This window comes from Microcebus murinus, chromosome 3 (genome assembly GCF_040939455.1).
Source record: "Microcebus murinus isolate Inina chromosome 3, M.murinus_Inina_mat1.0, whole genome shotgun sequence".
Taxonomy (NCBI): Eukaryota; Metazoa; Chordata; class Mammalia; order Primates; family Cheirogaleidae; genus Microcebus; species Microcebus murinus.
Window position 1 is genome coordinate 25,612,943 of NC_134106.1, and position 238,879 is coordinate 25,851,821.

At 36.7% G+C, this 238,879-nt stretch overlaps 2 protein-coding genes and 3 pseudogenes across 8 annotated transcripts; 2 read left to right on the forward strand and 3 right to left on the reverse strand.

Annotated features, from left to right (window-relative positions):
- Positions 1 to 31,392: 31,392 nt before the first annotated feature.
- LOC142870022 (pseudouridine-5'-phosphatase pseudogene) lies at positions 31,393 to 38,475 on the reverse strand (annotated as a pseudogene).
- A 45,144-nt stretch (positions 38,476 to 83,619) lies between these two features.
- MEMO1 (mediator of cell motility 1) lies at positions 83,620 to 205,170 on the reverse strand. Of its 5 annotated transcripts, XM_076000652.1 has the most exons (10): positions 205,102 to 205,170; positions 204,342 to 204,419; positions 158,012 to 158,093; positions 144,439 to 144,507; positions 134,634 to 134,746; positions 132,614 to 132,725; positions 113,288 to 113,430; positions 104,507 to 104,583; positions 90,916 to 91,020; positions 83,623 to 89,227 (listed from the first exon to the last, which is right to left on the reverse strand). In XM_076000652.1, the coding sequence occupies exons 2-10, from the start codon at positions 204,400 to 204,402 to the stop codon at positions 89,096 to 89,098; spliced, it is 894 nt and encodes a 297-aa protein (XP_075856767.1). In that variant the 5' UTR covers positions 204,403 to 204,419; positions 205,102 to 205,170; the 3' UTR covers positions 83,623 to 89,095. The 5 variants fall into 5 exon arrangements, with proteins under 5 accessions (XP_075856769.1, XP_012643826.1, XP_075856767.1 ...); XM_020288626.2 differs by lacking the exon at positions 205,102 to 205,170 and having other exon boundaries at positions 204,342 to 204,475; XM_076000653.1 differs by lacking the exons at positions 204,342 to 204,419; positions 205,102 to 205,170 and adding an exon at positions 189,991 to 190,140.
- On the forward strand, positions 122,125 to 122,212 carry LOC142870318 (uncharacterized; annotated as a pseudogene).
- An 8,267-nt stretch (positions 205,171 to 213,437) lies between the features above and the next one.
- Positions 213,438 to 224,437, reverse strand: DPY30 (dpy-30 histone methyltransferase complex regulatory subunit). Of its 2 annotated transcripts, none has more exons than XM_012788374.2 (5): positions 224,335 to 224,437; positions 224,024 to 224,095; positions 223,874 to 223,921; positions 216,717 to 216,859; positions 213,438 to 213,779 (listed from the first exon to the last, which is right to left on the reverse strand). In XM_012788374.2, the coding sequence occupies exons 2-5, from the start codon at positions 224,057 to 224,059 to the stop codon at positions 213,707 to 213,709; spliced, it is 300 nt and encodes a 99-aa protein (XP_012643828.1). In that variant the 5' UTR covers positions 224,060 to 224,095; positions 224,335 to 224,437; the 3' UTR covers positions 213,438 to 213,706. The 2 variants fall into 2 exon arrangements, with proteins under 2 accessions (XP_012643828.1, XP_012643829.1); XM_012788375.3 differs by having other exon boundaries at positions 224,196 to 224,432.
- Positions 224,438 to 228,854: 4,417 nt separating this feature from the next.
- LOC105884313 (proteasome assembly chaperone 4 pseudogene) lies at positions 228,855 to 229,369 on the forward strand (annotated as a pseudogene). Its single transcript, XR_001160165.3, has one exon. The product of XR_001160165.3 is annotated as a proteasome assembly chaperone 4 pseudogene (transcript).
- Positions 229,370 to 238,879: the final 9,510 nt, after the last annotated feature.

The following is a 238,879-nucleotide window of genomic DNA, read 5'->3' on the forward strand; positions in this document are numbered from 1 at the left end:
AATTTTTTCATTTTGTTAGCCATTAGTCTATCTTCTTTTGAAAAGTTTCTGTTCAAGTCTTCTGCCCACTTTGTGTGTGGGTGTGTGTGTGGGTGTGTGTGTGGGTGTGTGTGTGTGACAGAGTCTCACTCTATTGTCCAAACTAGAATGCCATGGCATCAGCCTAGCTCACAGCAATCTCAAATTCCTGGGCTCAAGCAATCCTACTTCCTCAGCCTCCTGAGTAGCTGGGATCACAGACATGTGCCATCATGCCTGGCTAATTTTTTCTATATTTTTATAGTTCTCCAGCTAATTTCTATTTTTTTTAGTAGAGACAGCCTCTTGCTCTCGCTCAGAGCTGGTCTTGAGCTCCTGAGCTCAAATGATCCACCCACCTCGGCCACCCAGAGTGCTAGGATTACAGGCATGAGCCACCGCACCAGGCCTTTTGACCACTTTTTAATAGGATTGTTTGATTTTATCTTGCTGATTTTCCTGAGTTCTATATAGATTCAGTTATCAGCCCTTTATCAGATATGTACAAAGCAAATATTTTCTCCCATTCTGTAGGTTGTCTGTTTGCTCTAATGATCGTTTCCTTGGCTGTGCAGAAAGTTTTTAATTTGATCAGGTCCCATTTAATTATTTTTGTTGTTGCTGTGATTGCCTTTGGGGTCTTCTTCATAAATTCTTTCCCTAGGCAATGTCTGTAAGAGTTTTTCCAACATTTTTGTCTAGAATTCTTAAGATTTCATGCCTTAGGTTTAAGTCTGTTATCCACCATGAGTTGATTTTTGTGAAAGGTGAGAGGTGGGGATCCAGTTTCAATCTTCTGCATGTGGTTATCCAGTTTTTCCAGCACCATTTATTCAATAGAGATTCTTTTCCCCAGTGTATATTTTTGTCTCCTTTGTCAAAGATTAGATGACAAAAGAGGATGGTTTTATATTTGGGTTCTCAGTCCTGTTCCAAAGGTCTGTATCTCTGTTCTTGTGCAAGTACATGCTGTTTTGGTTGCTATAGCCTTGTATTAAAGCTTGAAGTCTGGTAGACTGATGCCTCACAATTTGTTCTTTTTGCTTAAGATTGCTTTGGCTATAAAAGGTCTTCTTTGGTTCCATATGAAGCACAGAATTCATTTTTCTAGATCTGTAAAGAATGATGATGGTATTGTGATAGAGATTGCATTCATTCTTTAGATAACTTTAGGTAGTATGGACATTTTAATAATATTGATTCTGCCAATCCATGAGCATGGTAGATTTTTCCATCCGTTTACATCTTCTATAATTTCTTTTCTCAGTGTTTTGTAGTTCTCCACATATTTGTCTCTCACCTCCTCTATTAAATATATTCCTAAATATTTAATTTTCTTTGATACTATTGTGAAAGGTGTTCAGTCTTTGACTTGATTTTTGACTTGACTATTATTGGCATATATGAATGCCACAGATTTGTGTGCATTGATTTTGTACCCTGAGACTTTACTGAATTCATTTATCAATTCTAGGAGTCTCTTGGTTAAAGCCTTGGGATTTTCTAGATATATCATCAGCACACAGTGAGAGTTTCACCTCTTCTACCCACATTTGGACACCCTTAATTCCCTTCTGTTGTCTGATTGCTCTGGCAAGGACTTCCAGCACTATATTGAATAGCAGTGGAGATAGTGAGCAACCTTGTCTGGTTCCAGTTCTAAGTGGGAATCCTTTCAATTTTTCCATGTTCAATATGATATTGGCTGTGGGTTTATCATATATGGCTTTAATGATTTTAAGGTATGACCCATCTATGTCTATTTTGTTAAGATTTTTTATCATAAAAGTGTGCTGGATTTTGTCAAATGCTTTTTCTGCATATATTGAGAGAATCATATAGTTTTTGCTCTTCCTTGTATTTATGTGGTGTGTTGCATTTATAGATTTGCATATGTTGAAACAGCCTTGCATCTCTGGAATAAAGCTCACCTGGTTATGATGAATTTTTTTTTGATGTGCCATTGGATTTGATTTGCTAAGATTTTGTTGATGATCTATATTCATGAGGGATATTGGTCTGTAACTTTCTTTTTTTATTATGTCCTTTCCTGGCTTTAGTATCAAGGTGATATTGGCTTCATAGAATGAGTTGGGGAGAATGCCATCTTTCTCAATGTTGTGGAATAGTTTCTGCAGTATAGGTATGAGTTCTTCTTTGTAGGTTTGGTAAAATTCATGTATGAACCCATCTGGTCCGGGAGATTTTCTTGCTGGAAAGTTTTTAATTGCTGCTCCAATTTCTGTGCTTGATATTGGTTTGTTCAGGAATTCTATTTCCTCCTGATTGAACTTAGGGATGTTGTATGTTCCAAGAATTTGTCCATTTCCTCCACATTTTGTAGTTTGGGGGCATATGGATTTTTATAGTACTCAAAGATAATGTTTTGTTTTTCTGTGATGTCTATGGTGACCTCTCCTTCTTCATTTCTAATTGAGTTTATTAGAGATCTTTCATTTCTAGTTCTTGTCAATCTAGCAAGAAACCTGTCAATTTTATCTTTTCAAAAAAACAACTTTTGATTTTATTGATCTTTGGTATAGTTCTTTTATTCTCAATTTCATTTAGCTGTGCTTTGATCTCAGTTATTTCTTTTCTAGATTTAGAATTAATTTGCTCTTCCTTTTCCAATTCCTTGAGACAGTTTACTAGTTTCTAGTTTATTTTTGAGCTTTCTCTCTTATGGATGTGAGCATTTAATGCTATTAGTTTTCCTCTCAGGAATGCTTTAGCTGTATCTCAGAGATTTTGATAACTTGTGTCCCCAATTTCATTTTTTTTAAGAATCTTTTGATTTCAATCTGGATCTCCCCCTTGACTCAATGGTCATTCAGCAATAGATTGTTTAATTTCCATGACTTTGTGAAAGGGTGAGTGTTTCTGTTGGAATTGAACTCTAATTTTATACCACTGTGGTTTGAGAAATACATGGTATAATTTCTAATTTTTTTAATTTGTTGAGGTCTGATTTGTGGTGATCAATTTTGGAGAAAGTTCCTTGAGCTGCTGAGAAGAATGTATATTTGGCTTTATTTGAGTGGAATGTTCTGTAGATGTCTGTTAGACCCTTCTGTTCTAGAGCTCTGTTAAATTCCATTATTTCTTTGCTTATATTCTGCTTGGAAGATCTGTCCAGTTCAGCCACTGGGGTGTTGAAATCCCTGGCTACTAAGGCATTACTGTTTATCATGCTATTTAGATGAAATTTGGTTTGCTTTATGTAACTGGATGCTCCTGTGTTGGGTGCATAAATATTAAGAATTGTTAAGTCTTCTTTTTGGATTTTTCCTTTCACCATTACATAGTGACCATCTTTGTCCTTCCTTACTTTTGCTATTTTAAAGCTTACATTACCTGAAATAAGTATAGATATTCCTGCTTTCTTTCAGCTTCCATTTGCCTGGAAGTTTGTTTTCCAACCCTTCACCTTGAGTTTGAAAGCATCTTTGTGGGTAAGATGTGTTTCCTGGAGACAGCAGATACTTGGCTTGTGTTTTTTATACACTCACCTAATCTATGCCTCTTCAGTGGACAATCTAAGCCATTCACATTTATTGAGAGAATTGATATTTGGGGTAGAATTCTGTCCATACTGTTAAATAAATTCTTATTGTTTTGTTTTACCACTTGAGCCATTGTGGAGTCAGCATTCTGGACTTTAACTCTTGAGTGATTTTACATTAGTGGGTGTCTATTGCATTGTTCAGTATATAATACAAATCTGAGTACTTCCTACAGGGCAGGTCTGGTCTTTGCAAATTCCATTAATGATTGTTTATCTGGGAAAGCCTTTATTTCTGCCTTATATGTGAAGCTTAGCTTTGCCAGATTAATAATTCTAGGTTGGCCATTATTCTCTTTTAGAAGATTGAGAATGGGTCCCTAGTTCCTTCTGGCTTGTAAGGTTTCAATTAAGAAGTCTGAAGTTAGTCTGATTTCTTTGTAGGTTTTCCTTTGTAGGTTATCTGCTGTTTTCATCTTACTGCTGGAAGGATTGCCTCTTTCATGTTTACTTTGGCCATCCTGATAACTATGTAACATGGTGATTGCCTTTTCACATTGAGTCTCCTGGGAGTTCTGTTAGCTTCTTGTCCCTGCATATCTAGATATCTGGCCAGGTCATGTAACTTTTCCTCCATTATTCCAAGAAATAGATTTTTCAGCCCTTGCGTATTTTCTTGTTCTGTCACTGGGATGCTTATATTTCTTATGTTTGGTTTCTTTACATAATCCAACATTTTTTGATATGTTTTGTTCATGTTTCTTGCTTCTGTGTTCTTTTTCTTCATCTGATTTGTTTAGCACATAGGCATTATCTTCAAGCTCTGAGATTCTTTCCTCTCCATGATCCAACCTAGTCTTAAGGCTTTCCACTGTGTTTTGTAGTTCCTCGAATGCCTCTTTCATTTCCAGTATTTCTGTTTGGTTCTTTCGTAACACTTGAATTTCTTTAGAGAATTTTTCATTCATTTCCTGTATTGTTCTTGTGGCTTCTTTGTGTTGGTGTTTCTATTTTCTCTTCAAATCCATTGCACTTTCTTTTTTTTTTTTTTGAGACAGAGTCTTGCTTTGTTGTCCAGGCTAGAGTGAGTGCCGTGGCGTCAGTCTAGCTCACAGCAACCTCAAACTCCTGGGCTCAAGCGATCCTACTGCCTCAGCCTCCCGAGTAGCTGGGACAACAGGCATGTGCCACCATGCCCGGCTAATTTTATATATATATATCAGTTGGCCAATTAATTTCTTTCTATTTATAGTAGAGACAGGGTCTCGCTCTTGCTCAGGCTGGTTTTGAACTCCTGACCTTGAGCAATCCGCCCGCCTCGGCCTCCCAGAGAGCTAGGATTACAGGCGTGAGCCACTGCACCCGGCCCATTGCACTTTCTTATAATCCATAGTCAGAATTCTTCTTCTGTCATTTTAATAATTTCATTTAAATTGGTATCTGTTGTTGAGGACCTCATGATTTCTTTTGGGGGTGACTTTTCTCTCTGATCTTTCATGTTTCCTGTGTTCTTTCACTGATTCTTTCATATCAGGCTTCTTGTTCAAGAAGTGGGGGTGCTAAGGACTGGTTTATGGCTGAATCTCCAAGCCCTCAAGGGTCATTGATTGACAGTGCTGGGGAGAGGCATGCTGGTCCTGTATTGCCTTAGGGGTATTTTAGAAAGTTGGGTTACCTCTGACCTACTGTCTTCAGCTCTTGCCAATGGAGATTAGTGAGATTTGTCTCCTAGCTTACGCTCCAAGCTGGTGGATTGCACTTCCAGGTATGACTCCACTGTTCTCTAATAGCTTGAGATGGAAGCTACTGTGTTAAGCTATGGAGTTATACTCTCTGTCATTGATTGTAGTTTGCAAGGAGGAGCCAGTTATTGAGCCAGTTATCTGATGTCTCTGTAGTAAGCTCTGGTCCCAAGATGGGGTATATGAATGCCCTGATCTAGGCAAGAATTTATACCTAAACCCCAAAGGCAAATACAATAGCAACAAAAATAAATAAATGTGACTTGATTAAATTAAAACCTATTGGACAGCAAAGGCAATAATCAACAGAGTAAACAGGCATCTACAGAATGGGAGAATATATTTGCAAACTATACATCTGAAAAAGATTAATTTCTAGAATCTACAAAGAATTCAAACAAAATAGGAAGAAAAAAATACAAACAACCCCATCAAAAACTGCACAAAAGACATGAACAGAATTTTTTCAAAAGAAGATAGTCAAATGGCCAACAGACATATGAAAAAATGTTCAATATCACTACTCATCAGGAAAATGCAAATTAAAACCACAATGAAAGACCACCTTAGCCCTGTCAGAATGGTCATTATTAAAAAGTCAAAAAAATAATGTATACAGAGAAAAAGGGCGACTTATACGTTGTTGGTGCGACTGGAAATTAGTACAACTTCTATGGAAAACAGTATGGAGGGTCTTCAAATAACTAAAAGTAGACCTACCACTCAATCCTGCAATCCTACTACTGGGTACCTACCCAAAGAAAAGAAATCATTTTATCAAAAAGACACCTGCACTTGAATGTTTATTGCAGTACAATTTACAATTGCAAAGGTATGGAATCAACCTAAGCACCCATCAATACATGAGTGGATTAAGAAAATATGATATATATATATATACACACACACACACATACACATATACATATACACCAGGGAATACTACTCAGCCATAAAAAGGAATGAAATAATGTCTTTTGCAGCAACTTGGATGTAACTGGAGACCATTATCCTAAATGAAGTATCTCAGGTATGGAAAAACAAACATCACAAATTCTCACTTATTAGTGGGAGCTAAATGATGAATCCACATGCCCAAATGATGGGCACAAAAAGATGTAAAGGACATAGGAAACTAAGAAGCAGGGAGGGTGAGAGGGGGGTTAGGGGTATGAGGATGAGGGGAAACTTCCCCTTTTGAAAAAGTTCACTGATAGATCACCTTACAATTAAGGCAGATTAACAGAGGAAGAGGTTTATTTATGATGCTCATGGCAAGAATCACAGAGTGATTACCCAATATCCTAATGGGATCCAGATATTTTTATGCCTTCTTTTAGAGGTGGGGAAAATTAGGAATATATGTAATTCTATTTAAGAGTGATAAACGGTTGCTAGGGAGGATGAATCGGTAGGGGAAATAGATTGACTTGTAAATTAACCCGAGAGATGGGTATTATGTTAAAAATTATTTGGGCCTGATCTGGTTGCATTCTTGATTTTCTTTCCTGCAATATAGTGATATAAAAGGGAAGGGAGGGGAAGTTGATTGTTCTTTTGATGGGTCTGTCTGGTTGTGCAGATAGAGGGAAAGCCCTTTCCAAGGTCCTATTGATCTCAAAGGGGCCTTTAATCAAAATACTCTTAATACCAAGGAGTCATATTTTGGGGTGAAATTTCCTGAGCTTCTGCGGGATGAAGGATAAAAACTTACCTATCAGGTACAGTGAACGCTGTCCTGGTGGAGGGCACACTGAAAGCCCTGACTTTAGCATTATAGAGTGTATCCACATAAAAAAAAAAACCTTTTGTGTCACTTAATATTTTGAAATTTTAAAAAAGAAAATGTGTGGCCTTGGCTAAAAGATTAACAGGAAGTCAGAAAACTGATATTGAATGCTGGAAAGATGCCAACCGAAGTTACCAAGTGGCAAATCATTTGGTAAGCTGTAGCTACCAGTAACTTCAGAGGCAATCATGTGATCAGTGAACTTACATACAGAAGTGAGAAAACAGAATAAGAATGATATGTGTTTGTTGCTGCATTTGGCAAAGAATTGGAAAAAAAAGAGATGAGCCCAGAAAAAAATTGGCTTCTATCACAAGCTGGAACAGAAAAGAATATAGGGTCTAGCAGAATCAGAAGAAGCAACTTCTTCACAACTCTAACAGTAAACATAAATTTGAGAAAAGCCTTGAGAAACAAAACAAAATAAAAATCAGGCCTGGAAATAGAATTAAATCAAGAGTCATTATATTGATAGTGAACACCTTTGAATGAATTAAAGCATCTTGAATAAAAAATTTTACTACAAGAGTCCCCCAAGGGAATCCTTTTAGTTAGACAAAAATAACTCAGGGAAAACATGCTAAAAATGTGATTCTCCCACTGATGTCCAATAAGCTTGAGGTATATGCAATTCCAGTTAAGCCAAGAGAGAGATTGAGATGAGAAATCAAATACAGAAAATCTGCAACTATGTCTTAAGAACTGTGGATATGGTTATTTAGCACATGAAATTCATTTTAATCAAACTGATAAAGAGACTACTAAGTTTTTGAGATATCTGAACTACCAATAGGAAGCATAGGTTTGGATTAAGAGTCTCTGACTGTTAAAACTTAAAGCAACTTTGGATGTCCACACATCTGTAGACAACAAATGGACCAAGAACACTGCCCAGTACCTCTCCCAAGACTCATGTCATTTGTGGTCAGTGAGACTAACGTTCAGGGAAGACCCTTCCCTGAGGGTGGGGCCAAGAGCTGTAGTGAATGGACTACAGTGCCCTCTCAGAGAACCTATCTGAGGCCTAATCTAGGAATGTTCCACTTCAAGTATTCCCATAGGACAGATCTCTAAAGCTTCCCAGTTCTCAAGGAATGAACCATCCCTCCTCAATGTCGTAAAAACACTATTTGCAAATCTCTCTGGTGGTATCCTTGCATGATAGTCATTTGTATGCATGGATGTCTCCTCATCTAAACTGGATTTCTAAAGTAGAGATATATGTCCCACTCATTTTTGTGTCTTTAGGGGCCATCACAGCATTGAACACTTTACATTATAGGCATTCAAGGAAAGGAAGGACAAAAGGAGAATTCATAACTGTGGCAGAATACATAATGACACCCAAGGACATCCCTAGAGCCTATGAATGTTATCTAAGATGATAACAGGGACTTTGCAGATGTGATTAAATTAAAAATCTTCAGATGGGAAATTATTCTGTATTATACAGGTGAGTCCTAAAGGTAATCACATGTATCCTTACAAGAGAGAGTAAAGGGAGAGTCTACTACAGAAGAAAGAAGGTGATGTAGCAACCTTACAGAAAAGGCAAGAAAGAGAGAGTTCCTATACTGTGGGCTTTGAAGATACAGAAAGAGACCATGAGCCAAGGAATGCAAGCAGTGCCTGTCCAGAAGCTGGGGAAGTCAAGGAAACAGATTTCATGACCCTCTGGAGGGAGTGAAGCCCTGTCAACACCTTGATTTGGAACAGTGAAACTGATTTCAGATTTCTGGCCTCCAGAAATATAAGGGAATAAATGTGTGTTACCTTAGGCCACAAGTTTTTAGTAATTTGTTACAATGGCAATAGCAAACTAATTCAATGACCAAAAGAATTCCATGTGCCTGATCCACTGACCCAATCTGAACAATACACCAAGCATCTGGAATGAGTCAGCACCATGCTTGACACACACCAAACCGTCTATACTACTTGCAACTGGTAAGAGGCATCACAGCTTCCAGTGGTAGGAAGGGCATTCCTTTTTGATTTATTTCAGAAACACAAGGAGCAATTTCCATTCTCATAGGAATAATCCACAAATTAAAATTTGGTTGTCTTAAATTTACATCATTTCTCTGGTTTTTTCATGGTCCTGGCAGGATTTAAAGTATTGACCAGTTGTCAAGAAAATTCCTATTATTCAAACAATATAGAGTTTATTAAATTAAAAATTATCAAACTCTCATTTCAGAAAATTATATTTGAAATGGAAATTTGCGCCTGAGCCTCCTGGTCTTCCCATGAAAGGCTGCCGGTTTCACAATTAACGAAATAACAAGATCTAACATGATTGCTTACTTAATGTCATCTTTAGTTTTTATTTTTTCATTAATTTTAATGTACTAGGACAGGAAGGAACAAAAACTATAAAGGACAATTCTGATGTCAGGATGAGACATCAGTAGAATTTAGACTGCTCAGCAATAGAACTTAGAAGCTACAGAGAAGACACGTTTGAGGGCCTGTTCTCCCAAAGTAAATGATAACCATTGATTTTTTTAACTGAATTTCAGATATAAAGTCATTTAGATTTAGAGCTTTGCCATTCTTGATGGCTATGTATTTGGAACACTTTGTCCATATTTGTAATATTAATACTATAAAGTGAATGTTCACTTAAAAATGAGTATCATTATGTACTTCTATGGAGCTACCAAGATCCCATTTTCAACGATATTTCATCTTCTCTTAAAACTCAGCTGTAGCCTAAATTCTTCAGCTCTTAGAAAATCTTTGTGTTCTTTTCTTACCACAGAGCATTTGATGATAATTTTGAGATCCCTTTCTTTGTGTTTGCTTAAATTTATTTGTGGAGGGCACTTCAATAAACAGAAAGTTAGGTTGCTTAATAAGGAGGCTGGTTCTGAACAATTGCATCAACTATAAGAAAATGAAAATATATCCTTTAAATGTATACATGCATAGGTGATTTAAGCAGAAAACTCTCAGCTGCTAAAATGGCTTAACCACCTCAGACTTAGGATTTTTTTTTTTGCAGTTTACCTGCAGAAATAGGTGAATAAATAAAGAGCTCAGTGTCTGAATAATTGTTAAAGTCTAATGCAGGAAACTGTGCAATAATGCAAATATGTCTGGGTGTACACTAACAAGGATCCTATGTGAATTTGAAGAAATTGTAAATTAAGTTTAATCTTCATTGGGTTCTTTATTGTGATGAAAAATTACTATGTTTAAACTACTAATAAAACATCATTTATATTGACTGTTTAAGGAAAGAATTATTAAGTTACTTACTGAGCTAAAGGGAAAGCTCCCACTTTACTACAGGGGTAGGAGAATGGATTCTCCAGTATTTTTCCCAGTAGCCTAGGCTTCACCCACAGCAACTTTTCCCAGAACATAAAAGAGCCTAATGGAAACTGACCCGATCCTCAGCACCCTCAGCCACACAACCACTCCCTTTAGGAGTCCCAAGTTCACATTGAAAGAAAAAAAAACCAACTTTTCTCTTCTCATTTACTCTATTTTTTTCCAATGAAAACCACTAGTGCTGCCTGCCTAGTTGGTGTAATTTCAAATCTCTGTTAGCAGAAGTACCAGATATAAGTATTTCCTGACTTTTCAGTTTCTCTTTCACATTTATAAGCAGAGAAACATTGTGAATTTATAAACATTACCTCTTTGGGAAAATCCTTTATCCTCAGAGAATGATTCATAGGTGGACTTTTGAGCAAGACAAAACAACCTACTGTTTTTCTTACTTTCCCTTGTAAACACTCACTAGTGTAATTGGGGCCACGAACTACATCTAGAAATCACAATTGATCTACTTTCTCAAGGAAAGGATTATGGTCTTATGAATAATCAAAAACTATTTATAAGAAAATAAGCCTAATTTCCTTTCAGTTCCTATTACAATTGTGTTGCAACAATTCTAGATATTAAGTTTTGCCCTTTGTGATTTATTCTCCAAATTATTTTCATTCATCTCCTGATTATTCCACCCATATTTTCAGCAAGCAAAATAAACTCCAACCACAAGAAGGGAGAAAGTGGGTCAGAAAGGCAGACTGCCTTCACTCTCACAAACTAATTTGTCCCCAAGAGCTCTCACACTCACACAGCCTTCTCCTCTTGGTCCCCTTCATATCTCCCTAACTGAGGCTGGAGTAGCCCTCCAAGTAGCCACCCTTCAAGGACTCTTGCTCACCTAAGAGTCTCACTTTGTCTTGCTGCCCCCACATCCTTCTTTGTTCAAGACCTCATCTTCTCTTCTCTGTAATTTCATCATTTCTTTGTCTGCACCCAGGTACTGACACTCTTTCTGACTCAAATTTGAGCCCCTACAATCCATTCTTCACACTGTAGTCAGATTAAGTTGTTGAAATCCTGAAACTTATCATGAATCCCCACTCCTTAAAACCCTCCAACTGACGGATCACTGTTGCCTCTACGATCAAGCCAAATTTCCCAGCATGACTCATGTGGCCCTTTGAGATATATCCCCTGCACACTTTCTCCCACTCAGCACCTACCTGCTTCCCTTTGCATTCTTTGTCCTACTGAAGGATTTGCCTTCCAAACTCCCATCTCTATTTCTCCCCCTTCTTTTCCATCGCTACATTGCCACATGTTGAAGAAGACAAAAAGCTAAAGATGTGTCTGACGTTTCTAGCTTGACTCATAGAGTGGACGATGCTATTCATGGAAACATGGAGAAGAAAGGTGCATCATTCTGTAAATGAAAGTTGAAACTGTAGAGGCCACGAAAAAAATTGAAGCAGCAAAATAAGATCCTGATGGCAGAACACTTTGGAGGTGGACACAAAAACAATACCCAGAGAATTGATTTAAAAAAATCATCCAATACATAGAAACAAAATAGGAACATATAAAAAATAAAAGAGGAGACCTTTCTTCAGTTCTTTTTTTGTTTGTTTTTTACAAGTCAAAATTATCACCAGCCATCATGCAGAAGATTGAAACTGGATCCCCATCTCTCACCTCTTACAAAAATCAACTCATGATGGATAACAGACTTAAACATAAGGCATTAAACCTTAAGAATTCTAAAAGAAAATGTTGGGAAAACTCTTATAGACATTGGCCTAGGCAAAGAATTTATGAAGACCCCCAAAGCAATCACAGCAGCAACAAAAATAAATAAATGGGACCTGATCAAATTAAAAAGCCTCTGCACGGCCAAAGAAACTCTCAGTAGAGCAAATAGACAACCTGCAGAATGGGAGAAAATATTTGCATTCTACATATCCAATAAAGGTCTGATAACAAGAATCTATATAGAATCTTAACAACAAAAAAATCAAACAACCCCATCAATAAATGGGTGAAAGACATGAACAGAAACTTTTCAAAAGAAGACAGAATAATGGCCAGCAAAAATATTAAAAAGTGTTTAACATCTCTAATCATTACAGAAATGCAAATCAAAACCACAATGATATATCACCTAACTCCAGTGAGAATGGCCTTTATCAAAAAGCCCCATAATAAGTGCAAGGCACACTGTCTGGGGGATGGTCACGCTTGAAGCTCTGACTAGAGGGGAGTGGGGGGGGGAGCAAGGGCAATATATGTAACCTTAACATTTGTACCCCCATAATATGCTGAAATTAAAAAAAAAATTCCCCAAACAATAAATGCTGGTGTGGGTGTGGGTGTGGAGAGACAGGAACACTCTTACACTGCTGGTGGGACTGAAAATTAGTACAACCCCTGTGGAAAGTAATTTGGAGATATCTCAAAGAGCTAAAAATAGAAAAGCATTTGATCCAGCAATCCCACTATTAGGCATCTACCCAAAGGAAAAAAAGACATTCTATAATAAAGACACCTGCACTTGAATGTTTACAGCAGCACAGTTCACAATTGCAAAGATGTGGAAACAACCCAATTGTCCATCAATACATGAGTGGAATGAATATATATATATATATATATATAATCATGGAGTTCTACTCAGCCACAAAAAACAATGGTGAACTAGCACCTCTTACTATTATCCTGGATAGAACTGGAGCCCATCCTTCGAAGTGAGGTATCACAAGAATGGAAAAACAAGCACCACATGTACTTGCCATCAAACTGGTACTAATTGATGAACACTAAGGTGCTCACATGGTAGTAATATTCATTTGGTGCTGATCAGGTGGGAGGGAGGAGATGGGGATGGTAAACTCACAACTAATGGAGGTGGAACACACTGTATGGGGGAAGGGCACACTTGTAGCCCTGGCTTGGGTGAGGCAAAGGCATTATATGTAACCAAAATGTTTGTACCCCCATAATATTCTGAAATGAAAGAATGAAAAGGTCTGGGATTTCCTTAAAACTAATAAAGGAAGGTAGGAAGTAGATGACAGTGTGGCTACAGGAGAAAAAGACAATAAGAGAATGGGTTGGTGGGGGGAAAGAATGCAAATAAGACCATTTGGGAGCCTATCGTAGTATTCAGATGATACATGATGTTGACCCAGACTAAGGTAATAAACCAAAGTAGAAGAATTTGAGATATATTTTGGAGATGATTTTGATGGTGAATTCAATGTCTGGAAAGGGAGAATGAAAGATGACTTCTAGATTTCCAGTTTGAATAACTGAGCAGATGTGGTGTCACTTACTGAGATGGGGAAAATTTGATGATCGGTGTCAGAAAGGACAGGTTGGTGGGGAATAGACTTTTGTTGACATTTTTGACATTTGACTTTGACATTTCTGTGAGAGATTCATGAATATGTCAAGTAGATAATTGCCAAGGAGAGATCATATAATTTGGGATGGAAGCTTATCAATGAAAGGATGATTTTTAAATCTAGGGGAATTAAGAGCCTAGGGGAATTAATGAGTCAGGTTGAGTATACTAATACACACATTTATTGAACCCTAATATATCAGGCAATCAATAGATTTACAATCTAGATGGTGGACACAAATCAATGGCAAATCCTGTGATCAAATACAGGCAAAGTGGAGTGTCAGGCACTGTGGAAACAGCATCCCTCTCTACCCTGCTCCCCGTCCAGCCGCAGGGGATGGACTGTGAATAAGAGTCAGCAAGCTTAAAATAAATGATGTCTGAAATATTGTCACAAACTGAACTCTTCAACTTCCTCCAAAGGAAATCATCATTTTTGTTGATAACATCATTCTTCCAGCCTCATTTTCTCAAAGCCTGAATTTAAAGGGCTTCAGACACTGGGTAAAATGTCATGCCCCGCAACTTGGATGCCTTCAGTACCAGGAACAGATGGGGCCTGAAGCTGCAGGTCAGAGAAGCCATAGGCAAACTAGAATCCAGTTTTCCTTGGAAGGAGGGCAATGGAACAGCCAAGCAGTCGGCAGGGAAAAGGTGGTCCCAGAGTGCACTCTCGCTGCTTCCCAAGGCCTGTTTATGCAACCCCAAGAGCCCTTCAGGTTTTCTCCCACCCTGAATGCTCAGGCTGTGAGTGCTAGTTTATAAGCACAGCTGATTCCAATCTTTTACTTGTCATGTCCTAATGTTTTATGATGTGTTGAGATGACCCCTGGCAAAAAGACTTTGTATAAAGGCTTTTTATTATTTTCTTGTTTGTGATGTATCAGGCTAGAGGATGTGTGTAACCTGATCAACCTAGTAAAAATTCTAATCTCTTCCATTTTTATGGCTTTCCAGGAAAATTCCACTTAGGGGAAAAGCAATGGCTTTTAGAACTAATTCTCAAACATCTACCAACACATTACCAAAAATGGGGCCCAGCCCTGTCAGGGGTGCCCACTCCTCTAAAAGTTTTCCTAATGGTTTTTGTCTGGGAGTGGTGTGTTCCAGGGCTTGGGAGCAGAGGCTTGGGCAGTGGAGGAGGCGAGGGGGTCACTGAGAGTGTCTGCATGTCTGTGGGGGGGAAGAATGGGGAAAAGACTCAGGAGTTAAGGGCATGAATTCACTGTTAGGATGCTGTCTTCCAGGGCCCTTACTCCACCAAAACTAAAGGCCTTGCTTGCTACCAAATCTCTCAAAATAGTAATCACAACTAAACGTGCAATCTCGTTTGGTTCTCACAACAAGCCTGTCAAGTAGCTTTACCACATGTTACAACCCCCATTTTTCAGATAGGGGGACTAAAGCTGAGAAAAGCTAAGTGACTTGCCCAGGGTCATACAGTTTAGTAGGAAAGAGCTGTGACCCTGTTACTTCTGATCTCTGTGTCTACTTTGGGAGAGGTTTGCTTCCAGATATAAACATTCCCCCATCCCTATTCAAAGACCTGGGAATCAAAAGAGTGGAGATTTGGGAGCAACATCCTCTGCATACAACATCCCCAGTCCAGTGCTTCTTACCTTGTCCCCACCTCGTTCCCATCACAGTTGATCAACACCTGGTATCACCTCACCAGTGTGGGAAGTACAGGTGGGAGTCACCCATCTGTAACTTCACTTCTTTCCCTCTCACTTAAAGAGAAGCATTCAGGTAAGAGTGATGTCGCACTTTCTCCAATTTATTTTATGTAAGTCATTTCCAAACAACCTCTCAGCATCCCGTGGGGATTTGGAGCATGGGATTTGGAGTCAGACATACTTGGGTTTGCATCCTGCTCTGACACTTACTGACTGTGTGCCCTTGACAAATTACTAAGCTTATCTATGTCTCAGTTTTCTCATATATAAAATGGAAATAATCATAGTATCTGCTTCATATGCTATTGTGAAAATTAAGTGGAGATAGATAGTATATATGCAAGTTATCACAATGTCTGGCACCCATTAGCCACAGGATAAATGTTAACTATTTTTTATTACTTTATCCTCCACTACTTTTCTGTCAAGTTTTCATGGTCCTGTGTTTACTGTAGAGAGTAACTTTTGTTCTCAACTCACTGGTAAAGAAAACAACCAAGATATTATAAACAGACTTGGAGTAGGAGCCTTAAATTAATGAACATTTATATAATTTCTCCTGTACCCCAGCCATCTTAATTAGTTCATTTACCTTCTCAATAGATGTGAAGGAGGCAGAGCAAGATGGCCAAACAGAAACCTCCAGTGATCATCTCTCCACATGAACACCAAATTCAACAACTATCCGTGCTAGCAAGCACCTTCAGAAGTACCAAAACTCAGGTGAGCAATCTTACTACCTGGTTTTCACATTATATCAAGGGAAGAGGCACTAAAGAGGACAGAAAAGACAACTTTGCATTGCCTACACCAACCCTCCCCCATTCCCTGGCAGTGGCCAGCATGTGGAATGGAAAGAGAGTCTGTGTTCCCAGGGGAGGGAGAATGAAGTGCTTGTGGGACTTTGCACTGAAACTCAGGGCCACCCTGGCACAGGGGAACACAATACAGGGCAGAATTCTGCCAGTGCCCACAGAGGGAGCATTTAGACAGCCTGAACAGAGGGACATCCTCTGTCCCCAAACCCAAGTTTTGGCTAGCCCCACCACTGGCTGACCAAAAGCAACCTGGGTCCTAGACTGAATTCATAAGGCAGTCAGGCCACAAAGGCTGCACTCCTTGGGCAATTCCTGTGGCTGTGCTGTCTTGGAGCCAGTGGACTTGGGGTCCACTTGACTGAGTGAGACACCAACAACAGCGGCCAAGTGAATACCTGTGTCACCCCTCTTCCAATTATGGACAGTGCAGCTCAAGGAGACTTTTCTCCCACTTAGGGGAAAGAAAAGAGAAGAGTGCAGAGGATTTTGTTTTGCACGTTGTATAACAGCTCTGCCACAGTAAAATAAAGTACCAAGCAGACTTCTAAAACTCCTCAATCCAGGCCATACTTCTGGATGGCATTTCTTGACCTACCCTGGCCCAGATAAAAACATGTTGCACTGAGGGGAAGGACCCAGTCCTGATAGGATTCACCACCTGCTGACTAAAGAGTCCTTATGCTTTGAATAAATATCAGAGGTAACCAGGCAACAGTCATCCTGGGCTTTGGGTGAGGCTGGGCTGGCTTCAGGTGTGATTTAGTGCTGGTGGCCACAGGGAGTGACCACATCACTGCTTCCCCCATCACAGAGAGTGAGGGAAGAGTGTGAGAGACTTTGCCTGGTAATCCAGGGAATTCTCCAAGTCCACCAAGGCAGTACCACCAGGAGTCTGCAAGAGTCACAGTATTGACTGAGGCACTACCCCCCCACACACCGTGATGATATGGCTGTAGCAACCAAAGACTTAGATCACAACACTCAATTCCCTTTGAATATCTGGAAAGCCTTCTCAAGAAAGATAGGTTCAAATAAGTCCAAAGTATAACGATTAAAATAAATAACCTAACTTGTCACTGCCCAGATATCAACAAATATCCACTAGCCTCAAGAACGTTCAGGAAAACATGATCTCACCAAACAAAATAAGGTACCAGTGACCACCCTGGAGTGATGAAGATATGTGACCTCTCAAATAGGAAATTCAAAATAGCTGTCCTGAAGAAATTCAATGAATTTTAAGACAATGCAGAGAAGGAATTCAGAAGCCTATCAGAGAAATGTAACAAGGAAATTGAAATAATAAAAATAATCAAGCAGAAATTCTAGAGCTGAAGAATTCAATTGACAAACTGAAGAATGCATCAGTCTCTCTCAACAGCAGCATTGACCAAGCAAAAGAAAAAAAAAAAATCAATGAGTTTGAAGACAGGCTATTTGAAAATACACAGTCAGAAGAGAAAAAAAGGGCCGGGTGCGGTGGCTCACGCCTGTAATCCTAGCTCTCTAGGAGGCCGAGGCGGTCGGATCGTTTGAGTTCAGGAGTTCGAAACCAACCTGAGCAAGGGCGAGACCCCGTCTCTACTATAAAGAGAAAGAAATTAATTGGCCAACTAATATATATACAAAAAATTAGCTGGGCATGGTGGTGCATGCCTATAGTCCCAGCTACTCGGGAGGCTGAGGCAGGAGGATTGCTTGAGCCCCGGAGATTGAGGTTGCTGTGAGCTAGGCTGACGCCACGGCACTCACTCTAGCCTGGGCAACAAAGTGAGACTCTGTCTCAAAAAAAAAAAAAAAAAAAAGAATAAAAAAAGAATGAAGCATACCTATAAGATCTAGAAAATAGCCTCAAAAGGCAAATCTAAGAATTATTGGCCTTAAATAGGAGGTAGAGAGAAAGATTGGGGTAGAAAGTTTATTCAACGAAATAATAACAGAGAACTTTCCAATCCTAGAGAAAGATATCAATATTTAGGTACAAGAAGATCATAGAACACAAGTAGATTTAACTCAAACAAGACAACCTCAAAGCATTTAATAATCAAGCTCCCAAAAGTCATAGATAAGGAAAAGGTCCTAAGAGAGGCAAGAAAAAAAAATAACATATAAAGCAGCTCCAATACATTTGGCAGTAGACTTCTCAGTGAAAACCTTATAGGCTATAGGAGAGTGGCATGACACATTCAATGTGCTGAAGGAAAAGAACCTTAACCCTAACATATTATATCCTGCAAAAATATCCTTTAAACATGAAGAAATAAAGACTTTCTAAAACAAACAAAAGCTGAAGGATTTGATCAACACCAGACTTGTCATACGAAAAAATGCTAAAAGGAGTTCTTCAATCTGAAAGAAAAGGATGTTAATGAACAATAAGGAATCATCTGAAGATACACAACTCACTAGTAAGAGTAAGTATGCAAATACAGAATACTCTATTGCTGTAATTGTCGTGTATAAATCACTTATATTTTGAGTAGGAAGATGAAGACTAAAAGACAAATCTATCAAAAATAACTACAACAACTTTTTGAGAGATAGATAGTATAAAAAGATATGAATAAAAATGACAAAAGGTTAAAAAGCAAAGGAGGATGGAGTCAAAGTGTAGAATTTCTGGTAGATTTGTCTTTGCTTGTTTGATTATTTTTTAAGCAAAGTTGTCAGATATTTAAAATAATTGGTTATAAAATGTTTTTTGCAAGCCTCATGGTAACCTCAAATAAAAAAAAACCTACAACAGATGCACAAAAAAAAAAAAGCAAGAGACTAAAACACACTACCAGAGAAAATCACTTTTAACAAAGGAAGGAAGGATGAAAATAAGGGAGAACCACAAAACAAGCAGAAATCAAAGAACAACATGGCAGTAGTAAGTCCTTACCTATCAATAATAATATTGAATGTGAATAGACAAAACTACAATCAAAAGACAGAGTGACTGAATGAATTAAAAAAATAAGAGCCAATGGTATGTTACTGGCAATAAACCCACTTGACCTATAAAGACAAACATAAACCAAAAATAGAAGTATGGAAAAAGATATTCCATGCAAATGGAAACCACAAAAGAGCAGGAGTAGTTATACTTCTATCAGATAAAATAGATTTCAAGACAAAAATTGTAAAAAGAGATGAAGAAGATCATTATATAATGATAAAGGAGTCAATTCAACAAAAGGATACAACAAATTCTAAATACATATACACCAAACACTGTAGCACCCAGATAAATAAAGTAAATACTAACAGAGCTAAAGAGAGAAATAGACCCCAATACAATAATCACTGGAGACCTCAACCCTCCACTTTCAGGATTAGACAGGTCATCTGGACAGAAAATCCACAAATAAACATTGGACTTAACCTGTACTATAAACCAAATGTACCTAATAGATATTTACAGAACATTTCATCCAATAGCTGCAGAATACACCTCCTAAGCTCATGGATCATTTTCAAGGATAGATCATATATTGGGCCACAAAATAGTCTTAAAATTTTTTTAATTAAATCATATCAAGTATTTTCTCTGACCACAAGGGAGTAAAACTAGAAATTAATAATAATAGGAACATTGGAAACCACACAAACACATAGAAATTAAACAATATGTTCCTAAATGACCAACAATTAGTGGTCAGTGAAGAGATTAAGAAGGAAATGAAAAGATTTCTTGAGATGAATAAAAATGAACACACAATATATCAAAACCTATGGGATACAGAAAAAAGCAGTAATAAGAAAGTTATAGCAATAAATGCCTACATCAAGAAAGTAGAAAAGCTTCAAATAAATTATCTAATGATGCATCTCAAAGAACTAGAAAAACAAGAGCAAATCAAACCCAAAATTAGTAGAAGAAAAGAAATAATAAAGATCAGAGCACAAATAAATGGATTGAAACTAAAAAACAATCCAAAAGATCAATGAAACAAAAAGTTGATTTTTTGAAAAGATAAACAAAATTGACAGACCATTAGCCAGACTAAGAAAAAAAAGAAAGACTCAAAAAAATAAAATCAGAGATGGAAAAGGAGACATTACAACTGATATTGCAGAAATCTGAAGATTATTAGAGACCACTTTGAGCAAGTATATGCCAGTAAGTTGTAAAACCTAGAAGAAATGGATAAATTCCTAACACATACAACCTGCCAATATTGAACCAGGAAGAATCTAAAACCTGAATAAACCAGTAAAAAGTAATGAGATAGAAGCAATAATAAAAAGTCTCCCATCAAAGAAAAGCCTAGGACCCAATGGCTTCACTGCTGAATTCTACCAAGCATTCAAAGAAGAACTAATACCAACACTACCTAAACTATTCCAGAAAATCAAGGAGGAGGGAATAATCCCAAACTCATTCTATGAGGCCTGTATCACCCTGATACCAAAACCATACAAAGACACAACAAAAAAAGAAAACTATAAGCCAATATCTCTGATGACACAGATGCAAAAATCCTCAACCAAATACTAATAAACCAAATTCAACAACACATTAAAAAGATTATTCATCATGATCAAGTGGGATTCATCCCAGGGATGCAAGGATGGTTCAATATATGCTAATCAATCAATGTGATACATCATGTCAACAGAATGAAGGACAAAAACCATATAATAATTTCAATTGATGCTGAAAAAGCATTCAATAAAATTCAACACATTTTCATGATAAAAACTTCAAAAAACTGAGTATAGAAGGAACTTACCTCAACATAATAAAAGCCATATGTGACATAGCACAACTAGTATCATACTGAATGGGGAAAAATGAAAGCCTTTCCTCTAAGATCTGGAATAAGACAAGGATGCCCATTTTCTTGTCACCATTATTCAACATAGTATTGGAAGTTCTAGCTAGAGCAATCAGACAAGAGAAAGAAATAGAAGGCATCCAAATTGGAAAGGAAGAAGCCAGATTATTCTTATTTGTAGGCAATGTGTTCTTATATCTAGAGAAACCTAAAGATTCCACCCCAAAACTATTAGAACTGATAAACAAATTCAGTAAAGTTGCAGGATGCAAAATCAACATACAAAAATGGGTAGCATTTCTCTAGGCCAATAGTAAACAATCTGAAAAAGAATCCAAGAAAGTAATCCCATTTGCAATAGCTACAAATAAAATAAAATACTTAGAAATAAACTTAACCAAAGAAGTGAAACATCTCTATGATGAAAACTGTAACACATTTTTGAAATAAATTGAAGAGGACACACACAAAAAATGGAAAGATAGTCCATGCTCATGGATTGAAAGAATCAATACTGTTAAAATATCCCTACTATCCAAAGCAATATAATGATTCAATGCAATTCCCATGAAAATACCAATAACATTCTTCACAGAAATAAAAGAAATAACCCTGTAATTTGTATAGAACAACAAAAGACCCAGAATAGCCAAAAACATCCCGAGCAAAAAGAAAAAAACTGGAAGAATCACATTACCTGACTTCAAATTATACTATAGAGCTGTAGTAACCAAAATAGCATGGGACTGGCATGAAAAAAGACACATAGACCAGAGGTCCTCAAACTTTTTAAACAGGGGGCCAGTTCACTGTCCCTCAGACCATTGGAGGGCCATTGGAGACATTCCACACATTCCACACATTCCGCACATTCCACACATGTGCACTGTGGGGCCAGGACAAGTGGCTGCTAAGCAGGACATGCAGGGGCAGCAAAAACACCCAGGGGGCTGGATAAATATCCTCAGCGGGCCACATGTGACCCATGGGCCATAGTTTGAGGATCTCTGACATAGACCAATGGAACAGAATAGAGAACTCAGAAATAAATCCACACATCTATAGTGAATTTATCTTCAACAAAAGTGCCAGTGGGGAAAGGCCAGTATCTTCAATAAATGGTGCTGGGAAAACTGGATATCTATACACAGAAGAATAAAACTAGACCCTTATCTTTTGTCAAATACAAAAATCAAATCAAAATGGATTAAAGACTTAAATATGAGACCTGAAACTATGAAACTACTAAAAGAAAACATTGGGTAAATACTTCAGTACATTCGTCTGGGCCAGGAATTCTTGAGTTATACCCTCAAACACAGATTTATTGCTAATAAATAATTTTCTGTACTTTATGTTGACTTTTTTGTATCCTTAATTATCTAAGAAAAAGGGAGAAACAAAGATGTTGAAAACAACTGTCAATGGTCTCTTGGGTTTCTGTTCACCTTGTGCACAGAGGTGCTAATTGCCCTTTTGTTCCTGACTATCTTTTCAAGGATATCCATATACCAAACCACTTTAGAGGAGACAGTGTCTCCCTCAGGAGCAAATGTCAGGTCTTCCTCCAGGGCAAAGGTCAGGCAAGTTTGCTTACAGCTAATTACAATAACAGGTTCCCTAAACCCAGGGTTCCTCAGTTATGGCACAACCAACTATGTGTGCCTCTTTCACCAGGTCTCTTTTCATCACCCCCATCGACTTGGGGGATGGCATAAGATAAACCAACATGAACATGAACCTTCTGCTGTGATAAAGTCCTTTGACTCTTACCCAAGAGTCTCACGTCTTCTGCCAGCACTCATGAAACTGTGGCAGGCAACTTGTTATGTGGCCAGTAGGGTAAAACCTTGGACTTTTCACAGTTCTTTACAAAAGTTTCCTCATTCATGAAACAGGGAGTTAAGATTATTTTTTCATCATGTTATCCTTCATGCTTATATTTAAATGTCTTATTGTCTCTTTAATTAAATAGATAACCAAGTATTCTTTCTCAGACACGCAAGGTCCTATCTCTATGAAGTATTCCAACCTAAACTGCCAACTTAATGATTTTTTACCTTCCCAAAACCAGACCCTAAATATAGTAAATAAATGAATAAATGTTTCATGATATCTTTTGTACCTAACACTATAGTTGAGATCTTCCAGAGAGACCCTGGATAATCACAAAGATTTGTCCCTTCACCTTAAAAAAAAAAAAGGATAGGTAATAGAAATATTAAATAATTAGGTTTATTTGATCTATTACTAATATAAAGTTTCATGCAAAAACTATCAAATCAGAAGAGACATCTTCTCTAAGTTAAATTTTTGTAACAATATCTTATTAGTATAAATATTTCAGAAATCATATGCTTCATAGGAATTTCCTGGAGATTTGTAAATGCCCTCACTTGCCATAATTTGTTTTAATCTCAAGGGAAACACCAATCAAAACATTTGAAATGATTTTGCCTGGTTTTCCTATATTTATCAGAGTTCTGGCATAGCTTTGCCTGGCAATGATATTAGGCACTAATGGTAGAATATGATCAGTGACAACTTCAATTATTATTTAAAATGTTCATTGACCACAGCCTTCTTTAGTTTGAATCTAGCATCTTCTGTGTCAGTAGCTCTCAACTGTGGATTCATGTCAGTCTTACCCATGAAGTTTCATCAGAGAAAAAAGCATACAGGTGTCTATGCTCTATTACAGAATTATAGAATCTCTTTTTCTTATATTCTTAGTATATTCTTGGTATGTCAAATATGTTATGTCTTGTGATTATATGTTATATCCTGATACTTTTTCCTCTATAAAAATTATAGTCATTCATTTTCACAAAGTAAATGTAACAATCACTGAAATATTTGAAAAGAGGCCTAATTGTTATTATTGGAGACTTCTATCTAAAAGTTTTAAATTGGCTTTATTTGCAAACCATTGAAAACAACCAAATTTCCTCCTCAGTTGCATGATTCTTTTTATGAACTCGCATCAGAACTTTTGGAAATTTGATAATTATCAGTAATAAATTAATCATAACTATTTAGTCTCTGTCATCTACAGATAGCTTTTGTTTTACTCTAATGCCTGGCTGAAGCCAATGTGATAAGCTCCAGACCAAAGTTTGAGTCTTCAACAAAGAATAGTCTCATACCTTCAAGAAAAATAATAGTACCAGCTACTTCAAACTATTAACACTGCAAAGATGAGCTGACATCACTTAGACATCTTTCAGACTCGATCAAAGGGCTGAGGCAGGATTCCCAGGACACTTTTCAGTCCAGGAGCAAATGGCTTCACGAGATTGCTAACCCAAGATTCTGCAGAACAAGAATTAACATATATAAATCATATATAAATAAATATAATCATGAATAGACTAGGGAAACTTTGTTGTGGCTATCTGTTGGGAATATTTTTTATGCTGTGTCAATATTGTATTTTCTGTCCATGTAAGAAAGCCCTTTCTTTTAATCCACAGCAATTTGCCAACTCTGCTTTTGTAAACTGAAATAAAACATTCTCCCCTCCCCTAGAATTCATAAACTCTTACTAAGTCTCCTTACTTTTTATGGCAATGTAGTTAAATTGCATAGGTACAATAAGTATTTTCTTCCGCTTTATCAAGATATAATTGGACAAATCAATTATGTAACCAAAGCCTTGCCTAAAGTGCTATATTTGAAAATGATGTTTATTTAACCAGGTAAGAGAAGAATTAAGGTTAACTTTACTTAAATAGGTAGTGCCTGAAAAGCATGCTCAGGAAAACTGGCTGTTCCCTGGCTTAGAGTCTCAGCCTTACAGGTGTTAAAAAGGCCTCTTTCTGATTGTCTGGGAGGCTTAGGCTTTTGGGGGCACCTCAAGAAAAGAGAAAGTCCCACAAATTTATAGATATTGCAGGAGGTATCTGGTGGTGTCGCTTATTGGATTTGGTTTCCTAGCATCAAGATCACAAATGAAAGTGGCTTTTAAAAGTCCAATCTAAGATTCCTTTTTTACAATTCCAAATAGAAACTAATTTTGTAATGATTCAAGATTGTATGGCTTTTGATTTGGCAAACCACATTTAAGGAGACCTCGCTTCATTTATCATAAGTAATCAAACCAAATCTAATGAGTCAGTTATTTTGTGGTCTAAATAATCTCTCTCTCTCTCTCTCTTTAAAAATTATAATCACATGATGAGGGTGGAGGGAGACTTGTCAGAAAAAATTGTGGAAGTTTAGAAGTGGACAAAAAAAGATACTACACATTTTGTCTAGCTCACTCATCCAAGTTATCTCAGCCTTTTCATGTCTTTGAGCCATTTTGCCTATAAATTATAGATAACAGAGAGCAATGCCAATGGTACTTTTCCACAGCTATGCAAAACCTGTTTCACAGAGGGGACAACTGATTCCCAGCACTGCTCACTACCCCATTTGTAGAAAAATGTCCGTTTTTAATTTTAGAGGTTTTTTTTTTTTTTTCTGGTTTTTCCTATGTCTTCTTTTCCATTTAAACCTTAGAATTAATTTGTCTGGTTTTAAAAATTCTTTTGGCACTTGCACTGAAGTTACATTACATTTATAGATTAATTTATAAAATTTATATCTTTGTGAAATTGAGTCTTTATGTCCAAGCACAAAGTACACCTTTCCATTTATCCAAGTTGTCTTTTGTGTCCCTCAATAGCATTTAAAATTTTTCTTTTTATGAGACTTCTACATTTCCTGTGAAATTTATTTCTCTGAGTATTTTATTGTATTTGTGGCTACTGTAAATTGGACCTTTTCTTCCAGCCCTGGAGGAATAACTCGTAACTGTTTAAAGTCAACCAGGATGGTCCCATTTCTTTTCCCAGTCCATACCCTTATGGCCAACTGAGACATGAGAAGAAGATATGAAGAGAAAGGTTGTCCTCATTGAACTGAAAAAAAAAAAATGGGAAGAAGTAGACCCACTTATAAAGAAAAAACTTTCTTTTTTCAATAGAGGTGTTTGGTATTTTTTGGTAACTTGCAGCTGAAAATATTTGATAAAAATAATTATAATTGTGTGTAATATATCTTATCCTTTATCTCTTTATCTAACCTTAACTCTGTATCTCTTTAGTCAGAATCTACAAACTGCCCATAATGAGCAGTGATGGCATTAGTATGTTTCTATTCTGCAGTGGTATTCAGACATACACACTGCTGTGGAAATAAATGAAGATCAAACAAATGAGAACAGGAAAAGCCTATTTATTTAGAGCTTTTTATAGTAAGAGAGTCAGCCACCATCACTTGCATTCTGGTAGAGAATCAAAAACTGCCCTGATTAAAGGCTATTGATGTGGGGAAGCTGTAGGTGGGCTAACTAGAAGCATGGCATGGTCCAGGATGATCTCATCTTAAGATCCTTACCGTAGTTACATTTGCAAAGGACCTTACTCCAAATAAAGTCAAATTCTGAGGTTCTTGGTGAGTCTACCTTTGGGAGGGGGACTATTGACCCCATGACAGTGTACAATGCTGAACAGAATAAAACCATTAAATTGTATTCTTCAAATGTGTGATTTTATGGTATGTCAATTATATCTCAATAAAGATGTTTAAAGAAAGACATAATAAGATAATATTTTTGAATTTTTTTGAAAACTTAATAGAATAATAATCATATAAAACCAAATAAAAGTACTAATATTTTTACTACTAAAACAAACCACTGAGCCAGGAAAGATTTACAGAGCATATGAAAGGAAAAAGTGTCTCATCTCTTTCAAAGAATAATTTTTATTTCAATGCTGAATAAGGATAGTACAGAGAGAAAATAACATATTAATTTTACTCAAAACATATATGCAAAGGAGAAGACTATATGATCATCTCAACAGATGTTTTTTTAAATATTTAACAAAATTCTACATTTATAATTGAGTTTTTAAGTGTTAAATTAATAAAAGGTATCCACCAGAAACTAGGTGATACAGTAGAAACATTTATTTTAAAATCAGGATCAAGACAAGGATTATTACTGCTTTTCAACTGCACTGGAGATCTTAGACAATGTTCTCAGAAAAGGATAGGTCCCTGCATGGACCTATTTTTTCAGATTATTGTACACATAGAGGAGATGGCTGCCTCAATTGCTTATAAATGCCCTCCTATTCAAGCATGTAAATAACTAGATACTGTACCTAGGTACAGATACCTAGGTATCTCTCTGCTGAGAGAGAAAATATTGTTGCCTCAGATAAGGTAAGGGGCCAAACCCTGTTGTAATCAGTTATGACCTTAGCAGAAAACTACATTGTCCACTGACTCCTAGATAAGAATAGTACATTTGGGATTTCTGGAAAATCTTGAGATTATAGAAGGCTTCCCCTATCCCCACACCTTATTACTACATTATTGAAGGCCTATTTACCACAATTCCTTGTACTCAGTGCATTGTGTCTACTTTTCAACAAAAAATTACAAGTTATACTAAAAGACAAAAAATACAGTCTGTAGAAACTGAACAAACATCAGAACCAGAGTCAGATAAGGCAATAATGTTGGAATTATCAAACCAAAATTTTGTAAATTATGATTAATATGATAAGGGCTTTAATGGAAAAAGTAGCGAATATGTAAGAACAGATGGGAAATGAATGCCTTTGATGGGCTCATTAATGGACTTGACATGTCTGAAGAAAGAATCTCTGAATTGAGGATACAACAATAGAAACATGAAAACTGAAAAGCAAAGAGAAAAATGACTGAAAACACAGGATAGAATATCCAAGGACTGTGAGACAATTACAAAGGGTATAATACATGTGTAATGGGAATACCAGAGGAGAATAAAAAGGGAAAAGAACAGGAGAAATATTTGCAGGAATCATGACTCAGAATTTCCCCCAATTAAGGTCAAATACCAAACCATCATCCAGGAAGCTCAAGAGATCACCAAGCATAAATGCCAGAAAACTATACTTAGGCATATCATATCAGAAAATCAAACATAAAAAAATATTGACAGAAGCCAAAGAGGGGGGAAAAAACCTTAGCTATAGGAAGGAAAGATAAGAATTGCATGTGACCTCTCTTCAGAAAGGATGTAAGCAAGAAGAGGGTGGGGTAATTATATTTAAGGCATTAAAAGAAAAAAACCTACCAGCCTAAAATTCTGTACCCTGAAAAATCATCATTCAAAAAGGATAAAGAAATAAAGATTTTCTCAGACAAACAAAAATTGAGGAAATCTGTTGTCAGTAGACATGCCTTTCAAGAAATGTTAAAAAGTTCCTTACAGAGAATAAAAATGATCTAGGTCAGAAAGTTGGATCTACCTAAAGAAAGGAAAAGCAGAGAGAATGAACGAGTAAAGATAAAACAAAAACTTTTATTGTTATTCTTAATTGATCTAACAGGTAAAAGTTTGTTTTAAGTAATAATAGCAAAAATATATTCAATTTTATGTGTGTATGTGTATATTATCCCCGGTCTCTGACTTACAATGGTTCAACTTACATTTTTTCTACTTTACGATGGTGCGAAAGCAATATTCATTGAGTATAAACTGTACTTTGAGTAATCAAACAACCATCCTTGTTGTCAGTTTCAGCACAGTATTCAATAAATTACATGAAATATTCAACACTTTATTACAAAATAGGCTTTGTGTTAGATGATTTTGGCCAACGGTAGGTTAACGTAAGTGTTCTAAGCACATTTAAGGTAGGCTAAGCTAAGCTGTGACATTCAGAATGTTCAGTGTATTAAATGCATTTTTACTTATGAAATTTTCAACTTTCACATATATATGTAAGTGAAATGAATGACAGCAATGATACAAGGGATGGGAGGGAATATTTAAGAATATTTTGTTATTATAAGGTACTTGCACTACACATAAAGCAATACAGTGTTTTTTAAAAAATGGATTTGAATTAATTGTAAATGTATGTTGCAAATTCAGTTGAAAATGTTTTTAAAGAAGTATAATTGATATACTAAAAAAGGAAGAAAAACTGAATAATATGAAATGCTCAATTAAAACTACAAAGGCAAAAATATGTGGAAGACAAAAATAGGAACAAAGAACACATGCAAAGCAAGTAAAAAAACAGTAACAAATGTGGTATATATATTACTACAACTATATTAATAATACCGTAAACATTAGTGGTCTAAATAGACCAATTAAAAGACAGAGATTATTAGGATGGATCAAAGAAAAAAGACTCAAATATATTTTGTCCACAAGAAACCCACCTTAAGTATAAAGAAACATAACTTAAAAGTAAAGGAATAGAGAAAGATATACCATACTAACACTAATCAAAAGAAAGTGATAGTAGCTAAATTAATTTCAGACAGAGAAGACTTCAGAGCAAGGAAAGTAATCAGGGCTAAAGAGGAGCATCACATAATGAAAAAGGGGTCAATACTCCAAGGGGACATAATAGTCCTTAATGTGTACGTATCTAGCAAGAGAAGAGCAAAATACATGAGGCAAAAATTGATAGAAGTGCAAGGATAAATAGATAAATCCACTACTATAGTTGAAGACTTTAACATCCCTCCATCAGAAATGGACAGATGCAGCAGGGAGAAAATCAATAAGTATATAGTTGAATTCAAAAGCACTATTAATCAACTGCGTATAATTAACTTCTATAGATTACTTCAACAACAGCAGATTACACATTCTTCTTAAACTCACATGAAACATTCACCAGGATAGACCACATTCTGGCCTACAAAACATATTTTAACAAATTTTTAAAAATATATAAACAATACAATGTCTTCTGTTAGACCACAATGGAATAAACCAGAAATCAATAACAAAAAGATAGCTGGAAAATACCAGGTTACTTGGAGACTAAACGACACACTTCCAACTAATACATGGGTCACAGAAGAAATTTCAAGAGAAATTTAAGTATATTTTAAACTAAATGAAAATGAAAATGCAACTTCTAATTTGTGAGATGCAGTGAAAGAATTGCTTAGAGGGAAATTTATAGCATTGAATGCATATATTTGAAAAGAAGACCTAAAATCCATAATCTAACCTTCAAAATTAGGAAACTAGAAAAAAGGAAGCAAACTAAATCCAAAATAAGCAGAAGAAAAGAAATAATAAAAATTAGAGAAGAAATCAATGAAATTGAAAACAGGAAATTAATAAAGAAAATCAACAAAACCAAAAGCTGTTTTATTGAAAAGATCAATAAAATCAACAATTCTCTAGCCACACTAACTAAAACAGAGAGAAGACACAAATTACTAATAACAGAAATGAAATAGGGATATCACTACAGATCCCATTGATATAAAGAAATATTATGAACAATTCTATAGCCACAAATTTGATAGCCTAAATGAAATTGCAATTCCTTGAAAGGACACAATCTCCCAAAACTCACTCAAGAAGAAATAGACAATCTGAACAGGACTATGTCTATTAAAGAAATTGAAATGGAAATTCATAACTTTCCAAAACAGAAACACCAGGACCAGATAGGTTCACTGGCAAGTTCTATCAAACATTTAAGGAATAAATTATACCATGCCCTAAAAATCTCTTCCAGAAGACAGAAACAGATGTAATACTTGCTAACTCAACCCATGAGGCTAGTATTACCCTAGTACCAAAACTAGACACAGACAATAAAATAACCTACAATCTTTACAATAAGAGAAAACTACAGACCAATATCTCTTATGAATATAGATGCAAAAATCCTCAATAAAATATTAGTAAATCAAATTCAACATGTATAAAAAGGATTATATACCATAACCAAGTGGGATTTATCCCAGGTATGCAAGGCTGGTTCAACATTCAAAAATCAATTAATAGGCCAGGCGCGGTGGCTCACTCCTATAATCCTAGCACTCTGGGAGGCCAAAGTGGGCGGATCATTCAAGGTCAGGAGTTCAAAACCAGCCTGAGCGAGTCCCCGTCTCTACTAAAAATAGAAAGAAATTAATTGTCTAACTAAAAAATCTATATAAAAAAGTTAGCCAGGCATGGTGGTACATGCCTATAGTCCCAGCTACTTGGGAGGCTGAGGCAGTAGGACCCAGGAGTTTGAGGTTGCTGTGAGCTAGGCTGATGCCACGGCACTCTAGTCTGGGGAACAGAGTGAGACTCTCTCTCAAACAAAAAAAAATCAATTAATACAATCCATTAAATTAACAGGCTAAAGAAGAAAAATCACATGATCTTTTCAGCAGAGGCAAAAAAAAAAAATTTGACAAAATCCGACACCCATTCATAATAAAAATTGTCAGTAAATTAGGAATAGAGGGGACTTTTCTCAACTTAATAAGGAACATCTAGCTAACATACTTGATGAGAAACTCAAAGTTTTCCTGCTAAAATCAAGGACAAGGCAAGATGTTCCCTCTCACCACTGCTTTTCAACATCATACTGGGGTGTAGATCTTTTGTTAAGTATTCTTTTTTTTTTTTGAGGTCACAAAAATAATTTTAATAGTAGCTAATAAGGAGAATTACTTCTTAATATCCATCAAAAACATGGCTTTCCCACTCAGATTACAAACCAGACAGAATTAACATCTCACTTAGTCAGTTGTTCCTGCATGTTAATTATCAATACAGAGGAGAATAAAACAGTGTGCTATATATAAAAAGATAACATATATGTACACACTTACATACACAAAAACATATACATATATGTATACATAGTTTACATTTCCCAGTCAAGTGTTCAGAAAAACTAAAATAAAATGAACACAAATATAACTTATTTTGTCTTGGAGAGGTATACATTTTACACATACATGCATGCATATATATACCTTCACATATATATAACGCCCACATGCATGTTAGCACACTGGTAATACGTGCACAAGAATGTCTATCTGCTTTATCCCATACTACACCAGCTTGATTGTTTAGATGGGAATTCAAGTTTCACCTTTGTTCTGGGCTGTCTCTACTCTGTTTTCTCTCAACTACCAAGCCATGTTTAATCGACACTTTACGGATTGGGCCAAGCCAAGAGGAAGAAAAGGCAAATTTCAGAAGGCCAGGATCGATAGGCAGGTTGCGGTCTGGGCGCTGTCGCCCGCCCAGCCGCGTGGCCCCGGCGTGGGCTGGGAGCGCAGGACACGGCCTCCCTCACTCGTGGGGGCAGCCCGAACAGCTCGGGCCGGAAGTCCTGCAGGAGTCCAGCACCAGCGTGGCCTTTGCCGTCAGGTCCCGGCTCAGGTGTCTGTCTGGAACCATAACCACCTGCATCCCGGCTGCCAGGGCCGCCTCCACGCCGTTGGGAGCACCCTCAAAGACAAGGCACTGCTCCACGGGAGGCGGCGGGGAGAACCTCTTGGCACAGGCCAGGAATATGTCGGGCGCCGGCTTCCGGCTCTTCACTTCCGGGTCGTCGCCCAAAACGATGTGACAGAACAGACCAAAGAATTCCTTGTGTCTGCTTGTCTTCATTTCGAACGACGCAGACCCGCAGCTGGTGGCGACGGCAAAGGGTATGTTGTGCTTTTGCAGGTGGCGGATGAGTTTTTCAGCCCCTGGCAGGAGCGCGGCCGTGGGGAACAGGTCCTTTAACTTGTCTTGGCTTTCTTCCACCAGCTCCTCCCTGGACATGGGGAGCTGCAAGACGTCTATGATGATCTGTGCAGCCTCCAGCGTCTTCTTACCCATTACCAGGGACTTCACGTCCCAGCTGTAGTTCTTCCCGCAGCGGCCACATATATCTTGAAACACCACCGAATACAGCCGTTCGGTATCCAGAAGAAGGCCGTCCACGTCAAAGATGAGGTGGGTGACCCGGCGCGGCGGGGGCGCGGGCGGGGGCGCAGCCATGGTGCCGCCTTCTCGGTCTACTCTAGGGAGTGGGGTTGTTAAGTATTCTTATCACAAAATAACAATAATAAATAGGCGAGGGAGGGAAAGAAACTTTTCTAAGTGGTAAATATGTTTACAGCATAGATTGTGGTGATGGGTTCATAAATATAATCTCCAAACTCAGTCCAGGCACAGTGGTTCATGCCAATAATCCCAACACAATGGGAGGACTGCTTGAGGCCAGGAGTTTGAGACTAGCCTGAGCAAGAGCAAGACCCTATCTCTACAAAAAAGAGAAAAATTAGCCAGGCATGTGGCACATGCCTGTAGTCCCAGCTACCCAGGAGGCTGAGGCAGGAGGCTCACTTGAGCCCAGGAGTGCGAGGTTGCAGTGAGGCATGATGACACCACTGCACAGTAGCCTGGTGACAGAGCAAAGTATACACCTTGCCCATTTTTAATTAGTTGTTTTCTTGCTGTTGAGCTGTTTGAGTTCCTTGTATTTATATGTTTTACAAATCCCTTATTAGATGTATGGTTTGCAAATATTTTCTCCTATTCTATACATTGTCTTTTTTACTCTGTTGATTGTTTCCTTTGTTGTGTAGAAGCTTTTTAGTTTGATGGAATCTCATCAAATAGAATTTAAAAAACCTTTTTCTTTAGAGATAATTTTAGATTCACAGAGGAGTTGCAAACATAATACAGACAATTACTTACATAATGGGCGTGGTGCGTACCACCTGGGGGTTGGACATGCTTGAAGCTCTGGCATGGTGGGAGGGGGGGAGTGGCAGGGGCAATATATGTAACCCTAACAATATTTGTTCTCCCATAATATGATGAAATAAAAGGAGAAAAAAATGGGCAAAGGATCCGAATAGACATTTCTCAGAAGAAGACATACATCAGCTACTCAGGAGGCTGAGGTGGGGGGATCATTTGAGCCCAGGAGTTTGAGGCCAGTCTGGCCAATATAGCAAGACCTCACCACCTCTAACAACAACAAAAAATACATAAAAATGGCTAAAATGTATACGAAAAAAACACTCAACATAACTAGTTATCAGGGAAATGCAAACTAAAACCACAATGAAATATCACCTTACACACTGTTGGAATGTAAATTAGTATAGCCATTATTGAAAACAGTATGGAGATGCCTCAAAAAATTAAAAATAGAACTACCATATGATCCAGCAATCTCACTACTGTGTATATACCCAAACGATATAAAATCAACACGTCAAAGAAATATCTAAATTCCCATATTCATTGCAGTATTATTCACAACAGCCAAGATGTAGAATAAACCTAAGTGTCCATCAGTGGATGCAAAGATAAAGAAAATATGGTACATACACACAATGGAATAAGTATGCAGCCTTAAAAAAGAAGAAAATCCTGTCATTTGTGACAATGTGGATGAACTTGTTATTATGTTAAGTGAAATAAACCAGGCACATAAAGACAAATACTGCATGATCTCATTTATATTTGGAATCTAAAACAGTCAGACTCAGAGAAGCAGAGAGTATATGGAGGTCACTAGGAGCTGAGAGGGGAGGGATTTGGGAAATGTCAGTTAAAGGAAACAAAATTTCAATTAGGAGAAATAAGTTCAAGAGCTCTATTGCACAACATGGTAGCTATAGTTAAGAACAATGTATTGCATATTTGAAAATTGCTAAGAGTGTAGATTTTTAATGTTCTCATTTCCCCTTTGAAAAAATATGTCAGGTAATGTACATGTTCATTAGCTTGATTTAGCCATTCCACAATGTATACATATTTCAAAACATCGTGTTATACAATATAAATACATAAAATTTTATTTGTCAATTTAAAAAAAAACCATTTGGAAAACTGCCTAGTAGTTTTGGAATACTCTGGACAGACACTGTGAACACTGTGGAAGAAGTTCCCTGTTAAGTCCCTGATTCTGGTCCCTGGAAGGAATTTCCTTGCTCATCATTCTCTGTGTTCCCTGGATGTGCCCTGTGGGAGATTCTCCCTTTTCTTTCTCCTTTTTGCTCATATCTGAAGGAATGTGTCCTATTCTTGGGAACTGAACCAATTTTCAGCCTGCTTCTGCTTGTGAACCTTTACAAGCCTAAGAGTTGTTTTAAGTCTCAAAGGTTGGATTCTGCAGCAATATAATTTTCTAAAAAATTGATATATTTGCAATAAACCCATGACTTGCATCAATAAGAACCCAAAGCTCTTTCATAATTATAGTTCTCAAATCTGCCTTTCTTTTTTCTTCTTTAACCCCTATGCCTTTCTCTCTCTCTCTCCAATAAATAAAAACTGGTTATTCAAGGCTATCAACCTTGAGTGGAATGGCCATATTCTTAACCTGATTTTTGCCTGTAATTCAAGGGCTTTCTTTGTCTTATTTCCTACTCTTTAGGGGTATAGAAGCAGTTGGGTTTTTCCACCCTTTCAATGCTCCAAATTTTTAGAATTTATGTATTTCTTTTATTTTGGTTACACCAGCCAATTATCTTCTGATCTCTTCTCTTTCTTGTAATACCCTCCAAAATGCAGCAAATAGAAACTAACATGCAGTAACATTTTGATTCTCTATAATCACTTCCCCCAGAGCTGCTGGCTCAGTAGACCCATGGTCTGCCTCCCAAGTTATTACAGGAAGCAGTTTTACCTAGGATTTTGCCACTCTGTAACACGGATCTGCCGTCTTTCTAGCCCCTAATATCAGTTTCCTCTCTGCCAAGCACTCAACTACTAAGCCCATAACATGTATTTTTGGGTTTTGTTACAGCAGCACCCTCCCTTTAACTTCTATATAGCACATCAGTCTATGCTGTGGTAAAAATTAAAGCCCCCAAATATCAACATCTTGATATTTAAAAGTATATTTCTTGCCATGTCATAGTTTAATAAGGGTCAAGCTGCTCCCCTCTAAGCAACGATTCAGGCTTCTACTATGCTGTGGATTCACATTCTCAGCAATGTGCTACCCAGTTGACAACATGGGGAGAAAATATAAGAAAGCACGCTCATTAATTGTATCATCGTTTCTGCTCATACTACATTGGCAATAACTAGTCATATTGCCCCACATTGATTCAAGAACCCTGGAAAATGTAGTTTACCTGTGGATCCAGGAAGAAGAAACGCAATTGGGAGGACTTATCCAAGCTCTCCCACACATACAACCCCACTGTAACATAATATGCTGGGAACAAAATATTCAATAACATAAAATTTAGGATTACCTTGTTTGAAGGTTAAATAAATTAGCAGAGTGACTCTGTCCAGCCAGCCAACCAGAAATTCCAGGGCTCTAGCAACACAATCCAAATCTATCCAACTGCCCGCTGCAGTTTGGCACCACCAGATGGCAGTTGTCTTCTGTTAAATTTGATGGGGATTTTGAGTACTAGGTGGGGCAGAGGACAGAAACCAATCATGGTATATCCAAATTCAAATTCACATTACAGAATATATTGCCATGGAGTTTTGCTGTCTCTATCCTTGCTGAGAGTCATGACCAAACAGGTTACTCTTTAAAGGTACAGACCTATTTTGATACATATTCCAGTTCCTATTACGACATAACAAACCACCACAGAACTGAATGGCTTAAAAAATGTATAGCATTTATTTTGCTCATAAATCTAAAATTTGAGGAGAGAAATGCCTCATGAGCACAATATTCCACTGGACCCACAGTGTGTAAGAAATCAGCAAGACTCATAGATGTACGAGGTGTGTTACATCTATGACTGAGTAACAGGAGCACTGACAGCCCCAAGAGAACACCCTTTCTGTACAAACCAAAACCTGCTTTAGATGCAGAAAGAAGGCAATGGCATTATATTAATAAGAAACACAACAACCAAGGAACCCTATCATATCCCTTCTTATTTGTGTTACTTCCCTATACTAGCCAACCACTTATGCTGAAAACGAAGGACACAGAAGGGAAGGGAAAGATAGAACAACTCAAACTTTGCCTTTCTATACTTCCTTCCAATCAGTAAGTCACAAGTAGAAAGCAATTGGTAGAATGTGCACATATTAAGAAGTGAAACAAGACAATTGAGTTAGTTTTGTGAATCATTTCTGTGTGCTAGTAAGAATGAAATGCACATGCATGCAGGAGCTACAAAATAGAAGCCATGTAATTTCAGTGATTCCACATGTGAGTTAAATGCTCTTATGTTTGCATTTAAAACAGGCATTGCACAATATAAAAATGAATGGTAAAATTCATGCTAATTATTTCAATTTTCAATTTTTCTTTACTTGCAAGGATACTAAATAGCAAATTAAAACCACCATGATGGGTCAAGAGAGACACTTGGAAAGAAAGGAAAAACTATATATATATATATTTTTGCCTTTAATGATACTTTTTTTCCCTACTTTTTGAACAAGAACTCTGCATTTTTCTTTTGCACTGGGTCTCACAGTTATATAGCTGGCTGTGACTAGTAATTACTTGACCAACAACTGTTTCTGACACCCTTCTTCCTAACAGAACTTCATTTTTATTCACTTTCCTTTTCTAAAAGACCATGTGCTTCAGGGATGGTGATCTCCAGCCTCAGTTCCAGCCCCAGGGGATGGTTCATCACTGGTCAAAACCAATTACCTGGTCCCTTCCCTACTGTTCCCCACCCCCCAGCATGACTGTCTCTCTTTCCCACTATGTTTTTATTCCAATGACATTTATCACCATCTATATCTTTCACTAATTTTTTCATTTTATATCTCTTCCCACTAGAAGAACATAAGCTCCACAATTTTTACTTGCTTTGCCATCTGAGGTTCCCTAGCCCTAGTGACACATGGTAGACATTCAATAAATATGTGAAGAGTGGACAAATGAATTAATTCCTCTTGCCAATGATTGGCTTAGGACAAAGAGACATGAAGAAGACATGTATGCTACATGGTTTCTGGGAAAGACTTTATTTACTGATAAAAAAAGAAATGCAATAGAAGTGACATTCACTCTCTTTCTACCGGATATTGCCACATCTGAATTGAGACCTAGACCTGCAGTAGACTCTTACAACCACAAAAGGAGCCAACAACAAAAAGTAAAGATCAAGTCAACACACCTAGAAGAGCAAAGTGGAAGATGAAAAACAAGTTTGCCCTTGAAACGATCTTTGAGTCACTGAATTAACTAACCCAGGAGCCACTCTAGTTTAGGATGTCTTACTACGTGAAGTAATAGGTTTCTTTACTGTTCCCAGCTACTTTGAGTAATTACAGCTGAAATATTCTAACTGATACAATCATTTTTCTACCTGTTGCAGTTGAAAAAGATTCTCCGAATGTGGACATTGGTCACAGCTCCTGCATAGTTCTCATGAGAGTTAAAGTAGTTAAAAGCACAAGCTCTCAGCCCTACTTTCCAATTCTAAGTTAAAATTCCATGTCCAGGCCGGGCGTGGTGGCTCACGCCTGTAATCCTCGCTCTCTGGGAGGCCGAGGCGGGCGGATTGCTCGGAGGTCAGGAGTTCAAAACCAGCCTGAGCAAGAGCGAGACCCCGTCTCTACTATAAATAGAAAGAAATTAATTGGCCAACTAATATATATAGAAAAAATTAGCCGGGCATGGTAGCGCATGCCTGTAGTCCCAGCTACTTGGGAGGCTGAGGCAGGAGGATTGCTTGAGCCCAGGAGTTTGAGATTGCTGTGAGCTAGGCTGACGCCACGGCACTCACTCTAGCCTGGGCAGCAAGACTGTCTCTGAAAAAAAAAATTCCATGTCCATTACTTAGTAGTTGTAGGACCTCAGGCACATTACTTCCATTTCTAAGCTTTGGTTCATTATCTATATAATAGAGGTGATAATTGTATCTGTTATACACTATTGAAATGAGGATCAGACAAGCTGTCACAGGTAAAGCAATTAGCACAGTTCCTGGCATGGGTGATCAGGGAATATTATTATTTTATACCTGAATTCAAGATACTGGTTCATGAGGATATAGTACCCTTCAACCATGGACATACCCTCCCTCAAAATTCTACCATCAAATAAAAAAGATTAAAGAGGGAAAGAGCTTTAAAAAAGAGGAAGAAGGAGGGAGGCAATGGCAGGAACATGTGGAAGTAAAAAGCCACACTGCTAAAATTCCCTGAAACCATCCACCATATTTTTGAAGATAAATTTTTTTATCAGTTGAGATTTTCCCCCCCATGGCATGTAATAGAAACCTGAATGTGGTGGTAGAAGCAAATAAGGGTTTGAGGTTGTTTGGGTTTGTTTGTTTCCAGTTTTACAAAAGTCTGTGGTACACACCCAGGGTTGGCATGGCAGCTCCTTTAACCCATCAAGCAGCCAAGCTCCTTCTGCTCTCCCAGTTTAGTCCCCTCCCCCCAACTTCTTGTTTTCTGCTTCATGCCCACAAGATAACTGCTCTATTTCCAAACATCACAGTCATAGTCCAAGTACAAGGGAGTGAAAAGAGTGAGGGGCAAACTTCACTGCTACTTGAGTCTATACCTTTTTATTAGGAAAATAATAGACTTCCCAGATTTTGCACTCAGTAAACTGCATATACTTTTTTGATGCTAGAACTGGGACATGTGGCCACCACTAGCTGCAAGGATGTCTACAAACGTGAGCATTTTTAGCTATCATTGCTATTTCAGATAGGTGATGGTTTCTCCCTCAGAGCCTTCATAAGGAACCAGCCTTGCCTACACCTTGACTTCAGACTTCCAGCCTTCTCAACTATGAAAAATAAATTTCTATTGTTTTAAGCCACTCAGTTTGGGATACCTGTTATGGCAGCCCTAGGATACTAACACAATAGACAGAGTGGGAAAGAGTACCAGGGCCATCTAGCTGGGGCTTGCTAGAGATGACAACTAGGCCATCAGACAAGGTAGGATTATCTCAAAGGAAACATAAGAAAAGTGATTTTTCTAAAAGAGAAGGATTATTGATATATCTGACCTTTATATCTTCTGCCTTCGTGTTCTTTTCTGTGTAAGCAAAGACTCAGAAGTACTAAAGAGCTCAGCATGGAGGGAGGGGGTGAGGGGCGTGTGTGTGTTCAGGCTCAGTGTTTAGTAGGGTTGGGATTGCAGAATACAATTTTAGAGGACAGGGAAGAGTAGAAGGAATGAGGCTGGAGAAGCAGGCAGAGGTGAGAGCAGGTGTTGGGCCAGCCTCACAATGAGGAGACAAGAACCGGCAGAGGTGCAGCCAGGGAGTAGAGATGCAGAGGCAGCCCATGAATTTAAAAAAATAAAAATAAAAATAAATTAGCCAGGCATGGTGGTGCATGCCTGTAGTCCCAGCTACTCCGCAGGCTGAGGTGGGAGGATCACTTGACCACAGGAGTTCAAGGCTGCAGTGAGTTATGATAGCCCTACTGTACTCCAGCCAGGGCAACAGAAAGAGACCCTGTCTCCAAAACAATAAATAAATAAATAAATAAGTAGATTGAGGCCCTTTTTAAAACTTTAAGGTTTATCTTCCACTGCTCACAAAAATAAAAATACAAATAAAAAAAAAACTTTAAGGTAATTTTTAAGTACTTTCAAGTGTCTCAAAACATAATAAATAAATAAAAATCTTCTACCCCATTTCCCATCTGTCCACTTGTACCACTCTGCCCTCAACATTGCGAGTAAGCCACTGTTATTAAGTTCCTATGTATCCTTCTGCATAGAAGAGCAAATGCAATATATGTCTTATTCTTCCCCCATTTTATGCTACTAGACCCATACTATTCATGCACTATTTCTTTTCTCGCTTAACAATGTATCTTGGTGACATTTCCATATCAGTGTAGATTGGGTTTTGGCATTCATTTTTGCAGCTGCTGAAAGCATTCCATTGGATGATTTATTTCTAATCCTTTGTTCACATGCCATTTCACATAGGTACAAGTAAATCCGTATAAGTGTATATTAGAATTAGAATTTCCAGGAGCTTTTTGTATATTAGGAACATTAGCCCTTTGTGATATGAGTTGCAGCAATTTTTCCCAGTTTATCATTTGTCCCTGAGCCTTACATTTGGTGGATTTTGCTTGTATTTTTAAAAATAGTTAAATGTATCAACATTTTATATTTCTATAAAATATATTTCTATATTTCTAGTCATAATAAAAAGGCATTCTTCAGTCCCACAGTTATAAATGACTTTCCTCAAGTTTTATTTATTGACTTCATTTTTTACATCTAACTGTTGATTCACTTGGAGTTTGTCCTACTGTAGTATGAAGTATGGATCTAACTTAATTTTTTTCTAGACATCTCTCTAGTCCTAACACTATATTGAATAGTCCATCTTTTGCCCCATTGTAAGATATCACTTTAACATCTACTAAATTCCTGTATTATTTGGGCTTATTTCAACATTCTGTTCTGTTCCATTGGTCTCTTTGCCTATTTCAAACGCCATGATCACATGATTAATGCTATTGATGCTTTATACTTTACTATTCACAGAGCTAGTCCTCCCCTGTAGCTCTTCTGTATCAGAATTTCCTGGCTATACTTATTTCATTTGTCATATGAACTTTAGAAGAAGCTTTACCATTTCATGAAAAAAAGTATTGGTGTTTTTACTGGGATCATGTAAAATGTATAATTTAACCTGGGGAGAACTGTCAACTTTGTGAAATTGTTTTCTAAGACCATGAACAAAACAGAACCATTTGTTTTTCTCAAATCTTCCTTGTGTCTTTCAGAAAAATTTTGAAGGTTTTCCATATATGTCTTGCTGTATTCTTGGGTATTTTGTCTTTTGACTGTTATTTTAAGTGAGAGATTATCTTCTAGCTGATTGATATACATTGATACAGATACAGATACATTGCCACTGATTTACCTGTATTACTTTAGTATGCTACTGCGTTACTGAATTTTCTTATTGTTTGACATAGTTTTCAATTGATTCTCTTACAATTTCAAAGTATACAATCATATCATCTCTAAATATGATAGTTTTATATCCTCCTTTACAATTTGTGTATCTTCAATTTCTTTGCTTTTTCTAATTGCATTGGCTTTAAATGCAATTGTATTTCCAGCAAATGGTGGTAACAGGAACTTGTTCCTGATTTTGGCAGAAATGCTAAAATGCATGATAAAAATATTTGAGCTGCATCAATAAAACTTCATATTAATAAAAAACCTTTTAAGCTTAATATCAATAAAGTATCCACTATTCCTCTTTTATTCCTGCTTATGAAAATGATTGTTGATTTTCTAATGCCAACATTTTCTTGTATTCCTGGTTCAGATCCCACTTGGTTATGATGTTTTTCTTTTAAGGCGTTTCTGGATTCTATTGCCAATATTTTATCAATTTTTGTTAATAGTCAGAAGTAAGATTAGTCTGTTTTTCCATTTTAGTGTCTATCTTTATGGCATAACCATACTGTCTCAATTACAATAGCTTTGTGGTAAGTTTTGAAATTCCAAGTGTGAGTACTCTAATTGTGCTGTTCTTCTCAAGACTGTTTTGGCTATTCCAGGTCCCTTGCATTTCCACATGAATTTTAAGACCAGTCTGTCAATTTCTGGAATTTTGATAGAGGTTGCATTGAATCCACAGATCAATTTAAGGAGTACTTCCATTTTAATATATTGCCTTCCAATCTATGAACATGGGGTGTATTTCCATTTATTCAGATCTTTCGTTTCTTGCAACAATGTTTTATAGTTTCCAGTAAACAATCTTACACTTCTTGTTAAAATTATTCCTAAGTATTTGTTGATATTATTATAAAAGGAATTGTTTTTAATGTCATTTTCAGGTAGTTCTTACTAATGTATTGAAATATAATTCATTTATTATATTGATCTTATAACTTGCAACCTTGGTGAAATTATTAGCTCAAATAATATTTAGTGAATTCCTTGATATTTTTTATATAAAAGATCCTGACATATAGGAACAACATTTATCGGGTGTCAGGTGGGTGGGAGGGGGTAGGAGGGGCATGGGCAATATATGTAACCTTAACATTTGTACCCCCATAATATGCTGAAATAAAAAAAAATCCTGACATTTGCAAAGAGAGATAGTTTTACTTCTTCCTTTCCAATCTAGATGTCTTTTTTTTCTTACGTAAGTGCCCCTGGCAGAACTTCTAGTACAGTGTTGAATAGAAGTCATGAGAGTGAACATTTTGGTCTAGTTTCTGATCTTCAGGGAAAAGCAAGCACTCTTTCACCAATAAGTGTGATATTACCTTTAGGTGCCCTTCGTCAGGTTGAGAATTTCCCTTCTATTTGTAGTTTGTTACATATTTTTACCCTGAGAAGTACTGGATTTTATCAAATGTTCTTTCTACATCTATTGAAATGATCACATGGTTTTTATCCATTTTTTCCCTATTAATGTGGTATATTACATTAATTGACTTTTAAACATTAAGCCAATCTTGTATTCATGGGATAAATCCCAATTGGTTATGATGTAGAATTTTCTTCACATGTTGATATATTTGATTTGCTGGTATGGGATATTAACTGTAGTGTTATTTTTTTTTCTTGTGATACCATTGGTTTGGGTATCATGGTAATACTGGCCTCAGATGATGGGCTGGGAAGTATTCCCTTCTCTTCTACTTTCTGGAACAGTTTGTGAATTAAATTCTAATTTGTCTGATATTAATATCAGAACCCTCAGTTTATGTTTGAATTGACTGGTACATTTTTGCCCTTTCCTTTATTTCTAACCATTTTGCAACAATTTACCTTAAAAATATTTCTTCTAAGAATATAATTAGGTTTTGTTTTGTGATCCCAAATAATAACTTTTGTTCATGGTTAAGTTTTAAAGAAATTTTGAACAAATTGCACATCAACTCAATTTTGAACATTCACATTTGGTATAGGTTTTTATCATATCATTTGATGTTACATAAAACACTGATTTAGGGAAAGAGGACAGAGATGGGCCCTTAATGATTCATACATGCCTTTCTGCCACAAACCTGATTATGTCACCCAAATATGAAAGTGACCCCAGCAAAAACTGGGACTGAGGAAATTCACATAAAGAATTGAACAAGCTGTTTAGCTAAGTAGGAACAAAATAGGGAAAAGGGAAGAAATGGCACATTTATATTTGTGGTAATGCTCACATATGTCAGATGCTTCAACTCTTTGACTCATTTAAGGCTCCCAATAATCTTCTCAGATGGTAATCACCATCCCTATTTTACAGATGAGGAAGTTAAGCTTCAGATAGTTTTCTGATACTCAAAAGTGTGGTTCTGGTCCACCCATCGGCACCTCCTGGGAGCTTGTTAGAAATGCAGAGTCTCAGGCCTCACTTTAGACACCCTGAATCAGAATCTGCCTTGAACAAGAGCCCCAGGTGATTGTTATTCACAGTAAATTTTAAGAACTACTAGTGAATTTCCACAGGACTCAAATATAAACGGCAGAAACTGACTCCAAAGTCTGTGTTCCTCGCTCTGCAGCTGCTACACAGTCAAGTCACTTGATAGTCACAGACTAACCCATAGCTATGGTAAGTAGAGGAGTTTGTGTTGTAACACTGTGCCTCAATTTTCTCATCTGTTGAAGAGTTAATTACTATCGCAAAAATTGATTCTGTCTCTCAGAATAAAAAGATGCTTTAAACATCTAGAACAACAAATTCTAAGATGATAAAAGTTTGTCATGTTGAATATTGTTTGAAATGAAAAAGCCACCCTGTGCCCCAAATTTTCTGCTATATAAGATTTATATTGCTTTCAATGAGATCTAAGCTTATTTCCAAGTGACGTTAACAGCTTGTACACACTGTATGTCGTGTTTCTACATCCAGATTGGAAAGAGAATCTTATTGTACCAGTCACTAAACTTAAATGTGGATAACAAAGGAAAGCCTTTCATAGAATGTCATAGTAACTATTCTAGATTTGGGTCTAGACCTTTAAATGTGAATGACAGTTAAAACAAAATACATTGAGTTCAAATTCTGAATGAATGCTCAATTCTTACAAAATCCAATTGTCCTTCCTTTTATCCCATTTGTCAGACTATTCCCTATTGACTTTTATTTTTCAACTTCAGAGGAATATTGTTTATATTCATTTTTGTTTTGTAAAAAAAAAGAAGTTGATGCACTTTTGATTTAGCCTTGTGCTCTGAGATGGGCCAGCTTGTTCTGCTCTGTAGGCTTAAAAGAGCTTTTTAAAGAGTAAAACCATAAAATAACTCAGTTATCATAACAGCTCCCAATGAGACCTCCTAACTTGGGAAGTCTGGATCATCTGCCTCAGAGAACATTGCATACTGTACTCTTCTTGCTTCCTTTGGAAACTTAGAACTGAAGACCACTTCAGAATAAGGTTCATAGATAATTAATGCAGCTCTATTTGTTTAGTTGCAAAAATTAGCCTCGATTTTCAGTTATTTAATTCTCTCAGTAAAATGTAGCTGTTGTTAAAGCACCAGTTTTATGAGCACACACTGTACTCATTGATGCTATGGGGTTCTTCGCATCTTTTCCCAGCTGGCAGAGTCTCTATAATGACATCTTAGGGATGAGACAATTAGAGAGAAAGAGATCACATCTCAGGATTGACATGGCAAATAAATCCTTTAAATTAGTACTTCCCCTGGGGCTACCCTGTCTTTCCTAGGGGACACAGGGGGTAGAGAAAGGGACAATCAAGAGACAAAATATTTAACAGCTCTTAAGTATATCCGGGCTCTAATTCTATCTCTATGTTGCTTTGCACAAGTCATAATACGTAGGTAAGCCTCAGTTTTCTCATCTGCAAAATGGGATCTTGCAGGGCCTTTGTGAGAATTAAGTGAGTTAATGTATATAAAGCACGTGGGATGCAGCAAGGTTGTAACATGGTTATTATTGTTGTAAGCCAATTTAAATCCTTCCTGAAAAAGACAACCTGATGTTGAAAGATAAAATTATAACTGAAAGAACAGAAGCACTTCCTCTTGGAATCAGACTTCTCCTTTCCAATAGGACTGAAGCCACAGACCACTTCTTCCCCTGATAGGCAGGACACCTGCAAGGTTAAAGTAAACGTCTGACAGTCACGGAGAGGAAGTTTGCCTGGACCAAGGCTGGTGCCCTTCCTGGAGCAGTTCAGAAGAATTTGAAACACCAGCACTGAACTCCCAACATAGCTTGCCAACTCACTTCATATCCTCTCAGCCATGGTGACTCAACACTAGAGCCTGGCTTGGCCAGAGTATGGAGCTGCAGCCTTGTGGTAACAAGACCAAAACATAGGACAGACAGCAGGAAAGAAGCCAGATAGGACACTCTCCTGGATACCTCTACCCAAACCTCTCTAATTGACACTGCAAAAGAGGGGCAAGGAACAGAAGGGGCAAAGACGGGGAGATTGGAAGTGGCTAAAACACTGCAACAAACTATCTGCCTACACCCCAAACTGTCAGCTCTGGTAAAGGGGAGGGCGCTAAATAATCATGGATGGATCCTGGGGCCAGGCACTCTCCCAGAGATCACTTCTCTCATCCCTCGCCACATCCCCATTGGTCACTATTATAGTCCCTCTTTTCCAGAGGAGCAGAGGCTCTGAGAGATTAACAACCTGTCCAAAGTCACACAACCTAATCACTCAGAACAGAAACTGGAGCACAGGTACATCTGACATGTTACAAATTGGTCAGCATAGAATTCTGTATTTGGTATACAGAGTGCTTTTATTTTTGTGAGTGTGGGTTTTGTTTAGTCAGTTAATTGATTTTTGTTTGTTTCTTGTTCTCTCCTGAACATTAAGTCATAGATATAAAATCCAACCCACTTCTTTCTAAAAGCTTTGGGTAAGATACTTTAACTGAACTTAATATTAAATCTTTCCTGGAAAGTTTCCAGATTTCGATAATCGTTTTTTTGTTAGCATAGGAAATTTAAAGAATTTAAGAAAGTAGAAATTCTAACCCTTTGGGGTTCTTTTCCACAAGTGCCTGGTGCTTCTCTGAAATAATTACCTAATTTCTCCTTGGTGCATCTGTATGATATGAATCCAAGAACCGAGCAGTCTTTAGAAATTGTCATTAGGTCTTCTCAGGCCAGACAGCAGGAAAGGCCGAAAAGCATCTCAAAGGGTCTCAGAATTTCGTATGGTCTGAGTTATGAAAACAGAACATGCAAGCCAATAGTGTTTGCTTTATTGAGTGCCCTAAAGGGTTACATGTGGCATGGCTGCCGTCTGCTAAGGTATCAGTTTAATTGAGGTTTAGTTTTGTTCTTTTTATTTTTTAACAACAGATTGCTCCACCAGAAACAACAGAACATTAACTAGCTTAGTCTCTGTGGTTGGTTTGTTCTTACGCCACTGGAGATGTTCTTGAGACTGGAAAAAGACAGTGCCGAGCAAAAACACACTGTAGTTCATCCACCCTCATCTTCTGATAATCAACAAGTGCTTTCAAAATACTGTGAGTTAGATGGATCAATATAGTGATTAACCTGCTGAGAGTTTGAGATTCATCATCTAGACACTTTGCTGTTGTTTATTATATTGCTTCTGATGCTGATAACCAACTCTATTTTAATTGGTAGCTATTCATTCTTCATTTTCTGAAGACTGGCTCTATATTTTTGCTAAATAGAGTTGCCCAGTGTTTTTTCCCAAAATAAACATCTAAATGGTTGAAAGAGAGATCAAGCAGCACAACAATCAGAAGGCCCTAGAACTCCGTTTGTATGCTGATATGCTCCCAACAGAAATGCTCAATCTAATACTTAGGACATAAGCCAGACGCAAGCACTTAGCACCCAACATGAAAGTTTTGCTAAGATTAGCAAATATATTGACTTGAATTCATTGTAGAATTCTGCTAAATACCTCTAAAAGTGTCTATGATTTGCTTTATGTATAAGAAAACATATAAACATCTTAGCTATCTGTTTCAAAAAATCAAAGCTCATTTTAAAAACCCTAAATTACTTTTCTTTGTACTTTGATAACTCTATAAATGAAGCCCATTTGCAGAGGAAGTTATTCCTATGGTTACGTGTTGTAACATCTCAACTAACTAGAATGGTAGGTAGGAATTGAGTGCTCTAGATAATTGTATTTTTTGGCTAACTTTATTAAAGATATTAAATGAAATACTATAACATTTGACACTAATAATCAACTATACTTTTAAAAACTCTTTTCTTCCTTGGATTCCATAATGTCCCCTTCTACTACTTCCTAGTAGTGCCGACCATTCTTCTGATTATTACTGGTTTCTCTTAATCTGCAACATTTCCTAAATGTTTCCACGTTTCTCTTCTCAACAGTCTTTCTCTGAACCCATTCCTTGATGCAATCAGTCTTTCACACACCTTCAACTATCAACTCTATATAAATAATATTACCATCTCATATCTTTATGGTGGAGAGATGAAGGAAGAAAAAGAGAGAATAAAGAAGGAAATGAGGGGGAAAGAAAGGGAGAAGGACAATTTACTCCTAAAATCCTTTTCCTCACCTTCTCCCTCAGCTCCAGACCCACTTTTCCAACCTCAATCTAGACATGCCCACTTGAATAACCCCTCCACGCCTTAAATACTCAAACAGATTTTTAAAAATATAGTTACGTTGAGATATAATTGGCATAAAATAAACTGCCAGTATTTTAAATGTCCAAGTAGATGTTTTGATATATGTGTATGTCCATGAAATCATCACAATTAAAATAATAAACATATGGCTCACTGCCAAAAGTTTCCTCATGTCCCTTTGAAATCCCTTCCTATCCCACTCTTCTCTACTGTTCCTCTCTACTCTGTCCCTCCCTTCCCCAAATTGATTTGCTTTTTGTCGATCAAGATGTGCTTGCAATTTTTAGAGTTTCATATAAATGAAATCATATAGTATGACTTCTCTTTGATTGGCTTCTTTAACTCAGCATAGATTTGTCCTTGTATCCACAGTGCCCTCCCCTTTATGGTTGGGTAGCATTGCACTTTATACCACAATTTATTTGCCCACTCACCTGATGATGGAAATTTGGGTTGCTTACACTTTGGGGCTACTGCAAATAAAACTGTCTGAACATTCATGTACAATTCTTTATATAAACATATATTTCCTTTCCTCTTGGGAAAATAAATATGTTGGAGTGAAATGGCTGGATCATGTAGTAGATATGTATATAACTTTTTAAGTAATTGCCAGAATGTTTTTCAAAGTGATTATACCATTTTACATTTCCACCAGCTGGATGTGAGAATTCCAGTTCCTCTAGATCCTCGCCAACACTTGAAATGGTCAATCTTTTTAATTTATTCATTTTGATAGGTATGTAGTGGTATCTCATTGCAACTTTTAATTTGCATTTCCATAATGAGTAATGATTTTGAGCATCTTTTCATGTAGCTGTTTGTCACCTATATATCTGCTTTGGTGAAATGTCTATTCAGATCTTTAGCCCAGTTTTTAATTGGGTTGTTTACTTATTGTTGAGTTTCAAATGTTCTGGATACAAGTCCTTTATCAAACATATGCTTGCTAATAATTTTATCCCAGTCTGTGGCTTGTCTTTTCATTCTCCTAAGAGTGTCTTTTAATGAACACTTAAACTTAGTTTCAGTGTAAGAAAAAAAAATAAATAGAAATAAAAAATAATAAAAAAAGAAAAAAAAAAGAGTGTCTTTTAAAGAACAGAAGTTTTAAATTTTGATAAAGTCAAATTTATCAATTTGTCCTTTTAGTGATTGTGATTTTGGTGTCTTATCTAAAAAATGTTTGCCTAATCCAAGGTCACAATGATTTTCTCCAATGTTTTCTTCTAAAGAGTTGCTGGTTTTATATTTAGGTATATGATCCATTTTGAGTAAGGTTTTTTAAATGGTGCATGGTATGGATCCAAGTTCATTTATAGATAGATAATAATATCCAATTGTTCCAACACCATTTTTTGAAAAGTCTACCTTTTAACCATTGCATTGCCTTTGTACCATTATAAAAAATCAATTGTCCACGTATGGGTCTATTTCAGAACTCTGTATTCTGTTCCTTTGATGTCAATTATCTATCTTCATGCCAATACCACACTTTTGATTACTATAGCTTAATAATAATGGTTAAAGTCAGGTAATATAGCTCTCCAACATTGTTCTTTTTTTTTTTTCTTAAGTTGTTTTAGTTATGCTAGGTCCTTGGCATTCCCATACCAGCTTGCTAATTTCTATTTTCTTATTACCTTTTAATATATATATTTTTTTAATATAATATATATTTAGTATATATTATTACCTTTTAATATATATTTCTTATTACCTTTTAATATATATTTTATATATATATATATATATATTTTGAGATAGAGTCTCATTCTGTTGCCCCAGGTAGAGTACAGTGTCATCAGCCTAGCTCACAGCAACCTCAAACTCCTGAGCTCAAGCGATCCTCCTGACTCAGCCTCCCAAATAGCTGGGACTACAAGGATGTATCACAATGCCGAGCTAATTTTTCTATTTTTTAGTAAAGATTTCGCATCTTTGGTTAGATTATCCCTAAATATTTCATCATTTTTGATGCTATTATAAGTGGCATTTTTGTTTTTATTTCAATTTCCAATTGTTTGTTGCTGGTATATGAAAATTCAATTTCCTGTTTGAAAATTCATTGTATCTTACTGAATGCATATTAAAATAATTAAAAGTCGTAATCCTAGCTCTTGGGAGGCCGAGGCGGGCGGATTGCTCAAGGTCAGGAGTTCAAAACCAGCCTGAGCAAGAGCGAGACCCCGTCTCTACTATAAATAGAAAGAAATTAATTGGCCAACTGATATATATATAAAAAATTAGCCGGGCATGGTGGCGCATGCCTGTAGTCCCAGCTACCCGGGAGGCTGAGGCAGAAGGATCACTCGAGCCCAGGAGTTTGAGGTTGCTGTGAGCTAGGACGCCACGGCACTCACTCTAGCCTGGGCAACAAAGCAAGACTCTGTCTCAAAAAAAAAAAAAATAAAAAAAAAAAATAATTAAAAGTCTATGGTGACCAGGTGTGGTGGCTCATGCCTGTAATTCTAGCACTTTGGGAGGCCAAGGCGGGCAGATCGCTCAAGGTCAGGAGTTCAAAACCAGCCTAAGGAAGAGTGAGACCCCATCTCTACTTAAAATAGAAAGAAATTAATTGGCCAAAAATATATAGAAAAAATTAGCTAGGCATGGTGGTACATGCCTGTAGTCACAGCTACTCGGGAGGCTGAGGTAGAAGGATCACTTGAGCCCAGGAGTTTGAGGTTGCTGTGAGCTAGGCTGATGCCACAGCACTCTAGCCCAGGCGACAGAGTGAGACTCTGTTTCAAAAAAAAAGTCCATGGCAAGGAATATATGTGTTTTACAAGCATCACCAAGATCTGACAATGAATTAAATGGAGCATATGTGTGTGACTGGTGTGAGAGAGAACAAAGGGTCAAAAAATGAAACATTTCTAGTTGTGATGACTGAGGTGGCTGGTGATCTTATGGTAAAAATAGTAAAGTAAATGCACTACATACGGAAGACAATAGTATGGTTGTGGAAATGTTGATCTGGCAATCCCTTTTCCAAATCAAGATAGAAAAATTAGGCAGGTAGTTGGAAAACACCTGAGTCATTTACAAAGAAAAAAATTACTTCTTACAGTTCAGAGGCTGTGAAATCCAAGATCAAGATGCTGGCATTTGGTCTGGTGAGGGACTTCCTGCTGAATCCTCACATGGCAGAAGGTGAAAGGGCAAGCTGTGTGAAGCCTTTTTATTAATATAAGGGCTTTAATCCACTTAATGAAGGAGAAGTGCCCATCACCTCTTTAAGCCCTCACCTCCTAATATTACTGTATCACATTGACAACACCTGAATTATGGAGGGGACAGATTCAAACCATAGCATCTTATCTTCCAAGATTTAAGTAAATTTGCTCAAACCTGCATCCCTCATATATTGGGTAACTTGGCATCCCTTAATATCTCCGGTGCTTTGGAGGGGGCTTGGGAGGGGAATTACTTTTCTGCTCCCATTATATTCTTGATAATCGTTCTGCATTTCACTTTCTACCTCATTATTAAGCTGATGAACCCTTCTTAATCCCTTTACTTTCAAGGAACTACCAACTCAAGGCCGAGGGTCTGGGGGCAATAGAGAGGAGTTGCATTCCAGTGTGGCAGAGCCAACAAAAAATTGAGGTTTAGACATCCTGGCACTAAAAGAGTTACCAACCATCCTTTTTCCCAGGCAAGTGTCACTGACTGTCTCTTGTATTCAAGCTATACCTTCTTGTGTTTCTCAAGCCACCTTTGTCTCTTCGATTCCTGTCCTTCCCCGGTTCACCTCAACCACCTCTTTGTCTCATTTCTAAACTACAGAGGGCATGTCCTGAAGATCAGTCTTTCTACACCACAATAGCGAATCTAAAGCACTTTCTGGTGCTTCTCTCCCCTTAAGCTGAACTTTCCTACTAGCACTGATTCTACAGGCCATTTTTCCCCCTGTTAGTATTTGAGGAATACTACAGCTACACTGCTTCCTCTCCCATTCTGTTGTCTGCTCTACAAATCCCTAATATTGCCTGTCTTCTCCCATTCAAATTTCCCTCACAGGAAGAATCTGATGAGGCTAGTTGGCCTCTATCCTGTATGGAGAATCCCTATCAGACGTCTTTTTCCTCAGGTACCTAATTCTCATTCAATCATCCTGGCCAAGGTCAAAACTCAAAATGCTACAGTCCATAAAGAACTTCCCATTATGCACAGAAAGAAGAGAGAAGAGAGGGAAAGCCCAGAAGAGTTAACAGAAGCATAGAATTATATTGTTTGTTGGCACATGTAGGATAACTTAGTGCACAATTACCTTTAAGAAGACAATGAAGACATGTCAAGTAACATGTTCCAGGTCACACAGGGATTGGGAGAGTATTGACCAGGACCAGGTTCTCATCACTTCAAATCCACCCACAATATCAGGTCCCACCTGATAAACCAGAAGCTTTCACCCTTTTTTGACCACAACTCAGTAAGAAACATAATTTACATTAGGACATAGTACACACACATATAACTTTTATATAGCCGTTACTATATATGTGCATATATATAGGGGGTTGTATGTATGCCCCGTAAGTGCCTTATAAATTATAAGCTCTTTACATATGGTAGCTCACTTATTTTCACAACATCGTGTAAGGTAGGTACTTTTATTATTTCCATTTTACAAATGAGTAACCTGAAGCACATAGCAAGTTGTCCAAAGAAAAGTAGCCGAGCCAGGATTTCAGTACAGTCATGTGGCTCCAAAGTCCACACCCTTAATCACTTCACTTAGTCTCTCATTTGTTATATTTATGTATACACATAATGTCATATTGCTTCATAAAATACCCTTACTTCATGTGATTCACTCTGATATTTTCAATTCAATTCATAAAATGATTTTAATTCATTTTTTTAGTTGACTGCAAACCACTAAATTGATTTTAACCTGTTTTTTTAAATGTTTGAAAAGTGTTGCTAAACTAACCAATCCAGATTTCCTTTTTAGAAAAGAAGGAAACTAACTTTAAAATTATAAATTGGTCATTAAGTTATAAATTGGTCATTAAGTAAAAGAGAGAATGCTCCAAGTTTCTGCCTCATGGGAAGATGACTATAGTATTTACCACTTGAGAGAGAAAAGATGGAGAAATTATTGTTGCATAGTATTAGTCAGTAAATATGCCTGCAAGTCAGACATAGAGAAACAACTCCCTAAACCTCAAGCTCACCATAACAGTACAGCGACCACATTTATTAGTCCACATTTTAACTATTTTTAAGTCAGCCAATCCTATCGGAAGAAAAACTATTAAATTCAACAAAGATGTGCCATGTTAATAAAACTTGTGTGCCACCTCTTCAGTTCTTACTGTGTCGGGATTGTTCTAAGCACTTTACCTGTAGGTTAACTCATTATGCCTCACAATCCTGTAACATGGGTGCTATCATTAAGCCAAATTTACAGATGAGGACACTTAGGATTTCTCAGGATCACTCAGATATTAAGTGTAGAGCTGGGTTTTTAACCTACACAACCTGAATCCAGAAGCTGTGTTCTCTTAACCACTCTACAGTGGTTGCTGTCTCCCACTCAATGTTTAAGCCATTGTGCTGGGTACTGCACGGCAATCTCCAAAGCAAAATAATCGACAAAACTCTATAATAATTGATCAAGTAAAGTTAGATCTTTTAGAAGGATGCCAAAAGAGAGCCGGTTCAATGTTCAGCCCAAAACAAGTATTAATTCATCAACAGGCAAGATTGCTTCCCAGGAAAGTAGTTCCTGTTTACCTAACTTCATTGTTGTTCTAATACTCTTCTCTTTAATGTTGTATATTGTTGTGGCTTAATATTACTGAAAATTTATATTTATAATTCAGATCAGTCTGACTCAGCCCGTGATTACAGTATAAACTCATTGACTGGATTCTATTGGAATAGATATTTTTTGCAGTTATGATGTCTATATCTACTACTGCCACTAACATTAGCAATAATAGCTTCCCCACTGAGGGGGTGGATGTGCATGTATATCTATGCATGTGTGTATATATATAGTATTTATATACATTTATGTTTATACATATACATGCACATCATATGTATATATAGTCCAATAATTTCATAGCATTTCTTTCAAGTTTTTAATATTTATTGTTACCCTCTTTACTGTGCTACTAGACCTTGTTATCTCAATATTAAGGGTTAAGGATCACTGAATGATATCTTTCAAGAAGGAAATTTTAAACTAGGAGAGAAGTAGTGGGAGGTAGTTTTACTTGGTTATAGAGGTTTGTTGTAGTCCTTGCCCAAGAGATTTTCATAAATGCAACTCAAGAAAATATCATGCAAATTAACATTATCTTTCTGATAGTTTCAGTAGGCATTTATAGAGCTGCCACTACAGGTTGAGTATTCTTTACCCAAAATACTTGGAACCAAGTGTTTTAGATTTTGGATTTTTTCAGATTGTGGAATATTTGCATATACATAATGAAATATCTTGGGGATGGGACCCAAGCCTAAACAGAAAATCCATTCATGTTCCATATATAACTTATACAAATAGCCTGAAAATAATTTATACAATATTCTTAATAATTTTGTGCATGAAACAAAATTTTGACTGGATTTTGACTGCATTTCCCACTTGTGGTGTCATAGCATTCAAAAAGTCTCAGGTTTTGGAATATTTCAAATTTCAAATATTTGGATTAGGGATGCTCAACCTTGTTCAATGTATTGCTATGTCATTGAAGTAAAACAAAAAAAACCAAAAAGTTAAGATTCCCCTTTTAACTTCTTGGGTCAGCCTGCCATTAAACCTTATAATTAAGCCTAAAAGAACCTGTCAGAATTATTCTAGACTAGTCTTCGAAACTAGGTTTTACTCTCCTTTTCCAATGTCTAGTATATAATGGATTGTCAATGAATGTGAAAGAGGTATATCAGCTTCGTTCACATGCAAAATGGTGAGAAGACCCAAAGATTTGTACAAAAAGAATGCTATTTCAAATATTATTCCAGTTAGACAAATATTGTTATTAAATGATTTATAGTCTATGTAGAGAGTTTAGAGGCTTTTTCGTATTTCTTTAAGACAATCAGTGTATGCCATGAAATATACAGGATTGTGTTTACTATGCTACAAATTAATCTCATCTTAAGATAGGGTCATAAATAGTATTTAAATAAACAGTTTATTCTAAGTTTCATCTAAGGGCAAATTCTCTATTTAAAAATTGAGGCTTTAGAATAACTCAACAATTATGTGTTAAATATTAACATTACCCCCTGTCTACCTTTCTCTTAATGTTTGCCAAATGTAGAGAATAATAAAAATATTTTACATTTCAGTAGGTTCTTTTTAAAATATGTATTTTTCAGGCCGGGCGCTGTGGCTCACGCCTGTAATCCTAGCTCTTGGGAGGCCGAGGCGGGCGGATTGCTCAAGGTCAGGAGTTCAATACCAGCCTGAGCAAGAGCGAGACCCCGTCTCTACTATAAATAGAAAGAAATTAATTGGCCAACTGATATATATATAAAAAAAATTAGCCGGGCATGGTGGCGCATGCCTGTAGTCCCAGCTACTCGGGAGGCTGAGGCAGGAGGATCGCTTGAGCCCAGGAGTTTGAGGTTGCTGTGAGCTAGGCTGACGCCACGGCACTCACTCTAGCCTGGGCAACAAAGTGAAACTCTGTCTCAAAAAAAAAAAAAAAAAAAAAAAAAAAAAAAAAGATGCCTTCTTTAAAATATGTATTTTTCAAATGTCATTGTGATGACCCTATGGAGTCGGTAAGACAGTTATTATCATTATCTACACAGCCAATAAGTACTAAAGGCAGGATTCAAACACAGTTCTTCCTAGAAAATGACTCCAAGCCTTAGAGCATAAATATGATAAAAATGCTAGCATCCTAGACAAAGATAGATTGGTCTTAATTTCTATGCTGAGTTTATAGAGATAACAGGAGCCCAGATGTGGTTGACAGCTCTTATTTTCCACAAATTATCAGTTTTAAAATATAATTGATATACAATGACCCATGCTAGCACATAGTTATACGCTTCTTTTGAAGTTTTAGGATTCTGACTTTCCCAGACCTGCTTAAATATTGTTCTAAAGCCAGTTCAAATTGGATACCCTCTAAATAAAATCAGAGTAGGCAGTTTGTGCACTTCACTATTTCAAGCACAACACTGACACCTAGTGTATTGACTGATTTTCCTTCCTTTCTTTTCCTTTTCCTTTAAAGAATGACTGTTAGGGTACAGTTTAATAACAGTAAACATTTACTGAAAACTTAACATGTTAAGTATGTGCTAAATATGTTAAACATATCATCTCACTTATCTTCATCAACTATTAATAATACTTTATCATCCCTATTTCACAAATAAGGGAAAAGAGGCTTAAAGAGTTCACTCACATTCTATTATTGCAAAAGCCAGGTTCCAACCCAGATCTGCCTAACTCTGGAGCTAAAACACTAAATCACTATTTTAAAAGGAATCAAGTAGTACTGTGTTATTAAATAATTTAGTTTACATGTATTCACTTGGAGGACATTTGCACACACTTCCTTCAAGACTGTTTGCAAGCCTTCAGGTGGAAAGTATGAAAAATCTCAGGCCTGCAGCTTTAAGCCAGCCCTCTTAACTAATTTAATGTCTATTTCTATGGCAGAATGTTAGCCCTAGAGTTATGCAAGTCCTTTGCCTTCTCATTCTCACTTTGAGGGCAGACAAGAGTCTCTCTGAGTCTTCTGGGTATGTTCTGGAAACTTCTGGGTATTTAAAAAAGGAGAACTTTCATCCCGTGAACAATATATTATTATAGTGTGGTGAACCTTCATCTGGCGAGTCTACCTTTCCTCAAATTATCAATTTCCTCTTCCAGAATGAATGCTCAAAAAAAAGTTTTCCCATTCTTGAAGGCATATAGTACTCAATGTTAAATACATTAATGAAAGGCTGAGAGTATGTATTTCTTTTCTAAAGTTACTTTCTTTGCACCTTTTATTTAGCTAGGCAGGTGTTTGAGTTCAGTTGCTTAGCACCTAGTGCTAAGACGACTGTGGTTGTTCAATTCAGTCCCACGTGGGCTGCTTAGCTTCTCTCTGTAAGAAAACATAGCTGGTCCCCTGACACCATTTCCATTGTCTCAAACCAAGGGCTCTTTCAGGATGTGAGGGCGATCTGGCTGCTACATCTGTGCCCCTACTGATTGCCAGGATTGATTCGGTTGATCTGGCTGGCTAGACAAGTGTCCCCTTCCTCCCTCACAGCGCCACGTGTGTCCCTCTGGAAGCTGCCCACTTGGTCAAAGAGGACGACCTTCTCCAATAGAGAAGGACCATTCTTCAGTCAAGGGTTTACAAGTAGCTGCGCTCCACTGCTAGAACCTCCAAACAAGCCCAAAGTCTCTTTCAAGAGGCACTTTTATTTCCCTTTCTCTTCTCCTACAATACATTTCCCTCACGGTCTCATTGTTGCATAATCTAATGTTAAGATGTAGCAACCATTTTAACACAGTGGGAATAAAACAGCTAGACACAAAGAGTATATTAAAGAGGTAACAAGTTCAGTGTCATGCTTTTTAGTTAGTCTGACCAAACACAACTCGGCTACTTTGAGGGCTTCCCTTCTAACTTTCTTGGGTTAGCTTATAATTAAACCTTTGTAACTAGACCTGTCAAAATTATCCTAGACTAGTTCTTTTAGGCTAGCTTTTAACTTCCCATTTCTAGTGTGTACTATATAATGAATTCTCAATGAATGTGAATTTAATATTAGGGAAAATAATAAAAACTAACGTTGATCTAAGTTCCTAGCTTAGCACAACACACACATTATTCCATTCCACAATACAAGAAGAAAACTATTATTGTTTCAGTTTTACTGAGTATAAAACAGTTTCAGAGAAATTAAATAACTCCTTCAAGGGCAGGCTCTAGATTAATATCTGACTCTAAAACCAACACTCCTCACAACTATGAATCCCAAGTCAAAACTAAGCTTTCTTTTACCTCTTTTGGTTGAAAGAAGCAAGTCTTTTCTATGAGTGTCAGGCCTGGACTACAGTTTGAAATTGTTCTCTTAACATTCACTTGAAACTGGATTCAGTTAGTGTTGCCCTTTAGACTCCAGCTAAAAACCTCTCTCCTCTATTCTAGATGCACAAGCAACCTGCAATGACTCTCCTGAGAGTATCTGTAATAAATTAATTCAAATTAAAATTTATGTGATTAATGTTGTGTTTGCTTGATTTGTGGATCTTGTACATGAAGTAGGAAAGATAAGTTCATATTCAGAAACATGACCTCCTTTTACCAGATTTATATCATTGACTTACATAGTCTGTTCCAAGGAAGTGAACTCCTTTGTCTGAAAACTGCCCATATTAAAGATATCTAATATCTGAAGTAACATTAATTTCATCACGTCCCCAAATGTATACATTAAACAATCACATCAATAGTCCTGAAACTTCAATGTGTAAATGGGAAGCTTACACAGAGTTGGGATTCTCAGGCCACACTCAGAAAATTCTGATTGAATGGCTGTGGTACTGGGCCTAGCAACCTACAGTTTTCATAAGCGCCCAAGGTAATTCTGAACCAAATTGTGAAAATGTTTATTTCAAATAAAAAAATCCATGTAAATATTTGAAAAATATTCCACACTAATAAGTCAAAGAATATGGTCAAGAAGATGTAAATAATTAGGAAAAATAGGTGTATCACTACCCTCTGGAACAGATCTCTTGGTCACCTTGTTCAGTCTTTTAAAAGACTTGTCTCCTTTTTTATCAAATCATACAGCCAAGCGTTTGTATATTCCAAAAGCTTGACAGAAACACCTGCGTAATTACTTATAAGTGATAAAAAAAAAAATAAAGATAATGCCATGGTGGCTTTAAAAGATTAAAAAGGGAAAAAATGGAAAAAGTTAATTGCCTAAAGATTCCTAAAGCATCCTAAGGGATCTAATTTAAGAGACACAGAAAAAAAAATACTGGTCTCATTTTAAATCATCTCATTTAAACCCTGTGAGTCATGCACGTGCCTAATAATCTCCACAGGCTCAGCAGCAGACACACATTCTGATGGGTCAGTGATGAAACAATCTTTTTTCTTTTCTTTCATCAGATGCCCCATAAGGCAGCAATGTATTGTAGGGACATGGAAAAAATATATAGCCAGATTAATCTAGGTGGCATATAGAATTAATTCAGAAATAAACTCTTGAGGTAGAAATGCCAGGAGAAGGAAGAAACAGTAGTAGGTAGAGGGAGCTGATATCAGAGGCAGAACTGATAAAACACAAATGGGACACTGGGATGCACAGAGATGGATGTATAATAAAAGAATATGATTGCTAAGACATTCCACCATGCCCTCCCTTCAGATCACCTTTCTTTTACCCAACATTTCTCAAACTTACCTGATCGTAACTCTTACCTGAGGTGAGCTGGGTTATTAAATCAGTTCCTTCTCACTGTATTCAATTTCCAATGTTACAAGAAATGGAAAGACATCTTTCTGATATCCATTTATAATACAAGAATAGTTTTTAAAAAACAAATTCTACTTTTCCCCCATAAAATAAGTCACAATCATTGTAGGAAAAGATAAGCAAAAAAAAAGTTTTTAATTACCTATATTCCTACCATTCTTGTTAACATCTTACTGTCCTTTAGCCACTTATATGTAAATAAGTACCCTTTTTTGGTATAAAAATGGTATCATTCTACATACTGCTTTGTGCTATAGTTTCCTACTTACTATTATGGTGTCAGCATTTCTTCACATCATTTAATAGTCTAGACTTTGGTGGAAATCTATTCTATTGTATGCATGTATATTTATCCATTCCTCTAATTTTAGACCTTTGGAGGGTTTTTCAACATCCTATAACAAACCTTTAGTAACAGCCTTACAAAACACTTTAAAGTATCACAATTTCTTGGTATGGGATTAATAAAATATACACAGAAATATAAAAATATTTAGCTCCCAAGGTATCAATTTCCAGTTCCTTCTCTCTGTCCTTAAATAACATGATCTTTCTATTCAGAAAGTCCACTAGTTAATGGTCTCCTCAAATGTCTTGCTCAGAAATAAACAAAGAATCCCAAATTTGGCCAGAGTGCAGGTCTACTAATGCTAGCCCTTATTTGTATTATCTTCTTGACAGTTACATCATACTTTTGATTCTAAGTTAAGCATTTGGGTTAAAAAAAAAAAAGAAAAAAACCACAAATCTCTTCATATGAGCTACAAAGTCAGCTTATGCATTTATTTTGTACATAAAGGCATTTGCACCAACTCTTCCTAAACATGACAATTTTAGTCATTCTTGTTAATCTACCTCTCTCACACCTATTCACCTCCCTGCCAACACCTTAAAAACAAACAAAAAAACAGTACCCTATGAAAGTGCTGATCCAATGGATTTGATCACCTGCCTTCAGGTGACTGAGCATAAGACACAAAGGTTGTTATGACAGTGTAGTATGCATTGGCCATCGCATGACGATGGTGGGATAAACCACCATACTGCAAATTGCAGTTTGCTGAGAAAGCACTAGAACAAAAGTTGCTGGCTTATCCAGGTATTTGTGCTGAAAGAGACTGCCAGGATTTACGGTATTTCCTGACTATATCTCCTAGACTGCTAGGAATATAATTAATGAATAATGGTACTAAATTTAGTCTAGACTACCTGTAGCACTGCCCCTAGACAGTCCCTGAATATCAATAAGGGACACAAAGATAATTTAATTTTCTTAAATCAGCTTTATTGAGATATAGTTTATATAGGATAAAATTCATCAAATGTGAGAAAACATTATATAAGTCTGACGAAGATGTACAGCTGTACAATCATCCAAAAAATGATACAGGGTACATCTATAACCCACAAAACTTGTCGCCTTTGCAGTCAATACTTTTCTCCATCCCTAGCACTTAGTAATAACTAACCCATCACCATAGTTTTTGCCTTTTCAAAATTTTACATAATAATGCAATAGCATTTTGAAACTTTTCCTTAGCAAAAGTTTCAAGATTTACCCATGTTGTATATAGCTTATTCCTCTGTATCAATGATTAGTATTCCATTGTATAGACATACCAAAATGTGTTAACGCTTTTAATAGTTGATGGATGCTCTCAACAGTTTATGGAGGTTTTTTCCCAGTTTGTGACTATTATAAATACAGTTGCTGTGAACATTTGTATATAGATTTTGCTGTGATCATAAGTTTTCATTTCTCTTGGTTAAATACCTATGTGGAAATGTGGAGTTGTGTGTTAAGTGCAATTCTATCTTTTACAAAGTGTTAAAATGCACAACAGCTCAGTTGCTTCACATCCTCACCACCACTTAGTATTACCACTCATACCTTCCTGAGGAAGTGACTGTTCAAGTCTTTTATCCATTTTTTATAGTGCTCTTTTTTAATTTCTCAATAGTTCTCCACGTATTCTAGATATAAGTCCTCTGTCAGACATGTACTTTGTAAATATTTTCTCCTGGTGAGTCTGTGCATTATTTTTGCATTTTAAAATAGTATCTTTTAAAAACAACAAGTTTTTGGATGAAGTCCGATTCATTTTTTATAACAAATGCTTTTGTGTCCCAAGAAATCTTTGCTTAATTAAAAACCACAAATTTTCTCCCAAGCATTTTATAGCATTTACATATATGATTACTTATAGTATATGCTGTGAGGTAAGGCTCAGTCTATTTTTTTTTCACACACAAATGTACAATTGATCTGGCAATTCAGTTGCTGAATGCATTACCCTCGTTGAATTGCCTTGGCACATTTGTGGAAAATCAATTAAAGATATATGTATAGGTCTGCTTCTGGACTCACTATATTCCATTAATCCATGTCTATCCTGATGTTATGACCACACTCTGTTGGTATTAAGACTAATATAGCTTTAAAATCAGGTAATATAAGATCTCAATATTTAAAAATCAAAATTGTTTTGGCTAATCTAGCCTTGTGATTTCCATATAAATTTTGTAACCACTCTGTCAATTTCTATTTTCACAACCCTACTAGGGTATTGTGAATGCATTGAATCTATTCATAAATTTGGCTAGAATTAACATTTTAATAATATTAAGTCTTCTAATCCAGTAATATGGTGTATATCTCAATTTATTTGTCTTAATTCCTCTCTTTGTATTTGAGTTTTCAGTGTACAGGTACTGAAGTGTTTTATTAACTTTACCCATAAGTCTTTTATATTTTATATTACTTTAAATGTTATTTTTAATTACCACTTCCAATTACTCATTGCAAGGATACAGAAATAAGACTGAATATTGTATACTTTCTATCTGCAATCTAGCTAAACTGTTATTCCTAGTAGCACTTTTTCCAAGATTTCCTAGACAGTCATGTTTACATAAAAAGGCAATTTTATTTCTTCCTTAGCCTTGCTGCATTGTCAAAAAACCTTCAGCATAATGATGAATAAAAGCAATGAGAGGCAACACCCTTGCCAGCCGGGCACGGTGGCTCACGCCTGTAATCCTAGCACTCTGGGAGGCCGAGGTGGGCGGATTGCTTGAGGTCAGGAGTTCGAAACCAGCCTGAGCAAGAGCGAGACCCCATCTCTACTATAAATAGAAAGAAATTAATTGGCCAACTAATATATATATATATATATATACAAAAAAAAAAAAATTAGCCGGGCATGGTGGCGCATGCCTGTAGCCCCAGCTACTTGGGAGGCTGAGGCAGCAGGATTGCTTGAGCCCAGGAGATTGAGGTTGCTGTGAGCTAGGCTGACGCCATGGCACTCACTCTAGCCAGGGCAACAAAGCGAGACTCTGTCTCCAAAAAAAAAAAAAAAAAAAGCAATGAGAGGCAACACCCTTGCCTTATTCTCAATGTTGCGGGTAAAGCATTCAGTTTTCCACCACTATGTATGACACTAGCTATAGGTTTGCTTATCAGGCTGAGAAAATTTCTTTCTATTTCTAGTTAATTGAGGGTTGTCATCTTACATAGGTATCAAATAGGATTTTCCACATCTTCTGAGACAATCATATGACTTTTCTTTTTTATTCTGTTAATATGGTTAAGTACATTAACTGATTTTAAGTGTTAACATTCCTGGGATAAAATCCACTTGGTCATCAGGATATTATCTTTTTGATATGTTTAATTCAATTTGCTTTTTACTTAAGAATTTCTACACCAGTGTTCATGAAGAATATTGGTCTGTGATTCTAATTTCTTTTTTTCTTTTTTCTTTTTTTTTTTTTTGAGATAGAGTCTCACTCTGTTGCCCAGGTTAGAGTGCCGTGGCATCAGCCTAGCTCACAGCAACCTCAAACTCCTGGGCTCAAGCAATCCTGCTGCCTCAGCCTCCTGGGTAGCTGGGACTACAGGCATGCACCACCATGCCCAGCTAATGTTTTCTATATATATTAGTTGGCCAATTAATTTCTATTTATAGTAGAGACGGGGTCTCGCTCTTGCTCAGGCTGGTTTCGAACTCCTGACCTCGAGCAATCCGCCCACCTCAGCCTCCCAGAGTGCTAGGATTACAGGCATGAGCCACCCCGCCCGGCCAGTTCTAATTTGTTATAATGAGTTTTTCTGGGTGTTTGCTCTACTATCAGAGTAATGCTCATGAAATAAGTTGGGAAATGTTTCATCTGGTTGAATTATATAAAATACTTTATGTAAAGTCAGTATTCTTTCTTAAATGTTTGGTAGAAATTGCCCTTGAACTCCTGTAGGCCAGGAATTTTTTTGGTGGGAAGGTACTCAACAACAATTTCTTATCTTTAAGAGTTAGAAGGCTATTTCCAGTTACCTATATTCTTGAGTGAGCTTTGGCAGTTTTATCTTTCAAAGAATTATCCATTTTGTCTATGATGTCAAATTTATTGGTATGATCTACCTATATTTCCTTATTATTTTGACATCTACAGGATTTGTAGTAATATCCCCTCTTCCATTCCAGATATTAGTTATGTCTTCACTTTTTTTTCTGGTTTAAGTGGCCACACATTTATCAATTGTATTGATCCTTCACAAACTCAGTTGTTATTCCACTTCGTTTTATCTTTGATTTCTGCTCTTAACTTTATGTCCCATTTGCATACTTTAATTTGCTCTTTTTTAGTTTCTGAAAGTAGAAGCTTAATTTGAAATTTTTATTTCTCAAGTGAATGCTTGCATTTTTCTTTAGACATTGCTTTAAGTGCTATAAATTTTGTTTTCATTTCTCACTCAGTTCATATTATTTCTTCTTTGAAATACCATTTAAGTCAGTTTATTTTCCAAATATTTGAAATCTACATAATTTTGAGACTAACTTTAATTTTGCTGTAATCAGAGAAAATACTTTGAATGATTTCAACCTTCTTGAATTTGAGACTTAACTTACACCCAACATATGGTATATCTTAGTTAACGTTCCATGTGAGCTTGAAACAAATGTGTATTCTACTAGTTACTAAAGTGATCTATAAATGTGTATTCTACTAGTTGCTAAAATGATCTACAAATGTCAATTAGGTTAAGTTGTTAAAGTGTTCGAGTCTTCTACTACACTTACTGATTTTCTCTCAACTCTATCGATTTTAAGAAAGACTTTTGAAATATTCAACTATGACTATGAATTTGTCTAATTCCCTTTTCTATTCTGTCAGTTTTTAATTTATGTATTTTGAAGTCCTGTTATCAGGCACATATCAGATTCAAAATCCTGATTTCCTTGAGATAAATTAACAGCAATGTCAGTAAGAAATGTTTATTATTCTTCATAATATTTGTTGATCTTGAATTATACTTTATGTGACTAATATAGCTACTCTAGCTTTCTTTGGATTGTTAGCAACTGGACATTGCTTTTTTATCCAATCTGACAATATCTACCATTTAATTCTGGTATTTATGCCATTTTGTGTTTCTTAATAGTTTATTATTTTTTAAAGACAATGATCTTGATCTTTCACCCAGACTAGAGTGCAGTGATTTAATCATAGCTCATGTAGTCTCCAATTTCTAGGCTCAAGCAATTCTCCCACCTAAGCCTCCTGAGTAGCAGCGACTACAGGCATGGGCCACCACATCTGGCTAGTTCTGTCTGTTCGCTTGTTTTTTTCAGAGACAGGGTCTCACTATGTTGCCCAGCTGGTTTCAAACTCCTGGCCTTAAGAGATCCTCTTGCCTTGGCCTCCCAAAGTGCTGGGATTACAGGCATGAGCCACCACACCTAGCCTAGACCATTTTCATTTAATATAATTATTGATATGGTTGGATCTAAATTTTAACTTCCTTATATTTCTTGTCTCATGAGCTCTTTGTTCCTTCCCCACTTCTTTTAAATTCACTGAGTTTTGTTTTTAAATGATTCCATTTAATTGCCAGTATTGACTAATTAGCTATCCCTCTTTGTTGTGTTATCCTGTCTTAATACTATTGCTAGAATTTACAATATACAATCTTCAAGTAACACTATATCATTTCATGTACACCATTAAGAACCTTACAAGTGTATAATTCTCATTCCCCATTCTTACATTTTTGTGATATTGCTTTCAGACATTTTACTTCTACATATGCTATAAATCCCAAGCACAATGTTAATACTTTTGCTCTAAACAATAAATTATTTTTATGGAGATTTAACATGAAAAAAAATCCTTTCTATCTATCCATACATGTACCATTTTTAGCATTCCTTTCTTCGTGTGGATTCAAATTTCCATCTGGCATTACTATCTGTGGGAAAAACTTCCTTTACTTTTCTTGTAGGATAAGTTTACTAACAATGGATTATCTAAGCTATTATTTCTTGGAAAAAATATTTCAACTTCAATTTTAAAGTATTTTCTTGGGCCAAAAATTTTGGGTTTCTAGTTTTTTCCCCCTTACTTTTTCTTTCAGTCCTTTAAAAGCATCCTTTCATTGTGTTGTAGTTTCCACAGTTTCTGGTAACTATGGTTAGAAGGCAGTTTTTATTCTTTGTTTCTCTGTACAGTGTCTTTTTTCCTTTTTTTTTTTTTAAGGATTTTCTTTGCATCAATAGTTTTCAGCAATTTGATTATAATACAAGCCTTCCTGTGGTTCATATTTATTCTTTGGGTTCATTGTACATCTTGGAACTGTTTCTAGTTTTTATCAAATTTGGGGAAATTTTGGACATTATTTCTTTACATCTTCCCTTCCTCTTTGCCCTTTTCTTCTGGGAATTCAAATCACACATTAAACTACTTGTTATTGTCCTACAGGTCTCTGATGATCTGTTTCTTCCTCTTTCCCCTGATTCTTTTATTTGTGCTTTATTCTGAATAGTTCTGTCCTTAAATTTAAATTAATCTCTAATCTGCTGTTAATCCCATTTGGTATATTTGTCATTTAACACACTATACATACATAAATCTATACATACATAAATCTATGTATGTATTGTGTGTTAAATATCTGTATCTGTGTGTGTGTATATATATATCTATATATATATAGATAGACATAGATATATCTCCAATCTGACAATAGTTACCATTTAATTCTGGTATTTATACCATTTTCTATTTATTAATAGTTTATTACTTACATACAGATTCATTTCTAGAAGTTCCTTTTGGTCTTTTTATCTCCTATTTCTCTTATTATGCTATCTTCTTCTACCTTCTTGACCACATAGAGCATTCTTATGAACAGTATTACTGTCCTTGTTTAGTAGTTCCAGCATCTCTGGATCTCTGATTATAAACACACACATTGTAGGACTTTTTTGTTCTTTTTGTTGTTGTTGTTATTTTTATATACCTGATTGGGGGGTGTAATGGATGCTGGATATTCTAAATCTTATATTGTTGAGTACTGGAGTTTTAGTCCTTTAAATATGGCTGGATCTTATTCTGGTATGGGATCAGTGGAATTCTTTGAGTCTTGCTCTTAAGATTTTTAAGGACAGATCTAGAGCAGAGCCTAGTCTAGAGGTAATTAAACCCTTCCTGGATTCTTCTCATATATTATAAGGTCTTTCTACTTTGGCTGGTAAGAACAAATTCCAAGTCCTGTCAGTTCTGTAAACTGTATGCCTACTCCTTTGCAGTCCTTCTCTCCCTGGCCTCAGACCATTTCCTCTCAAACATGCACAGATTAGTACTCAACCAAAGACTCAATGGAACCCCTCTTACATCTTCAGAGCACTTTCTCTGTAAAGCAAACCTCCTTTCTGGTACTTTGCTCTATAAATTCAAATCATCTTGGCTTTCCCAATCTCTGATCTGCTTCTTCTATTCTGCTCATCTGTTATGTTGGTTGGATTCCCAACACACAGAGACCTGGAATCTGCCCCTGGGCAGCAATCTGGTATAATCATGTGGCCATCCTGGTTTGTTTCCTCTCACTTATGAATCCCATTCCTGTAATAACTGTTGTCCAATGTCTGAAAACTACTGTTACATTTTATCCCTTTTACTATTATGGGTGCTTAAAGTATAAGGGTAAATCCAATCTCTATTATACCTTTTTGACTAGAAAAAGAAACCAGAACAATAGTTTTGCAAAAGACCCTCAACTATCATATAGAACTAGAACTTCCCATTTATCATTCAAAATGTGGAACAAATACATCTCAAGGGCTTAAAACTTGAAAACAATTTCATTTAAAAAAATTGTCCTAATGAAAAAACTAGAGATCCAGATAGTTAGGTATAGAAATCAGAACACTATTTATGACTTTGGGAAAAAAAGAGAACAACTCATACATCAAAGAATAGCAAAATTGTTAAATAAATTATATATGGTCCATGATGACAGGTGAAATATTATCTGGTGCATTTTCTTTCTCAGTTACTGCGCTGGCAAAACTAAGACAAAAGTATGATCATAAGCTTCTTGGGTATTAGATTCAAAAGCCATAATTTAGGTACAAGATAGGAAATATCTGCAAATGATAACAGGTACAATCTATGTGCCTTGTCCACTGACTACATAAATTTCTTCCAGCTGGGGATGAGAAGAGCAGGAGTTGTAAATAGGAAACAAAGCAAGTGGGTCAGACACAGATATGAGGTTAGACCAATATTATGCAGCACTATCCTCCACTCCTTCAGACCTAACAGTGAGGAAAACTACAAAACCAATCCCCTGAGAAGTTTGGGCTTCCTAGGGCAGAGTGGACTTTAGTTTGTTTCCCAGAAAGCAGTAAACTGTGGACAGAAGCCCCATGCCCACGTGATGCCAAAGAGATAGACATGGGGTCCAGATACAGAAGCCCACTCAGCACAGTGAGGCAGAGTAGAAATTGACTTAGAACCGGCAGTAACTCCACGGTCCAAGAAATGGGAAGGAGGAACATACCACTGGATACAAAAAGCAATCTAAATGCAGCAGAAAGGAAAACATCGCAACAGATGTCTATAGAGAAAAGTGATCATGTCCAAGGCCTGGCTAGGGGCAAACAAGGACCACGCATATTTCTAACACCTGGCTGTCATGACAGTCACTTTTGTCCACGTAGGAAGAATGAATGGGAAAATCTGAGTTAACTGAGGAAAATTTCTTGAGATAAAAAACTTTGAATTGGCTATTTTTTCTGACATAAGCCGCCATGAGGAAACTCTAGATGAAAACTGAGTTGCAAAAGCCAGAATAACAAAACTGTATACACAGAATTCCATTTTAAAAAGACAGAAATACACACACTGTATGCTCAAACAATGTTAGAAGTGATATTCTGAAGCATGAAACTCTTAAATGACTTTCTTTCTAGCCTACTATTTATGTGCTTTTAAAAATAAATATATATCATTTCATTTCTCCCTGCAAAGAGTTTTTAAAAATATTATTTATGGATTAGCACATTATCTACTACCTTTATCCAGGTAGTGGATAAAGGGAACTTTTGGGCATACAGCACCAGACAGCATTTGCCTGGTTGGTAGGGAAGAAAGGAGTTTATTATTAATGTCTCAAGATTCTGGCTGAATAAAGCTAATGTCCAGAATTAAATGGCCAGATGTTTACATTCTCAGGAATGAAAGGAGTATGGGGGACATTTGCAGGGGTCACCATTTTAAAGTATCCAGAGGCAGACCACACTAAACCTGGTAAAAGCATCCAGAGTAAGTCCTGTTTGTTGAGTTTTGTATTCAGTCCATATCCTAGAAAAAGGCACAAAGTTATTATTGATTCTACTGAATGTTAATTACCAAGCCAGGAACTGGAGGGAATATAAAAGCATTAAACTTCCTATGTGCAGGAAATTTATAATCTAGCTCAGAAAATAACAAAAAGTCATCCAGTGCTAAAATCGCAAGGGAAACAGGCTACAAGAATTCAGAGAGGAATGTCAATTAAATAAGGGTAGAAGAAGCAACAGGAGAACTGGTTGGCAAATAAACAGTACGTTCCAGGAAAGGTGAGAACATGCACTGGAAAGTGGCAGAAAAAAGTGGATCTTCCTAAATAGCAAAATGAAGAAATTTTGAGCAGGAAATTTACACCAGATTCACAAAGAATAAATTCCAAAAAGCTCAGGAAAAAACTGGTATGATTCAAATGAGCATTGCCTTTGGAGCAAGACAGGCCTAGACTCAAATCCCAACTCTGCCCACCTAATAGGTAAGTAAACTTGAATAAGCTTACTCTCCCCAGAAACAGTTGTCTAATCTGTGAAAACATCTACCTTAAAAATGGGATTATCGTGAGAATTAATATCAAGTATAAGGTTGAATCACACTAAATTATAGTTTGTATAAGAAAACAATAGTTGATTATCAGCAATTTCATATGGTTCATAAAGAACCTACAGTGCCTATCACGTGGTAGGTGCTCAATAAATTTGCTGACATACATTGCCTTATTTCATGAAGAAAGTAAACCTCATCTAAAAAGAGAAATGTGGCCAGGAGTGGTAGCTCTCCCATCTGTAATCCCAGCACTTTGGGAGGCCAAGACAGGAGTATCACTTGAGGCCAGGAGTTTGAGACCAGCCTAGGCAACATAGTGAGACCCCATCTTTACAAAAAATTTAAAAATTAGCCAGGTATGGTGGTGTGCACCTATAGTCTCAGCCAGCCATACCCAACCTTTTTGGCACCAGGAACCAGTTTCATGGAAGACAATTTTTCCATGGATGGGAAGCAGGGGCGAGGGGGCATGTTTTAGGATGACTCAAGTGCATAACATTTATTGTGCAAACCTCTCTGCTAATGATAATCTGTATTTGTAGCCAGTCCCCAGTGCATCACCACCTCAGCTCCACCTCAGATCATCAGGCATTAATTTCTCATAAGGAGCACACAACCCAGATCCCTCACATGCTCAGTTTACAGTAGGGTTCGCATTCCTATGAGAATCTAACGCCTCTAATGCCACTGCTGATGTGACAGTGATGAGAGCAATAGGGAGTGGCTATAGAGATGAAGCTTCACTTATTGCCTGCCACTCACCTCCTGCTATACAGCCCAGTTCCTAACAGGCCACAGACCACGACCAGTCTCCTGCCTGGGGGTTGAAGACCACATGTCTTAGCTATTCAGAAAGCTGACACAAGAAGATGACTTGATCCCAGGAATTTGAGGCTACAGTGATCTATGATGGTGCTGCTGCACTCCAGCCTGGGCAACATAGTGAGACCCTGTCTCTATGGGGGGGTGAGGGGGGTGAGAAAGAGAAAGAGAGAAGAGAAAGAGAAAAAGAAAAAGAGAGAGATCGATCTTACCAGAGGGCACCATGTTTTCTACACAATATTTAAAAGTCAGAATTAATATCCTGCCTGGCTCAACCACTTAGTGGAGTGGCATCAAATTAGTTACTCAGTTAACCTTTCTAAAGTATGTAAAATGAGGATACTTGCCTATTTTTAATGATTATTTTGAGGATTAAAACACACACAGACTATAACACAGGTTATTAGACTGTAGCTAGTACTGTAGCACTAAAGCAGGCAACAAAAACCAATCAGAAGAAAATCAAGAATATGAAACCCCATTCTCAGCTGAAACTTGAGGAAAATGCTCAGGTTGACAAAATAGGTTATTATAACTTATAAGCACAGGAAGAAAAAAACAAAAAAGGCTTAGATCTTTAATTTGAAAGAAATATTTATATTTAGTATGTATGTCATACATAGTTATAAATTATATATTTAGATGTATTCCTATGTATATGCCCTCTAAATTATATATTTAGATGTATTGCTATGTATATGCCATTTAAATGGCACATACTGCAATTTAGTGAGTCAACTAGTCAACCTTATATACTATATATATCTATATATGCACATACATATATATATAAATCCTAAGTGCCATGCACTCTCTTCCTCAAAAAAATGCTGTTCAAAACTGAAGAGTACACTACACATTATATAAAAGGCACTGAAAAAAATTTCAGAGGTTAAAAGAAAACATCTTGCTGCTTTAGTATGGGATTAATGATGAAAAGACAAATGACATGATACCAGACCCCAGCCCTGCACCACCAGCCATCTTCTGGAATGTCTTTGAGCTGAGACTGACAAGACACAGAACACACAAATAGGTGCTGAAAGGGTTTTCCAGGCATCATGGACAGCAAATGTAAAGTCACAGAAGTAATGAGGCACAATTTGGGATGATCAGAGAAGATGAAGAGGTCAGTGATGTGACTAAACAGGAAAACTCTAGAAGACCACAGCAAAGGAATTTGGGTTTTATCCCATGGATAATGAAAAGGCATTAAAGAATTTTAAGTAGAAGAGAAGCACAATCAGATTCTCCTATTGATACTCTGGTGCTTGTGTGAATGACAAACTAGAGAGAGGAAGAGACTAAAGGAAGGAAGATTAGTAAAAAGGCTATTATAAAAGATTATCTATAAATGTGTGCAATGCTATCTGCCTTACCTATTTCACTTAGGTTATTATAAGATGACCAAATGAGAATATACATGAAAGTGTCTTGAAAACATTAAAGTATTAAACAAGTGATTAGTATCTATAGAAGCTGAAACAACTGCACATCAGTTTTGAGAGTTGTTACTATCTTTAAAAAATCATAGAAAGTAGAAGAGATGACAAAAGACCAGAAATTGGTATACATGCTTCAATTTTTCAAAAGTCAAAAAGGGTGACTTTCTAGAAATTTAAGATAAGTAAACCTGACCTCAAGCCACATTCCTTCCAAAAATAATCCCTATACTTTTAGAGACACTCAGGTCCAAAACATGGAATGGTCTATGTTCCCTCAATCCAACAAAATAATCCATAGTCTGTTTAAGATCTATAAAAGTATGTGCCTCTAAGATGACGCCCAGTGAATTCTGCCCCTCTTGGTGTTTATGACATTGTATAATACCTTCCCCTTGAGTAACTTTCTTCCAACCATCATTGAGAATATGTCACTCCCATCATTAGACTACAGAAGATTCTGACTTCTGTCTTCCTAGCAGACTTGCTCCCTTGCTGGCTTTGATGAAGCAAGTTGCCAAGCTGGAGAAACCACAGACTGGCAGAAAATATTTGCAAAAGACATAGCTGATAAATGATCATTGTCAAAATATACAAGCAACTCTTAAAACTAAAAAATAAGGTTAGGCATGGTGGCTCACACCTGTCATCCTAGTACTCTGGGAAGCCAAGGTACAAGGATTGCTTGAGGCCAAGAATTCAAGACCAGCCTGAACAAGAGTGAGATATCATCTCTACCAAAAAAAAAAAAAAATTAGAAAAATTAGCCATGCATGTGGTGACTACATCTGCAGTCCTACCCACTTGGGAGGCTAAGAGGTAGGAGGATCTCTTGGGCCCATGAGTTTGAGGTTGCAGAGAGCTAAGCTGACGGCACTGTACTCTAGCCAGGGCAACAGAGCAAGGTTCTGTCTAAAAACAAAACAAAACAAAACAAAAACTCAAAAATATTACAAGAAAATGAACTATCCAATTTAAAAATGGCAAAAGATCTTAACAGACACCTCCCCAAAGAAATTATACTAATGGCAAAATATACACATAAAGGGATGCTCAATATCCTATTATTGGGCAATTGTAAATTAAAACTACAATGAGATACCACTACACATTAGAATAGAGAAAATCAAAACCACTGACACTGTCAAATGCTGGAAAGTATGTGAAGCAACAAGAACTTTCATTCATTCCTGGTAAGAACATGAAATGGTATCACCACTTTGGAAAACAATTTGGCAGTTTCCCACAAAACTAAACATACTCTTACCATACCATCCAGCAATTGTCTTCCTTAGTATTTACCCAAAAGAGTAGAAAAGTTATGTCTACACAAAAACCTGCACACTGATGTTTATAGCAGATTTACTCATAAACATCAACATTTGGAAGCAATTAAAATGTGCTTCAGTAGTAGGTTAGTTGATAATTAAGTAAATAAACTGTGGCATATCAAGTGGAATATTATTCAGTACTAAAAAGAAACGAACTATCAAGCCATGAAAGGACAGGAAGGAACCTTAAACACATATTAGTAAAAGAAGTCAATCTGAAAAGGTTGCGTACTGTATGATTCCAACTATATGATGTTCTGAAAAAGGCAAAGCTGTAGAAACAGTAAAAAGAACAGTGGTGGCTGGGGGTAGAAAAGGATGAATAGGCAGAGTAGAGAAGATTTTTAAAGCAGTGGAAACATTCTGTATGGTCCTATAATGGTGAATATGTATTGTTATACATTCTATGGGTTTTGACATAGAATGTACAATACCAAAATGAAGCCTGTAGACTTTGGGTGATAATGATGTGTCAACATAAGTTTGATTATAACAAATATACCACTTTATTTGGGACGTTAATAGTAGGGAGGCTGTGCATGTGGGAAAGGTAGGAGGTATATAGGGCTTTCTGTACTTTCCACTCAATTTTCCTGTAAAGCTCAAAATGCTCTAAAAAAGAAAGTCTACTTTTTGAATTTTTTTAATTTAATTTAAAAACAGACTTCATAGGTAGGGGATCAAACAAGAGTCTAAGTTAATTTCTTAAATATCCCAACATTTTCCTGCCCTTCCTCTGCACTGATCAACTTGTGCTCATTGAGAATAATCAAAAAAATATCCTGCAAGCTGTGAAGACAGCTACAGAAAGTGCCAAAGCATTACCCTTTGAATAGCTACCCAAAGTTACTGGTACAAGGGCAGCAGCTACTTGTGTATATGAATTCTAGTAAGTTGGTAGAAGATAAAAGGTCTCTTGATAGTCCTATGTTTTTCAAGATGATCACAGACTATTCGAATTCTCTTTTACTGTAAATCTACTAATTGTATATGTTTGAATTGTGTTGTTATGCAGACTTTATTTTTAATAGTACTTTCTATGGTAGGATTTGACCTGTACTATAGCCTAAAGATTGGCTGAATATTACAATGTACCATTTCCACTTACTAAATATATAATATACTCATAATGTTCACTAAATGCTATTTAAGAATTATTTTTAAGTTATGTGACATTTTTAAAGAAATTGTAAGAGTACTGCCAAAAAAGAAAAATTGTTTAAGTACACTGCTATTTTAAAAACATAGCTAACACTTATAAAATAACATTACTTCCCTAAGAACCAGAGCTACAGATGCTTTGATTTCTGTGCCAGATTAAGAAACATCAATTCATTACCAAAGAGTAAAACTAAAGGATATCAATTCAAACATTTCTTTTAAATTTTAATGAGGTAAAAGTTGATATTTTTCTATATTAAAATCAGTAATTCAGATTTCCCCAATTTTCATAGTGGTCCTAAGGTATTCTAATTGTTACCCCCCCAAAAAAATTTAAACTCTGCATTTTTAAAAGCTGTACTTTTATATCACTTATCAATTTTCACTAAACAGTCTAGGAGTTTTACACACATCATATCTAAGTATTTGTATAATTTGTATCATGTGTTTACATGACCTAAATGTCATCCATGAAGTTGACTGTCCTGTGTGTATATTTGAATTTAAGAAAATAAATTATTAATATTAATAAAATTAATTTAATTTTATTGATAAAATGTATTTTATTAATTATTTTGTTCTGAGATATATTCTTTCCTGCTTCCCTCCCAATTCCATACTCACAACATATACCACACAAAAAGGCTTGTGGCATTTTACCCTTAATAATAATTCTACAATCCCACCTTGAGCTAAAAAAAAAAATTTCTAAATATCATATGATCTCTGAAACTTTTCCTGGACAGAATCTTATCTAAACAATTCCTGATGAATAGTTATCTCCCTTTTTCTTTACCAAAAGTTCCCATTGTTATATGATGTTATGTTATATGAAGTTGTATGAGTTAAGTTTTTTCTAGGGTCCAGTCTCATTTATACCTGTTTAAAATTATTGACTAGAACAAAAAATAGCTCCTCACCGTCACACAGAACATGTTCCTTCTCAAGCCTGAAGACATAGTCAACTCTGTATGACTTAACATTGTTTTTCTTAATATTTCCTCTGAATCGCATTTCCTCATATCACCATTTGTGCCTGCAACTTACCTCTGAACTTTTTTCTCCTCTGTGAGGTCCAAAATCAAGCACAAAACTCTATAAAAGCTTACATTACTGAGAATAATGTGTGAGGACTCTGCAAAACACTGTTAAAATGGCAACCCCCCCCCCAAATACACACTGTGCATGTAATGCTGTATTACTAGTTCAACAAGTGGATGGCAACATGCAGAGTTTATTTCCAAGAGTTATTTTTCATTTCTTTTTGAGAATTCATTGATTTTCATGAATGACAGAACATTGTAGACAGAGATGATCATCAATCATTAGTTTTTCAAAGGTTAGCAAATGCCATTGGTCAACCAGTCTATAGACCTAATTCATCCAAAAATAACAATTCTTTTTAAAAAAATGACATTCTTTCTTAAAGGAGGGAAAGACATTGGTTGAAAAATGACAACAAAATGGAAAAAGCTGCATCCCTTCAAATGTCATGTGATAAAAGGAACTCAGAAAGTGTTGTTTTAGGCTTGCAGAATTTGCTCTACCACACACAAAGGAACCCCATTCAAGAAGAAACTAAAAAACCATTTTTATTTATGATTTTGGGGGGATAACGAAAACAATATATTTACATACATGTTTACAAAACATTTCTATAAAATGATTGTCTTCCTTTCCTTTTAAAAGATTTTTTTTCATTTGGCAAAAGATTAAAACATTATTTACTGTAAGCAATGAAACCCAGCACCTTTATAAACAGTTATTTCTTCCCTTCACGCTTTTCCTTAAATTCACTGCTTTTATAGGCTACCTAAATTCACAGTGACATTTAGAAGTATGAACTCACAGTAGCATGATAAATGGTAGAACTGCTCTGTTGGGAGATAATGCTAAAGTTACGAGTGCCAATTGAGAATATAAAGGTTGGTTTTTTGTTTTTTTTTTTTTAAAGGGGAAGGGTACACAAAGCATTCTAGATATCTCAACAGCAGAAGAATGTGCTCAATACTACCTCTGCGTTCAACCATGGGGCTGCCATATATAGGGTATTGAATCTACTGAGCTCTGGTCTCCATTTTAAAAAGTCATGGCTATGGAGACTGGAGAATGAATAGATTACTTTCTATAAGAACCTGTAGGTTTAGAGCTAGCATAAAAAGTGATAACTTCTCAGGTAACAACATGCTCTTCAAGACTATAAAGGCAGGCTTTTATTTTTATTTTTAATATACAAGGAAAAAGTGCAACAAAGAGAAGGAGGATGGAAACAGATCAGTGTCATTATCTTCATATTAGTATTTCTTAGAGGAAATATCTTTTTAAATGTTACCAGGTAATAAGCATTATAGAATTTTAACCAGTAATACTACTATTGAATTACCTGTGTCAATTAAACAAAACAGGGAAGGTGCCAATTAAGTTAAAAGGGAGGAAACAGATATATCTTTGCATGGACTGCTTTAGATCCCAAATATACAGAAGATGATTAAAACACAGAGTATATTTTTCCTAGGAATAATCGATTTAACTTCAATAAAGTTAGGTTTTTAAAAAATATATATTTGGGCTATTCACATTAATTTATGTCTTATATATTTCCATTTATGAACTTCATTATATTCACTCATTCACAAAACTTTATTCTTCATTAAACATGACAAAATTCTCATGACTAAAAACCTCAATGTCTCTATCTGTTAAACAATACATCCATTACTCTTGTGAGGGTGTTCCTAAGTTGATCTGCAAATGAGTACAAAACTGGGTAAAGGTTCACTTTATTCTTAAAGAATATTGAGTGCTGCAAGCTCTGTTATGAGAGAAGTAAAGTATATCTCTTTATCATGGTACTGCTCATCTTGGGCAAAAGTACTAAAATTTGTTGAAAATAACTCCACTTTCAAATGTCTAGTTATACTAAACTTACAGAGAAGGTAGAGGCAATGTAACTACTAAAAAAGGGTAGGAGGGAAGATGGGAAGAACAGGGTAGAAGCTGGCGAGAAAAGCTAAAGATTCCAATCAGAAACGGTTTTTTTTCACCATGTGGTATTGAAATTTTTATAAAATTTTTGCTAAAAATATTTTTCTGAGTCATTTTACAGCAGGAATTACCTGTGTCATATGAGTTGGGCATAGAAACTTCAAGCCATTATGGACAAACATCTTTTCAGTTAAAAAGGTAAAATTTCAAGGAAAAACAACATCTTGCTGTACCATATAAAAGCTGCTATCAAACACGGAACTAAAGTGCCTTTCAAGTAATTAGTAATGACTTAAATACTACATATATAAATACTACATATTTACTTACATTTCTATCATCTAAAAATTATTTAAATTTCCATTTTAAAAATAAGTGTAAATGAATTGTCAAAATAAACACTAATAAATAATGCAAAAATCTTTTAAGTCGCACTTAAAATATAAATTACAATCAAGCAATTTTGAATCTAATATTAACTCTACTGTAAATACCTGAGTGAAAGTGAGATAGAGTCAAAATTCCATGCAAAACCCCAAACCTGAATTTCAGTCTAAATTGCTTTAAGTAGTAACAGTTGGTTCAACTTTCCCTATTCAGTATCACAAACATTTAGTTAAAAATTATTTTTGTATTAAAAGATAACAAATGTGAAGATTTTTTAAATAGCAGAACAAAAAAAAAACACACTGAGACTAGCTTGCCACAAGGTACAATATTTTTCTAATACAAACACACCAAAGCAAACCAGGAATTAGAAACTTATCTATGGCAATTATGGATATCTGCTTTATGAAATATAAATTTATCAAGTACTTTAACTGTTAAAACTTAGGTCATTGTTTCATCCAAGTTAATCTTCTCTGACAACTGTAACAAGTACAACTTTCAGGAACAGACTAACCCTGTAAGATTCATTAAAATAACAAACATCCACAAACATAACACTGTCAAATACAAGTATTTGACATTAATAGAAGGCAGGAGGCACTTTTTAAGCCTAATAAAGACCTGGTTGTATTTCAACACTTAGTACATAAGTATTGCATAAGTGGCCTACTGGCAATGAAAAATATGTAAGCTTTTGAAAAGAGACTGTTTTTCAGTCTTGTTTTACAAGTTATCGTGAGATTGTTCACACTTAACACATAGACTCAGCTTCCAGCTACGACTTTAAAAGGACACTTCCCATTTTTAATCACTCTATCTTAACAATTCCTTATAGAGAGCATTTAGTGTTCAGGAAATGGGCCAGCTTTCTAGACACATTTTAAAAACTATCTCTGGTTCTATTCAGATTTTCAACTTACCATATTGAGATATCTCAAATGTCAAAAGCCTTAACTATGGATTTAGTAATAAATTGGACAGTTATTTGGATGTAACACAGCTAAAAAGCAACAAGATTCATTTTTTTTTTTAATAATACAAGTTATATTTACAAATAGTTACTTTAACAAACTATTAGCTTGTTCCAATGTGCCACTGTGGCAATTTGGCGGGTAGGGCACTTTAAAGCATGTTTGTCCCAGGAGAAAGGCAGACTTAATCCTTTATAACTAACATATTTTCCCCCCAAACTACATTATTCAATCTAATTATCCAGCTAATTGTTGATCGTTCCTAACAAATCTAACCTCAAGGGTCAAGAAATGTCCTGCCATATGTTCAAGAGAACATGGCAGAATCTGAAGGTACCAAAGGTGACTAAACAGACTCTACCTACAATTTCTAGTATTTTTGCTACACACATATATGTGTGTACATATAGATGTTTAAAGATGTGACTTTATAACCAAGATAACTAATTAAAATATATTCTTTAAATGTTTTGCTGTTCTTAGGAGAAAATAAACTTGCCTGAAGTTCATCTATGTTCCACACCTCATAAACCAAATCAATAGAGGACTTGAGACACATAAAGCACAATTTGTACATAAGGAAAGAAATGATTGATTTCCACATCATTTTTTAAAAGCATATAAAAACCAGTATTTCTAGTTTAAAAAAAAAATGCTCTCAAAGAAACACAGGCAAAATAGGCAACAAAAAATCCAAACAGAATAGTTCGTATGAAGTTCATATGAAGAACCAAACTAAAAATTGACTACATATCTTCCTCTCCTTTAACTTACAGTGTAATAAATTAGTGTAGAGCTTGTTCACTTTATAAATTCCATATTCCTTTACTGCTAATAATAACACAAAAAGTTTTGCTTTAACAAAGATCATAAAATAATCCTTGGAGAAATTATCTAGAGATTAAATGTATTCTCACAATCAATGTTAGGCAATGCTAATCCTGATCCCTAATTGTGAATAAGTAGGTACTGGTAAGAAATGAGAAAGTCAGATCCAACTACAAAATACTCTATAATCTTGGTTGAACCAAATTCCCTGTTTTAATTCAATTCTACAAAAACAGATAACTCATTTTGTCCTAATGTCATTTGCATAACCACCCCATAGTTTTTTAAAAGAAAAGATCTAGTAGAAAAATTCCCACCTAAGATCTTTTACCTTGAATTTCTACTTTAGAGTCCTAAGCTTGAATGTTTTTATATTAATAAAATTAAGCTAAGGAAATTAAATTGAACATGGATGTGATATGAGACAAACAAACTAAAATATTCAGAATATTAAAACACTTGTTTCAGATTTTGTCCAAAATTGTCTTTCTTTTAAAAAAATCTTTTATATATTTACACAAACATTATTAATGAATAATTTCCCTAATCAAGTCTGCCAAGGAACAGAGTCTGAGACAAGCATTCAAAGACGAAAAATACTTATTTGGGAGGTAATAATCCCAGGAAATATCGATAAAGCAATGAAAAGTGACACAGAGAAGAAGAAGAAAAAGATTAAATATTTAATAGTTTCTTGCTGAGAGCAATAAGGTCCAGTCTCACTGGGAACTCTAGAAGACAATGTGAAACATGCCTCAGAGTATCACCAGAAGGATGAAGAATCTGGAATAACTCCCACTCCCTCCAACTCCCACCCATCACAGGCTGAGGACTGCTCCCAGGGCATTATCTTCCCAGCACTTCCAACATGCCCTATGTGCAGCTAAGAAATCCAAGGCAAAGTTGCGGGTGCTTAAAGACTCTTTATATTAATACATGGACTAGAATGGTGAGAATCAAGTATCTGCTACAAAGTCTCACCATCGGTAAGACTCAAATACCAAATAACTTAAACCTCATTTTTGTCATTGTCCCATACACAGAAGCAGTACATTTTAATGATGCAATAAGGAAGAGCGTGGAATTTCATGGTCTTCAAGTAAAGCTCCCAGCAGAGAAAATAGAAGTCTACAGAGTTATTAGGAGTATTTGAACGCACAAAAAGTAATCTACTTTTACCTGAATTAGTCAAAACAGCCATTTACATGAGTGAGACCCCCATTTTAATTGAAGTTGCAAAATCCCATTACTTTTTTAATTCAATAGGATATCTCAAACAGCCAGCACTAAAAACAAAATGCAGAATATTACAGTGCAGTATTTGAAATACACAGGACTAAAGAACAAAGTAACTGAATTCTTGTTCTAGCTCTAACACTACTACCTATACAAACTTAAGAAAGTCATGTAATTTGTATGTGTCTCAGATACTTTATCAGTAATATTAAGGTAATAATGTCTGGCCTATTATTGTTGAGACTAAAAGAGGGGGGAAAATGTGAGATTTTAAAATTTCAAAGTATAATATTAATAAGGTGGTTTTATTCTTGTCTTTAAAAAAATCAAAGGTGGAAAGGCCCTTAGAAGTCATATTATTTCAATTCTAATTAGCATTAATAAAGAAAGAAACTATGCTTTAGACTGCATGGGACTGGGTGCAGTGCTCCACCACTGGCCCCCTCTCCGCCCCCTCCCCCACCCTCCTCCCAGCCCGTCTGTGGAAAAAATTGTCTTCCAAGAAACTTAGGAAGGGAAGGGCGGCTCACAGCAGGAAGTGAGAGATGAGAGGGCAAGTTTCATTTGTATTTACAGCAGCTCCCCATCCCTCACTCCCCAACCCTCATCATCACCTGAGCTCCGCCCCCCCCCTTCCCCCATCCGTGGTAAACTTGTCTTCCCTGAAACCAGTCCCTGGCACCAAAGGTTGGGGACCACTGCAGAAAGGAGCAGTGATTTGCTCCAGCCACTCAGTAGCAACTCACTTTAAAAGTTGAAAATAGATTCCAGCCCAGTGCTTCCAGCACTCGAGTGTCATTCTACTCGAGACTAAGCTGGACAAGTCACTGGCATGCAGCTAAAGTACATTTTAATTGATTTTTAAAAATTTGGCAACATGTTAAGCAATGGTAAACATCCTAGGATATTGCTAAATAAGAGCTAGTAATCACAGTCCAATAGTTTCAAATTTACATCACCATTCATTTCATTTAGCATTACATACAGAGCTTAGGAATAAAAACATTCTACACTCTTTTAAAATTAGTGAGGAGAACGGTTCCCACAATTAAAAACTGAAAATGAAAAAAGCCAATGAAAAGGTGTTTCCAATTAAAAAGTTCTCTTCCTGACCTTTAGAAAACACTTGACATGAAGATTGTCTTTTTTTTTTTTGAGACAGAGTCTCACTCTGTTCCTCAGGCTAGAGTGCCCTGGTGTCAGCCTGGCTCACAGCAACCTCAAACTTCTGGGCTCAAGCAATCCTACTGCCTCAGCCTCCCCAGTAGCTAGGACTACAGGCATGCACCACCATGCCCAGCTAATTTTTTCTACATATTTTTAGTAGTCCAGCTAACTTCTACTTTTTTTAGTAGAGACAGGATCTCGTTCTTGCTCAGGCTGGTCTCAAACTCCCGAGCTCAATCTGCCCACCTCGGCCTCCCAGAGTGCTAGGATTAGAGGCATGAGCCACTGCGCCCAGCTGGAGATTGTCTTTTGTTCACCTTTCTTCAAAATTCAATTCACTGAAATCAAACACACACCAATCAAATGTCTATTATGTGCTAGATTCAAATGAAAAAGTTCTCAGAAAAAAATTCCATTTAAAAAATTTACATTAAAAATACTTCTACTAAATCTAATTGAACAGTCTAAGTATTTACATTTTTAAAAACCCACAAAACTCAGTTAATAAACTAAAAAGTTTTCATCTTGTCTTAGTACTTTTTACTTAAATGTATGTATTATCACATTAAATAATTACTCCAGAAAATCAAATCAAAAAAAATTCAAATATTTTCCAAAGTTTACATTGCAGATTTAAAGATCAGAACCCAGATCCTGCTTATATAGCTGAATCACTTGGCCCTTAATAGCTTCTTAAGAATGGTATTTATATGCTCTTTGGTTTAATTATTAGGATGATAGGGAAAAAATATGACTATATCCAAAAAAGTTACAGACCTAACTTTGCAGTATGAAATGTGCACTTGGACATAATTTATAATTAATAATGAAAAACCAACTGCATTATAATATGTTTTCAAAATCAGAAGACCTGATTTTTAAAACTATTCCCATTATTTTTATAGGGTGATGGCCAAAACCCTGCATTAGAATTACATACAAATATACATACACACAAAGTAAATATGATATATCCTGGGAATAAACCAGGAATATAGGCCAGGCGCAGTGGCTCACACCTGTAATCTAGCATTCTGGGAGGCCGAGGCAGGCAGATTGCTCGAGGTCAGGAGTTCGAAACCAGCCTGAGCAAGAGTGAGACCCTGTCTCTACTTTAAATAGAAAGAAATGAATTGGCCAACTAATATACATATATAGAAAAAATTAGCCGGGCATGGTGGCGCATGCCTGTAGTCCCAGCTACTCAGGAGGCTGAGGCAGCAGGATTGTTTGAGCCCAGGAGTTTGAGGTGGTTGTGAGCTAGGCTGACGCCATGGCACTCACTCTAAACCGGGCAACAGAGTGAGACTCTGTCTCCAAAAAAAAAAAAAACCAGGAATATAAACCTGGAATCACTAGAGAACCCTAGAATAAATGACAAATCTGAAACTCTAAAGTTCTTCACATAGTACAAATGAACCCATGAAGTGGGTGCACAAACAAAATCCATTCACAACATTGACTATAAAGAGGTAGAGGTATCAGCATCATTTAAGGGAGCTTTGACAAAATGTATAGCATGGTCACTGATAACAGTACATGTCATGCCACTCAGTTGTATGTGCTGGTATGTGATAGGGGTACTGGAAGAAGAAGTGGACAGGAAAACAATTTATCTGCTACCTGCTCCTAGTTCTCCTCTTAATACTTTGACATTAATAGGAATAAAAAGAGCAGAGTCCCTCAATATCCTTTTCTGCTATTGATATGGCTCTCTTTTAGATTCAAGAAGCACTTGAGAAAATTGAGTCACTTATTGAAAGATCAACTTACTTATTTTAGTAAATGTTAGAACTTTGCCTTTTATTTATATGTTTTAACTAAAACAAATTAATTAATTATTCTAAGGTTCCACCAGTAACCAGTGTAACAGTAATCTACCAATAAAAAGCAACAATCATTGTATCAATTTATAATCTGTGTTTAAAGTTAGTGTTAAATGACCAAAATCAATTTTGATTTAAAGATAATTTCTCTTAACAGTTTTATATAAATGAAATAAATTCCATTTTCTCTGTGCTAATTCCATTAGCTATTTTTCAGCTTGGTAATACATTATTTCATATATAAAATAATATCCCCAGATAATAAATACTGGTATTAATATCCAGAGACTAAACTCTAAAACTCTAAAACTCTAGATTTCGTTTGCATACTTCCAATGATTCTGTGAGGACACAGCCCATTTTCATTATTAGAAATTCTTATTATAGAATATTAAATGTGAAACCAGAAACTCCCATTTCTTACTCATAATTTTTCCATCTAGAACAACACAGAATAATTCTATTCCTTCTTATATATGGCAGTCACTCCAATATTTAAAGAAAACTCTCTCTTTAATTTATCTTCCCCAAAATAAATATCACCAATTTCTTGAACCACATCTCTCTCCATACTATTCAGGTCTTTCATCATTCCAGCTGCTTCCCTATAAACACTATAGTTCATAATGTCTCTCCTAATACATGGCATTTAAAATTTATCACGGTAATATAAAAGTTTTAGTCTGAATACCAGTGTGCATGTTGTTTACTGTATCTCCTAGTCAATAACAGTTTTTATAACTAAACTACATTAGGTCTTTTAATAATTGTATCACAGCACTTCCCAAATACCAGTCTATGAACTGATGCTAATACTTGATTAACTGTTCAGAGATACAGACACAGTAAATGAGAAAATTTAAAAGTAATTTTTTCACCAACCTAAAGTTATTCAAGTTAAATTACTCTGTTATTCTGAGTTTATGTCTTTCTTATATATTGGGAGTCACTTATAAAATAAACTGATGGAAAATGGCAGTTATTTTTTCAAAAGTCTTTATGTGACAAAATAAAGTCTCACATTTCTCAATCTTTTAAAAAATACTTGTATAATGTCCTAAAACACTCAGATAAAAAGGTTCATCGGGTCTATCCTCTGTTATCATCTAGGTAGCCAAGCATTTGAAATAATGTAAAGAACTTGCAACAACCAATCAGAAGCTCCACTTATCACTCTTTTGATTAATTTATGGCAGCAAAGTAAATGGGCTCCCAATGGGCTCCCAAGAGGTCCAGTCCCAGCTTCAAAGTTCTGAACACTAATTCCCAAGAGTTCTCCATTTCTCTTACCCATTTCCCACTTACTTTTACAATCCTAAATAACACTCATACCCAGCCAATCAGACTACAACAAATTGATAGGGTTCGGATGGCAGAAATTTACAACCACTTTTTGTAGTTTAGATTATTAGCCAACTATTTGAACTAAAAACAAACAACACCATCTTGGACAGGAGATAGCAAATAAAGCATGCAGGCCAAATCCAGCTCACCATCTTTGTGTGAATAAAGTTTTATCAGAACAAATTCACACACATTGAGTACACATTGTCTATGGCTGCTTTTGTGCTACAATGGCAAAGGAGAATAGTTAGGACACAGACTATATGGCCTGCAAAGTCCAAAATATTTACTATCTGGTCCTTTCCAGAAAACATTTACCAAGCCCTAATCTAGGGGAATGAACTATTTGCTACCAAAGCAGTATTTGAGATCTGTTACATCCACCATTGACTAGCTCAGGACATCAATCATCTATATAGGAACATCTAAATATAAATATGGGAATATCTAAATAGTTCTTTGTCCTAATCTGTATGAAAATTTGTTGTCCACCCAAGACAGAGCACTTACCTGCACAATGAGCTATTCTTTAACATACATTTCTCAAGGATTCACTAGTGGAATAGTGAAGAATCCATGAATATGCTGCTCTGTGTAATCTAAGGTAAAAAAAACAGTTGCTACAAAACATTCAAAAGCATATAATAAAGAACCAACTGTATGGAACTACATTAATAATTTCCTTTACATTTTAGATTCAAAACACTTTTAAAGGCACTTAAGGTAGAAAAGCTTAAGTTCAACAATTTAGGTAATATGAACTGCATTAAATAATGCAAACTAATTTCCCTTTTGTGTTAAATAGCAAGACTTTCATTTTCACGTATAAGGAGATGAAATCAAAAGATAATACCTCTAATCTAACTCAATCATGTAACTGTGAATTTCTAAAAAAAATAAAAGTCATGACATCAAAGTACTTTGAAACTACAAAATGCTTCAGAGATCACCTCTACATTTTACAGATGAGAAAGTTTCAATGTGACACATAATACTGAAATTCAGAGGACTAATTAGTGGCAGAAATAGAACTAGAACTCAACACTCAACTATCAGTTTGGAACACTTTCTACTTCATCACCAGGATGAAAGATATGTTCATATACTGGAAAAGTGTGGAGTGATGTTAAAATATACTAGAGGTGGTTCTTTTTGTTTTGTTTTTTGTTTTGTTTCGGAGACAAAGTCTCGCTATGTTACCCAGGCAAGTCTTGAACTCCTTGGGCTCAAGCAATCCTCCTGCCTCAGTCTCCCAAGTATCTGGGACTATAGGCAGCTACTAGAGTTTTAAGACTGCAGTAAGCATACTCCTAAGTACCACAGTTCACCCAATGTAGGCAGCCCTCTTGTCTTTCTTTATATAAACTACAAGATTATACAAAGACAAAAAGAATGATTAATGGCAAAAGAAAATCTTATTAGAATAATCAAAGAAACAACCAATTATTTTACTTAACAAATTTTCAAAAATTAGAAAAAATAAAAATACTGGTGAAGAGGTAGTATGATGGGTACTCATACATTGCTTATTTGGTACAATCTTTCTGAAGGGTAATTTGGCAATATTTTAAAGAGCCTAAAAAGTTCTTACTAACTAAACCTCTTATTCCATTTCCATGAAAATATCCTAAAAAAGGAATCTAATATAGAGTTCAAATTTTACATATAAGGATGTCCATCCCACTATTATTTGTAATGGTGAAAGATTAGAAACAACCTAATATCCAAAGAGAGAACTGGTTAAATGATGGTATATTCATACATTAGAATATTAGGCAACCATTTTTAAAAATCACATTTTCAAAGACATGGGTAAGTACTTATGATATGAGGTTAGGTAATAAAATACAGGGTACATAATTATATGGTCAGTATAATCTTAATTTTGTTATACACACACACAAACACATATACACACACTCATACATATAAACAGCATAGACAAAGACTGAAAGGAAATATAAAAAAATATTAACAGTGTTATCTCTGGGTAATGAGATGGTAAATAATTTTTTTCTCTTTATACTTTTCAGTATTTTTCAGATTTTCTATAATAATCATTTAAGTTTTATATTCAGAAAACATTGTGAAAATTCACTCTGTACTCAATTTTAAAATTTTTATAGTCTATATTAAACAAGGAAGATTTAGAGTACTCAAAAGTATATCTAAATGATGGAAAATAAATCACTAAAGTGTAAAAGTATAATTTCCACACAAATATACGTGGGTAACTTTGAATCTAAAAGGTAACATTATTTTATCTCACTCTTGAGTATAGAAAGTTGATATTTAATAAATAAGAAATGTAAATCTTTAAATAAAATTGGTGCAAGGCATCTAAAAATTGTGCTGTTCTGGCATAACACTGAAGATATAAACACTCTCCAATGTAATGTAGACACCCAGTGTTAGGTTAAAATACGTATAATGTATACATGTTTGGTAGCCAAATAATTAACTAATTGAATTACATCTTTTCTTTTGCCAAAGTGACTAGAATTGGTCCACACTAAACAAAGAAAGTAATACAACACCATACCATTATTTTAGTTGGAAGAGCCGCACCAAAAGTCATGACAAAAAAATTATGGAGCTATAAGAAAATCCAGCGATTTGTTATTATTGTTAATGATTTCTTACTAAAAATTCAAGTAAAAACCCAAATTGCTTAAAGCACTAAAAAAAGCATAGCAGTGTATGGTCTGCAATGATTTGAAAAACTCTAAGAACATTCTTCAATGCTTCCTCATTTGCAGACTATCAAACATGATCTATGAAGTAAAGGGTTACATGAATTTTCTGTTACCAATCTTCAATATACTTGTATATTCTATTACAAGATAGTAATGACACAAAGGGATGTCACACACAAAAAGGCAAACTGCATGTAATTTTAAAAGTCAACTTTAAGATTATGTGATTCTAATTTCTGTGATATAAAAAAAATCATGTAAATATATAAAATATAAAATACATCCTAATATATTTTTACATAAGAGCTGAGGTTTACCATTTTTAACAAAAATTCTGAGATGAAACTAATAAAAAACAATTTTCATATATACCACAGAGCAATAAGTTTAAATCAGACTATTTTGAGTTGTGTAGCCCTTTATTAGCAACTAAAATAGAAGGTATCTGTTGTACAACACGGGTAGTAATTGACTATAACTGGAGATTCATTATATTCTAATACAGATCATTTATAAATGCAATTTCTTTATTAAAAAGCTTCCACCTTTTTTTGTTTGTTTGTGTACAATTTGCAAAACTATTCTGAAAGCGGAATATATGTGCACAAGTCTGCAAAGAGTGCAAATTTAGGATATGGTAAATGCTTTACAAGTTACTTTCAAAAAACTGTCTGCCACAACTGGGCCTTTACATTGTCATTTTTTTTTGATCAAAATATTTTGATGCCAGCCTTCCTTCCACTGCCCTAAACTATAAAGCATTTTTTAATGAGTTGAAATTAAGGAAGGACTACACCTACTAGAAAAGAAGAGAAGAAAGTTCTATTAGTTTGAGGTTTCAGAATCCCCCCAAACCAGGACCAGTATCTTGGTAAAGGCTAGGCTGGGACCCCGGACAGAGTATGAGAATGTGCAGGTGGCATCCCTGAGGATTCAGAGCTTCAGTGGACCGTGAGTGCTCCAGCTGCATAACTCACTGAACTGTCTTGCCAGTTTCTACACTGGCTTGACTGGGCATAATTCAAAAAGGAAAAGCTCATATTCATTCCATTCTTCTGGAGCTCTGTGATAGCCTAGAAAAAGAAAAATTTGGTTAGGATAGACATCATATAAAAAGCAATCTTTGAATGTGTCAGTGGTTATATTATGATCACTTCATAACTGAAGCCTAGATCATTCTTTCACTCTTCTCTTGTTACTTGAATTTCTCATTGCATCATATTAAACAGAAAAGAGAATTCCTTATTTCATTCTCTCAAAGAACCTCTTCTAATCTAGTTTCTGGATTAAATATCAATCATAATCTACCTTACCCTTTCCTGTAATTAAAAAGGCCACTTTTTAAACTTTTAAAATCTATTTCCTTCTCTTTTAGAAACCAAATCCTGGCCACTTCTGTCTTAATATATTGGACTCTTTTCTTTACCTGACTTTGACTAAATTTGAAATGTATATAAATTTAGTTCCACATCTAAGAGGTACTAAGATTTTTACTTTTACTGTGAATTGGTTCAGCATTTATTTTATAATAAACATTTCACTCGATTCAATTCAGACTTTAGGAAATCAGTACAGTTTATTCTAGCTTAAATTACAGAAATTAGGTTAAACTCTTGATACGCTTTTCTTTTAGTCAATCAACACTGCTTAAGAGAAAAACCTACACTATACTATCTTTCAAATCATATCAAAATAACACTGAACTTCAACCTTCTTCATTATTTCTCTGCCTTTCTAAATAAATGAGCCTGCTGTTACTTATTCCTCTCATTCCTAATTATATACTTTCTTCTTTCTTAAAGAATCTCACATTTCTTTTTTTTTTTGAGACAGTCTGACTTTGTTGCCCTGGCTAGAGTGCCGTGGCATCAGCCTAGCTCACAGTAACCTCAAACTCCTGGGTTCAAGCAATCCTCCTGCTTCAGCCTCCTGAGTAGCTGGGACAACAGGCATGCACCACTATGCCTGGCTAATTTTTTCTATATATTTTTAGTTGGTCAATTAATTTCTTTCTATTTATAGTAGAGACGGGGTTTCGCTCTTGCTCAGGCTGGTTTCAAACTCCTGACCTTGAGCAATCCACCCGCCTCAACCTCCCAGAGTGCCAGGATTACAGGAGTGAGCCACCGCGCCTGGCCAAGAATCTCACATTTTCTTTTGGGAAATCCATACTGTTTTATTTATTAGAAGAAAAATTAACATCGTATCTCTTTCCAAAATCCAGCTAACTAATTGGTCTCTTACCAATCCTTAAATAAAATAAACAGCATCTTTAATGACAGGAGTAAAGATGAAATAAACTTTATCATTTAACATGAAAAATATACATGTCATCTGTCTTGCTTTATTAAATTATGACTTGTAAACTTCAAGAGCAAGATCTTCCATTTATTTTTTATGGAGTCTAGAACACTAAGTAAAACCCCCCAAAATTAATAAGACTGTATCTTTTGAAAGGACACTTTGGTTTATATTTGTAAAGAGCATACTGGAACTAAGAGTCAAGAGAAAATACAGGTCTCTATTCTAAATAACTTACTGTATAAAACAGGAAGTATTGACCTGTATTTTAGTTATAAATAAATTTATTCAAGTAACCAAAAACAATGGAAACTCAAATTATGTTAAAGGTACTAAAAAGAAACTTGAATATATGTACATAAAACCAATAATGACAATGAATCACAGTAGTAACAATTAAGATATTTTGGAACATCATATGATCAAATATTAAAAGTCAAGGTTCTCTAAAGATACTTACATTTAATAACACCCCAATGGGATGTCTTCCACATATAGTATTATGGTATTTCTTCAAGTAATTGCTAAAAGATACAGGGTCTAATTGTTCTATAATACTCATACCCTATAAAAAAGAAGAGGAAGAAAAAGGAAATGAAAGAAAAAGAAAAAGGACAAAATTTATTATTTCCAAAAACTATCAGAGCTAAAATAATTTTTCAATTAAGGTGACACAAACAAAATATATTAAATAAACCTTGTGAAATGCCAAACTCATTCATCAAAGGTAATCTCATTATAGTCGACTCTCTATTGACAGAAAACTTTTAGCCCAGTTTATTTTCTCTAACCTCCAGGTATGTTTCTACATTACCTTCACCAGTTGTCACTTATCTTACAAGCCTCAAAAATTTCATGATTTTATATTTTCCTAATATAAAGAATATTTATATAAGTAAATCTGTGGAAATTTTTATATGAAATCTAGAATTAATTTTTAATTAAAAAATCTAATTTATGGTTGTTTTTCCTCATATCCACTATATTCCACCTGCCACTGGCATGAAAAATTGAGAGTTAATTGTAATTTAAATATCTCCATAACATATACTTAAATATAAAAGAGTATAAGGCATTTTAAATTACCAGCAATAATCTAGGTATATGATAAAAATACCACAAACTAAGAAAATAGTTAACAAATTTTAATAATTTAAAGCTCATGAAAGATTGATAAAGCTTATGCAACATAGATTTTTTATGAACAAATTTAATAATGGAAAGTTTTTTCTCACTTTATACTTTAGAATATCTTATTTTCAAGATTTTAATTCAGAATATAATTTTTTAAACTACTGTTTAAACAACCACTATGACTTGAATACCTGTTTAAAATAAATTCTGCATTCTCCAAATACATTCAAATAATGTATTCATAATTCATTAATATAGAGCAACTTCAACTCACCAAGTCAGGGGAATAAATCATTGATTTTTATCTTACATTATTTTCTTATTCAGGAAAAACACTTTACATTTATGTTCAATAAGCTGAATTAATATCCTCTGGGAGAAATATAAATGATGGTATAACTGGAGACTTAACTTATATATTCTGTGTGATTTTTTAATTTCACATGTTTTAACAAAACAGGCACAGCGTATAAGCACTGAGCATAATTAAATGGACACCAATAGTAAAAAAAGTTTCTGAAAAATGATGGTAATCAGTAGGTGACATGCAAACTTCACAATGGTGGCATGAAATTTTAATTTTATAAAAAAAAAATTTTCAGAATATGCAAGTCCTTTATAAACACAACCAATTTCCTACAAAATCTATCTGAAAGATAGGCACATGCATGTATAATCAACTTTGAATTGCTTACATATCAATTAGCCACTCTCAATTTATTCACAATCATTTTTTAATGCTAAGTTGGTTTTCCTCCGCCAACCAAGTCAATACTCTTCACTGACATGATACAAGCTCAGAGAAATACAAACTAACTTAAAGGTTAAAATTTAACTAATATCATAATTCTGGTGCCAAAAAATTACAGAGTATATTTCTAATCCAAAAAGTAGTAAGGCAGAGACAGAATTATAAATCTCTTCCATAAATATGAATAATCAAGATATAATTCTCCTAGAGATGAAGGAAATGAAGCATAAAAAAGGTAAAACTCTCGACTCTAAATTTCTAATCCTAAATTCTTTCTCACTGACTACTCTGATTCATTAAAGTATAATAAGAGTAATACTAACAAATCTTTGAACACTCTCACATTGCTACAACTGGCTATAGATTGTAAGAGAACTTTTTTTTTCTTTTTTTTGAGACAGAGTCTTGCTTTGTTCCCCAGGCTAGAGTGAGTGCCATAACGTCAGCCTAGCTCACAGCAACCTCAAACTTCTGGGCTCAAGCAATCCTGCTGCCTCAGCCTCCCGAGTAGCTGGGACTACAGGCACATGCCACCATGCCCGGCTAATTTTTTCTATATTTATTAGTTGGCCAATTAATTTCTTTCTATTTATAGTAGAGACAGGGTCTCGCTCTTGCTCAGGCAGGTTTCGAACTCCTGACCTCCAGCAATCCGCCTACCTCGGCCTCCCAGAGTGCTAGGATTGCAGGCGTGAGCCACCGCGCCGGGCCTGTAAGAGAACTTTTAATGCTCCTGAATAAAGTCTAGGACAGCTTGCCTTAAATAGAATTCCACACATTAATAAATTATGTGACAATGAGATTCCAATGTACATTTTAGTACAAATCTCAAAGCACAATCAGAAAAAATTTATCATATTTATATACTGATATGAATTCAGAGAGAAGAAATGTAATGATCACATTTGTAGAAGAAAAAGAATTAAAAGTAATTGGCCAGGAAATCCTATATAGAAAAATATAAAGAGCTATAAATGTAGAGAAGACACTACTAAATAGAGAGTTGAAAATGAAGATATATTGGTTAAATGACAATAGGGAAAATAAAAAATTGAGATGACAAAGTTAAGGAATCGAAGTGTTAAAATTTTAATTCCTTAAATTATGCTATGTACCTACTAGGGCAAAACTCAATTCCATTATGCTCAATTCTCTGACAAATGTGATGGTGTAATTGGTATGTATACCTCTTTAAAAGAAGGGATAGAGGAAAAATAAGGCTTTTCTCATAGGATAACCTCTCCAATTAGAAAATTCATGAAGTATGCAAACAAAAACAATGATAAAATTCAGAAATTGGGCATCCATTCACTAATACTGAATACTGGCAAATATACTTTTATATATATTCATGTTTGATGCTAACAACTGTGAAATTACTATACCAAAATTCCAAGAAGACAGAAATGCTAGTTCAATGCTATTGTCAAAATTCCAATAAGATGAAAAAGAAAGTGCTTCCCCAAATATGACTCATTAACTTTCCTATTCCTTAAAATACTGGAAGATATGATCAGTGGGTCTAAAGTCCCGGCAATGGACAGCTTTCTAGGGTCTAGTATAGTGAAAATGTTTTAGTTCACATAAACTTAACCTAATATGGAGCAGTAAAATGGGTCAGTATCCATTCAACTCCAAGACAAAAGGCACACATTGTAAACATCAAAAGTCTATCCAGCAAGAATATGGGTTGCTGTGGAATTTAGCATTTTCAACAAGAAATTCAAAGATTTTAAGTTAACTCCCTAACTCTGGGGGTTGAGCGCAGGGGGTGTGAGCAAATCTATCATTATGCTGACTCTCCCAAGAAAAAGTTGAAAGCTTGTGATGTCAAATCCCAAGTGACAATCCTAAACTAAACAGGCACTATTAACTGCCAGAGCTCCAAATTTAGGACTCCGATAAGACAACAAATATCTTTCTTTTTTAAAAAAAGTTTATATACATTTAATGAAATGGTAATTTAAAGATCATCACCCAAAAGTAACTCTTTCCCTAAAGTAACAAACACAAAAGAGTAGCAAAACTTTTTTAGAGATATTTAAGAAATAAGAACTAGAAACATGTCTTTTAATTATGACCACACAATTAACACCTTATTATCAAATCATCAGAATTATGAACTCATGTTTTAAAGTAAGGATATACATTTATACTTGAAGATAGGTACACGTTTAGGGAGGTGAGGTAGGAAAAGAAAATATTCTAGTTTCTTTAAGAGACATCAAGATAAAATCTTAACAGTGAAAAACTATGGGGGGAAAAGATTCAGCCTAAAGATAGTAATGCTAAGAAGTAATGTCTAATAAACGGCTATTTTATACATAATGTTATGAAACCTACTAAGAAGCTATTGGCCTACATTCAAGAAAAAAGAAGTATGAGTTGACAAATGCAAACAATTTACCCTTTCTAAATGGTAGGAAAAAAAGGAATAAAAGTAGTTGACATTCGAATTAAATTGACTAATAAATTTAAAAGGAAAAGAAATCATAATGAATGACTACAACTGACATTTTCAGATAATCTTTGCCAAATCATAAATAATTTGCTAATGTCCAAAATGAACATTGGTCAACACCAAAAAAGTGGTATAATAAAAATAACATATGACCATGCATATATATAAAATACATACAAGTATGGCCAATATTTCAAGTGATCTAAAGTTCATGAAATCAAAGTTTTAAAATATGTTCTGCCTTAGTCACAGTAATTACTGAAATTGCAAAGTACTAATTACCAAAAAAATTGGTCTCCTGCCAATAAAATTACAAGAAGACTTTCAGAATCTACATTTCCTATACTATAGTTACATACTTTTCCCCCAACTACATTTAGAAGATACAGTTGGCTTCTCTATGTATTTTCTTTATGTATTTTCATATAATTTCCAAAATACTCAAATATTAGAGATATAACATGTTGCAATAAGAACAGCTGTTTTTCCTTTACTTTTGAGACTTAGAAATAGTTTTGTTTTCTAGCATTTTAATAACTGTATTTAGTAAGACTTTTCTGATTTAAAAATAGAGTCAAAACTTAACATACTAATTTTAAATAGATACGATCTAAAATTTTATACTTAAAATAATTTTTTACTCTGTCAAGCTTTCAAAATATATACCTACTGCAATTCAGAACTACTAACATTTCTGTAATACTTTTAAGAGAACCACCCAAGTACATTTGCTCTGAAAAACTGCATATGGAAACCAAGACACTGGTTCTCAAATGTATTATTTATAACATAAAATGACCTGTTAATATTCACCATCTTATGTATATAAGTGAATTAAGACAACTTTATATAAGAGTCTAACTATGGGTATACATATGTAGATACATGTATGCATACACATGTAAGTTTATGTCTAGAGCTAACCATCTTTATTATTTTGACTGACATATTCTCACTCCCAGAATTAACTTGTAAGTTGAATTATTCATAACAGTATGCTAATAAAAGAATAGAACACTTAGAGCCATTTCAAAATTCTATATATAAATAAATATCTCAATAAATGGATTACAAATCAACTCCTAGTCCAAATATTAAATCAAATACTAAATTCAAGTACATTAATGTGAAGCAAATACTCAATATTTATTTCAGAAATTATATTCCAGGTTATTTAAATAAAATTTTTTAAATTATGTTCTGGTATTTTAGGACATCTCAAGTAAGGTAAACCAGATGCAGACTTAGAAATCAAACTGTGCTTACTAGTTCTAATGTATACAACTTATTCTTTTTTTTTTTTTTTTTTTTTGAGACAGAGTCTCGCTTGTTGCCCAGGCTAGAGTGAGTGCCGTGGCGTCAGCCTAGCTCACAGCAACCTCAAACTCCTGGGCTCAAGCAATCCTTCTGCCTCAGCCTCCTGAGTAGCTGGAACTACAGGCATGCACCACCATGCCCGGCTAATATTTTTTTTATATATATATATTAGTTGGCCAATTAATTTCTTTCTATTTATAGTAGAGACGGGTCTTGCTCTTGCTCGGGCTAGTTTCGAACTCCTGCCCTCGAGCAATCCGCCCGCCTCGGCCTCCCAGAGTGCTAGGATTACAGGCTTGAGCCACAGCACCCAGCCACAACTTATTCTCTTAATTAACAAAAATTTCTGACAAAAATTTCTAGCCAAAAAGGCAACAATTTCAGAAGTTATGAGAATCTCACTAATGGGTAAATGTTACTCTTTTTGTTCTGCCTCAAGGTAGAAAACAAAGGTCCAACTATCTTGCTGATCAAATATTTGAAGACAGATAGAAATAGTCCTCTTAAGGTAAACTAACAGTCAACAGAGAGGTAAAAGAAAGACCAAAAGACAAAAAAAAATTTATATAACAGACTAACAAGGAATATTAAAGTATTTAAATATGACCAAATTTCAGACCTCCAAAGGATAATATCAGTGACTTTAGCACCAGGTAAACCAATGTTTTGGAAAAAACAACTCCTTTGTGCTAAAAGCATCAATTTCACTGATTTATAAATTCTTACATTTGTAAAATTGTTTCTGGATCTGCCTGATTTAAGTACACAAATTATTTAAAGAGGAATAAAAAACAAGGGGAGAAGAGATGAAGAGGAACTTTTGTTCTGCTCCAAAAGATCAAGAGCTATATAGGCTAGTTCAAATTTACCTACAAAGCTAATTCAGAAATAAAGATTCTGGGACTCTTTCCATACATTACTGAAAGGGAGTCTCCAGGAATGGGTACGGACAACTATATTTTGAAAAAGTTCCACAAGTGATTTCAGCTGTAATGGCAGGATTAAGGATTACTATAGGGCAATCTCATCTCTGCCCTAGCTTTAATTACCTGTTGAGACCTCTCAAACTTACATTTCTAATTCTGATCTTCTTCTCTTGAGCTCCAAACCAAAAGAGCCCATTTAGCAAAGCCCTGCTTGCCCTTATTTCTGAAAGATCTCAACTCTACCCACCTCATTTCATCTCCACCAACATCACCCTAGTTCAAGTTACCATATCTCTTCCCTGAACTACTGCCAATGGCCTGCTGTCACTATTCTTGATCCTTCTGAAGAATCCATTCTTCACACAGCCACCAAAGTGACCTTCAAAATAATATAAATTACACCATTTTACTGCATATTGTACCTGAAGTTCTTACCCTACATTATCTGATCCCTGTCTACCTCTTTTATCACAGTTTGCACCATTCTTATTCTTATGCACTCTACACTTGTAGCAGAAACAAGCTGCACGAATTTGCTGTAAAGTTCAACAACAGCTGAGGGAAGCAAGGTTAACTGGTCTTTAGGTATTGGGCTTTGGGCACAGACTGTCTGGGTTAGAATTTCTGCTTTCCACTTATGGTCTCTATGATTTGGGGTAAGTGCCTTAACTTCTCCGAGTTTTGTACTTTCACTTATAAAATGCACTATACTCATGCAACATTGGCGTTTTGCTTTTCTTCTATCATACCACCCTGCTTCCCATCTTAAGGTCTTTGCAATGGCAGTTCCTACTGTCTGAAATGCTTTTCCCTCTGATCTTCACTTGCTTTGCTCCTTCTTATCATTCAGATAAGCAGTTTCAAAGAATTTATTACCTCAAAACCCTCCTATTAGTTTCTGCATAACACACATTACTACTTAAAACTAATTTACATATTCCCTTACCTCTTAACAAATAATATATCTCTCCTCCGCTTAGAATAAAAGTTCAATGACAGCACAGGCCATGTTGGTTTACTGCCACATCTCCACTAGCACCTCAGATCATAAATGTACTCAAAAACAATTGGCAAAGCAAAAATCCAAATATATTTCCACTAGATGTCTTAAAATCAACATCAAATCTATCAAATCCCTAATAAAATTTATGATCTCTATGCCCCCACAAAATTTGGTCCTTTCTTCTTATGCTTCTGACCTAAGTGACCTGTACAACAAACTAACCAGCAGCATGACTGGAAATTTAGAAGTCATCCTCAACACTTCCTTCAGGCCCCAAGTTCACTTCATCTCCAAGACCTGTCATCAATTTATCTCCTGAATATACTGAATACATGCACTTCTATCCCTCTCTTCCACCATAATCACCCCTCCCCCACTGTCTAAATTAGCATCATTTCTCACATGACATACCTAACTGATCTATGCATTATCTCCTCTGGCCTCCCTCAAACCCATTTGCTACATGCAGCCACATGATCTATTCAAATACAAACAGAGTTTATCACTTTCCTATTTAAAATCCTTCAAAATGGCCATTCTGGACTCTTTAGCATCATTTCTTACCACTCTCCCCATCCAATTAAACATCCATTCAGTCAACAAATACATATATTGAGTGCTCACTGACAGACATTAGGATACAAAATGGAGAAAGTCCCCATTCTCATGAAGCTTATAACCTAATAGGGGAGACAGCCACCAGACAAAACAAATGAACAATAAGTCACATAAGTACTGAGAAGAAAAATAAAGCAGGATAATATCACTGAACAACTGTTCATGTGAAAAGCATAACAGAAAATCATGCACATTTTTTGGTTGTCCCAATAATTAGGAGACGCTATTGGGATTCAGTGGGATTCTAGAATGCTGATACAGGACTGTCTCATAAACAAAGAATCACTCTCCATCTATAAGACTTTCATATGTCTATTTAGGTGGAAAAACCTGCTTCTAACTATCTTAATTCCATCTTCTATGCAACTATACCTTAATTCCATCTTATATGCAAACAGAAAGAAGTTTTGCATTGATTTTAATATACAGTGGATTTCTCAGGAATGAAACCATCATGTAAAGTGAGGGAAGACCGTACTATGACTTGTTCACCATTTTGGAAAATCAAATCACCCAGGAATGGCACTTAGTAATCTGAGTCACAAATACACTTATAAAAGTTTTGTGTTTGTAGCTGTTGTATTAATACTATGCCTAAGCATCCAACTCCTTCACTGTGTCTTCTAATATAGTTGTGCCTGAGAATTTAAATTCTTAAATACACATTTATCATAAATTACTTTTATTTCACTTACATATTATAGTTAGGACATTCATGTTTTTAAATTGTTGTAAAGGAAGATTATATTCATTCATTTATTCATATGAAAAATATTTACTGAACACCTACTTATGTTCTAATCACTATTCTAGGCACTGTGGATACATTAGTGAACAAAACAAATATTCTGATTGACAAAAATGTAATAAGTAAGTAATTATTTAGTTCATTAAAAGAAAAGTAGAACAAGGAAAGGTAGACTGGGAATGCTCTATGGGGGGAGGGGTAGGATGCAAAATTAATAGGCTAGTCAGAAGTCCCCATTGGGAAGGTAAGGGATGAACAAAAATTTGAGATAGAGATAGTCAAGTGCAAAAAGGGCAAAAGCCCTAAGCTGGGCACATACCTGGCATTATCAAGGAACAGGTAAGGAGACCAGTGTGTCCACAGTAGAGTGAATAAAGAATAAAGGTAAAAGAGAATGACAGCCTGTTACCTTTGGGGGCTGCAAATCATGTTGGTCCTTAAAGCGCAGCTACAGTAAAGACTAGCTTTTACTCTAACTGAAAAGGGGCAATATTACAGAGAGTATGGGGCAGAAGAGTGACATGCTCTTATTTAGGTTTTAAAAGGATTGCTTTCATTCCTACTTTAAGCTACTTGATATTGAAGAAGGTAAGAGTAGTTTTAAGAAGATCAGTTAGGAAACTGGAAGGATAGGACTGCCATCAACTTAATTGGTAAAGTTTCTGAGTAGAACAAGTTTTTGTGGAGAGAAAACAGGAGTTCAGTCTGGACAGGTTTAGTTTGAGCTGTTCATAAGATAACCAAGTGGAAATATCAAGCAAGTAGCTGGTATGGATGACATTTGAGAAAGTGGTCCTGACTGGAATTATTCTTCCTGGTTTTGGTGCAAAAAGCATTGCTTTTTCATAAAATTTAGAGCAAACTTGCTAAAACCACTTTCAGGAAGACTTTATTTACTTTTGAAATTTTTAATACTGAGTTTAAAATTATTTTCTGTATGGTTAGCTAACCAAAATAAAAATAATTTTAACAAGGAGAAAACTTACATGCACATCACTAATAACTGATATTTCACATATACACAGCCAATCCTCCTTATAGATATTCTTTCCTAAATGAGTAAAAGGAAAGATGAGGAAGTACACCAGGCAGAAATGGGAATCACATAGCTGATATAATTTTGAGAATCAAATCTATCCAAGACCTAAAATTAGGAATTAACATTACTAGAAATTTTGAAGTGATCTCAGTTTTCATCTTTAAAAAGTCTTCCTTTGTGCTTTCCTGCATCTCCTCGTCCTCCAAACCAGTTAACATGCAAATATTGTTCCTTTCTATCATAGTCAAACTGACAGACAACAATTTTTGGCACTTGGCTTTCAATTCCTCCTTCCAATTGAACTTCTAACACCTTTTTCTTCTGAAATTACTCTTGCAAGGTTCTTAATTCAACTCTACATAGCATTTGATACTCTTCCTCCCTTTTTATTAAAGCTTACTCTTCTCTGTGTTATCACTCATTCTGTTTTCTCTAAGCAGAATTCTACTGGCTCTTTTTTAGCTTCTCACCCACTTAATGCCAGTATGTCCCTCTGACCTAACTCCTCTTTTCTTCCTACTCTATATAGTCTCTCTAGACATTATCATCAGTCTGTCTGGACAATGGCATTGATACCCTTTCTTCTCATCTTCATACACCAATGATCTCAAAATGTTTATCTCCATCTAGACCTACCTTCATGTTCTAAACTAGCATTGTCCAATAAAAATACAAGGCAGGCCATATATATAATTTTAAATTTTCTAGTAGACATACTAAATAAAATGGAAGAGATAAAATTAATTTTAATATATTTATTTAACATGATCTAAGATGTTACCATTTTATAATGTGATTAAGATAAAAAATTATTTTTGAGATATTTTATATTTTTTTCATTCTAAGTAATCAAAATGCAGTATATATTTTATACATAACAGTATTTCTCTAGTCATTATTAACCATACTTCAAGTATTCAATAAATACATGCAGATAGTGGCTTCAGTATTGGAAAGTGTACTTTTTAAACATAACACAAAAAACTAAAATTGAATTCATCTTTCTCCTTAAATATGCCTCCCTCACATTCCCTGCATTAGTGACTAACAGCATCTATGTAAGCATGGAACCCATAAATCATCCCATATTCCTTTACTCCTTTAACACGATGTAGCTAATCAATTACTAAAATCTTTTTTCATCCTACCTCCTGAATATCTCCCATATCTCAATATTGTAATGGCTTCTTTGTAAGTCTGTTCAACCACTGGGCTATAAGTTCCATTGAGTCAGGAACCATGTTTTCTCTTCTTAGTATCTCCAATACTACACATAGTACCAGACATATAGCAAACACCCATTAAATATTTGCTGTGACAACGATTAACCACTTGCTATATGAAGAAAATGAATGACAATAGAAACAAAAAGTTTCCTGAGGAAACTAACAAAATTCAGAATAAAAAGACTAAAACCAGAAGCCAAAAAAGAGTTGACTAAAATGAAAACATCATAAAGCCAAATCAGAAGTCAATAAATTAAAATCCAAACAAAATTCTAAATATATTACACAATTAGATTTAAAGTAACAAGATAAATTTAAATATGATAAAATATCCTAAGTAACCAAATTTATATTCATTACATTTGGCTTTAATAAAATATAGTATATGATATATTCTATTTATACGTTCAGATCCAGGTTCCTTACTAAAATATTTTATCTACTTTAGACTAAATAATCTTGTATTAAAATACATGCATAATGCTTCACATATTGGTAAGATTTAAAAGATCACAGACTTATAGGCTGATAGAATTTAAAGATAATTTAGACACCACCTAGTCCAAGTCTCTCTTCTTACAGATAAGAACACGAGGTCTGGAGTATTGAAATAATTTGCCAAAGGTCACAGTGAAAATTAGTGATAGTTCTGATGTATTTAATATTCTGTTTATGACTAGGTATCAAAATTATCTGTGGTTTTTTTATTAACTTTTTTTACTTTTTAAAAATTTTTTACTACATTTTTTTCTTTATTTTCTTCACAGGATAAGTTTTAGAAGTCTGAAAAAATTATTTGGGTTAATTTTAAAGAATTAAATAAGTACTATGACTACCATATATTTGAAGAAAAAAAGATAGTAGGCTCAATGTCTACTGTACTTCCAGGCTAGGTAATAATATAATTACATTTTAAAATTCTATATTTAAAATAACAAATTAAAATTCTATTTAAGAAAAGTCCAAATAGCCAAAAGTAAAATAATAAACTAAGAAATTATAGGAAGATCAAAGGACAAGAGGAGAGAGGAAAACAAGTATTTGCATTTATAAAATTAATTTTGTCTTCTTAAACCGTTTTTATAGCCCTTTTTAATAAACACTTAAAGGCCGGGCGCTGTGGCTCACGCCTGTAATCCTAGCTCTCTGGGAGGCCGAGGCGGGCGGATTGCTCAAGGTCAGGAGTTCAAAACCAGCCTGAGCAAGAGCGAGACCCCGTCTCTACTATAAATAGAAAGAAATTAATTGGCCAACTGATATATATATATAAAAATTAGCCGGGCATGGTGGCGCATGCCTGTAGTCCCAGCTACTTGGGAGGCTGAGGCAGAAGGATCGCTCAAGCCCAGGAGATTGAGGTTGCTGTGAGCTAGGCTGACGCCACGGCACTCACTCTAGCCTGGACAACAAAGTGAGACTCTGTCTCAAAAAAATAAATAAATAAATAAAAATAAACACTTAAAGACTGTAGGCTATACAAACTTAAAGCTCAAGGTTTTTTTTTTTTTTTTGGTTTTTTTTTGAGACAAGAGTCTCACTTTGTTGCCCAGGCTAAAGTGAGTTCCGTGGCATCAGCCTAGCTCACAGCAACCTCAAACTCCTGGGCTCAAGCAATCCTGCTGTCTCAGCCTCCTGAGTAGCTAGGACTACAGGCACGTACCACCATGCCTGGCTAATTTTTTTCTACACATTTTTAGTTGGCCAATCAATTTCTTTCTATTTATAGTAGAGACGGGGTCTCACTCTTGCTCAGGCTGTTTTCGAACTCCTAACCTCGAGCAATCCGCCTGCCTCGGCCTCCCAGAGTGCTAGGATTACAGGCATGAGTCACCGCGCCCGGCCAAAGCTCAAGTTTTAATATGTATGCTTAAGATTAGTGAGAAATGAAAATCAAAACAAAAATATAATTAGATATATAATGATCTGATTTACAGATTTATAGAAATCAATTATTTAAATGGATTATGTTTAAAATTATGAATCTCACTGAATTCATTTCATTTCAAGAGGTTCTGAAAAATGTGAAGAAAAAAGTCAAAAGTCATTCTAAAATACACATGCCTGGGATTTTCAAATAAATCAAAGTATTTATATAAGTCCCTTTAACATAAGCAGACAAGATTTAAGTCAGGTGAGTTTTATGTATACTGGAATTTCTGCATACTGTCATCATAAGACTATAATGTCTTTATTTCCAGAAGGAAAAAAGCAGTTAATTGAAAAAAATAAAGACTTTTGATCGAGCATTTAAAATTTTTAGGTTATTTACACTTCAAGTTTACATGTGGTTTCTCCCACAAAAGACAGGTTTTTATTAGTTAATAAAATCTTTAGCATCACTCAAGAACAACAGTTGGGCCTGCCACCAAAACTAAAAATAGACTGTTATTTAGTAAGTTATAAGAAACAACACAGTCCAGAAAGAGTCAAAAGAATTATTTCAGGTAGCCATCAAACAAACAGGAATTAGAGTCAAGGTATCCCATCATCTGCTATGGTTGTTACTGCTTAACAGTAAGTTATGGCATTAGTATATTATTGTCCCTACATCTAAGACACTTCTCCAAAAGGTATTTAAACTCCACATCTAACTATTCTTAAATACTTATTAATCAAATAAAATTATGATGAAGAAAATTACTACTAGTGTAACAGGGATTATTCTTATAGTCAATATTCATATGATGACACATTACATTTTATACATTTAAAGATAGGGAAAAAAATATTAATCCACTGTATATTTCAACATATTAAGTCTTGAATCACTAATCTGAAATTAAAGAAAAATCCTTAGAGCATTAAAACCCCACACCTGAAAGACTTACCATTTTATCTAGATGTTCAATGGATCTATAAATCTCCCCCTGGGATTCATCATAGTAACTGTAACGGAACCTTTGACCTTGAAACAAATATCATGTACAAAATAAAATAGGGAAAAATTAGAAGCTAAAAAGAAAGCAAGCGCTTATCAAATAATTTCAGTTCTCATGAAAGGCAAAGCACAGCTTAAGCCTCTGAGAGAATCATTCCCAAGAGCCCTCACAAATAAAAATAAAAGGCACATTTGGGAAAATAATAAAGAAATGGTACATCATCAGTATCTTATGATGTTAAAAACTATTTCAAGTTGTAGGAACCTTAAAGTCACCAGTAATACAAGATTAAGGAAACAAAATAGCTTAAAAGTTAGAAGCATTGTTAAACACTCTATCAGTCTATATTGGAAAGTAAACCCAAAGAATACGATTCAAGAAAATTTGGTTTAAGAAAACTCTCTCAGAGTAACCAATCAATAAAAGCTTAGCTTTCGCTGTACAAATGCAAAGACTTGATCTCTATTACAGAAAAAAATGTGTAAGTCAGAGATACTGTGGTTTGTGTGATTTTTATGATCTCAGTAAAAAAATCATCTCATTTTTGCACTACTTGAAGAATATCAATACAAGTGTCTTATGCGATGTAAACAGATACACGAAAGGATAAATATAAAAAATAGTCCTACCCTGACATAAAATCTCAGTAAGAGTATGCGCATAGAACATTCAATATATAGCTGTTCTCCAAAGAATAGAGAGTAAAATGGAAGAAGCTTAGAAAGAAGACAGAAAACAAAAGGTTCAGAAAATAAATTGTTTCCTACTACAGTGATATGAAAATAAAATGTTAAACATATTCATAATTTTGGATTGTTATCCAACTATGACATATCTCAGATACACCTAAATCTATCTTTCAGCAATGCCTTTTTCAAAGAACTTGTTACTTTTGCATTCCTTATTTTTAAAGATTCACCAAATGCATTTCTAAAGATCTTAGAGTATAACAATCATGTATATACACCATGTGTCTTATGCTTCATGTTTAGAGCTATGTTAATGTACCCACATGTCCTCACATCTGAGGACATGGATGTTTTTAGCTAGGCAATTAAGGTTTTTAAGTTTTCTGTTTATCTTACTAACAACAACAACAACAAAAAATCTCAAAAATAATGGGCAATGTAAAATTAAACCCCTCTTCAATGACTTTTTTTTTCTTTTTTGGAAAAACTGCACATCACAGAACTTAATCCTTCATTCATTTGTTGATGCTGATCACCTTTGATGGTCACCTTTCTAAAATAAGCCATATTTCCTTAATTTTCACATTTTAACTTTTCACATATATTAATATATTCAATTATTCAATATAGCAGTTCTTATTTTCCCCCAAGAGCCGTTATTAAATCAATATTGCATCTTACAACTTTACTGATGATATCCTAGAATCAAACTATAGGATCTGAAATAATATCTGCTTTTGAATATAACAACAAAGATTACTGCATATTGTGAGAGATGTGCCACAGTCTCTTAGTTAAAAAAAAATTCTTAAAGATAACAATGATATCACTCAATGTCTTTATATTAAATAATTCATCAAACATTTCTTTCAAAATTCAGTTTGGTACAGCTTGGTTTTTGTTTTAAAGAATGTATGTGCTTCACAGATAACTAATAACAAGAATTACCTAGTAAGAACAATATAATTGACCTATATTTCTCATTTGCCAGGTAACTGTCCGAAGGCTGCTCAAAGCCAAATCTAAACTTCAGTCATAAAAATTTAGTGATTCTATTCATTGGTACTAAATTTTTACTTCTATTTCAAAGTTCGTTTGATAAAGCTGCCCACAATCTTCTGTGAAACAAATAAGCATCTTAGACAAGAAAATTGTGACTCACTGTCACTATAGTAAGAACAATATCCCTGGAGGAAATCAAGGTACAATATAGTTTGATTCTTTAAATCTATACTGCTGCTTCAGATTTATACTAACACATACCCTTTTTCCTGCTTCTGGAAATAGCTGTTAGTTTTAGCTAACATCAGTAAGCCATGTGACTGGGACATAATTGACTGCTACTCCCAGGTGCAGAGAAAAATGTAAATAGTGGCAGCCATTTGCTACTCAAAAGACTTTTCTGCTTACTTCCAAGTTCAGAGTTGTTGTAAAATGACTAAAGTTGGTCATCTCTGCCTTAATAGTAAGTAAAAATGTACCTATATCTTAAAGTGCTATCTTGTTAATATGGATCATTTTCTATGTTCCTTTCACATAAAAACTATTTTTGAAGGCAAAGAAAAGTATATGAAACACTTGAGATACTTTACTGAATCAGCGTGTGATTTAATAAGAATGACAAAATGCACAGGAAACCAAACTGAGCAAATGTTTAATATTTTGCTATCTACTTTTTGTTACTCTTTAGTAGCCACCTCACATTTAGTAACTGAAAAACTGCATAAAAATATTTGAAGAGCTCTAAAGAACATATCAGTTAAGAAGCTAAATCCACACTACATATAGCTATTACACTGAATAAATATTTTACCTATAAAAGCTCAAACTGTCTCATGATAATTTTTTAAAATTGTACAAATATTTAAAAATCACTTGAGCAATGTATTCTGGTCAATATACGTACAGAAAGCATCTCATATGAAGTAAATAGTTGCCACCACCCTAGCCTATTATGTACGTACATATTTATGTATGTGTGCCCATACACATGCACACACGTACACAGACACACAACTTTTAGTCAATCACTGCTTGGAAATTGAGTTCAAAAATCCATTTGATTCTCACCAAAAAAATAAGTTTCTCAAGATTTTATTTAATAACAGATAACACAAGCACAATTAACTGATTATAAATATACTTTAATTAAACATTTATTATTGATTTAAAATAAATTATGATCATATTTGTCTCATGAGAAAATATATTTTACAAGCTTTTATATTTCTGACATTCAGTAAAGGTTATGAATCTAAACTATTAAACAAATATAGTAGCCCCTGTACCTGGAGACTGGACTTGTGTATGTTTATAAGTATAAATAAAGCATATTGCAAAGTAAGAGAAAATTACTTACCTGATACTTATCCTTTCAGAAGGTACACTGGGAAAATGGATTCTTTGAGCCCCTGTTTCAACTCCAAGTATGAACTTTCTAGCTTTAAGAGCCATTGACACTGCCCCTAGGGGCAGCACAAGCTTTGGAACTCCCCTAGTGAGTATGTCAGAAGTTTCTTCAGGTGCCTTCCCTCAGTTCTTTTCAAATTCAAAAGATGAGAGGAAAAATAACCCAAGAAAAAAATCCTGTAAAGCAGAAACCTTACTCTTTGAGGGAAGGAGGGTAGCTCATTTGTGAATCCATTCCAGAGCACGCTTTCTGAGAAAAAGAAATACAGGTAAGTAATTTTCCCATCTCCAAAGGTGACTGGTGATTAATGAGTGGATTCACAGAGTGTGGAGAATAAGCTCCAGGGATGTCTGTTTAACACACAACAATAACTAATGAAGACAAACATAACAACGAATGGTACAAGAACCAACACTACTTTTAAGTACCTCAAAACGAGAGGTAATATTAACTGGACTGCAGAAATGAACAATGATCTTGGAAAGTTGAGCTATAAAGTCCCCAAAAGATCAGTCAATATGACAGACTTCCTGACATATGTCTAATACAAACTTAACTTTCATATATTTACATAATCACTTTGTTTATATATTAAGTAAGCCATTTTCACATATTTGAGTTAAACCTCACAACAACCTGTGAGATAGATAGTTTGGCCATTCTATACTAAGGACCTAAACTGGGCACATTCATAATTGAAATCAATACCAAAGAAAAAATGAATTTTGTAAAGGAAATATTATCTAAGTAGTATCAAGGTAGCAATTTTTAGAAGCTACACTTTATTGTCCCTCATTCTGAAATCTTAGTTATAATGTATATTAGCCTTATCTCAAATCTGCCAAAAATCAAAAACAAGATATATAAAATCAGTACATGCAAATATACAAGAAGATGAATAAGGTTTGGGTAAAACATATTTTAGGAATTAGCTAACTTACAATCAAACCAGTTTAAATATTTAGAAAATAGTAATACCCTTGTGCCAAAGACTAACAGAAAAGAAGAAGAGTATGCGTGAATCATCACTTGTTAGTGTATATTAAAGAAAAAAACTGAATAAAATATAAACTTTGTAAATATTAAGGAGAATGCCACTTTTAACAAATGGTACATATTTACTAAAAAAAAAATTATGTAACCCAAGACAGATGTCAGTTTATGGATAAAAACTTGAAATTGCTGAAGAGACTATAGTAAATTTTATTAATATTTAGACAAAATAATATAATGTCATAAACATTTACCAGGTAAATTTATTGAAACCGATTTGCAAAACCACCATAAAAGGCAAATCAAATAGAAGCATCTTTGGGGAGTGGGGGCAGTTGTTAGAGCCGAGGTCGCACTATGTGGACTCAAACAATAGTCCTGCCTCAGCCTTGCAAGTAGCAGGGACTACAGTCATGTGCAAATGCACCTGGCTCATGACTCCACTTTTATTTTTATTTTGAGACACAGTCTCACTCTGTTGCCTTGGCTAGAGTGCTGTGTCATCAGCCTAGGTCACAGCAGCCTCAAACTCCTGGGCTTAAGCAATCCTTCTGCCTTAGTCTCTCGAGTAGCTGGGACTACAGGCCTGCACCACCATGCCTGGCTATATTTTTTCTATATTTTTTCTACTATATTTTTTCTATATTTTCTTAGTTGGACAATTAATTTGTTTCTATTTTTAGTAGAGATGGGGTCTCGCTCTTGCTCAGGCTGGTTTCGAACTCCAACCTCAGCCTCCCAGAGTGCTAGGATTACAGGCATGAGCCACCGCACCTGGCCAACTCCACTTTTAAAGAATCAATTTCAGTTAGATACAAGTTAGAACTTCATTTAGAAGTTCTTAGAAGTTAATGAAAATTATGTTATTGAAAGCAGTCAATAATCTAAATTTGGAACTATATTAAATAAATTTCAGGAAGCTCAGGAAAACACAAACATTAACAGTAGCTATGAAGAAGAGCAAAACTGAAACTTGGGAAACTAGAATGAAAGTTCTACTAATTAGAAAAATTGAAATAGATCCAGAAAAAAATTCTCTTATATGGAGCCATACTATAAGATGTAGAATTTGGTAAGTATACAAAGTATGGGAACAACTTTCTTAACCATGGTACTTAACCATTAGCAGCAAATGTCTTTTCACTTATTCCACTTCCAGCTAACAACAGGAAGGGGGAAATGAGATGGAAACATTGTAAGTGTTACCTGAGAAACATACTCTGGCATTGACTAATGTATTTTTATCTATAAAAGGCAGAAACTGGCCGGGCGCGGTGGCTCATGCCTGTAATCCTAGCACTCTGGGAGGCCGAAGCGGGCGGATTGCTCGAGGTCAGGAGTTCGAAACCAGCCTGAGCAAGAGCGAGACCCCGTCTCTACTATAAATAGAAAGAAATTAATTGGCCAACTAATATATATACAAAAAATTAGCCGGGCATGGTGGCGAATGCCTGTAGTCCCAGCTACTTGGGAGGCTGAGGCAGGAGGATTGCTTGAGCCAGGAGTTTGAGGTTGCTGTGAGCTAGGCTGACGCCATGGCACTCACTCTAGCCTGGGCAACAAAGCGAGACTCTGTCTCAAAAAAAAAAAAAAAAGGCAGAAACTGAAACGCACAGTTTTCTTTTGGGGAACTCACATGAGGAGATAGAAGGAAGAGGGATAATAAAATCTAGGTTTCCTGTCTCTCCCTTGGCTTTTCTCAGCCAAAAAGAAAATTTGTTAGTATTTTAGTGTTTCAACTTTCATCTCTCTAATGTCTCTTTTCAAGTCTAAATAAAATCTACATGGGATCTGAGAGACAAACATCTTTAAAATAAAATACATTTTTAAAAAAGAAGTCATTTTTATAATAGATATAAAAGGCAATAAGGAAAAAAATCCTTCCCATTTACATATAGGAATCACAATTGTCCCTATCACCATTTTTCACTTTTTTTTTCTGCAAAAGCTGGACAAATAATATAAAGAGAACCAATGACTAGAAAATGAAAAATGTAGCCACTGCCAGTAATCTAATACAGTACTATTCAACCAAACAAACTTCCATTGTGTACATCTGAGTAATTTGTCAAATGTACTATAATCAAAATAAGTGATTTTTCTTCAAAAATCAGCTGTTTAGAAATACAGAGTGTGTTAACAGGTAATTCAATGAACATTTTAAGGTCTCTGCATATTTGAGGAACTAAATCCTTCCTATGAAATTATTTAGATGTTGGCATTATTATTGCTTCTGTATGAAAATCAATCTGTATAATAGTATCTTTTTAAAAAAGAAAAAAACACACACTAAGTATTATTTTCATGACAAAAAACTAAATCTTTGAGATAATATAGTACTCTTACTAATTTAGGGAAAATGTCCAATGCCACTAGAGTACAAATTTGAGAAACATGGAACATTCCTAAGTAAAGATAGTTTAACCTGTAACTAGCCAGTAATTCATAATATTTCAATCAATAAGCATGCAAAATAGAAAATGCATCTTACTTTATAAAATGACAGTTATTAATACTATGGTACCAAGATTATCAATTTTAGAATATTATCTATATAACACCTTTCACTTATCCCCAACCCCCCAGCAAATTTCTCAGTAAGAATTAACACAGTGCTTTCCGTAAGTACAAAGTAACATTTAATGAGTACTGTTTGTGATGGTAATATTAAAAAAATTAACACTTGGAAAAGTTTTAGGACTTAACCACCAAAGGTAAATATAAATATGTTTTAGTCTCTGGATAATTCTGATAGTAATTATCATTTGCTAACCTTTAGAGTTTCTTTTTGTAATTATCACCTGGAAATCCTATCTCACAATTTAGATACCAAAATTTTCAAGAAATCAGGAGATAAAATGGCCTAAATAATTTTCTTAGAATCTAGATAGAATACAAAACAAAACTTTTTTTTTTTTCTCTCAACAATCGTAGTTACACATAGTAGTTAGTGGACTGGAGTTAGTTTGCTTTGGAACTCTTGATTGAAGAAAAGAGGATGATTGCACCAGAAAAGAGCAATATTAAAGTGCCTACCAATGTTTTATGTGGATTTACGGCTGCACATTTTCCCAACCAGATTCTGAAGAACAATAGCAAGGGAACTAATTATTTAAATCAAGTTATTCATAGAGCCTTAAAAATGAATGGGCAAGGAACATTTGCTTCAAAAATTTCAATTTCCAAAACATATGGGACACATTTTGTTACCAATACAAATTCATAACACTAAGAAAAATAGACCTTTTTTTTTGTAATAATACTTGTTATTTTTTAATTACTAAATTTCAAAATTGCCAGGAAAGGAACTTCTTACCCTAAATCTCAGTCTCCTAATCTCAGCACTGTTGACAGTTGGGGCCAGGAAATCCTTCATGTAGGGCCGTCTTGTACCTTGCAGGATGTTTATTTTGCAGCTTCCCTAGACTCTACTCATTAGATGGCAGTAGCATCACCATCCCCCAAACTCTATCCCAGTTGTAATGATCAAAAATGTCTCTGGCATTTTCAAATCATCCCTAGTTGAGAATAAGTCCCTTACAAAAAAAATCTATCTAACCATTATGGAAGACAGCTCTCTTGAATTGAGATCTCAACTTTAAGAAAGCCACTCAGAGATGGAAGAAAGAGAAGACACCAGCCTAACCAGAACAGATAAAAGTTGAATCATTTCTGGCAATCAATGGGTAGGTAAGACATGTAAAAAGCCAAGGCTCCCTGTATCTCATTGAGGATGTTTTTCTGGCCATTCTAGCCCTCTATCTTCAAAATTATAGTTTCATATTTTATGTTTTTTTTTAAATCAAAGAAATAACTGATAAATGAAAAGACACTGGCATCCTTAAACCAATGAATAAATGGGTCAAAGAGATGTCCTAAAAGAAATGAAACTCAGAAATATTCTTGGACAATAATGGATAAATGAAAGCAAGGTGTATCCAAAGAATGTGAAAACAAAGTTTACTACAAGAGGCATCCACAAATGTCTCACTTCCTTTATGATCTATTCACTGTGAAGTGTCCTTACTCTTTTAATTCACAATAATCACAAAAATCACTTAAGAATCCTTACCCTTATAAAGCATTACCAATGAAGACCACAGTGCTAATAGCCAACGTGTTACAATCTTTGGAGGGTGGCTCTAAACTGATGGCAATTGTGGGCAAAAAATAAGCACCGAAGGAAAAAAGAAAGAAAGAAAGAAAGAAAGACTAATTACAAAAAAGGAAATGTGGAAAAGGACTGGCATAGCACACAGTGCTCTTCTACATTCTAAAGAAAAACATTTGTTTTATCCACCAAAACTAACTTCAGAGAATCTACCATTATATACCTACCTGGAAATGAGGTTAAAAGATCTTAACTCCCACTAACATTAAGTGTCTAAGTAAAGATGCCCTCACAGTGTGAATCCAATTATACCAGTCGCCTTTGGAAATGTATCCATAATCCCCTATTATAATCTGGTCCTTTTTAAATGATCAAAAGACTTTTTTATTCACTTTTAAACATTGCTGCTACAATTAAAACTTTCCAAGGAAGGTGATAAAGAACTGAAAATCAGAGCTTAGAATGAAAAGATACTTTAACCACAAGTATATAATATCTACCATGATATGTTAAAATCTAGAACTTACCCCAATGGCAGAAATCAGAAGAAACCACAAAGAGATTACTAGGATCCGCTAGATATTTACTGAAGAGTTTTCCGAATTCCTGTTCTTTTGACTCACTCAGAGCTCCAACCAGTACAGGAATAATGGTAAACTCATCCTTATGGCTTAAAGAAAACAGAAGGAAAAAAAAAACGTCATTTAAGATGTTTAAGAATAAAAATAGTTTTCCAAATGAGTTGCCACTAGAAAGCAGAATTTTTATTAACAGGGGTAGGGATAACATATATAATATTATTGTTGAATTCTTAAAATCTATAAATTAAATGTTTAAAGAAGACGACGTAAAAATAGGAGAAGTACAGAATATAAAAATATCCACATAAAGAAATGTAAACTACTTTAGGTAAACAAAGCTAATACCAATCCCAAGTATAATGATATCCTCAAAAATAAAAATAAGCCCATCAGAACATCACCAACTCAAATCTTCTCAACTACCCACCAAAGCTACAATCATCTGCCCAATCCTCTATGATTTTAAAAGAACATTAAACTCTTCTTCACTTATTTTAATCCTATCCTATTATAAATACCATCATTTCTGGCACTTGTTCTATAAACCTGCCAACTAAGACCTACAAAACTTAATGTTGGTTCCTGTATAAGATTCATCACCTGCACTTTTTACACCTATCCTAATAATCAGAAATAAGAAAGTCGGAAGACACAACTCGAATTTCACTGCATCTAAGGTAGAAAAAGAATTCAAGGAAGTATTCATTTCTAGCAGCAAGAAAAAGACATCACACCCACCCACAATGTTTACAGCGTATCCACAGGTCCCTTTTTCACTCTACAGATTGACAGATTTATGGAAAAGGAATAAAGCAGATTAATAAAGAATAACTACAACATGCTATAGAAAACAGATGTACACTCTAAACTTTAAAAAAAAAATGTTTAGTGAAACTTTACTTACATATATTCAATATTATTTATATTCTAAATGACCCCAGATTTGGAATTTTAGAAGCATGAATCATGTTTGCCTGACTTGTTCTGAATAGCACATTTTAAAAAAGCTACCATTACAATAAATGCTTTTTAATATGATAATCTGACACTTAAGTGATGTAGGACAAATAAAATTCGTAAAAATTTTAAAAAATACTAAATTTAAATAATCCCAAAATAAATATTAGCCCAGATGTATATAGAGCTAAATTCAGGGCACCCAAGCGCCTCCCCCATAAAGGCCCCCTTACCCTTGTCAATTGCGAAATAAACAGATCATACAGATCTCCAGTCCCTCTGCAATGCAGGGGCTTCTTGGGCAGAATCTGCATCTATGGAGTAAGAAAAAAAAAGGAAGCTGGCAGAGGAAGCTGCCACGGGAAATCTCTTCCTCTGACTCTTACCAGTTTGCTACATAACTGCCTGAATGAATAGGGGCTCTTCAAGTAGTTAAGATTATCAACTGACAGAAAAGAATTTCAGCTCCTACTAAAACTTTAGGAACACTGTTATTAATTATTCTAACCTCGATTACTATCTACATAAATAAATACACTAAGATCATCAAAGACTCTGCAAGTTATTATGATATGATAAGAAAGCAGTTATGCAGAGTATAAAGAACAAGGAGAAGCCCTAAGAAATAGGTTCAAGTACCATCTCTATGACACACAAATGTTGAGAGCTTGAGTAAGTCCCTAGCCTGAGAATTTATTTCCTTTCCCTAGCCTGAGAATTTATTTCCTTATCTGTAAAGTGATCATAATTACAATATTTATTTCATAAAATTGTTATGAAGCGAGGAATACTATAGGTACTTTGTCGACAGTTGACCCCCTCTGAAGAAACAACCCATCCACTCTCACAAGAGCTGCCTAACCCTTCAATTTACCTCAGTCTGAGCTTGTGAATTTATCTACACAGAGGTAAAAGTCTTATCTTATGTAGAAACCCAAGACTTGAATCAAAAGATCATCCATCCATCCCTCTTTGTCATCTCTCTTTTAAAAAATTACTTGTTCTCTATTCTCACAAAGAAGCATGAATTGGAGAAAAGAACATTTGGCTTTGAAATATGATATTCCTAGGTTTTAAAATTCAGGTTCTAGGCCGGGCCCGGTGGCTCACGCTTGTAATCCTAGCACTCTGGGAGGCCGAGGCGGGCAGATTGCTCAAGGTCAGGAGTTCAAAACCAGCCTGAGCGAGACCCCGAGACCCCGTCTCTACTATAAAAATAGAAAGAAATCAATTGGCCAACTAATATATATATATAAAAAATTAGCCGGGCATGGTGGCTCGTGCCTGTAGTCCCAGCAACTCGGGAGGCTGAGGCAGTAGGATTGCTTGAGCCCAGGAGTTTGAGGTTGCTGTGAGCTAGGCTGACGCCACGGCACTCACACTAGCCTAGGCAAGAAAGCGAGACTCTGTCTCAAAAAAAAAAAAAAAAAAAAAAAAAAAAAATTCAGGTTCTAAAGTTGGACTTCCCAGTGATGGAGTACAAAATCTTGAGCCCAAAAAGCAAATATAAAAGTGGATAAAACTGTCAAAATCAACAATTACTGTGCTCTAGCAATCAACCAAAGCCAAAAAGAAAAGAAAAAGAAAAAGAAAAACACAATGAAAGAGTTTATTCATAAAAAACAACAGAGCTTCAAAATAAGAACAGTGGACGTCTGGCATGGTACCAGGAGCTGCCTCCACCCCCAACCCCAAACACCCCAGCTCCACTGATATGGAAGCTTCCTCATGGTGAAGTTCATTGTGAAAATCAGCAGCTTCATTGCCAACAGGGGATGACTTTGATTTGGAGCAGAGAATAGAAAACCCACACCCAGTGAGAAACAGAAAAGCCTACAGCTTGCTTAGCCTGAGAATGCTGTATTGGTTGGGGGTAAACAGCAAACCTGATAGCTGGAAATTTAACAGGGAGATCCTGGAAATGTGAGAGCTATTAAGGTACTTGATAAATACTCCCCAAATCCTCAGAAGAGGGCCTATGCCAGGGGTGAGGAATCTGTGGCCTTAAAGACCCTGGCCTATGCTCTCCATATAACACTTGAAGGCAGTCACATGTGCAGGTGACACCTACAAAGTCCCAAGATCACCACACTCAGTGGGACACTCACTGAAAAACTTACACCTAATCATAAGATTATAGAATGTGTCTCCCCTGGCATCTTACCACGATCAATAAGGATAACCTGTCTAACAACAGAAAAAAGCAACTGAAAGAAATCCTAGACTCAGGACTTATTTAAGAAGTCTCTCAACAAACTAAGTATAGAAGGAACATACTTCAACATGATAAAGGGCATATATAACAAACTCACAGCTGAACATACTGAACAGAGAAAAGCTGAAAGCCTTTCCACTAAGATCTGGAACAAGACAAGGATGCCCACTTTCAACACTTCTATTCAACATAGTACTAGAAGTCCTATCCATAGCAATTAGACAAGAGGGAAAGGGAAAGGGAAAGGGAAAGGGAAAGGGAAAGGGAAAGGGAAAGGGAAAGGGAAAGGGAAAGGGAAAGGGAAAGGGAAAGGGAAAGGGAAAGGGAAAGGGAAAGGGAAAGGGAAAGGGAAAGGGAAAGGGAAAGGGAAAGGGAAAGGGAAAGGGAAGGAAAGAAGGAAGGAAGGAAGGAAGGAAGGAAGGAAGGAAGGAAGGAAGGAAGGAAGGAAGGAAGGAAGGAAGGAAGGAAGGAAGGAAGGAAGGAAGGAAGGAGCACCCAAATTGGAAAGGAAGAAATCAAATTATCCTCATTCGCAAATGACATAATCTTATATTTAGAAACTTAAGACTCCACCAAAAAACTCTTAGAACTGATAAGTGAATTCAATAAGGTCACAGGTACAAAGTCAACATACAAAAATCAGTAGCATTTCTATATGCTAACAGCAATTAATCTGAAAAAGAAATCAAGAAAGCAATCCCATTTACAATTGTTAAAACAATTATAAAATACACAGGAATCAATCTAACAAAAGAAATAAAAGTTCTATACAAGAAAAACTATAAAACTCTGATGCATGAAATTGAAGAAGACACCAAAAAATAGAAAGATATACCACACTCGTAGATTGAAAGAACTAATATTGTTAAAATGTCTATACTACCCAAAGCAATTTACAGATTCAATGAAATACCTATCAAAATACCAATGACAGTCTTCACTGAATAAAAAAAAATAAAAATCCTAAATTTCATATGAAACGAAAAAAGATCTCAAATAGCTAAAGCAACCCTTGCACAAAAAGAACAAAGATCAGGCATCACAATACTTGATTTCAAATTATACTATAAAGCTATAGTAACCAAAACAGGATGGCACTGACATAAAAACAGACACATGGACCAATGAAACAGAACAGAGAACCCAGAAATAAATCCATACACTTACAGTCAATTCATTTTCAACAAAAGTGCCAAGAAAATATACTGGGGAAAGGGCAGCCTCTTTAATAAATGGTGCTGGGAAAACTGGATATCTATGCAGAAGAATGAAACTAGATCCCCATTTTTCATCATATGCAAAAATCAAATAAAAATGGATTAAAGATTTAAATAGCTACTAGAAGAAAACATTGGGAAATCACTATAGAACACTGGACTGGGCAAAGATTTTTAGATAAGACATTAAAAGCACAGGTGACAAAAGCAAAAATAAACAAATGAGGTTACATCAAGCTCAAAAGTATCTGCATAGCAAAGGAAACAACAAACTGAAGAGACAACCAACAAAACTATAAAAAATACTTGCAAACTATCCATCCAACAAGGGATTAATAACCAGAATATATAAGAAACTCAAAACAACTCAATAGTAAAACAAAATAATAATAATACAATTTAAAAATGGGCAAAAGATCTGAACAGACATTTCTCAAAAGACATACAAATGGCCAACAGTATGTGAAAAAACACTAAACAACTCTAATGACCAGAGAAATGCAAATCAAAAGCACAAGGAGTTACCATCTCACCCCAGTTAGAATGGCTATTATAAAAAAGACAAAAAAATAACAAATGTCAATGAATGAAAGGGGAATACTCATACACTGTTAGTGAGCATGTATAGTACAGTCATTATGGAAAACAGTACAGACATTCTTTAAAAAACTAAAAATATATCTGCCATATGATCCAGCAATCCCAATGTTGGGTATTTTTCCAAAAGAAAGGAAATCAGTATAAAAACACATGTTTACTGCAGCACTATTCACAATAGCCAAGATATGGAAACAACCTAAGTGATCATAACCAGATGAATGAATAAAGAAAAACTGGTATTTATAAACAACGGAATATTATTCAGCCATAGAAAAGAAGGAAATCCTGTCATTTGCAGCAACATGGATAGAACTAGAGGTCATTATGTTATGTGAAATAAGGAAAGCACAGAAAGACAAATATACCATGTTCTCTCTCACACGTGGAAGCTAAAAAAAAATAGATCTTATCCAAATAGAGTATAATGGTAGTTACCAGAGACTGGAAAGAAAGTGGAGAAGGAAGGGTGAAGAGAAGTTGATTAAGGGGTACAAAAATACAGTGAGATAGAAAAATAAGTCCTAGTATTCGATAGTACAGAAGAGAAATTACACTTAATAATTTATCATATATTTCAAAATAGCTTAAAGATTTGGAATGTTCTGAATACAAAGAAAAAATAAACGTTTAAAGTGATAGCTATACCAATTACCCCAATCTGATCATTATATATTGTATACAGGTATCAAAATAGCACACACATCCCAAAAATATATACAAATATTAAATATCAACTAAAAATTTTTTTAAAGAAAATATAAAAACAAATATTAACAAAAGGAAAAAAAGAACTCTTTGTGGTAACCCAAAGAATACAAGGGAGACAAAAACAAGAAACAAGAACACTAGGGCCGGGCGCGGTGGCTCACGCTTGTAATCCTAGCACTCTGGGAGGCCGAGGCGGGCGGATTGCTCAAGGTCAGGAGTTCAAAACCAGCCTGAGCGAGACCCCGTCTCTACTATAAAAATAGAAAGAAATTAATTGGCCAACTAATATATATATATAAAAAATTAGCCGGGCATGGTGGCTCGTGCCTGTAGTCCCAGCAACTCGGGAGGCTGAGACAGCAGGATTGCTTGAGCCCAGGAGATTGAGGTTGCTGTGAGCTAGGCTGACGCCACGGCACTCACTCTAGCCTAGGCAAGAAAGCGAGACTCTGTCTCAAAAAAAAAAAAAAAAAAAAAAAAAAAAAGAACACTAGAAGAAATTTTAGCTCCAACATCCTCAAGCTAAAGCAACCAGGGCATATAATCTAATGACAGCTAGACACATAAAAGCTCACACTAAGGCCAATTAAAATCAGTGTGTTTTACCCAGTACACCATGTCCAGCTTTCAACAAAAATTACAGGGGATGCCAAAAGGCAAAATACAGTCTGAAGAAACAAAGGGAGCATGGATCAGAACTAGACTCAAATACACCAGAGATTTTGGAATTATTAGACCAGGAATTTAAAATAACTATTATTGATATGCTAAGGGCTCTAATGAAAAAAGTGGACAACATTCTAGAACAGATACGTAATATAAATATAGAGATGGAAACTCTAAGAAATAATCAAAAGGAAATGCTAGAAATCAAAAACACTGTAACAGAAATGAAGAATGTCTTTGATGGGCTTATCAGTAGACTGAACATGGCCAGAGAAAGAATCAGTCAATTGAAGAATTGTTAATAGAAACAAACAGAAAAGACAAAAAAAAAAAAGAATAGAAAAACATATAACAGAATATCCAAGAATTGGGAGGCAATTTAAAAAGGTGTAACCTTTGAGACCAGACTGGGCAATACAGAGAGACTCCATTTCAATCAATCAATCAATCAATCAATTTTAGGCTGTTTTAAAAAAAAGTAAAAGAGGATGAAATAGAGAAAAAAATTAAAAGGAGAAAAAGGCAATTGAACAGAGTAAACTGCAAAGAAAAAGAAGAGTTGTGATCTAATTCTGTGAATTTTAAGAACTAATTTTTCAAGATAGATGGTTCCTACATATCCTGACAGTATCAATTTCATCTTCTTCAAATGCAATTATATATGATAGTAAAAATTATTATGAATTTCCAATATTACAGATAATAAATGGAAAAAAGAAACAGAACAAAGTGCATAAGATATCTCCTATTACATGTTTTAATTCAAACAAATAAATATTATGTATAAATTTTACATATATGTACAAACTTATATATGCACAAATATATATGCTAGCATAACAATTTTTATTGGCAATAAACAGTGGTTGAGTGGAACCAAGAGAATTCCACTGTTCTTTTTGTACTTCTTGATTCTATTTACATTTTCTAACCATGTACACATATTTTTAAATGTCAGTAGAGTTAACTGAGAAATGGGATTATGAGTCACTTTATGTTTTCTTCTTTATATTACTCATTATATTTTTTAGAAAGCTCTAATGAACATCATTTTTAAAATCTATTTAAGATGGCACATTGGATTATAAATAAAACCTTAGATATCTAATTTTTTAAAAAATTGCTTATAATAGTGAAAAACGGGAGAGTTTAAATAAAAGTTAAATGTTCAAGAATTGATTAAAGTATTATAAAGACACATACTAGAAAGTCTTATGTATAGCCAATAAATTGGAGTAAAAAATGACAAGGAAATGTTCATGATATGAAAAGAAGTTAAAAGAGCATTTGATTCCATTTTTGAAAAAATATTTAAAGTATTAAAAATGGGAAGATAGTTATTTATTCATTCAATAACTTATTACTGAAATCCTTTTGTGTACACAGATTAGGAAACTACCATAAATAAGTGCTCAGAGAGCTATTTAACTGTAATGTCTGCAAATATAACCACCGAAATTCTTCCTACCTCTAAATATTCAATGTCACTCCTCCTATCAAAAGTAGAGTCTATTTCTCCCTCCCCTTGAATTTAGCCTTGGAACCTGCTTTGACCAGTATAATGTGCCATAAGTGATGCTGTGCCAGTTCTGGACTTAGATATTGAGGCCTGGAGGTTTCTACTTTTGCTCAATTGCTACCCTAAACTGCTATATGGATGCCATGTGGAGAAAGAGGCCCTGAAGGGTAAGTTACAACAGAAAAAGATAGATGAGAACCAAGATGAGAACCAGAGTACCTCAGGAGACTACCAGCACCACAGCCCCAGAAAGGGAGTGAAGGCATTTTGGAGCCTGTACCCTAAGTTGACCTGCTTTAACTGGCAGCACATGAAATACAGACGAGTTGCCTCCACTGACCCTTTACTGAATTTCTAACTCATAGAACTATGAGCTAAAAAAAATACACATGTTGAGGTAATCTGTTATGCAATAGATAACTGAGACCAAAAAGAAAAAGAAAGAAACAGTACCTGGAAATGGGATGCTGATGTAACAGAAATCTAAACTACATCAGGTGTGCTTTTGGGACTTAGACGTAGGCAGGAGCTGAAAGGGTAAGGAGGAAAACTGAAGAAACTGGAAGAGCAGTAAGGAAAATGCTACAGAAGGCTGGAAGAAGGGTAACCCACATTATATACTCGCTGAGCAATTAGCAAAGCTGTCACATAAAGTAATTTAGAAGATTAAAAATATACCTAATCAATCACTGGATCTGGCTAAGGAGATTTCCAAGTAGAATATTCAAAGTGTTAGTGGCTTCTTTATAAGTAAGTATGAGAAGATACAAGCAGATAAACAACAGCTAAAGCATCAACTGTTGGTTGGGCATGGTGGGTCACACCTGCAATCCCAGCACCTTGGGAGGCCAAGGCAGGAGGATCACTTGAGCCCAGGAGTTCAAGACTAACCTGAATGAACTTGTTTCAACAACACATATACTAAAATTGGAATGATATAGAGAAGATTAGCATAGTCCCTATGCAAAGATGACACTAAAAATATTTTTAAAAGTCAAAAAACAAAAAACAAAAAAACTAGCCTGGGCAACAAAGCAAGACGTCATCTCTATAGAAAATGAAAAAGTTAACCAGGTTCAGTGTCACACCCTTGTAGTCCCAGCTACTCAAGAGGCTGAGGCAAAAAGATGGCTTGAGCTCAGGAGTTTGGAGCTGCAGTGAGCTATGATACAGCCGCTGCACAAAGCAAGACCCTGTCTCTCTCAATCAACTGATCAATCAATTTTTTAGCTTGCAAGCAGAATTTAAAGGAAATATTTTTAACCAGGAATTGCTGAGTTGAAAAATAACTGTTTCTCATCACTAGCCTCTTCAGAAAAAGCAAAAGACTGTCAAAACAATGGCATAAGGACAAAGATCAAATCCAGAGCACTGCCAATAAAACATGGTCTCGCAATTATCACATCAAGAACACATCCATATTACCACAAACCCAGCAGCTTCCATAAGATCTTTTGTTAAGATTTTAGGAACTGTTTGCATACCTTCTCAGGTAAGCAAAAAGGCTTCCAAGAAACTTACAGGACCGCTTGGGGTCCAAAGTACAGAGTGTCCTGTCTCAGAAAGAACTGTGGATGTGACTTTTGTCTGATAGAATGCACTTATAATCTGATATATAGGAAACTGACAGAGTGTTTAAAGGAGTTCCAACAGCTTGAACTAAAAAAAGTACTATTCCAAATAAAAGAGGCCTCTAAGCTTTCAAATTAACATGCATAAAAGCAGACTGTGTCTGCTATTCCAATGCAAACAAGGCTCATTTCTTTTTCTTCTTGAAACAGGCTCAAAAGGTAAAGGTCCATTTCTTAAGGAAAAGTAAAAATTACTCAGAGAGTAGAGCCAATAGCACAAAGGACCTAGCCAAAAGATAAGAAAAACATGAATTATGAAACCACGACCAAAAGACAGAACCAAGTCATCATTAAGGAATATTTTCTACTCTCTGGTTAAAGTTGATAATTGTTTTCAGACCAGAAACTGCTATATGATGCTTCCTATTGTTTCACTCTCCAATGGGAATGTCTATCATGGTTAACTATCCCTGTCTCAAAATTATATATTGAGTACATAGCAGGGGTAGGGTGGAGAAGAGTTACTTGTCTTCTCAGTTCACTGGTCTCCAAATGAAGAGGATCCACACCCAAGGAGCCTCATTCATATCATAATTTGATGCAGACAGATCATAAGATAAAGGATTTTAAGCCTGAGGTCATAACTAGATGAGATTTCTGGGCATCCTAAGAGAGTTGGGTATGTATTATATGTTAGAGAGACATGAATTGCCTACCAGAGGAAGAACTGTGGTAGACCATCTGCAGTGATGGCTGCCAATGATTCCTCCTATTCCTGTACACGTTACTCCTCCGTATCAAGAGGAGGAATCTACTTTTTCTTCCCTTAAATCTTGGCTGACATACTGATTTTATTTGCTTGAAAAGCCATTCAATGGAAATGGTGCTAAGTAGTTTCAGGCCTAGGCCATAAGAGGCCTAGAAACTTCTGTTTTTGTTCTCTTGCTACCCTGAATCACCACATAAAGAAGTCGAGGCTATGTTTCTAGAGAGTGGGCAAGAAAAAGTCCCAACTGATGAATAAACAGGTCACCTGGAGAACAAACAAGAGGGCTCAACTGATAGCCGCCATTAAGGCCCGACACATGATGCCATCTTGCATCCTCTAGCCTCATTTAAGCCACTTCAATCAACATTTTGTGAACAAGAGCAAAGTTATTCCTGCCCCAATTCCTGGCCCAAAAAATTATAAACAATAAAATAGTTGTAATTTTAGGCCATTATTCCTGAGATAATATGTTACTCAGTAAAAGATAATTGATATAGGTAATAAGTGCAACAAATGCTACAAAAGAAAAGTACGAGGCTACTATCTAAAAGTCAGTATTAGGAATCCTACAGTAATGTGGGAGTAGTTTATTTGATACCAATTAAAAGAGGAGGAATTGTGAAGAGGAATTTGGTTGGCTTTAAGTTCTACTTTCCTAAATTTTCCACAATATACATGTTTTGCTTTTAAAATATCAACAAAAATGTTATTTTATTATAACGTCCTAGAGCATATTGTTGACATCTTATGGGTCCTACTGTACTGAAATTTATTAAGTCTAAATTATATTTCTCATGATGAAATACACAAACATTTCAGCAAATAAATATTTTCTATAATCTTTTGTGGTTAAAGAATGAGAAGTTCTGATTACATCAACAATCCCAGAAATAAGAAAGATATATGGTTTCACAATTTCAGAAGAATTAGAATATATTAAAAGGCAACTTAAAATTATAGTTTGTAATTTAATATCACACTGAATATTCAGATTTATATAATTCCTCATGGTTATCATTGTGAACAGATGTGGATAACAAAAGACAGAGAGAAGTAAAAAATAATATGAATATACAATTAAGAATGGAAATGATCCAAAAAGACTACAATAATAAAACTAAAAACAACAAGAAAAAAATAAACAGAAATAACTGAGGAGATATACACATTGAGGGTTAAAAAGAAATCAACTATACAAAAGTTCAAGGGAAGATAATCCATCTATTTTTTTTTTTTTTTAAACAGAGTCTCACTCTGTTGCCGAGGCTAGAGTACCACGTCATCAGCCTAGCTCACAGCAACCTCAAAATCCTGGGCTCCAGCAATCCTTCTGCCACAGCCTCCCAAGTAGCTAGGACTACAGGCATGCACCACCATGCCTGGCTAATTTTTTCTATATATTTTTAGTTGGCCAATTAATTTCTTTCTATTTTTAGTAGAGATGGGATCTCGCTCTTGCTAAGGCTGGTTTCGAACTCCTGACCTTCAGCGATCCTTCTGCCTCAGCCTCCCAGAGTGATAGGATTACAGGCATGAGCCACCACGCCCGGCCAATCCATCTTAATAGTACAAAAAAGCCTTGAGTTTTAGCTGATTACATTAGCCAAGAGCAAGCAAGCCACATCAGCATAAAACTGTTAATGTAAAATTGGGCTTCATTAATTCATTTAATTAACAAATACTTACTGAGAACCTAAAATGTATCATGTATTTTATTAGGAAAATACAGTGAACAGATCCGGGAAAGGAATAATCTTACCATATTTAGAATTAGTAAACCTGAATATGAAATATTAAATACATATAAAGGAAATGGTTTTAAAAATTAGAGAAATGTGGACGAATAACACCGCCAGACAGAGTGTCTCTGCAAAAAAGACAGATTCCAGCAGAAATTAGAGGAAAGAAGCAAGAAGACGAGCATACAGCGGACGAGGGCCGGAAGGAGGGGTACCTGAGACCCCGGGAGACTCCATGGGACAAGGCTCCGGAGGAGAACTAGAGGCTGAGACCACCGGAGCAGCCCAGAGACCAGCGGCAAGGGTAGGTGGATTTGCTGTTTCCCCTCCACTGAATCTGGGACTGCTGGTGGGCTCCCCAGCGGGTGGAGAGACCTGCGGACACCAGCCCAGACCGCCGCCACCAGCCAGCGGTGAGCCTGTAGCAGACGTGGCACCAGGTTCCCAACTTCCTCCGGGCACCTCCGTGTGCACAGACCCGAGCCGCGCGGCAGGCGCCATATTGCCTCCTCCTCCCCTCCGCCGACCCTACCTGCGGCTGCCCAGAGAGACAATACAGCCACCAGCCAGAGGCACCTCCAGGGAACGAGACCTTCCCTTTTAGGACCCTACAGCTGACTCAGGGGAACTCAGACTGTGAGCTCCCTACCCGCCAGCCCTCCCAGGTGCTGCTGGCATGGTGTTCCCAGGAGAACGGTGCTGACTCAGAGGCTGAGAGACATAGACCCAGCTTGGGCTCCCTGTGGGTGAACTGGGACCGGAAATCCTCTCCCTGGTGGGGATACAGTTTGAACTCTGGGACCCAGAGGTCGGACCTGCAGACCAGATCCCCTGCACCAAGGGCTAGCATTGCCCAGGGCACAGAAGGGTTATACGTGAACAGCCTACTGAGGGCTGTGTGCCTCCAGGGGCGGATCGGCGTCCTAGAGGGCAACCCTCCTCCTAGGAGGAGGCCGTGCGCCCAACCCAGGTGGTGTTCCTGTGCAGGGAACCTCCCAGCCGGGATCACAGTCCGGGGAGGCCTGCTGGCTTGTGGTCTGGCCTGCTGGCAGAGGCCCAGGAGTAGCTGCGGAGTTGGGGAGGGTGGAAAGAAGCGAGGCCCGCTCCGGACTGCGGGTCTCAGACAGCCCCACCCCCACACCCAGACATCCTGGCTGAGCGGGACCATTCCAGCCCCGTCCTGACAGCTTTCCCTGGAAGCAGAGGCCAGAACTTTGACCCCTGTTAACTGCCTGAGGGCAGGCTTACCCAACCCAGCTCCGCCCAGAACAAGAGCTGACAACAGGACACAAAATCAACAGCATAGCCTGTTCCACCAAGCAAACGCCACCTACTGACATCTTGCACAGCCTTTCCACGGCACCCACTGACTCAATATACAAGGAGTGGTCCAATTTCACCCACACACCACCTAACGCCTCAGAAACTAAACAAGGTGTGTGAATACCCAAACAATAACTTAAGGAAAGAAACACCAACTGATTGACATGGGAAGAAATCAGCGAAAGAACTCAGGAAATATGAAGAACCAAACGGAAAACACACCCCCAAAGAGGAGCACCAGCCCCCTAGAAACGGACACCAACCAAAATCAGGCAACCAATATGACAGAAGAGGAATTTCGTATGTGGATCATAAGAACACTCACCCAGCTGCAACAACAACTTAATAACCAACACCAAGAAACCACAAAAAGCCTCCAGGATACGGGAAAAGAAACAGACACAATGAAGAAAAGTGTAACCGAACTCCTGGAAATGAAGAATCAATTCAAGGAACTACAAAATACAGTGGAAAGTCTCAAGAACAGGGTAGATCAAACAGAAGAAAGAATCTCAGAGCTTGAAGATAACACCATTCAATTAAATAAATCAGTCACAGAAATAGAGCAGAGAAACAAGAGAAAAGAGCAAAGCCTACAAGAGCTGTGGGATTATGTGAAGAAACCTAATGTGAGGGTCATAGGCTTACCAGGAGGGGAAGAAGACAACACTCAAGGGTTGGACAAGCTGTTTGAAGATATAATAGAGGAAAATTTCCCAGGCCTTGCTCAAAATCTTGATATACAAGTTCAAGAAGCTCAGAGGACCCCTGGGAGATTCAATGCAAACAGGAAGACGTCACGACATGCAGTCATCAGACTGACCAAAGTATCAACTAAAGAGGCTCTTCTAAGAGCTGTAAGACAAAAGAAGCAAGTAACATACAAGGGAAAGCCAATTTGAATAACATCAGACTTCTCTAATGAGACTGTACAAGCAAGGAGAGACTGGGGCCCCATTCTCACTCTTTTGAAACAAAACAATGCCCAGCCTAGAATATTATTCCCTGCAAAACTAAGCTTCGTATATGAAGGAGAAATAAAAACATTCTCAGACAAGCAAAGGCTCAGAGAATTCACCAAGACAAGACCAGCCCTACAAGTAGTACTTAAAACAGCGTTACGCACGGAACAACATAATAATAACCCACGAATATAAAAACAACCAAAACCCAAAGATATTAAAGGCCAGATATTACAATGGCTCAAGACAGAAATCATAGCAACAACATCCAACCCAACAGAATGATCAGTAATCTACCTTACCTATCAGTTCTCTCAATAAATGTGAATGGCTTAAACTCTCCACTCAAGAGACATAGGCTGGCTGAATGGATAAGAAAATACAGGCCAAGTATATGCTGTCTTCAGGAAACACATCTAACCTGCAAGGATGCATATAGACTAAAAATAAAAGGGTGGAGATCAATATTCCAAGCAAATAGAACCCAAAAGAAGGCTGGTGTGGCAGTTCTACTTTCAGACGATTTAGTTTTTAAACCAACAAAAGTAGTGAAAGACAACGAGGGCCATTATATAATGGTGAAGGGCACAGTCCAACAAGAAGAGATAACAATTTTAAATATATATGCACCCAACTTAGGTGCACCCAGATTCATAAAGCAAACCTTACTGGAGCTAAGCAAATGGATTAATAGCAACTCCATAATCACCAGAGATTTCAACACCCCACTGACGGCATGAGACAGATCCTCCAAACAGAAAATTAATAAAGAAATAATGGACTTAAACAAAACTCTAGAACAATTGGGTCTGACTGACATTTACAGAACATTCTACCCAAAATCCACTGAATATACGTTCTTCTCATCAGCTCACGGGACATTCTCTAAGACTGACCATATCCTAGGACACAAAGGAAATCTCAAGAAATTTAAAAAAATAGAAATCATACCATGTACCTTCTCAGATCACAGTGGAATAAAACTAGAAATCAACCCTAACAGAAACTCACATTTCTACACAAAAACGTGGAAATTAAACAACCTCCTGCTAAATGATTACTTCGTAAATGAAGAAATCAAGACGGAAATAAAAAAATTCTATGAAGAAAACGACAATGGAGAGACAAGTTATCAACTCCTCTGGGACACAGCTAAAGCAGTTCTGAGAGGAAAGTTTATCTCCATAAATGCCTATAACCAAAAGACAAGAAGATCACAAATAGACAATCTAATGAAACGACTCAAAGAGCTGCAAAAAGAAGAGCAGACCAACCCCAAACCCAGTAGAAGAAGTGAAATCAACAAGATCAAATCAGAACGAAATTGAAAACAGGAAAGCTATTCAGGAGATTAATAAAACAAAAAGTTGGTTCTTTGAAAAAATAAACAAAATTGACACACCATTGGCTAAGCTAACGAAAAGCAGAAAAGAGAAATCTCTAATAAGCTCCATCAGGAACAAAAAAGGAGATATCACAACTGATCCCAAAGAGATACAAGATACAATTTATGAATACTACAAAAACCTTTATGCACACAAACTGGAAAATGTGGAGGAAATGGACAAATTTCTAGAAACACACAGCCTCCCTAGGCTCAACCAGGAAGAAATAGATTCCCTGAACAGACCAATCTCAACAGCTGAAATAGAAACAGCAATTAAAAATCTACCTAAAAAGAAAAGTCCCAGTCCAGATGGCTTCACACCTGAATTTTACCACACTTACAAAGAAGAACTAGTACCTATCTTGCAGAAACTATTCCACAACATCGAGAAGAATGGAAACCTCCCCGACACCTTTTATGAAGCGAATATTACTCTGATACCAAAACCAGGAAAGGATGCAACAAAAAAAGAAAACTACAGACCAATATCCCTAATGAATATAGATGCAAAAATTTTCAACAAAATCTTAGCTAACCGAATCCAGACACTTACCAAAAAAATAATCCACCACGACCAAGTGGGCTTCATCCCAGGGATACAGGGATGGTTCAACATACGTAAATCTATAAATGCAATTCACCACATAAATAGAAGCAAAAACAAAGACCACATGATTCTTTCAATAGATGCAGAAAAAGCTTTTGACAAAATTCAACACCCTTTCATGATACGAACACTTAAGAAAATAGGCATAGAAGGGACATACCTAAAAATGATACAAGCCATATATGACAGACCCATAGCCAACACCATACTGAATGGGGAGAAATTGAAATCATTCCCACTTAGAACTGGAACCAGACAAGGCTGCCCACTATCTCCACTTCTGTTCAACATAGTGCTGGAAGTCTTGGCTACAGCAATCAGACAGGAAAATGGAATCAAAGGTATCCAAATGGGGCAGAAGAGATCAAACTTTCACTGTTTGCTGATGATATGATATTGTATCTAGAAAACCCCAAAGATTCAACCAAGAAACTCTTGGAACTGATCAATGAATTTACTAAAGTCTCAGGATACAAAATCAATACACAGAAATCAGAGGCATTCATATACGCCAACAACAATCTAATTGAGAACCAAATCAAAGACTCAATTCCCTTCACAATAGCAACAAAGAAATTAAAGTACCTAGGAATAAACTTAACCAAGGACGTAAAACACCTCTACAGGGAGAACTATGAAACACTGAGGAAGGAAATAGCAGAGGATGTAAACAGATGGAAATCCATACCATGCTCGTGGATCAGCAGACTCAATATCATCAAAATGTCTATACTACCCAAACTGATCTACAGATTCAATGCAATTCCTATTAAAATCCCATCAGCATTCTTCACAGATATAGAAAAAATAATTTTACGCTTTGTATGGAACCAAAGAAGACCCCGAATATCAAGAGCAATTCTAGGCAACAAAAACAAAATGGGAGGCATTAATATGCCAGATATCAAACTATACTACAAAGCTGTAGTAATTAAATCAATATGGTATTGGCACAAAAATAGGAATATCGACCAGTGGAACAGATGTGAGAATCCTGATATAAAACCATCCTCATATAGCCATCTAATCTTTGACAAAGCAGACAAAAACATACGCTGGGGAAAAGAATTCCTTTTCAATAAATGGCGCTGGGAAAACTGGATAGCCACCTGTAGAAGGCTAAAACAGGACCCACACCTTTCACCTCTCACAAAAACCAACTCACGCTGGATAACAGACTTAAACCTAAGGTATGAAACTATTAGAACTCTAGAGGAAAAAGTTGGAAACACTCTCCTAGACATCGGCCTGGGCAAAGAGTTTATGAAGAAGTCCCCAAAGGCAATCACAGCAGCAACAAAAATAAATACATGGGACATGATCAAACTACAAAGCTTCTGCACAGCCAAAGAAATAGTCATGAAAGTAAACAGAGAACCTACAGAATGGGAGAAAATTTTTGCATCCTATGCATCCGATAAGGGACTGATAACTAGAATATACTTAGAACTCACGAAAATCAGGAAGAAAAAATCAAATAACCCCATTAAAAAGTGGGCAATGGACTTGAACAGAAACTTTTCTAAAGAAGACAGAAGAATGGCCAACAAACATATGAAAAACTGCTCCACATCTCTAATCATCAGGGAAATGCAAATCAAAACCACAATGAGATATCACTTAACCCCAGTGAGAATGGCCTTTATCAAAAAATCTCCAAACAATAAATGCTGGCGTGGTTGCAGAGAGAGAGGAACACTCCTACACTGCTGGTGGGACTGCAAACTAGTTCAACCTCTGTGGAAAGCAATATGGAGATACCTTAAAGCGATACAAGTGAATCTACCATTTGATCCAGCAATCCCATTGCTGGGCATCTACCCAAATGATCCAATGACACTCTATAAAAAAGACACCTGCACTCGAATGTTTATAGCAGCACAATTCATAATTGCAAGGCTGTGGAAACAGCCCAAGTGCCCATCAATCCAAGAATGGATTAATAAAATGTGGTATATGTATACCATGGAGTACTATTCAGCTCTAAGAAACAATGGTGATATAGCACATCTTATATTTTCCTGGTTAGAGCTGGAACCCATACTACTAAGTGAAGTATCCCAAGAATGGAAAAACAAGCACCAGATATATTCTCCAGCAAATTGGTATTAACTGAGTAGCACCTAAGTGGACACATAGGTACTACAGTAATAGGGTATTGGACAGGTGGGAGGGGGGGAGGGGGGCGGGTATATACATACATAATGAGTGAGATGTGCACCATCTGGGGGATGGTCATGATGGAGACTCAGACTTTTGGGGGGGGGAATGGGCATTTATTGAAACCTTAAAATCTGTACCCCCATAATATGCCGAAATTAAAAAAAAATTAAAAAATTAAAAAAAAATTAGAGAAATGTGAACTACATAAGAGAAGACTTTCTAATTCAAATGCTGCACTAAAAAAAGAAAGAAAATTCTTGAAACAATTTTTTTCATTTTGTCAAAATGTTGAGCATTTTGATAGAGTAGAGGGCAAAATAGATACCATCCTTGTCCTCACTTTGTTTATAGTCTAGTGAGTATCCTATTACTGGAAGACCTTTAGCAGGTACCAAATAACAGTTTATCAATCATGTTTATAAACGAGATTCATATGCTGTGTGTAAGGCTGAAATAAATGATCCCCAAAGTTACTTCCAAGTCAAAAATTTTATGATTATAACACCATACCACAAAAGAATATAATTATTATTCTGAAATAAAGAACCATCTAATGAATAAAATACCAAACAAAGCAAAATACACACACACACACACACACACACACACACACACACACACAAGGGGCTTTTATATTTCCACCTAACAAAATAACCATGTCAATTCATATGTTCAGCCTTCATGGCAAACTAGTCAACAACAAACTTCAATCCACATTAAGACACTCCAATCTCAAATTTTTATTTCATTTTTAGTAACAAAAAATGTTTAAATCTCTTTACTCTAATAATTATTTTACCCTTGTTAAAATAACTTGAAGAAATTAGTATCTATGATTTCTCTAGGATTTCTTATATCAATCAATATACCTTTCCATGGCTTTAGCTGTATAAGGCAAATGCATTTCAATACTGTGTTCATCTTCATCTGTCTGCAGAGACATGCGTTCAAACATTCCTGTCTTCCATAGTTCTCCGTAAACTAAAGAGATTTCAAAATATATTAAAACAAATATATTAATGGATATCCTTATCCTGTGAGATTCCACCCAATAACACAAAACTATACTCTTTGGCAAGAGTCAGAAGTACCACATTTCATTTTTATTAAAAAAAAAAAGAAGAAGAAGAAAGGAAGAAAATAAAAAAGAAAACAATTAGTTTTTTATGTACCAGATGAAACAACAGTACTTGTGCAGATTTACTTGTTATTTGCATATGTTACATACTTACACTTTAAAGTTTAAATTTAATTTAATCAGTTCCTTTCATTATTTCTAAAATCATCTCTGGGTTTAGGCTTTTCCTTGCCTTAATCAGTACATGCTAGCAAGAACATAATCACAATTCCTACTGAAATATGGAAAAACCGCAAGTCTACTTACTGATGAAGTTAGTAATATAGCTGTAGGGTTTTGTTTTTAAATAAAATATGTGATATAATTTCACACCTCAGGTTTCTGCCCTACCAAGAACAGAAAATTCTCACTAAGAATGCTATCTTTTTCAAAATTAAGTTCACTGGATAGGTCAGAACATAAATTCACCACAGTACCATACCAACTAAAATGATGTAGTAATATGGGCCCTTCTGAAGAACTATACTTAAAACTGAGTATTACAGTACAAGAAAAGTAAAATTTAAATATGTAAAAAAATATGACATAAGAATATTTTTATCATAGAACAGAACCAATATTTTTATAACTAGAACCTTAAATGTGTTTACTTACATCCAAGAAACAAACAAATGGTGGTATGACCTCTTTTCTACAAAATTATACTGGCCAAAATTCTCCACTGGCAGGCTATCCAAAATTAAAATTTTCTGAATATCCCAACAAGATTTTAACAGTAAAATGTGTCCCCTAAATCCATGTTAGGGAATAAGGATAGTAATACTCTAGCTTCATTAAGAAGGTGCATTCTAACAATAAATTGCTAATACTTTGTGATACTTAAAACCCCAAACTATTAAAATTTAGGCCTAAAATAAGGAAAAAGAACTAATAATTTCTTTTGCAAGTGAATTCTTTCATTCTACAGAAGAAATTGTTGCAAAATTTCTTGAAATAATAGCACCCCTAACATACTTAAAATGTAACTTGATGAGATAGAAGGAATACACACCAAGTTCATGAAGGTAGTTACTTCTGAGAAGGCAAATTTAGTTCAAGATGAGCTAGAAAACTATGAGTAAATTGTGGATGATGAATACGTCGGCATTTGTTATATTATTCTTTATTTTAAAAATTATTCTCCCCTGCCTCACTCCCCAAAATACCATTATAAAGTCAAAAGGTTTTATTTTACACATCTACTGTGTAAGAAACAACTAAATACATGACTTCTGAAACCCTAATCAAAAAACTAAATCAAAATAATAGCATGTTTAAAAATAAAAAGTATTTAAGATTTATACAGCACCTTTCTTTCAGAGCTTCACAATTATAGTTTCATTTTTTCCCCACAAAAATCACTTGAGAAGCAACAAAGGTGTTATTACCATTATTGATTTACAGTGAGAAAAGTGATATACGTAGAGGTAGACTAACATATCCAGAATCATTCATCAAGTTGATGTAGGAACTAATTTCTTGTCTCATGGTACAATGAGTGCATGGCATTCTCTGAATATAAATGTAACCACCACAGTATGGACACTAGTGGATCTAAGATTTTTCTATAGCTAATAGGAAAACACTAGTTGTCTTTAAGGGATAGGAAACATTTTCTTTCTTTGTTTTTGTTTTATGCAGATTGGTTACAATAAATTTTATTTTTAAAATTGAGATAGTACTTATGATATTTATACATTTTTTAATTAACTTATAATTTCTATTAAAATAATCTTAGCTATTTAAAAGCTATAGTATTTCTATGTACTTACTCTTTTGGTCAATACGAAGGTCATAGAGAGGTGTCCTATATATATCCACACTGGAAAGTGCACATCGAGAGAGGGGCACATGATGAGAAGGCCCAAGGATGAAAATTCTCCGGCTAGGAGATATACAGAGAAAAACACAGAACAAATGCACTTCTACACAGCCTTATTAAATAAAAGGGGAAAACATAAGTAATTCTAAAAAATTACTTGGCTTCCTTCTTGATTGATTGCATTACCTATTGTTAAGGGCTGAATTGTGTTCTTCCCAAAATTCATGTTGACGTCCTAACCCCCAGAACTTCACACTGTGACCTTATTTGGAGGTAAGGTCTTTAAAGCGGTAAGTTAAAATGAGGCCATTAGGGTGGGGCTCTGATCCCATGTGGCTCCTGTTCTTATAGGAAGAAGAGATACCAGGGGTGTGCCTGCATAGACAATCATGTCTGAAGAGGCACCAAGAGGGTAGCCATCTACAAGCCAAGGAAAGAGGCCTCAGGAGAAACCAATCCTGCCAGAACTTTGATATTGGACTTCTAGCTTCCAGAACTGTGAGAAAATAAATTTCTGCTGTCTGAACTACCCAGTGTGTGGTATTTTCTTATGGCACCCCTAGCAAACTAATATATCTACTAATGATCTACTCCTCAGTTATTTAAGTTCCTTATTCTTGTCTTCATGTTAGAAGGCCTTTAAAAGAATCATACCTGGAAATATCAGCTATCCGTTTTTACAGTAAACCAAATCACTATGCATTAAATAATCTTTGTATTCACAACAGCTAGGATACAGAAGGTTGTCAAAGCTGTATTTTATTAACTGGATTTTAAACATTTTGGCTATTTAAATCTCAAAATTCTAACACATTCCAAAATCACCTTGTAAGAACCACCAAACTTTAATAAAATTACATAATAGCATAGAATTCTAAAAATCCATACAAAGTATCATTACAAAGAAGCATTCTGAGAAAGCTATTTCCACATTTCTTCCTTGGCAGAGAAAAAAGGCATCTTGTTGAGAAGAATTCTGTGTAATAAGCTTTCTCTATTCCCATTCAAGTAGAAGTCATTCTCAAAAACAAAGAAACTTGATTATGTGTTATTTGCACTGTAGTCTAAAGAAAAGAAGTGAGATAAACTGTAGCTTAAATCTTTACAATCTCTTTATCTTGACATCAAGAGTAAAATTAATTTCTTCTCTCTCCAGCCTAGGCAAAAGAGCAAGACCCTGTCTCAAAAAAAAAAAAAAAAAAAAAAAAATTAGGCCAGGCGTGATGGCTCACACCTGTAATCCTAGCACTCTGGGAAGCCAAGGCAGGCGGATCATTTGAGCTCAGGAGTTCGACAACAGCCTAAGAAAGAGCGAGACCTGTCTCTACCAAAAATAGAAAAAATTAGCCAGGCATGGTGGCACATGCCTATAGTCCCAGCTACTCAGGAGGCTGAGGCAGAAAGATTGCTTGGGCCTAGGAGTTTGAGGTTGCTGTGAGCTAGGCTAATGCCACAGCACTCTAGCCGGGGCAACAGAGAGAGTGAGACTCTGTCTCAAAAAAAGAAAAAATTAATTTCCTCTTATTTTATCTCAAACATCCAAACTAGCCCTAAAATCTAAATTCCAAAACTATCCAGTATCTCTGTTCTCTAAGATTCAAATGAGGCAACCTTCCCCTACCACAAACAAACAAAAAAAAATACAGACTCCCAAAAAACCAAAGCTACAAAAAAGAAGAAAATATATGATAGGCTATGTACCTAGAAAATTAAGTATTATCGTTTGTTCAATGAATGGACAAAGACTGAGAGATGAGCTAATTCTTTCATATCAAAAATTGGTAGGCCAAGAAATGTGTGCACTAGCAATGTAATTATTTTGATAAAACTCTATTACAGCTAAGAAAATTAACTGTTTGCTATATGTTACTTTACACATCAGGGAGAAGGAAGAGTACATAAGAAAGTTGTGGATAAGTGATTCTCAGTTTAAAGTTCCCAAAACTTCTCAAGACATCACTAATAGCAAACATATAAGACCAGCCACAGGCCATTTCTGGCTAGAAACATAAACCCTTTTTCTAACCCTCACCCTCCAATATGTTATTAGACCTCTACCATCAACTCAATAACCATTTCAGAAAAATACAGCTCAAGGCCAGGCGTGGTGGCTAACGCTTGTAATCCTAGCACTCTGAGAGGTCGAGGCCGGAGGATCCCTTGAGGTCAGGAGTTTGAGACTAGCCTGAGCAAGAGCGAGACCCCGCCTATACAAAACACAGAAAAATTTGCTGGACATAGTAGCTCACGCCTGTACTACAAGCTACTCAGGAGGCTGAGGCAGAAGAATCACTTGTGCCCAGGAGTCTGAGGTTGCTGTGAGCTAGTCTGATATCATGGCACTCTAGCCCAGGCAACAGAGCAAGATTCTGTGTCAAAAAAAAAAAAAAAGAAGAAGAAGAAAAGAAAAAATAGCTCAAATCTATAGAATCCTAAAAGAATAAAATTAAGAGATATCACCCTAGTCTCCTATCTTAAAAGCACATAAATATCATGATAATTTTTTTAATTAAAGTCTAATGTGTGGCATGCATAATGGTAATTCAGGAATGTCAAAGATGGACTTGACTAAGGCCAGGCAATATATGAACCAAGAATCAAATATGAAAAAAAGCATTCTGATTGAGGAATATATTTCTATGAAAAGGGAGAGGGATAGAGTATTTCAAATAAGAACACTCCTGGAAAATCTAGAACTTATAGTTAAAATATATAATAAAATTTAAAATATCACTCAAAATCAAGGCATAGATAAATTTAAGATGAGCACTGCTCAAGAGGTCTGCTGGAAGCCTAATGAACTCCTCCAATACCTGACTACTTTCTTTACTTGTCTTTTTGTCAGACCCAACCTAGATGAGGGGAAAGGAACCCCCACCAATCTGAACTAACCAACTGTGTACCTAACAGATTCTTTTAAGCTTGGTAGAAACTCACCCACAGCCAACATAGTAAAGTTCCACATTTGATTAAGAGAGATAATAAGGGGGGAGGCTTTAGGTCTCATCAACATAAACCCCTTAAAAGTGATGTACCCCAAAACAAAACAGAAATAGCTAGGTATCATTTAAGGAAAAGCAAGCACATTAAACTAGTAGTAATCTCAAAATCAGTCTCTCTGTTATCTAAATGGTAACAAAAGAAAATAACAGCATACATTAAAGTTCATGCATTTTCTTTTTTTGCTAGATTGCTAAATTCATAAACATCATAACCATAAGAATATTTTGAAGAGAAATCAGTAATATAGACATGGAAAGCAATGCCACTCCTCCCCCTTAATTAACTGCAAGGTGCTTTGTCTTTAAAGGAGTAACTTTTAAATATTAGCATATCATTGTTGACCCACAAGTAAAGGAAATCTTTAACAAGAAAAAATGGAGGTGGCATCAGTAGGCATTCTCTTAGAAATAAATGTAGTTCATATATAATAGCTCCAGAGAATTCACATTTGTGGAGTTATTTACTATGATGAATGTAGTTTGTGCGCCCAATATATAAGCTGCCTGAGTGTCTACCTTCATAAATATTTATTCAACTACTTATTCCAAATAACAGAACACAAGTAATTTTTTAAAGGTGCTTCACAGGAAGTGGAGATATTTTAAGAATAAAATGTTACGTGGACCCAAAGAAGATTCCTTTTTGCTCTCTTTTTCTGTCCTGCAAAGCTTTCTGAAAATTATGGATCAAAATCAACTTACTACCTAATAGGCACATCATGAATTCTGGGTTTTAATTAGAGTTTTAGTAATAGTCAGGAAAAGACTTTGCAACTATCAATATAGAAAAGAACTTAATTAAATGTACCATTTGTAAATTCCTTAAATAGCCAGAGTGATTTTTCTGGAAACAAATCAGACCACTCTACCCTTATTTAAAGCCTTTCATGGCTTTTCACAGTCACAGCATAGAACCCAAAATCCTTAAAATGGGCTCTCACGTCTCAAATGAACTTGTGTCTTCTTGTATTACTCTTGCCCCCTTGGGCAATAACACTATGTATACTGGTCTTCCTACAGTTCCTTGATGACACCAACGACTTTCCCTACTTCAAAGTTTTCACACATGCTTGTTCCCTTCACTTGGATAGCTTGGCTTTAAAAAATCAGTTCCTCAGAGGTACCTTCTCTAATACCACTCCCTAATTTAAATCAAATCATCCTATTAAAATCTATCATAGCAGTTCTCAAAAGGAGAACTATGGGTTGCTGGTATTCCTCAAGATCCGGCTGGGTGCGGTGGCTCACACCTGTAATCCTAGTGGGAGGCCAAGGCGGGCAGATTGCTCGAGGTCAGGAGTTCGAAACCAGCCTGACCAAGAGCGAGACCCCGTCTTTACTATAAAGAGAAAGTAATTAATTGGCCAACTAATATATATAGAAAAAATTAGCCGGGCATGGTGGCACATGCCTGTAGTCCCAGCTACTCGGGAGGCTGAGGCAGAAGGATTGCTTGAGCCCAGGAGTTTGAGGTTGCTGTGAGCTAGGCTGACACCACAGCAACCTGGGCAACAAAGCGAGACTCTGTCTCAAAAAAAAAAAAAAAAAAAAAGATCCTTTGATCCTCTAATTTTTATTATGAAAATTAAAACTATTTTCCTAATAATGCAAGGTTAGTTATTTGCCTTTTTTACTGTGTTGACATTTGCACTTATGGTGCAAAAATGAGGGTGGGTGAAACAGTTGGCACCTTAGAACCACAACCAAGGTAGTAGAATTAGCATGTACTAGTAGTCCCATTTTTTTAAATATTGACATGTAATAAAATTGATAAATGATATCAATTTGTCAATGATAAAATTGAAGTTTTCAAGTGAAAATTAAGCTTTTGGAAAACGTTTATCACTGTGAGCTTGACAGCTCCCCAATAGTTAATGATTTTTCTGATAAAACTGGTGGTGATGTTATACAACTATAATGTGAGTTTTTTGATACTACATAATGAAACATCATCACTGGAAATATCTGAATAACTCAAGAAGCAAATATTTTCCAAATGTTCCATGCATGATGTTACAAAATCATTCAATGGTAAAAAAAATCCATTCAAACTGTAACATAGAAAATGAATTTATAAAAAGTACAAAAAAATTCACTGACATTAACTTCAGATTTCTTCACATTGTAACAAACCTTCAAGAAACTACCACTTGTTGAGTTTGGCTGTAGTATCAAAGAAAAATATCCACAATTATCTGAAAAGATGATTAAACTATTCCTCTTCCTTTCCCAATTACATAATCTGTGTGAAGTGAGGTCTTCTGCATATACCTCCACCAAAACAAGTGATCACGATAGAGTGAATGCAGAAGCAAATATGAAAATATAGTTGTCTTCTATTAAACCAAACATTAAAGAGAGATTTAATAACTTTTATAAAATTTTTATACGTTGTAAAAAATGTAAAACAATTCCACTTTTCCCACTATCTTTTATTGTTATATTGAAAAATGTACTTATTTCTCATTTTTTAAAATGTTATTTTTGGTAACCTCTAATAGATTTATTTTTTTAAATAAATTGATTTTTAATTTCTAATCCATTAAACAGCAAATTTAACCTACATTTGGTACACTCAATAATTTAAAACTGTAAAGGGTTCCTGAAACCAAGAAATTTGAGAACCACTGCATTTTACTTTCAGCTTTCTAATGAGATTAACTTTTTTTTCTTTTTAATAGTAAAGCTTTAATTTATTGATATTCTACATGTGAACCAAACAAATAAAAGAGATTTTTAACTTTTAATTACATACCTTTTTTTTTAATTATATACTTAATGTCCATCTCACCCACTAGTTTATAAGCACGAAGAACTGGAACCGTGTCTATTTTATTAATCACAGTATCTCCAGCACTACCACAGTGCCTGGCTCACAGCAGTCATTTAATAAAGTTTTTAAAATAAATGCTTTAATTTATTCATCCATTTCCCTCGGAGAGCAACACTTAAAATCCTTTGCAACCAATTCTTTGTAAATTTAAACAAGCAAGTCTGTCTGCAAACACGCTTGGTTACCACCTTAAATGCTGCCTCTCACACTCCCCATTAAATTAAAGGCTTTATTGGTTACTATAAAAGAAAAATCTTGTTAGGACCTGACCAGTCATATTAAAATTCAAAGAACTATCTTGTTGGTTTAAGACTGATTAGTTCCCTAAAACTTGTAATCATTTTTGCACACTTTTAATTTTTACATTTTTTCACCATAAAAACAATTTATCTGTTTTGCACACAAGAAAACATACATAAAATATTATCATCCATAAACAACTACTGTTATTCTGTTCTTTTCAGACATTTGTTATAATGCTTTATTTTACCTCACATAGCATACTTTTTCCCCCAATTTTGCACAATTTTATACTTCTCTTTTTCCACTTGCTATAAATATTTTACAAATTACTACAAAGGCTTCATAAACATCATTTTGAACTGCCACATAATATTCCATTGAGTAAACTGTCATATTTATTTAATCAATTCACTATTAGAAATTTAAACTCTTTTGGCTGGGTATAGTGGCTCATGCCTATAATCCTGGCACTTTGGGAGGCTGAGGCAAGAGGATGGCTTGAGGTCAGGAGTTCAAGATCAGCCTAGGCAACATAGCGAGATTCCACAACTAAAAAAATTTTTTAAATTAGCCAGGTGTCATGGTGCATGCCTATAATCCTAGCTACTCAGAAGGCTGAGACAGAAGGACTACTCAAGTCCACTCGTGCCACTGCACTCTAGCCCAGGTGACAGAGTAAGACCCTGTCTCAAAAAAGAAAAAAAAAAAAAAAAAGAAATTTATATTCAGACTCTTTAAAAAATAATGCTGCTGTGGAAATTTTAACACATTTAACTCCCATTTTGGGACTATTAGGATAAAGTCTCAGAATCTAAATGTCTTAGCCAGCAACTATATACATGTATTTATGACTCCTAATATATATTAACAAATTGCTTTCCTAAAGTGTTAACGTGATACACTGATACGTAGTACTATAAAATAAAATAAAAATAAATAAAAAAAAAATAATAAAGTGTTAACGTGATATTTTTTAAAAAACTAATTTCACCCAATCTAGCCAGTCCCGGATTATAAGAATTACATAACTGTACTGGTCTATAAATTATTCATTTAAGTTGGTACATCACTACTGTTTTTATTTCTATGTCTTTATTAGAGAAGTAAAACATATTTCCATTTTCTTTTATTAGTCATTGTTCACTTTTTTGTAAATTTAGTTAATATTCTTTGACAATTTATCCACTGAGTTCTGAGATTTTTCTTATTATTTTTTGATTGCTTTATTGTCATTTTTTTGGCAAAATCTTTCCCATTCTATTAATTATTTCTTTTGGTTACATTGTGACATAGAGTTACTATTCATGTAATTTAATCTTTCTAATTATAATTTAATACTTTTTAGAATCTCCCCAACAATGTCTCTAAGCTTTTAGACATATTGTGTTCCTAATTAGACATGGCTCAAAATTCCTCTCCAGTGAGTGAATACCTTTATCTAACAGTATTTACTTGATGGATGATGTTTATAGAGACTTTAAACCAACCTCTTTTTCCAAGTTGCCAGTTAGCACTCTACCATCAATATTGGGATAATTTTTTACCTGTTATTTGTAATACCGTTTTAAAATCATATTTGTACCCCACCATTTTAAGTTCTAGAGAGTGACATGTTATCATTTAATTTCCAAAAGATGATTCTGGTTGAATGTAGAAAATGGATTGGTGTGCAAGGTAAGAATGGAAACTGGTGGTATAGAATGTAATCTTTTCTCTTGAACCAACTCTCATTTTTTTCTCTATACCTCTCATAGTTCCCAAAGGATATTCTTTTGCTACTTTCTCAAAGCACTCCAAAGACACTGCAACTCTCAGGGAGGGCCACTTTTGAGAGAATTCAACTATGAATGTCAATTATTATCTTTATACTTAGACTGTTAAAATTTATTTATTCAGAATTCAATTATTATATACTAATTATGAAAATAATCTGATCACCTATCATTTGTCTCTCTACTAATCTTTCAGTTTTCTCTTCTTCTTAGTCCTTGACTCTCTTTCCTTTTTTCCCCCTTTCTTTTTTCCTTCTATTCTCAATTTCCATCAATTTATTTAACACATGCTTTCCACGTTTACCAACAAAGACTCTATAGTCCTCTACATACTCCCAAGCCAAATTTAATTCTGGGGTACCCACCCAGTACATGACATTATCAATAAAAAAATCTGCCAAATAAAGACAGGTTTTGGAAAATGCTGTTATATAATAGACCAGGTCAAATTTAATTTCTATTTGTCTCATTCATGAAATAAAGTACTTAAGATTATATATTAAGGCCGTGCGCGGTGGCTCACGCCTGTAATCCTAGCACTCTGGGAGGCTGAGGCGGGTGGATCCCTCAAGGTCAGGAGTTCAAAACCAGCCTGAGCAAGAGCAAGACCCTGTCTCTACTAAAAATAGAAAGAAATTAATTGGCCAACTAAAAATATATAGAAAAAATTAGCCAGGCATGGTGGTGCATGCCTGTAGTCCCAGCTACTTGGGAGGCTGAAGCAGAAGGATTGCTTGAGCCCAGGAGTTTGAGGTTGCTGTGAGCTAGGCTGACGCCATGGCACTCTAGCCCGGCAACACAGTGAGACTTTGTCTCAGAAAAAAAACAGATTATATATTAAATATGTATCAAGAAATATTTGTTAGACACTGCTCAAAACATCATAAATGAGATAAAGCTAACCAAAACCTTATCAATTTGGCAATATTATGACTTTATTATTACTAAACACTTGCTAACAATAATTTTTTAACAAAAGTAAGATAACAATGTACAGAGAACACTACATAAAAATTTTAAAGAACAGCTTTTTGTTTTAAACATTTGAACAAATTGCTCAAAGGCCAAGTGGGCTATAGGTGATTTTCTTTCTAAACTCATGACTGTGATGAGCTACTTCTTTTCGATGACTATGCTACATCCTCTATCTACTAGTACAGATTTACTTAACAATCAACATTTGACAGAATTAAGATGATAATTTTACCTATTCACATCATTTGTACAACTGGCAATATAGACTGGAGACTGATATTAGTTCATATGTAGTAAATTAAGTATTTAAATAAAATTCTGGTCAGCAAACTAAGTAATTTGGGTGGCTATTTCCAACAGAAGTTGGAACTTCTTGAAAGTTCACAAGTTTCTTATTTTAGAGAGTAGCATACTACTCATTCTCAACTTTCCAGGAAGCTTTTCTTCAGCAAATTTCAGATATGTCAATGAATTATTAAGAGTTAATATACTTCAAATACCATATTAAATTTACTGTCAGATTCTAAAATATTTCAAATACCTTATCCTGTCAAAGAGAAATTATTCTTTCAGTAACAATAATTTAATAAAGATTTTTAAATTACAAAATGATTAAAATCAATCAAAGGGCTTTGCATTTTTCTTAAAACTGCTCATCTCCAGGTTTTCAAAGAAAAATTAAAAATCAAAATATTTAAATTAATAATTTCAGAACTAAACATTTTACCAACTAAAGGGAAGGAGGGGAAATGTTCAGACAAAGAAAAAGAATATTAAAGTTTTTCCTAACCTATATAAGGCATAATAAAATTCATAAAAAGTCAAATTCTTAATAAGTACATAAGAAAAACTAATTACTTCTGCGACAAAACAATTAATTCCCAAGCTTTTCCCACTAAAAACAAAACTTTATCTCACTATATTACTTACGTAATAGATGGATCCACTTGTTTATAAGCATGGGCAGCACAAGACCCACAGTACGTATATCCTGCATGGCTACAAAACAAAATAGTTTTTAAACTTAATCATCAAGTTCACAATCAAGATATTCTGAAAAAAACTTTTGAAAGAATTGTATTAATATGGTAAACATAAAAGAATTGAGTGCATAGATTAAAAAGCAATGTAGTTAATGATACTACTTCTAGAAGATAATTAGGGAACATAATTGTATACTGTATTCCAATTTTAAACTTTAAAAATATTTTATATATTTTTTTGTCTGAAGGACGATTAAATTTGAGGACATTCAAGGCTTCTTTGAACTTGCTAATGTTAACACTAACAATAGGTGAGTTTTTTTTTTTTTATTTTTTTTATTTCTTGTCTCAGCAAAGTTTTTGGACTGAATTTAGGTGAGTTTTTGATATTCTTCTTCAATGGCATTAGCCAACTTTACAGACCAATGATGAGACCAAGAAGTCAAAACAGACCAAAACAAGTATCCTACAACCAACAACTCACTTCCCTCTGTGTCTTTCAGTAATAAGGGAATTGATATGGCCTTCTCTGTAATATGCCTCTTATTTTCTCTCCATACTATTCTTCCCTTTCATCCACTGGTCTCAGCATTCAGTCAATTCTCTTATTACTTATAGAATGACTACTTCCTCATTTCATTTTTCTTTCTTGACTCATTCTAGTTACATGAGTGTACAGTCATTTCCTTTAGTGCTTACTTATTAGTGGTATGCTAGTAAATGTTTTAAGATTGGCTCTGCAGAAAATGTATGCTTACACATATGTACGTGAACTTCTTATAAAATTTTACTGAGATAAAAAGATATGTATTGTGATTTCTAAATAATGATAAAATATATAATACTCTTTACTGTAAATTCCATACAGCCAACTAATTGTCCATGTCATGTCTGTAACTTCACTTGTTCATCAATGACTTAAATAATTTCTTTGCTGATTAGGTAACAGTTTTAAATACTAGACAGAAAATTTCCTCACTTTTTTGTGCTATTTACAATGTAAAGGCTACAGGCACAACATAATTTTGAATTACTCTGTATTATTAAAATGTTCCCGTTACTTCCTTAAGTACAATTAACAAACAATAAATAAAGCCTAATTTGTAGCAATTTGCCAATTAATATGGAATAAATAATTCCCACCGTGGCTAAGGCACAGTAAATCGAAAAGACAAAACACAGACGGGGATAAAATATTTTCAAAGCGTGTATCTGATAAAGAATTTACATCTGAATATTTAGAAATCTCAAAACTCAATAAGAAAACAAACACCCTAATTATTTAAAATATAGGTAACCATTTTGCAAGATGGAAAGAATTCTGAAGACTGGCTGCACAATAATAAGAGCACACTAAACACTACTGAACTGTACACTTAAAAATGTTTAAGATGGTAACTTTTATTTGTCTTTTACCATAACTAATTTTTTCTAAGTAAGAAAAGATATGAACAGATACTTCATCAAAGAATACATTGGGATGGCACATAAGCATACAAAGAAATGCTTCACATTATTTAGTCATTAGGGAAAGGCAAATTAAAACTACAATAAGATACCACAGACACCCACTAGAACAGCTAAAATGAAAGAGTACCCATAGCAAGTGTGGCAAGGATATGGAAGACCCTTAGTTCTACCCATACTGTGCTTCTGGAAATACAAAATGATACAACCACTTTGGAAAACAATTTGACAATTTCTTACAAAGTTAGACATACTCCTACCACATCATCCAGCCATTCCAATCCTAAGAAAAATGAAAGCATTATGTCCACACAAAAATCTGTACACAAATGTTCATAGCAGCTTTATTTGCTATAGCTAAAACATACTGGAAACACCAAATGTCCCTCAAAAGGTAAATGTATAGATAAACAGGTATATGCATGCAATGGAATACTCTTCAGCAATAAAGAAGAATAAACTATAATTACTTTTAAATAATAAATTTAAAACAGGTAAAAATACATATGCTGAATGGGACAAGTCAGACAAAGAGAGTTCATTCTGTATGATTCTATTTAAATAAAACTCTAGAAAATGAAAATTAATCTATAGTGACAGAAAGTAAACCAGTAGATACAGAAGAGGAGGAGGCAGAAAGGTACACAAAAAATTATAAAAGAATATGAGGAAACTTTTGCAGATCATGAATAGGTTATCTTGATGTCTTCACTCATACACATGTTAAACAACAAACTGTTACTTTAACTATTTGCACTTGTAAGCAAGTCATACCACAATTAGGCTCTTCCTCCCACCTCCACAATAAGGCTCTTTTTAAAGAAGAATGGTCCTAGCCTGAACTAGCTTAAGATATGAGTGGAGAAAAAGACGTATAAGTTAATCACAGCAATACAAGGTAGCAGTATGTTTAATTAGGAGTTATATAATATGAGCCTATACACTAGGCTCACTGAAATCACTGAAGATTTTAATTAATAGAATTAATGACCGTCACTATTCCTATACCTCTGGCAAGGTAGTCTATCAGGTTGCCCTAATTTGGCAATATTTTCACAACCCAGTTCTGATCGTAGCCAGAAGGAAATGTAAGTAGTTCTTTGGTTCAGCACACTCAGGTTTTTTGTACTAATCTTGATAGTATGGCCTAACCAGGGGATCTCTTTTACCTCATATGTTCCGAATCTCCAAGTGCCTGAGCCCCCCAAACTGATTGCTTCAGATTCCTAACACCTGGTTCTTGATCGTCACCTAACTACCTCCCTTATCAATTCAGAAATATACTGTCTTTCCTGTCCAAGTTGACCTTAAAACCCACCTGGTTCATCTGGATATGACCTGGTCTATCTCAAACCTGAATGGCATCTCAGATTTGCAACACTGCTTTATTCTCAATTTTCACTCATATCCCATATCCCAATCCTTGTATCTTAAATTAGTCCTTTCATCTTAGATCTGCTTTTCAGACTTAAATTCCTCTTTGCTGTTCATGAATTTAAAGGCCCTAATCCCCAATACTCTAATCTCTAAATCAACCTGTCTTTCTGAGTCTCTCCTTGTTCCTGACCAAGCTCAATTCTTAACATCCAGAAAGACTTCTTGGAAACACTGGATTCTTAAAGTATGAATAGGACAGAAATATTAATAGTAAGAGTAGAAGGGTTAGTGCACGAAGGAAGGGTATAAAGTCTGAAGGAAGAACAGGAGCAAATGTCCAAGTACATGATGTAGATGCAAAAATACAAGACTGGCCTGAGTGCAATAAGAGAATAATGATAAGCTTGAGCCAGGCAAAGGAGTCCAGGCTTGATAAAATAAGAGACTGAAAAAATGCTGTGGGCTCTTGGGAAGGTGGGTGACAGTAGGAAATTGTTATTAGTCTAGCACTGAAAAGCATTAACACAAAGAATTAAGAGCAGGAGGGTGTTAAGAGAAACTCTCTTGAAAATTGTGGCAGTGCCATGTTCATGCATGAGGTACTAATGTCATGGTCTAGAACTCTATCAGTGCTGGTGGTAAAAGGGAACTGAATGCTCTGGAATCTAAAAAAAAAAAACTGTTGAGCATGGTTGCACCTGTAGTTCCAGCTACTCAGGAGGCTAAGGCTGGAGGATCCCTCAAACCTAGGTGTTTGAGACCATGGTGCCTGTGAATAGCCACTGCATTCTAGCCTCAAGAACACAGACAGACCGAAGGGGGGGAGGGGAGGGGAGGGGAGGGGAGGGGAGGGGAGAGGAGGGGAGAGGAGGGGAGAGGAGAGGAGAGGAGAGGAGGGGAGAGGAGAGGAGGGGAGGGGAGGAGGGGAGAGGAGGGGAGAGGAGGGGAGGGGAGGGGAGGGGAGGGGAGGGGAGGGGAGGGGAGGGGAGAGGAGAGGAGGGGAGAGGAGGGGAGAGGAGGGGAGAGGAGGGGAGGGGAGGGGAGGGGAGGAGGGGAGAGGAGGGGAGAGGAGGGGAGAGGAGGGGAGGGGGGAGGGGAGGGGGGAGGGGAGGGGAGGGGAGAGGAGGGGAGAGGAGGGGAGAGGAGGGGAGGGGAGGAGGGGAGAGGAGGGGAGAGGAGGGGGGAGGGGAGGGGGGAGGGGAGGGGAGGGGAGGGGAGGAGAGGAGGGGAGAGGAGGGGAGGGGAGAGGAGGGGAGGGGAGGGGAGGGGAGGGGAGGAGAGGAGGGGAGAGGAGGGGAGAGGAGGGGGGAGGAGGGGGGAGGGGGGAGGGGAGGGGAGGGGAGGGGAGAGGAGGGGAGGGGAGGGGAGAGGAGGGGAGGGGAGGGGAGAGGAGGGGAGGAGAGGAGAGAGGAGGGGGGAGGAGGGGGAGGGGGGAGGGGAGGGGAGGGGAGGGGAGGGGAGGGGAGGAGAGGAGAGGAGAGGAGAGGAGAGGGGAGGGGAGGGGAGGGGAGGGGAGGGGAGGGGAGGGGAGGGGAGGGGAGGAGGGGAGGAGGGGAGGAGGGGAGGAGGGGAGGAGGGGAGGAGGGGAGGAGAGGAGAGGAGAGGAAGAAAAGAAAGAAAACAAAAGGAAAACAGATAGATCTTAGTGACCAAATATGGGGGATGCTGAGAAGGGGGAAGAGGATAATAACAGTATTAACATTTACTGAACGTTCACTATATGTTGAGCACTCCTGCGTACTTCCAAGTATTTATTCATTTTATCTACACACCAACCTTATGAATAGGGATTTTTTTTCCTCATTTTACAGATGAAGAAACTAAAACAGAGAGGTTAAGAAACTAGCTCAAGCTCACACAGATAGTTAAGTGGCCAAGCCAGGACTTAAGCCAGGCAGTAAAGCTCTAGACTCCACACTTTTTTTTTTTGAGACAGCGTCTCGCTTTGTTGTCCAGGCTAGAGTGAGTGCTGTGGCGTTAGCCTAGCTCACAGCAACCTCAATCTCCTGGGCTCAAGCAATCTTACTGCCTCAGCCTCCCGAGTAGCTGGGACTACAGACATGCGCCACCATGCCCGGCTAATTTTTTCCATATATATTAGTTGGCCAATTAATTTCTTTCTATTTATAGTAGAGACGGGGTCTCGCTCTTGCTCAGGCTGGTTTTGAACTCCTGACCTCGAGCAATCCTCCCACCTCAGCCTCCCAGAGTGCTAGGATTACAGGCGTGAGCCACCATGCTCGGCCTAGAGTCCACACTCTTAACCAGCATAAGAGATCTTTACATGTTTGAAGGAAGTAGGAAGGAAGTCCATGGAGTAACAAAAGCAACAAGCCTGAAAATGGGAAGAACGCTTACAGAATCACTCCATAAGACTACAGGAAAGGATGAAAGTTTTGAAATATAATCAACTGACGTAAATACATGTTTTATAATGGAACTCAGATTTCATGATTTCAGTCCTTTCCGAAGTTGAAGGCTTAGATGTCTGCTTGAAGTAAAAACAAAATAGTTTTAGGGAGAGGAGAGTCTTAAACAGGTCTTCTTCACTTGGATGGAGAATACACTGGAGAGTATTTTTTTAAAAAACCAGTGAGTGCGCACAGTCCCTTTTAACCTCCACCTTCAAGAACTCTACTTTAAGAAAGGAGCAAGATCATAATCAAAGAAGAGAAACTCTAATACATTTCCTTTATCCTCACCTAGATATATGGCAATGAAGAAAGCCAGACTAATAACCATCAAATTTTACTACAGATGCTCTTTTCTTGCCTCTTCTCTTGCTAAGAAAATCTATGATTCTGCATGAATGTGGAAACAAAGTTTTATCAAGTGATCATTCATAATAAAGGTTTCACTGAAAAGAACAGATAAAGTTTTTCTTTTGTGCATAACAGCCAGAAGAATATAAAAATTTGACCTCTACAGATATTCAAATATGCATTATAAAAGTGTGTCCTACTCAGTCTTTTAAAAAGCTCTTAAAATCCTTAAGGCACAAAGCCATCCCTGCTAACTTTTCTAAGTCACTCTGGTTCCAAACATAACTTCTCATAAAGGGAAATATAAAATTATATTAATACATGAAATTTTTCATTAGGCTAAGACTATGCCTCTAAAAACTAATCCTTTTTCTAACAGAGTGCTTTTGCTTCTCCCTTTATTTCTACACAGCAGATCCTTTACATCAGCAAATCCAGCTCCTGACAGGCCAGAATTTCTGTTTCCCCCATGGAGCTGCAATCAAATGAGGATGCAAAGCCATTGTCCGTGATCATTCACTAGTGACAGTTTCCCACATAGCAACCTTGCAGTGTGGGTATAATTTAAATTCCTACCTCAGGAAAATTACCAATTATGACATGACATGGATTTTCACTTGTTCATTCTGAGAGCTTCAAGGTCATAGGTGAGTAGTATAAAACCGTCAATGCCAAGATTCAACCACACATTCTATGTAAGATTTTTCATCAAAGAGGATACGAAGAATAATAAAGGAATACTTAACTAGGATTCAAGAAAGTCAGGTTCCAATAGTCCTAGTTCTACTTAATCGTAGCAAGAAATGCAAAATAAAAAATTGGACTAGATGAGAAGATCTCATCCAATAATAAGAAAAGTCTATAAGATCTACTTAAGCTATGATAAGAACTAAAAAGCTAGAAACTAAATTATAAAACTCCCATTAACAGATGGATCAACATGATCGACAAATGGCCTTAAATAATCTGCAGAAACAGTAGCTTCTACATTTCCTCTCTCAATTTTATTTTGCTGTACTTAGTCTTTTATTCTTTTCTTTTATAGGTACTGCTCAATGGTCCTCAAGATTCCTGCTTTATATTAGTAGATAATTATACAAAAAAGTTCGAGGTAGATAATCATTATTTAGAATATTTTATTTTTACAAAATATAATCTCACAAATACTAGGTAAACAATACTATGAACTAAGGGAAGTTATTAAAGTTACTGAAGTCAAGAATAAACTAGGCCGGGCATGGTGGCTCACGCCTGTAATCCTAGCACTCTGGGAGGCCGAGGCAGGAGGTTTGCTCAAAGTCAGGAGTTCAAAACCAGCCTGAGCGAGACCCCGTCTCTACTAAAAATAGAAAGAAATTAATTGACCAACTAAATATATATATATATATATATATACACATACACACATATATATATATACACACAAAAAAAATTAGCCAGGCATGGTGGCATATGCCTGTAGTCCCAGCTACTTGGGAGGCTGAGGCAGGAGGATCGCTTGAGCCCAGGAGTTTGAGGTTGCTGTGAGCTAGGCTGATGCCACAGCACTCACTCTAGCCTGGGCAACAAAGTGAGACTGTCTCAAAAAAAAAAAAAAAAAAGAATAAACTAACCAGAATGTTGCATATCTAGATTTTTTTTGCTGTTAGAATATACAGGATTTGAGATTTTGACATGAATATCCTACCGCTTAGAATCAACAATGTTTGGATATAAGTTATACAGCCCTAGTAAGTAACTTAAATAACTACATAATTTATAAAGATTCATTGTCTCATGATACACAGTGGTTAAGTGCTACCGGTATGCTTCACTATATAAAAACCAGCCCTCTACATATAAACATTTTTTAGCTTTTACTTTTTAAAACTAGGCTCAATATTAAAAATAAATACAGGCATACAGTAAAAAAGCCAAACAATAAAGGGTATACAATGAAAAGTGAAAGTACCCTCTTCCTACTAGGTTAACTACTAACAAATCAAACTCTATTTTAAATGTATGAGGAAAGCTTCAATAGTCACAGTATCTTTTTTATAGTAAAAGCAATTTCCCCATGTTAATAAGCCCAATTATCTGATATTTTTATATTTAATAAGAAGTTTCTTAAGTGATGCATACTTTGTACAGCTCCATACTAAGGGTTGCTGAGATATTCCTGTATAGTGCGAGACAACCAAGAAGACTGGCATCAAGATATCTGAAAGTCATGGTAGGATGTCTTTTGAAACTCCTAGTTTATGAGACCATTTCAATATATATCCCTGGGCCACATACTGTCTTCTGCACCTCAAGATAAGTAAGGTAATTCTAAATTCAACCACAGAATATTTTCAATCAAATTAATTTCTTTTAAATACTCCAAATGTACCTACCTGTATTTCATATAGATTAGAATTCATTAAGATAGATCAATAGTTGGTTTGTATGTCAATATTTATTCTTGGCCAGGTATAGTGGCTCATGCCTATAATCCAGCAGTTTGGGAAGCCAAGGTGGGAGGATCACTTGAGGCCAGGAATTCGAGACCAGCCTGGGCAGCAGAGTAAGACCTCGTCTTTACAAAAAAATTTAAAACTTAGCTGAGTGTGGTGTCACACTCCTATAGTCCCAGCTACTCACAAAGCTGAGGTGGGAGGATCCGGTAAGCCCAGGAGTTTGAAGCTGGAGTGAGCTATGATAGCACCACTGTGTTCTAGCACAGGGAAACAGAGCAAAACTCTGTCTCTTTAAAAAAAAAAAAAAAAAAGAACATTTATTCTTTAATGACATTTATTCTACTTGAGCTACATCAATATAAAAATAAGCAATATGTTTAAGTAATTTTAAATCTGTGCTATTTTCACACAGCCCAAGTGGTTACAACTATATTTAGGTTCTGAGTTTAAGGTTCCCACGATATGATTTATGTCTATATAGATAAAATCTAAGAAAACCAGGTCCTAAAGAGCTAGAATTTATAAAATTTTAGTATGTTTTTGATAAACTTGATTTGAAGTAAAAACAGAAATCTTAAAATAAGTTTTCTAATTACTATGTGAGTTTATTCTTACAGAGACCCTTCATACTATATAACAATGAAATTACTTGTTGCTCTTCTACCTCAACCAAAAAAAGGTAACTTTGGAATAGAAAGGAATTACTTCTGGAAACCATATAATTAGAAAAAATGTGGCTGTATTTAAAGTTTTCATAAGTTAACAAAATAGAAATTGCCTATAAATGTACAAACATAACTACAAAGTCACTACATGTAGCAGAAACATACATACCAAAGCCAAAACTATTTCCAATTAGCTATTTTAAAATCTGGGGCAACTTGGAAATTAAATGCAACTTAGGCTAAAACATGTCATTTCCCAGGTCATTGGCAATGATTAAGGAAACAAGTCTGGCTACTTTTTAATGAATACTAACCTCAACTTAAATATATGTTGATTCAACTCAACTCCCACATTTAGAATAAGTTTTAACTAGGAAGGTAGCATACCATAATAGTCAAATACTAGCAAAGTAATGGAATAAGAATAAAACCTATTTCATGAGTTACTATAAAGAGATGATTATTAATCTATTGTTTCTCACCTAATCAAGAATTTCACTTATGCAAACTTCCCTTCTTGCCCCTGTTATCACTTTTTATTTCTCTACTGAATCATTTCATAAATATTACAATCACTTTAAAATCTCCCAAGTGAAACAAAAATCCTCCCCTAGAAAGGGGAACTCTCATACACAGTTGGTGGGAATGTAAATTAATGCAACCACTGTGGAGAACAATATGGAAGTTCCTCAGAAAACTAAAAATAGAACTACCATATGACCCAGCAATCCTATTTCTGGGTAAATATCCAAAGGATAGGAATTCAGTATATAGATAAGATATCTGCAATATCATGTTTATCAAAGCACTATTCACAATAGCCAACCTAACTGTCCATCATCAGATGAATGGATAAAGAAATTGTGGTACATATATACAATGGAATAACAGCCACAAAAAGAATGAAATCCTGCCATTTAAAACAACATGGATGGAACTGGAGAACATTATGTTAAGTGAAATAAGCCAAGCACAGAAAGACAAATCTTGCACATTCTCTCTCATATGTGGGAGCTAAATATTAAAAACAATTGATCTCATGGAGACGTAGAATAGAATGATGGTTATCAAAGGACAGGAAGGGTATCACGGAGTGGGGGAATAAACTAGGGATGGTTAATGAGTTCAAAAACATAATTAGATAGTTAGAATTAATAATATTTGATAGCACAACAAAATGACTATAATCAACAATAAGTTAGGGTATACTTTAAAATAACTAAAAGAGTAGAATTGGAATGTTCCTAGCACAAAGAAATGTTAAATGCCTGAGGTGATGGATACCCCAATTACTCTGATTTGATTAATTCACACTGTATGCCTGTATCAAAACATCACATGTACCCTGTAAAGATATACATCTATCATGTACCCATAATAATCTAAAATTTAAAAAATTATTAAATATGCCCCAATAATTTCCCACATAGATGTTGCCCTATTTCACTGGAAAATTTCTCAAAAAACTATCTATACTTACTGTCTTCATTTCCCTCATTTCCTGAATCCACTCCAATAATGTTTTCATTGCCACCACTCCAAAGAAATCTTTCTTATCAAGGTCACCAGTGACTGCCACATTGCCTAATACAATTATCAATTCTCAGTCGTCACTGTATTTGACCTACTGGCAGCATTTGACACAGTTAATCAATTTCTCCTCCCTGACACATTTTTCATCCTTTGGCCTCCCACAGACCCCACTAACTCTTGGTTTTCCTCCTTCCTCACTTGTTCTCCTTCAGTGCCTTCTTTGCAAATGATCATCTTCCCTCTGACTTCTAAAAAGGTGGTTTGCTCACCCTTAAAACTCTTCTCCTGTCTATATTTTATTCCCTAGGCAACCATACCACCATACCCTGTTTAGACTTTAAGCATGAGACTGACAGATAGATAGATAGACAGATAGACACAGACACACACACGCACACACTGATAAAGCCCCTATTTCTATCTCAAGTCTGGCACCTCTTCCCTATATTCCACAGATTCATATATCCATCCAGCTGCCCATTTGAAATCTCCATTTGGATATCTACAAAACATCTCAACATGAACAAGATCAAAACTACACCCTAGGTTCTACATAAACACTTCCAAATCTATTCTACACTTCACCCATCTTCCCTTATTATTATTATAAAGGTAATTCCACCCTTCCAATTTCACAAGTCAAAATTTAAAAAGAGTCATCCTTAACTCTTCTCCTATCTTGTTGGTCCAACCACTGAAACAATACAGATCCAGCTGCTTCTCATCACCTTGACCTCAAGTCCCCAGTGCAAGCCACTATAACATCTCTTTTCTGAAATACTGTAAAAATAAGCCTACTAAACTAACCTCCCTGTTGCCACAAAATAGAATGTCCATACAGCAACAAGAGTAATCCTTTTCAAACCTAAGTATGATTATATCCCTCTACAGCTCAAAACATGTCATGACTTACAATGCAAATTGAAGTCCTTATGAAAGCCTACAAAGCCCTCTACCACCTATCTCATCTACCACTCTTCCCCTTGTACAAGCAACTCCAGCTGCACTGGCCTCCTTGCTTTTCCTCAAACACTAAGCATACTCCTGCCCCAGGGAGTATGCTTAGTTCCTCAGCCTGAAACCCTCTCCCCCTGTGTATCCACTCAATTTACTGTCTCACATCTTTCAGATGCAAATGTTACTTTACCAAAAGTCTTTTCTTACTATCCTATATAAAATAGCAACTCCCTACCCATATTATCACTCAATCCTCTATCTGCTTTACTTTTCTTAGCACCCATCAGCACCTAACACAGAATATAATCATTTAACAGTTTACTGGCCATCTTCCCTAAGTACCAAAATGCAAATACCATGAGAATAATGATTTTGATTTATTCAAAAAGCAGCACTAATAAAAGCACCCAGCCTTTACCTGGCACACATTTGCTGAATGATTAAATAAATAATAGCAAATTATTTTGCTGAAAGTTTTATAAAAATTGGCATATTTAATCTTGTTATTAAAAATAGTATTAAAAGCTTCATCTCATCTTTACCAATGATGAGAAGAAGAGATAAGGTACAAGAGATAAAATAACTTCCATGTTACATGGCTTATAAGTGGTGAAGTCTGGCTCCTGCATCTATTAAATGAGACCAAATTGTATCATATAAATGAGGTATGTAACAAAATTCTTGACACATAAAAAATACCTACAATTAATAAAATACTTCTTATTGTCACACATTAATCTAGGATCTTGGCCGGGTGTGGTGGCTCACGCTTGTAATCCTAGCACTCTGGGAGGCCAAGGTGCGAGGATTGCTGGAACTCAAGAGTTCGAGACCAGCCTGAGCAAGAGCAAGACCCTGTCTCTACTAAAAATAGAAAATTAATTGGCCAACTAAAAATATAGAGAGAAAAAAAATTAGCGGGGCATGGTAGCACATGCCTGTAGTCCCAGTTACTCGGGGAGGCTGAGGCAGAAGGATCACTTGAGCCCAGGAGTTTGAGGTTGCTGTGAGCTACGCTGACGCCATGGCACTCTAGACCGGGCAACAGAGTGAGACTCTGTCTCAAAAAAAAAAAATCTAGGCTCTTTATGTTTATTTACTCATTTAATTTTCATATTGATTATTTAATAAGTGGTTATCATCACAATTTATTATTTATCAGAGCACCAACCTTAACCAAAAAGAAGTCACATATAAGATGCTGTGAAAGGAATGACACAGACTCCTCAACTTTACTCTTCTCATAAAAATGTTAACATAAGGCCAGGCACAATGGCTCATGCCTATAATCCTAGCACTCCGGGAGGCCGAGGCCAGAGGATCACTCAAGCTCACGAGTTCGAAACCAGCCTGAGCAAGACCGAGACCCCGTCTCTACTGAAAAAATAGAAATTAGCTGAACAACTAAAATTTAAAAAAAAAGAAAATGTTAACATGTCCTTAACACAGTATGTTTTGAAGCTTAGCACTAGAAACCAATTCAAAATTAACTAAATTCATATTATTCAGAGATACACATCATTAACTGTGTGCATACTAGCTTGTAGTTCTAAAAAGCAAACAAACTCTCTAATTTTCAAAGACAAAAAAGCCACAGATTTTCTCAATTAAAAAGAAAAATCTACCCTTCCCCAAATATCTGTTTGCTACTCCACACTATACCACATTATGCTTAATATATCTTTTTCATTGTAAGTTAAAAATTATCTGGATTACACCAAGTTTACCTAATGTAAACAATTTTTTTTTTTGGAGACAGAGTCTTACTCCATTGCCCAGGCTGGAGTGCAGTAGCATCATAATAGGTCACTACAACCTCAAACTCCTAGTCTCAAGCAATTCTCCTGCCTCAGCCTCCTGAGTAGCTGGGTCTACAGGAGTACACCACTACACCCAGCTAATTTTTTCCATTTCTGGTAGAGACAGGGTCTTGCCCTTGCTCAGGCTTGGTCTCAAACTCCTCACCTCAAGCAATCCTCCTGCCTAGGTCTCCCAGAGTGCTTACAGGCATAAGCCACTGAACCCAACCCCAATCCTCTTCTTGAAAGGTCAGTTTTACTGCCAAAAGTAAATTTTGAAATTACTGCATATAAGGAAATAAAGTGGCCAATTCCTTTATCCTTGAGTTAAAGTACAAATTACTGAATGCAGTTTCTTCAGCTCAATATAGCATTTAGTTTTTAATTTTTGGTTCAACCGAATGCAGTTTCTTCAGCTCAATATAGCATTTAGTTTTTAATTTCTGGTTCAACCTACAGATACTCATTTTTTATTAATAATAAACATATGAAAGATTTTAGGTAAAGACTCTTAAAACTTACGGTGCAATAATGGCTCTAGCAGGTCTTTTTGTAGACTGTACTTGTGAAAGCCAACCTTCTAGCTGTGCATTCAGCTGCGGTCCTATAAAAAGACAAAGAGCGAAATTAGAGTCAGCAAAACGATGTACCACAGATAACCAACCATACATGACACAAAGCCACCACTGAACCTATGTGGGACTAAAATAACTTACTGGGCAATAAGAGTGTCAGTTTGGATGTTAATGTTTGAACTTATCAACCTCTAGCAAGCCATATGAGGCTGAGTACTAATTAAACAAAATTTGCTTTTACCATTTATTTATTGATTTACAATCATTTTCATTCCAGAGCAACAATGTGATTTATAATCTGAGATGGTATTTAAACAAAATAAAACAGGAGGCAGAAGACTAAGTACATTAAGAGGAAATAATTAAGTCAATATATTTCAGAGCATGAACACCTGCCTTAATCACTGAAATGACATCCACAGAGGTAATCACTCCCACAACCAATGATCTTTTCTTCCCTCCCACACCAACCCCTATTCCCATGATCAAATTGATAACCAGTACAGTAACTAGTTACCTCAAAAATCTCAATTTCATGCACTCTCTTCACTTCCTCTCTTCCCAGTTCACTCCCAGAAAATGAACTCCAACAACTGCTTCCATTGTACTTCATACTCTTTCTTTCTTCCTTCACTTATCCAGCCTGAGACTCAAAAATCCATCACTATAATCATTCCCTTGACTGTGGCCTCTCTCCTTTGCTCTTCTATCCCTCCATTATAGTCAAAACATAGTTTAAAACCAGCTTAACACAGTAACTCCACCTGACCAGCTGAATAAGACTGAAAAGAAATAAAGCTATATCAACTTTAAAATTAAAACCATAAATTTCAGTAGACCCCTAACAATGCTAAAAAATCCTATCACATTACCATAGTGAATTTGCTCTCACATCTTTAAGACAGAAAATTATCTCCTAGCTTCTCCTTTTCCCTTAGCCTCACATACCTCCCTCATCCCCTTCTCACTTCCAGGAGATAATCAATGCTTTTCATTTGGTCAAGGAAAAACAAACAGAAGTAGGGCAGCCACAAGAGTTTGAGGTTGCTGTGAGCTAGGCTGATGCCAAGATACTCTAGCCTGAGCAACAACAAAAAAAGGCCTTCTTTTCCCGGAGTCAGGAAAAGCTGGTTAAGAGAACGAAAAAGAAAAAAAAAACATAAAAGTGGGGCGGCCAACCATCCTGGTTTGTCCAGGACTTTCCTAGTTTTAGCACTGAAAGTCCTGTACCCTGGAAAATCTTTCAATACCAAGCAAACCTGGATGTTAGTCACCTTAAATTCAGAAGAGAACTACTTCATCTTCCCATCACTTATTCTGCTACCCTTCTGTTTCAACAAATTGTCTTTGCTCTTATCAAAACCCAAACACACTATTTCTGTACTAGATCCCAATATTTTTTTCTTACTCAAGGATTCTGCTCCCATAACTGTGACCAGTCTCCTGTACCAACTTACCCCTATTTACCTGATCATTACCGTTAGCATGCAAATATGCAATACTAACACTTCAGCAACTTCCTTATTACTCTCATCCCCTTTACAAGTTTTCTTGAAAAGATGTCCTCATTTCCTTCCCCCCTCACAACCTATTCTCTTTTTTCACTTTTTTAAACATCCATTCTCTTTTAAAGCTTTTAATCATTAAATATTTAAACATTACAAAAGAATTTAGATAATATAACAAACATCCATGTACCCACAGCCTAAACAAGTTAAATCTTAACATTCTACCTTATTTACTTAAGATCTTCCTTTTTTAAGAAATAAAAGAAGATGAGTGTGGTGGCTCACACCTGTAACCCGAGCACTCTGGGAGGACTGCTTGAGGTCAGGTGTTCAAGACCAGCCTGAACAAAATTGAGGACCCCCCCCCACCTCTACAGAAAAAAATAGAAAAATTAGCCAGGCATAGTGGCATGCACTTCTAGTCCCAGCTATGTGGGAAGAGGATCACTTAAGCCCAGAAATTTGAGGTTGCCATGAGCTACGATGATGCCACTTGCACTCTACTAGCCTGGGCAACAGAGCAAGACTCTTGTCTCCCAAAAAAAAGTGGGAGGTGGGGAGAGGAAAGAAGGAGAAAAAGAGAGAGAAAGGAAAGGACGGGAGAGGGGAGGGAGGGGAAGGGAAGGGAAGGAAGAGAAAAGAAACCCCCTGCTGATTCCTTTATACATTCTCCTCCTTAAAGGTAACCCACTTTCCGGTTTTGGTGTTTATCATTCTATTACACTTTTACTGTATATATAATATGTAGTATTGTTCTACGTGTTTTTAAATGTTATCTAAATATACTGTACATATCCTTCTGCAACTTGCTTTAGTAAATCCACATTGTTTTCAAAAATTATTCATATTGATATATGTTGCTCTAAGTCATTCATTTTCAATGCTATATAGTGTTGTACTTTATGCATATACCAAAGTTTATTCACTCTCCTATTCACAGGTATTTTGGTTGTTTCCAATGTTTCACTGTTAATATATTCAAGTACTTATGAACATCTGTTAAGAGTTTCTCTGGAAGGCCAGGCACAGTGGCTCACACCTATAATCCTAGCACTATGGGAGGCCAAGGCGGGCGGATTGTTTGAGCTCAGGAGTTGGAGACCAGCCTGAGCAAGAGCGAGACCCCATCTCTACTAAAAATAGAAAGAAATTAACTGGGTGCAGTAATGCATGCCTGTAGTCCCAGCTACTCAGGAGGCTGAGGCAGGAAGATCGCCTGAGCCCAGGGGTCTGAGGTTGCTGTGAGTGAGGCTGATGCCATGGCACCCTAGCCGGGGCAACAGAGTGAGACTCTGTCTCAAAAAAAAAAGAGTTTCTCTGGGATTTATCCAGAAGTTAAAGTACTGGATCATAGGGTATACATAGCTTCAACTCTATTACAACACTGCTAAACTGACCACTAAAGTAGCTACATCAATTTACCCAACAGTATACAAATAAAAACTGAAAATCAGAGGCTTACTTCTATCTGTACTCCTCCACCCCTTTCCTTAGAGCATTTTCTTTAGAAAATTTGTAAATTCTTTCTCCACCCCTTTGAGATGTATGTAAATCTTTTTAAAGCTAAATAAGTCTCTAGCCAGCAACCCAAGGACTTAGTAGCCATCTCTTTCATATATGATCATCAAGGGAGTGGCACCCCATCTCACAGTTTCTGTGGGAGGACAGGGCACCTAACTTCAGCAGACCACCTAGTTCCAAGTTATAAAATTACTTCCTATCATAAAGATATGAGTTTATTTTTCCTTTGAATAAAGCCAATTAGCTCACACAAAAGGTCACCCAATTACCAAGTGAATTTAGGATAAGCTATGTGTGACAAATGACGCTATCAAGTCCTCCTGAGCACTATTGTTTACCTTGAGATGATGTATGTAATAGCTTGCCTATACATAATGGTGAACCTTCTTTTGGTCTTTGCAACCTTTCAGCAGATTGCCTATGATACACATTGTATTCTGGTTTAGTAACCTATTCAATAATAAAACTGTTCCTTTTTCTTCTCTTCTTTTTTTTTTTTTTTTTAGAGACAGGGTCTTGCGCTATTGCCCAGACTAGAGTGCAATGGCAGGACCACAGCTCACTGCAGCCTTGAACTAATGTCTTGGCCTCCTGAGTAGCTGGGACTACAGGTCCGTACCACCACGCCCAGCTAATTTTTCCTATTTTTTCTAGAGACAGGGTCTCATTATGTTGCCCAGGCTGGTCCTGAACTCCCGACCTGAAGCATTCCTTCCACCTCGGCTTCCCAAAGTACTGGGATTACAGGCATGAGCCACCACATCTGGCCTGCCTTTCTACCTTTGAAGAGATGTTTTCTGGGGGAAGCAGGAGACTTTGGTTTTAATTATATTTCCTCAACAACAGTAACAGTTAAAAGTTTCCATTCCCCTACATCCTTACCAGTGTTTGATAATGTCAGATTTTTCAGTTTTTGCCGGTTTGACAGATATAGTATTTTTTGAGTTTTTCTAAAATTTGTATTTCACTAATATCCATTGAGATTAAGCATCTAATGATTTGGAACTCCTGTATGTACTTAGGACCCTACACATAAACAAGTCTGTTTAAATTGGACAGCCATCTTTAAATTGCCAAAGTACCCCAAAAAAGCCTGAGTCAGTGATTAAACTATGTAGTTTATCTTAAAAATTTAAGAACAGTTACCAAAAAACTTATACAAAATAACCACATTATTAACTCAAGGAAAAGTAGTTCCTATTCTCAAAATAAATTAAATTTTTTGCTAATAAATTTCATATTAACTTAAGTACAGTCACACACTGTATCATGACATTTTGGTCAACAACAAACCACAAATGCAACAGTGGTTGCGTAAGATTATAAAACCGTATTTTTAGTGTACCTTTTCTGTGTTTAGATAGACAAATACTTACCCCTGTGTTACAACTACCTACAGTATTCAGTATAGTAATATGTTATACTGGCTTGTAGCCTAGAAGCAATATGCTATACCATATAGCCTAGGTATATGGTAGGCCATATCATCTAAGTTTGTGTAAGTACATTCTACGATGCTCACACAATGAATTCACCTAATGGTGCATTTTTCAGAGTGTATTCCCATCTCTAAGAATTTCCAAAATACAGGAAGTTTTTATAAAACAAATGTGAAAAATAGATAAAACCAAACAAAATATCTCTAAATCCAGCCACTTTAATGCCACTAACTTCACTGTTTTTAAGCACTAGCCCAAACAAATGCTCAATCATAGGAAAGAAAAACAAAAGAAACATAAATAAAAAATAGGTTATTAAAAAAAATCAATGAAAAAATTTAAAAAATAAAATAAACACTAACCCAAGTTTTTTCTTATCACTACCTTCTGTAAAAGGACCAATTTCTTCATAAGGATGCTCAAGGTTAAGAGCAAAACTCTAAGTTTCTATCTTATCTTTGAATAAGATAATTAATCATACCTATTTATTACATACAGTTGCTTAATAATCTATAAAGTGTCAAGTAAAAATGTGAATTTGAGTTTCTTCCACAAAAACTAGCTTATACATAGCAATGTGGTATCCTTGATACATGAAGTTGATGAAGAACACATGTTTTGTTTTTCAAATACCACCAGATTTGAAGACACACTGATAAATGGAAAAAGCGAAAGCATTGTTAAATCCTAGCAAAACTACTTCATGTTTGTGTGTCCTTGCCCTTAGAGGAATAAATGAGTACTTACTTCTTTGGATAAAATAGTAAACATAGGTTCCCAAAGGATCTATGCTAAGGTATTTTCTCAAGAAACAGACAATAAATAGAGTGCTATAGGAAATTCAATAAAACTTCTATTTGAATCCCACTTGAACTAAACAACATTTCCCAAGTTTATTTGCATAGTGACAAAACCACAGGGATACTAAATACACACATACACACACCCCTGCTTTTCAGGAATTCCCATGCAACTATTAGCAGATCCATTCTAAAATAAGGTAACAAATTAAGTCAAACTGGTTTTCTGTCTCAGTTTTAGCCTACTCTTCCTCACTCTGGACAAAAGTCATGTGTTCAATAAACTCTTCCCAAACTAAATGTGCACATAAAACACCTGAGGATCTTGTTAAAATGCTGATTCTGATTCCATAGTTCTAGAGAACCAACTAGGATTCTGCATTTCTAAGACGTTCCTCCAGGTGAAGGCAATGTTGCTGGCCTATAGGCTACACTTCAGTAACTGATCTAGATCAATGGTTGCCAGCCAAAAAAGGGTCCTGGACTCCAAGGACTCCACAAATCTATATGTACACCAAGCTTTATCTAGAGATGAAACAATGTCTAGATAAATATAAGATCAACTATTCATAAGGAATTAAAAATACATACTCATTTAAAAGTGTTCATGAGGCCGGGAGCAGTGGCTCACACCTGTAATTCTAGCACTCTGTCTGGTAGGCCGAGGCGGGTGGATCACTCAAGGTCAGGAGTTCAAAACCAGCCTGAGCAAGAGCAAGACCCCATCTCCACTAAAAACAGAAAGAAATTAATTGGCCAACTAAAAATACATAGAAAAAATTAGCTGGGCATGGTAGTGCATGCCTGTAGTCCCAGCTACTCGGGAGACTGACACAAAAGGATTGCTTAAGCCCAGGAGTTTGAAGTTGCTGTGAGCTTAGCTGACGCCATGGCACTCTAGCCGGGGCAACAGAGTAAGACTCTGCCTAAAAAAAAAAGTGTTCATGAAACTTCTTTTACTTTTTCTTAATCATGTGTTTTCTCCATTAATAGATAAAAAGAACTACTATCATGTGGAAATTTTGAAACTTCCTTCCTTCTCCCTAAAAGAGAAAGAAGGAAGGAGGACACATTTTGAAGAGCCTGAGAACCATTCTAGATCTATCACTTACCTTTACTAGAATTTATCTAAACTATGTTTCAATTACCATAGATCCTTATTTTTTACTAGCTATTTGATAAACTATTACATCATAAGGTTAACTATGCCCAACAATGTTTTAATGTCACAAGTAACATTTGTCTTCATTTGTTAACTAAATAAATATTTATAGAACAACTATTTATGCGGCACGAAGTGGGATAGATGCTGGAGTTATAGCAATAAAAGAGATGTGATACCTGCCTTCATGGAGCTTTTTTTTTTTTTCAATGTCTTAAATCCAAATAGCAGCTAAAACACAAAAATTGTAGATACCAGGAAAAGCTAGCGGGAGAGACATTTTCCATAGGGGAGCCCTCCAGTAGTACTCAAACTATCTACATATATAAATTAAAGAATGGCCAATTGCCACAAATTTTTTTCAATCTTGTATAGGTAATCCCTGTCTATTAGCATAATAAACTCAATTCCAGGATTGGTTATGGTAAAGTAACAAGAGTCGAAGCAGAAATAAAAACTACAAAGCCAAAAAAAGTAAGCTGTCAGGACCTAGGATTTCAATATTAATTACTCTGTGAAATATATTCAAATCAAACTAAGAAATAAATAAAAATCAAAATAAGGTATTCTTAAAATTTTCTTCACATTTATAATCGGATCACTAAATTGCTTTTTAAATTCAGAGTCATTAGTTATTCTTGTTTTTCCATAATAATTTTATTCAGCATAGAATGTCTTCGAAGAGTTCATAATATAAGGAAATGCTTATGTTATAATGTTATGTAAATAAAAATAGGCTAAAGGATTGTATATCATTTCAAAGACTATAAGGAAATTTGGAAAATATTAATTATGGTGATTTTTATAATTATGGGATTATAATTTTCCCCTTCCTAATCTTTATTTTCCAAATTTTCTGTACTGAACATGGTATTTTATAATTAAAAATAGCAAGGGAGGGGAGGGGAGGGGAGGGGAGGGGAAGGGAGGGGAGGGGAGGAGAGGGGAGGAGAGGGGAGGAGAGGGGAGGAGAGGGGAGGGAGGGGAGGGAGGGAAGAAAAATGGAAGGGAAGGGAAAAGAAAGGAAAAGGAAAGAAAAAGAAAAACATATTTTGACTTCTGTGATATTTATTTTCTACTTGGACCATGCAATAGCACCATGACTGTTGAGACTTCTGTCAGGCACAAGTTATTCATCACTAATATTTAGGGAACAACTACTATTAGTCTTTACAGAGGTAGTCAATTTAAACACCAAGTGTATTACACTGCACTATGCTATTTTATTTTATTTTATTTTATTTTATTTTATTTTATTTTTTATTTATTTTTTTTTTTTTTTTTGAGACAGAGTCTCGCTTTGTTGCCCAGGCTAGAGTGAGTGCCGTGGCGTCAGCCTAGCTCACAGCAACCTCAAACTCCTGGGCTCGAGTGATCCTTCTGCCTCAGCCTCCCGGGTAGCTGGGACTACAGGCATGTGCCACCATGCCCGGCTAATTTTTATATATATATATCAGTTGGCCAATTAATTTCTTTCTATTTATAGTAGAGACGGGGTCTCGCTCTTGCTCAGGCTGGTTTCGAACTCCTGACCTTGCGCAATCCGCCCGCCTCGGCCTCCCAAGAGCTAGGATTACAGGCGTGAGCCACAGCGCCCGGCCTCACTATGCTATTTTAAATTACCCACAATCCTGAAGATTTATATGCTCCTGCCATTAAATCTTTTTAACTAATGGGGTATGACTTTTCATCCTTTCAGAAATCATAATTCTTACTCCTGTAATAGTCAAAAAGCAGTCTACAGACCAGAATTACCTGATGTGTACATTTAAGAAAGATCCCTAGGTCTTACCCCAGAGACATGTCATCTCTGGGGATGGCAACCAGGAATTTTTAACAAGTTCAGCAGGTAACTCTGATACACATTAAAATGTGAGGCCCACTGCCATAAAGGAGTTTGTTTTCATACACTATATTCCCAATGAATGCAGCTAACAGATTGCTGGAGGGTTTATAACTGAGATTTCCCATAATCAGTCATATAAGCCATAAATTAGCAATAAATAAATACATGAATTTTGCCTCCATGCTATTTTGAAGCCGTAAGTAACCTCCATTGTTTCTTAAAATGTAAAGAGTTTTTTTTAATAGTATTTTTAGACTCTCATTTCTAATAATACCTCTTCTGCTTTTCCACTCAAAGAAACCTGATGACAAAAGAAAATAGACTCTTGGAAATTAGATGATACTCAAATTCAAAATTCTTTTAAATCTTGTTTTAGTCCAAACATTCATGAGAATTTTGTAGTCTTACTAACAATATCCATGCTTATTTCAAAACTCCCCAATCTTCCTTCTTGCCCCTATTTGCAATTTAAGCAGAAGCTTCAAGAAGATACACCATGTTTACCCTCTGACACAGAGCCAAGTACTCTAGTGAGGGAGATATAAACCTAGGTCACAAAGAGCAACCACCTAAAGTGACATAAATGCTTAAAGTTGGGTCCACAACATTTCCTTAATATAGATGTAAACAGGAATCATTACTTTCTTTCAATTGCAGCTAGCATGTTTCTTTTTTCTTTACTTCTTAAAGGTTATAATCAGCCAGTTGATGCTAGTAATATGAACAATTTGATATTGAATCTAAAACATAATCTGTGTAAAAATTAAACAAGTCTGCCTTATTGGAAATAATCAGGATAACCCTTCCCATACAATGTTAATAATTCTCATGCAACTGCTAGAAAAATGAATAAATTTCTTAAGATAAAAGGAAAAGTTACAATTTTCATTTTTCATATATTTCTAACACAAAACAAATTTGTACACATTAACACATTCTTACCCTATTCTGCATAATACACACTTACTTTGTAAGAGCTTTTCACTTACAGAGTTTGATAAGAAAAGGAGATCAAGCCCAGTGGACTATACCAAATAAAATGTAGTAAGAGAAGTTATAATGACTACATATGTATGAACTAATAGAACAAAAGATCTGAAACAATCTAAGTGTTCATTAAAAAAGAAATTAGGTAAGTAAATTATGTCACATTCATAAAAGAGAAATTCATAAAGTAGATATTCATAAAATAGAATATTAAGTAACTGAAAAACAATGAGGCAAAATTTTAGGAATTTCTATGGAAGATTTTTTTAATTGAGGGAAAAAAGCAAGCATGATACAGAATAGAAGGTATAATATGTCGCCATTTTTATGCATGCATATATATCATACATGATTATTTACTGGTTAGTATTTATGTAGAATACCTCTAGACAAACATAAAAGAAATGCATAACAGTGACTACATTCTGAAAAGGGAACTAAGAAAGAAGCTTTACTTTTCACTGTATGCTCTTTTTGTATTTTGTACTTTGTACTATGTACATGTATTACCTATCCAAAAATTAAGCAATAAAAATATGGTACAGTCATATAACAGAACACTATGAAATCATAAATAATGATACTGTAGAATATGTTTAGAAATTAAGGGACACAGTTAAACATAATTGTTGACTTGTATATGTGTATCTACTCTGCCAAACCCTTCCTATGTCTCTTTGGACTGGAAGTGCCAATGCAAACACATTAATGTAAAAGCTGCCAGATTGAAGTGGTACCTCTCCAATTCCTAAGAAATCATACCAGAAAAGTTTTGAGAGCCTCAGCCATGCTCTGGCTCTAATACCTTTAAAAGTCATTAGACAGGAGGGGCGCGGTGGCTCACGCCTGTAATCCTAGCACTCTAGGCCAAGGCGGGCGGATCGTTTGAGCTCAGGAGTTCGAGACCAGCCTAAGCAAGAGCAAGACCCCATCTCTACTAAAAATAGAAATAAATTAATTGGCTAACTAAAAATATATAGAAAAAATTAGCCAGGCACGGTGGTGCATGCCTGTAGTCCCAGCTACTCAGGGGGCTGAGGCAGAAGGATCGCTTCACCCCAGGAGTTTGAGGTTGCTGTGAGCTAGGCTGAGGCCATGGCACTCTAGCCAGGGCAACAAGAGTGAGACTGTCTCCAAAAAAAAAAAATTAAAAAAAAATAAAAGTCCTTAGAAAATGTCATTAGCACCTTTTTGTAAACCACAGCCATCACAAAACTTTTATTAAAGAAATAAGAACCCCCTCCCAAAACCCTGTGCACTTAGGCCAATTCTGTAAATGAATTAAATAAATACCTAACCACTCAACCAACCTTAATTCTGTAAGCCAGCATTTCCCAGACTGTGTTAATCAAACTTAGAGAAGAACTTTGTGGGTAAATAAATTGAAAGGGAGTGAGTCTATGATGAATAAAATTGAAGGCTAGATGAATAATAATACCAGTATCAATGACAAAATTAAGGAATACCATAAAGTTTGTTCTAAAATAAAGACTTTGATTTTACGCACACTGAAAGATACAGCTGACGACAAATAATGCAACCAGGTGAAGATGTCCAGTTGGTAAAGAGTAAGAGCCTTAAGTGCAAGAAAAGGGATCAAAGACAGGAACAGATTTCAGAGTCATGTAATTAAAGTAGTAAAGACAAGAAAATAGATAACATAACAAACAACCATCTGAATGTGGATGGACTGATGATGACAGTACAAAAGTTATTAAAAAAGAAAAGTGAGGCACTTGGGCATGGAAGTAAAAAGTTGAGCCAATAAAGAGAAAAGAGGTCTAGCTAGAGAGACTAAGGGGGAACACAGCACAAGGAAAGCAAAAGAGAAGAGATCTTGAAGAAGATTAACAGGATCTAATGCTCTGTAATGGATGAACACAATGAGAACAGAGAAAATGTCAATCAGTGGATTTGGTGATTACGAGAAATAACCTTAGAGTACTTTTCAGTGGCTACGGGTAAAAGGTGAGTTTACAAGTAGATACAGGTAAGATCTTGAGTTAATGGCCAGAGCAAATGAAAACTACTACAAAAAGAAACTGAAGGCAGTTAAAACTGCATCCTTTTTCATCATCTGTAGGTCTCCCATTCTGAAGTCTACAACACTTCAAAGACAATTAATTCACCTAATGAAATACATCCTTAGGCATTAGCAATCACATTTTTATACCTCACAACAAAGAAAGCCATCTATTAGTGTCATGGGAAAGTCAACATTCAAGTTATTTAATAACACGCTCTGTAACTGTATCCAAATAGACAGCAAACAATCTCAATCTGAAAGTACATTTTGAAAGATAAACAGTCTCTAAGACTTTCTCTACGCATTCATATTAAACATATATTATAGGCTAACAATCCTGAAGCTAGCTCTATAGAACTTAAGTCAATATTTCATGTTAAAAAAGAGTAATAATTAAAAATACTAGCATTTGGTGTTGGAAGCAAAGCTTTCATCTAAGGACATCAAAGCAACTTTTGAACATCTATTAATTATGGCCTTTCTCAACTATTCTGTTTACTGTAGCAAAATACAAGCATGAACATGATCACATTATACCCGATGACAAACAAAATATAATTTTAAAACACCTATGATTAATACTCAATAATTATAATAAGTTGGGATACAATAACAAAAGTTACTTTGGATAAAGTACTTCAGAATGAAAAGTAAAATCTTTTCAATTTAAACTTCAAAAACTATCATCTAAAAACACTCCGAAAAGGACCAAATTTTTTATTCTTCTAAGGAAAAAGCTGCTAAGCAAATACTATAAACAAGGTAACTATTGCAACAAAAGAATACTATTTTCAGCTAATTTAGATATACTTACTGAATGGTCAATTCAAAAAGGAGGCAACAATATGGCAGAAAAAACTGTAAACTGGGAGGACAAGAAAAACCAGAATTTACAGTGTACCTATGATATGCCTGCCACACTACTGAGTTCTTTAAAATGTGTAATCTTGGTTAATAATCACAATAATCCTATGACACAGTTATATCTCTAGCTTTCAAATAAACAAAAAAAAAAATGAAGTTTCCTCAAGGGCATACAGCTAGTAAATGACGAAGTCAAGATTGTGAGCCACGCTGGTCTGACACTGAACTACAGGGCTCTCCCACTATACCACCCTGACTACTCTGAGAGGCAAGACATCTAGATTCTAGTCCTAGCTTCTCCAATAATGTCCTCAATTTAAGGGTCTCAATTTTCTCTTCTGTAAAATGAAGAGGGCAAACTCAATTATGTCTGTAATTCTAGGTTACTATAATAAAATAAGAGGTATAATTGTTTATGTTGATGCTTAAAAGAGATTAAGTACAAATCGCATGTACGCATTTTACTAAGTATGATTGTGCTATCAGCTTTCATTCTATGCTTCTCTGAAGTGTCATATCATAAACTAAGAAACACCAACATGTCAGGGAGAGTACACACCAAGAACCTCTTTCCCAAAGTGAGAAAAAATATATAAGGATATAAGCATTATATAATTTACTGACTTTAAAGAAATTACACCTTTCCTGATGAAAATAATGCTGAAACACACACTTTAAAGGAAAGCTTTGAAAATTATGAATCTCAATGTATATTCATCACGAAAGGAATCATCAAAGGGCATTTATTAAGTGCCAACATTGTTTAGAAGACTTAGATTTTTTTTTTTTTTAAGAGAATAAGTATCAGGGTTTCTTAGAAAAATGGTGGGATCCACATTTAGGACAGGAAATATAGAGAATGAGCCTAGAACATCTTATAATAAATATGATGGTTAATTTTATATGTCGATTTGACCATAGCTGGTGGTTACTCTCACCACTGAGGGACCTGAGCACAAGCTCATCCAGCGTGGCTTTGCCCCTCCTCTGAGACAGAGCACACAGCCTCAATCTTGCAGATTGCTCAACCAAATCCACCAACTTGGGCACATGAATATTCCTCCCAGGGCCTATCATTGGGCCTAAACATTGGCAGCTACCACCTCTGCTGGGATCTGCCTACAAGCGCCACCTGTGGGCCCAGAGACTGGCCTGCCCAGCCCATTACAGCCCCTGCCAACGTTAAGGCACATCACTTGGGCCCCAGATAATAATCTGGCCCTGCCATCCTCACTAACCATGCCGCACTGACTCCCAAGAAGCCTGAGAACCCATCCACCCAACAGGTCCACTGTGGCCACTACCAGCATCCGAGCAAGCCACCTGGAGGCCCCAGATTCAACTCACCAGTAATGGCCTATACACATGTCACCATGCATAGCCCTGAGATGCAAAGATAGGCATAATCAGCCCACTGCTGTTACCACTGGGGCCTAGAGACTGGCTCACCTGCCATTCCAGTCTCCAGCACAACCTGATCACAACCTCCACTAATAACCTCACTCTATCCCACCAGGGAAATCATGGGTGCTGATAACACTGTTTACAGCAAAAGAAATCATACAGAGACTACACTACTGCTTGCACTAAGAATCAAAGCAAAAATACCCCACCCAACCATCATCATAGATATATCTTCAGGAAAAAGTCTTCCACTACAAAAGTAAATTCAAAAACAGGAAGAGGTAACTTTTAAACCAGATGTGCAGATATCAATACAAGGACACAGGAAACACAAAAAGGCTAGGAAATACGACACCTTCAAAGGAACACAGTTCTCTAACAGTAGACTTCACAAAAAAAAAAACAAAAAAACAATTTTTTTCTGAAATTTCAGACAAAGAATTCACAATATGACTTTAAATAAGTGTTGGGGGCTGATTTTGGCATTATGTTTTATATTAATTATTTATTATAGCCTGTAATTTATGTGTGTTGTATGATGTAGCGGTAGCTAGCATTTTTTTTTTTTTTTTTTGGTAGCCCCAACAAATAAGTTCAGAGAGATACAAAAGAATTGTAACAAACAATGCAAAGAAAGCAGAAAAACCATTCAGGACATGAATGAGAAATTTATCAAAGAGATAAAAAGAAAATTTTTTTGAGACAGGGCTAAAGTGCAGTGGCATCATCATGGCTCACTTCAACCTCAAACTCCAAGGCTCAAGTGATCCTCCTACCTGACCTTCCTGAGTAGCTGAGAATATAGACATGAGCCACTGCACCCAGCTAAATATTTCTATTTTTAGTAGAGATGGAGTCTCACTCTTGCTCAGGCTGGTCTCAAACTCCTAAATTCAAGAGATCCTGCCTCCTTAGTCTCCTAAGTGTTAGGATTACAGGAATGAGACACCGAGCCCAGCCAAGATAAATAAAAAAATACTTTTTTAAAAGAGCTTTTGGAACTGAAGATTCATTAAAGGAAATACAAAATACATTTGAAAGCTTCAACAATAACTAATAATAGATCAGAGAGAAGACAGACTCTCAGAACTTGAAGACAGATCTTTTGAAATGATGTAATCACACAGAAAAGAAAATGAGTAAAGCCTTCATGACATGGGACAACATAAAGCAATCGAATTTAGAAATTATCAGGATCACTGAGGGCAAAGAATAAAGGATTAGAAAACTTATTTAAGAAAATAATCTATGAAAACTTTCCAAGTCTAGCAAGAGAGTTAGACATTCAGATACCAGAGGCTTAAAGATCCCCAGGCATATAAAATGCAAAAAGGTCTTCTTTATGGCACATTATAATCAGACTGTCTAAAGTAAAAGTTAAGGGGTAAATCCTAAAAACAGCAAGGGAAGGACAGCTATTTACCTACAAAGAAAATACCCATCAGACTAACAGGAAACTTTTCAGCAGAAATTTCACAGGCCAGAGAATATGATAACAGACCATCACCTGGCCACAGGTCCACTGCTGCCACTACCCACACCCAAGCAAGCCATCTGCAGGCCCAAGACTCAACCCGCCAATAACCACCAATACATAGTATTCAACACATATTCAATGTGCTGAAAGATATAAACTGTCACCAAAAAATACTATTTCCAGCAAAATTATCCTTCATAAATTGAAGGAGAAATAGTCATTCCAAAACAAACAAATGCTGAGAGAATTTGCTACCACTAGACCAGATCCACAAGAAATGCTCAAGGAAGTTCTAAGCCTGGAAGCAAAAGGACAACATTTACCATCATGAAAGCACACTAACTTATAAAACTCATTGTTAATACACACAAAGGAGGAAGAGAAAGGACTCAAATGGCACCACAAAAAAAAACGCACCAAACCACAACAACAAATACAAAAAGAGAAAAAGAATATATAAAAATAACCAGAAAACAAACAACATGACAGGAACAGAGCCTCACATATCAATAATAACCTTGAACACAAACGACATAAATTCTTCTTTTAAAAGATACAGAATGGCCAAAAGGATAAAAATAATGTGATCCAACTATATGCTGCTCCAAGAAACTCACCTTATCAGTAAAGACACATATAGACTGAAAGTAAAGAGATGGAAAGAGACATTACATTACACAAACAGAAATCAAAAGTGAGCAGAATAGCTATACTTACATCAAATAAAACAGACTTTAAGTCAAGAACAGTAAAAAAAGGAAATAAACAGGCCAGGCATGGTGGCTCACACCTATAATCCTAGCACTTTGGGAGGCCAAGGTAAAAGGGTCCCCTGAGGTTGGTAGTTCAAGACCAGCCTGAGCAAGAGCAAGACCCCTGGCCAGATGTGGTGGCTCACGCCTGTAATCCTAGCACTCTGGGAGGCTGAGGTGGACGGATTGCTCAAGGTCAGGAGTTCGAAACCAGCCTGAGTGAGACCCCATCTCTACTAAAAATAGAAAGAAATTAATTGGCCAACTTATACAGAAAAAAAAAAATTAGCCGGGCATGGTGGCACATGCCTGTAGTCCCAGCCACTCAAGAGGCTGAGGCAGTAGGATTGCTTGAGCCCAGGAGTTTGAGGTTGCTGTGAGCTAGCCTGACGCCATGGCACTCACTCTAGCCTGGGCAACAAAGTGAGACTCTGTCTCCACAAAAAAAAAAAAAAGAGTCTGAGTCAGTAATCAAAACCTCCCAACAAAGAAAAGCCTCACTTCTTTGAAGGTAAAAAGAAACAAACAAACAAAAACCCACAAAGAAATGCCCAGGACCAGACAATTTCATTGGTGAATTCTACCAATTATTTTAAAAAGCATTAACATTAATACTTTTCAAACTCTTTCAAAAAACAGAAGAGGATGGAACAACTTCCTAACTCATTCTATGAGGCGACCATAACCCTGATAACAAAGTCAAACATATCACAAGACAACAAAACTACATTATTAATACAGATATAAAAATCCTCAACAAAATACTAGCAAAACATGGGTGCAGTGGCACTTGCCTGCAGTCCCAGCTACTGAGGAGGCTGAGGTGGGAAGATCACTGGAGCTCAGGAATTTGAGACCAGACTGGGCAATATACATCTTCACATTTTTTAAGCCCCGATCTCTTAAAAACAAACAAACAAACAAAACTAGCAAACCAAATCCTCCAACATATTAAAAGGATTAAACACCACGACCAAGTGGAATTTATCCCAGAATGTAAGGGTAGTTCGACATATGATAATCAAACAATATAACACAGCTTATTAGTAAAACAAAAGAAAAAGACACACATGATCATCTTAACTAATACAGAAAAACATTTAATAAAATCCAATACCCTTTGGTGATAACAACACAATAGAAATAGAAGAAAATTTCCTTGACCTAATAAAGATTATTTATGAGAAAACCCAGAGTTAACATCATACTCAATAGTGATGACTGAAAGCATTCTTCCTAAACTTACTAATAACATAAGAATGTAGGCTGGGCACAGTGACGTGCACTTGTAGTCCCAGCTACTTGGAAAGCTGAGGTAGAAAGATTTTTTGAGCCCGGGAGTTCCAGCCCAGCCTGGGCAACATAGCAAGTCCTCATCTCTTTTAAAAAAAATTTTTTAAATGGCTAAGACAGTCATCTCTATTAGATATTGAAATGGAAGTTCCAGCCAGAGAAATCAGGTAAGAAAAAAAAAATAAAAAACATCCAAATTGCAAAGGAGGATGTAAAACTATCTTTATTTACAGATGACATGATCTTCAGGGGGGAAAAAAATCCTAAAATCCCACATGAAAACTTTTAAAGCAAAAAAAGGAACTAGGCAGTGTTGTAGAACACAACAAAAATCAGTTGTATTTCTATTCATTAGCAACAAACATTCCAAAAGAAAATTTAAAAAACAATTCCATTAATAATGGAATCAAAAACAATACCTAGCAATAAATTTAACCAAAAAGATAAAGGACTTGCACCCTAAAAACTACAAAACATTTCTGAAAGAAAACTAAAAAAGACCTAATTAAGTGAAGATAACTTGTGTCTATGGATTGAAAGACTTAATATTGCTAAGATAGCAATATTTCCCAAAGAGATCTATAGATCCAATGCAATTCATATTAAAATCCCAACAGTCATTTTGCAAAAATGAAAGAGCCAATCCTTAAATTCATGTGGAATTGCAAATGGCCAAATTAGCCTAGAAAAAAATCTGGAGGACTCACATTTCCCAATTTCAAAACTTACAACAAAGCAGTAACCAAAACAGTGTGGCACTGGCATAGAACAGATACACAGACCAATGGAATAGAATTAAGAGTCAAGAAATACACCCAAACATTTATGGGCAGTTGAAGAAACAACAGTCTCTTTAACAAACAGTGCCAAGACAACTGGATATCCAAAAGAATGAAGCCCTACCTCACACTACATATAAAAATTAACTCAAAATGGATCAACAACTTCAATGTAAGAAAGAGATTAAACCATAAAACTCTCAGAAGAAAACACATAGGCAAATATTCATGATTTTAGATGTGGCAATGGTTTCTTACATTTAATACCAAAAGCATAAGCAATAAAAAAAGTAGATAAAACTAGACTTCATCAAAACCAGTAACTTTTGTACATGAAAGCACATCATCAAGAAAATGAAGACAACCTACAGAATGGGAGGAAAAACTTGCAAATCATATATCTTATAAGGGATTCACACTCAAAATATATACAGAACTCTTACAACTCAACAACAAAAAGACAAACAACCCAATCTTAAAATGGACATAGGACTTAAATAGGCATTTCTCCAGAGAAGAATACAAATGAATAATAATCGCAAGAAAAGATGACCAATCTCTAGGAAGGAAATAACAGAGAACGCAAACAGGTGGAAGACCATACCATGCTTATGGGTTGGTAGAATCAACATTAAAATGTCTATACTACCCAAAGTGATCTATAGAGTCAATGCAATCCCTATTAAGATACCATCATCATTTTTTATAGAAAGATATAGAAAAAATAGATATAGAAAAAATAATTTTACATTTTGTATGGAACCAGAGAAGACCCTGTATAGCAAAGTAATCCTAGGCAATAAAAACAAAATGAGCGGTATCAATTTATCAGACTTCAAACTATACTACAAGGTTATAGTAATTAAAACAACTTGGTAATGACACAAGAACAGGGACATTGACCAGTGGAACAAAACAGAGAACCCAGATATAAAACAATCCTCATATAGCCATCTAATCTTTGACAAAACAGACAAAAACATACACTGGGGAAAAGAATCCCTATTTAATAAATGGTGCTGGGAAAACTGGACAGCTACATGTAGAAGACTGAAACAGAATCCACACCTGTCACCTCTCACAAAAATCAAGTCTTAAACTTGGGTAACAGACTTAAACCTAAGGTGTGAAACTACTAGAATTCTAGAGGAAAACGTTGGAAATACTCTTCTAGATATTGGCCTAGGCAAAGAATTTAAAGAAGACCCCAAAGGCAATCACAGCATCAACAAAAATAAATAAATAGAACCTGATCAAATTAAAAGGCTTCTGCACAGCCAAACAAACAGTTTTGAGAGCAAACAATCTACACAATGGGAGAAAAAATTTTGCAAGCTACACATCCGATAAAGGACTGATAACGAGAATCTATTTAGAACTCAGGAAAATCAGCAAGAAAAAAATCAAACAACCCTATCAAAAAGTGGGCAAAGGACATGAACAGAAACTTTCCAAAAGAAGACACAATAATGACCAACAAACATATGAAAAAATGCTCAACATCTCTAATCATCAGGGAAATGCAAATCAAAACCACAATGAGATATCACTTATCTCTAGTGAGAATAGCCTTTATTAAAAAGTCCCAAAACAATAAATGTTGGCGTGGAAGTAGAGAAACAGGAACACTCCTACACTGCTGGTGGGACTGCAAACCAGTTCAACCTCTATGGAAAGCAATATGTAGATACCTTAAAGTGATACAAGTAGATCTAGCAATGGATCCAGATCCATTACTAGGCATCTACCCAAAAGAACAAAAGACACTCTATAAAAAAGACATCTGCATTCGAATGTTTATAGCAGCACAATTCACAATTGCAAAGATGTGAAAACAACCGAAGTGCCCATCAATACATGAGTGGATTAATAAAATGTGGCATATGTATCCCATGGAGTACTATTTAGCTATAAGAAACAACAGTGGCCGGGCGCGGTGGCTCACGCCTGTAATCCTAGCACTCTGGGAGGCCGAGGCGGGCGGATTGCTCGAGGTCGGGAGTTCGAAACCAGCCTGAGCAAGACCCCGTCTCTACTAAAAATAGAAAGAAATTAATTGACCAACTAAAAGTATATATACAAAAAACTAGCCGGGCATGGTGGCACATGCCTGTAGTCCCAGCTACTCGGGAGGCTGAGGCAGGAGGATCGCTTGAGCCCAGGAATTTGAGGTTGCTGTGAGCGAGGCTGACGCCACGGCACTCACTCTAGCCTGGGCAACAAAAGTGAGACTCTGTCTCAAAAAAAAAAAAAAAAAAAGAAACAACAGTGACATAGAACCTCTTGTATTTTCCTGGATAGAGCTGGAACCCATTCTACTAAGGTAAGTATCCCAAGAACGGAAAAATAAGCACCACATGTACTCACCAGCAAATTGGTTTCACTGATCAACACCTAAGTGGACATACAGGAATAACATTTATCAGGTATCAGGCAGGTGGGAGGGGGGAGGAGAGGATAGACACATACACTTAATGAATGTGATGCCCACGGTCTGGGGGATGAACACACTTGAAGCTCTGTCCCAAGGGGGTGAGGGGGGCAAGGGCAATATAGGTAACTTTAACATTTGTACCCCCATAATATGCTGAAATAAATAAATAAATAAAAAGATGCCCAACCTCTGTAGTGATCAGGAAAATGCAAATCAAATCAGTGAGATACCACTTCACACCTACTAGGGTGGCTATTTTTTAAAAAGGTAGAAAATAGCAAGTGATGGCTAAGATGCAGACAGACTGGAAATGTTGCTGATGGGACTATAAAATAGTATAGTCACTATGGAAAACAGTTTGGTAGTTCCTAAAGAAGTTAAATGTAGAAATAACATGAACCAGAAATTCCACCCCTGTACACCTGAAAGAACTGGAAACAAGTATTCAAACAGATACTTGTAAACAAATATTCCTAGCAGCACTGTTCAAAAAGTGAAAAGGATGAAACAATCTTTTGAAATGTCCATGTACAGATAAATGAATAAAGAAAATGTGTTGCAGACATACAACAGAATATTATTGTCATAAAAAGGAATAAAGTACTGATACATGTTACAATGAGTGGACCTCAGAAACTCACAAAGTGAAAGAAGCCAGAAACAAAAGTCACATATTGTATGGTTCCATTTATATAAAATATCCAGAATAGGTAAATACATAGAGACAAAAAGCAGACTGCTGATTTACAAGGGCTGAGGGGAAGAAGGAAGGAGGAATGACTGTTTAATAAGTTACAGAGTTTTCATTTGGAATTAGGAAAACATTTTGGAACTTGATAGAGGTAGTAATTGTACAATGCCAATGAAATGCACACTTTAAAATTGCTGATTAATATTACATGAATTATACCTCAATAAAACCAACAAAAAAGACAATTTAGACAAATCTTCAGTTTATAGAAATTCATAAGTATGATAAAAATGAAAAACCAATCAAAGAAGAAACTACTAATTGTTCTCTCTCTCCCACTATATCCAATCTTTTATAACTGAGTAATATCATGGACACCCATAAATCATACAAAAGTAAGGGCACCTTATTTTCTGTGTTTTTGCTTAAAGAAGCTAGCTCAGTTTATCCCATTGTTTGCAGTTGACAATTTAAATATGACAGTTAATTTCAATTAATATATTGGTTGAAAAGTATACAGTACCAAAATCAAAATCAAGTCAGTCTTGTAATTATGACTGTGCATGCCACACAGAAAAATAAAAGAATGGTCATGAATAACAGAAATAGGTAGTGAAATCAGAAAAGTTTTAAGAGGTACTACATTGATTTTTTTCTTAAGCCATGAGAGGAATACAATTAAAAGAATGTTTTCCTACTTAAATATTTTGCAACAGGAAAGTAAAAATAATAATGCAAAAGAATTAAATTAGCCCGGTGCAGTGGCTCAAGCCTGTAATCCTAGCACTCTGGGAGGCCAAGGCGGGAGGATCACTCAAGGTCAGGAGTTTGAAACCAGCCTGAACAAGAGTAAGATCCCATCTCTACTAAACATAGAAAGAAATTAATTGGCCAACTAAAAATATATAGAAAAAATTAGCCAGGCATGGTGGCGCATGCCTGTAGTCCCAGCTACTCGGGAGGCTGAGGCAGAAGGATTGCTTGAGCCCAGGAGTTTGAGGTTGCTGTGAACTAGGCTGATGCCATGGCACTCTAGCCAGGGCAACGGAGTGAGACTCTGTCTCAAAAAAAAAAAAAATTCCTTTCACTCAATATTGCCTTCTAACATTAAAACACATATTTGTGTTTTGAACAAAGCCTCAAACATTGGATATATCATTAATCACCCAATTTGTCTCTTTGTTACTTAGCATATTTTCTCTTGCAAAGTATATTTTTCCAAATATCTAATAATTTATTTCTATTATAATGAGACTTTACCTTACACATTATGTTTCTGAAAATTTTTTACAAGGTAATGATTTGCCTATGTAATCACATTTTCCCAGATCTTGCCATACTATGAAATGATTATGTTGATACTGAGATAAAATAATAATCAGAATCCTAATATAAGAATCCTAACATTTAATGGAAGAACCATCCTTAATGCTCACTTCATTTTTCTTTGCTGTCCCCAAAAGTTTACTAACACTAAATGATCTTTACATGAGGTTTCCTAGTTATTAATAATATATATAGTAAAAATAAGCCAGGCATGGTGGTACATGCTTGTAGTCCCAGCTACTTGAGTGACACAAGCAGGAAGCAGGAGGATCGTGTGAGCCCAGGAGTTCAAGGCCACAGTGAACTATGATCATCTCACTGTACTCCAATCCAGGAGAAAGAACAAGACCCTGTCTCTTAAAAAAAAAAAAAAAAAGGCAAAGAAAAGAAAAAAAGTAGTAAGATAAATCATATGTAATTCCTATTTTTCAGGAAATCATCAAAAATTGTGAATCTGCTATGGATGGATGGATGGTGGTGGTGAGCACAAAGTCAATGTACTTAATGCCATGAACTACACACTTAAAAATGGTTAAGATGGTAAATTTTGTTATGTGTATTTTACCACCATTTTTTAAAAATAAAAAGAAGTATTAAAAAACTGTGAGTCTCAATTTAAAAAACAAAAAACAAGCTTAAAATACTGTGGTATTGGAATGCTATGCCACTGCTTTACTTGAGAATTATCAGTAAGATCATAATTTAAAGATACATATTGAATAAAACTAGTGTTGGTTCATCTGAACTTTTGTGAAGGTTCGTTTGTATTTATTTTCTACTTCCCACAATTCTTAGTGAAATGTTACCATGTACCTAGTAAATACTTCCTAATTAACTAATATGTAGAAACGAACCATTTACTACTGTAACAGATGATGGACCAGGCATAGTGGCTCATGCCTGTAATCCCAGCACTTTGGAAGGCTGAGGAAGGAGGACTGCTTGAGGCCAGGAGTTCAAGATCACCCTGGACAACAGAGTGAGATCTCGTCTTTACAAAATATTAAAAAATTAGCAGGGCAGAGTGGCATGCCCGTACTCCTAGCTATTCAGGAGGCTGAGGCAAGAAGATAATCAGAACCCAGGAATTTGAGCCAGCGGTGAGCTATGATCCAGCCACTGCACTCCAACCTGTGCAACAGAGTAAGACTCTGCCTCAAAAAAATTTTTTTGTTAAAAAAACATATATATATATTTAAAAAACAGATGATAGACAAACTGGTAGATGGACTATATCCGAGTCTCACTCTGTTGCCCAGGCTAGAGTGCCGTGGCATCAGCTTAGCTCACAGCAACCTCAAACTCCTGGGCTCAAGCGATCCTCCTGCCTCAGCCTCCCGAGTAGCTGGAACTACAGGCATGTGCCACCATGCCTAGCTAATACATACATACACACACACACACACACACATATATATATATTTTTAGTTGTCCAGCTAATTTCTTTCTTTTTTTTTTTTTTAAGTAGAGACGGGGTCTCACTCTTGCTCAGGCTGGTCTCCAACTCCTGAGCTCAAACAATCCACCTGCCTCAGCCTCCGAGAGTGCTAGGATTACAGGTGTGAGCCACCTCGCCCAGTGCTCCACACTTTTAAATTTAAAAAGAACTCAAAATGATAACATTAATGTCAAATTTTATATTTTGAAATTTTAAAATATTGTAAGCACTTTTCTGAATTTAAATCATTGCTCTTCATTCAATGTTTGTTTCATTACAGGCATCTTTAATATGTGAACCAAAGTTCTTTATTTGAACTCTCTCTGCCATTTCACATAGTTTCCCATAATTAGAATAAAACCCAAACTATTTTGCCAGCCCTATATAAGATTCTATATGATATAGTTTTAGCCTCCTTCTCCAACTCTCTTCATTATATTTCAGGCACATATTCCCTATAAATGGAAATATCTCCCCCTGAGAGCTTCACAGTATTTGGGATTTCAATTTAATCTTTACCTCTACAGAAAAACATCCCTTAACCCATATTTATAATAATTTCTTCCTCAGTCACTTCTGCATTACCTGTTGACCACAAGCCAAATGTAGAGGCAAACAGTACCAACCATGTTAATATGAGGCATAATACTACAGGATCCTTCCAATCAGATCACAAACGACTAGATCAGAAAATGAGGTCTGACCCCAAGAAGAGTGTATTTATATGCTGGCCAGCAGCCAACAAGGTAATTCAGTAACCAAAGAATTCTGCACAAAACAAAAACGAGAAGTAGATAAACTAATCAGTGTCCAACTCTCCCTCCCATCCCCCTCACATAGTTTAAATTAGTCAATAGCACAAATTCAGAAGAAACAGAACTTGAATCACCTAATGTCAAAGGATGAGAGAAGTGTTTATCAGAATCACCTATAGAGCTTTAGAAAAAACACACAAGCCTGCAATCCTCATTCCTGGAGAAGTTTAATGGATTCAAGAGATCTGGTGTGGGGCCTGCCAGACTATTCTTACTATGGCCTTTGGTTGAGAACCACTGCAGGAGTAGACTGTTAAAGCTCCCTGGTTTCCTAAATGACTGCCCATTTCCTCACCACACTCTGTCTTCCTAACACCTTGCTAGGCAGCAGTTGGAATTTCTGTGTCCCTTACTCCCATAATAAATCACTATTACTTAAGGTAACCTAAATCTATCCCTCGGCTTTCTAACTTAAACAATGTATTAATATTATCTCACTTGCGAGATGAAACATGTATCCAGATGTTAAAAGTACTCACAATAGGCCAGGCGCGGTGGCTCACGCCTGTAATCCCAGCACTCTGGGAGGCCGAGGCGGGCAGATTGCTCAAGGTCAGGAGTTCAAAACCAGCCTGAGCAAGACCCCGTCTCTACCATAAAAATAGAAAGAAATTAATTGGCCAACTAATATATATAATATAAAAATCAGCCGGGCATGGTGGCTCGTGCCTGTAGTCCCAGCTACTCGGGAGGCTGAGGCAGGAGGATCGCTTGAGCCCAGGAGTTTGAGGTTGCTGTGAGCTAGGCTGACGCCACGGCACTCACTCTAGCCTAGGCAAGAAAGCGAGACTCTGTCTCAAAAAAAAAAAAAAAGTACTCACAATATAAATGTTCTTCCTTGACACTTTTGGCCTAATTTTCTAAAATATTGTGGTATCTATCAAGCTTGTACTCAAAATTCAAATATTTTTACCAAATGAAACCACAAACAAGAACCAAAGGAGAAAAGTATCTGCCTTAACAAAACTGACATCTAAATCTACATAGGAAATTCATGTATTTTACTCTCAAGAGAGTTCCAGAGAATTCAATTCAAGACTTATTTCACTCAATTCTAATACATTTATTCTCCAAACAGCCAACCACAGGACTACAGAGTCTTAGTTGAGAGGCAACAACTAAGAAGATGGAAAGAGACAGACTGCTACAAATAGGCAAAATGACCCCTAAAAGAAATGATACACACACATAAATTTAAAAAAAAAAACAGACTTTATACATTTGTCAAACCCACAGAATTGAATCATAAAGAATGAACTTAAACATATACAAGTTAATCAAACAAAAAAATGTACCAGTATGTCAGGATATCCCAGGAAGGAATATATAGAGATGATGACAAATGAATTTAACTGTATGACAAATACAGGATATTACAAGGGAATAGGGGGAAAGGCAACTATAAAGTTTAGTAACTTTCCAAAATGATGCTTTAGGATTAGAAATTTTAAGGCTAAACAGACAAAGAACTGTATACAAACCTATGGTTGGTAAATTTCTTTCAAACAGAGTTATAGGTTTTTACATGTATACTGGAGCTGAACAAAAGAGTAAATGGATGATGGATGGGAGCCAGGTTTCTTACTGTTGAAGATGGAAGTTACAGATAAGTAAGGGTGAAACAGTAATGAATCCTGTGGTACTGAATTAAGAATTAGAGAAATGGGTATGAACTCAAATTTAGTTTAATATATATACACAGATGGATAGAGAAATAGAGATATTTGTGTACATGAGTTAACATAAATAAATACATCTCCTGTCTAGATCCACTGATAGGGCTTAGAAGCAGTGATACTCAGTAGCCATAAACACATCAAGTGCCTAAATTTGTTTCTAAATGCTATTTCCCAATAAAGGAAAGCAAGATTCCTTAAAGAAATGGCACATTCTATGAATGGGGCAGGAAAATGAAAGATGAGCTTGGAGCACCTTGTAGAAGAAAGGGAGTGCTAAACAAAATCAAAAGGCTGGGGCATGTCAAGGGGATGCAGGTACCAACCGAAAAACTCTCCCAATAGCCAAGGCTGAAAAATTTTGAGCAACCAAATAGTATGGGATTGGGTTACCTCCCAAATTACAAAATAAATATACTGATACAAATAAATGATTGAATAAATGAGTGGGAGGCCAGGGGGAAGGACAAATCTTTCTTACAGAAGAACTCAAGTAATATATGTAGATATTTCCCTGTTCAAAAGCATGGGCTGGACTTTAGCAACTCACATCCAAAGAGTAGAATATGGAAAGAAGAAGATGGTAACTTTACAATACAGAAACCTGACAAACGCTCACTACCTTAACCAAATGATCAAGGTTGACATCACCATGGTTAATACTATGTACCCTCAATATATGATGAGGCCATTTCACCTCTATGGTATCCATCCCCAAAACCATTAACCTCAGTCTAATCATGAGACAAAGTATCAGACAAACCCAAATTATGAAACATTCTATAAAATATCCAAGTTTTAATCTTATTTATTTATATACTTATTTTCCACCAGAACTTAATGTTGCTACCTCTTATACCGATTTTAACAACTTTTTAGAATCATATTTATTCATTTATTAATAGAAAACTTCATATTCCATCAGCAATTTTATATACCAGAAATCCTAAAGTGTATGTAATGGTTAACTTAATAATCCAGAACATTTATGTGAAGTCTTTATTAACAAATATAACTGTTAACCTGACTCATTAAGATATTTACTGAGTAACCAAAATCATCTTCCACATATTCTTTTCACTCATTCCCTCATCTATTTATTTAATAAGCTTTGCAAAATGCTTATCATATACCAGGACTTTTTCTGGTTATGGGGATACAACAGTAAACAAGGCAGGCAGGTCCATGTTTTCATGGAGAGCATATTCTAGAGTAGGGAGGCAGACAATAAGTATGGAAACAAATTAAGTAACTTCAAATTATGGTAAGTACTATAAGTAACAAATAAACAGAACTATTTATTTCATTGCTATTCTAGGTGCAGAAGAGGGACTACTTCCAAACAAATAGAAAAGACACCTGTAAGTATGTGACACCTGAACTGCAATCTGAAGGACAAGACGAGAGAATAAAGGAAAGAGCTGCGGGAAGAAATGTCTAGGGAGAGAGAGTAGCAAGTGCCATGACCCTAAGGTAAGGAATGTAGCACACTGGAGGAACCAGGAAGAAAAAATGACCAGTTTGTGAATCATAAAATATAGTGAACAAGGTGAAGAATGACAAAATATGAGGTAGGATAGACAGGCATAGACCAAATCACATAGGCTGTAATCAGAAGCTTAAGTATTAAATGCAATAGAAAATCATTGAAAGTTTTAGGTAATACAGTCACATTATCTGATTTACATTTTTTAGGTTCTCAAACATATACCTGTAAAGTAAGCATACCAAGAAATATAATTTAATAATTTAAGGCTAACTTTGTCATCATTTAATTTGGAAAACTGATGTCACACAAATAATATAACAATCTAGTCAGATTAGTCATTCAATCATTCATGAAGCATTTAGTGAATTCCTGCTTTGTGCACCAGCTCTGGGTGCTGAAAATACAAAGGTGACAGTGCTGATGTCACCTTCCACTCTAAGCAAGAAATACAAAAATGATAATGGTGATGTCATCTTCTACTCTGAGCAATCCAATTTTCTTCCTAAATCCTCAAGGCAGTAGTTCTCTCACTGTGCTGTGTATTAGATCCACTTTGGTGAGTGGCAAAAAATACAAATATCTGGGTCCCACCTATTAGTAATTCTAATTCAGAAGGTTTCCCACCATATTTTGAGAAACAGATGTGGAGAAGGAAATACATCAAAATCACCTGTGATTTATCCCCATGGTCCTCTCGAGAATCATGCCAAAATGAACTACTATAATTAAAAGAAGGAGTATGCAGTATGGCACAGGGTGTGTTGGAGGTGGGGGACAGAGGTGTATATGAAGCGAGAGATTAAGATCGAACTCTCCACTATAATGGAGAGTTCTTGGCTTCTTTTATTTTTTTTTCTTTTTTAATTGCCATGGAAGAAGGAAGGATTTCCACAGAGAGATTCTCAAAGTGACATCTACAGACTCCTGGGCATCCCCAAGACCCTTTCAGAAGGTCCACAGATCAAAACTATTTCATAATAACATAATAATAATAATAAAAAAACATTATTTGCTTCTTTCACTGAATTGACATTTACCCTGATGGTTGAAAAGTAACATTGGGTAAAATCACTGGTGTCTTATTAGCAGTGGGATCAAGCTATAGCAGTAGTCACTACATTCTTCATCATCATACAATCATCAAAATTTAAACAAACAAAAAAAAAGCCATTTTCACTAAGACTGTCCTTGCTTAAATATATTACATATTAAATCTCAACACTTGAGTACATTTTAATATGTACGCTGAAGTGGGAAGATGACTGTCTCAAGGAAAAGCATTTTTATGACAGAGTTGCAAGCTAAACTAGCCGTTTTTAATAGAACACCATTTCTCTTGAAAGAATGACTGATGAATGATGGTTATTTAATCTTAGGTATTTGGAAGATATTCCTTGAAAATGAACAGGAAAAGTACTGACAACATTTAAGCTTTGAAAAAAATCAGAATTTTGCAAAACTTGTTGCTACCACTATGGGCTTTTAACAGCTACCCAAGTCAAAAAGACTTTTCTGACGAGAATGGTGATAATATTAACAGGTGTGATTCTTTGACAATGAATAATGAAATGTGTAAACATTTGGAAGATCTGCATAACCCAAGGAACAAATATTTTCCAAATGACTAATGCACGGTACTAAAAAATCATGCATTAAAAAACATCCATTCAAAGTGGAGAACAGATCACTAGATTCACAGATGTTAATGAAAACGGAATATGAACACTTACCTGCTATGCTTTCATATTCCACACTGCAATTAATCTTTAAGAAACTATATTTAAGAATATACCATATTGATTGTGTTCACAGTTTCATAGGTATATTAGATATGTGTAACTTATATATATCAACTGTATCTCAATGATTTTTTTTTTTGAGACAGAGTCTCACTTTGTTGCCCAGGCTAGAGTGAGTGCCATGGCGTCAGCGTAGCTCACAGCAACCTCAATCTCCTGGGCTCAAGTGATCCTACTGCCTCAGCCTCCCGAGTAGCTGGGACTACAGACATGTGCCACCATGCCCGGCTAATTTTTCTATATATATTAGTTAGCCAATTAATTTCTTTCTATTTTTAGTAGAGACGGGGTCTTGCTCTTGCTCAGGTTGGTTTCGAACTCCTGAGCTCAAACGATCCGCCCGCCTCGGCCTCCCAGAGAGATAGGATTACAGGCATGAGCCACCGCGCCCGGCCCTCAATGATTTTTTAAAAATCACTTGCTGAGTTTCAGTATAGCAACAAAGAATATCCATGTTTAACTTGAAAAGTCTACTAAAATACTCTGCCCTTTTCCAAATTCTTATTTGTGTGAGGCCAGATTTTCTTCATATGCTTCAAGCAAAACAACATATCATAACAAAGTAAATGCAGTAGCAGATATGAGAATTCAGCTTCTTTCTATTAAGCAAGATCTTAAAGATATTGGCAAAAATTCTACTCTTATTTTTCTTGTTTTGGAAGATAGTTGTTATTTTCACTAAAAATGTCATTTATAACATGTAATGGGTTTATTATTTTTTTTTCTTTAGAGACAGGGCCTCACTCTTGTCACCCACGCTGGAGTGCAGTGGCACAATCATAGCTTACTGTACTTCTGAATGCCTGGGCTCAAGTGATCCTCCCTCCTCTGCCTCCTAAGTAGCTAGGACTATTAGGGACGTACCACCATGTCCAGCTACATTTTTAAATTTTTTGTAAAGATGGAGTCTTGCTATGTTGCCTAAGCTGCTTTCGAACTCCTGGCCTCAAGAGATTTTACCATCTCAAACACCCAAAATGCTGGGATTACAGGTATAAACCACCGCACCAAACTTATTATTGTAATTTTTAAATAAAAGTAAATTTTTTAAGTTTCTCAGTTCTAGTTTCCAATTTAATAATTACTGATATATAACCTACATAAATAAAAATTATTTAGGGATATCAATAATTTTAAAGAGGGCCAGGCGCAGTGGCTCATGCCTGTAATCCCAACACTTTGGGGAGGCTGAGAGGCAGGATGATCGCTTGAGGCCAGGAGTTCAAGACTAGCCTGGGCAACAAAGTGAGACGCTTTCTCTAGAAAAAAATTAAAATTTAGTAGGGCATAGTGGTACATGCCTATAGTCCTAACTATTCAGGAGACTGAGGCAGGGGGATCACTTAGCCCCAGGGGTTTGAGGCTACAGTGAGCGATGATGGCACCACTGTACCCCAGAATGAGACCCTGTCTCAAAAAAAAAAAAAAAAAAGGAAAGAAAAAGAAAAAAAAGAATTTTGAAAAGTATAAAGAGATTCTGAGACTGACAAGTTTGAAAACAACTGCTAGAGATCGAATGACATATTATTTACCTATACAATTCTGGATCACCTTACTGAATACATTCATCATAACTACCTTCCTCTGAGGAACCAGAATAAGGAATACACAAAAAAGGGTATTATAGGTGAAAAAATGACTATGCTATAATATGAAAAGACCTTCAATTCTTAAATGTGTTAAACACAAAAAGACAAAGTATAAAAGAATTATGTAATAAGTTACCATTTGCTGGAAAAAGGGAAGAAATGATGACATTCACATGTGTTTTTAATGTATAAACAAACTCTGGACAGACACTCAAGAAACTGATAAAAGCAACTACCTATAAGGGAAGGGGAATGTGGAACATATAAGGATGGTATAGGAATGAGACTTCTCAATGACCATCTTTGATGTAGGGTATGTATTCAAATACATAGGAATATATTCAAAATTTTTCAACTTAAAATTTAATTTAGGCCAGGCACAGTGGTTCACACTTGTAATCCTAGCACTCTGGGAGGACAAGCGGAATGCTCAAGGTCAAGAGTTCGAACCCAGCCTGAGCAAGAGCAAGACCCTGTCTCTACTAAAACTGAAAGAAATTAACTGGCCAACTAAAAGCATATAGAAAAAAATTAGCCGGGCATGATGGCGCATGCCTGTAGTGCCAGCTACTCGGAAGGCTGAGGCAGTAGGATCGCTTGAGCCCATGAGTTTGAGGTCGCTGTGAGCTAGGCTGACGCCATGGCACTTTAGCTTGGGCAACAAAGTGAGACTCTGTCTCAAAAAAATAAAATAAAATAAAATTTAATTTAATTTAAAAGAAAATAATCCTAAACCACTATTAAGCCATAATTCAAATGTATTTTCAATTTCTAAGTTGCTATAATTTCAGAAAAACTCAAAAAGTCTTACTTTTTACTGGCTGTGAGGCAAAAAATTGTTGCCAGTTACTAATACACATGCCAGAAGAGTTAAGCACTGGTCAATCTGACTTCTAAGACGAAGTAGGGAAATGGTTTCTTAAATCTATAAACAAATCTGTCATCTGAAAAACAAAATAATAATGAGTAACAACTTTATTATTAATAAAGAATAAGAAATAAGAAAACAGGTAAAACCAGCAATTAACTCCTGCTTTGAGCCTTCAGTCACAAGTAGTTAAACCTTTGACTGCTTGCATCTCAGATGAGAATTCTATAATACAGCAGAGTTCTCAAATTTTTCTTAAGATTAGGAGCTTAATAAAAATTCTCAAATTACTTCTGTCACCCTTCCTAAAAGTCTAATACAAAAAGGAACATTTCTTTCCATATGATTAGTAGCTCTCCATAATTTCTAACAGAGTTCTCAAGCCAATATCCTAGGTCAGAGTTGAACAAACAGCCCACAGGCCAAATCTGGTTCACTACCTTTTGTTGTAAAACAAGTTTTACTGAAGCACAACCACACTTATTTATTTACATAAATAAATACTATAGCTGCTTTCACAATCCAAGGGCAGATTTGACTAGTTACAATGGCATAGATCATATGGCCCACAAAGTCTAAGATATTCATGATCTGATCCTTTCAAGAAAAACCTTGAGACCTCTGTATAGATTAATAATTTGAACTGAAGATAAGATACAAACTCCACTATAAGGAGATCTTATCACTCCTTACAGTAGAAATTATACCTTGTTTAGAGATTCATACTAGGCTTTTCCCACTCACTGTTCAGTCCTGGGTCATCAAAATTAAATCCTTCTTTAATCAATGAAACAACAGCAAGAAATAACAGGAGGCAGCAAAAAGACAAGTTATGTTTCCCTAGAAAAATTCCAGGCTCCACTCATGATACTCTCTTATCTTTTTTTTTTTTTTTTGAGAGAGTCTCACTCTGCTGCCTGGGCTAGAGTGCCATGTCCGTCAGCGTAGCTCACAGCAACCTCAAACTCCTGGCCTCAGGCAATCCTACTACTGCCTCAGCCTCCCCAGTAGTTGGGACTACAGGCATGCACCACCATGCCTGGCTAATTTTTTCTATATATTTTTAGTTGGCCAATTAATTTCTTTCTATTTATAGTAGAGACGGGGTCTCGCTCTTGCTCAGGCTGGTCTCGAACTCCTGAGCTCAAGTGATCGGCCAACCTCAGCCTCCCAGAGTGCTAGGATTACAGGCGTGAGCCACCGAGCCCGGCCACTACCTCATCTTTAGGAAATAAAAAGAATGGTATTGGCTAGGAGTGGTATCTCACACCTGTAATCCTAGAACTCAAGGAGGCCAAGGTGGGAGAATCGCTTGAGCTCAAGAGTTGGAGACCAACCTGAGCAAGAGGGAGACCCCTCTCCACAATAAACAGGAAAATTAGCTGGGTGTGGTGGCACACACCTATAATCCCAGTTACTTATGAGGCTGAGGCAGGAGGATCACTTGAGCCCAGGAGGTTGAGGCTGCAGTGAGAGGTATCATGTTGCAACTATACTCTGGCCAGGTTAATAGAATGAGACTCTGTCTCAAAAAAAAAAAAAAAAAAAAGAAATTAAGTTCATAAGCAAAAAGACCCAAGAAATTTCTGAAACACAAGAGAAATGATAGTAACTCATATTAAAAATTATTAAACTACTATAATCAGGCTGGATGTGGTAGCTTACGCCTGTAATTCTAGCACTCTGGAAGGCCAAGGCGGGAGGATTGCTCAAGGTCAGGAGTTCGAAACCAGCCTAAGCAAGAGCGAGACCCTGTCTCTACTAAAAAAATAGAAAGAAATTAATTGGCCAACTAAAAATACATAGAAAAAATCAGCCAGGCATGGTGGTGCATGCCTGTAGTCCCAGCTACTTGGGAGGCTGAGGCAGAAGGACTCCTTGAACCCAGGAGTTTGAGGTTGCTGTGAGCGAGGCTGATGCCATGGCACTCTAGCCAGTGCAACAGAGTGAGACTCAGCCTCAAAAAAAAAAAAAAAAAAAAAATATATATATATATATATGAAACTACAATAATCAAAACTATATAAACTGACCCAAGAATAAATTGATGGAACCAAACAAGCTGTCTGGAAACAGACACAAAAACATAAAGGGATTAAGTATAATTATAAAGGAATAATTTCATATTATGAGGGAAGATGGATTATATAATAATTATTATGACAATAGGTAACATGGGTTCACATTTCAAATCTCATAATAAATTTCAAATGAATAAAAGACTGAAATGTAAAAAGTGAATTAATGAAATAATTAGAAGCATCTGTAGGAATTAAGTGGTAAACACCTAAATATGTCCCCCCCCCAAAAAAAACTATGGAAGAAACAATTAATTAAACAACATATTTTAAAACTTTTAATATGTATGGAAAAGCATACCATAACAAAATCAAACATCAAATGAGAAACTGAGGGAAAATATTTTCAACTAATGCCACACAAAAAGAGCTGGTTTTTCAATATATAGAACCCCTATAAATCAATTAGAAACACACACATACACAACAGAAAAACAACAGCAGAGTATATAAAGAAGCAATTCACACAGAAATAAAAATAAGATATGAAAATATGCTCAACCTTATTCATACTAAGAAAAATGCACATTAAAACTATAGTGACATAAATTCTATTTCTAGGCATGAGAAAAGAACAGGTCTAGATTTACCCTACATCCATATACAACTACAAAACTAGACCAAAAAATATATACTAATGTATAAGGCTTGTTTTTGGACATTAGACCACATGAACAACAGGACTATAAAAAAGGAAATAAGCAAAGTGAAACTTTAAATGACCCAGAATGCTGCCAGAAGACAACTTACAAACTATCACCCAGAGAGAAGGAACACAGACCCAGATCAGGTCACTAAGATTCGCCTCAATGGAGTTTAGGGAGGCTGGGCGGCTAGAATTTGCAGCTCAGAGCTATGGAGAAGAGGAAGCTAAACAAGAAAGAGCTCCAGAAATCTACAAAGGGGTCCACCTGGGTTGTTGGCTTAACACCGACTAGTAAATGCATAGGGTAAAACCTACAAAGTCAAACAAAGAAAAACTTCTGGGGAAAGAATAACTCCTGGAGCTCAGAGATAAGTCACTGGAGCTATCAGCAGCCAGAGTGGAGATCCTCAATTGATTATATGAGGTACTCAGAACAGATTCCAAAAGAGTAATGCTTTAATGACAGAACTACATTTGTCTTTAAGTAAAGGCAAAACTCTCCTAAAACAAAAAGTAAAACAAGTCAAAAAATGATAAAAAATAGGTCAGAAGAAAAAATATACATTATATTCACATGAACAAATATTTTAAAAAATCAGACTCAGAAGCTATGCAATCCAAAATAGAATTTATAAAGCGCTAAAAGAAATAATGTCAACATAATCACCAAATTCAATATCCACCAGACTGTCTTTCAATAAAGAGGGACAGACATAATAACAGTCATTTATCAAGAAAACATAATCCCAAACATGTACACCAAATAACAGATTCAAAATACATGAAACAATGAATCAAGAAAACTGAAGATGGCCGGGTGCCATGTACAGGGGCATCTACAGGTGCATGCCTGTAGACCCAGCTACTCAGGAGGCTGAGACAGGAGGATCACTTGAGCAGCCCAGGGAGTTTGAGGTTGCAGTGAGCTACAATGACGCCACTGCACTCTAGCCCCAGTGACAGAGCAAGACCTTGTCAAAAAAAAAAAGAAAGAAAACTAAAAGAAAAAAATACATAAATCCACAATTATAGTAGGAAATTTCAACACTGCTCTCAGGAACTGACAGAAATATTGAAAAAAACAATAGGAATGCAGGAGATTTACATACCACATTCTAACTTAATCTAATTCACAGTTGTAGAGCATTCCACCCCACAACTACAGGAAACATACATTATTTTCAATGAACATGTAACATTCACCAAGACAGACCATGTAATAAGCCACTAAACAAGTCTACTGTGACTTGTCAGGGCCTAAGCGTTTGACCATAAATCCTTTCTGCAAAAGACATCTCTAGAGGCTACTGTTTCTCACAGTGCTTTGGGAAAAGCTACCCATCCATTTTCAACATCTCTTCCTATCTCTCCTCCTGTGACTCACAAAATAAGAGAATCAATAAAAATTTTCTTTCCTTGCCACCAGCCAGGATTTGTCAATTTTATGAAGTACATACAAAAGTCCTAAAGCAAGAACAAGCTTGACATATTTGAGGAACAGTACAAGTGAAAGGAAAAATGACAGATAAAATCAGAAAGTTGGCCAGGTGAAGTGGCTTATGCCTGTAATCCCAGCACTCTGGGAGGCTGAGTAAGGAGGATCACTTGAGCTCAGGAGTTCAAGACCAGCCTAAGCAAGAGTGAGACCCCATCTTTACTAAAAAATAGGAAAAAAATTAGCCGGGCATGGTGGCATATGCCTGTAGTCCCAGCTACTCAGGAGACTAAGACAAGGCAGGAGGATAGCTTGAGTCCAGGAGTTTGAGGTAGCAGTGAACTATGATGACACCACTGCACTCAAGCCAAGGCAACAAAGTAAGACTCCATCTCAAAAAAAAAAAAAAAAATCTAGATTAGATTATGTCATCAACTGTTCAAAACCTGCCAATGACTATTTCACTCAAGTAAAAGACCTTTCAATGGCCTTTAAGACCTATATCATCTGACTACAACTCCTTTGTGTCCATGCTCCAGCCACTTACCTCGTAACTCTTATCATACTATTAATACTTTGCTCCAGTTCCCATCATTCCACCTTCAATGGCCTTGCCTCATATTCAAGGCCTGCTGTGGCCTCAGAACCTTTGAATTTGCTGTACTCTCCACCTAAAATTATCTATCTCCAGATTATACACAAGGATTGTTCTTTTACCTACTTCAAATTTTTACTCAAATGTCTTCTCAGTGAAGTCTTCCCTTTCCATGCTATTTAATATTGCAACCTCCACCGGCCCCTAGCCTTTAACATTCCCTATGCACAAGCTCTGCTTTGTTTTATCCATAGTACCTTCCTCTATCTAGCATACTATATATTTTACTTAATTATTTATTATCTGTCTTCCCCAATTAAAGTGTAAACTAAGAATCTTTGTCTGTTCTATCCCCTGCTATGCACTTAGTCCCTAAAACAATGTGTTTCACCTAGAACTCCATTTGTTCAATATTGAATCACTGAAGATTAAATAAAACATCTTCAGAAGTGCCAACTTTCGTTAGGTCCAATTCAAATGCTAACACTAGCCTAATTAAAATATACCAATTATTTTATAATATGACATATGAATATTCAAAACTTATAAGTTTTTTTTGTTTTGATTTGTTTTATTTTGAGACAGAGTCTCACTCTTGTTGCCCTGGCTAGAGTGCCGTGGCATCAGCCTAGCTCACAGCAACCTTAAATTCCTGGGCTCAAGCGATCCTCCTGCCTCAGCCTCCCAAGTAGCTGGGACTACAGGCATGCACCACCATGCCTGGCTAATTTTTTCTATATATTTTTATAGTTAGCCAATTAATTTCTTTCTATTTTTAGTAGAAACGAGGGTCTCCCTCTTGCTCAGGTTGGTCTCGAACTCCTGAGCTCAAAGGATCCGCCCGCCTCAGCCTCCCAGAGTGCTAGGATTACAGGTGTGAGCCACCGTGCCTGGCCAAAATTCGTAAGTTTTTAATTATGCTTTTATTATTTCATAATCTAGGATATTACTTGATAATTATAAAGATGCTTACTAATTTCAAATAGTTCAACTTCTTATTTATTCTGGCATTTCTATAAATAGAACAGTAGGCTTCAAGCCAGAAGTCCTGGGTTCAAATCATAGCTCTATTATTTACTAGCAGTATGACTCAAGCAATGAAGCCTCCTCCAAGTCTTAGTTTCTCATCTATAAAATTGCAAGGTAGGAGTGGATTAAAGACGTTCCTGTCTCACCTATCCTATGCCTAATCACAGTAATATAGTGAAAATGAAAAATATATGAGAAAATGTTCTATAAGGCACAAATAATATACAATCATTGGACAGTATGGACATGAGTTAAATGTCCATAGTGTAGTTTGGGAAAAACCTGAAATGAGACAGAAAAAGTTCATTGTTTGGGGCAGCATATCTCACCATACTACCCTGACATAAAATCTAGTTTTAGAGTCAGACTGGTTCTTCAACTAACTTGTCATACCTTAAGTTAGTTACTCAACCTCTGTGAGTCATCCTTTCCACAACCATAAATGGAGATAATACCAACCTGGTAGGGTCTTTCTGAGGATTAGACACTATGTACGTACATACAAAATGTACCCACGAAACTAAGTTAATAAGAAGTGTTTAATTTTTTGTTATTTTTATTTTCTTTCAAATGGACAAAAAACCAAAAGCAGACAATACAAACAACACCATGGGGATAGGGAAGGAGATGATTTGGACTTGGAAACGCATGTGAAAGGACAAGAAGGAAACTGAGAACTAGAGATAATAAGCAATAATATCAACAGTTTGCCTATTAAGCTTATTTTCCTTCTTGCCTTTCTCCAAGGTAAAATAGAATGAGGTGCAAAGAAAAATCAACACACAGAAAACTGTATTTTGTAACCTAAAAGAGTGTACTTTAAAACTAAATTTTATTACATAGTCTCCTCAAAGAATAATATTAGCCAGTTTTTCAGTTTCTCACACACCAAGATATTTTATTTTGACACTCTAGAACTTAAGGTACATCCCAAAAAAACCCAGATGTGATTTTCCAGCTATAAGAACCCTGATATAATTTTATTTAAATGTTTAGAAATATAGCTGAATGAATGAAAACAACTTAAAAGGCAAAACTGCATTTAAGATAAATATTAGACAAACACTTCAAGAATGCTCTTTGAAAGCACGAAGCAGTGGCTCACACCTGTAATCCTAGCACTCTGGGAGGCCAAGGCAGAGGCAAGAGGATTGCTTGAGGTCAGGAGTTCAAGACCAGCTTGACCAGCCTGAGCAAGAGCAAGACCCATCTCTACAAATAATAGAAAGAATAGCTGGGCGTGGTGGCTTGTGCCTGTAGTCCCAGCTAGTCAGAAAGCTAAGACAGGATGATCACTTGAGCCCAGGAGTTTGAGGTTGCAATGAGCTAGGATTTTGACACTTCATCTAGCCCAGGCAACAGAGCAAACCTTCTCCAAAAAGAAAAAAAAAGAATGCTCTTTATATTATAGACTTTGATATTTTCAGATTCCATATGACACCAGAGATTATTACATACACCATCAATATAACCACCATTTTCCAGGGGAAAAAACAAGCCTCTCTATTAAATTTACACTTAGATATAAAATGTATCAATACCAATTTCAGGAAACATTAAAATGTAATGTATCTTTCTGGGATTCTGAAAATGTTCTATTTCCTTTTGTTTTCTTCTCCTTTTTAAGAGACAGAGTCTTGCTCTGTCACCCAGGCTAAAGTGAAATGTCACAATCATAGCTCACTGCAGCCTCGAATGAACCCCCAGACTCAAGCAATCCTCCTGCCTCAGCCTCCCTAGTAGACAAGACTACAGGCATGTGCCACCAAGCCTGGCTGATTTTTTCAATTTTTTGTAGCAACAAGGCAAGGTCTGGCTATGTTACCCAGGCTGGTCTCAAACTCCTGGCCTTAAGCCATCCTCCTACCTCATCCTCAAAAAGTGATGGGATTATAGGCATGAGCCAGCTCACCTGGCCAATGTTCTATTTCTTAATCTAGGAGGTGGTCACATAGGGTATATTAAATCTGTGAATATTCACCAAAGCATATAGTTGATTTGTATTCTTTTTCTATATATATGTTTACTTTAAAATTTTAATGTAGGCTGGGCGCAGTGGCTCATGCCTGTAATCCTAGCACTCTGGGAGGTCGAGGTGGGCGGACTGCTCGAGGTCAGGAGTTTGAAACCAGCCTGAGCAAGAGCAAGACCCTGGCTCTACTATAAACAGAAAGAAATTAATTGGCCAACTAATATATATAGAAAAAATTAGCCAGGCATGATGGCGCATGCCTGTAGTCCCAGCTATTCGGGAGGCTGAGGCAGCAGGATCGCTTGAGCCCAGGAGTTTGAGGTTGCTGTGAGCTAGGCTGAGGCCACGGCACTCACTCTAGCCTGGGCAATAAAGCGAGGCTCTGTCTCAAAAAAAATAAATAAAAATAAAAAATTTTAATGTAATGTACTGCTACTTCACATATATAATATACACACAGCTGCAATCAACCAGATGAATTATAAATTTAAATATGATAGGTAAAAAAACACAGTTCTTAGGAATAAAATTCAGGAGAGTACCTTCATGACATTGAGGTAAGTAGAGATTTCATAAGCGGGAAACCAAAGAAAGCACTAATCAATTGATAAACTGTACTTCTTTAAAATTAAGAACCTTAATCTACCAAGGCATCAAGATTCTGAAAGGACCATCCATAGGGTAGAAGATATTTGCAATACATAGATCTAACAAAAAACTATATCCAGGATATATAAAGAACTACAAATCAATATGAAAAAAGTAAACAGCCCAAGAGAAAAAAAGGGCAAAAGGTTGAACGAACACTTCGCAAGAGCAGAAGCCCAATGGCCAATAAATGGCCAATAAACATGGGGTCCCTAACTAACATGAAAAAATGTTCAACTTCATTAGTCATCAGGAAAATACAAATTAAAACTACACTACAGTATCACTACATCACCTTCCAGAATAATGAAAAAGGGTTAGCATACCAAGCACTGGCAAATATATGAAGCAAATAGAGATCTTATACACTGCTGGTGGGGGTGTAAATTTGTAAAACCACCTTGCACAATTTTTGCAGAAACTATCAAAATGTATACGCATAAGCCATGACCTAATTATTCCATCCAGAGGTATATAGCCAACAAAAATCACATATATATATTCACCAAAAAAGGCATAGAAATGTTCACAGCAGCCAAAAAAACAAATTTCCATCAACAGTAGAATAAACTGTATTCACACAACAGCAAATAGCAATGAGAATAAACAAAGTACAACACAACATGGATTAATCTTACAAATGTAATGTTAAACAAAAGAAGCTCAAAGAATATATACTCTACTTGTACAGAATTCAAAAACAGACAAAACTTTTCTACAGTGTTAGAATACAAGGAACACAGGGCAAAGGGAGAAGGAGTGTTTGTTGGGAGTTCCAGTACTGACGTTTCTTGAGCTGGCCATCACTTGAATGTGCTTATTCATCTAGCTGTACATGCTTCTATATGTATGTCATAGTCTTCTAAAAATCTTGCATTCACTGGATCCCTAACTGGTAGATCAGGACTTCTAATCCTTTCCTACTACAAGAATCTTCATCTATACTATGCTCAGAGACTTGACTGGCAGCAGTCCTACATCAGTCCTACTGCTCTTGAAGATTTAAACATCAGTATCTCCATCCATATATTACCAATACCCACCACATGCTAATTACTATACTATACACCAACCACTTTATCATTTGTTGATTTAAATACTTACTGAATATCTACCATGTACAAAATCTGTGCTGATTACTTAGGGTACAAAAAATGAGTAAGACATAGTCCCCAGCTTCAAGGAGTTCATTAAGACCACAAATACAGTAGCAAGGTAAATGTATAAAGATATGCACAGGATATTATGGAAGCACAAAGGAACATCAAAAACTGCCAGGACGGCCGGGCGCGGTGGCTCACGCCTGTAATCCTAGCTCTCTGGGAGGCCGAGGCGGGCGGATTGCTAGAGGTCAGGAGTTCGAAACCAGCCTGAGCAAGAGCGAGACCCCGTCTCTACTATAAATAGAAAGAAACTAATTGGCCAACTAATATATATAGAAAAATATTAGCCGGGCATGGTGGCACATGCCTGTAGTCCCAGCTACTTGGGAGGCTGAGGCAGCAGGATTGCTTGAGCCCAGGAGTTTGAGGTTGCTGTGAGCTAGGCTGACGCCACGGCACTCACTCTAGCCTAGGCAACAAAGCGAGACTCTGTCTCAAAAAAAAAAAAAAAAAAACTGCCAGGAGGCCAGGCATGGTGGCTCACACTTGTAATCCTAGCACTCTGGAAGGTCAAGGTGGGCGGACTGCTCGAGGTCAGGAGTTCAAAACCAGCCTGAGCAAGAGCAAGACCCCGGCTCTACTATAAATAGAAATAAATTAATTGGCCAACTAATATATATAGAAAAAATCAGCCAGGCATGGTAGCGCATGCCTGTAGTCCCAGCTACTCGGGAGGCTGAGGCAGCAGGATTGCTTAAGCCCAGGAGTTTGAGGTTGCTGTGAGCTAGGCTGACGCCATGGCTGGCACTCACTCTAGCCTGGGCAACAGAGTGAGACTGTCTCAAAAAAAAAAAAAAAAACCTGCCTGGAGGAGGAGGCAATGCATCAGGGTAGGTTTCTTAGAGATATTAACACCTGAGTCTTTAAAAGATGAGTAGGAACTATCCCAGTAAAGAACATTTCAACAGAGGGAAGTTTGCGCCAAAGTACAATAAGAAACAGCATGATGTATTTAAAGAAACAATGAACAGCTGTTAGATGTTGCCTAAAGGTCATAAAACCAAGAACTAAGATGGGCTAGGGGGAAAGTGACATAGAGATAAGAAAGTCTCAAGTCATGAAAGGACTTAGACCTTATCCAAGAGGCAAGATGGATCAGTGAGGAAATGATCAAAAGAATAATGGGGTCAATGGATTATTCAGGCATCAGCAGAGAGGACAGACTTAAGGGGATAACACTGGCAGAAAGCAGCCCAGTTAGGAGACAGCTGTGGTGGTCCTGACAGAAGATGATAAGGGCAAGAAATAAAGCTGTAACAAATGTGAAGAAAATAGACAGATACATTACACTGCTGGTCTACAGACCATACTTTGAGAACCACTAAACTACACTAGGGGTCAGAAAATATTTTTCTATAAAGGCCAAATAGTAAATATTTCAGACTTTATGTGCTACACATGGTCTCTACTGTATTTGGTTTTTGTTTGTTTTTTAAACACTGTTTTAAAAATTAAAAATCACTCTTAGCCAGTGGACCTTACCAAAAAAAAAAAAAAGGCCGCAGGCTGTATTTAGGCTATGGGCCATAGTTAGTTTGCTGATCCCTGTTGCACACCAGTAAAGAAGTGAGGATTAACCTTCCTATGAGATTAATTTTCCTAAAATGCTACTTGCATCATATTATCAGTTCCCTACTAAGAAACCTCCATTGGTCCTTAATACCTAAGTAGAATCCCTATGATGCCTAGCATTCATGAGCATCTATACTTTAGCACCAGCCCACTACTCCAGATTCATGAACTACGTCCTTGTGAACCTTCCATCATTATTAAATTGAACTACTTACATTTATCAGCCTCTATACCTTTGTGGTGTTTCCCAATCCAATGTTCTTTCCTATTGCTCCAAACCTACTCAAGTATCCTACCTTCAAAGCACAATTCAAATCCTACCTCAAAATGATTCCATCCTCCTCAGAAATTCTAAAAGCATTATCTCAATTTATACTTATTTGCTGCCTTATTACTTCAAATAAACTGAAAATTCCTTGAGGGCAGGCAACAATTTATACAACTCTCTATCAGTGGATCTAGTATATAACAAGGGGTAAATAAAATGAAGATGTGTGTGTACATATTACAAAACTTACATGTAATATATGTAATATGTGCATATGTACACACATTTTCTGAAATAACTAGATAACTGAAGCAAATATGATTTCACCTTATTTGTATCAGTAATTAAACACTTTAATTCTATAGACACAACCTGAATGCTTGTAGAAACCACAGAATGACAATCCACAAACACAACCAGTTTACTAGAGAAACAATAACACAAGCAGAATTTTCCCAATGTTATCAGTTATAGGTACACTGGCATAATATTAAAGACCAAAGTTCCCAAATCAATTCTTACCTATAGTTTTCTTTGTTATTTTTTTTGTTTGTTTTTATTTTTTTTTTCGCTTTACCTATAGTTTTACTTCATTTATTTTTTAAAATACAAAAGAAGCTTTTACAACAAAATTGCTTTAAATTCACCCTCAATTATTATTCAAGTTTAAAAAGTTACACACACACCCCCCAAAAAGTCACATATATGATCTTAATTTTAGTAAGATTCTCTACCACAATTCATAGCACCAAAAATGGCATAATTGATTTCACTGAGAATTTAAGGAAATAAAAATACATTTAAATTTTTTAAGAAAATAATCCATTTTAGTTCACAATTGACAAATATGATCACAGAATTTTTTCACCTGGATTAAAGGAGTCATCTTATATTTGAGAAGATATACTTAAGACTTTCCAAGTCCAAAGTGTAAGCTATGCTCCATTTTATTACCCAAAGAAAGTTCAAGAATCTATAAAAATTCCTCCAGAATCACTTGCCCACATTCCATTACAAACTACAACAAAAGTTTAAAACACTTACAGAAAAGTATAGAAAACCAAAATGGACAAACCAAAAAATAGCCATTAAAGTGAAACCTAAATTTTTTTTAACTTTTTAATTCTTCAAAGCACATGGAAGAAAAAGTTTAGTTATTTACAACACTGAAAAGACCATCACTCATTGATAGCTAACATTAATAATCCACTGATAAGAGAACAAACCCAGGAGCCAGAGACTCCCCTTTCCCAATTCCTGTTCTGCCACTGGCTTAGAATAATGAGTCTTGGGCACATCACTCAATTTCTCTAGTTTACCCATATGTTTAACAAGAATAGCTTAACTGACATTCTCAGGTTGAGAGAACTGATAAAATGTTTATGAAGTACTTTAGGACTATGAAGAGAAGCCACTGTAACCATAAAATGTCATATATGCTTAATGCAAAACTACAACTACCTGTTAGCTATAGCTGCAAATCCAATCATCACAATTCTTTCTGTTCTTAACACAGCAAATCTTTACTGAGTCAGTAAGGTGCATGTATTTAATATGCTAGTTTTAGCAACCTCACAGAAATTTATTTTCTTCCAAATATTTCTTTTCTCACAAACCATGTCACTATACAACCTAATTATTTGCAAAGGGAAACACAATCCTATTCCCATTAAGTTAGGTCTAATTACTGACAAGCCAATACCAAATGACTGAAGAGTATTAGAAATCACGGTGGAACTTTCTTTGTTAACATACTAGAAATGTGACTCCTGAAAATAATCCCAGAAAACAGGCATTCTAACAAGAGCTTTATTAAAGGGAAAATCCCTACACTCTCTTACATAAAAGAACTCTAAAATGTTTTCAGACCCTGGAGACAGAAGACTAAATTCACTCAAAGCCTAAACTAATTCGTTGGGTAGTTCCAGCACCTGCTTGGTGTTGAACGACTAGAGACTGAGGAGGCTGCTCAGGAAAAGTGCTGAAGCCATCTCCAGCTGCCCCTTTCGTGAATGACAGTAACAATGCAAACACTGACAAAAGAGCTGGGAGGCCACCCAAAGCCCCAGATTAGCAATACTTCTACTCTAGCCCCAACATATAAGGCGACAAATCCCTGAAAGGACCTCCTCTGACAGCTCTCCCATGCAAAGACCTGGTCTCTAGTCTGGTAACGTGAAAAAGTACTACCCTTCACTCCTTCCAAGACAGCGGAGCACCTTAAAGGTGAGGGAAAACGCTGCCTGCCTTTCCAAAGTGCCAGAGGCAGAAGACGGGAAGACTTCCTCCCGGGCTCTGAGTGAGGAGGCTCGCTGGGCAGCCAGAGAAAACTCGCTCTGGGCGAGGGCGCCCCTCTGACCGCCGGTAGGGAGGGCAGGGAGGAGGAGTAGAGGAAAGGAAAGCGTGTCCCCCACTTGGCAAGAGGACAGAGGGTCGCTGCCCAGCCGTGTGGGGAAGCGGTGCTTGGCGCCGGGCACACCGTCCTTCCCGGGGGTGGCAGCGGCCGGCCGCCCGCTTCCCGCGAGCCGGAGGAGGCGACAAGTAGACTCGGGTCCGGGAGCACCGGGAGCACGTTCTCTCCTCCAGCCTGGTCCTGAGGGAGGGCGCAGGCTGCCGAGGCGGCAACTCTCCCTCTCGCCCAACTCCGCGAGCGCGAGGCCGGCCGGCCGCCGGCCGCCGGCTGCCGGCGCGGGCTGCCAGCAGCCGGGTGGGGGAGGCGACGAGGCCGTCCTCCGTCCGCTCCCTCCGCACGCGGTCCGCTCCGGGCGGCCCGTCCGCGCCCTCGTCCCCGCCCGCCGCCGCCGCGGGGCCGGGCCGCCGACCTCGGCCGGCCGGGCGCGGGGCCAGGCGGCGGCGGCGGCGGGCGGGCGGGCGGCCTGGGGCCCTACCTGAGGCTGTGTACCAGCTCCCGGCGTGACTGGCTTCCCGGCAGACCACTCGGTTGGACATCTTGGTGCCTGTGCCGCCTATGGTGCACGAGGATGAATGAGGAGGCGGCGGCGGCGGCGGCGGCAGGAGCGGCTCCGCGAGGGGACGAGACACCGCGGGCCCAGCCCAGGAGGAGGCGGCAGCGGGGAGGGGATCGGCCCGGCCCAGGAGGAGGAGGAAGAGGAGGAGGCGGCGGCCCAAGAGGAGGAGGAGATGGCAGCCGGGGCGGTGGCGGCGGCAGCAACAATCACCACAAACTCCGGTGACCGCCGGAAGATGGGGCCCACCGCGGCCTCACCGAAGCCCGGAAAGCCTGGCCCCGGCCCCCGGAGTCGCCGCTACTCCCCAGCCGGGGCTGGTTTCGCCGAGCCGCCCCCACGGCCCCCTCCCCTCCCAGTTGGCCTCCCGGAGCCACCGCCGGTGACCCCACCCCCGTGACTCCGCGCCCGCCCCCTCCCCCCACCCCCCGCGGGGCTCCCTGCACCCACCCCCACCCCCCGGCAGGGCCCTCCTGCCCGCCCGCCGGCCCCGCCCCGCTCCTCCTCCCGGCCGCGCGGCGAGGTTAACGGCGGAAACCGGACAGGCCAGACGGCATCTGGGGTCGGGCGGCCCCGCGAGGAGGCAGCGGCAGCTGCAGCTGCAGCTCCGCGCACACAAAAGCCCAGGGCCGGGGCCTGAACCGGGGAAGGCAGACCCAGAGAAGAGCCAACGCTTCCTTACTCGCCACTCTAACGGGTCCTGCCCACTGAGCATGCCCAGCACCGCTGCCAGGCCCGCCGAGGAATCTCAACGTGCACGCTCCGCTCTCCGGGGTTTAGCGGCAGCAGACGCTGGGGGTGGGGGAGCGCGCAGGGAGCAGGACGCAGCCGCAAGGCAAGCCCCCTCCCCCAGCCGACTTCCTTAAAAGAAGAGCACCGAGGGCACGCAGAGGAGGCTTTCCGCCAGGAAAGTCCTGCTGGTATTCCCCTTCGTACACAGGCATCCTCGGTGGATTCGCACCCTCAAGGTTTCACTCCTAGGGATGCAAGTCTGTGACCACACCGAGAAGTTGGTTTGTAGAAGCAGGCACGTGGTAAACTGTGCCTGTGGTCCTGCAAATGCTAGTTTTTGCTTTACTTGGTCAATCGTAAGCATTTATCATGTTTCATGTTATATTTACCTAGGTGCATGTCTTATGTCCCTAATTAAAGTGCTAGCCTCAGTTATTCTCAACTGTAAAATGGGGACAACAAGGTGGAACTAGGATTATAAGAGTTACTGAATGTAAAGACTCAGGGTAGGTATATACAAAAAACATTTATACTCTTTCCTTGTCATCTTATAAATCCCAGTATTCCACGTAAGAGTCAGGAACAAAGAATTCCTTTACAGTTGTGGAAGAATCACAGCAAAGAAGGATATCTTATACCTCTGAGAAAGTGTTACTATTATGAAGTGCATACACTATTCCAAAAGTAGATAGAGAACAAGATCAAGTTCCTTATTGTCAATGAAAAATTTGGGGTTAACACCATAAAATTGTTCTATCTCAGTCTTACAATAAACACGATCGTGGTAAAAATCCAAGGTAGGCAACTAGCTGTCTAATATTCAAGCTTAGATTTTCCTAGGGCAATAATATAAACTTTAAAAAGAAAAAGGTAGAATTCTGTTCCCTCTCCTCTCACCTTTTCCAACTTTAGAGTCCAAGGATTTTGTTTGAGATCTGTGTCCTAAAACCTGGTCAATTGCCGGAACACTTCTGATTTTCACACCTCTTTCTACAGTTATTAAGCTAAAATCTCCCCTGAATGTACATATTTCTTCATTCTATCTTTTTTTTTTTAGAGACAAGGTCTCCCTCTGTCACCCAGGCTGTAGTACAATGGAATGGTCATGGCTCACTGCAGCCTTGAACTCCTGGGCTGAGGCAATCCTCTTGCCTCAGCCTTTTTTGTACCTGGGGCCACAGAAGGCACCACTACACCCAACTATTTTTTTTTTTTAAGAGATGGGGTCTTGCTATATTGCCCAGGCTGGTCCTGAATTACTGGCCTCCCAAACTGCTTGGTTTACAGGCATGAGCCACAATGCCTGGCCATAAACTGTTCCCTTTTTTTTTTTTTGAGACAGAGTCTCGCTTTGTTGCCCAGGCTAGAGTGAGTGCCGTGGAGTCAGCCTAGCTCACAGCAACCTCAAACTCCTGGGCCTAAGCAATCCTACTGCCTCAGCCTCCTGAGTAGCTGGAACTACAGGCACGTGCCACCATGCCCGGCTAATTTTTATATATATATATATGTATATATATATATATATTAGTTGGCCAATTAATTTCTATTTTTTTTTCATAAACTGTTCTTTATAAATGTTTGTTATTATTATCCTCTGCTCCTAGCAACAATCCCAAGTCTCATTCCAGACTACCAATCTAATTTAAAATTAAGCTTTCTCCCTATTACTTAGTTGGACCCTTCTTTCCCCAAAAGGTTATTCTTACTTGTCAAACACAGCAAAGACCACATGGTCAATAGAAGTGAAAGTTTAGAGGATCCTGCATTATGTCTAAACAGTTGGGTTTTTTGTTGTTATTTGTTTTTTGTGGGGTTTTTTTTGAGATGGTCTCACTCTGTTGCCCAGGCTGGAGTGCGCTGGTGTGATCAAAACTCACTGCAGCCTCAAACACCTGAGCTCAAGCAGTCCTCCTGCCTCAGCCTCCTGAGCAGCTGGGATTACAGGCATGCACCACCACGCCTGGCAACTTTTTTTTTCATTGTTTGTAGAGAAAGGGTCTCACTATGTTGCCCAAGCTGGTCTTCAACTCCTGGCCTCATACAGTCCTCCTGCCTTGGCATCCCGAAGTACTGGGATTATAGGAGTGAGCCACAGTGCTCCACTAGAATGCTCTTAATATAATTCCACCATTACTCCCCTATCCACTGTATTCTGGCTCCCTTATTCAAGTATACTCTTGAAAGAAATAAGTTGAAACTACTCATTTACCCATCTCCCCTAAATTAAGGAAAATTCATACAATGCAAAATACTTACTTTGTATTCCAAAAGAAGCCTATTTAGGAATACTGCACAATCCTCATGTTATTTTCAGCAACTTCCATTATATTCACCAGTGATTTGAGGTTGACACTCCATAAACATCATTCATAGTAGGGCCAAGGAAGAAACCTTCATTAATAGACAGTCCTTATGAAACATGGGCTTCAGGAAATAAGAAGGCACTACTAGTCCTAGAATCCAGCATTAATGCACATATCAGAAGAAACAGCAAGTCCAATATTCACTCTACCAGTCTATACTAACAACCACAATATCCATCACTGTGAGACTTGTTATATAAAGATATAAATATGCACCCATTAAAAAGAAAGAAATGGTACTATATACTGTGGAAGAGATTCAAAAAAGTGAAAAAAGCAAGGCCGGGCTCATGTTCATAATTCTAGCATTTTGGGAGGCCAATGCCGGAGGACTGCTTGAGGCCAGGAGTTTGAGGCCAGCCTAAGCAACATGTTGAGATTCTGTCTGTAAAAAAATTTGACCAAAATTTAAAAACTAAAATAAAACTAGTGCTCTTGGCCAGGTAATCCTGTAATCCTAGCACTTCAGAGGCTGAGGCAGGAGAATCACTTGAACTCAGGAGTTCAAGACCAGCCCAAGCAAGTGCAAGACACTGTCGCTACTAAAAACAGAAAAATTAACAGGGCATGGTGCCATGCACCTATAGGCCCAACTACTCAGGAGGCTGAGGCAAGAGGATCGCTCGAACCACTGCACTCTGCCCAGGGCAACAGAGTGAGACACTATCTCAAAAAAAAAAAAAAAATGGTGCTCTAACCTAGTATCAGTCAACTTTGCCCCTTTCTACTTTAGAAACCAAACTTAATAAGTAACATTTATTAAATAATTACGATGTACCTGACACTGGGCTACATATTTGATTTCCTATAAGATACAAATCTATTCATATCCAATGTTTTGGAATGAAATTTTGTACATAAATCTTTTCTATATTTATTGTTGATATTTAGGATTCTCAGAAATGAAATAAATGAGTCAAAAGTTATAAAAGCTTTTTAAAAAGCTGGCAAGTTTTTTTGAAAGACAATTATTCATTACCAACTGCCCCTTTTATGTCTGGTGACCTATTTTCCCCTATTATATTAATTTGGTTTCCTAATTTTTAAACAAGTAGATTCTCAGTTATAGCCACTCACAGGTTTCATCTTTTCTGCCTCATTTCTCCAGTTTGATGATATGTGTCAGGTCTTCAATTTGTTAATGTCTTTTTGGAATCCAGTCCAGGGAAATATCTGGATACAGTATTTTATGCTATTCTTACAACTATTCTGTCATGTTTCTAATGGGAGCTATCAATCTTTAAATTCCACTATAGATTCTCCTAAATAAGATTTAAACAGAAGTTCGATAGTCTTCCTGTAGCCTTATCAGAATTACGTAGATGGTCTCCCTTTTATCCAAACTGTTTTTCTTTTTTTCAATTCAAGGTGTCTATTTCCTCTAATAATCTATTCCTGATTTACTCTGCGGGTCCTCCCACTAACTCAACCACCAACATAATTCAAGAATGAACTCTTTGCCCGGCGCGGTAGCTCACGCCTGTAATCCTAGCACTCTGGGAGGCCAAGGCAGGTGGATTGCTCAAGGTCAGGAGTTCAAAGCCAGCCTGAGCAAGAGCAAGACCCCGTCTCTACTATAAATAGAAAGAAATTAGCTGAACAACTAAAAATATATATATATAAAAATTAGCCGGGCATGGTGGCACATGCCTGTAGTCCCAGCCACTTGGGAGGCTGAGTCAGGAGAATCATTTGAGCCCAGGAGTTTGAGGTTGCTGTGAGCTAAGCTGACGCCATGGCACTCTAGCCCAGGCAACAGAAAAAAAAAAAAAAAAAAAAAGAACTCACTCTTGACCAGGCCTAGTGGCTCATGCCTGTAATCCAAAAATTTTGGGAGACCAAGGTGGGAGGACAGCTTGAGGCCAGGACTTCAAGCCAGCCTGAGCAACACAGCAAGGCCTTGTCTCTACAGAAAAAAAAGAAAAAAAAAAAATTAGCTGAGCTTGGTGGTAAACCTGTAGTCCTAGCTACTTGCCAGGAGGATTGATTGCTGAGGCATAGGAGTTTAAGGATGGAATGAGCTATAATGATACCACTGTACTCTAGCCCAGGCAACAGAGTGAGTGTCTCAAAAAAAAAAAAAAGAAAGAAAAGAGGACCTCTTAAACAGTAGTTTTTACTCTATATTTACTAAACAATATCATATATTCTCCATTAAATTAAATGGTTACACCAGGCACTGTGTGACCTCATCTCTACAAAAAGTATAAAAATAAGCCGGGCAGTGGTGGCTGGCACCTATAGTCCCAGCTACTGGGGAGGGTGAAGCAGGATTGCTTGAGCTCAGGAGTTTGAGGTTACAGTGAGCTATGATGATGCCACTGCACTCTAGCCTGGGCAACAGAGCAAGACCCTATCTCCATCAATCTATAGTAAAATGAGTAGTCAAAGGGTAGAAATTATTTCTATAAATGCCAGCTACACAAAAAATACCTATGATAGAAGTTTCTAATTTCCATTTAACTGGGGTAAGTGATATATCCATTCCTTCAGTAAAATACACTGAATAATGCCCATGATAACTGAAGTCTTGAAGGTAGTAGACTGCACTCCCACATTTGTATGCATAACAAGGATCAATCATGTTCTCCAATTTATTTATAACAGTTGTCCTAGGTATTGCCATGACATAATTTAATTATTATATAAACCAATGAAATACAAATACATAATACAAAAGGTATACTATGGTCTGAATATCGTGTTCCCCCACAATTTATATGTTGAAATCCTAACCACTATGGTGGTGGGATTGAGTATAGGTCCTTCTGGTGGCGATTAGGTCATTTCATGAATGGGATTAATGCCATTAGAAGAGGCCCCAAAGAACTAGATAATCTATGTCCACTGTGTGAGGACAAAGATAGAAGATGGCATTTATGAACCAGAGAGCAGGCCCTTACCAGACCACCTTATCTTGAATTCCAAGCCTCCAGAACTGTGAGAAATAAATTGTTTAGAAGCTACCCAGTTTATGACATTTTGTTACAGCAGCCAAAAAGGACTAAGACAAGGTGTTGATATCAAAATTAGGTTGAATGCTTTTAAAAGACTCAGTAAAAACAACTATCAAATGAGAGGCAGACAAGATGAATGAAGATTGAAGAAAAAGATACACCATTCTACAAATCACTTCTTAAATGTCTAAAAGCTTACTCTACTTTCCAAAAATTTGAAACTGAAATTTGTAGACCATGCATCATAGGTGTGGTTTGTGGAAGAAAGATACAGAATTTCAATCAAAGAACTCATGCCCAAAGAGAGGACTAAAATCAAAATATCAAGTTAATGTAGATTAGTATTTTTAAGTTTTTAAAAAACTGTTTAAAGCATGTATCACGTAAGATTCCCTACTGTGTGGCCGGTCACAGTGGCTCACACCTGTAATCGTAGCACTCTGGGAGGCTGGGGTGGGAGGATCACTCAAGGACAGGAACAAGCCTGAGCAAGAGTGAGACGCTGTCTCTATTAAAAATAGAAAGAAATTAATTGGTCAACTAAAAATATATAGAAAAAATTAGCCGGGCATGGTGGCGCATGCCTATAGTCCCAGCTACTCAGGAGGCTGAAGCGGGATTGCTTGAGCCCAGGAGTTTGAGGTTGCTGTGAGCTAGGCTGATGCCATGGCACTCTAGCTGGGGCAACAGAGTGAGACCCTGTCTCGAAAAAAAAGGAAAAATTCCCTACTGTGACTCACTTTCTCATTTACCAGCAACATAAGTGGGCTTCTGTACATAACATAAGGCAAACTAATTTTTCCCCCAAAGAAAAACTTTACACACCTGAGCAGTAATATAGCATTAAGCTGGGTTTGAATCTCTGCCCCAAACTTCCTTTCTTTGTAACTTTGAACAAATCAACAAAGTCGGTTTCCTCATCTAAGAATGAAGTATTAAAATTAATATTAAACCTACCCCAAACTTTGGGAAGTGATGATGTTTATGGCCTTGATGGTGGTATGGTTTCACAGGCATGTACTTACCCCAAACTCATCAAGCTATGCACAATAAATATGTACAGCTTTTTATGTCACTCATATGTTTACATAAAGTGATTTTTAAAAATAAAAAAAATTTTTTTAAATCTATCTTATAGGGTTATGGATTAAATGACAATTCATGTAAAGTATTTAGCATGGTGCCTAGCATATGGTTTGTGGACTGCCAGCAAAACACATGCCAAATGTCAGTCTTTACTGAAATGTATCAAATTCAAGATTAATTGAAGCCCTATCTTGAAAATAGTTTACTAGAAGGAATATAGCACTAGGCAGAGTGACACATACTTATATTTCCAAAACTAAAATACCTTCTTAGTGGTCTTTAACCAGAAGTATGTATCAGAATGCCTTAAAGAGTTTTCTTCAAATTCACAAATTCATGAGCCATGGCTCTATCCCAATTGAATCATGTTTTCCAGGCACATATGTATATGATATTTATGTATTATATAAATTTTATATTTATTGTATATTTACAATATTATTTATACTTATATTCAAAAAGTTCCAAGTGGCTCTAATGCAAATTTCCAGTAAAGAACCACTGCTAAGGCTGGGCGCGGTGGCTCACGCCTGTAATCCTAGCACTCTGGGAGGCCGAGGTGGGCGGATTGCTCGAGGTCAGGAGTTCGAAACCAGGCTGAGCAAGAGCAAGACGCCGGCTCTACTATAAATAGAAATTAATTGGCCAACTAATATATTTAGAAAAAATTAGCCAGGCATGATGGCGCACACCTGTAGTCCCAGCTATTCGGGAGGCTGAGGCAGCAGGATCGCTTGAGCCCAGGAGTTTGAGGTTGCTGTGACCTAGGATGCCACAGCACTCACGCTAGCCTGGACAACAAAGTGAGACTCTGTCTCAAAAAAAAAGGAAAACCTTGCAAAGCCCATAACATTTTTAGCTTGGAGATACAAGACTCTAATATGCTTCTAATGCAGTGTTTCTCAACATGAGCACTAATGACATTTTGAGCTAGATATTTCTTGGGGAGGAAGGAGACTGGGCATTTGGACTGTCCTGTTCACTATGTTTTAGCAACACCCCTGGCCTATCTACTAGATACCAGGAGAACCCCACCTTACTCCACTTGTGACAAGCAAAATGTGCCCATATATTGCCAAATGTCTTCTGTGGCGATGGGAAACACTCCCATTTGAGAACCTCTGCTCTAATGAATGTTTTTCCCAGCTCTCTTCAGGCAATTTTCTCTGATTTCTGACTTAGTGAGCTATTTCAAATTTTTCACAGGGGACAATGGAAATAGACCGAAAGAAGGACTGGCTGCTTGCTGCTTTTTATTGCAAAGAGAAGCAATGACTTTAAGTAGCACAAGTACTTCTCACTTAACTATAAGCAACACATTGGTAGAACGAGGTTTGAATTCCCATTCAAGCACTTACCAACAGTGTTGTCTTGAGCATGTCATTTAACCTCTCCAAGTCTGTTTCTCATCTGCAAAATGGGAATAATAATATCTACTTTGCAGAGTTGTTATATTAGAGATAATTTAAATAGATAATTTAAATTAAAAAATATGTGCCTGACACATAGGACTGCAACAAATGATAGTTACATTATTACTATAAAGGTTGATAGTATTGGAGAGTTGTACACCCTCTGCAATGCTTTTATCAGTACTCCAACTTTTTGTACATTAGAATTTTTGTTAAGACATTGAAGATGGTCAGATCTCACCCTCAGAAAGGCCTAGAGACAAAGCTGAGGAAAATTGGTTGAGGTTCTTTTCCCCCCAAACTGTTATCTTTGTTGCATAGCTGAGTTCTTTTATATTATACTTGAGTCTGCTGTATTTTCACTCTGTTGTAAAACTGCATTTGAAGACACAAGAAAGAAGCAATTCATGAAAATAATTCAGCCACATAAAATATTTGTCATACAGAACAAAAACTACTTTAAAATAATGGTGTTTTGACAGTTTATTTTCAAGGTCATTTTAAAAACAAAGTTAAAGACATCTGAGAAAAAATTGCACAGAATATGCTTATTAAATAAGTATGATGATTAAATGAAAATAAGGGAAATGTGTTCTCTTCTGCAACTCCGGAAATAAGTTCTGTTGTCCTGAAGATTCTTATACTCCAAAAAGGGAAAATAATCATGGCAATTAAAACTGCCTCTTAATCATGTAAATCTACAGTAGCAACCAAATTTTTCTGTTCTTTCCAATAAGTCAGTTTCGATCTTCAAACTGTGCCTTGTTTTTTAAAAGATAAGATGCTAGAAATTCAATGGGATTTGGTGGTCTGTAAGGGAAAAGAAATCAGAAGTTTAGAAATATATTTTCTAAATGTGTTAATTAAAATGTATTGTTCCATAATGAAAGGCCATTTGTAGTAAATAAGGTAAATGAGATAGATAAGCAAATTCGCCAATACAGGTTAAAGACACTGAAATTTTTTGTAGCGCTTAAATCTGGTTATGAACTCAATTCTAACACAGAAGTTTCAAAAATGTACAGACAATGGGATGATGATTACCCCAGGGAAAATAATGACTTGAAGGGGTCACAAAGGAGGCTTCTAAGGTACTGACAGTATTCAGTTTCTTAATCTGAGTGCAAGTTACATAGGTATGTTTAGTTTGTGAAAATTCATCAAGCTGTATACCCATGATGTATAATTTTGTGTGTATTATCCTTCTTTAAAAGAGCAAAAACAATATTGGACAATGGTTGCAGCATCACCAAGACATGCAGATGAACTCAGGTGACTAATCAAAGGAAGTAACACTAATTTAGACAAGTTCTGTTCCCTTTGTAAAGCCATTTCTTTCTTCAAATAATTTAAATCAATAATAATTCTAATATTACGACAGCACACCTGAGTAGTTAAACATGTTTATAAAATTAAGAGGCGTTATTTCAAATGTATCACTTTTTTTTTTTTTTTTTGAGACAGAGTCTCGCTTTGTTGCCCAGGCTAGAGTGAGTGCCGTGGCATCAGCCTAGCTCACAGCAACCTCAAACTCCTGGGCTCGCGTGATCCTTCTGCCTCAGCCTCCCGGGTAGCTGGGACTACAGGCATGCGCCACCATGCCCGGCTAATTTTTTATATATATATCAGTTGGCCAATTAATTTCTTTCTATTTATAGTAGAGACGGAGTCTCGCTCTTGATCAGGCTGGTTTCGAACTCCTGACCTTGAGCAATCCGCCCGCCTCGGCCTCCCAAGAGCTAGGATTACAGGCGTGAGCCACAGCGCCCGGCCTCAAATGTATCACTTTTATGAAAATCATTCTTGCTGAGAAAACAAGTCCAAATGAAAAGTTGGGGAGACATCTATTTTAAACTCTACAATGAAAAGGCATGTTGAAAACTGATTTACAATAATCTCAAAACATTCCCTTAGCACTTTACATAGCCCTTTGAGCTGCCTACACATAGACAACATTTTTCATGTAATATTTACAGTTAATTTGATGAATCATTTTGCCAGAACTCTTTACTTAAAAATTATACTAATAGCTTGTTACTTAAAAACTTCTTTAAATTTTTTTCTAGCATTTAAAGTAATATTCAGAATTTCAAATATATTAACCTTCTTTAAACAACAAAAAAATATGAAATACGCCCATATTTTAATTGTCAGTAGTAAAGCCAAGATGTATCTCAGTCATAAATAAATCCTATCTTACAAATATAACAATGAAAAGCAATATATGGGTTATCCATATAATTTTTATATAAATTAATATATCTGTTCTACGTCAATAAACTTTACTCTTACCATGAGACATATTTCCATCAAGTTCTTTATCAAATTGTCAGTTTGCTACAATGTTTATTATACTTCAAATAAAACAGAATATGAATCTAATAAATATTGACTAGTCTGATTTACAAAACAAATTTTCTTATTGGATTTTACTTACACAAAAAGAATTTAGGTGACAATTACTGGGGAGAAACATGTAGAAAAAAAGAGAAATAACTGTAATCTTGCTGACAGAAAAGTAAATTAAAACAACTTGGCAAAAAGTTTCTAACACTCATGTTGTTGAGGCTACAGTAACACTAGAACAATCTTAAGGACAAACTTTTGGACAGAAATATGATACTATATGTCAAACACCATAAAAATAGTCATGTCCTTTGAACTAAGAAACGAACTCTTAGGAATTTATCATAAGACAGTAATTAAGCAAAGGCAAAAGCAGCACGAAAATAGATTAACTGCCTGGTGACCTACAGTAACAAAGGAAATTGAACTTAAATGTTCAACACTGGGAAAATGGCTTAGTTAAATGTGCTATTATAATTTAAAGTATAATCATGAAGACTATGAAGAGATATAGAAAAATTTTATGTCATGATATTAAGTAAAAGAAGATAGAAAATTACATGTATACCATGATTATAAATCTTTACAAATACACATGTAATCTAAGACTGATAGAAAAAACTTATTTTTTTTTTTTTTGAGACAGACTCTCACTGTTGCCCAGGCTAGACTGCCACGGCGTGAGCCTAGCTCACAGCAACCTCAAACTCCTGGGGGCTCAAGCAATCCTTCTGCCTCAGCCTCCTGAGTAGCTGGGACTACAAGCGTGCACCACCATGCCCAGCTAATTTTTTTCTATATATTTTTAGTTGGCCAATTAATTTCTTTCTATTTTTTAGTAGAGACAGGATCTTGCTCTTGCTCAGGCTGGTTTCGAACTTCTGACCTTGAGCAATCCTCCGGCCTCAGCCTCCCAGAGTGCTAAGATTACAGGCGTGAGCCACCGTGCCCAGCCAGAAAATTACGACTGACTGCTAAAATCTATAATATCCATAAGTTATACAGCAAAAAAAAATAGCTGTATAACTAATGGCATTTCTTCACCTTTCGTTTTTTATGACAGGGTCACCAGGGCTCAAGTATAGTAACATTATCATAGCTCACTGCAACCTCAAACTCCTGGGCTCAAGCAATCCTCCTGCCTCAGCCTCCCAGGTATCTGGGACTACAGGCACATGTACCACCACGCCCAGCTAATAGTTCTATTTTTTTGTAGAGATGGGGTCTGGCTCTTGCTCAGGATAGTCCCGAACTCCTGACCTCAAGCAATCCTCTCGTCTGGGCCTCCCAAAGGGCTAGGATTACAGACAAGAGCCACCTCACCCAGTCCTAATGGTATTTCAGTTAGGGAAGTCTATTTTGCTTTCTCTGTAACTCCATTTGCAGACACTATTATCTTACCTTTCCTTTGCAAGCACAGCAAGTCCCTGTAATAAGATAGGCACAACAGTCTGATCCAGGTAGGCACGAGTTGGCAAAGACTGTAGATCCACCTTCTGTTTTGATGACTTTTCTGCATTAATCTTCTCATTTTCTACTATCCTCTAGTGAATTCAAAAAACAATGCATGAACATTCCAAATAACTAGATTACTTAGAGTGCTAACCAAAAACTAATAGATATATGATACTAACAGAAAAGGCAAATCAATGACTAAAAAGCTGGACTAGACTACAAACCTCTCTGTCAAAGGTACCATATCTCTTTCTTCTAATGTGATATTTCCATATCCTACTCTTTCTCTTTCTTTCTGCCTTTTTAGGTGTTAATTTTTTCATGTTGAGTATCTTCTTATAGTGTTCCAAAAGAAACTGAACATGACATTGAATAGCATTGAATCACAGCAAGAAAGCTAGTCCTGCTTCAATTTTTTTCATCATAGATAATATCAATGACAAGGTCTCAGCTTGGTGCTAATGTCTTTAATGCTGCTGTAACACTTGGTAAATTCCCTTCTTAAAAGAGAGAATAAGCTTCAGGGCTCAGAGGTTTACCACTGTCAATAGAATCTAGCCAAAATTTATTACCACTTGCCTGTGAGGAAGAGAAGTAAAAAAAAAAAAAAGAAAAGAAAAGAAAAAAGAAAAAATTAATTTCTTTCCAGAAAAAAAATTTATTACCACTGTTTTGGAGGCACTATTTAAATTTTTATGATTACCCTCCATTTATCACAATGAGAATATTTTTCCTTTTTTTTTTAAAGAAATATATCCACAATTTAAAAAAATGAATAGATTTGGCCAGGCATGGTGGCTCATGCCTGTGATCCTAGCACTCTGGGAGGCCAAAGCAGGTGGATCCTTTGAGATCAAGAAAGAGTTTGAGACCAGCCTGAGCAAGAGCAAGAGCGAGACCCCATCTCTACTAAAAATAGAAAGAAATTAGCTGGACAACTAAAAATATATACATAAAAAATTAGCCAGGCATGGTGGCACATGCCTGTAGCCCCAGCTACCTGGGAGGCTAAGGCAGTAGGATCACTTGAGCCCAGGAGTTTGAGGTTGCTGTGAGCTAGGCTGACACGATGGCACTCTAGCCCGGGCAACAGAGCAAGACTCTGTCTCAAAAAAATAAAAATAAAAAAATAAAAAAAAACTTTGCCTTCTTTTGAAAATCTAACATTTTAGAAATTTAGAAATAAGTAGCTCTAAAAACACAAAACAGGATTTTTAAGAGCACTTTCACTTAAATGAACTTTTGCTTCAATCATACTCAAACTAGACATAAAACAGTCAAAATATTTTTCTAGATTTAATTTTGTTAAAAGTGAGAAAACAATTTTAATCACATATCTACAACATATAGACCAGGGTTTCTAAAGACATACCCATAACTGTATCAGACAACTTCTCTAGTTTTGCTTATGATTTTTCAATCTAATTTTGCAATATAATTAGAAAATAATTTTCTATAAAGTCTACTTAATTAATCTATAAAATACCTATCTATTTCATCATGGACTGAAAACTTTATTGTTCCTCTCTTCTGAAATTCTAATTGACCCTTTGTAAAATTCCCCTTTTCACTGCAGAAAAATAAAATAATAAAAAAAACTTTGCCTTCTTTTGAAAATCTAACTTTTTAGATTTGGTATACAACTTGGTATTTCTGAAACCATCATCACCTTAAATGAGTTTTGTTCCCCTAGATCAAAATCCACTATATTCAAAACTTTACCTTGACCACAATAAGGAAAATGAGGCAAACTTCAAATTCTCAGAGTGTATTTTCTAAAAACAGTCCTAACTTACAGACACAGTATTTCTACACAATAAAAACTGGTCAGTTAGATGACATTACAATTCCTCCAGTAAGAAACAGTAATGCCTAAGCAATTCCTATGGATCCTATACTAAATTCCTCACCCAATCCATTCAATTTATTTCATTAGAACATTTACTGAATAGCTACTATGTTCCAATTGCTATGCCTAATTTTACTTAAGTCAAAATCTTGAATTCATCTTAAAATAGGTATATCCAATCTACCACTAACAAAAAAGGAACTGCTAAGACATTCTGAACTGGTAAGTGTGGAACAGTTATGGCAAAAAGGGAAAAAATGAAGTAAGCCCTATGATTGCATCAGCTTACTGCTTCCTGCCTGGATTCAAGGGAGAGGGAACTTGAGCAAAGACTAGTATTCTCCCTAAGTAGACAGAGTTGAAAATTCTGGGAAACCAAAACGAGTAGAATTCACTGGGCAAAAGACTAGAGAGGAGAAAGTTGTGAGAAGAGAATTGCACCGAAAAGAGACTAACAAAATTACCTTCCAGTCTTCAGGTGAGTACTTATCAGTGGATGGACGTGAGGCAACTACCTAACGCCAGGGAAAGAATCACCTGGAAGAAATAAGAGGAACAATCCCTGGAGCTCACACAAGGCTGAGAATAGTTTGTGTTCCCATGACTCAGAGTGTGAAAAAACTCATAATGCATGGAGCATTGAGTAGAAGATTCAAAGGAAGGAAATTAGGCCTAAACTAAAGGCTGGTCTGGTCCCATCTAACAAAGCTTAAGAGCAAGCCTCAAAAGGATCAAACTATTTCCAAGTAACCATGTCCCGGAACAAAACTAAAGAATGAAGAAAAACAAAAATATCCGATTCCCTACAAGGTAAAATTGAACACCCAGCATCCGATAAGAAATTACCAGGCAGACAAAGAAGTAGGAAAATAATGCCTATAATAAAGAGAAATATCAATCCACAGAACAGACCCAGAAATTGATACAGGTAATAGAAGAGGCAAGGCCATTAAAAGTTACTTATAATATATTCCATAAGTTCAAGATAAAAGCATTAATAAACTAATCTAACAAAATATGTTTTAAAATAAAGGTTGATGCCAGGCTCTGTGGCTCACGCCTGTAATTCTAACATTCTGTGAGGCCAAGGGGGAGGATCACTTGAGCCCAGGAGCTCGAGCCCAGCCTGGGCAACATAATGAGACCTCATCCTATAAAAAATAAAATAATTATTTAAATTAAAAATAAATAAATATTCACTCTCCTTGGGTCTAAAATAAATAAATAAATAAATAAAGGTTGAAATTTTTCCAAATCTGATGAAAACTCTAACCCATAAACCTATTAATAAGCAGCTCAATGAATCCTGAAAAGAAATAATAAAAAAGAAACCTACAAGACACATCATAATCAAATACCTTAAAAACTCTGATAAAAAGAAAATCTCAGAAGCAGCAAGAGAAAAGACATTACATATTAAGGAGCAGAAAACATGTCTGTCAGTAGAAAGTACCTATACTACAAAGAAATGTTAAAGGAAGCCCTCAGGCAGAAGGAAAATGGTACCAGATGGAAATCAAAATCTACACAAAAGAATGAAGAGCCCCAGAAATGGCAAATATGTGGATAAATCTAAATTTCTCCTTTTACTTATTTTTTGAAAATCTCTTAAAAGACAAATAACTTTTTAAAGAAAAAATAAAAAATCATAGAGTTCCTAACATATGCACAAGTAAATTATATGACAATAGTACAAAGGCCAGGAGAAAAAAATGGGAGAATACTGATGTAAGGTTCTTTTATTATAGATAAAAAGATATAATACTACTGAAGGTAAACTGTGATAAGTTAAACAAGCATACTATAAACCCTAAACCAACCACTAAAAAACCTCAAATTTATAATAAGCTAACAAAGGAAATAAAATAAAACTTTAAGAGGAAAAGCAGGAGAAGGTGCAGCTGTAGAATGCTTGTTTCCAGACTTTCAGATATCACAAACAAGTAAATTAGAAATAAAATATGTTCAGTATGATGGCTGTAAGGTAAAAAAAAAAAAAAAAAAAAAAAAAGAAATAAAATATGATGAATGGAAACATCAACATAGGCTTAACTCTTCTTTGTCAAGTAAAAAGGTACAAATAAAAAGCACAATTACTATTTTACTATCACCATTAGTTCATAAAAGAAAAGGTACTTTTGGCCAGATGTGGTGGCTCAAGCTTGTAATCTCAGCATTTGTGAAGGCCAAGGAGGGAGGATGCCTTGAGGCCATTTGTTCAAGACCAGCCAGAACAATAGTGAGACCCCCTTTCTACAAAAAAAGGAAAATTAGCCCAGCATGATGGTGCACACCTATAGTCCCAGCTACTCAGGAGTCTGAGGCAGGAGGATAGCCTAAGACCAGGAGTTTGAGGTTGCAATGAGCTATGAGGACATCACTGGCAACAAAGTGAGATCTTATCTCAAAAAACAAACAAAATAAATAAAAATTAAAAAATTAGCAGGGCATGGTGGTGCACACCTATATAGTCCTAGCTACTCAGAAGGTGAGAGGATCACTTGATCCCAGGAGTTCAAAAAGGCAGTGAGCTATGATGGTAATACTGTGTACTCCAGCCTGGGTGACAGAGTGAGATCCTGTCTCCAAAAAAAAAAAAGAAGAAGAAGAAGAAGAAGAAAGAAAGAGAGAAAGGAGAGAAAGGAGAGAAAGGAGAGAAAGGGAAGGAAGGGAAGGAAGGGAAGGAAGGGAAGGAAGGGAAGGAAGGGAAGGAAGGGAAGGAAGGGAAGGAAGGGAAGGAAGGAAGGAAGGAAGGAAGGAAGGAAGGAAGGAAGGAAGGAAGGAAGGAAAGAAGGAAGGAAGGAACAAACAAACGATACTTTAAAATTACAGAAGCAGGAAGACCAATCACAGAATAATGCATCACTCACTCCACTCTCCTTATTTTTTCTCATTTTACCATGGACATCGGTATGATGGTTTAGGATATAGCATTTGTTTTTTTTTGTTGTTTTTTTTTTGAGACAGAGTCTCGCTTAATTGCCCAGGCTAGAGTGAGTGCCGTGGCATCAGCCTTGCTCACAGCAACCTCAAACTCCTGGGCTCAAGCAATCCTCCTGCCTCAGCCTCCCCAGTAGCTGGGACTACAGGCGTGCGCCACCATGCCGGCTAATTTTTTCTATATATATATCAGATGGCCAATTAATTTCTTTCTATTTTTATAGTAGAGACGAGGTCTCACTCTTGCTCAGGGTGGTTTCGAACTCCTGACCTCGAGCGATCCGCCCGCCTCAGCCTCCCAAAGTGCTGGGATTACAGGCGTGAGCCACCGCGCCCGGCTGGATATAGCATTTGGATATCTCTGCTCTCATGGCTGTGCCTTCATATACAGGCACTATCAAAAAAAGTCTGGAGGCCGGACGCAGTGGCTCACACCTGTAATCCTAGCACTCTGGGAGGCCAAGGCGGGCGGATTGCTCGAGGTCAAGAGTTCAAAACCAGCCTGAGCAAGAGCAAGACCCTGTCTCTACTATAAATAGAAAGAAATTAATTGGCCAACTAAAAATATATAGAAAAAATTAGCTGGGTGTGGTGGTGCATGTCTGTAGTCCCAGCTACTCAGGAGGCTGAGGCAGGAGGATCGCTTGAGCCCAGGAGTTTGAGGTTGCTGTGAGCTAGGCTGATGCCAAGGCACTCACTCTAGCCTCGGCAACAAAGTGAGACTCTGTCTCAAAAAAAAAAAAAAAAAAGAAGTCTCTTAAATGACTAGAACATAAAGTAGTGTACAGAATATTCACCTAATCCAGGATAGCAGTTTGATCATTTAATAAAAGCTACACTATGAAAACAGACAGATTCTCTTAACACTGACATCAAACCAATAAACATTGCTTATGGGTACAGAGTAGGCATGCCAGCAAATTCTAAGAGTTGGTCAAGAATGGCAACACAACTTAAATTCTGCAAAAAAGTCAAAGTGGCCAAGCGAGGTGGCTCATGCCTATAAACCTACAACTGTGGTAGGAAGCTCAGGCAGCAGGATTACTGGAGGTCAGGAGTTCCAAACCAGGCTGAGCAAGAGTGAGACCCCATCTCTACTAAAAATAGAAAAAAATATCAGAGCATGGTGGCAGGCACCTGTAGTACCAGCTACTTGGGAGACTGAGGCAGGAGGATCACCTGAGCCCAGGAGGTGGAGGTTGCAATGAATGAGCTACTATGATGCCACTGCAGTCTAGCTGGAGAAGCAGAGAAAGACTCTGTCTCAAAAAAAAAAAAAAAAAGTCAAACTGTCTAGGTTAAAAACACAGCTCTCCATTTTATGTTTTAAGAACAGGCTGACACACAGCAGCTACAACATCAGCTGAGATCACTTAATAATAAATGGTGTTAAACTAAAAAAAAGAAAAAAAAAAAACACACAGCTCTCCCTTACTTCCTGGTGATCTTGAAAAAGTCAAAGAACTTCCCTGAGCCTTATAGGGCTGAAAATATATGCAAATTACTTAGGTGTGTGTCTGGCACATAGTAAAAAGATTGAGGAAATATTACCAGCTATTACTATTATTGCTCTGTTTGGAAATGCTTCTGCCCTCATTTATCCAAACTGAATCACATATCTTTTTTAATAAAACACATAAATCTTTTCCAGGAAGCCTCTCTTTTTCTAACCAATCCCACCCTGCTCTGGTTAATTCATTTGTTCCAGCATTTATTCATTCATTTGCAAAGTATTTTCTATTTTTTAGAAAACAATCTCTTTGCACTTATACAAAGAAGTTCTATAAAAATACACTTTCTTTTGTATGCTTTTCATACATACTCTCTAAATCAGACTTAACCATGTAAGGCGAAAAGCGTCTATATGTGTGTTATAGCTTTCAATGGCACCTTCTATTAAACTCTACAAAGAAATAAACCTTATTAAATGTTAACTCCACCAGCACCCTATTCTGCTAAGAAGACCAATAGGATTGTTAATTTTAATATGTGTAGTTTTTACACAACAATATCCAAACAGATGCCTTAACAGCCAACCAACCAAAACGATTCTGACAGTCTCCCTTAATAAAGTACGTTTGTTGCTGAGTATCACTTTTAAAAGTTCAACCTCTGGGCTCAAAACTAATTTGTACTTCTGTATACCACAAAGTATTAGTAGCGCTAGTAAAATAAGCTACCCACAATTCGATACTATTCAGTTCATGGTAACAAAAGTTTTCCCTTGTGGAAGGTAACCCAGTAAAAACGGAACTCAAGTTTTCTCCAGGTCTCAAGAGACACACGGATGAAGCATAGGAACTGGGTGAGTTACCTCGACGTTGTCTGTGAGACCGTACTCAGAGTGAGGATTTTCTGCAACCTAGAAAACAAAACACCAGTTACAGAGACGTAACCTCCTCCCCTCGCCCCTTCTCGCTGCCTCCCCGCGCGCCGCCACCCAGAACCCAGGGCCTCCTGGTACCTGCGTCTGTCCCTCCAGCATCTGCTCCGGCTCCATGGCGGACCCTGCAAGTCACAGTCCCCGGATACTAGTCTTGGAAAACAAGAAGAGCCGCGAGTTACCCGGGAGATTTCAACACGAAGACGCCAGAATGGAGTCCAGCCCAGCCCCCGACCCCGCCCCTCACCCCCACCTGGGCGCGGGAGCACCCCGAGCAGTAGAGCAACCAGGTGGGACAGTCCATGACCCGGCGCCCGCATCAGGTCCGGAAGCTCTGCGGTAGTCCCACGTATCTAGAATAAGTGGGAAAACCGGGTAAGGGAGCTGATTACCCGCGCCCAAGCCGTTCGTTCCTAAGAGCCCTGCACCGAGCCACCAACTCCCAGCACGAACCGCTCCGGCCGTAAGTGACGGATGTCGCACGACTGGCGCGCCTGCGCAGAACTTCCCAGCCTGGCAGGCCTAGGGCTGGGAGGTTCTCAGGCTGTCCTGAGTCTATGAGACGGTTTGCGGTTTGCAGTGTGTCTTGGTTGGGGTCTGGCTTCAGAAGCCAGGCCTCCGATGAGACTAGTTCCTCAGCCTGCCCTCCCAGTCCAAGCGCCACCCCTGGTGCAAGCCCACTGACCAGCCCGCTCGGCCTGATCAACCCTGGGTGCTGCCAAAACAATCCTCTGAAGCTCTTCCTCAAGGAACTGAAACCACTTACTCCCTGAATGGCTCTTACTAGAAAGTCATAGGCCTAGGCTAAACAATCAATGATAGAATGTCAGTGTTGTACTCTAAAGCTTAAAGCTGGGGAAGAAACACTGTTTGGGAGTTCTGTAGTCAGTTTTCTCAAGACCTTGAATCTGAATTGCAATGATATTGCTACCTTACATTTGTATTAAGATTTGTAATATGCAACAACTAACTTTCCTAACCATGGCCCTCTTGATGCTATTGTATTTGTAAAAAAATATAGAGAATAATTTGCCTCCTGCACACAATTTGTAAATAACAAATGGAATCTGGCAAATTGGATTCTTTTAATTCCAAAAAATTCAATTTATTTTAATGTAAAAATGATACACTCAAACTTCTTGGCTTTGACACAATCCAATTTGTAGTCACACTTTGTAATATGAAAACTTGAAAACTTAATATCAAGGATTTGGAGACTAAATTATGACATATCAATATGATGGAATATAAGCCATTAAAATTAAAAATCATGGCTGTGCACTGTGGCTCACGCCTGTAATCCTAGCACTTTGGGAGGCAGAGGCAGGTGGATCCTTTGAGCTCAGGAGTTCAAGACCAGCCTGAGCAAGAGCTGTAGTCCCAGCTACTCTGTAGGCTGAGTTAGCCTAGCTCACAGCAACCTCAAACTCCTGAGTTCAAGCAATCCTCTTGCCTCAGCCTCCCAAGTAGCTGGGACTACAGGGGCCTGGCTAATTTTTTTATTGTTTTTGTGGAGACAGAGGTCTCAATCTGTTGTCCAGGCTCCTCTCAAACTCCTGGCTTGCAGTCATCCTCTCACCTCAGCCTCCCAAAGCACTGAGATTACAGGTATAAGCCACTGTGCTCAGCCAATCTCAGAACTTTGGGAGGCCAAAGCAGAAGGCTGCTTAAGGCCAAGAGTATTAGACCAGACTGGGCAACACCAGCCTGGACAAAATAGTGAGACATCGTTTCAACCAAAAAAAAAAAAAAAAAGTATAAAAAAGTGCTGGGATTACAGGCATGAGCCACTACACCTGACAGCATCACTTCTTATAAGTCTACCCATGAACCAAAAGTCTGAACTTTGCTCTGATCTGTCCAAATTGTACCAGTTATTTTGATAAAGTGAATGCCATGTGATAACTGGCACAGGCCTAAATTACTGCCCATCCATGAACCATGACAAGGATATGACCTGGTGGTAAAGTTAATCCCCCACCTGAATCGCATGACTGCTACACAATGGGAGAAGATTGGTTCCTCAAGGGAAAACCTTAGTATGGCTAGGAAGGGGAAGAAAGGAAACAGATACTGGATAGTTAGCCAAGAAATCTTCACTAACACATACTGGGTAAAGAGTTCATATTCAGTATGGGCTCATCATAACAGAGATAAATTTTATATTTCAAAATAGCTAGAAGAAGGCCGGGCGCGGTGGCTCAAGCCTGTAATCCTAGCTCTCTGGGAGGCCGAGGCGGGCGGATTGCTCAAGGTCAGGAGTTCGAAACCAGCCTGAGCAAGAGCGAGACCCCGTCTCTACTATAAATAGAAAGAAACTAATTGGCCAACTAATATATATAGAAAAAATTAGCCGGGCATGGTGGCTCATGCCTGTAGTCCCAGCTACTCGGGAGGCTGAGACAGAAGGATCGCTTGAGCCCAGGAGTTTGAGGTTGCTGTGAGCTAGGCTGACGCCACGGCACTCACTCTAGCCTGGGCAACAAAGTGAGACTCTGTCTCAAAAAAAAAAAAAAAAAAAATAGCTAGAAGAATTGTAATGTTCTCAACACAAGAAAAGATAAATGTATAGCCATTGAAAAAAATGAGTAGATCTATAGGTAAAAAGACACAACATAATTTTATGTGAAAAATGTATGGCCGGGCGCGGTGGCTTACATCTGTAATCCTAGCACTCTGGGAGGCCGAGGCGGGCGGATTGCTCGAGTTCAGGAGTTCAAAACCAGCCTGAGCAAAAGCAAGACCCCGTCTCTACTATAAATAGAAAGAAATTAATTGGCCAACTAAACATATATATAAAAAATTAGCCGGGCATGGTGGTGCATGTCTGTAGTCCCAGCTACTGGGGAGGCTTAAGCAAGAGGATCGCTTGAGCCCGGGAGTTTGAGGTTGCTGTGAGCTAGGCTGATGTCATGGCACTCTAGCCCAGGCAACAAAGCAAGACTCTGTCTAAAAAAAAAAAAAAAAAAAAAATGCATGTTGTAAAAAAATCTTATAATGAGATTTTTTATAAAAGGCTGGTCAAGTGAAGCAGTGGAAGTGGACTTATTATGAGATCCTATGATATTTTATCACATACATATTTATATGTTGATAGGAAAAATGCTGGGGAGATATGCATGAAACTATTAATAGTGGTTACCTGGGGAGAGGGAAAATGGGGAGGGAAGTCTGACTTTTCTGAACTTTTAGATTGTTTGAACTATTTTTTTTTACCAAAAACACAAATTTGTTTTAAAATTTAAAAGGTAAAAATGTTTAGATAAGTTTTCTTTAATTGGAAAATATGTCGATTTTTAAATCGTAAGTAACACATAAAACAATGGAGAAAAATATTTATGTGAGTAATGAGTCTAATTGTATGATAGTATTAAAAGAAAAATCTCCCAGTTCATTCTTTTTCCCTTCACTCAAGTATTTAGTAAGCATCAATTATTTGTTTAGGCCTCATGGTGAGCATGCAGAAAAGAGTTAACATAGCAGACCTAAAACTGCCGTCCTTAGAAAGGTCTGCTTACAAGATTAGATCTGGACTGATATCTAGGAACTTAAATAATGAACAGTTTCCTACACTGATATAAAACTTTCCCTAAATTATGACAGTGGCTCCCTGTGCCTAAACTCTGCAGACAATATGGTTTATGTTACGCACCTGCTTTCCTTTTAGGAGTTTGGGATTTTGGTATGTGTTGGGCAGAGGGTACATATAGAACCAGTCCCAATATAAAGCCCAAGCACTGAATTTCTGATGAGCGTCTATGGTAGACAGCATTTTATACATGTGGTCAGAACATGTTGCTGGAGGAATTAAGCACATCCTTTATGAGTCCCCTGGCAGAAGACTCTTGGAAGCTTGCTTACACCTATCTCAAAAAAAAAAAAGATGAGTGATATAGACTCTAAATTCTACAGGACTTCAGATGAGGCTGAGATATATGTAAGAAGTTATCTTGGGGTTTTTTTTGGTTTTTTTTTTTTGAGGCAGAGACTCACTCTGTCACCTCAGGTAGAATGCACTGGCGTCATCATAGCTCACTGCAACTTTCGACTCCTGGGTTCAAGCAATCCTCTTGCCTCAACCTCCCAAGTAGCTGGGACTATAGGTGTGCACCATGGATGCTCAGCTAATTTTTCTATTTTTAGTAGAGATGGGTCTCGCTTTTCTCAGGCTGGTCTGGAACTCCTGAGCTCAAGAAATGCTCCACCTTGGCCTCCCAGAGTGCTAGGATTCCAGGTGTGAGCCATTGTGCCTCACCAAGAAGTTATCTTTGGAGCCCTATGGAGAAAAGAATAAGTATTTAAGCAAAGCCTCAAATGACAAGCCTATATGGGAGGGCTAGAGGTCAAAATTCAGACTGAAATACTAAGGAAGACACTAAGTGGAGAAAATGAGTATGGGATAAGATGGAGAGGAGGGTCTCAGGATAAAAGAGACTTTCTAAAACCACTGCAGTTGCAACCACCTTTGAAAACACACAAATCCATTTATGTGTCCCAACATTTTACCTGGTGCTAACAGTTCCCATTACTCTGCTCTTCATGTGCACAGGAGTAAACGTGCATTGTCTACCATAAATATAGAAATATAAAATTATATCTATAAACCAAGTATTTTGCTTAGAGTGCCAACTAATTACGCCTTCTTATCATCTAGATTGCCATTCTAGGGAACTCATTTAAAATTCTGTATGTACTGACTCTGCTATGCTTCCATAGCATCATAGCTTCAAAAATCAAGTTGAGCAGGTTGGGTAACAATTTATATTTACACCTACTATTTCAAAACCATGAGCTCATTCACACTTTCACTGAAGTAACAAATCCAATGCAAACTAGAAAATCTCAAACTGGTGAGTCAGAGTTTTGTATTTGGTTGGTTGGTTTGTTTTTAAATATTGGGCCAATAGACTCGCCTGCTCCGGGCCTCAGCGGCGGCGGCACTGGAGCAGCCGTACGCTGCGGCCGGGGCTGGCCTGGCGGCATGGAGGGGCCGCCGGCGTCCGCGGCCGGGGACGTCTCCCTGCACAACTTCAGCGCCAGGCTGTGGGAGCAGCTCGTCCACTTCCACGTCATGCGGCTGACGGACTCGCTCTTCCTGTGGGTGGGCGCCACGCCGCACCTGCGCAACCTCGCCGTGGCCATGTGCAGCCGCTACGACTCCAACCCCGTGTCCACCTCCCTCCTTGGAGACACTTCTGACACGACTTCTACTGGCCTTGCCCAGCGCCTAGCCAGGAAGACCAACAAACAGGTGTTTGTCAGCTATAACCTTCAAAACACAGACAGTAACTTCGCATTACTTGTAGAAAACAGGATCAAAGAAGAAATGGAGACTTTTCCGGAAAAGTTCTAGCTGAGTGGCAAAAGTGAGAATTTGTAACTTATGTACAATATACATTTAAATAAATGGATTGGATTTCAAAAAAATATATATATATATTGGGCCAATAGTCCTTAGCCAATAGATTTCATATAAAAATTCAAAATTCTAGTTTCTCTTAAAAATTTTTAAAATCCTGGCAAGTTAGGTCCCATGTTCCTAAAAAGCAAAATTCAGCAAGATCTGAGTATCAATTGTCCTGTTTAATTAGGGGATGCAACTCTTTAGTTACTCATGGTCTCCACCATCATTTATATCATAAATGCTTTTTTTTTTTTTTTTTTTTGAGACAGGATCTTACTCTGTTGCCTACACTGGCCTGCAGTGGCATGATCATAACTCACTGTAGCCTGAAACTCCTGGGCTCAAGCAATCCTCCCACGGCAGGCTTCCAAATAACTAGGATTACAAATCTGTGCCACCATGACCACTTATTTTTATTTTTTATTTTTTGTAGAGACAGGGTCTTGCAGTTTTGCCCAGGTTGTTCTTGAACTCCTGGCCTCAAGTGATCCTCCCAAAGAGCTGGGATTACAGCCATAAGCTACCTAGACACATATGCATTTTTGAATGTCCACCACCCTGTTGACCCAAATAAATGACTGAGGCAAAAACTGCAAAAAATGGAGGTTTATTAAGCCAAGATTTTGAGGATGCACCTCAGAAAAACATAAACTGCAAACAAGCTGTAACTTTTTCAGAAGGGAAAGTTAGAACTGTCAGTGTTTTAAAGGTATACAGAGAGAAGGAAAAAGGCAAGGGGAGAGGGAGGCTGATGAGGTAGTACTTACATTCTTGTGAGGCCCAAGAAATATACATCTTACATAAAATAAGGGAGTAAAGAGAGCATCATTTATGTAGATGACCCTGGGTAGGTGGAAGAATGCCTGATTCTCTCGTTTCCAATTCTGTTACCTGTAAGATAAACTTGTAATTCATTATTAGTGTGGAATCAAACAGGCTTTAGTTTTAGGTGCTAGACATAGGTATAATTTGTATGTCCTTGCTTATGGGAGGATAGCAAGAAGTTTACTTAATGAATGATCTGTAGGGTCAGTTCTTCACAGAAGCCCAAGGCTTTTACCTTCTCTTTTGCATAGAGTTGAGTGGAGAGGGAAGGGGCTGTAATGCCCTGAGACTGTGATTTTCTTTTTAGAACCCACACATAGAACCCATAAAAGTTATTATATCTACCTAACCACTGTTGCTATTTGAGGTTTTGGCCACTGCATTAGACTGTAAACGCAGCTGAGCACAGTGGCTCACACCAGTAATCTCAGCACTTTGGGAGGATCTGGTGGGAAGATAACTTGAGGTCAGCAGTTATAGACCAACCTAGGGAATATAGCAAGGCCTTATTTCAACAAAAAATATAAAAATTAATACTAGCACTCTGGGAGGCCCAGGCAGGCGGATTGCTCGAGGTCAGGAGTTCGAAACCAGCCTGAGCAAGAGTGAGACCCTGTCTCTACTATAAATAGAAATAAATTAACTGGCCAACTAATATATACATACAAAAAATTAGCCGGGCATGGTGGCACATGCTTGTAGTCCCAGCTACTCGGGAGGCTGAGGCAGTAGGATCGCTTGAGCCCAGGAGTTTGAGGTTGCTGTGAGGTAGGCTGACGCCATGGCACTCACTCTAGTTTGGGCAACAAAGCAACACTCTGTCTCAAAAAAAAAAAAAAAAATATATATATATATACATATATATATATATATATAAATTAACCAGGTGTGATGGCACAAGCCTGTAGCCCTAGCTACTTCAGAGGCTGAGGTAGGAGGATTGCTAGAGCCTGGGAGTTTGAAGCTGCAATGAGCTACAATCATGCCACTGTACTCCAGCCTGGGTGACAAAGTGAGACCCTTTCTCTGAAAACAGAAAAGAAAAAAAAAATGACTATGAATTCAATTGTTTTCTCTACTATAATCTTGGCACCTCATTGATTGCCTGGTACATTGTCTGTTCTTAATACCTATTTGTTAAATGAATGAAAGATCTGTGTCACACTGAGGACTCAATTCAGGGAAATGTTTAGTTGTTCGCAGTTATGTTTTTTGCTTATTAACACAGAGATAGGATAATAATCCAACAATTTGTTACTTCACTTCTCTTATCCCTCACCTTCAACCATGTCTTTTAATTGGTTTCTCTACTTTACGTTTTCTGCCTTTTTTAAAATAAGTCATCTCCTCTCTTGGCTCTAGATATGCCTTTTTATTTTACTTATATTTTTTAATTGAAAAGAGGTGCTTAATATTTGTCATTTGTCTCTACTTCAAATAATTTAATATCTCTCAAACTGAAGGTTTGGAGTTCCTTAGCCAGCAAGTAGAGCAGAAATAGCCAAAAAACTATTTGGTGGTAGGCACTGTGGTAAATAAATTAATGGGTTAAAGTGATAAAGTGACTGAATGTCCTGGATTAGTTAGCACAGTACCCAGCTCCTCCTTTTTGTCCTGGGGAAACTGGCCCAGATTCTGTTCAAGATTAAGTGTCCTGAAAGTTCTTACAATCTAAAAACAGGGAGGCTGTCACATTGTGGGTAGAATGGCTAAGAAGGTTAAGATCTTCAGTCCTGGCAGATTATAAGGCCAGGGTATTATCAAGGCACTATCTTTGTTGCTTTCCTTTTTTCTTTCCTTTCTTTCTTCCCTTTCTTCTTTCCCTCCCTTCCCCCCTTCCTTCCTTCTTTCCTTCCTTTCCTTCTTTCACAGGGTATCTATGTTGCCAAGAGGCTGGATTCGAATTCCTGGGCTCAAGCATCCTCCCTCCTCAGTCTCAGAAGTAGCTGGGACTACAGGTGCACACCACTGCACCTGAAGACACTCTTTTCTTTTCCTTTTCCTTTTCCCTTTCCTTTTCCTTTTCCTTTCCTTTCCTTTCCCTTCTCTTCCTTTCCTTTCTTTTCTTTTCTCTCTTTTCTCTCACTCTGTTGCCCAGGCTAGAGTGCCACGGCATCAGCCTAGCTCACAGCAACCTCAAACTCCTGGGCTCAAGCAATCCTCCCCTCAGCCTCCCAGAGTGCTAAGATTACAGGGATGAGCCACCTTGGCTGGCCAAGAAATTATTTTTCTTGACACAAATTTAGGAAGATATTAAATCACAAAATGGATTTGATACTGAGATATAATTCCAAGGGATAGAAGATATGGATTTAGAGTACTAAAAAATGAGATCCCAGGAGAGTGAGAAATCTGAAATGGCTTTATAGGTGTAAGAAACAAAAACAAAATTTATTGAACTCTGTTAAGATGCAGGTATTCTGCTGAAGGTTTTAGATTATTCTTTCATTTTATAATTTAAATCTTATTATGTCTATTTTACAGAGGCATTAACTAGAATACCAACACCAGTCTTGCTGTCTCTCTATCCTATCTTTTTGCCATACAAAAAAATGGCAAAGGTGCAGAAAAGCACAGTCAATATTAAGTATAACTGAATAGCAAAGTGGGAGGCCAGCGGCCAGAAGCCCAACATCTGGATACTCATAAATGAAAGATCACTTATCCTCTAGGGCTAATAATATATTTATTTCATAATTAATAAAATAAATCATGTAAAAATATTATTCTTGAAACCTTAGATTTTTACCTTAAATCACTGAGGTAGTATGTGTAATTAACTAATATGTGATGTTAAGAAAGTAACAGATTCTTAGAGCCTTAAATTGTTTTTAAAAATTGAGATAATAATGCTTAACTCAAGTAATGATGATTGAATAAGACAGTAAAAGTTAATCTGTTTACTCCACAATACGGGTTCAGTAAATGTTAGCAAGTAGTGGCAGTCATTATCATCATCGTTATTGTTGTCTCCTTAAACTTAAGCATGTTAATTTGCCCTGTGATCAAATCTAAGGGTTTTATGATACAGCAAAACAGTTGGGAAATACTATCTTAAATGAGAGATGCTTAAGCTCTTACCTGAACATGAAGTAAAAGGAAATTCTGCAAATAATCACTATGCTAGATTACTTGCAAAGATGGCCACAATAATTCCTCTCATCCCTATACATATGCTCCTTTGGAATGTGACTTTGCCACTTTTCTACCAAGATATGGAGTTTATTTTCCCATCTCTTTCATTGGAGTTGTCCTTGTAACTTCTTGCCTCCTATTCTTTAAGATAGGGTCTCACTCTGTCACCCAGGCGGGAGTGCAGTGATGAGATCACAGCTCAATGCAGCCTCCAACTCCCAGGCTCAAGGATTCCTTCTGGCTCAGCCTCCCAAGTAGCTAGGACTACACCACATCCAGCTAATTTTTAAAATTTTTATAGAGACGAGGTCTCATTATGTTGCCCCAGCTGGTCTGGAATTCCTGGCCTCAAATGATCCTCTTGCCTCAGCCTCCAAAAGTGCTGGAATTACAGGCATGAGCCACTGCATGCCGCCTTTAACAACAGAAATGCAGTAGAAATGACATTGTGTAACTTTGAAGTTTAGGTTTTAAGAAGCCTTACAGCTTCTACTTATACTCTCCTGGAAGTCAGATGCCATGTAAAGAAGTCTGGGCTCTCCGGCTAGAGACACATGTCACAGCCAACAGCCACAGCCAACCTCTGAACATGTGAGTGAGGCTGGCTAGGCCATCCAGTCATTTGGTCAAGCCACCAGATGACTGCATCCACATGAATGACCCCCCCCACCGGCCCCCACAAGGCCATCAGAAGAACTACCTAGATGAACCAAATTGTTGACTCACAAAATTATGAGTAAATAAATGGCTGTTATCTTAAGCTAGTTAGTTTTGGAGTGGCTTCTAACATACCAACAGATACCTAATACAATCATCATGTTCAAGTTGTTTTTCAAATTGTTCATATTTATTAAATGAGTACCATGAGCAAGGCATCGGGCTAGATGTAGAAAGTAAGTAAAAATGTATAAAGTGTGACCACTGCCTTCAGTAAGTTTACAGTCTCTATCGGGACGTGATAAAGCATTTAAACAACTATCATGAGGTGCAATATATTATAAGAGTCACAGAACAATACAACTGTATTGTCATAAGAATTGAAAAATAGAATCATTTCTACTGGAGTTGATAAGAAAAGGATTTATCAAGAAGTTAATTTTAGAATTAAGTCCTAAAGGACTTCGACAGTGAAGGTCGGAGGAAAGGCCATTCTAAGTGGAATGAAATTGACTGGAGGGTAACTATAGTCCTGGAAAAGGGTAAAGAATGCTCAGAAACTCCTAGCACTCTGGGAGGCCAAGGCGGGCAGATTGCTTGAGGTCAGGAGTTCGAAACCAGCCTGAGCAAGAGCAAGACCCCGTCTCTACTATAAATAGAAAGAAATTAATTGGCCAACTAATATATATAGAAAAAGTAAGCCGGGCATGGTGGCGCATGCCTGTAGTCCCAGCTACTCGGGAGGCTGAGGCAGCAGGATCTCTTGAGCCCAGGAGTTTGAGGTTGCTGTGAGCTAGGCTGATGCCACGGCACTCACTTTAGCTTGGGCAACAAAGTGAGACTGTGTCTCAAAAAAAAGAATGCTCACAAACTTGCCAGTAGTCCATTTTAGTTAGACTATAGTATAAGTGTAGAGGAAATGTGGGAGAACCATTCTTCATTCAAAAAAATATCAAGTATCAACTTGATTCCGGGCACTGTCTACGACATTAGTATTAGAGATAGGAAAGCCGACTGAGCCACTAGTTCAAGATTACACGGAATGATGGAGCAGAGATTTGAATGTAACCAATCTGACTCTAGAACCATTTAACCACTCTACTATTGGGCCATATATTAACCAAGTTAAAAAGTTAGTTACATAAAAAAAGAAAAAAACTACAAGCATACCAGCACTGAACTAAATATCCTTCAACAGTTGAATGGTAAAATAAATTGTAGTAAATTCATATAATAGAATACTATATAGCAGTGAAAATAAATGTACAGCTATAGAAATAAATAGGGAGAAATTTCAAACATTTAAATATTGAGCAGAAAGAGCAAATTAAGAATGTTTGCAATCTGATTACATTTATATAAAGTAAAAACCAGTGACACACAACTCACAAGTGCAAAGATGTGGAATCAACCTAAGTGCCCTTCAATTCATGAATGGAGCAAGAAAATGTGGTATATATATACCATGGAGTACTACTCAGCAATAAAAAGGGATGAAATAATGTCATCTACAGCAATATGGAGGGAAATGCAGATCATTATCTTAAGTGAAGTATACCAGGAATGGAAAACCAAACACCATATGTTCTCACTAATAAGAGGAAGTTAATAGATGGGTATACATGAGCACAAAGCTATACAAAGGACATGAGAAACCAAGGAGGGGGGAGGACAGGAGGGTGGGCGTGGGGTAAAAACTTACCTATGGGGTACAATGAACACTTTTGATGATGGGCACACCAGAAGCTCTGACTCAAGTATTATACAAGATATCAATGTAATAAAAACATTTGTACCCCCTTATTAACATTTTGAAATAAAAATGCATAAAAAGAAAAGCCAGGCAAAATTATATAATACATTGTTTAGAGGTACATAAATACATTGTAAACTAATACCAATGGCAATTACAGCAACAGGAAAAATAAATAAATGGGACTTGGTTAAACTAAAAAGCTTCTGCACAGCTAAGGAAATAATCAACAGAGCAAACGGATAACCTACAGAATGGAAAAAAAATGTTCACAATCTATACATCTGATAAAGGGCTAATATCCAGAATCTATAATAAAAAGAACTCAAACAAATCAGCAAGAAAAAAACAAATAACCTCATTAAAAAGTGAGCAAAAGATATGAACAGAAGTTTTACAAAAGAACATAGACAAATGGCCAACAAACATATGAAAAATATGCTCAACATCGTTAATCATCAGGGAAATCCAAATGAAAACCACAATGAGATATCACCTTAGTTTCATTTATTTATTTATTTATTTATTTTGAGGCAGAGTCTCACTTTGTTGCCCAGATAGAGTGAGTGCCATCGCATCAGCCTAGCTCACAGCAACCTCAAACTCCTGGGCTCAAGCAATCCTCCTGCCTCAGCCTCCTGAGTAGCTGGGACTACAGGTATGCACCATCATGCCTGGCTAATTTTTTTTAATATATATTAGTTGGCCAATTAATTTCTTTCTATTTATAGTAGAGACAGGGTCTCGCTCTTCCTCAGGCTGGTTTCGAATTCCTGACCTCGAGCAATCCGCCTGCCTCAGCCTCCCAGAGTGCTAGGATTACAGGCATGAGCCACCATGCCTGGTTGAGATATCACCTTATTCCTATTAGAATGGCTTTTGTCAAAAAGTCCAAAAACAATAGATGCTGGCAGGGATGCAGAGAGAAACTTATACACTGTTGGTGGGTCTGCATATTAGTACAACCCCTATGGAAAAAAGTATGGAGATTTCTCAAAGAACTAAAATTAGATCTACCATTCGATCTAGCAATCTCACTACTGGGTTTATCAAAAAGACACCGTACTCAAATGTTTATTGTAGCACAATTGTAAAGATGTGGAATCAGCCCAAGTCCCCATCAGTTCATGAGTGGATTATCATTTGATATATGTATACATGAGGTACTACTCAGCCATAAAAAGGATGAATTAATGCCTTTTGCAGCAACTTGGAAGGAATTGGAGACCATTATCCTAAGCAAATTATCTCAAAAATGGAAAAACAACCCCCACATGTACTCTCCAATAAATTGGAACTAATCGATGGGCACACAAGTGCACACAGGGAAATAAAAGTCAATGGAGGCCGGGCGCGGTGGCTCACGCCTGTAATCCTAGCACTCTGGGAGGCCGAGGCGGGCGGATTGCTCGAGGTCAGGAGTTCGAAACCAGCCTGAGCAAGAGCGAGACCCCATGTCTAGTATAAATAGAAAGAAATTAATTGGCCAACTAATATATATGTATATAAAAAAATTAGCTGGGCATGGTGGCGCATGCCTGTAGTCCCAGCTACTCGGGAGGCTGAGGCAAGAGGATTACTTGAGCCCAGGAGCTTGAGGTTGCTGTGAGCTAGGCTGACCCCATGGCACTCACTCTAGCCTGGGCAACAAGTGAGACTCTGTTGCAAAAAAAAAAAAAGTCAATGGAAATTAAGCAGAGGGGAGGGGGAGGAGGGGAGGAGCAAAACCCCACATAATGGGTACAATGAACACTATTCAGGTGATGGGCACATTTACAGCCCTGACTCAAACCATATAACAAAAACATTTGTAGCCCCTTAATATTTTGGAAAAAATACGTAAAATACATTGTAAACTAAAATGAAAGGCAAAAGAATGATTAATACATAATTCAGGGTAACAGTTTCCTCTAGAGGGGGAGAAAAGAGGTTGTGACTGGGGAGGGATTCAGAGTGCTTCAAGGAGCTGATTAATTTTTTAAAAACTCAATGTTGCTTATTATTTTTAACTTGTACATTTAAGTTATATGCATCTTGTTTACATGATATATGTATAAATACAATAGATTTCACACAAGTAGTATGGGTTTCAAAAGAGAGAAGTCACATATTACCTGGAAGGGGAGATCATGAAGAGACAAGTCAGGTTTTCTGGAGGGAAGTCAGGGATAAAAATGAATAGAATTGAAAGAGAGGGCATTTCAGAATGAGGAACTAGCATAAGCACAGAGGCAGAAATGTAGAGGCAGCAGGAGGGAAACAGGGAATAGGTCATTTTTGCAATAGCCTATTTGTAGGGGAGTATTGGGGGAAATAATTAGATGAAGTTGTGGCAGAATGTGGAGATTCTTGGAAGCTTTGTGAGGCATATGCAAACTTCACACTGTAAACAATGGTGACTTTGTATCAGTTAGGATTACTTAGTTTTAGTTTTAGACAACAAGAAACAATTATGGCTAACTCAAGTTAAAAGAGAAGAAAAAACAAAAAATAGGAAACAGGAAAAGCGAGAGAGAGCAAAGGGGGAAAGGAGACAGGGAGAGAAATAGGGACTGAATAGTTTATTGGATAGGTTATATAATCAAGCGACCAGTCAGGAACTCAGCAGCTCTGGGGATCTCAGTGGGATGACTTGATCAACCAGCTTTTTAGAGCCTTGGATTCCAACTACCTTCTGTCTTAGTGCATCTCCCTCCACCTAAGATTCCAGGTCCCAGAAGAGTCTGATTGACCTAATGTTTGTTTCCACCTTTGTGATCTGGGTTTTGTGCTTGCAGCTCATTAGCATACAAGGAGCAGAGAGGTGTTGGTAGTTCCCTAAAGGAAGAGATGCCTAGTAGATTACAAAAGGGTGGGGGGAGACACAGTGTTGATTCTTCAGTAAACTACGTGATGGTTACTGTGCAAGACCTAACAATTCCTTTATTTGAATAAATTAATTCTACAGATTAGACATCTACACCTAATAATCTAGTCAAACCTTTGAATTCGCTTACCTCATCACCTCGAGCTAACATTATTTTATTTGGAGTGACCTGAAGTTTGTCTCTATAACTGCTTTTCTCTTAGATAATAATTCCTATTAATAGATGGATACGCATTGCTTCTGAGATGGATCAATTGTCCTTTGCGGAAGATACGGGTTTCTTGGCTGAACATGATG

Excerpts from the sequence above, each read along its gene's own strand:
- MEMO1 (XM_076000652.1), bottom strand. The coding sequence starts at position 204,402 with ATGTCCAACCGAGTGGTCTGCCGGGAAGCCAGTCACGCCGGGAGCTGG. Across the intron at positions 134,747-144,438 it reads CAAGTGGATCCATCTATTAC|CCGGAGAATTTTCATCCTTG; the intron begins GTAAGTAATATA and ends TATATCTCCTAG. Across the intron at positions 104,584-113,287 it reads TTCTGATTTCTGCCATTGGG|GTCAAAGGTTCCGTTACAGT; the intron begins GTAAGTTCTAGA and ends ATTTGTTTCAAG.
- DPY30 (XM_012788374.2), bottom strand. The coding sequence starts at position 224,059 with ATGGAGCCGGAGCAGATGCTGGAGGGACAGACGCAG. Across the intron at positions 223,922-224,023 it reads TGCTGGAGGGACAGACGCAG|GTTGCAGAAAATCCTCACTC; the intron begins GTACCAGGAGGC and ends TTTGTTTTCTAG. Across the intron at positions 216,860-223,873 it reads GTCTCACAGACAACGTCGAG|AGGATAGTAGAAAATGAGAA; the intron begins GTAACTCACCCA and ends TGAATTCACTAG.